This window comes from the organism of the source record quoted next, unplaced genomic scaffold, assembly GCF_019419815.1.
Source record: "Pyrus x bretschneideri cultivar Hongxiangsu unplaced genomic scaffold, Pyrus_bretschneideri_v1 Contig14, whole genome shotgun sequence".
Taxonomy (NCBI): domain Eukaryota; kingdom Viridiplantae; phylum Streptophyta; class Magnoliopsida; order Rosales; family Rosaceae; genus Pyrus; species Pyrus x bretschneideri.
The window spans coordinates 3601726-3885060 of record NW_025999435.1 but is presented as its reverse complement, the minus strand read 5'-3'; the positions used below and the strand labels follow the sequence as shown (position 1 = coordinate 3885060).

The following is a 283335-nucleotide window of genomic DNA, read 5'->3' as shown; positions in this document are numbered from 1 at the left end:
GTGAATTTGATATAAAAAATATATAAATATAAGCTTATCAAGAACTCTCAAAAGGGTGACTTTTCTATCATTTCATATTTTTGGTACGATGATTTATAACATTGGTATGAAATTGCGTTAAACTGTGAGGTGATAAAAAATTTATAACATTGGTACAAAATTGTGTTAAACTGTGAGGTGATAAAAAGTTCACGAAGAGTCTCACTTTGAGAGACTCTTAATAGTGGAACTTTTCATGGACTCTCTGCCACCTTATATTTTTTACACAATATTTTGTAATAGGTGTTTGGCCAAATTTTCAGAAAGTTTTAAATGACATGTGTCTTTTTCATGTTCAATTACGTGCATAGGTGGGTACTCAGTAAGTATTGTCCTTATTTTTAGAGCAGTTTTATTTATTTATTATTTATTATTTTTTTTAACAAACAATATTATTTATGCTAACGTGAATAAATGGATTTAGCCTCATAATAGGCCAGCAATAATATGGTTCAAATTCGTCTTTGACGAGAATCGAACTTAAAACCTCTCACTTACAAATGAAGATAATATTTTGAAGTGAGGAAGAGAATATCTTGGCCTCCTATTTTATATTTATGAAGGTAAGTTACTTTTAACCTACTTTCATAAATGTTAAATAGGAGGCATTTATTTGCCATCATTATGGTGGATAATTAAAATTGTTATCATAATTAAGATGTTATGGCATATTTACAAATATTTGGTAATAGTCGGTTACTTATTTGTGTACTTGGCAATCTGAAATTCGAGTTTTATTTAGATTTTTAAAAGGTGATGGGATTTTGTCTTAAAAATTAGGGAAATACTCAGAAATAGGATAGTTTCTTAATCTTGGGACAGAAATATGACATTTCGAATATACACACGCCATGCACAACAACCGGACAGAAATAGGATTTTTTCTACAGCGTGAAATAACCAAATTGTCTTCCTATATGAATGAGTTATCCAGAAATTCAAGCTCTCATTTCTCATTTTGTAGAGAGAAACAGAGAGGAGAGAGAGAATCTCTCTCCCCCAATTCTAGTTTGAAGAACCTTAACCCATCAATCTTCTTCATCCAAGAGCTCTTTCTAATGTTGTGGTAGAAACTAACACACAAATTAAACTTTATATATTATGCAATCGTAGTACAAGTAAGTAGAGATAGTTCTATTCTGGGGATTAGAAGGGATGTTAATCAACTCAAATTAAAATTATAAAACTGAAAACTAAGTTAAACTAACATTAAAACAATGACTGGGGGGATTTTGGACGAATTTAATTAAAACAAAAGTAAAGGGCAAAAGTAAATTAAGTTGTGAATGAAATATGGATGAAATGATAGCTAAATGATTCTTCTTCACACATGAAACATATGCATACAAATCGATTTTCAATTGTTCTTTCTATAAACCATGAATGATAATGCCCCAAATTAATTGTGAACACACTAATTAACTCTCAGATTCTCCTAAGTTCATTGAATTGGACGCAGTGATGCATTCAAATTATTCTTCTCAAGTTCCCTAACTATAAAAAGCATGATAGAGATACATATCGATGATCATTAAGTTCTGTGAAAATCATAAGCGTTGACAAGAATTTACTTAACTCAATCATGACTAGTGACTTTTACTACTTACAAATATAAGTTCATAACGATTAAGTAAAATTCTCTTGTATTCTAGCATCAAATCCCTGTATGCAAACTAAGTATGCATCCTTAATAAACATACAAGAATAAGTTCTCTATAAAACTGATAAATAAATCGCATTCATGTTTTATGAAATAATAACTGAATGTAATCAATTTATATAAAACATATGATCATGGCTTCGAATTCACCTCTAGCTAAAAAGAAACTTAGTTACTCATGTTCATTGTAACTGAAAAGCAATCTAAATCAAACATTGAAACTTAAAACAAAGAGAGAAAGAACTCTGAAACTTTCAGCAACTTCGATAGATGAATGGTAGGCGCTGCACACCTAAATCAATGCAGGAATTTCATATATATAGGGAGAGAATAGCTGAATCCAAGGATGAAAGGTTTTTGATGTTTTAGAACTCGTAAAATTAGGTGGAGAGTGTTGGAATGTGATTAGGATTCCTCTTTGCAGCTGGAGATAAAATAAGATAATGTAGGATAAGATATGATAATATAAGATAAGATAGGATATGATAATGTTCCTCTCCAACTAGAATTCCTCTTTCTTGTGTAATTCCTTGCCTTCCAAGCCTCAACTTTAATTTCTCCATATTTTAGCACATGTCTAACCATTTAAACACCAAAAATGTTTAGCCCATATACTATCCACGCATGCTATCCAATCCAAGTCCAAAATTGCTTCAAATTGCTCCATTTGACTATTTATTGTCATCTTTACCAACTAGACCTACAATAATACGAAAATAACATAGATTACCAAAATAAATTGAAATTAACTAAGTAAATGCAAAGAAATAAGATAACAAAGTCGCATAAATATGCTCTTATCATCTAACCCACCCATCTTCTTCATCCAAGCTCTCTCTCCTCTCTCCACATTTCAAATATGCACAAGAACTCTCTCTATCCCACTCATCTTCTTTGATTTTTACCTTTTCATTAGTAGGTTTTGTGAACTGGATTTGCTTAATTTTGCTTTTTGATTGATGGATTTTTGGAGTTGAAGTGATTGGTTTTGGTGTTTCTTGGAGGAACCCAAATCCTTAAATTTTGATTTTTGATTTTTTATCATTTCTCTGATTTATATGTGGGTTTTCATTTCTTATGTCTTCTCCCTTCCTCTGCTCCCTCTCTCGATCTATATTTACAAACACTAAATTAGGGTTTGGCTTTTCCTGCAATTAAATGAAAAAACATATTAAAGGTCAGTTGCCTTTTGGAGAAGAGATAAATTTGAGGGAAAGGAGAGAAATCAAAGTGGAAAGAAGGAAGAGAGAAGGATATGGACGAAATTGTTTCGCGTACTCGTTCACTCTCTTCGTATTAAGCTCACTCATATACTGTATGCACATGACATGCACATGTTATGCTCACAAATCTGAGTTCAACCCAAAAATCCATAACTCACAATTCTCTCTTTGAAATCAGCAAAAATGACGCAATAAGATAAATGACCCTAAACTTTATATGAAGAATCTAAGATTCATTAATTTGAATTTGGTATCAAATTTGATTGGGTTCAAATATTTTAAGAATTTGAAAAGAAAAAAAAATTGCAGTTTGAATGGGTACAAATGAATCCAACTGAATCAAAGGAAATGTTTCACGAACTCGTTCGCTTTTTTGGTATTTGTAGGGTCTACCTTTGAATCAAAGGAAAAAGTAATAAACTACGTTAATGCGAAGAATATCAAAGAGTAAATACACACCATCTACACATATAATACACTATATGCACACCACATGCACATAATATGTACAGTCACATGCATATGATATGCATGATAAACTTTACCGGCAACATATTGGTATAGTGGATACAACTAAAACATAATTGTTATGTATACAAGGTTACAATGATAGTTTCAAAAGTCTTGTTACGTATATCAACCACCGCTTAACTATGCATGTGGAAAACATGATATTCGTTGTCGTTATTTCACGAACACGCATGACCTTTAATGTCCCCTAAGTTTTTTCTTAATTTTGTTTTTCGCTGAGGCTAACTAGGTTATGGTCATACTTGCTAAATTCTGGGGCACAACATATGTGCATCTGAACTAGTGAACATTCCCGCTTCTCATATTAAGATGTAGCCATGCATACCATATGCACACCACTTGCACATTATGGAAAAATTTTCACAAATTTATGCAATTGAACACTTGAACCAGAAATTGTTCCATCCCAATCTTGTAGCATGTCAAAACTTGAAATTTATTCCACAACCTAGACGCCCTAACGTGAAACACAAACCCTAATTTAACTTCGAAGTATTAATTCATCTTACAAACAGCCCATTTATTCCATAAATCATTGATGAAGGAACTTGAAACTAAACACCCTACCTTACTATGCTTGCCAAAGCTTCAGTCACTGGAAAAAATAGAACTTTCCGACCAAAATAGAAAATATGGTGTGAAACCTAGCTCACTCTTCTCACCTCTATCTCGGATCCCCTTGTTCAAAATCAGAGGTATGTGGTGAACCCAAAACCCAGCTCACTCGTCTCACATCTCTTTGAACTTCCATCTCTTCGAAATCGGAGCTCGGAGATCTGAGAAAGGAAGAAAGAGTAGAGAGAAATAAAAAATGAGAGGAATAACTCATTATGTGTGGGTATTTTACTAATAGAGTAGAGAGAGAAATAAAAAATGAGAGGAATAACTCATTATATGTGGGTATTTTAGTAATTTTGATTTTGTGCATGGTGTGCATAGCTGATTTGTCCTTTTTTTTATCACAAGATTAAAAAATTATCCCATTTTAAAATATTTTCCTAAAAAATATGTGTTGCAAGAATTTAATCTGTCTACCATATATGGTCCTAACTCGTAAGTTCCTAACCCTCCAAATGCATACCAGTCACATCTTGGATATACGTAGCGCATGAGCTTCTTGCCGCGAAGCCATCGGTATCATTCTCTGTTCCAACATGTTATGACGCAAAGAACCTTGACAATTTTGGGCTGCTTTTCTTTCTTCTTTTTATTTTGTATGTTTTTGACTTTCCATTTTTTTGATATAAATACTTAGAAAAGATCCATATACAAAGTATGGACGAAAGGGAAGAGAACGAGAAAATTCCTTATGTCACTATTACATATATATAGGGAAGCAAATATAGTAGCTGACGGATTTGCTATTCTTGGTCATTATTGTTCGGTTTTTTTTAGTTAAAATGGTTCTTGAGATTTGCATAATTCTTCACTTTTCATGAGATTTAAAATCGATAGAAGTGGTCCTTAAGTTTGTCCACCATCAAACATTTTGATCATTCCATAAAAAAATTTCATTAAATAAAGATAAAATGACAAAAATACTCTAAATTTTTGTCAAATTATTTTGGCTTATTGTTTATTAAGTTGAAGATATTTTTGTCGTTTTGGTTGTTGTTTAACAAAATTTTCACGGAATGAGCAAAATGATTGATAGTAGACAAACTCATAACTACTTTTATTGATTTCAAATGTTAGAGATCAAAATGAGAAGTTATGTCAATCTCAAAGACTATTTTAACTTTAAAAAAATCTTATTATTCTTAATTTTGTATCCAGTTTAATAACTTTTCTAATTTAGTTATTCATAAGTTAAATTTTGACATGTATGATTTTAAAATTTGTCGAGCATCTTCATTGTAATTTATTTATGTCGTTAAAAAAAAGTAAGAGAGAGAGAGAGGTCTCTGGTTTTGGTTACTTTAGGCTTTAAGCCACCTTTATTTTGCTTAAGGGGGTTTGCTTTTGAATACGTGAAGTTGCGTTCTAGAGATTTGACCGTATTTAGATTTCCTTTCTACGCACCCTCCTTACTGGAAAAAATAATGGAAAATGAATCAAAGCATATGTGATCAACAGTTAGCTGACGTAATTGCCCTCGATCGATCGACTCCATTACCTGAAAGTCGTTTAACTTGACCAGACTAATATTTGTTGTTTTTTGACTCAAGGAAAGAGAGAGAGAGAAAGAGGTTCTGGTAGGAAAGCATAAGTATTTAATTTCCAACTCCATCAAATGTGGGAGATAGTGATACCTATCATATATATATATATATATATATATATATATATATGTATGTATGTATATGTCTGTACATACACTTTATGTATGAACCTAGTTATGAAGTAGTTGAACGTCAGAAATGGGTTAAGGTGGAAAAACCAAATCAAATCTCTCTCTCTCTCTCTCTCTCTCTCTCTAGCAATATGATGACATCTGCAGACGAAACAAGTATATAGTGTTTGACACGGTTTCGTTAGCCTTCATGTATTCTCCATCTCTCTCTTATTTAATTACCAATTTAATCAGGAGGCTCTGGAGCAGCAGCCTTTTCTTCTGCGAGTTTGAAAATTAAGAAAAAGATTATTCAGTTGAGGGTCGTGACTTTGGTTTTGTCCTTTAACGCTCTGACGGAGAGAAGGACGCCAAGACATGCAAGCATTTGAAGAGTCTCAGTTTCTAGATAACTACACGTTCATAAATTCATCAAATAATATCTGATGTTGTTGAAAGAAAGACAGATGGCTGATCGATCACTTCGAAGAGAGAGAGAGAGAGAGATTTGAAGTTATTTAGTCATTTGGTTGAGTTATTTAAGGCAATTAGTGAGCAATTTGCCAAGACGAAGCCTTTGCAAAGAAGAAGCCATTGAAGAAGAATTGGAAGCAACTGATCTGTATTCATTCAACGTTGAGAAACCTGCACTTTTTCATCTCTAAATTTCAGGTAACTTCGTGGAATTAAATTAAAACGAGTTTTCCTTTATTTCTAACGCACGTTAATGGTTTTGTTTTCGTAAATTAATCCACACCGACCTCTTTTCCGGGAAATATTGTTAACTTTTTTTTCTTCCCTAAATTTCCTGCCGTTCATTGAACTTCAACATATCTTTCTTTTTTTTACAAACAATTCATTGAACATCGTTTTATTTTTTATTTTTTTACGAACGATAGCATTAATCAGTTAAATAGTTAGTTATTAAATGAGAGAGATTGATGGCAATTGAACCCGCACCAGAGTATATATAGAGACATTATTGTTTTCTACTTCTGCGGTAAAACACCATCTCTTTCCTTCGTTACAAAGTAATTTGTTAACTAATACGCACTTTACCTATTTCCTATATTCTTGATCAAATTTTTTTTTGTTTGCTACCCATTCCTAGTGGGCCGTGCGCCCCTACGAGGCATTCTTGATCAAAATTTTGCTGTCTAAATTAATTAAGGGAAGTGTTATTGGTACTTTAAAAATTTCATTATAGACTTCTCACAAGTGTATTTTTCTTTCTAAATATAGAGAATTTGTGGTGTAGAATGAGAAATTTGAAGTGCTAATAACAATTCCATTAATTAATATTGTTCTTTATTTTGTGAAGAAGAAATTGCATATACATTCTAAGTACGTAAACGTGTATATACATGCATCAGCATATTGTAGTGGTTAAACAAATCCAACACAAAATTAATAAAAAATCTGATAAAAACTAATTTGAATGGATACATAATTAGTCTATTTTGTAGAAGACGGAAATGTAATTAGTATTAAATTCATGCAAATCCCAAAATACATGCTTCTTTTGAGAATATAGTTTCCTTTTGCAACTCTTTTTGCTCAAATATAAAGTGTGATGCTATCCACGCATTCTATTTTTTCATCTTTTACACATCTTTTTTAATTTCTAATCGTCAGATCTATTGAATTGAATAAGATCAACAAAAATAATCTGAGGGTGGTGAAAGGTAAAACGGGTATGTGGATGACGCCACCTAATATAAATTAACCACAACTAATCCAATACTAAAGCATGAAATTCATTCAAATTGTCGTTCTTTTCTCTCTCCCTCTCCCTCTCTCTGCAAAAGAATTGTGATCATCTTGCTAATCAGAGCATCGATCTATTACTTACTTGGGCAGGTTAAGGTTACAGATGGCTTCCACATATAGCACATCGTTAGTTGTTTCCATGACTGGTGATTTTATCCTTGAGGATGATCACAGAAATACAAGGACAGTCTACTGGGTCGACCAACTTTGCACCCCCACCACAAGTACCAGGTGAGTTGCATGGCATATGCCCGTAGTGAACTTTCCTGCATCTTGGTGCTGTACAATTTATGCGTCATTATTTCTTCCCCATTTGTCATGTAAGATAAAAGCACTTGAGTGTTGTATACACTGTTGCTGGTAACACGGCCTGCCATGGAAACACACTTCTTTTTTATTTATTTTTATCTTTTAGCTGGTTAATTAAGAGCTTTTGTCATTACACCCGAAATTCTATGTTCGAAAAAAAAATTCCAAAAGGTATTCCTATTATGATTCCAATCTTGGAAACACTTCTAAATGCTCTCCAATTCAAAGTTTCAAAAAAATTTAAATAAAGAAAAAGCAAATCAAACACAGTAAAAAATTTAAGTCATGAAAAAAAAAAAAGGAAAAAATCATAGATTCTTTTTATTTTTCTAAAACAATTATGTTAGTGAGTTAAATTATTAATATTAAGAGAGAGGAAGACCGGTGTGGATCGAACCTACACTAGAGTGTATAAGCATGATTATTTTCCATCACTGCAATATTGAGGATGAAAAATGTCGAGAAAATCACAGATTCTTAATATGGATAGAAGCATAGATAGATTAGTATTGCTTAAGTAGTGCATTAATTCCCAAACATGATTACTGAGGGAGTGGAACGGGATTCAATTCTAACTACCTAAATTCTCGATTCCAGGGAGCAATTTGCTTCAGGCAAACAATGATTCAGAGCCCTTGACACGGTCAGATGATACTGTAAGGGTGGATCCTTTAGATGATTTGAAAAAATATAGAGGAGGATACAACATTACCAACAAGCATTACTGGAGTGTAAGCCCTTCCTCTTCCTCCCTCTCTCTCACTCTCTTCGCCTGTGCTCACATACACATCCATTGCTTCGAATTCAAATTTGATCCAGAAGTAACTAACTTTGATGGTGTTTATGCAGTCAACGATATTTACTGGAATTCATGGATATGCACTTGGGATGCTGTGGCTTTTGTGTGGCATTTTATATGGGTGCTTCCTATTAGCAACCAAACTTTGTTGTAAAAATAGGAAGAGTGGAAAGCTAAAGAAAAGATTACTTTGTCATAAGCAGTGTTACCTCTGGCAATGGCACATTTTCCTCGCCATATTCTTCACCGTCTTTGCAATGTAAGTAGTCAGTCCAACTCTAGCACCGAATTTAAAACACATAAATCTAATTTTGCACACAAATTCTGTATTTTTCTAAATGGAAACAAGTTTCTCCAATGACTTCCAAATATATAATTTCATGATACTAGTTCCTTTATCATCCATGCGTGCAGAGTTGCATTCGGATTAGTTTTAGGGGGCAACGCGAGATTTCATTCACAAGCGAAATCAGTGGTGGACATTATCATAACTACTGCAAATGAAGCATCAGGTACCGTGTACAACACAACAGGAGCCATGAAAGAAATGAGCAACAACTTTGATTCAACTGGAAACACTGAGGTTTCGAGCTTCCTCACCTCCACATCCCAAAAGCTTGATACTGCAGCTGCAGATATAGAAAGGCAGGCTAAGAAGAACCGGCGTTTGATTGACAAGGGTCTCAAGATAGTGTAAGTCTTTCTACTTTCAGTTCCCTCCCAAGTCTCAAGTAACAATTGACTCCCTTCATTGGATGTTAATAATAATGTGATATATTTGCGCCTGCAGGTATATTGTAACAACAGTGCCTATTTCCTTGGGCCTGGTTGCAGTGATTGCTCTGTCAGGTGGGTATTTGAGTTGTTTGCAAGATTCATTTTATCATCTGCTTTACTAGTTCTTCGTAAATTTTTTGTTGTCAGACTGTGAATCAGGACCACACATTAGGTCGATTCCATGAAGGTCTGATCAAGGCAACATAAGCAATATAAGCCTTTAAGAATCGGATATGTCTAGTAGTCGCTATTAAAACTGCCGGAATTCCTGTATATCATTTCAACTGTAATTATTGCTGAAGCTGTAATTCTCCCTGTTGCAGTGTCTGGAGTTTTGAAGTTACGACGGCTAGTCCAACTGTAAGTGTAAAAAATTTACTAAATTGATTTGTACAGGTACTAAATTAGTTATGCAACAACTTAGAACGATATGAATCCTAACACAGTGTTTTTTCTCTGTCTACTGCAGGCTCATTGTACTATGCTGGTTGTTAACTACTCTTTTCTGGGTATTTTTTGGGCTGTATTTCTTCTTGGCAGAGTATGTGTAGCTCTTTTCCTTTCCTTAAGTGTTCTATACATGTATATTCTTAAAGAACATTTGATAGGACTCCGTAAATGAAAACACAAGAAACAATATACAACAAAAGGTTTAGGAATGTTAATTGAAAACCGTTTGTTCGATTTCAGGTTCTCAAACGATACATGCACAGCTCTCGAAAGTTTCCAACAAAATCCGAACAACAACAGCTTGAGCTCAATCCTCCCCTGCGATGAATTGGTCTCAGCAAAATCGCTTCTACATGATGTTGGTGCCGGTATCTATAGCCTTGTTAACGAGGTAAGAGTGATTAATGTTTTTCGGTTTAGCAGAGTGGTTACTGTCTTTTGGTTTAGCAATCTAAATTAATTTGTCGACTGCATTCAACATGAAAATGCTTGCAAATCTGAAATTTTAAACCTTTGGTAAATCTCCAGGTAAATGCAAACATATCATCTCTACAGGAAACATCATCTCAGAATATAGAATATGTCTGCAATCCCTTCTCAGAACCACCAGAATACAATTACCAACCACAAAAATGTCCAAATAATTCCGTTCCAATAGGAGACATCCCAGAGGTATGCTCAATACAAGTTTTATGAATTTGACCAAGGCTCTTATGCTTTGACATGTTGGGTACTTAACACTGTCTAACCCTCGATCATCTGTATTTAATTTCCGAAGGTCTTGAGAGTAGATACTTGTTCAGACACCAACAGTGGAACCTGCGAGAATGGAACAGTTATATCGGACAGCGCTTACAAACTGGTGGAACTCTACACAAGTTCAATACAAGGTATACTAAATTCATACCCAGGAATGGAAAGCCTAGTAGAATGTCAGACAGTGAAGGATGCATTTTCTGAAATCCTTGTCAAACACTGCAAACCGTTGAAGCGATACGCTAAGATGGTTTGGGCAGCAATGGCCTTTCTTGCAACACTAATGGTGTTGTTGGTTCTGTTATGGATAATACAAGCCAATCATGAACGAAACCATCATTCTGCAGATGGTTCTGTGTCTGCAACAGAAAATGTGGTGGAGTTGGGCACAGCTGCTGCCGTTAAGGACAACCCAAATCCTAGCTTAGCATAGAATATAGCAACCAATTCTCAGATATATGGAATGATAAGCGCAAGCGAGTTCCATCGGAGTTCTTATACATAGACTATAGAGATACAAAATTGTACATGTACATACGCTGATATAAATGGAAAAAAACAAGAGAGAATATTTGAATGAGGGAATACTGTTGAAAGTAAATCTTACGTTGATGGGAGGAGAGACTTGCATGAGATTATAAGTAAACTGGGTTACTCTGCATATTGCCAATTGGTCGTATGGTGGAACCTCAACTTTCTTCATGGTATCAAAGCAGGTTGTCTCACATGTGAAGTCCAACGACCACGTGCTCCACGTTACCCCATTTGTGTTGTCTATGTGTTAGGTCTGAAAATTGCCACACGTGAAGGGGCATGTTGAGAATGAATCTACATTGATGGGAAGAGGGACCTTGCATGAGCTTATAAGTAAATTGGGTAACTTTCTATATTGTCATTGATTTTATAGTGGAATCTCAACTTTATTCGAATGTAATTTGGTACACAAAACAGTGGTTCACAATTATTTCATTCATTAACCATCTAACACTCATTCGTCCAACAGCTATATGCATAAAACCACAGATGGACCCCAAACTTGTAGTTGAGCTTGTAATCTACGGCACTGGACTAGCGTGTAGTTGTTAACTTGCCTCCAAAGTTCGGAAACTTGTAATGCAAGAGACATTTACTTCATTCTAATCAACTTTATACGTTATTATTTTCTTTGTGTGTGAAAGTATTGCTTGTGGGGACTTGAAGTTATACTAGTTGAGAGTGCACTTAAAAGCTAAATCGGATTTTTAGATCGAGGTTCAAAATCATAGACTACTTTTGAAGTGAGTCCAATCATGTTTGTGGTAAAAAATAGAAAATATTTGAATTCCTTGGAACATCTCCAATCATTAGGTTGAAACCTAAAATTTTTAGCTCAGAAAATATAGGTTTTGATACAAAAACAGCTTTTTTGCTTCAACCTTTCTGACCTAAAATTTTAACCCCAGATTATTAAAGAATGAATTTAAGGTATTTTTTTAATTAACTTAAAAGAAATTATGTAGACTATCCTAAATTAATTTTATGAACATTTTAACCTAAAAATATTTAAATTCCGATAAATATTGAAAAATCACTAAATTGACACATGAAACTCATAAAACACTATAGAAGAATATGAAACATAGGATAGAGATGTATAGATTTTTGGGTGAATTTTGAGTTAAATAATTTTTTTAATTATTTTAGCCGTTGGATTTAAATTTGGACAGTTAGATTATTATTATTTTTTTTTACAGTTAGATTTGATTATATTCGATCTCAGTCGTTAGATTCAATACATATATAAATATATAACTAAAAAAAAAAAGTTTGAACGTGGACCGTTGAATCAACCAACGGCCCATTTAAAATTGACCGCCCGATCAGAAATAGACGTTAGGCTCATTATTGCATGAGACTAGTGGGCGACAAGCCCACGTGGGTGATGCCGGCAGACCTGCTAGGCTTGGGGCAGGTGCGTGTCCTTGCCTGGCGGGGTGTTTCAATTGTTATTTTTCACTTTCATATGTGCCTCTATCACTGAGTTTGCCCTAAATCTTGACCGGAATTTGGTTTTTTTTTTTTTCTTTTAGTTCCAACCCTTAACCCCATTCTAGCACAAGCATCGGTATGAAATGGGGGAATGTAAGGGAAAATTTGAGACTTACTCCAAGAGTTGAAGTTGGTCTTATAACTAATGCATCAGTTACATAATTTTGAATTTCAAATATTTAAGGGTAAAATATATTTTCACCTTTAGGTTTGTGTTCAATTGCAACCTCATACAATATTTTAAAAATATTTCAATATTATATATTACTTATTCTTTCATTTCAATATCATACATCCGTCACAACGACTGCTTCTGTTGGTTAGAAAGACTTTGTTTAGTTTATTTATTCATTCACGTTGATGACCTAATTAATGTCAAATTTTTAAAATGCATGTTCAGATCAATTTAAAATCACTCTTAGAACTGAGGTAGTTTTCCTAATGAACTCATAAATAAAAAGAAATAATTTTTACAATTATTTTAACTTCTCACACATAATATTATTATTATTTTTTTGACCGTCGAATATAATAAATCAAACGAAAACACGTAACGATAACCATAGTGTGCAAGAGGCTAAAAAGCCAAAATAGTAGTTTGGCGCCAACCACGTGTCTTTGATTTATTTGGCTGGTAAAAGGGGGAAGAAAAGGCGCTAGGAAGAAAACTGGGAGAAGAATCCGAAAGCTGAGCAAGAAAATGGCAGAACGGGTTAACCTGGCAGACACTCTCGAAGAGCTCCTCAACTTCACTCTCCAATCTTTCGTAAATGGAACCCTAGAATTCGATCTAGGGTTGCCCAAGGACTTCTGCTCTCAACTACTCCAACCCGAACCCGAACCCGAACCAAACGACGACCTCTTCCCCCCTTCCCTCTCCGATACTACAGGTATATCAATTCATCCTTTTCTATTTTATTTTGTTTCCGTTGCTTTCCAACAATTTCTAGCCAAAATTTTATGTGTTTATTTTCTCGAAGTTTTGAATTTTCAAATTTTTTCCTATCTACCTAACAGAGAACTTGCCCAATGTGTGTGTATTCATGCATATGTATGTGTATGACTAACAACTGTGTGTATATATGTATACACACACACATGTATGCTGATATCGAAGCCATGAAATCCGTCATAATCCTTAAAATTAGCTTTACTCACAGCAAGAATCGAAGAGAAGAAAATTCTAGGTTTTCTTAATGAAGCATAACACAAAGAAGAAATGAAGAACTGATTTCATTCAATTGATCTGAAGAACTGATTTCATTCAATTGATCTGAACTGAATTACAACTACGATAAACTTCGGCTATTTATACATTGACGGATGACTAATCATATTTAAGTTTTAACTAACTAATCTTGACAGATGTCCAAACTAATCAAAACTGTTGTAACTAGTCATAATGATGATTTGGCAACATGGTACTAGCAAATGTAAGCATTGAACAATAAACGTATATTTGCAATGCATGATGTCTAGGTTGACTTTTGATCTGAATTATATTCATGGGTCTATTTGATTGTATTGTGTTCAAATATGGCAATTGTTTGCAGATTGTTTTCAAGGGATTCCACCGTATCCTTTATACAAGTGTCTGGCATTGGCTTTGCACGAATCCATAATTTCTGGCACCTTTCTTGGCACACGTCACAATGTGGCCTCGGATGTTCAGGAAAGTTCCTTGAAAGAAGAAGAAAATGGATGGCAGAAGCTGATATCGGAGAAGGGATCTGAATTATTTAATGTAGAGTACAATTGGCCTTTTCGGTTTTGCTTGTTTTTCTTGATGTTTTCAGTTTTAAGAGCAGCTTGATTAATTAGTGAAGAAAAACTTGTTGCCTGTCACCAGATGTTAAAGGCTGTTGACTTTGAGCTTCATGTTCAGGAGCCTTTCTTTTCACAGCTTAAAGGTAATTATTTCTATAAAATTCACTGTTTGCAGGCACATGACAAGCTTTATAATTTTTATTTTAAATAGGATGATAAAACATCCTCTATGAATTGAAGCTTATTCTATCGACTTAATTGACATTGCCTGTAGATGGCCTCAAAACAATTGAAGGAAGGTGTGCTGTTGGTGATTACTGTAGGTACGACCATTCAAGTTTTATGCACTATACCGGTTTCTGTGCAGGCTTATTGGTATATTTTTATCTGTATTTTCAGTTTAAAGTACCATACAAGTTCTTGTTTCCAATTGAAGTTCATTCTCTAAAATCAATTGACTGGCATGGGTTTTGGTGTCTAATATGATAACCAAGAGTCTTATTTAATTAGTTACTTATACGCATTGCTATGTTCTTTTTCCATGAATTTTGTACATACATTTCACATTATTTGTTAATGGTGTGTGTAATTTGCATTAAGTAAAAGTGACGAAGAGTCATTAAAACTGGAGGCTCAATCTAAAATGAACTTTCGCACCCATCAACTTATTTGATGAAAGCCCCTAGACAAGATTTTGAATTGTGTAAAAACCATGTAACACCACAAAGACAATGCATATACAGGATAAACATAGGTATAAATTCGTGTCCTCCATCTCTTACAGGGATGTGTTTCAAATCAGACCACAGTGATGCGTTTCAAAGCAGCTCTTGCCACTATTTTGCTCCAGGAACTGAAACAAGAAAACATAGACAGGAGAATAATTGGTAGAGTGTAAGGCTCAAGATTTCAAGGATTGGGTGTTCCTTCCCTCTTAAGGTAGGTCTGGAGTGACAACAGTAGCTTGGGATACAAAAGTTGTCTCAGTTTCAAAATTAGCAATCAGGGAATTTTCATGAGATTTGGTTCGCGTGGGTACGGTGGTGTCATAGTGGTTTCATCTTTGGGATTGCAAATGCAACAGTCATGCACTCAATAACCAAAAATTGGACTCCTTGAAGATTCATGCTTACTGACCTATTAGCCTTGCTTCTAGTTTATAAAAAGTTCTAGCCGAAGTACTGCCGTTCAGATTTAGGGAGGTTCTTGATAACTCAATCTTGCCTTCCCAAAGTGCCCTTGGTGAGAGCTAGCCAAATAATACAGAGAGTGGTGGTAGCATATGAGATGGCAGAAGAGTATATCACTGAGAAAAGGGCTTTTAGAAGGCATATCATTATGTAGACTGGTTTTCTCAGATCTAGCTTTGGAAGCCAAAGGATTTGGCCCTTGAACATATACAGAAATTTGAGTGAGCTCAAGACTGCAGTATTCCTTCTTGATCTCATTGGTTGAGAATATTTGGGCTTTCACCTTATAGAATTTATGGAACATCTTGAGTCTTCAAGCCTTAGGTTTTAACTTTTGCAGCTCCTTATTTGAGGATTACAACTTCCCACTTTCAGTCCATCCCTTGTAGATTTGGAAGGCTAAGTTTCAGTTTTTGCTTCAATTGTTACTCGTGGAAGAGTAAATACTTAGTGAGGTTCATCAACTGAAGAGGCCACATCTCACCTGTATGGGGATGCTGAGAGCATTGACCACCTCTTTGTTCATTGTTCAGTGACCTTTTGATTGCGTTATAATTGTTTTCAGGTTTCTAGGTGACACTCAACCGTTGAGTAGGGTGCGGCCTTTTCATGTAGATACTTGTTTCTAGAATTTTGTGCTTTTGAATGTGGATAATGTGCTAGCCATTTTCTGGGTAAGATGGAGGAAAGGAAAAGTTAGTTTTTGAGAGAAAAGTTGGGTCTCTGTAGGCTTTGGCCTCTTTGTCTTTCATGATTGTCTACTCTCTCTCTAGCTGTCCTGGCTGTTGTTTGGGTGTCTTCTGTTTCTATTTTAGGCATGGGTGGATGCTGTAGTGTCATATTCTTTGTTTTGGCTCTCTTGTTTATTGTATGACCAAGGTTGTGGATCTCGCACTGCTGTTCCGTCTGCATTGTACTTCATTAATACTATAATCATGTTTCCTCCCGAACGAAAAAGTTTCATGGGGGGTGTAATGGAGCGGTTTGGTGACTGATTTTGTTTTGGGGATTGTATATTTTATTTAATTTATTGTCCACTATAAGCTTTATGTTTTTTCTATTCACTTTGTGCATTTTTTTATATTAATTTGGTGTACAAAATATCTCATTCTTGCAGCATATTATGCTTTCATAGCTACTTGTGAACTGGCTTTGACGTTGCACGAGCTTATGTAGTTTATGGACCATGCTATTGTTGCTTTGTGTGATTAAGTGAAAAGAATTTATCTAGATTTCTCTTCATTTTGGGTTTTACTTCCATCTCATCAATGTTACAATGTGTATAGTTGTTATTCATCCACTAGGGTTTTGTATATCGAATGAATTTATCTTTCATGTTTTTAATTTTTATTTTCTATGGATGCAGAATTGTCTCAGGATCTTTGATTCTCTTCAATAAATGTCTACTAATTGAAGTTCAGGTGCCTATGCTTTTTGTTATTAGTTTCTCGTTTCGTATATTCACCTTGGCTCTGCTAGGATTTAATGGATTTGCAGGATGTTCGCAGTTATTCTTTGTTCTCTGATATGATGGAGGCTGAGGGTCTATCTAAAGTCCTTCCTGGAGTTGAAACCATTGAACAAGGTAGCTGCTTATATTTTGTTCCCTACTGTGCCAGTTTGTAGTTATTATTTATTAGCTTAGATGCTACCATGATAAAAAGGTTCAATGTACGTCCAAAACAGATAGCGCTTGTTGTGAGAGTATCTCAATTCTTGGTATTCACAAGAATTGGAACTTATTCAGAAAGCTATTTGTAAAATACTATGAAAATATAATCTTTTGAATGTAAAAGGGAGATTCTGTGCAAAATTTTTTGTGTGTCCTTGATTATGAGAAAACTGTCTAAAACAATCTGCCTAAGTGAAAAATAGCACTTCAATCACATGCTGTAATGATTTATCATGTACTATTAAGTTATTAAGTGTCAAATGACCATATTAAAAGTGGAGCTAGTTCGTGTGTTCTGTGTTCTAATGTTGCATAAGAAAGAACTGAATTTTTTGAGCAGAAGATGGGAGAAGGCAGCAATACAGGTTTGGTGCAAAGTTTAGCATATCCCTTGCACTTGCATTTACAATATGAGTTGCGAAACCAATTTATGTGTTGGAAGAAGAGTCAGAAGTTTATTGTTTCTGGATTTTGCTAACTGATACATAATATCTTAGAGACACTGATCAAAGGAAGGAGGGAGGGCTTACTGTGGATTTCGCAATAATTTGAAATCCTAGATTTAGCTGTTCGAATTCTGGAAGCCTTAATTCAATTACTAAAACCAGCCCCAAACAACAGGTTTTGGATTTGGACCTCCGAATCCAAATCCATTACCAGAACTCATTCAATACAAATAGGCCCTAAATGTCTTAATAATTTATTTATTTTTATCATCAACAAGTGATTTATGGCCTTGATTACAATTGTTCAAGACTAAAGGGCATGCTACTTACAGGTGTGCAAGTTTACAGAAAGTTTTACACTGAGGAGGATGAAATGTCAAATGGTGTCCTAGCAATTAGTGTTTCAAAATTGCCTCTCCAGCCTTGCAATTTATTAGCTGGCATGCTCTTTGTAAGTGTATTTCTTTCTGCATTCTTAGACATTCACCTCATCGTGTGGATAGGGTGCATTAGTTTAGTCTGATCACTTGTAAACCTTGTGCTCGATACCATCATATTGAGGAATTCTGTAATCAAGCTGCCTTGAGTTGATAAAAGTTCACTACGTCTTATGAAAGTTTTGATAGGTATATTGTTCTATTCAGGGATTGAATAAGGGAGGTCTTCAAGGCCTTCTTGGTCTGGCACATACCACAGGGACTATTCCAGAGGCTCTTCCCCCTCCAAGGTCTACTCTTCTGTCATCGTTTATGCTGCCATATAAATTGAACGTAAGACACTGATAATCCTTTCTTGGAAAAATGTGTTGTGCATTCCCTTTTACTTTGTATGGTAGGCATTTCGGAACCTACTTATGTAAACTTTTTTAACATCTAAAATGATCAAATCAGAAAAAGGAAAGCTTGATTATTGATTTTCATATAGGCATATGTATTTGCATCAATCTTCTGGTGTTTTTTGTTACATATATTTCAACAGACATTGGACTCTGTCAATTAACTGTTAATCAGGTTGTCATAACAAAGTCTGATTATGGATTGATTAAGGAATTAAATATACTAAAAATTTGAGGTTCTCTTTTCGGCATGTCTTTTATTCCTAGAGGCTTTGGAGATTGATTTTATGTATCTTTGTATGCTTAATGAACTTTGTTCTTTCTGGCTAAAGGTTGAACATAGCACATTGACTCATGGAGCTAGGGCCCTGGCAAAACATGCAGAGCGGAGTAGCAGTAAATATTGGGGTACTATAGATGGAAACGGTGAGCAACTTTTAGTGCCTTGATTTAAATCTAGACTCTGGAGATGTCATTACCATCTTGTTTTTTATGGATTGAGTTACACATATAATTATGATATTTACTTCTGAGTCTGACTGTTTATACATCTTTTAAGTGGCAGAGGGTGCACTATAATAGGTACTACATTTTACAAAATTCAAATCGCCAACTTTTATTGTATATGTACCGTTTTTTCTAAATTTGTATCTCGTCGAAACCCTAATCAATATTTATCAAACAAGACCCACAATGAATATAAATTATGGAGAAAAAAATTGAACTTTTTTATTTGTGGGCAAGGACGGATCCCTTTGAGGGCAGGCCTTGGGCTGCAGCCTAAGTGAGAACATTAGAAGGGAAAAAATTAGTAGTAGTTGTAATGATTTAGTCAAACTCAGCCCACCCGAGTAAGTGTAGAGAAGCTTTAATACTTCACGCGTTTCACTTAATTTAGGTTATGTGATTGAGGATTGTACTCGGTTGTTTTTGTTTGTCGAGCTTGTTTTGTGCAATTGTTTGAGTCTTCGAAGTATTCTCATTATATTGATTTTATAAGTAGTTTATGTTGTACATATTTGCATTGCATGTTTGTTTCTTGCTTTTGTTGTATGTTTGAGTCTTTGAGGTTTTCTCATTATATTAAGATTTTAACAGGTTATGTAACCTAGAGTTACTGCCCACCCAAGAAAAAAATCCTAGCTCTGTCCCTGCTCATGGGACAGATAAATTATCCTAATGCAATACAAGTCACTCTTTCACATGAAGATAGTGTTATTTGTTTCACGGGTAGAGTACTCTTATGCAATATGATTCTTTTTGATATTGTGTCAGCCTTACAAGTGTATTATTTCCATTCGTTTATATTTATCATAGATTGTGTTTGGTAGATAGTAGTCAACACATCTGTTATTATCTGTGTAATAGATAATAGTGAATATAACAACACATCTGTTATTATCTGTGTAATAGATAGTAGTAAATATAACGGCTAATACATCTGTTACAAACACTTTAAAAGTTGTAAGTAGTGATACGGCTTTGTGGATTAGTACAGAAGAATCATTCATATTTCTTAGATATTTACATAAAATTGTAGGCCTGAGGATAAGGGCAATATTGAATAACGCTATCATCTGTCATACCAGATCTGATGTCGACCTCCTTAAAAGCATTGAATGATCCGATAAGCTCCTAATATTTTGTCACTGTTTTTGGGTTGTGGTAATAAATTGCAAATGTTAATTCCACGGTTGAATATGACAAGCTTTGTGCCCCACTTGTCTTTTTTTCGTTTTCGTTGTGTCTGAAACCAAGTTTTATTCAAACATGTAAACTATTGTATTTTTTGTATTAAGATCAGGCTTTGTTACCTTTTTTTCTCCTTTTAGATTCCAATAAAAACAGCTTGCATTGGATGTGATCAGTCGTTTAATGACACATTGTTGCTGGTTAAATGTGCATATTGTTCAACCACATGGCGCCGTCTTTGAAATCAGGGTTGCTGAAGGATATGGTGCACGGTGGTCGAGTGATGGTAGTAAGGTATCTGCATCCATTTCTAACTGTGTTTTTATCTGTACTCTCAATCTAAGGTTTCACCATGGCCCTAGATTTTATGAGCTTAACAACAGTTGTATCGTTTACTTAAAACGCATTACATTAGCTTAAGCTTCTAGTTTTGAATTTTTGAGAAGCAATAAAATGATTGTGTTCCTCGTGGCATTTCAGTTTATTGGATTTCTAGAGCCATACATGGAGCACTCAAAGAGATGGATGCACTAAATAGGTTCCTCAGATGTTGCCTTTAGCATCCTTGATTCAGACAAGGCTTCGCGTTCTCAAGTACTATTCTCCGATCCCTGTCTTGATGAAAGTTTGAAACTTGTTCCTCTTTCTTTTCCACACTAAATTCGCGATGCACTTGGAAGTACATTCTAGCAATTGTTCATATGGATAGGACTATCGAGATCTCTCCAGCAACTGCGCCAGCCATAGGAATCATCCACATAATATCTCAGAATCACCATCACCTTTTCCGATTTCTTGCAACGATCAGATGCTGTTGTCGTCTTACAGCTCATTTGGATGTGCTTTTAAAATGATTGAAAGCGTTTTTGATGAAAATGTTTTTGGAACCAATCATTAGTAAGGAAAATCACTTAAAGTGTTTCATGAAAGAAGCACAGAACTCATGCTTCTTGCAGAAAGAACTTTAAGTGCTTTTGGAATCAAAAAACATTTTCTCTAAAAGCACTTTCAGTCATTTTAAAAGCACATCCAAACAAGTCCTTATTTTCCATGTATTTTTCTCTGGTGAATCCACTTTTATTACTTGCCTAGTTACCCTCTTCACTTGTTTCTGTAGTTTTCTACGTAAGCATGCTTCCACATTTTCATAGAATTATTAATTCGTCTATAGTATGCAACGCCGAAAAGAATGTTACGTGTGAAGAATATTTGTAATATTATTTATTTTATTTTTTTTGAGCAAGTGAAATCAATGAATCCTTTTGTCTAATACAATAATTTTGTACCTAACTAAGATTCATGTTCAAAATCCCTCCAACACTTACAGTGAGACGCATACAAAAAATGTGCCTATGACTTGTGAGATGGTGTTGGATAAAGAGAGACATCAAGCTTTTGTTCACTACTTCTCGTGAACTTCCTTTTTCAAGTTCTCATCGTTATCGTTTTCCGTGTAGCCATCCCATAGGTATAGAGATATCCTTTCAGATGTTGATAAGACTTAACTAACACAGGGAAAGTGGAACCAACTAGTAACGTGGTATGAGTGATATTTTTCTTTACTTGTGAGTGGGTGATTTCAAGTTCGACTCATATAGATGGTTAGAACGTTAGTGTTTGACTTGATTCAATTAACCTTCCCTTAGAGTAGGTGATCCTCCTCACTTGAGTAAAATGTCATTGTGCCAAAAAAACACGGTGAAAGTGGAGATCACGGAGTTCTTCAACCACTACTAAATACCAATCGGTTTTTAATAATTGTTTTAATTTTAATATGGTATCAGAACAAGGTATTCATGATAATTGATTTTGGCAACATATTTTAAAAATAAAATGACGTGGATATATAACTCAGATGCCCTTATTTTTGGGAACTTTAACGAAAAACTCCTGGTAAATCACATTTTTACATTAAAAAAATCAATCATGGTACTATTTACTTTACCCTTTATTTTGTCTTTTTTGTAAAAACTGAAAATTTTCAATTTTTTTTCATTAGTTTTCCTCTTATTTTTTTAATACTATTTTTATTTTTCTTTGATATTTGGTCCATTATACTTCAAAATTTGCAGGCCAGAAGTATATCTATATTATTATTAAAAAAACCCTCATTGTCAACTTTTTTTCCTAATTTGCCCTCACTTTTGATACATTATTGACAAAATGAGGGCAAAATAGTAATTTTGGACCTTTTAACAAAATGACAATCATATCCATATTTTTCTTATTTTACCCTTTTTTTATACTTATTTTTCCTATTTTACCCTCACTTTTAATACACAACATTTACATAATGAGGACAAAACAGTAATTACCTTTTTTCCTAATTTTCCCTCACTTTTGATACATAATATTGACAAAAAGGAGGGCAAAATAGTAATTTTGTACCTTTTGACAAAATGACAATCATATCCTTATTTTTCCAACTTGACCCTCACTTGTGATACATAATATTTACATAATAAAGACAAAACAGTAATTATGTAATATTAAAAAAAATATGTACTTATTAAGAAAAATTATTTGCATACACAAAGTATGTCATCTCCGCCAATAATAGTTAATAAAAGTTTAACACCGAAGATCGTGGGCCGTACATGACAACGACTCATGATTTCATCACCCAATTAAGATCTCTCTCTCTCTGTATATATGAAGTTGGGAGACACATGCAGACAAGGAAAGCTATGGAAAGCTGCAAAGGCATGGACCCCTTTAACGGAATCTCCATTAAAATCAGAAGACCATGACTAGACGAACAACTATTTTAATTATTTTTAGTTTATTTAATACTCTTGATTATGCTACTCAGTACTACGATTTGATAGTATTTCTCTTTACTTGAAAGTAAGAGGTCTTAGATTCGAATTTTGTAGATGACAAATTTGATACCAAATTAAGCTGCCTATTATGTGGCTTAGCCGAACTATCCTTCCTCTTAATGGAATTGAATAATTAGGGTTAGGGATATAGGAGATTGGGGACTACATTTCTGTAAGCATTCTATATAGTTAAACAATGCAAAAAGTTTAGGTTGGGGATAATATTGAACCACTTAGTACTACGGTTTAATAATATTTTTCTTACGAAATCACTTATAAGTAAAAAGTCGTAAATTCAAATTCTCGTTAAAAGTGTATTCGAATCAAATTATTATGATAAATCTATTGTAAGGCTTAATTCACTCTTTTTATTAGTGTAGATAGTATTGGACTGTATTAAAAAAAATAGAGCTTCTCAGTCTTGTCTTCTAGTCTAATCATTGGAGAAGAATAAGCTGCATAAGATACCTCTTAAATCTTGGTTTGTTTGGTTTCTTTACAAACTTGAAATGAAATACTGATTTTTGTGAAATTGAAAACTAGTTTGTTAACTACTTCTGTACTCTAGCTCGTAATTATTTTCAGTTTTTAGACCAAAAAGTGAAAGCTTCTTTGGTTTTAGTTTTCGAATTTTTTTTTTTAAATTGAAAATTAAAAGGGATTACTAAACGAGTTTTCTATATTTTAACAAACATACTAAAACTAAAATTTGAAAAAAAAAAAAAAAAAAAAAAGTTATCAAATGGGGTGTTTCGGAGCCTTGTCAGGGCAACTCCACCATGGGGGGAAGTGCTTTAAGAAAAAGAAGAGAAAAGCAACCAAAAATAGAAAAGTTACCTGGTGAGTATGAGTTAAGAGACTAGTAATCGTTGATTTTTAGGTTAGTATCACAGAAATTAAGAATTTGAACTTTTTTGAATGAAAATGATAATATATATTGATTGAAGAAAGGAACAAAACCTAGTGGGAGAAACTTTGACTTGTGTCATAAAGGATTATGCGAGTCGGACTACAATGACCAAAGCAACATACCATTTCCCTGCTCAGAGCAATTGAAAGGAGTCAGACCCCTAACTAAATGCCCCTCTTTCTTATGTTCACAAGCTAATAAAACTCAAATAAAGCATCCAAAAGAAAATGTAGAAGATCCTCGAACCACAGTCTCTTCACGTTAAGTGACATCCCGAACTACGGTTTGAACTTAAAACTTGTGCTGGGGACCTTTTGATCAAGTTGGGTTTGGGCCTAGGTGAAAACTCCTAGCTCCCCTTATTCGTTTCCATTGAAATAATTTGAAAGAATTAGCACGTCTTAGGAAGTATTCTAGTTGAATCAATGACTAATTAAAACGTGGTGTGGAAGCTAAATGCTTATTAGTTTAGGGTGAGAGAAAACCTGTGCATGCTTACATACTTTTGGTGCTCCCAAATAGCTCAGTGTCTTCCATAACGTAGCTTCACTTAGTCCTAATAAACTTCCATAACCATCCAAACCATGATATACTTGGCAAGCCCTAATAAGTGGCTTGTGCCCACTTTAGCATGCAACCTGGTTCGCGTGATTTATTTACAACGTTAATGTTGTAGCATGACTTGACATGGTAAATACATGCATGAACTGTGTAGGCTTGAGGTGGTTATACAAACATTCATTTTATAAATTATTATTTTATTGGCATGACATGCATCGTAAACTCACAAACCCCTCAATTTTATACTTTTGCATGAACATAAGCTTGGCTTGTGACGCTTTCATGATAGTCAGGCTACGAGATATTGTTGTGCTTGTAGGTGAAATTTTTGTGCCCTAACAACCTCTTTTTACATTTAAAGCAAGATATTAATAAATCAATAGCTAGTGATAGTCAGTATTAAAAATTTATAATATCATACTTTCCTCCAAAAATCAAACCCTAGCTGCAACCTCAGTCGTCATCAGCCTTTGCTCTGGCTTGGACTGGCAACAACCTCTTCTCTTCCTCCAAACTTTTTCCCCATCCTTTTAGCCCTTCCACATCCCCTTTCCGGCAATTCCCTTTACTCTCTCTTCCAACGTGCTACCCAGCACCTCCTTCGCCCTAAAGCCGAGATCTTCCTTCGTTCAAGGCATGTTCTTTGATTGGAGCTTGATTTAGGATTTTGGGTGGTTTTTTGTTGTTGGTAGGGTCTGATCTACCTCCATCTGCAGTGGCATTAACCTCACCTACTTGTTTTGTGGTTGTGCCACGTGATGCCCTCAAATCATATGGCTAAACCACTCACCACTTGTGTGCATTGATATGTCGGCTGACGGCCTTAGTGATCGAATTTGAAGGCTGCACTGCTCTCTGCATTGGGATCTGGCGCTTACACCGCCTTTAACAACCAGCTATGTTCGGTTTCGCCACTTTAGGTGTGGTATATGTGGCGGCTCTGTCGCGTCAAACTTCAAATTTGGTTGAGCGATGAGGTTGCAGGTAGTTGTGGCTTGATAAACTAACTGGTGGGTCCTTTCTCAGCATAGGGCTGTTTTGTTATTTTGTGGCCATGCTACAACGATGGCTAGATGTGTTCTTCGCCTGTGCGATGAGTTACGTCGTCTCATATACCAACGATGACTTTATATGGTCTTGATCTTCTGCGATGATTTTATGTGCCCTCTTTATTTGGCAATGTTTAATATGGTCTTGATCTTCTGCAATGATTTTATGTGCCCTCTTTATTTGGCAATGACATGTTGTATTTGCTAATATATATCTGGTGCGTCTATCATTTTATGGCAAATTAGTATTGGTGCCGTTTCTAGTCTTCGTACATATGGTAGTCGTTTAAAAGGTTAATGTAGTTGTTTGAGCAAGTTCACTTCAAATTATTTCTTGATCACTGAGGCATTGTAACCAATTGACATTTTTATATTTATGTTGACTGATCAATGAAATTTCAAACTATCATATTCTTGTAAAAAAATTATAATATCATACTATTATCTATACTAAGAAAACAGCCAATGTATTAAGAGAACTCCCTTTCCCACCATCTTTCATTTATATTTTTACATTTAAAATTGTGAACCACTTTTTGAAAACTTTTAATTGTTCTCTTAGTAACCTTTTTCCAAAAGAAAGAAAACTATTAAAACAATAATAATTAGCAATTATTATAAAATAAAGGAAAAATCTATCGACATTGATCACTCTGTTTTTATTCACTTTGCAATGAGTGTGTACTAATGTGTTTTTTGCTTACAGGCTCAACATGGTCTATCATCCATATCTCGATAGTATTTTCAATATTTTTAGAAGAAAGAGTTAGAGAGTGAAATATTATTGTTAAGAGAGGAGATCGTTAGGATCAAACTCGCACCATAATGCATAAACGTAATTGTTAAATGTAATAATTGTTAAGTGTAAGATTCTATCAGAATAGCAGCCTCGATAATACTATTTTTGAAGCTTTCCCCATATAACTATTATTTTACTAGGTCATAGATAGTGAAACTTTTCCAGCAACTTTTGTCTACTTTGTGTACACCAGCAAACTTTGTATCTATTTTTCGATACTTGTCAGATTTATTTAATTTTCTTGCTGGAATGTGGATGGAAGGGCTCACTTTAAAAGTTTCTCAAGCACCAAAATCCTTGGGTCCTACTACACAATTTTTCCAATGAGAATGCATATTATCTCCCTCCCAAATTCTGTCTTATATCATTGTCCATACTCACTAGAGGCTAAAATGTTAGAACTCTCTTCATTAAAAATACAAGACATATCACCAACAAGCACTTAATCAAGTAGTATTTCTCTTCCAATACAAATTGATAAAACATTTAAAATTTTAAAATTTAAATTGCAATACAAATTGATAGTGAATGGACCAACATGTCAAAAAAAAACGCAAGTAAAAACATGGAAAGAGGTCTAAGGAGGTTCTATAAATTATGTTACCGGTGTTGTTACAGTAATAAGAATAATTTGTTTGTGCTGTGCTTATTCAAATAATTTGTTTGTGTGAAACTCATGGCTTCATTTGCTTTGTTGAGCACGTACATCTCTAAAATGCAATTCAAAACATATATCACATATTCTGGAAGTATAGATTCCTCTAAAACAAAAATGAAGTAATGAGTTTCTCTTTAACAATACAGTCCTCAAACGATATATCACATATTCTGGAAGTATTTTTTTTATTCTAGAGATGTAATAAAAAACATAATACATTTTTTATTCTGAAAACTATATTACATAATCTGGAATAAAAAAAATTCACATATTCTAGAGTAATGATGTGTGATATACTGGAACTCAAACTCATTACTGTATCTTTGTTCAAATAAAAGAAAAAAACAAATTCATTACTGTATCACATATTCTGCAATTCAAACTCATTACCATAGCACCTATATCACTTATATCACATATTCTGGAATAAAAATCTAGGTTTCTACAAACTGAAAACTCATTATTACTTCATCTTTGTTTTTGTTTTAGAATAAAAAATATTATTCCATTGCATAATCATTTTCAGTTTGTAGAAACCTAGATTTTGTTTCGTTGAAGACATTTTAGAAGGGAAGTGGAGAGTTGAAATGTTTATATGGCAAACCAATGATTTCAGAAAGTTTATATGAAAAATCGCTTCAAATTTTAGTTCATATAACAAATTGATAACAGTGCATAAGTTCATATGATAATTTAAATTTTTTACTTATGTACTTATCAAATATCACATGTTGATCATGGTAAATATATAATAATGTGATAATTGAGTATACATATCGTGGAGATATAAATTAAGGGGTGTGCTATCCAGATACCCTTTTGTACTTCTCACACAGCCTTCTAATTTTCAGTCGTTAGATCATATGAATTGAAGAAGATCAAATGACAGAAATTAACAAGAGGTGTGTGAGAAGTAAAAAAGGGTGTGTAGATAACACAACCCTAAATTAATGACATTTGATATGAATACTAGCAACGATGATGATTTTATCCTTGACATCATGGGCGGATCATCTTAGGTCCAGCAGAACTGCCCATCGCCACCATGTTTTTTCGGCTTGTTGCAGATATCATGATGCTTTTCTGGCCATGAAGTCTCTTTCACACCTCTCTACTGTAATACCCTGAAATTTTAAATATATGAATTTTATATTCATAATTGTGAATATGTGAAGAATATCGAAATTTAATCGATGTACGGTTCCAAAGATAAAATTGGGAAAATCGTAAAGTTTGGTTCTGGGAATTATTATAATATACGTATTCGTGGTATTGAGAGTTTATATTATTTTTCAGGAATTTATATTAATTTATTTGAGTTCAGTTTTAAATTAAACTGCTTACGAGGTTTAAAGTTTGGAAATTAACTATTTAAAATCCGTAGACCTTTTGAGGTCACAATTTATATTTTTGAATAGAGCCCAATCTCACGAACGCGTAAGCACAAACCGTTCGTGAAACGGGGTTATGATGGATGGTTGTGATTAAAAGAAAAGAATAGAAAGGAGGGTGACCAAAGGGGGAGAGAGAACGGGGAGGAGAAATGAGAGAAAAGAGACACGGGGATCAGGACTCGGGCCTTGGTGACCTGACTCGGTCGACGCCCATGCATGTTTCCAACAGGTTTTCACCTCTTTTTCAAGTGAATTGCTTCAGGCAACCACCTGGAAACCCCTCCACGACCTTCCCTCTCCCTATTACACCCCAAAAATCATGAAATTTGGCCTTACATTTGGGAAGAACACACCCATGGGTGCCGCGACCCTCCTTGCTCGAAAGCCACCAAATTTGAAATGATTTGGTTCAATTACCACCACCATGAGACTACATTTGAGGTCTGGAACAAAGCCCAAACAATTGTATGAGTGGCGGATCACAGGAGATGACGAATCAAGGACACCTATTTATAGGGTTTCCAACGGGTTTGAGGCAAATTGGAGCCTTTCCAGGCCAAATTAGACTTGGCCGCAGGTATAAAGTTTGCTCAACTCCTTGAGATCTTCATTTTGTAATTTTTGAGAATTTTTAGAAATAATTGAGTTTTCCGGCGAGCTGAGGCAGCCGACTGTCACCCACAGCGACGGGTGCGGCGGCGCACGGCCAGGGAGCCAACATTGTGTTTTGATGTGAATTTCGTTATTATAATTATGCTTCTGAGACCTAACTGATGTGGTTTAAATATCAATACGATTGTGGTATATGTTGGACTAAATGAATATATTCGGGTTCAGTTTACATTTTTGAAAATGTGAACTACGAATGGTTTGATCCCTATTTAGGGTATGTAGGCTGTCTAACGAGACGTTAGATGCAGCCATAAAATAAGTGAGATTAAATACTTCGAGAATAAATAATTGGAATGAGATTTGATCTATAAAGGAAGGTGGTGACAAAGTGTGAAAAGAAATAGTGCATTTGATATAGAAATTGTGATTGTGGACCATGGATGGAAACAAGGCCTATAAATAAAGAAACACGTTAAGTGGTAGCTAATTAATCGAGGTAAATCTTTTATTGAACGATTGTGATAAGAGAAGGGAGTTTGCATTAATAACTTGAGTTTTATCCTTATGCTTTGATAATTAAATGTTGGTTATAAATTTATTGTGAGGGTTCATGAAATTAAAGTGTTTAATTGGGATTAATGGTATGTTAACTAAACAAGAGTTTAGTTCGGGCCTATCACCAATATACTTATTTTCTGAAATAAAACATATTTCGGGGCCAGGGGTGTTACATCTACCAATTGGACTTAGGTTGGGAACGACTCTCCAGATTCCTCTTGGGTGTTTTCCCTAGGGCAGGCCACCTGCAAAAGGACAAACCTCCCACTAGAGGTTTGCTCTATTAGTTAGACTAGCTCAATACATCCCTCCTATAAATAGCCAAGTCAACCAAAGAAATTGGTTATGGCCATTCCCTGAATTCATTTTATCTCAAGCCCTTCTAAGTTAGGCATCAAAGGCCTTTTGAAAAACACCCTCCCCCTCCGCGAGTGTTTGACAATTAGCCTAACATTGTTATTTGTTTTGCAAGTTTTATCAGTCACTTAATCCTTACAAAAAATTTGCATCCACACATGCATATACCATGGACGTTAAATTGAAACTCTAATATATTTAAACATTACTTGGCTACTCAAAGACGAGTAGAAACCAAAGCTTTGTGCTTATAATCAAAACCGTTCATATTATCAATCACACTGTAAAGACCATCTCTGCAAACGATGAATTAAAACTAAGGTCGTTTAGTTAATCTATTCTAGCAAATATATAGACGGTTTGTAATGCTTTTACCAATTATGTTCATTTGTTTTTATACAGTTACTAAACAACCTTAGTTTTAATTGATTTTTTGCATAGTGGATCTTTATAAGGTGATTTATATTATGAACGATTCTGATTATAAACATGAAGTTCTATAAATTGGTAACGAACGATTTTGAGTAGAGTTCCTACTCATCCTTTGAGTAGCCAAGTATTGTTCATATATTTTAATTGTCATAGAAACTACCAAAATCCACTTCACATAAAAAGTGATGTTTACATTTTGGGAAATTTTTATGGAGAAATGATAGTGGTTTTTGTTGAAAAATTAAGAAGAATTGCAATTTTTAAGGAGGATTATCTTGAATTAAGTCCTGAGGCTCTTCGGATCAAAAAGACTCATGATCATATAATACAAGCCAACTTGGTCAATTTATGAGCTGCTTCATTGGGATTGTTATGACAAAAAGTTAGGGTGAAATATGGTGAAACTCGGCCGCATTAATTAGTAATATTGTCGATTTCATCATGTACCATAGCATTTATCATCATCTCTTTGTTTGTTTTAGTAGGAAAAAATGTGATGTTTGTTGTCTTTCCTTTAGCTTGATCCAGTTTCTTTTGAGTAAGGATCCTAAACATATTTAATTGTGGGAATAAATGTTTTATTCCTTGCCAAAACTTAGGCGCCATTGATTGTTGTTGTATATTTATGATGACATCAACCTAATGAATATTTTAGTTTTAATTTCTACAAAAAGATGGGTATTGATAGAGAAGCATATGTCTAACCTGGCTTAATTTATAAATGATAATCCTAACAGCGCAATGATTTTCTAGCCTTATCATGAAAGCTAACAAGGACAGAAGGACTTGTATAGGATGATTAGCATTTAATTTCGATTTTTTTAATCATATCGCTAAGCACTACGATCTAATGATAATTTTCTCTGCTTGTAAGTGGCAACCTGACATGTCTTAAGTTCGAATTTTGTAGATGACGATTTCGATACTAAATTATTATAGTTGGTTTATATTTTATAGCCCAAATTCTCTGCACCTTAGTATGAATATATCATTGTATTTAAAATCTTTTGTACCAAACATTATTTATGATTAATTTCTTTTTCCTTCTATTGTTCTCTATTTGCTTGTCTGTTCTTCATCAGATGCGTATATATATATATATATATAGTTCAGGTTCTTTAAGCGAAGGGATCCTCATTTTTCAAAAAAAATATGGACACCTTCTTGACCGTTAGATTTGGCTTTAATGAAATTCTGTGGTTGAGATTAAATCACAGACCACAAAATTTCAACCACATAATTTTATTTAAGCTAAATCTAACAGTTGAGAGAATGTTCCTATTTTTTTTTTGAAAAATGGGAATCCCTTAAAGACTTCCCATATAGTTTGTCAAAATAGGAAACTAAACTAACCATGTAGTTGCCATTATTACTACGGCTTCCACAAATGCGGCCCAACATAAATTATAGGAAAATACTAGCAAGAAAGAGACTTCTCTTTTTTGTAATAGAAGCCACAATAATAATTAAATAAACTAATTAGCATGAAAAGGACTTCAAATATAATAGTATTTGCTTTCCATATCCTGGCAATTTCCGAGCTCAAATGAGATAGCGAGGGAGCTCTGCAAATAATTAGGTGGTTCATACTCTCTTAAAGAGCCAAAGTAGCTTAATTAGCAGGTAGCTGTGCGCTCCATAATTAATTAAAGTGGTCGATATGGACATATCTCTTTTCTCTCCTAATAAGGAAGCAAATTTTCTGCAGCAGTACTCCAACCAGATCAAGATCAATGGTCTGGCAGCACCTATAGACATGCAAAGCACCAATCAGCAGCCCCAGAATAGTCACACATCAACAAGCCGTTCATGGGGGTCCAGCGAGCCTTGTCCGGAGGGTGCTAAATGGGCTTCAAGGCTTCTCATGGAGTGTGCAAGGGCAGTCTCAGAAAAAGACTCCAGTAAAATTAATCACCTTCTCTGGATGTTGAACGAGTTGGCTTCTCCTTATGGGGACTGTGAGCAGAAATTGGCTTTTTATTTTTTGCAGGCTCTCTTTTGCAAGGCTACGGAATCAGGTGTCCGGTGCTACAAAACCCTAACCTCAGTAGCTGAAAAGAGTCACTCCTTTGATTCAGCCAGGAAGTTAATACTAAAGTTCCAAGAGGTAAGCCCTTGGACAACTTTTGGTCATGTGGCTTCAAACGGTGCTATATTGGAAGCCTTGGAGGGAGAAACCAAACTTCACATAATTGATATAAGCAATACCATTTGCACCCAGTGGCCTACTTTGTTAGAAGCTTTGGCCACAAGAAACGATGAGACGCCGCATTTGAAGCTCACCGTCGTGGTAACAGCCAGCATAGTCAAGTCAGTGATGAAGGAAATTGGCCAAAGAATGGAGAAATTTGCTAGGTTAATGGGTGTTCCCTTTGAGATTAATGTGATCAGCGGGTTAAACAATTTGGGAGAGCTCACAAAAGAGGATCTAGGTGTTCAGGAGGATGAGGCTGTTGCTGTGAATTGCATTGGGGCCTTGAGAAGAGTGGAAGTGGAAGAGAGAGGGGCGGTTATTCGGATGTTTCAATCGCTTCGGCCTCGTGTTGTGACTGTTGTTGAGGAAGAAGCTGATCTTTTCAGCTCATCAGTAAATCATGACTTTGTCAAGTGCTTTGAAGAGTGCCTTAGGTTTTACACTTTGTACTTTGACATGCTAGAGGAAAGCTTTGTCCCAACTAGCAATGAAAGACTGATGCTAGAGAGGGAGTGCTCGAGAAGCATAGTTAGGGTTTTGGGTTGTGATCATCACGATCACGATGATGACAAAAATGGTGGGGAGTGTGAGAGAAGGGAGAGAGGAAGCCAATGGTCTAACAGGCTCAAGGTGGCATTTTCGCCGGTTAGATTCAGCGACGATGTTGTGGATGATGTCAAGGCGTTGCTGAAGAGGTATCGAGCCGGCTGGGCACTAGTACTACCACCACCACTAGGAGGAGGAGAAGGAGGAGGGGATGATATTGATCAAACAGGAATATACTTAACATGGAAAGAGGAACCTGTAGTATGGGCTTCCATATGGAAACCCTCTGCTGGTTAATGTGTTGCTGCCCAATTACCAAAATTATTGCAAGCCTACTACGTTCAGAAAGATTCAAGGGAATTGAAGATCACTTCATATATGGAGATCCTCCTCCCTTTCTTCAAAATCTTTTTTTTTTCCCTTCTTATGTCCTACTTTTTTCCTTTTGCTTAGTGCTTGGGAGTTTGTGTATGGTTTTTGGTTTTATTTTATTGTTCTTGTCCTCATTTTTAAGTTTCCCCAAATAGATAGCAGTGTTAATTTTCATTTAGATTGCTTGCTTACAATCTTGCGTCCATCCCTGAGTGGTATTCTGTAATCTGTAATCTGTATTTTCACTAGATATTGAACAACATTATTAGTTCTCATTTCCACTGTTTTTGGTTCTTATACTAAAGGTATATACTTTGAGATTTTTAACCGTTTGATTTTTTGTTACATATATATAATGATTAAGATTTAATGATTAACTATCCTGGATTGTATAAAAATTCTCGAAGAACTATAGAGTTTTCAGTGTATACAATTAAACATTGAAACAAAGTTTTAATAAATGTGATGCGGTAGCAGATGTTGACAATATTATATTGGTTTATGATTGATCTTCCTTTGTTTATATTAAAATTAGGTATCTGCCGACCGATTTGACATATCTTATAAATTTACTTAGGGGTTGAAAACTTAAGATACATTATAATAGTAATTATATGATGGAAGGTCAATTTATATATATATATAACCGTTATTTACAAAATTTAATTTTTTTTTATTTACTAATAAAGCAAAACATTTTTAAATTATAATATTAAGTGGCCAGAATAAAGAACTAAATGTCAAGTAGAATTATACAAATTGACATAAAGAAAAAAGGGTCCCCAGAGAGAGCTTTGTGGCAAGCAAAAATGTACCAACTCAATCCCATGTTTTGCCTTTTGGTTCCAGTGATTTGAAGAGCATATTATTGCCTGACTTTTAATTACTATATAGTTTCTCCTGTACAGGCTTGCAGCCAACATTTTATAGTGGAATGCTACTTTTCTAGTCTGAGATAAGACGGTGTACCCTAGCTGATCACCTTGCTTTGTATCTTACTTGTTTATCATATCCTCTTGGTTGTAAATGGAGCTTTAATTCCCTCTCTCTCTCTCTCTCTCTCTCTCTCTCTCAAACTCACAGCATGCATGTGCGTGCATGCTTTCGCTGAATGGATATCGATCGACCAACCGGAAACCAGGGAAAAGAGTGTCTAAATGAAGGAGTGTTTATGAAGGGTTAAAACAGTACTATTTCCAAATGCGTGGGCTGGTCAAAATGTGCAACCTTTTTCTAGTTAGTGGGATATCTTTTGATGAAATGTGTAACTTTTTTCTGGTGACCATGTCGCTACTTTTATTTTGTCCTGGATTCAGAGTTTTAACATTAAGGTCTTATTTGGTATCGTATTTTTGGTAAAAAAATTCTTCATTTTAAAAATTAAGCAATAAAAAAGTGTGTGATAGAAATAAAATATCTTGCTTATTTTAAAAGTAATAGCCTATCGACAACAGCTTTTAAAAGCTATATGTACGTTGCATTTAAAATTTGCTTTAATAAAAAGCGGAGTTTAGTCTTTACCAAATATTTTCAATTCTTATAATACTCTCATTAGTTTTTAAAGACTGACATTGTTTAATCTTTTACACTCAACTTTATCCTTTGGAGAACAAAGTGAATGCCACTACTTACCATTATGAAGACTGACCCTACACCACCACTGCTATTATCACCACCATTATTGCTACCATCACCACCACAATAACCGCCACCACCACCATCACAACCACCATTGCCGCCATCGTTGCCGCCATCACCACCATAACCACTCGCCACCACTACCTCCACAACCGCCACTACCATCTCTCCTACCAAAATTGTTATTTGTACACCAACCACCACACCCCACGCCCACGTTTGTCGCTACCATCGCCACTGCTACCACCATCACGAACACCACCACCACCACCATTGCCACTGATGACCTTGCTACTCGTGTTATTGCCACCACCTCACTGTCATGTCCATTTTTGTCATTACGTAAAAGGTAATATCACTTTTACATTAAAATTTACCAAGCGTTTTTATATTTTTTTATAATCACATCACTTTGAAAACTAAGTTTATCAAACAATCAATTACTTTATTTTAAAGTTGATTATTCTTAAATCATATCAGAATCAATTTTTTTAAAAGCACAGTAATACCAAACTAGTCCTCAGTGGCTTCAATATAAACTTCAAAATGTTTTTTTTGACAAAAGTAAATTGAAAATTAAAACGATAAATATGTTTTTTCATAATTATAGTTTGAACAACATTACAAGTTACAAAGACTAAATTTCTCCACAACGAAGTTACATACTCTAAAAACGTTTCAAAATTTTCATCTAATACACATCAATCTATTTATCCAACATCATATAATATCAATTGGTAATTTGGAACTAGGATTATTGGAAATTGAGATCAGGTGGTTGTGGCCCTTGTGGGGAGAGGTGGACAAAGTGGTGGTGCGTGCGTTTTTTTATTTTTGATCAAAGTGGTGGGTGCGTTGGGGTTAGGGATAATTTTGAACAAACTTGAGATTTTATCATAAAGTTAATTGGCAATATGGGAAATAGTCAGAGAGGGCGTTAGGGAGGGGGAGGGAGCGGAATGTGTAGTCGCATAGGGTCCTAAATTTGAAGAGGCCCCCAAAATTTTGCCATCTAATATTATGTAATAATGTTCTATATTTAGAAAATGGATCTTGTTAGCATTTTAAAATCTCATTGCATTCCTTATAAGAGTAATTTTTTTTTCTTTTTTAAATATAAAAGGGTAATGCTATGAAGACTAAACTAAATGATGTTTTACCAACAAAAAATGAGCACGTATATCAACACTTAAATAATAATCCAATCATCAATTTATATGTCTAATTTACAAAATTTAGTCTCTCTAGCATTACTCAATATAAAAATTTGGAGTACAATGAGATATTCTATGTTACATCCCGGCCCGGGGCGAATCATTTCGCAGGCCCACTCCACCACCGTAGCACGATATTGTCCGTTTTGGGATTACCATTCCCTCACGGTTTTGTTTTTGGGAACTCATGAGCAACTTCTTAGTGGGTCACCCATCATGAGATTGTTCTATCCCCTTCTCGCTTAACTTCGAAGTTCCTACGGAACCCGAAGCCAGTGAGCTCCCAAAAGGCCTCATGCTAGGTAGGGATGAAAATATACATTTAAGGATCACTCCCCTAAGCGATGTGGGATGTCACATTCTAATTGTCAATAATAACATCCCAAAAAACAATGGTTTTTCAATTTTATTATGGAATAATGTCATATATTCAAGTGAAATTATAAAGTTAGAGTTTTGAAGTTTTTATCCATGTTTGGTTGTTTAAGATTGAACTGCTTTTGATTATTTAGCGAATGTTATGTTTGCAGCTTTTTATTTATGATTAATGACATTTGTAAACTTGCAATCAGTGAGTGCTAAAGTTTGTTTTGATTTAAGTGATTGTTTTCAAACATCAATACATTGTTCTACTTTTTTTAAAACTATCTTAAAGAGGGGCTTTTTTATAAATTTTGTACAGGGCCTCCAAAATCTCAGAGACGACCCTAGAAATAGTCCAACTTACTTATAAATCCTTGCAATGTTTCTCATTTCACCGATATGGGGCTCTTTAAACTTCACATCCTCACACATTCCTTATGTGTGATGAATTTTCAAGTCAAACACATGGACGTAGAGCTCGAAAGACCATTGTGCTTCACATGCAGGCAACCTACTTTAATACCATAAAAAAATTTTGAGATTCCTTCATAAAATTAATTGGCAATATAAAAAAGAACCTAAGTTATAAACTTTTGCGAGATTTCTCCTCACATTGATATGAGATTCTTTAAATTCCACATCCTTACAAAATCCCGTTATATTTAACTTTCGAACGAAGGTTCTCATCACTCATATCGATCATTTCTTAATAAATCAAACATTAAATTACTCTTTACTTTGAAACAAACCCAACAAAAAGAACCTCATCACGAAACAAACAATCAGCAAACTACTAATATGAAAGCTCTGAGCTCGTAAAAGGTGGAGTATGATTCTTTTCTCTCTCTTTTTTCCCCTCCCATTCATTCCCCTCCTATTTGAACGGTCACAAACTCACAGTTAAGCCACATCAACATCTTATATTAATTTTTTATAGAGAAAGACAAAATAGAGAATGTGAGAAAAGGGGATGGAAAGCGAAGGAGAAAGAATCCTAGTCCGTAAAAAGTAATTGTAATAATACAAAATCCAATATAATAATAAATTATCTCTCTCATTCCACACTGAATCTCCATTCAACTTTTTTCTTAAAACTCCGTAAAAAAAAAATTTCAAAACCACGTTGTTTTGGCCACATCTAGAAAAAAAAATTAAAACATTTCTTCTTCGCTAAAACCTCTAATCCACTGAATAGCCATGGAGGTTTCCTCTCCTCCACCACCTACTCAAACCGTTGGTTGGTCCTTAGAGACAGAGGGAACGTTGGGGTGTGCAAAAGGTGCAGTGGCACAGGACCCCGAATTTCTTAGAGGCCCCAAAATTTTGATCCTCCTATATGTCACATATGTATAAATTTTATAATAAAAAATTTTTGATTAAAAATCAAAACCATCGTCATCAATATTTATATTACAATTGATTAAGTGGAACTTCTTCTTAAATATTTCTAGCAATAAAAAAAACTTGTGTATTACTTTCTTTCACTTTCTTTAGCAATAAAAAACAAACTTGTGCATTACTTTCTTCCACAAATATAAGCGTATTTCCATATTTTTGTTTCAGTCATGCTCCATTTTTTCATAAATGAACCATAAATCATAATTTCATGGCAATTGGAAATCATTTAATTAGTAAGAATGAGATGTCAATTTCAATTAAGTGAATATTTATTATTGAATTCTGCATGAATATATTGTCCAAATTTTTTTTTTTTTTCTCAAATGAGGAGGGCCTCTTTATTAAGTTTGCACAGAACTCCCAAAATGTCAAAGACGGCTCTACTAAGAGGTCCTCCGATGTACTTTTCCAAACTTTTGGATGGTCCCGAGACCATCACGGCCCATCAATAGGTCCGACCTTGATTTTCTCTATTTTGATTTGTCATTTTAGCTAGAACAGTCTACAAAGACGTAATTTGGAATAAAAACAGTCAACAAAGAGGGTGAGAGAGAAATGGTCGACACATATGAAATTATGATATGGACCTCCTCCATATGCTTTAGTAAGAGGGCTTTTAACTTTAGGGTACTTTTATCAAAGAGGACTCGTAGAGCTTTTAATTTGGTATCATCGATATTTTATTTCGGTGGTTTTGTAAATGGGCTACTAAAATCAATTTCCAAAGAAAAATTCTGTTTACACCCAAATTTGATCTTTGAACACCCATTATTTCTAAATTATTTTGATGACAATTGTATTCCATTGAGAATGACATTAGAACCCAATTGAAAAAAAAACAACAATTAACGTTAAAAAATTAAAACCTGCTGATTTTTTTATATTAAAAAAAAACAGAAAACCCAAGAAAAAAAAATATGAAAGATTAAATGGTTGTTGTACTTGTAACTCAAGGTTCCAAAAGACGCTACGCGCTAGTCGAGCGACGGGCAGGACATAATGCCTAGGCGTTTAGGCCCTTTTTTTAATTTTCAAACTCAAGGATTAATCAGAGTTGTGACCTCTAGAAGAATTTGGCAGATGAAGATTAGATAGAGAAGAGAGATGGAGACAAACAATTATCATGCGGGTAGACAAGGGATGAGAATTGCGCAGTAGGCTATTCGGCAACTGGAAGGGGAATCGGGGAAGGGTAATGGCCGCGTAGTACTGTACGTTTTTCTTTAATTTTTAAAGGGTGTAATTCATAGATTATTGGGTGTCGAAATAAAAGTGTTTCGGCGGCCCAAAATAACTCCAGTCCAGTGATCAATAATTTAAGTTGGGCCTAGATGCCCATTAAAAGCCCATTATAATATTACAAAACTTTATCGTAATAACACCTGTTATTCAGGGCTATAACGGGTAAATTGCCTCGTACTCTCTTTTTGTAGGGTTCAAGCAGCGTCTTACGCCGTCAGATATATATACAGAAGCTCAAAACACCGAGCTCGCGGCTGGGACTGGGAGCTTGTCCATCTACTTTACCAGGAAGGAAAGGAATCAAAGCCGTGCTCTCCGCCATCAAAATGGTATCTTCAATTTCTCCTTCTCCCTCTTTCGCTTTTGTTCGACATGTTTATGTATATATAGGCGTATCAACGCGTATACATATTATATATATATATATGTAATACATGTAAATTTATATATGAACGGATCATGTAGTCAAATGGGTTCTCTTCAATTTTTCTCTTTTGGCTGTTTTTGAACTTTTGAGTTGTATTTTGTTCAGGTTCTGAAAATATTGTGGGTTATTTGAAAATTCTGAAAATATTAAGTGAGTGCATAGTTGAGGTTTGAGAATATAGATACACGGATTTTTGGAAGGCTGAAGGCTGATGAGGTGCGTTTTAGTTATGAGTTAATTGGCATATAGTGAAAAATTCAGGGATTATGTAGAGAAAATGTAGAAATTATACAGAAAATGGTGGAAGAGGTTAAGAGGGAGGAATTTCCTCGAAATAATGTTGTATTTATATTTAGGTAGCTGAACTGGTTTGAAATAATGTTGCATAGCGTTTCGGAGTTGTTTGGTTTTCTGATCTTAGATTCCGGTGCTGTTTTTGTGGTGTCAATGTAACTGCGTCTTACTGTTTGACATAATTCTTTGCATTGTAGATGACTAGTTACAACAGTCTTTTAATAAGCAACTGCCGATCTTCGCCCGTGTCAAGAATGTTTTGAAGCCCCAAAACAATTTAATATAAAGTTTTCGTTTTGTTTTCGATCACATCTTGAAGAAACTGTATCGACGATAATACATCTGTTTTAGTTTATTCGTATTCTGGTCTGGGTCTAGTGTTTAGAGTTAGTGTTTTCTATCACATATATATGTTGAAGTTGGTGCTTAGAGTTTTTGTTTGCTGTTTCTTTGACAGCCTAAGCAAATCCATGAAATTAAGGATTTCCTTCTCACTGCAAGAAGGAAAGACGCACGCTCTGTGAAAATCAAGAAGACCAAAGATGCGGTGAAGTTTAAGGTTCGATGCTCCAAGTACCTTTACACACTTTGTGTTTTTGACACAGAGAAGGCTGACAAGCTTAAGCAGTCTCTCCCTCCAGGTAATATGTTGTCAAAACACTATCATCTGTTTCTGTAACGCGTACAAAACAAAAAACTGTTATTTAACAACATACTATGAAGCTAGAGTAACACTTGTATCAGATAAGCATGAAGAGGCTACACATTTTAGCGGATGCCAGTTATGTTCCCCTGGCTCTTACAACAACAACAATGCCTTATCCCACTAAGTAGGGTTGGGTGTATGAATCATAGAATGCTCTCTCATATTAGTCATAGACAATAGATAAATAAGTTGTACACACTGCGCTCACTTGTACGCGAAGTCTTCTGTTGGCTCTAAGTACTCCATGTCTTTTCTTAAAGACTCATTCCAAGTTTCTAAGGTCTTGTTTTGCCCTTTTTGCCCTGAGCCTCTGTCTCGTAATTGCATCTTCTTACTATATTATCTCTAGGATGCACTTCCTGAAGCTATGAAGTTTATTTTCTTGCAGATTCAATGATGTTTTATTTTTTTACGTGCAGGTTTGAATGTGCAAGACCCTTGAATTAGAATCAGCTGAGGCTGTGAGATGGTTACCAGGACTTGAGAGTTGGAAACTTATCTTTTGTTGTTTTTTTTACCGTAATCGAAGTACATTGCGTGGAATTTTTGCTTCCATTCTGCACTAGTATGGTGATAATGTTTAAATTCTAAAATTATGTCGATTTAGACCTGTTTCTTTGTAGGAATGCAGGCATCGGTTTCAAGACTTTTTTTTTATATTTCCTTTTTTTTTATTCAATCGACTTTTTATTTCTTTTCTTAATATGAGAATTTTTTTAATGTTATATTGTTCCGAAAATAAATAATTAAAACGGGCCGAAAAGTGTTTGTAATCTGGACAACATTTGAGCCGAATACTAGTGAAAGATGTTATTGTCGTTGCTGGTGATAGCTGTAAAAATGTCTGGATATTGGTTTTTTTTGAACTTAAGATTTTTGACTTACCAGTGAAAAAAAATATCAGTAGACCGAAATGCGGCTGCCCCAATATTTTTCTTGAATTGATTTGTTTGGATGCTATGCTTATGGATCGATTCCATCTGATTTGTGTTACTGTTTGCATTTCGGGTTTGAGCTTTACAGTTTTGAAAGGAAATGAAGTGAAATCGGAAACAAAAACAGCAATTTTCCTCAATAATCTGGACATGCGCTCACTCTAGCATTAATTGTTAAATTGACAAAGTTCAAAGAAGAGAGTAAGATCGACAGATCACCAAAAACATAGCGGAGATGGTTGCGATTACCCTTTGGTTTGGGGTCACACAAACATATTACCACTAAATATACTTTGCAAAATGCACGACTTAATTAAGCACAATTAGCTGTAAAACGCGTCATTATCAAATCGAAACAATGAGCCTCCAAAATAAATACTTGGAACAAACGTTCTCAACTTAGAACAGAAGGTTGGAACGAACGTTCTCAACTTGGAACAGAAGGTTTCTGATATCACCAGGTCGTCAGCACAAACGCATACGCGACTTTATATTTAACTACGTTATGAGAAAACAATAAACACACCTGAACTGAGTTGAAACCTTTATGCGCATTCAAAAAATGAAACAAAGAAAAGAAACGGTCACGAGGAGGCACACGCAGTTTGCTCCTGTCCAAACTATAACGAATGCTAAAAACCAAGTGTGGGCATCTGCTGAACCACAACACGCGACAATCCTAAGTCCACCTTCAGCCATCACTCATCACAGTAGCCTGCTGAGGGACTTGATCAGTAACTTCAAATTTTTTCTTGTAGCCTCGTCACCCGTGAATCCCAGAATATCAGAGCTTATATTCTGCAAAGGTGGATGAGTTGTAGAAAAATTAAACAAGAAAACAGATACGTGTGATAAATACATTTAACTCTAAAGATAAGAAGAAAAACAAGCCACAGAATATGGAGAAAAAAGAAAGAAAAATATGTAGGTGCTTGGCAACTAGGATCACCTCAATATTCTTCAAGGTGAAAATCAAACTGTATACGGATTTCTGAATCAGTTCTGTATTCTCAGGAGTCATAACAGCTGAATGCACCCTTCTGCAGAAAATGATATTGGAAAATCAAACGATTTGGGATATTTTAAAAGGTCATCATAAAACTAACTCAATAAACCATATGACCAGAATCTCTGCAGTCTGAACACTAAAATCTAAAATTTTCAAAGAACAGCCCAAACAACCACAGTCAGCATCTAAGGCTGCTGGGAATGATTCTAATTTCTAGCGGAGGTGCTTTTACAAGAAGTGCTTTTTTCCGAAACACATAAATTATTATTACAAATGTATAATAGCTTCCTATGAATGCACTTGTACTTCCCAAAAACAATTTTAATTATTTCTACTAATAGCTCGATAATACACTTTCATCTTGGATTCCAAACTCCAGATTACAGGGAGAGTGTTGATGATAATGAACTTGTAGGGAAGCACTGTGAGTGTTATGAGTAGATGTCATTGCTCAATGATGGTAACAAAGACTGAATAATGCAGTGTGTGAAGGGATAATGAAATCAGCTGTGGCAGGCAAGTAGGCAAGTGGTGATGGTGGACAAGATTGAAAGTGAATGAAGACTCTACAACATAGTGGTATAAATTAAAAGAAGGAAACTTTAATGAAAAGCTCTCAATACTGTTCACTTTAACAAAAAGCCACATTTTTACACTAAAAAATCAATCATGGTACTATTCACTTTACCCTTTATTTCATCCTTATCGTTAAAACTCAAAGTTTTCAAGCCCTTTTCATTAGTTTTCCTTCAAAAGAATGCATGTCTATTGGGTACAGAGAAATCACAATGCAGCAGAACACTATTAGAAAAACTGTCAGGGCAGCCTCTTTAACTTCTTACTGTGTACCATGACACTGATAATATACTGTTCATGTTCTAGTATCCGTAAACATGATGAGAGTGTACGAAATTAGAGAATTACCCAGCGTTGTCCAGAACCAATTATCCTAGAACACCCAAACAAACATCACCACAAAGATGAACACACATAATTACTAAATATATATAGTGAGCTAACTACCATGGAAATAAATATGAAAAATAAGAACCCAGTCACGTCTTAATGGCATGTATTTCAACTCCTGCAACAGACACCAAAGAATGTTCTAAACTATCTATATGAAAAGCCCTCAAACAGAGGTTGTCCATATTGTTGAGATTGTGAATCCCACAAATCGGGGAACTATTCCTAATAGTTTAAACCATCTTGAACCTCTCCACCAAGTTCCAATAGGTTTTGCGTTGGATCTCACATTCTAACATGTAGGAGACTATAAAAGATAGATGATGAAGATTAATGAGTTTCTTATCAATACAGATTAAAATTCACCTCAAATCTTCCGAGGCTTGCGTAACGCTTCTGGTCAAACTATCAACCTCCTTCAGCAACCCACTATCACGAAACTCAGCCAGCAAAGGTTGAACATCTTCAGCCATGGCTTGGATCTGAGAGATCACTACATCAAAGCCAAATACTTGTGCATGAGAACATATTGAATGTATAGTAAAAATATGAATTAACTTGAAATTGTAAGAAGCAAGTGAACATCCAGTGTACACCAATGCATATGGGTGGACAGACAGGCACGCATACTGATTGATATACAAATGCAACATAGGTGATTTATAGCTTCTGCAGAATGGCTGTTCTAACCATTGTTGTGTTTACCAAATTGACACCAATTCCAGCGCATAAAATCAGAAAATACTGCCATGATGTAACCAATCGTGTCTAGACAAATGGGCACCAGCAACAAGAGAATATATAAGAAGATCCATATAGGAGTTCCAAATTGGCTCGAACTGGAACACAAAACAAGTTAAAGTGTTCTACAATCTAAAATTTGAAGCTATGTACGAATACTTTTCTACATAACACACATAAAGGATTGTTGTATGCCAATAGATGGTTTTCATATTGTTCCCTGTATCTGTATTGTTCTCTTTTTTTTTAATCAAATTATGTTTCTTATGAGAAGAGATATTCTAGTAACCTAAAAGGGGCAAATTATGTTTACTTTTAATGCCAACAGAAGTCTACCTGTGTAAAAAACAAATTCATGCCTTGAAAACTTAAATTCAATTAATCAATGAGAATCTATAACTCCAAACAATTCTTCCAAAAACCCTCATAGTTTCACAAATGACTCAGAATCCTGATTTGAAATCGTTTGAAAATTAGTATAAAGTGTTAGATAAATGAAATGAGATGACAAATTACAAAAAATTCGATTTTTTTAATCTTAAAGGCAAAAACAGCATGAATACACGCCACAAAGGTAACCAATTCAAACATATATATTTGCATGTATCTTCCTATCTGTGAACCACCCGTTGCAAACAAACTTTGGTATCTGTGCAGTAATTTTACAGGTAACTTCAACTTTTATTCAACAGATCAGACCAAAAGAAAAAAAAGAAACTTTATTTAATAGATATGCAGCCTCAGGATATGTAAACCCTATTGCAGTTGCCATTGTTATATATAAATGATGTCTTCCAGGACCTTCCACAAATGCACAGTTGTGCCAGAGGAAAACCTAATCATTGTCTTGTGCCAAACGGCTGATGGAAGTCCCTACACTTTTTGCCCTTCCAATTTTGAAGCAAATAGATTCTGGAACAAATAGGTCCTCGTCCAAGATTGATAAAAATATGTAAATGAATGGCCCTAATTATCCTAATCAGCATAGATAATTCTCAACTAAAGAAGAAAACATAAAGAAAACATAAAGGGGCACATCACACCTTTATAAGCAGTGGCTTTGCCTCTTCTATCATGGAAGCAACTCGTTCAGCAAGCGAATAAGTGTTAGCTATACCAATCTCCTCCACTTCACGTCCAAGACGAGTAAATATACCTACCAATGCATCTAAACTCACACCTTGATGTCCTCTCATCTTTTGCCTATCGCATACAATCAGACCTTCTTTGCCACATTCAGGATGAAGAGGCCCAACTGAAATATTTGGAAGTGGGTCTCTAGGTGTAATGTCAATTCTAGTTTCCATGAGAAGACCCGACTGGTTTACCTCAATCAGTGCATTTCGAGGTATGACAGTTTTATCATCTTCAACCTAAAAAAACAGTAATCTCATTAAGGTCAAAAAACTAATACTGTATTTTCATTCAGCATTGGATTATTATGACACTGAAGCATACCTCAACAACAGCTTCAATACTTTCCAAGGAAGAGTTAACACGGATAACATTGCCTACAGTGACCCCTCTAATCCTCACTGGCGTTCCAGTGGATATTCCGCAAGCTTCGGTGAACTCAAACACAGCAAAGTACTTCCTGAATTTAGACCTCAATTGATACCCCCGTAACCAAGCCAAACTGAGTGCAACGAGAACTGCACCTGAAACTAGAAACAATCCTACCCCACCTTCCCATATACTTTTACGACCAAACCCAAAGTCACTCAACGGTCGTAATGTTTGCCTCCAAATAGTCCGAGGGACATCCAAAACAACTGCAAGTGGATTCTTTTTCTCAGAAGAAGAGGAGGGTTGTTGGCTATGTCCTGTCTCTGCCGATGTAGCTCTTATCCGGGTTGCTTTTGTTGGTGATCTGGAAGGAAGATAAGGCAAACTATTTGAAGAACTGCGTGACAAAGACAACACCGTGGGGCATGTGGAGACTTGGATCAACGAATTCCCTATCATCTTTTGATATATAACCTAGAAAAGACACACTCCAGCAGTAACTACAAGTAGCACTTAACGCCCGATATCGGATTGGGTACAACCTAGAACAATGTAGAAATGGGGTTTACGTACACATGAAGCTAAGTGCTGAAAATTGGAAGCAAATTATAAACCCTAGAAGAAAAAAAAAAAAAAACAAGGGTCAGCATCAAAATCCTCAATCCCACAAATTGGAAATCCTAGATTTCTAGTAAGATAACAGAAAATTAAACTAATCAAATCGAAATTCTAAACATCAAGATGCCAAAACATAAACCCTAAAAAAAAAAAAACAAAAGTCACCTGCATAATTTTCTTCTTTTTTTAAAAAAAATTCCCATACTTTCTCAGTAACCAAACAGCAAATAGGGTATAAAAACAGAATAAAGTATGTATATAAGAATCAAAGCATGAGGGGGTGAAGAGAAGCGAATACCTTGAGGTAAGGACTTGGGGAATCGGAGAATCGACGGTGTGTGGCGTCCCGGGAGATTTCTGACATGGAAGAAGCACAGCACACAGGGTAAGGGAGACGGGAGGGACGACTACGACTACCTTGTCTCTTTGGAGAAGTAGAGGTACGGCTCCACCGGGACTTTTCGGTACCCGAAGATACAGAACATTTAATCTGAACCGTTTAAAATCATCTAAAGTCTAGGGTAGTGTCACGTATTTAATGACTATACTTTCTGCAATCTTTCCCTCTCTCCTCTTCGATGTGCAATTGCGCACCAAGCCGCCACCCCGCCCCACCTCACCGCCCAGACCTGTAAACGGGCTAATTTTATTGAGTTTGGGTCGGTTTTAATCTGACTCATGAAGTTGACTAGCTACTTTAATTTAACTTGTTAAACTAACTGATTATCTAAGTTTAATTTGTTAAGTTAATGGATCACTTCCTGAATATCCATTAACAATTTTTTTTTTTTAATATTTCACTTAAACACAATCTGTTAAGTTAATAAATCAACCAAATCTAACCCGTTAAGCTAATAGATCACCTGTTAACAATTTTTCTGCTTTATCTGACTCATGAAGTTAACGAGTTACTTTAATTTAACCTGTTAAGTTAATAGATTATCTAAATTTAACTTGTTAAGTTAATGGGTCACCTCGTGAATATCTATTAACAATTTTTTTTTGTTTTTTTTTAATATTTCATTCAAACACAATCTGTTAAGCTAATAAATTAACCAATCTAACCCATTAAGCTAATAGATCACCTGTTAAAACCCGTTAACAATTTTTCTGCTTTATTTTAAATATTTCACTAAAAATTTAGAAGTATGAATTTAGTAGTATAGAAAACACTTCAACCTCTCGACGTCGTCGTTTTGAAGCCTGATCACCCACGTGCATCGGTCCGTCAAAGATACCAATTTCTCCTTTCATTACACCCCTATCACATGTCTGAAGAAATGACCGACTCAACAACTTGTTTCTACTGTAGTAAATTGCATGTACACCCTCAATTAATGGGTGTTAATAGGTTTCAAGTAGACTCAAAATGACCCGCTATTTAATGGGATAGGTTTATCTGTTAACGATCTGATTCATTAAGCATTCGCTAAAATGCTAATTTTAACCAAGTGGGTTAAGTCAAGTTAGCGGGTTGATCTAACATACCAGGTCTACGTATAGGTGATATAATGATATTTTTGCATATGAAGTGCGTCTGTTTTGTTAACCCTAAATATTTGCAAAAGAGAGAAAAATTTAGCTAAAGAATGTAGTGAAATGAGAGTGATTAATCTCTCTGTTTATATCTTATATGATATCAATTTCCAGGAAAACGTACCAGAAATTTGGACTAAAAAGTTTGTATAGGGAAAAATGAAAAAGCATGGAGATAAAAGTTCAAGAGTCTTTGAAGCTACATGCATAGCCAACTACGGAAGAAGAGTCTTCTATAACAACGCTTCCAAATTCTAATGATAATATAGAATTGAAGGAATTAAAAATCATGCAAATTGGACTTCGCTGGATCATTTTATCATACACTTTGTGGGCGTGGTGTTTTGAGTTTGCTACGTGCAATTAAGAAGCAAGGGATCCCATCAGCTGTTGTGAAGTCAGAAACTATGAAAGGGCGAAATGTCACGCTCTGGTCTCGAGATATATATGAAAGCGGACATACTGGCTTTGTAACATCAATACCATTGAACAACATGCAATAATATGAACAATAAAACACTACAATTAATTTGGGGGGAATCAAATAAAACACTATAATTAAGGGAGTTTTAACGAAACACTTCCGGTACTGTTCACTTTTAACGAAAATGGTATTTTTACTTTAAAAAGTCACTCCTGATACCATTCACTTACAACACCTTTTATCATTTTGATTAAAACTCAAAGTTTTCAAACTTTTTTCATTAATTTTCTTTATAATTAATACTTCAACTGAATAACATAACATGCGGTGGGATCTCTCCCATAGTTCAGCAAAATACACATAAACCTAAGCTAAAGGTACAATGCTTGTAGGCTCTCAAAATACATGTATTCCAAAATATAGACAAAGTAAAGGTACAATGTCTAAGAATCGTTGTATCAATAACTTATCAATTAATCGTTTGATTCTCAAGTAACTTATTATTTAAGTGTTGACTACAAAAATTACAAAACCTACGTGGCGCGCAGGCCGAGTAACTAATGAGCTAACTACGTCCTTCGGTTGAATGCGGGGCGTGCCAACTCGTCGGCCGAGCTCGGCCGAGGAGTAAAATGTGATGTTGTCGCGTTGGGTGCGCTATTGACTTCTGTATCTTGCGATTGCGACCGAGGAAGGAACGCTCTCGGCCTCTGGGTTCTATAGCCTGAAGACAAGGCTACTAATTCTACGGAGTTCACAAGTCGTCGAACCCTGATTCGGTCACTGTGATTATATTCGTAAGAGTATAAGCACGCCGAATCGAGACCAAACTATATGGGCATAGGTACTCGAATGTGATGTATGTCTTGATGGTAAACGTAGTTCGGTCGTCGGAATGCCGAACCCTGAAACTTACTTGCGAGTATCCAATCATAAACTCACTCGGCGTCCAATACGCCGAGCAATGCAATTCGTAACACCCAACTATGCCGAAAAGGCTTAGTCAGATGACCTCTACCAACAAAGGTTCGAAAACCCTTCTCGGCCGAGACTTAGATAGATAATCGGTCGACCTCGACGCAGTGCTGTTTATCCAAACTGAAGGTGTTTCTCGGTCCGCTGATTCTGCGGCAGCAGTGCTGTTTATCCAAACTGAAGGTGCTCACCGGTTGCTTCCACAGTGCTGTTTATCCAAACTGAAGGTGTGTCGGCAGGAAAAGAAAAGGAAAAATCTCAAGGTGTTTGAGAGGTTTTGCGCAGGGCAATGTGTGCTGATGTGAAGGGTTTTTTATATTGCGTATTTCTTGTATTTATAGCACCTCGCTCCTTGAATCCCATTCTGATTTGGATTGGGAGTCCTTGTCCCATTCACCTTTAACTCGAACAATCCTAGTCCTACTGGATTCTGAATTCTCCTTTTGAGGCTTTATATCCTTTGCCGGTCGAGAATCCTGGTCGCACCAGGATTCCTCGACCTTTCCTCATTCATCTGGTACTACTTAAGATAGGATCTGGCCGACCCTGCCAGCTGGTCCGGGTTTCATTATGTGGCCCATAGCAGTGGTCATTACCTGGGCCGAGCACATCTTGCTGCTCGGCCCAATCATAATATTTTGGGCCCAAACATTAAGTGACTTGATATTCGAGTGATATCAGTCCAATATGATTAGGATAATAGAGCCTTGATTATGATTAACCAATTACATAATTGCTATTCAGTAAAACAACAATTTGATTTAATAGTGATTTGGTACATCTCTTTATTAACTATAATAAACGGTTTTAGAAGAATCCTAATCACTATATATAGTATTTTCCTGCTCTCACAACAAGCGTTCTACTTTAGTGCAAAACCCTAAAGTAATTCGGCTACTCAAAATCTCATCGTACCTTTTAACTCCTATCAACTTGCAATGTCCCCCCGCTTCCCCACCTTAGATGATTCATCGACGTTGTCGATAAACATTTCACACACACAAAAAGGAGGGAATAAAACATGTCGACAATAATTTTGAGATTTTTTCCCTTGCGTTCAAGTCGAAGAAAGTCCTAATGCGGACTAAATCATCACAAAATCTGCAAAATCGGCAGGCTATAAATTATTTGATTAGAAAGATGCACACCGGGTTGAAGTAGTCTAAAATAAAAGTGTCCACTACTTCGACGGCATCAAATTACAGTGAATTTAGACCATCTCAAATTAGAGGACTTGCGCCATTACAAATATCAAATTAGTAGATGCGAATCACTTTCAATTAATGAGCTAAATTCCCGGTCATTCTCAAATTGACAAAATGGCACAAAGTTGCTCCAAAAGTCAAGTGGCACAAAGCCGGCCCAAAATCAAATTGGAACTACATGTGGTTTGTGAAGGAAAAATTTGGCTAAACTAAGATTATTTGAGCAACTTACATTGAGCATTTAACAATTAAAGAACGGAAGCTAGTACATATACACTCAAAAACAAATCTTAATCATGAAATCCATAGCCTAGTAGTGTGGTGAAACAAGACTCAATCCAAATTGAAGAGGAAAAGGAAGAGCTCTCATTATAACTTTGTAGATTCCTCTTTGCATAAGCAAAGGCTACTCACCCATGAGATGACCTTCATTCCTTGCTTATTAGCCTCTAGGCTCTTTGGATTTGGGTAAGGAATAGTGTCTCCAAAGTTCCCAATAGAGGGAACCTCTAAGGTGAGGTGTGAAAGGAGATGAGTGACTTGGCGAGGATTTGATGCCAGTAAAATTCTCCCTAAGCGCTGGCCTCCAAGAGAGAAAAGAGATAGTTGTGTTTTCTCCATTTCCCTCACAAACCCTAAATGAGCTTAAGGCTATAACTCCCCTTTTGTAGTCCCTTGCATTCAACAAAAAGGAAAAACCCTAAGCTCTCTCTATATGGACAGCCATATATAGTTATTGGGCCTTTGGGCCCTTTACGTTTTCATACAACTTAATGGACTTGACGGTTCAAAGTCATTGGGTCTTGAATCCCAAAACTAATTCAAGATCTTATACATACTTATTCGTTTGATTAATTAATCCTAGCCATAAATTAAACCATTTAATTGTACTTACTCAACTATGTTGTATTCTTCAATCTCTACCTTACACGGTGTACAATCTATTAGGTTTTAATTTGAAAGAATTTGGTTTGACTCTCATAGTCCCGTTGTGGCGAAAAAGACTCATTCAATGAGCGAGACAAAGGGCTACTAGATCTCTTACTAATCAATTATGAATTAAAACTTACTTTTCAATTCTCCTTTAATGAAGATTAATGATTGCTAATCTTCAGGGTTTCCACAAGCCATGAGTGACACTTAGCAGTATGTCATGGCTACCTAAGCTAAGCAGAAAATGTGGAGAACCTATTTAGTTGGAATTGCAATGCAATACAGTCCTTATCTATCTCAATCATTGTTTGTTGATAGTTTATTCATGTCTACTATACAATGTGATCCTCTTGCCTATATGATTACTGTGAATGTGATTTGGAGTGTACTCTTCCTAAATCATATTCATGTGCTCTAGACAAAGACTCTTAAATAATATCATAGGGTATTCTCCTTCAGCAGTTTGAAGGTTAGAATAAATCAGTGATCCCAATAATGCACAGAGCAAACCATGAGGTTATGACGCATCCTCAAATGGTCAAAGACATAACCACAAGACAATTGTGGTGTCTCAAGTCAAATGTTTACTGTGCATTACCCCAACTAGTGAGTTCTCATATATGACATGAGTACGGAACTCTTATTTGATAGTGTTTAGTGAACTTACTCTCTATTTGAGCAGCTACATACTTGTCTTTATATCTATCACACCAATGACTCGAGACTAGTCATTCCTATGAAGATAATGTCATACTATGTACTGATCTTATTGAATTGTCATGCCCAATTGACAATCCTATGAGCAGGAATGTTTATGATATGTGTGAGAAAGAACGGCTTTATTACATATTCTTTGGACTAATTATTTGAGTGTATAACATTTAATGAGACGACTTTAAACAATATCTCTGCCATTAGATTAAACTGAATTAGCTTAATATGTGAACATCTGTAAAGTATCATCTCATAATTGACCTTTAAGACACATTTCCGACAGTTTGATCTCTCCCAAAATTAGACTGCAAATCCATCCATTAAATAAATAAATCCAAATTCACAAAATTCAACCGAAACAGAATTCCTAGCTCACCCTCACCAGATTCGCCTCCAAACACTACAAAAACCATATCCAAATGACCATCCAAAATGCCACCCAGATCCCATTACAGGTTGGCAGTGATTCCCCTCAAAGGAATACGTAGGCAACTTGAGATTTGTTCCAATTACTTGTGCAGCTACGAACCAAACAAACCACCATTCCCCTAAATAAACGTTTCTTCATAATTTTAACCAAAGGGTTTTTTTTTTTTTTTTTTTTTTTTTTTTGTAATTTAATATAAGAGTTGTACTTAAGAAATTATTTTTAACCTTAAATGGGTCCGCACTTAAATAATATAACTCTATTCTCTTCGGATAGCGGTGAAATTGTGTTGGAAGAAGTTTTTGTCAACACTTCGCATATTTGCCAAGAAAGAAGGAGAGAATCTTACCGATTAAGGTGTCATAAACTATTTTTTCACAACATCCCTCATAGATCCAATCTAAACAATTAAGCCTTATTATTTGAGACATTTTATTTGAATATTTATAAGGGTCTGTTCGTCAACGTTTCGCAAAACCGTTTTAATTAAGAAATGCATATGAGAATATTAGGAAAAACAAAAAAAACAAAACAAAACTTGATCACCTAAACAATATTGGCTATGGATTTCATTTGCTGGTACAGAGAAATAAAGGAAATGAAAAACTCAAAAGATGGAAAGTTTTTTTATTGATTTCATATTAGTTAAGACATTATCAAGACTTGTATAGAACTTTAATCCCTTGAATGTCGTCGTCATGCAAAGTCAGCTTGGTGGCTCCAGAAGATATGTAAGGGTACATGATGGCTCCCTCAACTGAGCTATGCCCTAGTCCAAGAAGGTGTCCGATCTCATGCAAAGCCACCGTCTCCAAGTCGTAATAACCTTCCAAAGCACCCACAGACCATGGCTCGTCGGCGTCGTAGTGGAATCTTCCATTCGTTGGAGCATAAGCATGGGCCAAAACCCCACCTTCCCCATCAAATGGGCTCCCATCTCCATGATCGCTGTATTCGAAACTAATCTTGATGTCCGCCCTTTTGTAGTTTCTGGAACGACTAAATCTGAAGTGCGTGTTTGACGCCCATGTTCGAAACGCATGTGAAACCGGTCCCATGGCTTCCGTCGGGGTGTTTGGAAGAAATCCATATGTGAGATGATGCTTAGAAGTTGGCCATCTTAGCCTTCCCTTGAAGAAAGAATAGTGAGAGACTGCATGCACACTGGAACCGTGGTTGTGGTGGTCATGGTCGGGGTCATGGTGATGGTGCTTTTTCTTCCCTGATCGCATTGAGCTGGTGCCATTGATGATATCCGCCACACCACAACGAGGCATCATCATCTTTGACACCGTTTCGCCATCCAATGTTCCGGTGGTGTTGAGGTGGTAATTGAGCTGGTATGTCTTGACGGCTAACTCGAGTAGGTTGTCAAAATCATCGTCATTGGCATGAGGGTTGTTCTTGGCATGGGCATAGCTTAAGTAGCCGAATTTTTCGAGGTATAGCTTGAGGTCATGGATGCCTTCAATGTGGTCACCCTTGTGACCCCCCTTCAGATGCTCTAAGAACTCAAACGGAGATGTTGATGAAGTTGCAGAAGAGAGAAGAGAGAAAAGGATGAGAGAGAGGGCTTTTGAGGCCATTTTCACTATTTTTTGAATGTTGCAAACGCCACATATTTGGAGGGCTATTTATAGAGGAGCCTATAAAGCTATAAACTAGTTATCGTAGGGTAGAATATTGTAGCAAGATTAATCTTGCAGTTGCCCTAATCCGATTATATACGTATATTTTACAAATACTAAGATAATGCACAGTAAATTAATTTAAACTACGGAAAATAGAATTCGAACTTAAGTGCAGAGAATTGAGCACATTGCTTGAGTGAATTTGGCTAAATTAAACACAATAATGCATGCATATTATTAATACTAATCAACATGTAATGAATGGTAAAAAATGGACATCATACCGAACAAAAACTAGGGTTCATCTTGTCAAACGATCAAGTGGCAAATAATGGTCAGAGATTGTTCACATGCATGTATGTCCTGGATAATAATATTATTCCCCAATTTGTATTATTTTTTGTGTTAAATTCTAATATTTGTATTTCAGAACTTTATATTTTTTTTTTGTCGCCTGTACATAATGTGTTTCATAATCGCCAACTTGTGTTATTTTACTCTGATAGAATGTTTATTTTTGTTTTTTTTACTCCAAAAACTTGGTTCAGAAATATTTTAGTCTAATAGAATGTTTAAATGTGTTATTTTACTTGAACTAATTGTGTTGATATATATTATTCCCATGTGCTGGATAATATTCCTGAACCAAGTTAATTATGTGTTTATTGTTTGATATAAGGAATCGTGTTTTTGTCGCCTGATTTCATACTTGTCCTCATATGTATGTCTTTAGTGTTTCGGAATATTTATGTGTACTTAAACGTGCTAATACGTAATGGGTTGTTTTATACACACTACATATTTTGTTAACCACACTCCACTGTGCTTAATAAACCTCACATCCATTTTTTAAATTAAAATTTATATTAACACACCCCACTTACTTTCCAATACTACATTCACATCCCATACTCTCTATCAATTATGGATTGAGGGTTTCGTTTTCTATAGATTTTGGATGAGTTCATTTGTCTTTTGATCCGTTGGTTTGAGAGTCTAATGGGATGATTGCAGAAGTGTCACTAGGTGCAGAACATTAGGGGCGTGTTTACCAATCGGGGTTGGAATGTGGAGAAACGGAATTGCACTCCTCGCAAAGTATTATGGCGTTTACCAGCAAGTAAGGAATCAGAAATTATGTAGGCCCACCCAATATCGGGAGTTCAATTCCTTAATATCTCGGAATTAGATTACCTCTATAGGGGTAGTAATTGGACTCCAGGTAGAAGGTTACATCAGGAATCAAAATTTTCCACCCAAAATACCCATTTGCACTCCCTCCCCTTTGTGTGTGTTTCTCTCATAGTAATAATACACCCCATCGTCGAGATCTGGAACGATGCCTCAACGATGACCGTGATTTGGAATAACGAACGCCTAAATCGTCATTTCACAAATTCAATTGAGAGAAAAATTGTGATTTGCAGCGGACCAAAACTTCTACCGAAACCGAATGGAAGGAACGATCTCCTTATCACTTTTGCTCTGTGAAAACTGGTTTTTTTTTTTTTTTTTTTTTTTTTGTTGATGTGATGGGTTGTGATGTCCTCCTGAGATTGGATGGGGGTTCCAGATAAATCCCAGCTGTGGGGTAGGGGGTTCTGAATACTGTGGACTGAGGACCCTGTAATTAGAGACAGAAAATGGAGGAAGAGGAGGAGAAAGAAGAAAGAGAAAATTCAGGCGTGAAGATGTGGGGAAGATGATGATGGGTTTAATGATTTTATTTCCTCTCCTATTTATTTTTTATGTTTTTGTTATTTATCCTATTATATAAATTTAATTAAGAATTTAATTTAATTAATTAGTATGAAAATAATTTATTTATGTAAAGGCAATATAGTAATCAACTTAGTTTTCATTCCGATTAAAGTGAATTAGTAAACAACTTATATGGACTCAATATCATTCCTACTCCGATTCCAGACAGTTTTAGTAAACAACTTCAACAGAAATTTGATTCTGATTCCACTTCATTTCAATTCCTCATCAATCCAATTCCTGCTCAATTCAATTCCTTTCAATTTGATTACGGATTAGTAAACGCACCCTAGGTTTCTCATCAACCATATTGGTTTCCTTTAGTTTCATCTACAAGATACGTAAAACAATTCAATAATTATTACTATCTAAGATTGATGTTGTTCAATTGCCTCGTGATAATATAATTTTTCTTAGGGAGTTTAACAAAACACTCATGGTACTATTCACTTCTAATGAAAAACCATATTTTTACCTTTCCTTGATACTATTCACTACATCTTTATTTGTCTTTTTTCATTAATTCTAATTTTTTTTTTTTTTTTTCACTAGTTTTCTTTTTTCTTAATGATTACAGATTATCTCTTTTAAAATCTTATTAAGTCTAAATAGTTATTTTATAAAAAGGTATGCAAGTTATTTAATAAACAAATTTTTGTAGAGCGTATTCAACAATACATGGAGCATTAATAAAAAAAATCCAAACGTAATTAAGCACATGTAAGTTGAAATTAATCACTAATTATTGTGACTTGTATTAGAACTTATAGCTTAGTCTTAGATAATTAAAATTCATGCCACAGATAACTAGGACAGCTTCTCATTCCTCTTGCTTTCCTCCCTCGCCATGGCTCGGGGTGGAGTGGTTCTATTTGCCGACGGTCACATTCAAAAAAAATTCCATTAAAAAAAAGGGTTATAAAAGCACATTCAGCCCAAATATTTTGGTCTTTACAATGTCAAGTGTTACTTGTTACTGTAAGCAAAAAGAAGTAATTACACTATTTTGATCTATATATATATATACACGTGTCTACCCTTGTAATTACGCTTTTAATCACAAAATAAAATGATAAAAGTGGTGAATTGCTCTAGTTAGTCGCCTTAATTATGCTTAGGTTGTTTGAATCAATGGATACAGATCATCAGTGTCCGATAAACTCTACTATCAAGCATTTCAACAACAAAAAGTCATCACTAGTTTTGTCACCTTATCTTCGCCGCGGATAATTTAACGCAACCAATATGATTTTTTGGTCGTCTTATCCTTAACAGCTACCGATCTTTTTTTGTCGCCTCTTTTGAAAAATTTGGTCGTTGTTTCTTTAAATTATTTTTACAAGGTAATAAATTTGTATTATTTTTAAAAGGTATAAATTATGTTTAAAAAGTATTATTATATTAAAAATAAGATGAATTTGCACAATTACCCCTTGATTTTTTGCAAGTGTGTGTATTTACCACCTGAACCTTTAAATTTTTTTATTTACTACCTAAACTTTACATTATGTTGCAATGTATTATTTGTTTTTAAAATTTCTGTTAACTGATGATGTAGACAACATGGACCCTACATCTTGGCTGATATGGACCCTACATGTGAACCACTTGAACATAAATTAGTTTATCTTATATACAAAGGCAACACAAAGGTGAATAGTGCTTTTGGTTTCACCAAGCTTCAACAAAATCATTTGGACAAAAATGCCCCAAACACAAAAAACTTCAAAGACATCCCAAAATAATGCATGAAATAAGGTAGGGGATTTTTTTTTTTCATTTTAATAGTGTTTTTTTAATAATTAATTTTGTGGTACAGTTTTTTTTTTCTTTCTTAATTAGTGCCTCACAATAGGCTAGCAATAATGTAATTTAATTTCTCTATTTTTAAACATGTTCAAAACATCTTAAGAGGCATGTAATACCGGTTATAAAAAAGTCTTTAGCACGCGGAAAATAATGTGATTAAATTAATTGTCAAATGATTTTTATTTTTATTTTTAACAAACGATATTATCTACGTTAAGAGGAGGGAGTGGGTTTAGCATCACAATGAGCTAGCAATAATGTGATTCAATTAGTTGTTTATTAAATATTATTTTCTCTATTCTTAATGTAAATTTTATAAAGACCAATTTTATTATGTGGATTCAACTGCTTTAATTGGTTTATGAGAGGTTTCTTCTAGCATGATCTAAGATTATTCATTTACTTTGTCAATCTACACATATAAATACATTTAAAACATATTAGTCGCGCGTAGCACGCCGTAATTCAAAAAATATTACGCGTGTGCATGAAGGCTAGTTTTCCTAATTTTAAGAACAAATAAGAACCCTAATTATGGTAGTAGCTCCTGGGCCTACCTTCCCCTCTCTAATCTGCCCCACCAACTTTCCACCCCACACCCTCCAACTCAACCACATCCTCTCCCCCCTTCACACATTCTTTGTCATTGGGTCTAGATTTGTAGAGCATAGCTTGGAGATTCAAATATCGTGAATCAAATGCGATTCGGCCAAGTCTGTAGGTGGTTCCACCAAGAATTGTTGGTTTCATATAGAGATAGCAGGAGAATGGGGTCGTAGGGCGGGAAAGGTTGGCTGGTTGATGAAAGAAAGATATCATGGGTATTTATTTTCATCTTAACATTAATTTATAATATTTTTGCTTAAAAGTGAGAGGTCTTATGTTCGAATCTCGTGGATGACAGTTCGAATCTCGTAGGAACTCCGAAGTTAAGCGAGAAGGGGGCTAGAGCAATCCCATGATGGGTGACCCACTGGGAAGTTGCTCGTGAGTTCCCAGAAACAAAACCGTGAGGGCGTGGTCGGGGCCCAAAGCGGACAATATCGTGCTATGGTGGTGGAGCGGGCCCGGGAAGTGGTCCCCCCCGGGCCGGGATGTGACAATTGTGGTGGAGCGGGCCCGGGAAGTGGTCCCCCCGGCCGGGATGTGACAATTAGTGGAGCGGGCCCGGGAAGTGGTCCCCCCCGGGCCGGGATGTGACAATTGTGGTGGAGCGGGCCCGGGAAGTGGTCGGAGCATTATGGTGTTTACTTGGGATTTTAGTTCAATTGGTCGGAGCATTGCCTTGTCAAGGTGGAAGCTGCGAGTTTGAGCCCTGTCAGTCCCGACGAATCCAAATCCAATAAAAAACTATATCAATTCATCTTTCTATTGTTTGTGAAGAGAGGTCCAAATAACATAATTTCATTCCCAACAGCGATCCCTCTTCTTTTGTTTCTTTTTTTCGTTTCACATTTATCATCAACCAAATGGGGGAATTTTCCTTTCTTCAACTGGTACCTACCAATTCGATTGATGGGAGAGAGACAAATGTGGATTAGTACAATATTATATTATTAGCATCAAATTTAGGATTCCACGGGATAGAGTATTGTTCCGATCGGTCTGACTCGGGAGGAAGAACTGGTAATAGACATAAAACCATCCATTCTTGTTCTATATTTGTTCGAATAAAATTGGACATGGGCCAGACCCACGCGACGGACCTCGTAGCAGGCACGACCGCCACCACCACAAGCCACAGTCTCTGCCACTGTAGCAGCCCAGAACATGCAGGCCCTGGCGCAGATAGCTTGAATTGAAGCCCATCAGACGGAGGCCCATCCTACGCAACCCATTGCCCTGCAGCAGCCCAAGCAAGAAGGCAATAGTGCCAGCCTTCAGCGCGTAGCTTATAGCAGCCCAGACGTAAGGGAGCAGGGCCAACCTCAGCCCATTGTTGAAAATTATATATAAAAATACAAAAAATAGTATAGATATTTTCCTACAGACCTGGTTCAACCTCTACTATCTAGATCCTAAAATCCGTATGTTTCTAGAGATCTAAAAGAAGCGTTAGGAAATAAATACCCACCAGTCTTCATCCCGTACCAAAAGTTTAACACGTCTGTTAATTATAATTAACTTAATTGTACTTTCAAAAAAATATTTGTGAACAGTAATTGTTTTTGTCTTTGCTCGCCGAGTAAAATTATATAAGAATAGGTACTATTTAGAATAAATATTATTTTACCTTTAGGCTGTCATTGCTTTTGTTTCTGCCCAACTAATTAACTAGCTTTTAGTGTAGGTTTATATTGGTGTATTAAATAAAAAAAATTAGTGGGATAAGGTAGGGCTCGAGTTTATGCGTCAAAGTTTGAGATAGCGTGCCAACCAACACTAATAAATAAAATAAAACAAAAAAAAAGGTTTGCAAACTTTTAGCCTTTGCCGTCACTCAGTAAGGCTTAGTGGTATTTTTCTTCACTTAAAAGTAAAAGGTTTTATATATGAATCTTATAAATAGTGAATTCGATATCAAATTATATTACTTATTGTGTAGTTTAGCCGACTTCTTCTTCTTTTTTCTTCTTAATGTAAAAATTTTGATGTATTTAAAAAAAAAAAAAACAAAAAAAAAAAAAACACTTGCAGCCTCTGCAATTAAGTTGGGGTTGGGGGATGTCACTTTTTCAGGTAGCCGACCGACACCCCTTACCTTGATTACAGCACTCCATTACCTTCCACATGCGCCCATTTGCACTATCAGTACAAAATTGTCCACAAATTATATTATAAAATTCCAAATAAAATATAAACCATTTAAAATATTTATATAAGAAGAAAAAAAAAAAAATATCGTTTTCTGCCAAGATTCTCCACCCTGACTGACCCAGTTCCTGCAACAAACACCCTTTCATCCATCCCTGGAATCCTTCGTTCCGGAAACTCAATCAATCGAAAAGCAAAGGCAGCCTTCAGCCAAAAAGAAAAGACAAAGGTTAAGGCAGCCTTTCAAGTTGAAAGCAGTTTATATGAATCTGATTCACTATCGTACGACGCTTTTATTTTTTATTTAATAATACAATATCATGTTAAAAATTTACAAGTGTCCTATGTCAATGTGCTAGTTTCATAGAACGTTACATATCAAATATATTTCTTTACTTATATTATAACACGTAGTGTATTATTATGTGCCTCTAGCATACATAAAATTTTTCCAAGTGGAAGTTGGTCATTTTAGGATTTCTCCAAGGTTTTAAATGTGTTGTTGTTGTGTCAGACACTGACAGCTCCTTGCAACTCAATCAAGTGTTAAGCCTGGCAATCAATTATTCCCCTATGCCCTTTTCTTTCTTCTGTTTCGTGCAGAGAAATTTCCAACACCATCCCATTACCAATTTTCCATTCCCCATTCCCATTCCCACCTGTACTTTCATCATTCCTTCTTGGTCTTGTTTTAAAATGTTGCTTTCCAAATCTGTATACCCTGATCTGGAATTTTCTCCATGAACTCAGCCCAATATTTTTTTGTTTTTTCCTTCCCCAAAAAGCAAAAATAATAAAATCCAAAAGCAACTCCCCAAAACTAGTACCTTTTCCCCCTTTTGGGTTTCATGGAAATTTCAAGAAACTGATATGCAAGCAAAGGTCAGTATTTGGGATACATTGCACTCATTTATTTAATTTAATCAAATATTTTGTTTGCTCTTCTGGGTTTGTTCTCTGTCATTGACGCCATTTGTTGAAACCTCCTTATTAAATTCTTTTTGGTGACGATTTTATCTAATTTGAATATAAAACTTGATCTGTGGGTGGCCTCTAATTTTCTTGTTTTCTCCTTTCCTGAAAAAGATGTTCACCATTATTACTGCAAAAAGCTTTCACCAACCGTTATCTCAATAATCTTGTGTTGTGCAATACATTGCGTTTTCTGTGATTAACCCTTTCTTTGGTAACAAATTTCATTTCCTTGTAAAGCTTCCTCACGTTTTCCTATCCCTGTAACCCATCAAAATCCACAGATCAAATTCTTGGCATTTAGAAAAAAATTGGAAAAAAGCCCTTTTTCTCCATCTGGGTATTGAGAAAACCCCTCATTTTTTTCGTCCCCTTTTGGTTATTGTCTTCTGGGTTTGGAAATCTTTGAGTTTTCCATCTGGGTTCTGGGGAAAAACCATTTCTTGTGCAGGGTTCGTGTGTTTAAGCGTGAAAGCTTGAAGCTTTTTCATCTGGGTCTGTAATTTTTACCTCTGATGCCAATTGGGGGTGTCAAGAATGGCAAATCTTGTTCCTGGCGTGCTCCTTAAGCTGCTACAGCATATGAACACGGATGTCAAAGTCGCCGGCGAGCACAGGTCGTCTCTGTTGCAAGTGGTGAGCATTGTTCCGGCGCTTGCAGGCGGTGAGCTTTTCCCAAACCAAGGTTTCTACCTTAAGGTATCAGATTCCTCACATGCCACCTATGTATCTCTCCCTGATGAACATGATGATTTAATTCTTAGTGATAAGATTCAACTGGGTCAATTTATTCATGTGGATCGGCTTCAAGCCGCCACCCCGGTCCCCATTCTCCACGGGGTTAGGCCGGTGCCAGGGAGACACCCTTGTGTGGGGAGCCCTGAAGACATTGTTGCCACTCATTCTCTTGGTTTTCTTAACAATAATTCGTCTTCTGGTTCGAAAACTGTAGAGAAAGTAAAGTCTGAGTCTAAGGTATTAGGAAATAGTCATGCCGGAGAAAGGGATAAACATGGGCTAGTGAGGCCGAATGGAAGTGCTAAGGCGGATCAGTTGGAAAAGAAAGTAGGGTCTTTTGGCCGATCAAAGTCTCAGCCATCAAAACCTGCATTAACTATAGATATGAAGAGGGAACCTTTGCCGAGAATGAAGTCATCAATTCACGGTCTATCCCGTCATCTCCCTCAAGTTGTTATTCGTTGCCGACTTCTTTTGAGAAATTTGCAAATGGGGTCAAGCAGCATGCAAAAGTTAAGGGAACACCTATGGTGGGAGTGGTGGAAAAGGCAAGTTCTGTTCGTGGGGCGAGTCCTGGGAAGAAATCAGTTGTGGGAAACCCGATAAAGAATTTTGTACAGGGTTTTGAGATGGGGGCCAAGTCCCTGAGGAAGAGCTGGGAAGGAAATATGGAGGTGAACACTAAAGAGAGTTCAAACGTGAGAGCTACTTCACATGATGCCAAGCTAGACGTTCGGATGGCTGTAAGTTCAATAATTCATGAATCTTAATTTGAAATTTATGTCAAGTTAGGTTTTACTGAATGTTTACTTGTGTAAGTGTACTATTGGTTGATTTTCTTTGATTTCTTTGGAGGCCACGTTTCTTGTCCTTGGATTCAATTCTTTGTTTTTGTAACTAATGAATACCAAGTACTTTAGTTACATTGATCATTTTTAAAGCTTTAAATCATTTTCAAATTGATACAAAAAAAAAAAAAAAAAAAAAAAAAACCCTTTTTCTCAATTGGGTGGATCTTCTGAGAGCAAATTTTGATTCTGGAGATAAACACCTCAAAGTTAAATGTGCCAGCAATTATGAATTGTATTTGAAATCTCTTTTTTTTTTTTTTCTTTTTCTCACTGGTTTTGATTTGATCTTGTAGTAGTTCCAAAGGATGTGGAAAATAGTTCAATGTTGGGTGTTATTTGTCCTCTTGTATTTAATATTCGAGTAATCATTTTGCCAGGCTCCTAGAAAAAGTATCTCAACTGAGAGGTTGCCACCTAGAGAGGACAATAAGATGCAGATGTCTGCAAAGTCATTGAAAGAAGAGAGTAAGGTTCAAACGTCTACAAAGAAAGTTACTACAAATGGAACTTTGAGTGATCAAGACAGGTCAAATAAACTTCGAGTATCTGTTGGAAAGAAATCATCAGATGTAGCTAATAATGGCTTTCCTGGAAACTTGGTCAAGGTTTCCCTAAATAACAGAAAATTGATTGATGGAGTTCCATGGGCTTCACTCCCATCGTCAGTTGCAAAGCTTGGAAAGGTATATCTTCTGTAACATCTTAGAGCTTGGTAATTGTCTCTGGATAAATCTTTATTTTCCTGCCTATTCAATGTACTATGGTGTTTTTCTTCTGAAATTCCATTATGTAGAGACTGCTGAAGTGAACGAGAGAATATTATAAAAGAATGAAGTGCCCAGATATCTGAGGTCCCAAATTTTTCGTGCATATTGGGTTATGAGTTTGTGTTAATTTCTTAGTTTTTGTTTTGCTTTGTCCGTGTTGTCTTCCTGACCCAATTTTCTTAATTTAGGAGCCAAGTTAGTGAATGGGAATTTCCTTTTAATTCTGAGAAGGATATAACTTTAACCTTAGGAATGAGTTTTAGTGACATCTATATCTGAAGATAGACTTTGTTGTTGTTGTACAGCTCGGCACTTCGTTTTTCTTATTATATACTTTTGAATCTGTTATCACAGGAAGTTATGAGGCACAGGGATGCTGCACAAATAGCAGCAATAGAGGCAATGCAGGAGGCTTCTGCTGCAGAGAATTTACTACGATGTTTGAGGTATAAGTTATAACTACATCTTATTGTGTTTGTCCATTCTTTTCCATAATATATCTGAGTATCACAAATGAGTTAAGGAAGTGAAGTTGTATATGATATTGTGATTGGACAATAGAAATGGTTGGACATTCAAACCCAAAAGATATGAAACAGTCATTAGAACTTTCTGAGTAGTGTAGTGTTTTCTTTTTTATTTTTTTAGTTTTTTATTTATTGACAGTATAATGCAAAGTATTATCCTTAGGGTATCCATGAGTCAGCTAGATTGCTTCAATTGCGTTTTTGTTGGTATACTGTTTACTTTCGTAGTATACTCTCATGAGGTGCTTGCTTGCTCGTTAGAGGCCATCCATGGAGTTCTTTAACTCGTATGGGACACTTGCTCACTTATATTTTCTGCATTTTCTGTTCTTGTTTGATTTGTAATTTGGAATGGCACTGATGCTTAGGAATCAAAAGCTTTTTAACAGGGAATTTTGGAACATCAAACTATGGGAAATGCAATCCTACATTATATTTTTAGACTTTTTGTACTCAATTATGTGACTTTTTTCCATGGCTTTCTCATCTTTCATTTGTACTTCTAATTGTGACAAAGATTAATCTGCTTATCTGTGATCTTTTCTTTTTGGGTTCTTTTTGCGGAGGCACAATGTTTCCAGAATTTATATGATGTGACGTTTTCCATGGCTTTTAGCCTAAGTTCTGTACATCATCTTCTGACATTTTTGGGTCCTTTTTTTGGGGTCATGCAGCATATATTCAGAGCTAACTACCTCTGCCAAGGAAGAGAACCCTCAGCCTGCAGTAGAGCAGTTTCTAGCTCTCCATGCTAGCTTGAATAATGCTCGTGTAGTTACTGATTCTCTATCTAAAATCATGCCAGATGGTTCATCCCCAGACGGTGAAGAAACCCCATCAGAAGAAGCACTGAAGGTAGCTTCAGACAGACGGAAACAGGCAGCATCTTGGGTACAAGCTGCATTAGCCACCAATCTGTCATCTTTCACTGTATTCAGTAAAGAATCTAGTTTAACCTCTGTTAAAGCTTCAGCTTCCTCTGCTTCCGCTTCCTCTCAAAACCAAAAGTTAGTCTCTGCAAATCAACCCGTGCTAGTTCTAGAAAATTCTACGAAGAATGCGTCAACAAAATCCCAAGGCAAAGTTCGCCAGGCAGTGGGTTCCAAGCTAGGGACACCAGGGACACCTCGCCGAGTAGGGGATGGATCAGCCATCAATCAAAAGCCGCCGGCACCACCTCTGCCTGAATGGAATAAAGGAAATGGCCTTGACGAGGTTGTTGACTTGGCCGAAATGTTGCGACTGCAGTCACAAGCTTGGTTTCTGGGATTTGTGGAGAGGTTCCTAGATGCTGACGTGGACATTTCAGCTCTTTCAGACAATGGTCAAATAGCAGGAATGCTAACTCAGCTCAAGAGTGTGAATGATTGGTTGGATAACATCGGTTCTAGTCAAGAAGGGGTTGAAACAACCGATGTTTCAGCGGAGACCATTGACAGGCTGAGGAAGAAGATCTATGAGTATCTTCTCACACATGTTGAATCTGCTGCTGCTGCGCTTGGCGGGGGATCACAGTCATCACCTCGAATCCGAACACCAGATACAAAAGTTAGAAGGTGAGTTATTTAAAGTTTAGTGTGGCCGTGCGGGATTTGGTGTCTCGTTGCATAAATGCAGCGCAGAAGGCCCCTGGGAGCCGTGCCCTTTAACCACCAAGTGGTCCTAGGAGCTGTGTGTGTGAATCTGTGTACATAAATTCACATGGGTTTGAGGTATAGATGGAAGGGTTGTTACTTACAGGAGGGAATTTGATTCGAAGCGCGACGTCATTTTTTTTCTTCCGTTGTTTGATGCAGTTGTTACCTTAAATTATACGAGACTGAAAAAGATTAGGAGGGGGGAAATTTTTTGTTTCTTACAGCAACAATGCATGTTTCCAGATTTCATGAGGATTGAAATTGTTTCTACACAGTAGGGATTCTGTTTGGACTCCCAAAACCAATCGATTGGCGTTTCTAATTTTGTTCACTTCTTTTTGAGGGGGAAGTGGTGGATTACACTAGTTGTAGCCTTTCTTTTTAGAGTAGACTGCTGTTTGACCTTGTGAACTAGTATTACTACAGTTAAAATTGAGCTCTGAACTATTTTTTAAGTAAATTAATCAGAACTATTTGAAATTAGCCGATTAATACTCTCCTTTTGAAATTAGCCAATTAATCCTTTATTGTTAGATTCAAAGAAATTTATTCCACTTTGCCGTCAAATACTGACACGTGATTTATTTTATAGGGTAAGGTTATGCTAGTATTTGGTCCGAAGTTCTAAAAAACGTTAGGCGATAGACAGGACGCGGGCTGACGCCTAGCGCGTAGGCGGATTTTGATAAATTTCTTGTAAATAGGTGCATATTGACACTAACAAAAAATTATACTTGTATGAAATCCATGAATAAGATAATAAAAGAATAAAAAAAAAATATAAAAAGAGTATTCAACAAGTCCAAAATTTGGAAACACATTAAGCATATAAGCAAATATAACTATAGTGAGGAATATTGTAGGATGCTACATATACAACAAGTTCATAATTTAAAACCACATAAAATGCAAAATATGAGGAAAATAAAGAAATATAGTAATGTAAGATATTTGCAAAGTTACAAAGCAATGCATCAAACTCTTCTTCACCATATCCCTCTGAGACTTGGATATGAATTATTTTTTTTTTTTGTTAGTTTCATTATAAAAAAAATAAAAAAAATAAAAAAAACCCCGCCTACCCTTCTAAGACCCAGCCGATTTGCAAAAAAAAACCTCGAATCACCACTGCCCAATGCCTAAGCACCACCTAGACCTCTTTTTAGAACACTTGTTTGATCCCATTCCCATATTTCAAAGGTTGCCTCACATTTTTCTTATTTCTTGCGTGAGTAATCGTGTCAGAACAATTCTCTTTCTCTCTAACATCGATTCCAAGTAAGTAAACATGCTCTAAAAAGGCACAAGCTTTAAGTCAACAAGTCTATATTTGAGCCATAAGCATGCAGAACACAGCGGATACAATAGTTTTCAATCCACCACTAAATACTGCTAATGGTTCTTTTGAACCCAAAATTGGCAGTTAATAAGGGTTTAATTTTGATGTTTAAACAATTGTACAACACACAAGGCATGTCCAACGGACGAGATAAAACATGCTTCTCTAACAATTAGAAATGTTTCCCACAGCCGAAATACACATCGCGAACATCTGTTGGTGGTGCCTGCCTCCTCATAGTTCATCCTGCAAGGTCAACGAAAACAGATATTGGGGACGAAAAAATAAGAGCAAAACCTTCTAAACTTTATGTAATACTAAAATTTGGGTCACAGGTCTACATTTTTAGGATATCAAGACCGGAATCTTCGATTTGTTCAATTGAATCGGTGGTGAGGTGCCTAAACGCCCATTGTTTACGAGTTGGAGTAGGACCTATACTGTTTAAATGCGACCAAGGTGCACCAGTATAGCTCCTACTCCAACTCATGTAAACAAAAAACGAGCAAGGTTCTCATGCTGAGATGTTTCTATTTTACAGACAATTTTGGTAAATAATATAGCCAAACTGGTAAGCACTTATATGGAAAGGGAAATAATACGAAAGCAATAAGTCGAAGGAGATACGAGGATGTAGCAAACGAAGGGAGGAACAAAAGAGAAAAAGTTAGTTCTTACATGGTAATCATCCAGATAATCATGGGGATCATGCTGCAAAACAAAAAAAGGTTCCCAAATTAGACTTTCAGTGGAAAATCATTTATGATATGGGAAGTCGGGAAAATCATGCACTGTTACACACTAGGGATAGATTATAGCCTGAGGTAATATTGTCCTCGGACCTCGGAGGTGTCTAATATCTTAGGGATATCTGATGTCATAAATGATGTCATCAATTGCTTAGCCGAACTTGAATACAATTATTACCTTTAAATCGTCTTCCTTTCCTCCCCATAGTTAATAAATCAAAACAAAAATCTAAATAAAATAGTTTTATCCGTTTTATGATTGTTTACACTAACTAATCCATGCGACCTTAGTCTGGGGATTCTTCTTAAAGCTTCCCCCAGACCGCTTTTCTCTACCCCGACATTTAAGCCATATACTTCCTTTTCAAATATGTTGTACTACATTCTTTTTCTCTACCCTTAAAGAATTGATTGCCTTGGGGATTCACAATTTAAACGATTTCTCGAATAGATGTGCTTATGAAAAGATTCTTTTTACCTATCAAACCAGTACCTCACTAGTGGAAAATGGATTAACAGCATTAGGTCCATCAGAAATATGGTGATATTGAGACAACATAGATTTAATAATGTTATTGATGAGACAAAATAAGGAAATACAATACCCTTCTACGGCGCCTCCTATCCCTGCCATACTCACGATCCCTCTCCCTCTTCCTTTTTTCACCTTCCTCTCTCGCTCTTTTAGCCTCCTACATGAACAAACATAGTAGATAGATGTCATTGGTAGGGTTATTGTTTGATCACTACAGTACGACCTCAGAAAAACTAAAAAAGCAACATGGCCTCTTGTAAATCACCTCTTCTTCTCGAGCTTTCCTCTGCTTCTCTGCTTCCTCAAAAGCTTCTTTCTCAGCCTAAAATTGTGGTCATTGTTATGCAACTCAAAGACTTTAACTGAGATAAATGACAAACATAGATATTTAAGAGCAATAACTCACGTCTCTATTGGAAAAAACCTCTTCTACAACTTCTTTTGCATACTGTGGATCATCACAAATTAAAATGTTGTCGAAAACTGAACCTGCCTTCACCTGCAATGATTGTTATAAGGGTCCACATTCCAGAAAAGCCAAGTATTCCAAAGCTCAGAAGTTCAGAAAAGGCAGTTCATTTTTGGATGGGTAAGAGAAAACCATCAAATGAAGGAAAGTGTAAACGAATCCATCACAACTAAAAGTTAACTGCTCGAGAAATGTTGCAGTTTATTTTTCTATTAGCAGTTATTCTAATATTGTCCACTTAAAATAAGCAACAGTCAGTTTCTTTGCCTTTAAGAATGTAAATGATTCACAAGTAACCGCAAACTAATTTGTCAACTCCAGGCAGAATAAGTCATGACTCATAACTCATAAGTTCATAACACAGTTTACACATACCTGCCAAACTTCAATACCCACATATTTAATTGGCTTCAGCACATAAAGGTCAGGATCGTCCTCAAACTCTGCAGAAACACAGGAAAAGAGGAAGTACTCTTTAAACCCAAACTCAAAAGTTCAAAATGGATAACCTGTCTAGACACATCGAACCATTTATATACTTATCAATAACTCCTAAACAAATATGTAACATCGCAGACCAACACATGGACAAACCTTACCAGTGTAAAGAAAATGCAAACTATGTGAAACGGCTTTCATAATCATTTGTATGAAGTTATAAACAGATAGACACTAAATGAGGATTGCATCTAATATATGTTATAGCCTTATAGGCCTATACATTCTGTTGTAGGCTGAGCCAGACATTGTAAATCACGGTCCACCATAAGTTGAATAATAAAATGGGTGGATCATTCTCATCACATGAATCAAGTCCTGGTATGAACGTATTCAACAAAAAATCTCCAAAAGAATATGTTTTTTCTGCCATTCTCACTTCTTTGTAAGATTCTAACCAGATAATTCAAATTCCTTGCGTATTTTAGTCTCAATTATAATAAACTATAAACCATCTCTGCCACTAAATATTCTAAAACACATTAACATACCCGGGTTATCAATCCATGGAGTCTTCCACTTTCCCTTATAGTTGGGGTTCTTGATTTTCTGCAGGATAAAAAATTAGAAACTTAAATCAACAAATGAGTTATTCAATCTTTTGCTATCTACATCTAGCTCAAAAGCACCTTGCGCTTCCATGGTCCTTTGTACGCTGGATTTGGGATCTTTGGTCGCCTCCAAATTCCATTCTCTTCCTCATCCCAGTCTTCGGGCTGAGAAACCATCAGTGTTTTCCAGAAGACTTATTACATATTTAGTAATTCATGATGAACAAACAAATTTATTCAATGAAGATAGAAGCAAATAAATTAATAGGTGTTGGTTAGTTGTCAATACCGCATTCAGGTAGATTTCCTTCTCAAATCCTATCAATCAAGAAAATTAAATAGTTCCACATAATACATATAACAGAAAGAAGACTTCTTTCCAGAACATCATTTATATGTTAAACACCACTAACTAAACAGCACATAGTCTCTATAAACATTTATAACACATGACATATACAAACCTCTTTGGCTTCTGGATCAGGAATTTCAGATGGAATTGAATCATAGCCCTACAACATTGAAACAGACTATTTCAGTAAAAATCACGTAAATGGATTGTAACCTATTCAATCATGACTAGAGAGTCTCAGGATAGGATACCTCCGGTTTGACTTCATTAGGGTCATTAATATACTCTTTGTCATCCCAGTCAGCTGGCTGTGAGGACAATATGAGTCAGTAGATAATTTGTGGTAAGGCAGGGAACCTTTTTTGGTTGAAGTATGATATGGAGATTGGTGCGCAAAGAAATAATGACATATATGAGAGACCCACAAGATAACATAGTACTTGTCTACAGATCTAGAAATATAGCTTTTGATGAAAGCAACTTCTCAAACTTAAAAACACTAAATTGATTGGTTGTGCATAACATCAACTAGTGTCCAGTGTCCATAACTTTATAACATCGTACCTTTTTTGCATTCACATCCTTTATTTTTTTTGGAGGAAGGATATCCCAATCTGTATACATGCTTCCAGAATCTCTCTCTCGATTATCAACAAGGATGCTGTAAGTTGCATCAGGCCTAAGAATAAATGTATAGAAATGAGTTAACTTGTCTGTTTCACATTGGAGATCCTTTTTAAGGGGATAATTCTGCCCCTGGTAGGAAAGTATAACATGGAGTTTTTTTGTCTGTGTGCCACATAAATCTGGTCCAAACATGAAACTGCAGAAAAAATAACGTGAAGTCAGAACCATGCTCTTTATGTATTCTGTTAAGTATTAATAGCAATTAACCAAATTAAACAGAATGTTGTTTAAACAAATAGTATGAAGCATGTGAGCTTGATATAGAGAAAGACAACAAGATTCCAAGATGAACTCAAAACTACCAAATAACAGAGTATACACGTGCATGTATATGCTTTGATGATTAGTTTTTAGGTCCTTCCTAACCAAGTCAATCCCCAAGTGCATCTTGTTATTGCCGATAATATGGACTGCACTGTATTGTTGATAAGCTTGTCATAAGCATCCCCATTGGTCAAATGGGCATGGTTATGGATCGTTTCTTGCAGTATATCACACACAAAAAAAAAAAATAAACAAATAAAAAATCACTTATACCCCTTGCGTACAAATCCCATTATTGGGAGGATTTTGACTTGCAGTCTAATTAGCCACTTCCTAAGAAATATAAAGAAGAATCAGTCCTCCCTAATGTTTAATGCAACCAAGGAGGATACTTCTCTCTCTTTGTGCATAATTGATTAGAGCATACAGAAACATACAAGTCTAAGTCCGACATGAGTTGGCTCATTTACGATAAGGACAAGAAAACCTTCCAAACACCAGTATGCTTAAACCCTTAAGCACACTTAACTAAACCAAGGTACACCTGTGTGACATGTGCTTTGAGTGCATTTCTGCAGAGGAACATGTGTTCTGATGTGTTTGGAATCTATACTCAATGGCAACAACTAAAAGAACATATAAGTAACCATGTCAACCAGCCATAAAAGCGACATGCTTTATCTTAATAATTCAACGATTGCATAAAAAAAACAGGGATTTAAAAGTAGCAAAAATAGTCATACATACAAAATGATTTTATTATTACCACCCAAACATCAATGAGTAAATGATTGGAAAAGTATTTTATAAGAATATGTCAAATACAACAATCACATAGAAAAAAACTTCTACAATTATCTTTGTAAATAGAGGCTTGACCACTATAAGCAAGTTTGGAAGACTTCAATATCACAAAGCATGAGCTAATGTTGATTTACACAAGGTAAATTATTCACGCACCTGTACGGGGTATCACCACCAAACTTCTTCTGATTGACATAGCTAGAGAGAAGCTTGATGTAACCACCACCACATTCTATGTCTTGCTCAAATTTAATCGAATACTGGACAACTAGAGTTCTATTTTTGTTGCTGAACTCAGGTACTTTAGCAGATATGGCAAAATGCTTGGCATCATTATATGTTTGAATGCCTGCACAAATTTCAAAAATACATAATGGATGAATTAATTGAGACTCCAATGTAGCGTCTAATGGAAAATTGAAAACCAACAATTTGATTATGAAAGCAAGGTGTTTTCACCGATTCCTACAAACCATATGGCAATAACGATTACCTCTTTCATGTTAGGTTTTTCATCATTCATAATCACAAATTTATTCTTTTTCAACACAAACCGGTTTGTCTATTCACCTTCAGCATACCCATTCTAGGATCGTCCAATTTTAGTTAGAGCTTGCAGAGCTGTCCACCAGAAAACATGATACGAGTAGATTTACATATATGATGGTTCTATAGTTATGACAAGATCACCCTGAAAAAACCTAAGGAAATATAATCAAACACATTACAATTCATCATTTCTTTCTTGTCACCTACATCACCTCTTTTCTCGTCTTAATATGACTACATCTGACGCTTCTTTCTAAGAGGTCCTTATTCCCTTGCTCATGTATTTCTTCTACAATAGTATGGGACAAATGGTATGAATAGATTATAAGTTATGACAACAAATTTTGAATACAGACTAATCCGAGGGCCTACTCAAACTTTATCCTTATGTATATCCGTGAGCTTCAAAGAAGCAGACAGTCACACTAGGAGCTGTCAGCTCCCAGTTGGGACAACTGTTCTCATGTATAAGAAATGCACCTAACATCAAACTAAATAAAACACAGGAATTAACAACTGAGTACTGAGATCATTTATGACTCACATTCTCCATAAACTACTATAACTGTCATATTAATAAATTAGGGTTGTCCTATCCACACACACCCTTTTACCTTCCACACACCTCTCTCAATTTCCGCCGTCAAATCGAATGAATTGAACAGGATCAAAGGACAGAGTCGCAAAAATTAACTTGGTGTGTGTGGATAGCACCACCCATAAATTATAGGGTGCCGATTATAGTACCAGTTCAGATTTTCTTTAGAACTAATAACCGAAAATTTTAAAGCATCATATCAAATTTGCAACAGATGATCAATCAAGCAACCTCGCACTTCATCAATTCCAGCTCAACGCAAAATCAATGAAATGTATTCTGAAACAGAGCTAATAAGCTAAAAGGTTGCAGGGATACCTTTATCATCAGGATCCCCAGGCCATTTCCCTGCAGTGTACTTGAACGTTCCTGCTTTTCCTTCTGCCCTTTTCCAGTCTGATAAGACCCAGCGGCTTTTCCACCCATCTTTTTTCCGCAACAACGATTACAATACATCAGAAAGTTTAAAAATCTAAACAAACGATAAACCCTAGTGCTCAACTAATCAAATAGTTTTCCAATAACACTCATACAGACACAATATCTCATACTCCACTGATTTTTTTTCCGGTTAAAGGAAACATTTCATCAAATCCAAAAGCAGATAGAAAAAAAAAACGCTGAAGCAATTCAGAGCCAACACAAAAAAAGCAAGAAATAATAACCCGAAAAATCGAGCATGTTTCAGGTATGTTTTACCATACTTAACTGATTGAGGTACACAAAATTGACAGTTTCTTAACAAGCCCAATAAACAAATAATTTATGATCTTTAATCTCCTTCCAGTTTCTCACATGCCAAACAAGGTGCAACAACTCAAGCATTTCAGAAGACAACTAGAAGCTCTCCAGATCACTGCTTTGGCTACTAATCTAAGCAATCAAACTTGAAAGACTTGGATCCTGTTTGGATTCTAAGAAAAAGATCTTACCTTCGAATCGCTCTTCGAAGAAGATTTCAGAGGTGGCGGAACGGAAGTGGAGGATTAGAAGTGGAAGCAGAAGCTGCAGAGCTCGAAGAAGAAGCTTCATCTTTGGCTCTCTCATTTTTCTGCTGGAAACCATTGCCGGCCGAAGTTAGACTTGCAGTTGCTGTCAACTATTTTGGGTAAAGTTCCACTAACATAACCCACATTTGGATGCTTCTGGAAGGAAGTAATTTATTGGGCCAGGCCAACTCCAATAAGCCCAAATTGGAAGGAAAATAAATGGGCCCATAACTCAGAAACTTTATGACAAAAAGAAAAAGGAAGAAAATGACAAAAAAGGAAGAAATGTCAAGAACTTTTCTGACAGAAAGAGAAAGAAAGATGGTAAAAAAAAGGTAAGATGAAGAAAAGCCAAAACTTTTATGTTTATTTTTATTATTTTACACAATCATAACTGTCTACATAAAAATATACCAAATATTAGAACTTTGTTTTTTTATTTTTAAAGTACTTTTACAGCTATAATTTACAAATACTTTACTTCATGCTTGTTTAAAAGTATTTTTAAAATAGTTGAAAGTATTTTTGGTGAAAGTATTTTGAAACCAATACTTACAAATAAATCCTTAAAAAACACTTTAATTGCTTCCTGTAAAAAGCACATAATTGGTGCTTCTTGTAGGAAGTAGTTCGAATGCTTTTGAAATCCAAAAATATTTTTCCTAAAAAGACTTTCATTTATTTTAAAAACACTTCCAAATAAAAATAATTTATTTTACAAAGCACAACACTAAATTAGCCCCACGGACGGTGGTATTTTTTATTTTTTATTTTTTTTAGAAAAATGGGTGGTAGCCTTTGGTGGCGGTAGTGGGGATGAACGATGGCAAAAGAAGCCAAAGCCTACCTTCAATTTCAAAAAAAGAAAAAAAAGAAAAAAAAAACTAATTTATAGCAAAAATAACGGAAAAAGGAAAAAAAATAAGAGAGAGAATTGACAATTGAGTGCTCAACTACCAAGTGCCAACCCACAACCACAACCCCAGGGCAATTACGCATTTCTCTCTCCTCCCCTCTCTCTCCTGAACAAGAAGAGTAAGGGAGATAGAGTTTGAGAGAGATGCAGATGGTATCCAAGGCCTCTTGCGCCATGGCCTCCCTCCCTTGCACTAGGGTTCGTCCCTCTCTGTCTTTCTCTCTCTCTCTCTGCTTTTTACTACTTTCATTTCCCTTTCCCAAATTTTCTGATTCGATTTCTCATTTCTCTGCTAAATTCCGCTCCTTCTTGTCCAAATTTTCGATAGTTATACTCATGTTTTCTTGTGTATCTCTGTATTTATGCAATTTAATTGCATAGGTTGCGATTGTTGCAAATTTATAGGCAAATGCGTTTTGGTTTGATGCTTTTTTGCTATATCTATTTGTGGTTATTTGCAAATTGGGTTTTAAGGGTTAGAGGCTGCCGCTTTTAGTAAACTGATCCGAATGTTTGGTTTTAGAGTAAGGATGAGAAACTTAAGGACTTTGGCTGATGTCAATGCCAAATTTGGTACCTTTTTACAATTTTATGCTTCATCTAGGCAAATGGGTTTTGCTGTTTTTTCATTTCTTTTGAGATTTCGGTTCGATCGATATATATATGGGATGCAAAGCTTCAAAATTGCTTTTGTTGTTCTTGTGAGAAGGACAGGAAGTGGCTTATTGTTGCTGTATCTGTGCATGTAATATTTCTTTTTATTTGAACTTGAAAACCCTTCTTTTGTATGTTAGGGGAGGAGTGGGTTCTGCATATGGCCGGGCATGAGACAGCTTTGCCTTGGAAAGGGCCTTCTGTATGGATTCATGCACCTATTGTCGACACCGTTAAAAACTCTGCGTGGGGGAGCTAGTCGATCGCTTAAAGTCGCTAAATTTTGCAGTGTTGTTAATATGTCCCCCTCGTTACATATTGAATTGGTGAGTAGATCTCTCTATTATTTTGCATTTAAACCATCTATGACTCGGGGATTCCCTACTTTCATATCTGTATTTCTGGGGCGACAGCCAGTTTTAAGGATACATCTCCGATAACTGATAGAAATATTGGTGGTTTATTATGGAACTTTGGTGAAACTATAATATCTATGGGAACATCTGCATTTGTTACAAAGATAGCAGAAAGAGTTGTGGCTTTGGAAAATGGAAATTACGGTTTGTCCGCAGATATTCTAAAAACTTGTTTTTTTTTAATTTTGATGTAACCTGATATTTGATTTTGGGACTTGTAATGGATTCGTGTGTGTGTGTGTGTGTTGATAATGTTTTCCTTAATCACCTGAACATTTTAAGGATCATTAAGCAATATAGAGTGATTTGAAAAACATTATCGATACATTTGTTGTTAAAGTTGCACATCTTGTAATTCTCAGGTGCCATGTCTTAGAGATAACTATGCTTATCTTTTACATGATGAGGATACTGGAACAGTTGGTGTTGTTGATCCTTCTGAAGCTGTACCTGTTATAGATGCTTTGAGTCGGAAAAACAGAAATCTGACATACATACTGAACACACACCATCATCATGATCACACTGGTGGTAATGCCGAGTTAAAGGCAAGGTACGGTGCAAAGGTATGGTAACATTAACTTAGATCTTTTGGTCCGGCAACAATTTAAAACTGCCGTTTTGTTTTTTATTTATGTTTGATTGTTGTTGCATTTAGCTTTATGGAATAGTTTTTTCTTCAACAAAGTGGTTTAGGCTCGGAATTTTTTCTTTTCTGCATGTTTATTCATCCCATTGTTGCTTGTAGGTGATTGGTTCAGGAATAGACAGGGATAGAATTCCTGGCATTGATATTGCTTTGAATGATGGAGACAAGTGGATGTTTGCAGGGCACGAGGTGCAGGTTATGGAGACTCCTGGTCATACTAGAGGTCATAATTCATTACTTACATTCAAAAAATCACTTGAGGTTTCCTAATCAACATCCCTTTTTCATCCAAAAATTCTACTCAAGTATGACTATATGTGCTGCATTTGGACACTCATCGCTGAATAATTTAGTTTCTTGATATGTTATTTTGTGTTTAATTAATTTTCTGATTATTTTTGGTGTTTAATTAATTCTCTGAACGACTGACTCTTCGGTTAAGTGCATGTTACACCCTTCCTACTTTATGATATTCTTCCTCAAAGAACCCTTCAAGTTTCTTTCATTTGTAATGCAGTTCACCTGCCAGTTTATCTTCCTCAAGCACAATGACTGCATACCATGAAATATGCTTTTTTTGCTTTAGATTTTATTGTTTCATTACACTTTAGATTTGTATGTTTCTTCTGTATATGAGCAGCATCCTGTTGGTGCTTTATATAAAGTTTCATGCTAATAGTTATAAAATAATTTCTAAGCATAATCTCAAATCTAGAGTCTAGGATCGTGGTTAGTACCCCCACTGGCCCCTTTCTAGGCCTATTTCAACCTTTAGTATCTAAGTAAAATTTGTGACCAAAAATTGTAGTCCATCCATTTCAAAGTAGCTTCTTAGTTGTAGTTCCAAATGTCATTACATTACAGATGATCCACCCTCCCTTTTTTATTTATTTCTAATATTTTCTTTTGTTCTTCATTGGAAGCAGGTCACATTAGCTTCTACTTTCCTCGATCAGGGGCAATTTTTACAGGTGATACTCTCTTCAGCTTATCATGTGGAAAGTTGTTTGAAGGAACACCTGAGCAGGTGAGTTTGGCATGCATTTTTTTATGTCCTTGTTCCGTGGTTACGGTACTCAAACAGTTGATTTTTCTTTGTGACAGATGCATTCTTCCCTTACAAAGATCACGTCTTTGCCAGATGACACAGATGTATACTGTGGTCATGAATATACCTTGGTTAGTCATACTATCCTTTCAGTTTCTTTTTGTGGCCTACAGAATTTTTTAAAGCCACGCCCTGACAGGAAGAGAACCTTTGTTGACAGAGTAACTCAAAGTTCGCCTTGTCCATAGAACCTGAGAATGAGGCACTTCAGTCTTATGCAGCTAATGTCACCCATCTTCGCAACAAGGGCATGCCTACGGTAAACTCAAGGACTTCCTTTTTCCCTTTTTTTGGTTTCCGGTTGCTTAAGGCCCGAAACTTAAAGGCTTCTTTTCTTTGAACTAGTAGTCTTTTGAGAGAAATTTGTGAATTGTGACTTTGAATCGGGTTAGAAAAGCCTTAGCTATTCAGGAACAAAACAACAATGTAACTCACCTGTACGCATGTCAGTTTTTAATCAGGCAGCGAGCATGTGCATGCCATTCAGTTCATCGTCTAAGGCTATTGCACCACATGCAGTAAATATGTCTAGAATTCGTGGCGAGCATGAAAATTTTCTTTGTTTATCCTACGTTCACTGGCAATTTTCATTAAATTACTGTCCAAGTGACCTCAAACTCTTTTGTGGTGTACATAACAGGTTCCAACCAGATTAAAACTGGAAAAGGAATGCAATCCTTTTCTTCGCACATCAAGTCGAGAGATTCGACAGTCGTTGAATATTCCAGACACGGCGAATGATGCGGAAGCCTTGGGTGTCATACGCCAAGCAAAGGATGCGTTTTGATGCTTGTCAGTATTGTTTTTTTGGGAACAAGTTTTGTTTGTATATTAAGATTGACATAACCCAAGCATTTTGTGAAATTAAGTACAGCTACGATATGTGCATTTGCCCATACATCAAGAGTTCTCGGTCCTTTTGGAAACTGCATGGGATGTGCAGTCGGGGGAATTGGTTCACCAAAACCAAACCTCCCTTCCCACTACGTCTCACCAAATATATATATATATATATATATATATATATATATATATATATAAAATTAGGAAAATGCTTGGGAGACCAAGTTTTTGTATCATCTTTTGTAAACCATGTGGGGTTGATGGTTAAGCTCATTTTTTAATGATTTAAAGGACTTTGACCATCAATCGTTGCATTACGTGATATATAAAATATGATTTCAAAATTTGATCTCTTATAGCATCACCCAGGACACATTTTATTGCATGTTTTTGTGGAGCTCACTTTGTAATGTATTTCAACAATCTGTCTATCAAAACGCATGTTTTTTTCTCAAAAATCATCTCTACCAAAGATCAATCAATTTCAAATTCATATGGACCGTCCATTAAATTTAGTGTTTCCTCGGTATAATTGTATTTGCCTTTTTTTTTTTTTACACTACAAATTAATGTTTTAATGATTTGAGATTTGTCTAATTTTTTACAAAGATAATCTATGAATGATGAATTGAAATATAAGACGGTTCGGATTTTTTTTTTTTTAAGTTATGAAATAGAAGTCACAAAACGTGTGTCAAAATGTGTCACCGGATCTTAACTCATATATGTTGGATAAAAGTTTCACACTACGTGTGTGTTTAAATATATGACAATAAAAAAAAATTCGAATTAAAATGGAGTTTTAATTGAATGGAAATTAAAATAAAAAAAAGGGAAAAGTAGGAAGTGGGAGAGAGAAAGTGAAGCAAGACTGAAAATTCAGTTCTTATTTGATCGCATTCGGCGATCTCAATTTCTGTTGAGCTCTTATGTATCTGTATTAGTGTCAACGCACAACAACTTGTGACATGTTATAATAAAAGTGATATATACTGCTCTTGCCGGATAATCAATACCTAGTTGATAGTCCTATAATTTGTAAGTCATTTGAAATTCATTTCAACAACTTAAATTTGTTAGATTTACCATTCAAGGTACAGAAAAAGGAGGCAGATTGTCTGCCCTCCTATTTGGATGTCTTTCCCATCTTTCCTATTTTGTGTGGTCACGGTTAAGCACGTCAACATTTAATATTAATTTTTTTATAGAGATAATAAGACAAAAAGGAATATGAACATAAAATGTTGATGTGGCTTAACCATGACCGTACAAATAGAAGAGGATGAGAAGGACACCCAAATAGGAGGGCAGACAATTTGTCTCCACTAAAAAACAATACGAAAAAGTAGTATTGACTTGAAAAGGAAATTCTTATCCAAAATTAAATGGATCCTATAATAATCAAAGAGTCACAAATAAAAAAAAAAGAGAAAGAGAATCAAAAGGGTTTAAGGTTTAGAGAACTTTATGAAATCAAATGAAAATGGATGAGCTTGAGAGCATCTTCATCAGCAATGGCAATTGAAGAGTAAGAGCAATGACTATTCACTCTAAACAGTAATTGTCTTTGTGCAAATCCACTCGTTTGAAAGAAGGAAGGGCAAGGGCAACTACTATTCATAAACATATTTTTTTTTATGTTTTTTTTTTCATCTTGTCCCCACATATCCTTATTGCTATAGATTTTTGTTTAATTTAAATGTTTAATTTGTAAGTGTGTTTGAACTTTGTAACATAAAAGGCAATTGCAAGCTCGCTGGAGATGCTATTTTGATCGACTAGTTTTTAACATAAAAAATAGCACAACACAAAAACGACCTATTAACATGAATTACCACCATATGTGGTTGTTTTCACGACAAGTATGTAGACACGGCAGGACTAGCCAATTAAGTTTTGCATTCACATCAACATCCAAACTCACTACAACAAGTGTAGCCCACTTGTCCTAGCATTTTTTTTAGTTGGGGTGTGCTAGTCGGAGCAGTTGTGCAGGACTTGGGCGAAACACGAAGATCCCAGTAGCAAGCTATTGTAGTGGAGCCTCTCCCGAATCACTTGTCTGAGCATTCATACGAGTCAAATCTGAAATGTTCTCTAACTAAAATATTTACTTATCTGAAATAAGAAAAATCATAAATCAAGAAAAAAAAAAAAGAATGATGTATGTGTTCAACTAACTTCCACAATTGATATGATTACTGATTTTTCAGATATTTGATGCTAAATTTTATATGTTACATACTTTTTATAGTTAACGTTCGCATAAACACATAGAAAAAAAGAATTATAATAATTTCATTACTCAGGAGAAAAAGAACAAAAATAATTTCAATTATCTTTGTGGAATTAGAATTGTCCTTCCATGTTCTGTATCTATAAATGATATGGATAATTGACGGTCTAATTTCGATCTAACGATATTAATAATCATATCATTTAACGATACGGAGTATAAAAGTCGAACCCATTAAACAATGGTTAAGTAACTTAATTAAAAAAAAAAGACCTCAACAAAATACTAATTAAAAAACGAGCCAGCCAACCACCGTGACTGTCTATCGCACTCGAATCTTTTTTTGGTCGAAAATCGCAATCGAGTTTCAGTACAACCGAAAGCACTAAGCCGCACTATTTGGGTCCCCACTCCACCTCAAAAGCGTAAGGAGCAAACAACTCTCTCTCTCTCCCCTCTCTCTCACTCTCTCTCTGACCAGTGACTCACCCACTGACTATTTTCTCGCATAAGCACACTAATTTACGCGCCAAACACAGCACCCCCTCGCCCTCTATCGGAGAAAATGGCGATGGACGATCGGCTGGCGGAGCTCAACCCAAAGCCCAGAACCTGCGTCGTCTTAGGCGGCCGAGGATTCATCGGGCGATCGCTCGTCCTCCGGCTCTTGAATATCGGAAAGTGGATCGTTCGCGTTGCCGATTCGACTCCGTCCCTCCAGCTCGATCCGTCCGAGCGCGACTCCCTCCTCTCGCAAGCTCTCTCCTCCGGCCGCGCTTCCTTACACGGGGTCGATGTCCGCGACACGTCTCAAATCATCACTGGTAAAATAAAACTTTTTTTTTTTTTTTTGAAATTTGTTTTATTCGTTTATTTTCCGTTTTGTGTGTTCTTGCTTGGTTGTTGTATGAGAATGAGAGAGAGAAAATAATGATGAAATCAAATGGTAGGCTGGCTTACGACTGAAGTGATGCATTTTGTTGATTGAGTGGACTGGTTCTAAGCATGAAATGCTAGGTTTTGGTTCATTACTTCGTTTTCAGTAATTCGTTTAAAGGATTGCAGAGAATTTGCAAAATTAATACATGAAAAGTTGATCAGAGGTGGAAAATATTAGTATTTATCCATGATTATAAGTATCTGCTGGTGCAAAATTCTTGAAATCATCGAAAAAAATTATGAAAAAAAAAAAAAAAACTCTAGAGGATTCGGAAACCAGACTGAAGGAATGGAGGAAGAGGGCTAAACTTAAATATGAATGTCTTATTGATCAAAAACTTATGATTCGATTTTGACTCCAATGTTACTCAGGTAGTGTTTGGTTGCTAGAGATTAAAAGTGTTTTACATTTTATGTTTTGTTGCTCCAATCTGTGAAATTAGGGTAAAGTAATAAGAGCAGGTTTAGTTTATAACATCTGTCTTAGCTTAATGATTCTCCTTAGATATCTGTTGCACTGCTTCCTGGTTGCCATTTCAGGCATTTGTGGTATTTTCCTATTATATCAAAGCTCTGAGTTCAGAAATTAATTGCCATATTATGACCTCATCTCTTGCAGCCATTGAAGGTTCGTCTGTAGTGTTCTATTTGGATGGAGATGATTTACCCACACATGATTTCTACCAGTGCTATATGATTGTTGTTCAAGGTAAATCCCTATTAATGAAGAAACAATCAGATTTTTTGCAATGTATATTTTGGAGGAAGAGATGGTTACTGTCAACTTAAATTCTTGCGCAGGTGCAAAAAATGTCATCAGTGCTTGTCGAGAGTGCAAAGTTAGGCGGTTAATATACAATAGTTCTGCTGATGTAGTTTTTGATGGATCGAAAGATATATTAAATGGAGACGAATCTTTGGCATACCCTTGGAAGTATGTCACTGGCGAGGGACTTTCTTCGTGTTTATAGTGGAGCACTGCCTACTTTTCAATCTGCTAACATTTCTTTCTAACTTAGTTTTATTATGCTTGATACAGTTTGATGATATATTGAGCGACCTCAAGGCTCAAGCAGAATCACTTATCCTGCTTTCTAATGACATTGATGGTCTTTTAACGTGTGTGCTTCGTCCTAGCAATGTATTTGGACCTGGAGACACACATCTTGTGCCATTTTTAGTGAATTTGGCAAAATCTGGCTGGGGAAAGGTTTTTTTAACTATCCGTTCATTTCATCCTATGTACTGTTTCACGTACACTTTGTTAATTTGGAGCCTTATTTAATAATCACACATAATTGATGTTTGCATACCACCAATTATGATATCTCCTCCCTTGCCCTATCTCTGGTATCTTGGTCATTATGTGGTTTAATATCTTATAATTCTTCATACACAAGTTATTTTCAGTATTTTTTGAAGTAACAGAGATTCTCATTTCAGTTTATTATAGGGAGTGGTGAAAACATGTCGGATTTCACATACGTTGAGAATGTTACTCATGCTCATATCTGTGCAGAAGAAGCTTTAGAATTTCGGATGGTCTCTGCTGCTGGAAAGGTACTTACAATTTTAAGTCTCTTTAGTGCACAGCACTTTATTTTTCTGTTTCTTCTTGGTCCATGGTTAAGAAGGTACTTGTGATCAATGTGTAGGCCTTTTTCATCACAAATCTCGAGCCTGCAAATTTTTGGGTATTTGTATTACTAATCTTGGAATGCCTGGGATGTCAAAGGTAAAGCACACATTCTTTGTTTGTTATGTTGTTGCATAAGCAGCGGATAGATACATATATTTGCATGCATTATTAATATAGGACAATAGTAAGAGAAAGATATAGATGAGAGATCCATACTCACTCTGGCCTTTAGCTTTGCCCCAAAGGTTTATTGGAATCACTCCAATAGGGAAATTAGAAAACGTTAGGTTTTATTCTAGGAATCCAAGAGATAAACTGAACTTACTATAAATGAGCAAATTGCATATCTTACAAGATCGGTGAAAGGCACAAAGGCTTTTGATCCTGTCGTGTTTGGTACATGGGTATACTTGTATTATAGTTTGAACTTTGACTCCGGTATCAGTATATTTGCTGCTTCCCTGACATTCTTATGTATAAGATATGCAAAGATTACCACCTTTACAGAAATTTATCCATGGTTCAAGTCATACTAAGTTGTCATCATGGCCAATTTTGTATGTGTATTTGTTGCTAAATTTCGGCAATAGGCTGTAGGAACAGAGAAGTGTGTCCTCACCTTGGGAGTGGGAGAGAAAAGAGTGTAATTTCTTAGTACAGTTAAGAAAATGAATTGTTTTCCACATTATTGCTATTGAAGGAAAAATGAATTTTAACCACCCTATCTTTCACAGATATGGTAATTGCTGATTTGTTAATTAATTCATTTAATTGTGAAGTGTAATTTTTATTTTTCATGCATTATTGTGCTTGATTTGAGGTTATAATTGAGGTATAAAAGAAGAAAATGCTTTATATCATCTGTGTACATGGGCACACCCATTTCGGAAATTTCAGTAAACGCTTCATCTTACTTATCATATGGAACATTTATATAAATGAAAATATTGAAGAAGGTTGATGCTATCTACGCACCTCTTTTTACCTCCCACACAGCTCCTGTTAATTTCTGTCCTTTAATCTTCTTCAATTCATTCGATCTGACAGCTGAAATTTAAGAGGTGTAATGGAAGGTAGAAAGGGGTGTATGTATATCATCACCCTCACCCTTGAAAAATAAGCTTATTTTCAAACCCTAAATTGACCAGTATATTTTTCATTTTATCTTCACCTTTTTTTTATTCTGATATGTGATCTTCTGTATTGGCATCTTTTACGTGCTTTTACTCACGTACTTTGTAGTCCAAAGTGTTAAAAACAACTCTGGGTTTTTATTATTTTTATGTTTCTTTAGAATCTGTTGAGGTTTCTTTGGAATCTTTTCATGTTATGCTCAGAAGGCATTTTTTACCATTTTTTTTCTCATTGCAGGCCATTACTGAAAGTTCCTGCTAAGATGGCTTGGTATATTCTTTTGTTCATCAAACGGATAGCCGAAAAGTATGGAAGGATAAAATACAACAATTCTATGTCAGCGCATTACATTCAATTAGCTTCACGTAGTAGAACGTTCAACTGCACTGCGGCTCAAAACCAGATTGGGTATTCACCAGTTGTCTCACTGGAAGTAAGTTTTTCATTCATTTATTTGCAAATTTACCCTTGCCTTGCCCTATAAAAGAGAATATTGTGATGTGTTTTTCTCCATGTTCAAATATATTTTGCAAGTTGCAGCATTGGAATATCCTTGGCGGTTTTTCATCCTTCTATAGATATCCAATTGAAGCTTTTGACCTATACAAACTGTCTGGCTAGTTAGGCCCTGACTTGTTCATTGCCGCGCCACATCTTATATGCTGAATCCTGAGCAGTATTTGATTACTGTAGTACATAGCACACAGCAGAAAACTAATGAAGACTACTCCCTGATCCTTTCGTTTTGGAAAATAATTTCCCACAGTTTTTGTTGCATATAAAGTGGTGTATATTGTCATATTCTCCTATGGCTTACTATAGAGCATAACAATTCCAGATTTAACATTCTTCTTTGTCTGTGTACAGGAAGGTGTCAAATTAACCATTGAGTCATTCTCTAATATAGCCAGAAACTCATCCATCCCAACTTTCAGAAACTTTAATGAGGAATCAAAAGTGGAGAAGCTGCTAGGCAGTGGAGAAGGTTGTTTTCCGTAGTACCATTTTATTTTCTGCTTTATTTTGATATCACTTACACGTTGTAAGCCTGAAGTCGTTTTTTCATTTTTAATTATATTGTTTTTTCTCTGAGCTCCTTTTTCGTTTATCTAGGATGAAGTTTTGCTTTCACTTATCCTCAAACCTGCAAATCAGATGTCCCAGATTTTATCCGAGTGCGTTTGACTCCTAGTAACAAAATTTATAACTGGGTAGGGCTGGGATTGAATCAGAACTTTGTGCCTGATTTTGGGGTTCAAGTGCTACATATGTTAATTTGTTCTTGCATGGTCCCATGGTAATACGCAATTTGGTCCACAGCTCTACTTCAACTGATGAACAGAGTTTAAAATAAATGGAACACACCAACTTAGACAGGATTTGCATTTCAGAAAACATCTTCAGATTAAACGTGATTGTCTTTCATATGCATTCACACAGGCCAGACGATACTTTGTCCTCTGTTTTTGTACTTTTTCTTTTCATTGAAAGTTTCTTGCTTTAATAAATGAAAAATATGCTTACTAGAACTTTCATGAAAGCTTTTTATTTTTTTATTTGGATTGTGGAATAACATTGAACTGTCACTGCAGTTGCAGACATTCTGCTATGGCGTGATGAGAAGAAGTCTTTTACATATTTCCTTGCTTTGAGTATGTTGTACTATTGGTTTTTCCTTTCCGGAAGAACTTTTGCCTCGTCTATGTCCAAGCTTCTGCTGTTAGTTTCATTTGGCCTCTATGGATACGGGATTCTACCACCCAAGATGTAAGTATTTGTGTTTACAAAGCTTTTGCTTGATTAAACTCGTAAGTGCTGGAAGAATTCTTTTGTGCTTTAGTTAATTTACATATACTGACCATAATGTCTTTCGAACAGGTTGGGTTTTACCTTTAAGACACTATCTTTATCTTGTTTTGAGATCCCTGAAATGGTAGTGAAAGAGAAGATTGCAACGATAGCATATCTGTGGAACAGAGGGGTTTGCTATTTGAGACTACTGGCCCAGGGAGATGGGTGGGATATTTTCTTCAAGGTATGCACTAATAATTTATTCCCTTAATTGAAGTGCATGACTCCTGGAAAATGTCCAATTTCACATTTTATGTAACTTTTACCCGTGAAACCTTTTCATGAGCATAGGTATTGCCAGTTTTAGCTGTCAAAATTTGAGCAGTGTTAGGAAAATTTGGACCTAAATTCATTTATTCATCTTGGCCAGATTCTCAAGAATTAATATGACTATTTGAATGATTTACATTGGAATTGACTGGCGGTATTTGAACGCTACTTACCAATACTATTGTATCCCCTGCTTATTATACTTGTTGGAAACGTTTGCGTCAATTTGATCCATGCAGAGTATGAACTTCAGCATCTTTTCTTTCTTTTCTAAAATAACCGTTAATTATTCTATTTACAAATATCTCTTTCTGAGACACAAATTCTAATTTTTCGAAATGCAACTTTTATATGAATGGGTGAGTTTTCATTGACAGCAATTATTCTCTTGTGGCCATCTCTACAGTTTGCAGCTTCCCTCGTTTTCCTGAAGTTGATTTTGTCTCATGCCTCGACTGTGTCGTTAGGTGTAGGTAAGAGAATGCCAGTTTCACCATGCCGGAGTCAATTAATCGCTTATTTGTTTAAACTTTGTATTGATCTTGTTGGAAATATTTTGCAGCTCTGGTGTTGGCTTTCACGCTATTTTTCGTTTGTGAGCAATATGAATCGGAAATAGAAGGATTGGCAAAGCTACTGCTCAACAGGTTCATATCAGTTTCTGGGTCGTTGAAAACAAATGTACCCGCTTCTGTGCAACAATATCTTAAAAAACGTGGAATATTGGATCACGATAAAGGAGCCGCAACAGTAAAGCATCAGAAATAGCTGCCACTGTGACCTCGATAGCCTTTTCGCTGAAGTTTTTCTAACTGTATAAATCCAATCCAATGGCCTGCTAACTAGGTTAGATTTGTGTGAACATATAGATTTTGGGGCAAACCCAACAAAAGAGAGAGCAAAAAGGTTAGGCTGTAGAAATCGATGCCTTTTCGGCATGTCTGTGTTGTGAGTTTGATGTTTTTGTTTTTACAAATCCGGTGAGGTGGTTCGAATCAAGCTTTGTTTTCATCCTTTTCTTTCATTTTGGGTGAAGGAATCAAGCTTTGCTTTGAGTGGGAAAGATTGGTAACATAGATTAGTACTTGAGGCCCCTCAAGTAAATCTTCATCGCTGCATTTGGATTAGGGAAATAAATTTGAGGTTCGACGTAAGTGAGAATTTTTAACTCAACAGACATTAATTCACTTGGGTTGAGGTGGTGGTCGTAGTGGTGGGGGTGCAGGTGGTGCCATAGCAAGGTTGTGGTGGCTGTAGTGGTGATAGTGGCGGTTACGGTGAGTGGTGATTGTGTAGGTGATGTGGTGGCAATGTGGTGGTAGCAGTGAGGTGGTGGCAACGACGATGGTGGTGGTGATGATGGAACTGAAGTTCGTGGTGGCAATGTGGGGGTGATAATGATGGCCATGGAAATGTGGTGATAATAGAGGTGTTGGTGGACGGTGATGGCAGTGAGGTGGTCGCAACGATGATGGGTGGTGGCAGCGGGGTTGGCGGCAGTGATGTTGCTGTGGTAGTAATTGTCCATGGTAAGGGTGGTGTTAGTAAAGGTAATGCTGCTGGTGGTTGTGTTGTGGGCTTGGAGTGAGTGGTGGGAAGGGAGTGGTGGTAGCGATGGCTATGGTAAGGTAGAAGTGGCGGCGACGATATTCATGGTGAAATTTTAGAATGGAGATTTTGGCTTAAGTAAATCAGTCATCCATAATAAAAAGACGACTAACCTTTTAAGAAGCATTTCCAATCGTAAACGTTTTATAAAAGTTTATTGAAAATCAAAATGCTTCTAGGCATGTAACAAAAAAAGGTTTGTACGTTTTGTTGCTAAATACAATCACAAGTGATTTTGCTTGTTAAACTGCTTTTCGAATCATTTAATAAGTATTTCCAAACAAATACTATTAAAATCATATCCAAGTGAACGAACCCTGTGCTATCTCCAATGGAATGCAAGAGGGCTCAATATGATCCACTTGTCGCAAATACCCATTTCTGGTTGGCTAAATGAAAATCTTGAAAGAAGATTCTTGTTCACGGAGCCCACCCGTGTGAAAAGGAAAGAAGACTGCTAAGTTGGACTTATTTTATGTAATGCGATTCTAGAAATTCGTGAATCGTATTTATTTATCGTATATTGTACGGTAAAAAATTATTTAAAATTAAATACAAACAGTAATTGATAAAAACTGATCGCACAATATATAATAAACGTATATAATTTACGAATTTCTAATATCCTCTTCAAAAAGATCCGGAAAGGATCTGTCGGGTGCACCAGATATCATGCACCCGTAGCAAGAAAGCCGCGGGTTTCAAAGCTTTTTGCTGGAAATCGGACGGTCCATCACAAAAGCTTAGGGGTATATTTGTCATTTCATATTGTATAACGGGTGAGGGAGGAAAGCCTATCTCTGCCTTGTGTATATAACTGGCTTTCCCGGCATGCCTGACGTCTCTCCTTTCTAATTATTCGATCCCTAATTTCAAAAGAAGTATATATGGCTTCTTCACTTTCAAATCTCCCAAACCCTAACCCTAAACGTATCCAGAAATTCAGTTAGTTTCGCCCGATCTTCAGTCTGTACACTGCTAGGGTTTCAATTCAGCCCCAATTCAATTCGATTCAATTCAATCGCAATGGCGCCTGCGGCCAAACCAAATAAGCAAGGCACAGACGATTCCGAGACGCCGTCGAACAATCTCTGGGTTGGAAATTTGGCGAGCGACGTCACCGACGCCGATCTCATGGACCTGTTCGCCCAATTCGGTGCTTTGGATAGCGTCACCTCCTACTCGTCACGGAGCTACGCCTTCGTGTTCTTCAAGCGCGTGGAGGACGCCGCGGCGGCCAAGGAGGCATTGCAAGGTGCCCTTCTGCGCGGAAACCCTGTTAAGATTGAGTTTGCCCGACCGGTTCGTATTGATCTTTGTGCTTCGTTAGGTTTATTTGGTTGTTTTTGTATGATTTTTATTGATTGCTTTGATTTTCGAACAAGAAATTCGTGTTTATTCGATTTCAATCAAATTGTGCTTATCATCATCATCATCATCATCTATTCTCCCGATTTTAAAGACGAAGAGTATGAGTGATGCGCTTATTTGATTAGAAGCTTAGGAAATTTGCGCGTTTTTCATTGCCCCTCTCTTCGGAATTGGGAAGGTTTCGCTTACGAATCTAAAAGCCTCAAATTGTTGAATTGGGCTTAAACAATAACATTTAAGGCATGAAAAAACATAATCTTTAATGGGGAAACTGAGACGTATATGGATGCTGATGATGTTCAGCTTCCTTAATTTCTCAGAATATATTCACAGTTATGATTTAAGTTGCCCTTGTTTTGCGACACTGTATGTTCTTAGGCATCCCATTCTAGAGTGCTTAGCATCGATAATTTCCATTCCAGCGTGGATGATTTTGAGGATAAGAAGGATATTTTTAATTAATCATACATCCATTGCTAAGATTTTTCCCTTTATTTCCTGGAATCTGATTCGGTGTAAAAGTTTAACAATTACCAAGATATGTGTTAGTGTGACCAATTGGTTACATAACCAATTTAAGCCTCAAAACTGCGAATCAGATTTTACGTCTGCGGTTAGGTCTCTGCATAAGAACTTAGTAGTAGCTTCGCTTTTTTACTTTAAATGTTCTTCTTCTTTTTTCCCCCACGGGTAGGAGTGATTTCAAATATTATTGTGACCTGCATATCAGATGTACAAAACATTTATACAGATGCTCGACTCAAAATTTTGAATCGATGTCAGTTAGTGCACAAAGGGGGGTTTTAACCAATACTGAAGCACCAAACTCAATATTCGTGCACACACCAATCTCAGAGGATCAGTTATGAAGATTTTGAGGTTCAAAAACCATTGAAAGGAATCCCATAAACATGTCCAAGCTCCAAAACCGCGAAACAATGCACAACCTGAGCGTTTGTTGGTCTCTGCGAATGATCAAATACGACTCCAGTAACATGATAGGTGATTAATTGAAATCCCCTTGTCCAGATAGGTGATTCATTTCAACCTAAAGCGCAATACAACATTATGAACCGACGTCATTGAGTGCAAAAGTTGTGTTTCAGTTTCATATTAAGTTTTAGTACCAAAATAGGCTTGTTTCAATTTCAACTTGAGCACCAAAATTAATATATGTGCACCCACATCAATCTTAGTTGTGCTTTAGTTTCAATGTTTGAGGTGCAAACACAACTGAAAGAATTCTATAATCATTGCCAAGCTCCCAAACTGCGAAACAAACACCATCTCCTCTGAATCAAACTGTCAAACAAACACTACAGCCTGCGGAACCCTCATTGACTGTACCCAAAACTTATTACCTCGACAAACAACTCAAACGTTTACCAATGCCAGTAAGCGCACAAAGGTGTGTTTCTGTTTCAAGTTGACACCAAAGTGTTAGGTGTTTGTGTACACAAAAATCTCAAAAGATAGCTAATCAACCTTTGAGGATGGAGCAGACCGGATCTAACAATTCTAGTTTGATGGCAATTTACTAGGAACTAAGCTTCACTGTCTTCTTTTACCACCCATATATCGTACATTTGCAATCCATTGATTTTTATCAGTTGAGCTTATATGTGTTTTAATAAACGAGTTAATAGGAGAACAAAGTCTTGTGAGAACAAGTGTTGTGGAAAGAAAGTTACAAAATGATTGTATAATTTGTATTAATTGGATCAGATGAAGCACTGTGCATCTCTCTCAAGTTTTTTGTCTAGCAACAAAATGGTAGTCCCATAACAAAATTGACAAAGAGAAATTTAAACAATCGTAGGGATAGCAACATTGTGAAACAGATGTAGATATCTCTCCTATGTACTTGTATTGTGCTTTAGTCTTGGTCACACTTTAGTTCTTACCCCTCACCTATCAGTAACCTTTAAATCTCCATCCTGTCACTTACGGGGATGGAGGAAGGTCGGTAGATATTTGCAAATATGAAGTTATAGAAGGACAATCATATGGTATCATGTTCAGGTTAAGGCAAGGGGCATACGTTGTAGTGTTAAACACGCCATTTTATTTTTTGCAAAGTAGAAAAAGAAGCAAATGACCTAGTTGCTTCTATTGCCTTATCAAAAGGAGGAATAGAGATGGAATATGTTTATCATGTTGATTTGTTTTTTCCCCATTTATTTTGTGTTAGTATGTCTTTAGCTTTTCCTAGTATGAAATCAAGCCTATGGTCTTAACTATGCATGCATTAGCCCCCTGAATGTGTTGATGCATGGATTCTACTGAATATGTTCTTAACTATGCATGCATTAGCCAGTCTGTCCGGATATGGCTTACTTCAAGTTTTGATGCATTCATCTTGCCATTGTTATGTCTAGCATAGTAATATTTGTGATTTTCTTCCTCTGCTTAGCAACTGTTGTACAAAGTGTTTTTAATCCTGAGATCACTTTGTTTCACACTTTATTTGTTTATCCTTGCTTGAAATAAATTTGTGCACCTTTTACATTCTTGGGGACCTGAAGTTTGTGGTTCTTATGTGCTTGTATTTACAGGCAAAACCTTGCAAGAATCTATGGGTAGGTGGAATTAGCCCATCTGTCTCAAAGGAAGAATTAGAAGAAGAGTTTTGTAAGTTTGGAAAAATGGAGGACTTCAAGTTCCTTAGAGACCGCAATACTGCATTCGTTGAATATTTTAAATTGGAGGATGCTTCCCAAGCAATGAGAAACATGAACGGGAAGAGATTGGGTGGTGACCAGATACGCGTTGATTATCTTCGATCACAATACTCGAGAAGGGTAAGTTTATTATTCATAACTTCAATGGTATTTCCATGGGTGTATTATTGCGGTTCCAGGACTTTGTAGGTTAGCAGAAATTTTGCGAGTGAAAATTAATTAGAGAGCAGTTATAGGCTCTCTGCGTGGCAAGTTCAGTGTTTTCTGGTGTTGACACTTTGTTTTGAAGGATTCTTTCTAGTTCTATGTGGGTGTCTTAAGGACATGACACTCCCACCTGAGTAACAATGCCAAATATATATTACACTTATTAAATGGATAGAAGGAATTCGCCATAATTACTTAAATTTCATAAACTTATAATCATTGTTTAAATGGAAAAAAAAAAAAGAAAAAGAAAAAAAGAATAACTAAGAAACAATTGACCTAGGCATGGAAACTCCAGTCATATTATCAACAAGAATTTGAATCAAACAATCAGGAGAAGCATCTATTAACAATCATTTATTGATCAGTGTTTTTTGATTAATGCATTTGCATGTTCACTGTAAAATGTCCGGCTTCAGTTACTTATTAAAACGCTTAGTGAAAATGAACAATAGTTAAATTTCATTATATTTTCATATGTAAAGAGTTTCTGGTTTCCTTTGGTCTTTTGAACAGGAACAGCCTGACTACAGAGATGGACAGTTTCTGGCCAGAAACATGGGGCCTGCTGATTCTCATAAAAGACAACAGGTGAGGAATAAGTTGCATATAGTGTTTCAACTAGAAATGGTAAATTCTTACAATGTTGATTGTGTGTACATTTGTTGCTTCATAAGAACTATTTGTGAGCTGGTTATGTCACACAAGGTGCATCTTACCTCCAATAAATAACTCAGAGTTGTAGACTTACCTTTGGTACCTAGGGTCTGATTTATGCTTTTTGTGGGCTAGATAGAAAATGGAAATCCGTATGTGAATTCCAAATGGGAGTAAACTTCTCTGTTGTGATTATTTTCTCTTAACTTTTGTGTCATGTTGCAGTATTCTCAATCTTCCGGGGGACGAAAAGGTGACAGTCAACCCAGTAATGTTCTGTGGGTGGGCTATCCTCCTTCTGTGCAGATTGATGAACAAATGCTCCACAATGCCATGATTTTGTTTGGTGAGATTGAGAGAATTAAAAGTTTTCCTTCAAGACACTACTCCTTTGTTGAATTCAGGAGTGTGGATGAAGCTCGGCGGGCCAAGGAGGGCTTGCAAGGCAGGCTTTTCAATGATCCTCGGATTACAATTATGTTCTCAAGCAGTGGGCTGGCACCTGGGAAAGAATACCCTGGCCCTTATCCTGGAGGCCAAGGACCTAGATCAGATATGTTATTCAATGAACATCCTTTTCAGTCTTTACCAATGGACATGTTTGGTCATAACCGTCCAATGATGTCTAATAATTATCCTGGAGCACTACCACAAAATGGCATTCTAGGACCAAATGCTCCAATGAGGCCTTTAGGTCCTCAAGGTAGGTTTGACCCTCTGCTTTCAGGTCCAGAACTTAATGATTTGGCATCGCTTCATAATTATCAAGACGGAAATTCCAAGAACCTGATGGGTCCCAACTGGAGGCAGCTGTCTCCTCCCACACCTGGGGCCGTGTCTTCTCCTGTGCCTGGTAGTAGGCCACCCACGAGACCTGCATCTAGTGCATGGGATGTGTTAGATGCTAACCAATTTCAAAAGGATGCTAAACGATCAAGAATAGATAGTCCTTTGTCCATGGACGACCCTCCATATCAGTTTAGAAACATTGATGACCATGGATTAGGGTTCGACTCGTCTTACGGACTTGGTCCGGTAATTGATGGAGGTGCTTCCAGACCATCTATGAATGTCCAAGGGAAGAATCGCCTTAGTCCAGCTGGTGTAAGGGTCTCAGTTGGAGGGCCTCCTGAAAATGATTTTATATGGCGTGGAACTATTGCCAAGGGTGGAACACCTGTTTGCCATGCTCGCTGTGTCCCTATAGGAAAAGGAATACGAAATGAGCTGTGAGTACAATTTTCCTTTCATCTTCTGTTTTTTATCATTTTCTTTGGGGACTCGTATGGCATAATTTCTTTGTTCTACTTAGAACATGTACATGGATTCCACTGCACTATGGTATTTGGATAAAAGTATATTATCAAGTTACCAAGACTATGAAACCATAGTATTTCACGAATGTTCATATTTATCCATGCAATATCAGCTTTCTCATGATTATATTGGCAACCGTTTCCTATTCATCCAGTTTTACATTCTCAGTATTTTGGAAACTAAATTATTGTTTCAACTGATGTGCCAAATGATGTGTCTTGAAAGAGGGTCTAGGTGAACTTGATCAGACGACTTACTTCACACTTAGTAAAATATTGTTTAGTGTCTAGGCTTTTTTTCTTTCTAATGCATGTTCTATGACACCCTTTTTTTATTTATTCAATGTATTTTAAGTATGGATGGATGAAGCCATTACTATTAGCAGTTTGTCTACTTTATTCCAGAAGCCCCTGAAGCCCTTCCCTTTTGAACTTAATAAGACTATTAGCATAGAAAATACAACAGTCATCTTATTATTAATGTGAAACATTGACATTATTATTTATTTAGTTATTATGATCTTGCCTTCCGGAGCTATCTATCCCAATGATTTAAACTTTTCTTCTTTATGGTTTTGCAAGTTTACAGTTTCAAACTAATACTTCTTACCCTATCCCTTACCCTATAGAAATGATATTTGAGTTAACTCATAATCATAAGTTCCATATGTATTTCAGTATGCAGGTAGATAATGTATAAACCAAACAACGTTTAGCATAGAAAATACTACGGTCATCTTATTATTAATGTGAAACGTTGACATGATTATTATTATTATTTTTTATTATGATCTTGCCTTCCGGAACTATCTATCCCAATGCTTTAAACTTTTCTTCTTTATGGTTTTGCAAGTTTACAGTTTCAAACTAATACTTCTTACCCTATCCTTCACCCTATAGAAATGATATTTGAGTTAACTCATAATCATGCGTTCCATATGTATTTCAGTATGCAGGTAGATAATGTATAAACCAAACAACGTTTTTTGTTTTGTTTTTTGATTGGAACCAAACAACTTGGTTAATGACGTTGTTAAATCCTTAATATGATTACTAAAAGCACTAAAGTGGGTTCAGATTTGCTAATATCTCTCTTTATTTTCAAATTGTTTACAGACTCAATGATTTTGGACTTCAAAAAATATTTATTATGATTCTTTCGTTCTTTTTCTGGATAATCTTCAAAAATAAACTTAGTTGCCCCTCTTATCTTATTATATCAGCATGGGTTGTTTTTGGTGCGTGTAGAGAGAATTCTCTTGTTTGTATTTAATGTAATTGTTTTCTGTTTTGCAGTCCTGAAGTTGTTAATTGTTCGGCTAGAACTGGACTGGATATGCTCACAAAACACTATGCTGAGGCCATTGGATTTGATATCGTTTTCTTCTTGCCAGATAGTGAAGATGATTTTGCTTCCTACACTGAATTCCTACGTTATCTAGGTGCAAAAAACCGTGCTGGTGTTGCAAAGTTTGATGATGGGATGACCTTATTCTTGGTGCCTCCTTCAGATTTCTTGAAGAATGTTTTAAAAGTTGCAGGCCCTGAACGTCTGTATGGTGTGGTTCTCAAGTTTCCACCAGTTCCTAGTACTGCTTCTATGCACGAACAGATGCAGCCCATGCCACCTTCACAGTTTATAGATAGACAGCAGATTCCTTCTTCACAAGTTGAGTATAGTGTAATCCCACCGAAGGAGGATCATATTTTGCCTATGGATTATAACAGGGTTTTGTATGAGGACTCAAAGCTTTCTGCAAAACCACTGTTTCCACCTAATGGCGAGTCCTCTAGAGTGCAACCGCAAGACTATGCTTCTAGTAATAGTACTGCAGTATCACAAGCTGGAGTTGCTTTAACTCCTGAACTTATTGCCACTCTGGCGACTTTACTGCCTGGAAATGCACAGCCGTCTGGTCCAGAAGGTGCTAGGGTACCAGTATCCTCAGCTGCTAGGCATTCATTTCCTGCTTTTGCACCTAGTGAAGTATCTTCTCCTGGATGGAAACAAGATCAACAAATTTCTGATCATACCGGTCATGCATTACAACAATTAGGTAATCAGTTTAATCCACACGAACAGAATCATTCGCAGTACCAACCTTATCCATCTGTTCCAAACTCATCCAACCACTCTGCCCCACTAGCCCCTGGTATCAACCAAATCCCAGACTCTTCTACCAGTCAGCCCTCGCAGTCTGCAAATTCATCTAGGCCTTTGAATAACTTTACAATCCCTTCTCAAGGCGGACAAACTATTGGACCCTCTCATCTCAACCAGCACTATCTGGCTGAAGCTCCTCTTGGTACTCAGAAAGGCTTTTCAGCACATGGAACAGATACTTCTGTGTTGTACAATCCACCTGTTTCTCAGCAACACAATAATTCTATGGCCTTTTCTGGTCAGACTTATGGTGCTAATTCGCAGTCTCAGACCTTTCTGCCATTAGCGGCTGAAAAGGTGAACCCAGAATACCCAAATCAAATGCAGCAGCTTCAGCCTTCACTTGGGGCTGGGGCTGGGGCTGGTCAGAGCGCCCCAGATGGTGAGGCAGACAAAAATCATCGGTATCAGTCGACGCTCCAATTTGCGGCTAACCTCCTCCTTCAATTACAGCAGCAACAACAACAGCAGCAAATGGGCAGTCAAGCAGGGCGAGGGTCTGGAAGTCAACAATGATAATTATATCCCCGTATAGGTATTTTTCTGTCTCTGGCTTATGGTTAGTTTTTTTCTTTGCATATGATTAAATTTTATGTGCTAGTATGTGTTTTATATTAATTAATGCCATATGTTTAGCACATATTTCCTAGGGCGATTGAACAATATGTGATGTGTCTATATTTTACTGGATAGGCTTTGCTGTATGTCCAGTGACTTGTTTGCGTATGACTTTTCCTTGAATCAGTGTGCTCCTAGAGAAAACCACATCTTTTGGAAGTATTAGTCGGTCAATTCATGTGTTTGTTTCTTTTCTTTGCATATGGTGAAACTTATGTGCTAGTATTTGTTTTCTCTTACTTCACGGGATAGATTTAGCGAATCATTCTTCTGGATATCGAACTATAGTGTCGTTCCTGGCTCTATAGGCATCCACGTTCAGTTATTTGTTTGTGTCAGTCAGTGGCGGAGCATGCAAGAGACCAACATTGGCCATGGCCCCTACAATTTTTGTAAATGTTTCAATAGAAGGTATAATTATATGAAGCCTTTCAACTAAATCCTGCAACGTGGCCCCTCCAAATTAAGGTATAACTGTCTAGGTTCTCTTCCCAAATGTTTTACACCAAATAGGTTTTTTTTTATTTATTTTTATTTTTAATAACACCAAATAGTATTATAATATAACCTTTGTTTTTATCACCCCTCTGCTGAAAATAATTTTTTTTAATAATATATACACATGTTAATGTGTAATTTGTTATCAATATGCTTATCTGACATAAGATATCAACATGCAAACTTCAACTACAATATATTTCATCCAGAAAAAAACCACATCAATTTTTTGTGTTACATTCGTCAATCACGTAGTTTTGATTTTTCTTGTCTTATATATTTCATTAGGTATATGATTTTAATGTTGAATTGTCTTACTTGTGTGATATGGTTTTGAGAATAATGATTTTCTCTTGTCTAGATAGTATTTTTTATGCCCCTTATATGGCTCCTGCTACCAACGTTGTCTAGCTCCGCCACTGGTGTTAGTGACTTGTGCTTTTGAATGAATGTGTTTTTCTAGAGAAACATGCATTTTGAAAATTCTGTTAGTTGGAAAATCTATTTGCTTGCTTTCTTTTCTTTTCATATGGTGTAACTGATGTGGTGGTATTTTTGTGTAATTAAATCCTTAGGTTTTATTTTATCACAGCTTTCCTAGGAAGTAGAGTTGCAGAACTTTATATGGTGTGACATTTCTGGTTGGATAGGCTTGCTGCAGGCATATTTGTATTCAGTGATTTGTTTGTTGATCGTGGTTCTGGTTTCATCGGCAACGTTTTCAATATTGTAGTTGGCTCGAGAGTGTTCATGTATGTCTAGATATTTTTCTTTATTCATATAGATATTGTGGCGATTTTGGTGGGGAAGATGTTTTTCAGTGGTGTCTATTGCTAGGATTGTTTTCATAGAATATACAGATATTTGAGGATGTGAGGGCTGAAAAGCTGGAGAGAGGCTCATTTTTTGGGCTTCTCTGTGTATTGGTGTCAGCAAAGTTTAGGAAGAGTTATGTAGCGTTGGCACCTTGAAATTGACTTTGGAGCTTTTCCATTGGACTAATATAATTAATGGAATTATAATATTTAGGTATCTGTTGCAATCATGAGCAAAGAATGGTTTCTTGTAAACTGGATTGTTTGATCGCAAGCATGCAAAGCAGATAATAACCTATGTTTCATAGCACAGGAGTTCTGTTTGTGGTGGGTTGTAAGATTGAATTGTTGTATACAGGGATATAGACTTTTTATATCAAGATTTTTAGTGTCTAATATATTCATGTTTTCTCTTTACCCAAAATATATTTATACATATAGGGTCAGGATTGGGGGACACTTTTTTCAGTGATTCGAATTGTCTATTTTTTAAATCATCATTCATAGATCACCCTTGCAAAAAATTAGGCAAATCCAAAACCATTAAAACATTCATTTGTAGTGAAAATAATGAACGAATACGGTTCAGCAAAGAAACACTAAAATGACTACCATTTAATCCAACGGTCATATGGTTTCGGATTTTGGTAGACATGATCTTTGAGGTAAGACCGAAAAGATAAGACGGTTTGGATCGTTGAAAAAAGTTATGGAGTGGGCCCTGGAAAGTGTGTCGACATGTGTGTCCCCTGATCCTGACTATATATATATTCATGGTTTCTATGTAAGTTTGGACAGTTTTGCTGGTCTAGTACTCAAGTGTGTTTCCTAAGGGAAAGTATTTTCTTCCTCCTATTTTGGTGCCGCTGCCATTGTCATTACTAGATCTTTTTTAGTACATGTTTTCCTTAGTTTTCTCTTTAAGAATACGTGTTTGCATATTTGGTCCAGTCAGTTGTGTTAGCAGTGTATGTTACACTTGTTGATATTATTGACAATTTTCTTGTACTTATTATATTATTCCCGTGTATTTTTAATACTTTATGTGCATCTGTTTATTTTTGTTTTTCTGTTTGAAACTGCTGTTCTTTTGCGGTAATCATCTCAGTAGTTTGTTGTCTTCCCGTTTGAGTGCATTGTTCTTCATATCAGATGGCATGTTTTTCAGTTATAGCGGTTTGTAGTTTTATGAAAAAGAACACTGTATTGGAGTATTTTATCTTCTTTTTTCCCCTTCAGTATGCTTCTACCATACAGCACGCGTTAATTTTTTATCTGTAGGTTAAACTCATTCGATATAGCTTACTTTCTTCTGTCATATCGAGGCAATGGTTTTGTCCGACTATTATCCGACCTTAGGGTGTCCTTTTCAACCCTGTCAAATTGTAACTATCAGATGTAATTATGTTCTGTAAGAGTTGTTTGGATATTTTAGTAACAAATGCAATTCTTGGTTGATGAATATCTCCTTAGAGTTGCATCTTCTCCTGCTAACATAACATGGTAAACTTTTAAATGGCATTCAGCTCATTCCCCTTATCAATTTCCGCTCGATATAGGCATCAGTATGGTCAGCTATCTGCTATTTTAGATGATAGTGTCCTCTCAAACAAATGACTTGGTATAATTTACATCATAAAACGGCAGGACATAAAGGCTAGTATGTAATTTTGGATAGAGATTTGTTTGGCTTCCAAAATTGTTTAGTCTCTCTTGTTTTTCCGGATTTGTGTTTGTGAGAGGTTTCAAACGTGTAACAAGTGTCCAAACTCTGTAAACAAGTAAACTTAACAAACTGAATTATAAGGATACAAAATTGGCCAAATAGGTTCATGTTAAAAGCTATTTCATGGTGAAAAAGTTGACAATACGTTAGTGCAGTAAAGAAAAACGCATAATAGTCACCCGTGGAAAGTTAGAGGTTCATCTTAAGACTTGCCTCCTGTGACAGGTTAAAGTTCAGCTGGTTCTATGAACTCTGAATCCTTTTGGTTTCCTCTGTGATAATTTGATGGCCTCGTAAATTCAGGGAAAAAGATAATTGCCGTGTTCTTGAAACGGTACTAGGCCGAGCTTTCAGCTCCCGTCCATCTGATTCGATTCTATGCAGTGTCTTGTTAAATTTGTTGGTGCTAATTTTGGCATGTATAGGAACCTATGAAAAAACTTACTCTCTGGTTCTCTAGAAAATTTTTTTTGTGGTAATAAGAAACAAAACAGATAAATGTTTTAACACTACCAGAAAACGTGTGTTAGCAAATATGCGAATCATTTGTGTTTCGTTTTTCCCAGGATCTCGGAGATCATACACACATTTTCGTTTTTCCTTGTTTGTTTTGATTTTGGTTTGAGTGGAAATAATAGATGATAGCATACCGACAGTGTTGAACATCAAATATTCTCCGTTGGTGCAAACATTTGTAGACTCTGCTTTTTGTGTCGTGTAATTCATGTAGGCTGTAAAGTCACCAATTCTTTGTACTATGGTGGCTTGGATTACTCTCTCTCTCACGAACCTCACAAGCTCTCAATGCGATCAACATTTGCAATTTTCCTGCAGCAGTTTCCAACCGGAACATTTACACCCGAATCCGAATTTCCTGCAACATTTGCAATTCGAATCCGAAATTTTGAATGAAACGACTTTGCCCTGTCTATCTTGTGAACAAAACTTGAGTAGAAGTAGATATGATTTACCTGAACGGTCAAGCAAATTCAAATGTTTTGCTTACATACTGATGAGCATCATTATCTACCGTTGGGTTCGCTAATCTGTTAAATAATGTCTCATTACTTGATATACAAGTTGATTCGACCACTAATCACAGCAACTAATACGAAATTAGGATACCAAATAGTAGATGTGTTTTTCATTTACATACTCAAGGATCTTTTATCTTTACGCGTTGATTTCAAGGTTTTAACCAGCGTTTCGCTGTCTATTCGGACTTGTAGGTTCGTGTTTACAAGGTGTTCGGAGTAGACCGGATTTTTGCGTTATGGACGTTCGTTTTGCAATCGTGAAAAGAGAAGAGGGTCCTTCCGAGGAACTCAAAATCCGGGAGATATTTTGTACATGCTTAAAAGCACGTTTGGCTTTTGTTTCGAAAGGTCGACATGCCTATTTTGTTAATTTTTTGTTTCAGTTTTTGAAGCACATACAAATACAGTGATGTTGCCCTAGTTTTTTGGTTTTTCTCTTCCTAGAGTGTAGCTTCTCAGATTGTTAGTATCAACCTTCGTATATCTTTTAATTGAGCACTTGTTGTATATCTCCCTCTCTCGTTTTGGCTTTTAAGGGGACATTGACTATAGCAGATGTGCCACCTCTTATGCATCCAAATTCGAACCCTTTTTTTAGCAGTTTAGTTATCGCTGTGTGTAAAATAAAGATTAAAAGAAAGTACTCTAACAACTTACGACTGGTTAAATGGTGCATATGTCACGTCCGGTATTCGGCCCAAGCTAAATTCGAGCAGGCGACACTTAACGTTACTTCTAAAGCAAAAGGTAACTGCTTCCAAGTCTCCAAAACTGATTTGAAAGGGAAGGGAAAAAGAGTGAGCTACAAAGTTCAGTAAGCAGTCTAAATAATTGAAAACCGAAATGATAGCTCAATAATAAAGTAGCTGGAAATCTAACAATTGAGTTCCTTGGCTTAAACAAATCACTCTCAAACTCTAACCTCTCAGTTTTGGTTCTGAAATAAGCAAAAATGGGCTGAGAGAAGCAAAAGCTGTTACTTCAGCTGCAGTTTGCTTGTCAAGAGCAAAAGCTGGTAATACTTAAAAAAATAATTGGAACGAAATCCTGTTTTCACAAAAGAAGAAACTAGATCACGTTTCAATGATAAACTTTTGAACAAGTCATCCATTCCTAGTTTCAAAGTAGGCATTAAACTTATGTATCGAACTCTCTATTTATAGGAGTTGGAACATAAGACTATCAATTTATAAATAAGATGAATACTACTAAGTCCTAGTACGAATGTGTTTGGGCCCAAAATATTATTTTGGGCCAAGCTTATAGTCATTCTCGGCCTAGTGGCATTCATCTAGGATCTTGTTATGGGCCGTCCAGTTAAGGTCGGCCGAATCCTATTACGAAGAGGTTTGGTTTGTATAAGGGTGAGTTGGTCGAATCCTATTGCAACAAGGATTCTTAAGGCTAAGGACGTTGAGAATTAGGGGATGAATCTAGTTTGTTAAGAAGCTTAGTTCAAAGTCCTGTAGGAATTAGGATTGGCCGAAACCTGGTCGGATTGGGTTGAGGAGTTCTAATCCTAGTCCATTTCTAGTTCGGCCATGAGGGGATTCGCTACTATAAATAAAGAAGGGAGTGCATCATTCAAGGCCTCTCCAATTCAACACTCAAATTGCCATGTGCAAAATTTCTCTACAACCCTGAGATTTTCTCCTCTCCCTTTTTCTTCCCAGCAACACATATTCAGTTTGGATAAACAGCATTGTGAAGGCAACCGGCAACATTTTCAGTTTGGATAAACAATACTAGAGCCTTAGAATCAACCTCAAAGAGCACCTTCAATTTGGATAAACAGCACTACTTTGAGGCCGACTAATTATTTATCCAAGACTCGGTCGACAAGGATTTTCGGATCCTTGTTGGTATAGGTCATCTCATTAGCCTTCTCGGCGAAATGAGGTGTTATAGGTTACTAGCTCAGTACATTGAAAGCTGAGTTTTGTTTTATGATTGGATATTCACAAGTATCTTTTAGAGTTCGGCATTCCGATGGCCGAACCACATTTACAATCAAGACGTATATCTCTTTTGGGTACTTGTGTCCATATAGTTTGGTACCAATTCGGCGTGCTTATACTCTCACGAATATAATCATTGTGACCGAACCCAGGGCCAACAATTTGTGAACTTCGTAGAACTAGTAGCGTTGTCTTCAGGCTTTAGAACCCAAAGGCCGATATGTGTTCCTTCCTCGGCCGCAATTGCAAGATCGAGAAGTCAGCAGCGTGCCCAACGCGACATCAACACATTCTACTCCCCGACCGAGTTCGGTTGACGAGTTGGCACACCCTGCACATAATTGAAGGACGTAATTAGCTTATTAATTACCCAGTTTGCGCATCACATGAGCTTGGTAGTTTTTAGGATCAACAGAATGACATAATAAGATCATATTGTTGATTGAAATTGAGACTTTCTTTTATTTGTTGAAATATTGGGACCTATTGTCTTAACTTGGCTCTAGGTTTTGGAGCCACAAAATTCTAGCTTCACCTTAATTGAAGAGCTTCAAAAAATTGGCATGCAGAATAAGGTTAAATCAAATTCATCCAAGAAGTAATGTAACAGTAGTGATTGTCATGACCAATTGGTGGTATTTACCGCCATATAATTACAGGGTGAAGAAATAAATTGGTATTGAACTTATTATCTATGTAAGTTAAACACGAGATTTTTTGTTTATAAAAAAAAAATATCATTAGACTATAGTATTAATTGATATAATACCAAGGGGTTCAAATTGGAAATTTGAAGAAGAGCGTACCAAAATGTATTTTAGTGAGCCACACATTTAGAATTTACTACCTAGCATTAGAGATGGTTGTAGTTTCTTTCCATACAATGGTATTTACAAAAAAAAAAAAAAAAAAAAAAAAAAAAGAAAGAAATGAAAGAGTAAATTAGTATCAAATCATTCACGAAATTAAAATAAAAATTTTCTGATTTATAAATGAATGAAAATATTACTAAACTATATGTATAACTATGTGACTTGCTACCATTAATACTCAGAACACGATACTTTTTTAATTTTATGGTGCTTTACTTAGAAGTTATGACATGAAACTTCTTTATGGCGGTTTGAGCATCAAATGATCTAAATAGTTTATTCATTAAAAATACATAGAAATCAAGATTGAACGATTAAAAAGTCGAACATTAAAAGGTTAAAATCGCATAATAGCATATACTCTAGCACATTAAAGTTTTTGGAAGGATATTATATGTTGGGATAATTAGAGCGATATTTCTTAAATTTTAACTTGATTAGAATTTACAAGAAGAGATGGAGTTCGACTAAATCACATAATGAACAGCCTAAATTGACATTAAATTTACCATCAACGAGATTTGAACTAAAATTTTTCATTCTAAGTAGAGAGTAATATCAATAGCCATACTAACTCGATATTAATACTATTGCCCCCATTTTCTCTATATCGCTGTAGAACATTCGACAGTGAGTTTAGGCAGCATATATAAATGCGTCCCCGCCACCACAGCAGAAGGCACCTGAAAGTCTGAAAGAGAAAGCGAGAGTAAGAGCTGAATCGGACAGATGGATTTGGAGGCAGTGGGTGATCTTGCGCTGCACATAATCCTCAGCAAGTTAGGAGCGGAAGACTCAGCGAGAGCAGCATGCGTCAGCACCAAACTCAGAGCTTCCGCCTCCGATGAATCCCTTTGGTCCCTTTTCTGTGCTCGAGACCTTCACCTCTCGCAACCCCTCGACCCCCTTGGCAACCTTGCCCCTTCTTTCAAGGTCAATTTCTCAAAAAAATTTGGCCTTTGAATTCAAAATTTTATGTATGAATCGTATATATATTCACACAGTTTTCCAACTTTTCTTCCAATTTCTTATGTATGTCGGTGTATGTGAAAATGGGCAAATGAAAAAATGTTGAATTTTCAGTCTGGTTTGTGGGTTGGTGTTTACTTCTGTGTTTCGGGTTCTGGGTTGGTTTTATGGGGACCTCTCATTTCTCTCCAGAGTTGTTAAAAGATTGAAATTCTTCCATTTTGATTTGGGTCGATTGTATTTGTGGAAATTTCATAGGAAATCCATCACAGGCTTTTGCACAGACTGCGTATTAACATGACGGATTGATCGGTTGGGAACTTGGGTTGAAGACTCAAATTTTAAGGGGTCAAGGCTCCGGCGTGGTGTTCCATATGAAATCCATGCCTTGTCATGTTATGGGTCTAGTTCCAATAATAGTGTGGGTAGTGGGTAGGGGTTTGTTAGGTTCAAATTTGCTTCTTGATTCTAAATTGGAAACATACTTTAGCGAGTATTGTTTCTTCAGCTCTATGGGATGACCGAGAGCTGATATGTGCAGTCTCATGTTCTTTAGATGTGTACTTAGACTTTTTGTGCAGTTCTTGCAGTAAGCTTCTCTGTTTTTTCGCTTAAATTGCATTATACATATCATATTTGGTCCAAAACTTGTAGCACCGCTGTGAGACGTGGCTTGATTTCCAAGGAATATAGTCCTTTTTTGCTTGATCCATGTTTGGGGCCATCACCTAATGGCTTAATTCTTTGAGGTCTAGTTATCGTCTAACTTGGTATCAGAGCTTTGACTTGTAGAAGGTCCTGGATTCTAAACCTCTAATCACTGTTCCCCATCTTTTGTTGGGTTTCAAGGTGCAGGGTGGGGAGGTACTTATATGTCTTTCTCTGTTTACATTTCTTTGTCTCTCCACATGCAGAATGGGGCTGCATGTGATGGCTTGTTAACATGATATACATATTTTGCTTATTTCCTAGCAGCTTCACTATTTTGGTGTGTATGATTGTCTAACACTTCATGGAGCTCTGTAGCCGTGAAGATTTCATGGATCATATTTCGAGTAGCAGGGTTGACACCTTTTTGAGTTTGTTATATATTTAATATCTTGTCAAATAATATTATTTTTACTAACACACCTCCTCTCTTCAGGAAAGTTACCAACTATGGCGTGTATCTTTTAAAATGTATCCTTGGTCGCTTGTAAAGCGAGTCAAAAGATGCTGGGACAAACTTAGAAACTGGTTGACTATTAATTTTCCAGAGGCTGTTTCTACACTGAAAAAGGGTGCATCAGAAGCTGATATACAAGAGCTGGAGAAAATCTTGAAAGTGAAACTTCCTCTTCCAACAAGGATCCTCTATCGTTTTCATAATGGTCAAGCTTTTGAGGAAAAACATTTTCAAAATAGCCTGGTTGGCTGTCCATTGGGCCTCATAGGTGGTTATGCATATTATAACCACTTGGTAACCGTGTATTTGATGCCCTTACGTCAGGTAGTCTTAGAAACAATGAAGATAAGACGTAAACTGGGTTTTACTGGTAGATCAGAATATGTTGTTGTGGCAGATTCTTGTACATATAGCAGGAAGTTATTTTTCCTGAACTGTACAAGTGGTCAACTCTATGTTGGTACCAGAAATCTTCCAACTGATGGGCAAATGCTTCCTTGCGTACCAGATGTGTTGATAAGTTCAATTCATGATTGCAATGTTGATCAACAGCAGGATGGCATGCTGCTTTGGTTAGAAGAGCATGGCCGTCGTTTAGAAAATGGCATTATTAAACTTCGTCAAGAAGAAAATTTCAGAACCATCAGTCAGTTTCCAGAAGAATCCCCTCTCTGTTCCACTGCTATAACGAATGGCGTAAAGGTAGTCAATTGTGTGTATTTTTTCGTGCGCATGTCTTTGAAAGTGTGCAATCCTTTGCATAATGATTTCCTTTTATTTCCTGTCTCTTGGGGCTAGTAAAAAACAAATAAATATGGAAAGTATATGTCGTGGTTGATGTGTATTGGAATGAACGGATTTAACTTTGTTTCATGGGCATTTGCATTGAGAATTGCCTGATTGTAGATTGTTACTGTGCCTCAATTGAAGTCAGCAAACCCACATTTAGTTCCTCATTACCTCTTTTCTTGATAAATAAGCAGGTAATATCTACGCTGTTAGAAGGTGCCAATAGTTTCCAGATAGAAAATATCTTAGGGACCTCACATGTCAGACATGAGCTGGAAAGCTGGATCCAAAATTTGTTTTGCTTGCAACCTCCCTCATTTTATGGGAACTTTTAAGTTCTTAAACATTACTATGCATGATTATGGTTATATTACTTGTTCTAAAACGCTATTGGTCTGTTCATTATTCTTACAAAATACTGTTCGTCACAGTGATTTTTTTGACAGTAATTCTGCATGCAATTACATGAATGACTACTTTAACTTTTCAATTGCAATATAAATATTTATACTGTGATTTTTGTTTTAGGTTCGTGCTTCTGCTGTGTTTGTCCCGGAGTCTGCTGATCTTGAAAATACTTCTGAAAAGTATACATTTTCTTATTCGATCCGCATGTCCCTTCTTCCTGAAGGATGTGTGATTAATGGAATGCCATTCAGCTCTTGTCAGTTGATTTGGAGGCACTGGATCATTCGTTCTAATGATGTTGTGGTAGATGATGTTGGAGGAGAAGCTGTTATTGGACAGGTACGATTTCACTTGGTCGGTTGCTTCCATTATCAATTTTTTTTTTCCAGAATCTAATTGAATCACTATTCTTCCCTTTAGTAGATGGATAGTTATCTACCTTTCAATGGAGGGGTGTTTAAGGACATGACCCTATAAATGTATTTCAAATAATTTGTTTTAAACAATCTGCTGATGGCATGTCATAGTTACTAGTCCTAATATTTGCTTAATCCGTATAGCTCACTTGGCTGAGGTGCGTTACTCTTACCAGAAGACTTATTTTCCTTCTAAACCATGCAGATTTTTTTATTTATAAAAGAGCAATGCTAGCCAGATTCACTCAAAAGCGAGTCCGGCAAGACTCTCCATACATGCGTCCTGAATTAAATTAGACATGGGTCGCACTGTTAAAATAATTCAAAGATAAAAGTTGCAATTGAAAATCATAATTTCTCTGTCCTTCATCACTCTCCCTCTCCTTCCTGATGGACGGAAAAAAAACCATTAATTCCCTGCAAAAATTCCATTAAACTCAAACCATGAATTGGTAACCATGGCTGCCAAAATTCCAGTTCTCTATTCCACCTTCTCATGGTTCATCATCTAGCAGATCTGCGGTTTGGATATGCCGCCATCTCAAATCTCACTGTTAATGTTTTAATATTAATTTTATATTTCGCAATTTCACAAGATCGAAAGAATTAATATATGATGCTCAAACCCACTTTAGCTTTCATTAACTACCTAAAACAATTTTGGTGAAGAGAAAGACAAAGGAAAAATTAGTTCTTCTATATTGATCTGAGTTTTCAGATTGGGAAATTTGCGGGTTTTACATTCATGGAGGAGGACTTCATGTTGGGGTGATGGAGGTGATGGCAGATCTGCCATGACACAGACAGGGGAGAAGCGAGGAGGAAGGTGAAGTGAGTTTTAATCCAGTGAAGATGAAGAGAAGATGCTGTTAAGTTTTTCAGTGAGGTGATAAGAAAAGATGCTGGAGAGGAGAGAAAAATAAAATTTCAATTTTAATCGTAACAATGGTGGGGCCCATATACAGGATTGATGCATTAGAGAGGGAGTATTCGTGGCGGGAGAATTCGGGGCGACCAAGTCCCTGCAGCATTTGTCTTTATAAATATAGCACGTTGGATACTCTGAGAACTTAGATTTCTCCAATATATCCTCCTGAAATTAATAAGCACACTAACTTATAGAGTAAATTAACAAGGATAATGATATTTAAGGAAATTACAATTTTTTTTTTAATCAAGAGCTGATAGACTAGAAAGACTGATGTGAACTTCTTGTGGTATGGTAGAGAGGAGGAAAGAATGATCACTTGGTGGATAGAAGCAAGGATAAGGGAGCATCGGTGTGGTTAATTTAATGAGAAAAATAAAGCATTTCTTGGGAAGTCGTTGTGGAGATACTCTTTGTAAGCTGACTCTTTGTGGCATAAGGTTGATAGGAGTAACTATGGAATTGCTACTAATGGTTGGATTGCTAAATCCATGCTGAGAGATCAAGGCAAACCCCTTGAGAATATATTTCTCAAGGTGTATGTTATCGTTTTAGTCATTTTTATGGAGTCAAATAGAAAGCTTTTTCAGGAACACTCAGGTGGGTGATGGTGAGCATTGAAATTGAGTTAGTTTTTGTCTACATTGCTTTAGAATTTAGGAAGCCTTCCTTTCTGCTGTGAATTGATGTGTTGTGGTTTGGAAGTCTAATTCTTAATTGTCTTGTATGTTGTTTAGGCAGTTAGAGTGAGTGATTTAATTTGAGAGTGGACTCCTTCACAATTGCACTTTTGACCTTTTTAATAAATTTTGGGTTCCACTTGATAAGAAGAAAAGTAGACAAGTGTTAAAATTATTTTGGAGGTCACACTTCTGATTGTAATGTAAACTACGCATGAAAAGAGAATAAATTTTCTGTTAGAAATCTTATACCTTTGCATGTTTGCAGTATCCACTCTTGCGTCCAGGTGAAAAGGAATTCGTTTATGAGAGTTGCTCTTCTCTACCATCTTCTTCAGGTTCTATTGAAGGTTCTTTTACATTTGTCCCTGGCAGGTACTTGACCTAAATTCCTGTACAACAACTTTTATGTTTTCTTCCTAAGTAGATTATGTGGCACCCAAATTTTGATTGAAAGCATATTTTGTTTTGTTTGGACCAAGATTGAAAAGCATCGTATTGTGGTTGTATACTAACCTTGAAGCACTGGCGGTTCCTTTGCTTGAACTGATTCGGCTATTTCTTTATTCCCGTGATAAAAAGAATAAGGTTTTTTTGCCTGTTTAGATTTTGTCCTTGCCAATGAAGAGACGGAAAATAATATGTGATTTTTTCTTTCCATTGTAATTTTTCCTTCTTCAGTTAGCACCTGGGGTTTGAGTTCAGATTTTAAGATTGGTGCATGATGCTTATGACTCTGATTTTGGGCCTGTTTGAGACTGCTGAAAGGGCCAAAACTGTTTTCTGATAACCAAAAGTGCTTATGATCACGTTTGGCAGAAAACAGTTAAAGCTTTTGCTAAGTTATTACGAGCAACAGTGTTTCCTGTCGAGGCATTCCCAAATAAGCCCCTAGTTGACCCATACTCTCAGCCTGTTGAGTTGTTGGTTTAAGATTGGGATGATTGAGTACTTTACTTGGAATGTAGAATCTCTAAGGAATTGCTTTAACCCATAATGTAGTGTAGAAATAGCATCGAATTGAATTCATGGAAAAGCCAAACCAACATATTTTAGCTGGATGTTTTTTTAAGTTTAGTTTTGGACAAGAAATGGGGTAGTTAGACAAGTAATAAGAGCAAGAGAGAAGAGGCTAACCAAACTCCATAAAGCCAGGACTTTATGTTTTGTCATTCGGAGCTACATAGGAGCAACTTCCACCATATCAAAAAGTAGTTATGTTGAAGGATGTTCCTACTTGGCCGATCTTTCACCAACTTGATATTTCTGTATCACGAACTTCGAATTTTTCTGGCTTAGAATTTCGGTTGTTAGCTAAAATCTGTATGAACATATCAATTATGACTCTTGTGTGCATAAAATCTATTTTTTAACAATCATAGATATACGTATTAAGTTTGCCACTCCACTCTGTTGAAAGGCTTTATTGAAGCAATATCATAAGTGTATCATTTGATAGTTGTAACTTATTTTCTGTCTCTGTTTTAGTTTGAGGGTGCCAAAGGGCGGCCCGTTTGAAGTTGCAGTGGCACGGTTTCCCCTCCAGCTGCCCAACTACATCTTCTGATGATCGGAATGCAGGATTGGCATATTACAAATGGCAGCTCTAGTTCAAGGATCATCTGTTGTGTGCCCGCGTGTATGTATTTATAAATTCAATATTTTGTGTGTTTGAAAGTTTTACATTCTCCCTGGTAAACAGTACTGTAGTATACTGACAACCTATTTATGTTACCCGTCAAGAGGAGCAAACTCGAGCATTTCTTAAAACTGAATCCTTGTACAGAATCTGCGGATGATAAAATAAAGTTCAAGTGCATGTTTTGAATTGTTTGGACCTGGTAATTTTTTTACTTCTCAGACACCCCTATTTAATCTTGACCATTGTTTCTGTTTGATTTATTCAATTTGATGGCGAGGGCGCATGAGGGTTTGAGTCAAACTTTGAAGTACTCTAAGGGCTGGTTTGGTATTGTTTTGCTTTGAAAAAAAAGCTGCTTCTGCTGTGCTGTGAGAATAAGCAGATGTGAAATAAAGTAGCAAAGTGTTTGGTAAATTTTTTTGTAAAAGTGCTTTTGAAAGAAAAAAAAAAAGCAATATTATAGTGTTTGGTAAACTTTTATGTAAAACAGAAGTGAAAAAAAGTCGGTTTTTCAAAGCTGGGCTTCGCAACTTCTTGTTTTTGGTTTTTTTCATCCAAAACTGTGAAAAAAAGTTGAAGCTGAATGTTTACCAAACACAAAAACAGCTCTCAACTTTTTTCAAAATCACTTCAGTATCAAACTAGGCCTAAATCAAGTTTGTCGGGCTTGATTGGAGTCTTATTTTTGCTGTTGCTTGTTGGTATGATTGGAAGTTGAGATGTTCTAAGGTTTTTGACCCAGACTTTTGCTTCCCTAATGGTCCTGCTGTGATTGTATTCTGCAATATGCCCAAAATTGGTTCAAGGCTAACATACCCTTGAATAATAGTCCTCTAAGAACTGAAGTGAAGCTCTCTTACCTTGGGTGAGGGGGTCTCAGTAGGGATTGGAAATCTGATTGAATTTTGGATTCACTGCTCACCTAGGTGCAGGAGCAATTTTACAAGGTGAATTATGGTCACAGCTATGGTCAATTTCGAGCTTGAAATTGGTTATCGGTAAATAATCACAGTTACCTACTTGTCATAATCGTTGCACATCCCTAACTAGAAGTCTAGGACACAACTTCAAGCTTGCGTTGAATCCAATTCTAAACCCCAAACGAGGGTTGCATAGTATATAGCTTGAGAGCAGGAAAACATGATGTGACAGATGAAAAAAGGTGACGCTAGATGAACATGAGAACAGAAGGGGAAGCGTACCATTTTTTTTTCTTTTTCTTTTCATTCCTTTTGAAAATTGGAGTAAATTACAACGAGATCTTACGAAGCCTTATAGCATCTTCAAAAGAGATGCCAAAATATACACATCAGCTATAACAGTAAAAAGAAATTACACTAATATTCTCCAACCGAAATGTCAAATCTTATGTTGCGATGACATGGATTGACAGCAAAAGAGGTTGTTGTCAAATTTGACAGCAACTTCAAATGTTTTTTTACTAATTATTAAATATATTTTATTAATTTTTAATTAGTTTAATCATTTATTATAATCAATGTTGAGTTGACCGACGTAATTATCCTACTTTTTTCTTCTTTTCAATCAAGAAAGGTGAACAAATTAATGATTAAACTTTAAATGTCCTTTATTAAATTTTAATTAGTTTAATAATTTATTTTATAAAATAATAATTTAATTTGACATATCAGTTGGAGAACAAAACTTTAAAAGATATCAAAGTATCACATAAGTTGTCAAAATTTAAATTTTATGTTCAAAATTTGACATGATTTTATTCCATACAAATCAAATGTTAACCTACATAATATTATATTATGGAAATTGTTAAACCAAAGACTTCAACGAGATCATAAAACGGCCACACGTTGCTATTAAACACAAATTTACTGTTGTTTTTTTTATCATCTTAGTTGCATTACAAAAACACTACAATCAAACACAAACCAGTTGGAAATGTTTTCATTTTCAAAAACTGCTCTCAGATTAAACTACCAGACGCACGCATTTTCAAATCATAAAAATGCAAAATTCTGTCCTTTTTGTTTTACAAAATAGTTCTTCGAAGTCGTTTTATAAAACATTACTGTACGAACCCTAACTTATTTCTTTGATCACAAATTTTATAACAGGTTGTAAATAGCTTTTCAAGGAACAAGGGAGAAATCGTATAAAATATCCAATGAATCAAACAAATATGATTTGCTGGAGGTTTAATGTCACATCCCGGCCCGGGGCGCACCACTTCCCGGGCCCGCTCCACCACAGTAGCACGATATTGTCCGCTTTGGGCCCCGACCACACCCTCACGGTTTTGTTTCTGGGAACTCACACGAGAACTTCCCGATGGGTCACCCATCCTGGGAATGCTCTCGCGCGCTACTCGCTTAACTTCGGAGTTCCCATGGAACCCGAAGCCAGTGAGCTCCCAAAAGGCCTCGTGCTAGGTAGAGATGGGAATACACATTTAAACTGCCCTGGGCGATGTGGGATGTCACATTTAATGTCAAAGCTCTCAAGAGCTAGCTACACTTAGCACTTGTTTAGAAATGTTTTTAAAATGAGTGAAATTGTTTTTTTTATGAGAGTGTTTTTAGAACCAATCCTTAGTAAAAGTGCAAGTAAATCTTGAAATGCGCTTCTTGCAGGAAGCACTCAAGTGCTTTTGAAACCCAAAAACACTTTCACCAAAAACACGTTTAATCATCTTAAATACACTTCCAAACAAGCCCTTAGTCTATTGACAATGTTCAAAAATCAATATATGTATATTACAAAAATGGACACAAATTAAGAATGTTGAGCCATTCAATCTTTAGTATTGAAATGTTTTTTCCCTTCTTGTTTTGATACAACCAGATATTACAATAAATGAGAGGACTTATATACCATGGGTATAACACTACGATGACATCTTGTGCTAATTAAAAAATAACATACATAAATTTTTGTCTAAATAGACTTGTTTTATTTGATGAAAGAAAAACAATTCCAAACAGAACCTTAGCCACCCCCGACTATTCGCACCATCTCCATACCCCTATTATTGCTGCCATCACCATCGATGCCCCTATTGTTGTCACTGCCACCGTCACCACCACAACTACTACCACAATTGCCACCACTTTTGCTAACCACCGTTGCTACCTCCTCACTCTAACCATCACACTCTACTATTGACACCACCACTATAACTCCACCATTGTCCCTACCATCACCCCATCATTATATATAGTTATATCACACATGTTAAAAATTACAAAGCGTTTTAATATTGCTTTTCATAATCAGAACCCTTTTTAAAATATAGGTTATATATATATATATATATATTTTTTTTTTTTTAACAATCGATATTATCTACACTAAAGGGGAGGGGGTGGGCTTAGCCTCACAATTGTTAGCAATAATATGGTTCAAATTCGCATTTGGCGATAATCGAACATAAAACCTCTCACTTTCAAGTGAAGAGAAATACTACTAAATCGTAGTATATATATTTTTTGGGTAAATTGCATTTTACCCCCTCAGGTTTTGGGTCGAATTCAATTCCTTACAACATCTTCAAAACATTTCACTTTCATACCTCACCTACTATTTTATTTCAATATAGTACTTCCGTTACATTTTCCATCAATTGATCTGTTAAGAGCTGACGTGGCTGCCAAAATTGTGCCACGTGGCAATTTTTTTTTAATTCATTTAAAATATTATAATAATTTACCTTATTTATAAATAAAAAATAAAAAAAACCCAACCCAGAACCCAACTTCCCTTGACCCACCTCCCTCTCCTCTACCATCTTCACCACCCCCACAACCCCCTCCCCACCTCCACCTTCTCCTTCTCCTCCCTCTTCACCTCCCCAACCTTCATCCCCTCCTTTCACCACCAAAACCTCAACTTCTCCTTCTCCGTCACTTTCCCCAACCGCAAGCCCCTCCTTGAAGTAAAACCAATGACACAGACGAAGATTGAGAACTCAATTCGAAATCGTGTGAGGTGTGCGCATTGATCTGTCGTCGTGTTGTAGGAAGGCGATGGTTGTCGTGGTGGCGGGTCGAGTCAGGAGGGAAGCCAAGGGTTTGGAAGAGTTGGTGGCAAAAGGTGGTAGGGTCACCAGAAAGTGGTGTCGCACATCCAGACGCGCTTGTGGATCATGGTGTCGCAGGGCAGGCAGAGAATGAATCGGGAGGGGGAGATCTTGCAGGAGTCACAGAGCTTGAAGGGATGAGAGGGAGGGGATGAAGGTCGGGGAAGATGGGTTGCCAAAAAGTTCGTGATAGCATGAAGGGGTTGCAGGGGCGTCGACCGTGGAGAAAGAAGGGAGGGAGGGTTGTTTAGGGGTTGCGGGGGAGGTGGGGGTGGGGGGATAGGGTGTTCGGGTTTAGGGAAAAGGAAGGGCTTGGGAAAAAGATAGGTTTTTTTTATAATTTTTTTATTTTATTTTAATAAATAGGGTAAATTATTATAATATTTTAAATGAATAAAAAAATTATTTTTTTGCCACATGGGACAAATTTGGTTGCCACATCAGGACAAATGTGGTAGCCATGTCAGCTCTTAATGGATCAATGGATGAAAAATGTAATGAAGGTACTATATTGAAATAAAATAGTAGGTGAGGTATAAAAGTGAAATGTTTTAAAGATATTGTAAAGAATTGAAATCTACCCCAATCTAAAAGGGTAAAATGTAATTTACCCATATTTTTTTAAGGAATGAGTTTTTAGCTACAATTAGTCGTCACGTCTAGTGTTATCACCGCACGTGAGACGCAAGGTTGATGTGGAGCGATCTGAGGGTTGGATTGTTTTTATATGCAATCCTGACCGTTGAAACAAAGCTACGGCCAGGGTTTGACGCCTATGAGCCACCATACGCATAAACCCCTCACCCTAATTCTGACCTAAAACCCTCCCCTCTCCTCTCGTCAATTTTGTTTGAGCTGCCTCCCTCCCTCGTTCAGTCAATCCTCCTCTCCCCCGCCATTGAAGCTCTGCTGCCAAAGCTCCCCTTCACCCACTGCAAAACGGTAGGTCCTCTTCAAACTCTCTCTCTCTCTCTCTCTCTCTCTCTCTTCAATGACTGAAGTGAGCCACTGTTTGCTAATTATGTGGTTAACTGTGGTTTGATTTCTTATGGATTACTTTATCACTTTTCCTCCAGTTAATATCAAGCTAAGAACCCTAATTTTGGAATTTTTGTCATTCCATCACAGCTTTAATGGCCATCTCTGCCCAAAATAAGAGAAAGGGTCCGAAAGCAAACAAGGCTTCACCCAAAAAGAGGCAAAAGAAAGGGTCTTTCGCCCCTAAAACCCCGAAGGAACCTGAGCTTTCGGACCATTACGAAAGCTCGGATGAACACGAGGTAGAGGAACGACATGTAGAATTTGATGGAGATGAGGCAGGGTCTGGTTCAGATTCCGACAGTCTTTTCGGTGATGATCCCCTTGCTGATGATGATGCTTCTCTCCAAGGAAGTGATGATGAAGGTATTCGGCTTTTTATTGTTTTCATGCTTCGCTTATTGTCTGTTGTGCTTTTAGTTCTTTGATAGTTGAATATCATATATCATTGTGTTGTTATGTTGTTGCAGCGAACGGTTCAGGTTCAGGTTTGGGTTCTGATTCAGGTTCTGATTCAGATGAATCTGATATTGAGAAAAAATCAAGACGTATTGATGAGAATAGGACAAAGGAAGAAAAAGAAGGTGAAGAGGAAATGCAGCTGAACATTAAGGAAGAATCCGATGAGTTCAGATTACCAACCCAAGAGGTTTATTGTTGGACCGGATTATGTTTTTGCAAACAATGGGAATATTAATTAACTAGTTAATTTAACAGCTGATATATTCTATTTCATGCCTAACTTAACTTGTTTACTTAATGATAATAGGAACTGGAAGAAGAGGCACATCGGCCTCCTGATCTTCCAAATCTCCAGAGGAGGATAAAAGAGAGTAAGCATGTCTTAGGCTTCTGTATTTTTAAAAATAAAAAATTCTTGATTATTAATATTTTATAAAATCTAAGCTTAACATTTATATCTAGTTGTTCGAGTACTCTCAAACTTCAAGGCTTTGAGGCAAGATGGGGCACCAAGGAAGGATTATGTTGAGCAGCTTAAGAGGGATTTAATTTCATACTATGGCTACAATAGCTTTTTAATTGGGGCTTTAGTAGAGGTGATTGATATATCTTCTCATTGTCTTGTTTTTTGTATCAATTCTGCAATGATCTTTTCTTACTTTGTTTGGTTTCGGAAACTTATGAGCATGTTATTCCGTTATCTAGATGTTTCCGGCTGTTGAGCTCGTGGAACTCGTAGAAGCTTTTGAAAAACCTCGACCAATGTGTCTCCGAACTAATACGCTAAAGGTGACAGAATATTATAACATATGGACTTTGTGAAATGTGACTTGTTTTTATGTTTACCCTCACTATTTTGCATTTTTTAAATTGATGTTTTTCATTGTGCTTAGACACGAAGGAGGGATTTGGCAGATGTTTTAATCAACAGAGGAGTAAACCTAGCTCCCTTAAGTGAGTGGTCGAAAGTAAGGACCATCTCATCTATGTATTTTTCTGAGCTGTCTTTTTCAACTTCTATATCTTATCAAGATTAATGAGACTGTTCATCTTGTGATTGCAGGTTGGATTGGTTGTGTATGATTTTCAAGTTCCAATTGGTGCCACTCCTGAATATATGGCTGGTTATTACATGGTAGATTCTTTACGATTTAGCATTATATTGTGGTGCTCGTTTCAATTGTCATCCTTCAAGTGATTTGCTTACTGTTAATTTGTTTGCTCAGCTGCAAAGTGCAAGCTCCTTTTTGCCTGTCATGGCCCTTGCTCCTCAAGAGAAGGAACGAATTGTTGATATGGCGTAAGTAATTTTCTTTTTTACTTTATTTTGCTTATCTACTTTCCTACTTGTGATATATCATTATTTTATCAATCTTAAATTTAACTTTCACAATACCTTAAGAAGATATCTTTGGTTACTATGTGTATGCCGCACCTAATATACCTGTCTGCTTAACAGATGTTATGCTCCATTTTAGAAGTTCTTCCTGCTGTAATTGGGGGTCTGATTAGTGAAAACTGAATTCAACCATGTGCTTAAAATTTAGGGTTAAGATGAAATTAAACTTTTTACTAGAACATCGAGTATAAATAGAAGAAACCTGGTCTGTTTTATGGGTTATCTTCTCTGAATGTAAGTCATGTAACCTTGCTCTTGCAGGGTGTGCTTGAGAGAGAGAGAATAAATTCTGCTCCTGTTTTGTGTTAAATTTCCTTAGGATTCTGGATTACTAAGCAATTATGTGCTTGGCATCATCTTCATGCTTGCATGCCCTGTCAGTGTCATGTAATAAGAACAGATTGGTTTAATTATGTCTTGAACACTATACTCCAACTACTACCACTGTTGTATTCTCTGTTGTGATAACACCTTTTGTCCTTTTGCAGCGCTGCACCTGGTGGTAAAACAACTTATATTGCCGCTCTAATGAAAAATAGTGGTATGTGGAGTGATGCAATTGATGAATGACATGTTATGCTACTAGTAAACAGAATGGTGTTAAGCTATTCTCTGCATCCATTCTATTCAACATGTTGTAATTATTTTTCATATCCTGGATTTGATTTTGACTTTCAGCCCGCACAACACTGTGACAATCGTCTTTCATTATTTTCAGTTTCATTCTTTTACTTATCTATTTATCCTGCCCTTTTTTTGGAAGGCAGTGTTTTCTTTTACTTTGATGTACTTGTATGTTAATGTGAAAGCATGGTTAGTTAAGTTAGTTTGGACCTTGATCCCAAATATCTGTGCTCATGCTCGCATTTGAACTTGTGAGGTGTTGTGTATGTGTCTGCATGTGGTGAAAAGCCTTTTGCATGTTAACAGTAGACATGCTTTTTAGCATCTTTTGAACCATTTCATGCCAAGATATCGCCCTTTGGTTCATTTCATCACATTATCTATGATAATTAATTCTTATGTGAGAATATTCTCTGTTAAAATTTTTATTTTGTGCATGCGTCTGTAATCCTCCACAAATCCTTTCAAGTGTACAAATGCATGATCTAGCATCTTACATTTACTTCAAATGTATAATGATATCTTAAAAAGAACAAAAAGATGTGAGAACATTACGATCAAGATGTTGGTGCCTCATATGCGTTTTTCAGTCCTTTTTTTTTTTTTTTTTGAGAACCTGTAGAAGCTCCACCTATCTGTTCCATTTGTTTTTTCATTGTTACAATGTAATTCGTTTCAGGAATAATTTTTGCCAATGAAATGAAGGAGCCAAGGCTCAAGTCACTCACTGCTAATTTGCACCGCATGGGGGTGACAAACACAGTAGTTTGTAACTATGATGGCAAAGAGGTTAGATTACAAGTGCATGGTTTTGTTTTGATTGGTTTCAATTTTTTTTATCATGTATTGTTGTTTAAGACTATTTCTGAGGATTATTGTGTTTTATTATGTTCTGTCCAATTTTATATCTTTTCTTTTTCGTCTGTTAATTAAATCCTCTATTTCAGCTCCCTAAGGTTCTGGGAGTCAACGCAGTCGATAGAGTTCTATTAGATGCTCCTTGCAGTGGGACAGGGGTAAGCAACTGGGGTGAATGTGCTACCATTTACTTGGCTTTGTGGATGTATGAAATGTAACAAGTCTTTTGTTGCAGGTTATATCTAAAGATGAGTCTGTTAAAACTTCTAAAAGCTCTGATGAAATTCATAAATGTGCTCACCTGCAGAAGGTATATTGTTCTCCGACTAGTGATTCTAGACGAAGAAGTTGCTAGAATGTCAACAGTTATTATACGTGTCTATTACTTTACAAAAGCAATTAACAATCTAATCTCTCCTTTTCTATTAAAATGAAAAATCAACTTTTACTCCCCTTTCCCAAAATATTTATGAGAAAATGTGGACCTTTTTTCATGTCAGATCAATGGCAGACCTATATATTTCTTTTTTCCTTTTTCAATTAATGATGTTTTCTTCTAAATTACTATATTCATTCATCATTTAGATCGCCTTTAAATTTTGTATTGTTTTTTCTGTAGCAATTGATACTTGCCGCAATTGACATGGTGGATGCAAATTCAAAATCCGGGGGATACATTGTTTACTCCACATGCTCCATTTTGGTTGCTGAGGTTTGTTTATTGCACCCTAAGTTGTCTTTCTAGTTTTACTTGTTCCTTAATATTTATTTAACATGTCTTGCAGAATGAAGCAGTAATTGACTATGCACTCAAAAAGAGAAATGTTAAACTTGTCCCATGTGGACTTAGCTTTGGGGTTAAAGGGTAAAGATAATTCTCCTTTTGTGTGGCTCGGTTGATGATGCAAAGAGTTTTACATTTCTATACTAATGATTCTTTCTTTTTTATCAGGTTTGTCCGGTTCAGGGAACAGCGGTTTCACCCATCATTAGAGAACACGAGGCGATTTTACCCTCATGTTCACAATATGGATGGCTTTTTTGTGGCGAAGGTAAAATTGTGTGTGCGTGTGTTTTTTTTTTTGTCTTCCCTTTCTTTGGGTGAAAGTAAAGGATTAAATACTAGACGTCATGGGTCAGGGATCTCTTTGAATTGCGACCATAACTAGTTCTTTGATTACTCAATGCTTGCAGCTGCAAAAGATGAGCAATTTGAAGCCATCGGCGGAAAAGTCTGAACTCGGTGAAACAGTGGAGAAAGCCCAAAACATGACTGAAGAAGAGAATGCTGAGGAAGATGACAAACAGATGTTGACAGAGGATGATACTAAAATTGAAAACAAGGTTTTGGAAGAAGAGGTTAGTGAAAATGGGAAACTAAAATCTCCAGGCACTACCAACCAAAAGAAGGAATCCCCTGTCACTGTGAAAAGGAGGAAGGGCGCTGGGTTAAGGTCGAAGGATATGAATTTCCCTGCCTTTTTCTCTCATCTGAATGGGAAAACCCCCTTGGAACAAAAACAAGAACAGAAAAAGAAATACCCGAAACTGAAGCACCCTCCTAGAGAGGAAATATCAAAAGCCAGGTAAAATGCGCTAATCACCATGTATGACCATTAGCTTGTCATCCTTACAAGTGATTGTATTTTGTCATCTAATTCAAAACACACTAAGCTTGTGAATTAAGACTAATGAAGGCTCAGATACATATGGTTAACATCCAACACGTGGAACATAGTTTCTATGGATAACTAGAGTTCTTTCCCATCATTTTTTATTCGGAACTAACTCAACCTTTTTCAAAATTCTGCAGGGAAGAGAAGAGGAGAGCTGTCAGGGAAGGAAAATCTTCCAGCAACAAAGAATGACCGGCGGACTGAGTTCAACCGGCAATTACACTGACGTGCTGTGTGGATGCTTTACTAGCAAGCAACCTGAGTGGGGGATTTGTCGTAGTATGCTCTCTTTGTAATCACCGGTTTGGTACAAGTTGCCCTCTGTACTCTCTACAATTCCCTAAAGTTTTGTTTTATTCCGTTTGTTCGTTGAACAGAAATGATTCCATGCGTATTGTACTAATGCAATGCTACAATGACTTCCATGTTTTAGTAATTAAACCAATGCTGAAGGAACACTGTGGTCTAGAATTGGCTTTTCAATCTGCTGACTTTTTCCATGTGTACAAACATAGCAGCTTCGTTTTGTTTGCCCTAAACAATCGTTAGATGATAACGATCGGAGTTCAAGTTCGGTGTCAATGGTACGCTGCCCTGCCAACTGAAGAGGCCCGTGTTTGCCTGTGTTCGTAGTTTGTCTCGTAAACTTGTGGTTGAATGAGGTTCCACTATTGGCTCGTTTGGATGTGCTTTTAAAATGACTGAAAATGCTTTTAGATAATGTTTTTTTGTTCCAACAGCACTTAAACTGCTTTCTGCAAGAAGCACCAGTTATGTGCTTCTTCCAGGAAGCACTTTAAGTGCTTTTCCAGGATTTACTTGCATTTTTACCAAGGATTGGTTTCAAAAATATTTTCACCAAAAACATTTTTAGTCATTTTAAAAACACATCCAAACGAGTTTTATAGTAGTTACTCCAGTTTCCACAAGAACCATCCTCTTGGGATTTGGGTTTTCTTTGATGGTCATTCCTCGTGCCAATCTAGTTTTTGAAGATATTAAGTCATTTCCAATCGAAAGGACTATACATAGCCTTGTCTATGATTATAGCCCTGCAAACAACTATTTTTAAATGTACGTATCAGACCATATTCATATATCATCTCCAACCGAAGGGGTTAAACATAGCTCTTAAATAATTTATTAGTTTTAAGTTTATACCTTAAATTAATTGGTTAACTTAGTTAAACTACCATTAAATGTTTTCAAATCTAGTTTTTGAATTTGAATGAATGATTACAACTGAGAAGCTTGACCCCTACAATCTTCTAAGTCTTGATTGCCTCCATCAGCCTTGAATTGGAATTAATACATGTTTTGACTTTTGCTACGATCTTCTTCACATTTCATGCTCAAGATTCGAACTTTGAAAACTCTATTCCGCTTCATCACAAGAACTTTGAAAACTTCAGTTATGTGTTTTTTTCAGGAAGCACTTTAAGTGCTTTTCCAGGATTTACTTGCATTTTTACCAAAGATTGGTTCCAAAAATATTTTCATCAAAAGCATTTTCAATCATTTTAAAAACACATCCAAACGAGTTCTATAGTTTTTACTCCAGTTTCCACAATAACCATCCTCTTGGCCAATTGGATTTGGGTTTTCTTTGATGGTCATTTCTCGTGCCAATCTAGTTTTTGAAGATATTAAGTCATCTCCAATCGAAAGGACTATACATAACCTTGTCTATAATTATAGCCCTGCAAACAACTATTTTTAAATGTACGTGTCAGACCATATTCATATATCATCTCTAACAGAAGGGGTTAAACATAGCTCTTAAATAATTTATTAGTTTTAAGTTTATACCTTAAATTTATTGGTTAATTTAGTTAAACTACCATTAAATGTTTTCAAATCTAGTTGAATTTGAATGAATGATTACAACTGAGAAGCTTGACCCCTACAATCTTCTTAGTCTTGATTGCCTCCATCAGCCTTGATTTGGAATTAATACATGTTTGACTTTTGCTACGATCTTCTTCACATTTCATGCTCAAGATTAGAACTTTGAAAACTCTATTCCGCTTCATCACAAGCACTATGTAAAACTTCTTTGAACCAAAAAAGGACTAAGAGTGGGGCTACATCTGGCCAGCCTAACGCCTCTTTGGCCAAATAATAGTTTGGTGGGCCTTATAGAATTATAGCCTAACCATCAGTTGGATATGAGTTTTTGAACAAATCAGACATTTTTTTAGCTTTTGGACCTTTAGCTGTTTTGACCACACTGGTTTACGGAGTATCTTATTAGAAGAGGTCAATTGCATTTTGCACCTCTATGGTTTGTACTGGGTGACAGTTTGGTTTCTGTCAAGTTAATCGATATTAAAACAATGCACGCAAAACAATTTGAAAGTTACAAATGGCTATGCCAGATAAAGTTCGATTCTTACTAAATCTAAAAGGCAAAAGTTTTCTGTAAAGAAATTGTATTCCCTGTCCATATAACCCACTAATCAATTTTGGCAAGTATAGAGGTCAACCGAACCGAGTGCCTCATCACGCACCAGGCACCTAAACTAGACGTATTTTTTCCATTATCAGATGGTACCAGTGTCCAGTTACTCGTAAACGCGTTGAGACCATAGCATGTCACACGAAAGTGGCGCTTTCTCTAGGGCTCGGGAAGACATTGCAACTTAAACCAAAAGGAGGGGGAGAGAGGGCGGACCAAGTGGCAATCTCTGTGTGTGTGTGAGTGAGAGAGAGAGAGAGAGAGAGATAGAGAGAGAGGAAAGAGGCAGATTCATACATACAATTTTCAAACCATTTGTCAGCGAGAGAGGGAGAGACACGAGAGGAGGGGAGGAAAGAGGAAGAATCAAACATAAAATTTACACTTTGTCAATGTCACAGAGAGGGAGAGGGCGAGAGAGGAGGGGTGAGAAGGAAGAATCATCATACATAAAATTTACACTTTGTCAATGTCACAGAGAGGGAGAGGGGAGGAAGAATGGTACATAAAATTTACAGTTTGTCAATGTTACAGAGAGAGAGAGAGAGAGAGAGAGAGAGAGAGAGAGAGAAAGAGAGAGGAGGAAGAAGGTGAACATACAAGAGTAGCACATCAAGGAATTGTGTGGAACATAAATGGCTATGGATTGAGAACTCAATCCAACAGAGATGACCTAATTAACCCGAATTACAAGAGATATACACATAAGAAATCCCTCTTCTAAAAAGTTAAAAATTGAAAAAAGGTAAAACTTTCCCTTTTCCTATGCTTCAAAAATTTTGGCATCTCTAAGAAACGAAAGCTAACTCCAAGACGTAAAGAACCTAATAAATGATTTGATACAAACACCGGAGATAACCAAGACCATAAATGATCAAGAAGCAGATACTCCAACACAATCGCAATTCGAAAACACCATTACAAACAAAAGCAACAGCAAATAACAGCTTCAGCTCCACAAATATTTCCCATTTATGAAGCCTCAACCCTGTTATGCTTTATAATCCTCATCCCTGTTATTTCTGAAACAATTAAGTTATCATATTGCCTGTAGCTGTGAGAAGGAGATTCGAATTATTGACCCACCGATGGAAGTAGCATGCTTGCACACAAGTGCTTCAGTGGCCTGCTCCTCAGTTTCAAACATAACCAAGGCCTGCTTCTTTCCATTCATCTCAAAGAGCTTCGTGCTGACAATGGTCCCAATTTCCTCTAGGTGGCTCACAATCTCCTCTTCAGTGACTTCCTGGGGAAGAGAAGACAAGTGGATCATCTTTGTTGGGGAGCAGCAATAGCGGTAGTTCTTTGCTGCATTACGGTTGAAGCGGTTGAGATTTGAGTTCACATATTCATGTGTGTCAGCACCTTGCGTTATATTTGGATGCTTTGAGAAGTTGACCTCCAATCGCTTCCCAAACAGTAATGCACCCTGCATCACAGGTATGAATTTGCATTGGTACCAGAAGGACAACTTTTCTCACTATAAGAAATGTGTGAAGAGGAAAAGTGTATCGGAGAATATATGTTAGAATGTGAAGAAGAAATGAGAAAAGAATATATAAAACTTTAACTGACGGGGAAAACGTCCATTTAACATTGTTTTTGGCTTTTGTTGTTTGTTTTTGTCGTGTGAATCATTGCAGGTAACTATTCTTCTCCCTACTATCATCCCTAGTGTCAAATGTCAGTATTCCCTCCTTTTCTTCTCTACCTTTAGTTACCAAAAAATAAAAACCAATAACGAAAACTCTGCCAGACTACTCAAAACCAAAGTTGAGTGGCACCAAAGACTGCATTATTCAACTTCTACGCCAAGCTTTCAGAGACTTCGTAAATCATCAAGAACAGTTATGATATCATCGAGAATATATGGGTCGTGTACAACTATCCAAACATAATTATAATAATTGTAGTAATAATCAATAATGTTAAACCTACTTTCAAACCTGAAAACCAACAAACAGATGCCACACATCCCTTGTCAAAGCTCTTTACAAGCCACATGACCAAAACAAAAGACCCCCAGACAGTTAAACTTGCATCACTCATCGAAAAATACTATAATTCCATAATGAGGTTGACCCCTAGGTATAAACACACTGTATCCTACAATAAATAAGAGAAGTTTAAACAACCACACCTTTAGAAAGTGTACTGCCAGTTCAGCCTGGAAGCCATCACCCATCTGGACAAGGGCATGGTCTGTCTTGTTCCGAAGAAGTTTAATTCTCACAATGTTTCCATAGATGGAAAACAGGTTAAAAAGCTTGTCCTCATCTATTTTCTGAAATAAAAAGTGCCGACATGTCAAGAATAAAGAACATAAGAGAAAGAAGGAAGAGTACTAGTAGCATGACTTACATCAGGATTCAGATTGGAGACAAGGACTGTACACCTGTCGTTGGTTCCACTTATACCAGGAGGCAAACCTCCACCGAAGGCTGCTGCAATTGCAGCTGCATTAGGCATCTAGATTTAAGGGGAAAAGTGGTTAATTACTTATATTTTGCATTATAGTATGAATATAAACAGAGATACAATTGGGAAATGAAATCGACACACCCCTTTCCTATTTCTGCATGCCCCTGTAAAATTCCGACCTTTTATTTTCCTTTGATTTATTCAATCCAAAGGCTAGAAAAAGAGAGAACCGTGTAGGGGGAGAAAATGGGGTGTGAAAATCATTTCCCATACAATTAAGGAGCCACATACTGAATTGGAGAGAATATCACAAAGTAGAAGCTATAATCTTTCTTAAAAAAAAACATACATTTCCAACTTAAAAGGTGGGAACCATTTTAATTGGAATTAATGAGCCTCAAGATATTGGGAGGCTCCTTGCTTTAAACAGTCCTAGTGTTCCTCACTACTAGTTCAGAAACCATAAATATACAGAAACCTTGGTTACAATCCTCTTTATAAGGACCAAAGTAGGCCAAGGCGATCCAAAGATTTTTTTCGTTTTTCAGAGGCTGGCCATGCAAAGATATCAGCAGACATCTTATCTTATACCCCCAAACAGTGTAATATCCCAAATGACACAACTTCCCCCCACTCGCTACCAAAACAAACTGTAGGAGATCCCCAACAGCAGTAGGCACATTTCAAATGAAACAAGCATGAGCTGACACACAAGTACGGTAGAGTTCCAGAAAGCATGCGGTCAATTTCACAAAGAATCAAAAAACAAAGAAAAAGTCATCCACTAGACATCCTAAATATTTTCCACAAAATTGCAGGTAATATCCTCAGCTCCGGGTTATCTCATACACATCCAAGACAGTCTGAACAATACCCACCTGCGGAAATCCAACTGAAACACGAAAATGAACATAGATATTAATAAATTATTCACAAGATTGCTGCAATAAAAAAAAAACCCGGAGAAATAAAGCACCTGCCCTGGCTCCAGTACCTTGAAGGCCATACATGCCTCCTGCATCACCATATCCAGACTGTAGCACAAAGTGAACAGAAATATAAGACAAAGGGTTAGGTAACTAGAGAGGATATAACATATGAATTTGAAATAAACAACAAAATGCAGTGGAACACACTTGTGGAGATCTTCCTTTCTGTTCTGAAGGCAAATTGGGATTTGTGAAATCCCTAGGCGAGGGATGAAAGAAAAAAAAAAAAAAAAAAGATTCAGCACTAACAGCAGGAAAACGTCAAAAAGATAAAGAAGATAAAACTAAGTCCATCAGATTCCAACAAACCTTGAACGCTCATTATTGTAGTTCACTTGTAATTCATCAAGGCTGGATTATGATGAGAATAATGAACAAATTAACATTATCAGTAGATAATGAGAAAGAAATATGACCAATCCAAGCATATGAATGGAATCCACAAATGATAAAAGGTTTGAAACCTACTTTGAGAACTGAATGTCTAGTTGACAACAACCATCATAAATATTACGTCCCTGTAAAGAGGAGATGTGTTAACCAACGCTCAACAATTAAAAGAACTAGGATGCAGACTTCAAACAAAGTCTCCATCCAAGCTGCAAAGCAATATGGATGTTTGAAGAATACCTGCAGGGCTGTTCTAGCTGCAACAGCACTCTGGCGGGATTGATACTGAATTAGGGCCTGAAAACCTACATGGTTGCACAAACAGGATGGAAAATACATTACAACAAATAAAGCATCCATGCACTGTTTGTCAGTAAGTCCTTTTTTTCAATTAAAAGGCATAAGGTTTGCAAACAGAATCATTCTACAAAATGAAAATATAAAAATAAGTTGTTTTATAGCTACTGAAACACTGATAATTAATTAAAGCGAATATGATCATTCTTATAGAAACAAGCACATATGCATCCAGCTTCGGATCAAGAGTCAACTTGAGAGTTGTAATCTAAAATAAAAGAGGCATAGACTGAGATAGAAAGAGGGAGAAAACTTGTAGAAGCTGACCAGCTGACTTCTGAAAAGTGACGATCTTCTCAACAAAACCATGAGGAACAAACACTTGATGCAGGACTTCCACTGTAATAGGATATAGCATGTGATGAACTGTAACTAACAGAATTCGGTTTGGCTGTGCATCCAGATAGTGTCCGACAGCAGAACAGCATAGAGACAGAGGAGAGAGGAGAATAAATAGAGAAGTACAGATAGAGAAAGAGACATGTAAAGTGATAATAAAATTAATATCCAACTATAAAAGGATGGAAAGCATGTAAAATATGAAAGGATCTAAGATACGAATATAGGTGCCCGTGAAGAAATTTGAAACAGGCTTGAGTTGTGTAATCTATACTATTTGTGTTCATTGTTGAATCCTGAACCCTGTCAACAAGTATTGGGAGATCTTCTAAAAATTTGAATAGTATTCATCCAATCAAACTGGACTATCAGAGATTGATTATAATCTCAAACTATGGTAACAGAAAAATATATTTAAAAGGTTGACAATACTCTATTAGAAGGCCTTGTGAAGACATATTAAAGAGGGAGGAACGAAAAAGAAACTTCTTTTATTCAGGCTACCACGCAATCAATCCAATAACCTATCTGCATTTGATCTGGCTCTTCTAAGACAAGTATGCAGATGAGGCATTGGGCATTACATCACAAAAGACAAAAGATGTTAACCTTCAGGAATATGCTAATCCTATCACTTATTATGTAATTTATACTGAATGTCCCTTGACCACATTTAAAAATCAATTTGACATGAAATGCTTTATACTTTGTTTATAACACAGAAGTGACCTCCAGAAAAAGAACAACATGCAACTGATGGGCCTTCTTTTGGTACTTCGTTTGTAAAAATAAAAGAAACACAGAAGGGGTGCTGCTACTCATTGCAAAGGGACTTCTTTTGGTACTAATTGCAAAGACTTTATGACATCTGCATTCTGCCATAGGATCCTAAAGAGCAAATTTTGGTAGCACACGACCTGCACATGTTTTGTTTTTCTTCAAAAAGTCACTTGTAACTTACCCATCAATTTATGATAAACCATTAGAGGCCAAGCAGAACTATGCTTCCCCAACTCACTCATAATACACTAATAAATGCTCTCTTTAAAAAAGGTTAAAAACATAAGGTTTACATACATGAGAATATATAACATGTCGGGTGAAGAAAACAATGTGTGAGGCGGGAAATATGACCTTATAACATACGTAATTACATAAGTTCTCTGAATAATAGATTTTTAAACATGATACATTTTACTGTTGCCTAGGTAAATATAACACTAATCATTCGCACCTGTATGAACTAAAATTATAGTGAAAGTACAATATTATAAAGAAATTGTGGAAATTATATGGAAATTTATATGGTTTATGGCTTTAATACATAAGAAAGTTAAAACTAGTGCGGTTTATGGCCTTAATACGTCATAAAAAACTATATGGACCTTTTTCTTTTGAACCAATATAAAGGGGTTTATTTATTTATTTATAAAGCATAGACGTCCACTTCCCCATGTGACATTTCAACCTCCATTGGAAAAATATCAGACCAATACGTCTACATCTTCAGCACATGCCACTTCAGCTCTACTAACGACACAGTAAAAAGTACTAACATACCAGAAGGTGACTCATTCTAATGTTTATTACTGGATAACACATTTTATATAAGTATCAGGCCTACAAGGTACCAACCTCATCTCCTCGTCCTTGTGCATTCTGGTACATTGTTGTCAGTTCTTGATGTGAGGAGAATTGGACATATACATTCCTTCCCCTAGTATCATAGAAAATATAAACTGAGATTAAAATGTAACAAATTGTTACTTAAATTACTATGCAAATCACAATACATAGAGCGTGCTCAATAGAGGTTTCAAAATTTTTTTTTTGGGGGGGTGGGGGGGGCACCATCTTTTTACCTTATGGCAGGCTGAACATTTGCATAGAACTGCAGTGCACTGACTGCAGCAGCAGTATCTTGCATTTGGATAAGAGCCTGCACATGTAGCAGATTGCACATGACACATGAAATATACAACATAAACCCTCTATCTCTAGATTCTCTACCATATTGTAATGAGAATTTAAAAAACCTGATTTTTTGCACGAAGCATCACAAGCTTAGTTATGACTCCAAATGGCTGAAATAGCTGAAGCAAATCATTCTAGTAGAACAACATAATCCATCAGAAATAGTTAAAAGAAATAAAAGCATAATAAGCTCAAGATGATTCTACCACGTTATACTTATATGTAACAAATTAAAGAATTAAACTCCTTTAAAGAGAAAGGCACTTCCCTCTAAAATCAGCACTAATTCTCATTATTCATCGTATCAAACCATTCTATTCACATTTAGATTTGCAGTTTCCTCAATTCCATTTAAAAATCTCCTCCTTACTTATAAAACATTCACACTTAATGCATTGCTTCAGTTCCGATACCATGGTACACCCTTTCTTCTCAAACTTATGCAAGGTAAACATACTATGAACTTACAGCCAATTGACTCACACAACGCTGAAAAATGTATAAACAAAAGATTATCCTCAATTCCTGAAATTTTCTTACCTTTTCCATAAAGTGTATTAATCTCATTTCCTTTAGATATAGCGAAAGTCAATTAAGCATAATTTTCTTCTTGATTGTCCAAGAAGCACTAAACTCATCAGTATAAGACTCTATGCTTCTAGTTTTAGGAGACCATGAATTCAACCCAATTAAAGTACATTGTCAATCATACAAATTTTTGGAAAGCCATAAAAACATATCTAAAATTTTAAATCCGCTGAATCTCGGCATTTGCAGAGACACAGTGAAGGGCAGAAGCATACTTCAGAAATTTCATGCCCCACGTTTCGAACATGAATGACTTTAGAAGGTTCTGTCATCGTGGAAAACCCTGCAACAACCCAACCAACCATAGCCAACCACACATTAGCATTTTCAGGCACAACCCAATTTCAAACAACACCAAATACACCATAGCTGTGTAATAGCAATGCAAATTCTTAAGTTCAGTGACAACCCCAAATTAACCAGATAAAAATGGCTTCAAACAACAATAATTCCCTTCAAAATACAAAAAATTAATGAGCTTTTCTTCAAAAAAATTAATTAGAATACCAAATTAAGCTTCTTTTTTTTTTTTTTTTTTTTCAGAGGGCAAAACAGTAAACGAAAAGGGTAAACTGAGCTGACAAAATTGATAAGAACTCAAAGCCTAAAGACCTGTTTGGTTGCCGAGAAAGAAACGGAAGGAAAATAATAGCCGAAGAATCAAACACGTCCAGTGACGTATTAGATCCCAGTTACCGGATTAAGATTTTCCCTGGCTGTTTCTCTACAACCAAACTCACCTTCATATGCTTAAAACGACATCGACAATGAAAGGTAAGACGGAGGAAAGGGACTTGCCTGAGAGAGAGAGAGAGAGAGAGAGAGAGAGAGAGAGAGAGAGATCGAAGGACGTCGGAAGTGAAGAGGGAAACTCAGTTAGGGCCGCAAAGAGAGAGAGGGAGAGATCGAGTGCTTGATATGTAATTGCAAGATATGATTTAGATTGGAATGCGCACATTCAAAGTACAACAAACCCCCACACCCATTTGCCCTAACCTAAACTTGGATTTCTAACACGTGCGAGGCCAAGGTCAGTCCTTGGACCCCACTAAAACCATAAAAAAATGCAAGGTCTAATAGCCCACAAGTGAGCCTCGCGTATTAGCCTCTCACTTGAGGCTCAAGTGTAGGTAATTAGAGGAATGACATAAACTTTAATTTTGGACATAAATTCTAACAAATTTCACTACAAGAGTTTAAGTTTAAATTTTTTTACCACAAGAACTATCTTCCGAATTCCATGTAACCACAAGGATCATTTATTCAATTAATAAGCCTAATTTGCATTATAGTTAATTAATAAAAAAACGTTTGGTAAAATTAAATATTTCACTTATTATAGAAACAATGGCCTTTGGACAATAACTTGTTAAAAGATGTTTGTAGGTTACTTTTTAAAACTGCTTCCATAAAAAGTAGAGTTGAGCGTATGATGAATATTTTAAATTCTTGTAATACCATTATTGGTTTAACAATGACATTATTTATTCTTTTATACACATTTTATCTCTATGGTAAAAAAGTGATTGTCACCACATTCTACTACAACCACTAATCTTACACCACTACCTCCATTTTCACCACCATTGCCACTAACACAACAATCACAAACACCACCACTGCCACTACAACCACAACACCACTGCATTGTCGTCACAACAACCACAATCACTACCATTGCCACCATCGTCGTTGCTTCCCTACCACCATTGTTGTTATCTCTGCACCACAACCATCACACCCAATTATTTGCACCACCATCACAGCCTTACCATTGTCGTTGCCATCACCAATGTTGCGCTCACCGCTATAGCTGCTACCACCTATAACTGCAATCACCAACCTTACAAAACCGTGGAGATCACCACTTTCGCTTACACCCCCAAACACCACACCCTACTAGTGTCACTACGACCCTGCCCCCATCATTGTCTTTGCCACCGCTTATCGTCGCCACCACCATCACTACATGTCCATTTTTTTTTTATCATATACAAACTTATATAAATTTACCAAACGTTTTTACATTGTTTTTCATACTCATATCACTTATAAAAAATATAGTTATCAAATGCTCATTTGCTTATTTTGCAGTTGATTATTCTTAAAGCAAAATCGAGTTTTTTTTTTTTTTTAAAGGCACATTAATCCAAACTGCCCTACACTGGTTTAGTAGTATACCTCTTCGTTAATAAATAGTTAGGTTCGTATCTTGTAAATGGTGATTTTGAAATCAATTTATTCCGCCACCCCCCTGTGTAAATATATATTTTCTAAATAAATTTAAAAAATGTAAATTAGTTGAATCAAGCTCAAGTTCAGCTTCAATGCCATATTTGCGTTGGCTCAAGCTAAGTTAATGAATAAGAACAACTAATCGTCGGTAGACCTTTCCCTTGTCCTGTAGGGGGCAATTCCTCTTAAGTCTCTTACTCGTCATGTTTCTCTTATCTTCCAAGTCTCTTCCCCCCAGTGTTTCTCTAAACTTCTAACCATCTTCGCCTTCGGGTTGTTATCGCGCTCTCGCTCTATCGAAGTGAACCTTTGGTAAAGACCGTGGCTACTGCTGTTTGAGCCACAAATACATTCCAAACGGTTAGCACCAAGTGGCACAAAACCCCGAACGGATGGGACCAAGCGGCCCATAATTTTGACAATATGGTCCAACATTTCTTTATGAAAATGGTAAGATCACATAATTTGTCCAAGAAATCACGCCAAGCACAAGTCTTCGAACTAAAAAGTATATCAGGACCTTATATGCACTCACCAGTCACCATTTTTTTTCTTTTCAAAAGGAAACAACCAAAGGCAAGAAACGATTATCCACACCTTTTGGATCCGGAGAGGGTATGAAGAATTTCACCCTACTCGACCACGATCAAACATACTCATTAACTCGGAACATCAAATCTGGAACCTACCACAATTTTTTTGTTTATTGAGAAACCACAGTGCCCTTACCAATGAACCACTTGCTGTGGTTCACCGGTCACCATTTATTTTTGAAATTCAAAAAGAAACACCTGATGGCAAGAAACAATTATCCAAGCCTTCCAAACTCCGGAAAGACTGAGAAATTTCACCCTACTCGACCACAGTCAAACAGACTCGTAGCATCAAACCTGAAACCCCCCACATTTTTTTGTTTATCAAGAAACCAGAGTCAGCGCTCTTACCAGTGGACCACTTGTGGTTCACTAGTCACCGCTTATCAATCAAATAACTTTTTCCTAACCTCTAGTTTTCTCCCCTTATCCCCCATGATTTTAGCCGTCAAATGAGCAGTCATTAAAAACAGGTTCAAAAGTTGTAATTCTAAAGTAACCATCAAATATTCAAGTACCTCGAAGAAAACAAAACTTAATCCGCACCGTTCAACATCCTCGGCAATTCAAACCAAAACAAACCATGAGAAACAGAATTGTTGCAACTTACTGTCTTTCGCATAGAAACTAAAAACTCGACTACTACTTCGATAGCTATTAACTCTTGGGGAGTTCTCATCCTTATGCCTTGAGACGTCCGTAGTACTTCTGTTTCTCCTGTGTTGTCTGGAAGCGACCATGGCCAAACTTTGAGGAGGTATCGATGAACTTGAGCTTGATATCCTCGAGAGCAAGACGAGAGGTCTGCTTGAGAAGGGACTGGCGAAGAGTGACGACCCTCTTCTTAGGTCCAACACAGCATCCCTTGATCAGAATGTAGTCATCCTTCACCACACCATAGTGAGGAAAGCCACCAATGGGAGTGATGTCTTTCTCGGTCCTGAAACATCATCGATATCAGCATATTTTCTAAACAAACACAAAACTAAAATCTAAACCAAGAATCCAACAAAAACTAAAGAGGAACCAACGGGACATATGCAGAGTACTAAAATCATGCAAGTTTATTAAGTTTACTAACCTGTCGAACTCAGTGACAGCAGTGTGTGACTCCTGCCCAGCCTTTCCGAGCTTATAAATCTTCTTGTTCATCTCAGTACGGTGGTGGTATCCATTCTGACCAGCCCTGGCAACTGTAAATGAGACTCTAGCAGGATGCCAGGCCCCAATACAAGCCACCTTCCTCAGACCCCTATGAGTCTTGCGAGGAAGCCGGGTAACACCCCAACGAGTAACAACACCTTCATAACCTTTACCCTTTGTGACACCGATGATGTCAATCATTTCATCCTTCTGGAAAACAGCATCAATAGGGATCTGCTTCTCAAAGAAGCTTTTGGCAAATTCAACTTTCTGGGCAATGGTCCCTCCATTCACCTGGATCTCCATAAGATGTGCTTTCTTTTGTTTCAATCCCTTCATCTTCCTAATCTGCAGATGTAAAATACAAGCACAAATACATCACTTTTTTTTGGACAGAGGCACAAACACATCACTGAAGGACCATAAAAAGTACATAACAGTAAGATATAGCAATTACTACGAGAAACAACTTAAATAAATAAATAAATAAATAAATAAAATTTACTTAACAAGCACATGCAACATCAATCACGAGTTCCATAGAACATAACATTACTTGTTTCAATGCAATGTTGCAGCTATTATAAAAACTGTATTTGGAATAATATCTAAAAACGAAGCAAAAAAAAAACATGACAAACATTAGCCTCCAAACAATTTATTCGATCTAGCTGAACAAATAAAACCATCATAAATCAGAACTACGTTTTTGAAAGACAAATTTGTAGGGTAAACTGGCTGAAGGTTCTACGAAGCAAATATCAAATACCATGACAAAAAATACCCAGGCTAAACAAGAACAGCATCAATTCGACAAACAAAGTCCAATCAATACCTGAGTGTGAGCCAACACCCGGATGACAGTAGCATACTTGATAAGTTTCTCAAACTGGGATTCAATACTCTTCTTTCCCTCCTCACTTTCATAGTTCTTCGAGTATTTTGAGAAAGCCTTCTTCTTGGACTTGCACCAGTTCTTGTAGAACCTCCTCTTCACCTCCTCACTCAGATGCTGAGCCCACACTGTGTTCAGAGAACGAAGGCCTCGTGGTGTCTTCACGTAACCAACAACTCCAACAACCATCATGGGAGGAGCCTCAATGATAGTAACAGCCTCGCACGTCTCCTTCTTGTGAAGCTCTAAAGAGATTAAAAGTTTGTTAGAAAAAAAAAAAAAAAAAAAAACTGACATTGATACTTCAAACACTCACATTTTCTGAATGCTAAGTGAACCACTTGAACACACACGTCAGAAGAAAAAAAAAAGGCACGAATTCGTGTTGAACTTATTTAAGCATTGTATTTTGTGGCAGTAAATATGAAACAGACACATGTTTCCAACCTAAGTATCCACCATCTCTTATTAACCTTCTCGATCAAGCACAAAAGAAATCATAGAGTTAAGGAACTATATTATATATCATTAACCCATCAACAAAATATATGACCTAAAGAGATGTTAGTTAGAGCATCGCATACTTGATCCAGGCTTCTCGACATCTCTGACAATGTGAGTCATCCCGGCCTTGTAACCGAGGAAAGCAGTCAGCTTGCAGGGTTTGGATGGATCATCCTTGGGGAATGCCTTCACTGCATGTCCACAAAATTGACAGAAGAGTGAGTGATACATAAATACAAATAAACACGAACAAATTACACTGATACAGACATTCAAACTAAACACTAATTATCAAAACACAAACTTTTAAAATCTTTATAAACTCTATCAAAACACAGAAGTTTAAAATCTTTACAAATTGTTTTACAAAAAGGAACAGCGTAAACATTCGGCTTAAATATAGAAATATCATATTCAATACAATACTTGTTAACAAACAAACCATTGGCAAGCAGATGATAAAATATTGTACAAATCTCATCGATGTAAACTGGAAACCAAATAAAGGAGCTATATATACCTTTGCCTCTGTGACGAGCGGCACGCTTCCTTGGAAGAAATCCAAGGGATCCATGTCTGGGGTGCTCAAACTTCCTGTGAGACATCTTCCTCCTCTTCCTTTAATCCAAAAAAGGCAACAGAAATCAATACAAATAAAACCCACATGTCCATACATGTTAATGAAAAATTTTACAGGATCTAACACCAAATTTAAATAGCGACACAACGATCTATACATATAAAATATAATTGAACAATAATAGCATTCAGAAACCAAACAATCTCAGTACATTCCAATCATTTCAGAAACCAATATATATTATACAAAAATGAATCAAACTCAACTACAAAACGAGATTAAAACCCTAAAACATGATCGAATCCAAATAACTTTCATGGAAAATACGCAAACACAAGAAAATCACATTTGACCAGAAGACAAGCAATGGAGAGTGAGAGAGACACTCATACAGAATGAAGAGAGATACAGACAGAGAGAGGAGCAAAGAGAGACGGACAGAGAGAAAGGTAGAGGGAGAAGGAACCTGAGCTTCTAGCTAGCTGCGGCGAAATGCACCCACTCGGTATGAAGAATAAACCCTAGTAGCTCTGTGGGGTTTAAATAATAACCCGATTTACAGAAAATGCCCTACATTTTACTTAAATTACGCAAAAGCCCAGTTTTTCTTTTTTCAGGTACATTTGTGGGCCCAAAGCCCAAACCGAGCTACAACATAACGGGCCTTTTTTTGGATGAACACTTTGCCATTTCCCCAATCTCTGGGTTTTTTTTTTTTAAAAAAAAACTAATGATAATGGTTTGAAAACTTTGAGTTTTAACGATAAAGAAAAAATGGTAAATATCAGTTTACTATCCTCATATTTCATGGTTTTCAATATTTAGTACATCAAGTTTTTTTCGTCTCAGAGTCATACCTAAAGTGTAAATTTTGGGACAGTCTCATACATTCGTTAATCAAACTGTTAACTCTCCCATTAAGTGATGACGTGGCGCCCATGTGGACAATGACTGGGCACCACATGTCATTAAAGGGTCCATGTGGAATTTTTTTTTTGTTTTTTTTTCTTTTTTTCTTTCTTTTCTTCAGAGGGGTTCATGTGGAATTCTTCTTCTTCTTCTTCTTCTTCTTCTTCTTCTTCTTCCTCATTTCTTCTCTTCAGAGGAGGGGTTCACCTTCACCCCTCCCGACCCCCTCCCTTCTTCTCTCTCCCTTCTCTTCCCTGCACCTATCCTCCCCGCACACCCACCCATTCCCCTCCTTTGCACTCACCCTCCCGCACACTTCTTCCAAGGAGATGATGTCAGTGGTAGATTCAACAACTGGGATGAGCTCAAAACTGATGAGAAAGAATAACAGAAGCAGATAAAGGGAGAAATTGGAAATAGGGTTTGAGAGAAAACCCATTTGCTTTTTTCAATTTTTGGATCAAATCATGTCAGTTTTTGGAGTTCCTGAGATGGGTTTTTGAAAACTTTGAGAAACACCCAGCTGGGTAGAGTAAAGATTGAAGCTTTTTTGCTTGAAACTGATTTTTCTGCAAAAAAAAAAAAAAAAAATATTGGTTTTATTTTTGTGGGAAGTATTTGGGTTTCTGGGTTTTGCTTCTCCGACACAGATGACTCATATCCCCAAACCTTATCCCGAATGCTCATGCCAAATTCTGACCCAACATCCGTCCTTCTCCCTCCCGCAGTAGCCAAATCATTCCTTTCATTCACCAACTCCAAGAGATTTCCCACCGATTTAGGAACATTTCCGGAAAAATAATTGTAACCCAGATCAAGAACCTTCAGCTTCTTCAGCTTTGAGAAACTCAGGGGGATTTCGTAGAAGAAGTTGCATACGACGTCGTGAGGGCCAGAGAGGCATAGGTCGTCGAGGAAGAGGGAGCGCCAAGGGATGTCGGGGTTGACGGAGCCCAGACCTGTGTAAACGGTGTCTTGCTTGGCGGGAGTGAGGAGGGGTTGGGGTTGTGAAATGATGGCTATGGACATGAAGGTTGTGAGGAGGAGGAGGAGGGTTATGAGTGCAGAGGAGAGAAGCGAGGGAGAAGGAATGAGGGGGTTGGAAGGGGTGAAGGTGAACGCCCAGATATTTTTTTTTTTAATTTTAAATTTAAATTTTTTAAAATTTTTTAATATTCACGTGAACCCTTTAATGATATGTGGTGCCCAATCATTGTCCACATCAACGTCACGTCATCACTTAACGAGAGACTTAATAGTTTGACTAACGGATGTATGAGAGTGTCCCAAAATTTACACTTTAGGTATGACACTGGGACGAAAAAAACTTGATGTACTAAATGTTGAAAACCACCAAACATGAGGATAGTAAATTGATATTTACCCAAGAAAAAATAAAGGTTAAAGTGAATAGTACCAGTATTGACTTTTTAGTGTAAAAATGTGGTTTTTCGTTAAAGTTTCCTTTTTTTTTTTCTACCCTGGACTGTCATGGACAAAACTATATAATATCTCGAGTAAATCTCAGTTTACTACCCTCAAGTTTCGTGGTTTTCAACATTTAGTACATGAAGTTTTTTTTGTCCTAGAGTCATACCTAAAGTGTTAATTTTGGGACAATCTCATACATATGTTAGTCTGCCTGTTAAGTCTCCCATTAACTGATGATGTGACACTCATGTGAACAATGACTAGACGTCACGTGTCATTAAGGGGTCCACGTGGAAATTAAAAATTCAAAAAAAAAAAAAAAAAAAAACAATTCCCACCCAAATTTTTAACCCATAACTATGTACTACCTTCCTTTTTTCCCGCCAAATCATTTTCAAAAAAAAAAAATCAAATTAAATAGGAAAAAACCACAACTTTCTATTCCAAATCTGCAAATTCAATTTCAAACAAACTTTCAATTCTAAATCTGCAAATTCATCCTTTAAACTACCAACTACCAACAAAGTTTCAAGGGTTCACAACAAAGTTCAATTGTCAACAATTTTCAATTCACAACAAAGTTCAATATTCTAAGTTGTACACCTTCCAATTCACAGGAAAGTATCAAAAGACCACAACTTTAACAACTAATGGGTCAAAGTGTTCTTCCAAAATATAAGTACACAACTAAACCAAAATAAGAGTACCAAAAACACCAAAGATCTGTCCAAAACACAAACGATCTATCCGAAAGTTGTTTCCAAAAAAACTAAGGGCATATTCAACTATAATGAAATGAACCCTTAAACAACCTAAAGCATAAAAGCAGCATCATAAAACATTCATCCTCATTTTCTGACCTCTTGCAATAGACTTTGAAGTGGTTTGAGAGACTTGAGTTTGCTGAGATGAAGATTGTGGAGCTTCCTGAGTGCATGGCTATGATGACCGAGAGGATTGTAATGCCTTAGATGTCGAGGCCTAATTAATGAACCCATAAAACATTAGCACTTAAAGACGCTACACTTCACAAATAACAAATTCACTTAAGAAATGAAAAATCAACAAAAAATATCAAAATTATACCTCATTTTTCTTGTTTTTTCTTCATTTTCTATCAGCTGGATGATGATGAGTGGTTGGGCATCTGGCCTTGTTGTGTCCCGAGCCCTTGCAAACACTACACTTCACACTTTTTTGCCCTCTTTTGCTTTACTTGAATTCATTTTCATCACCCTCCCTATTTCTCTTCTTTTTTTGGTCTCCTAGGCTACCTTTTTAAAGTTGAATGAATAATGCATTTGTTTTTAGATGGCTCCCAATATTTCATGCCTTGGACAGGTTGAATTAGGTTTTCATAAGCTTAAAAGTACTTCTCATTCTTGCACCAAGAGGAAATAAATTCCTCAGGCTGTCTCCTTGCATAATAGATGGTTAAGCAACCATGCATGCAAGGAAAGCCTGCCAAATCTCATCTTCTGCATGAGCAAGTGCACCTATTCAAATCCACCACAAATATATTGCATCTGCCTTCATCTACTTTAATTTTTTTCTCCTCCAGACCATGTAGATATAGTGCATGAGCTTTTCAACTTGTACTTCTCAAACTTCTTCTGGATTTTTGGGCAAATAATTTCTTTATCCTTCCTCATTGCATCTATTCTCAACCATATCCTCTTTATCAATAAAACTCTTATAGTTTCCAGCATGGTAATAATAGGCTTGTTCCTAGCCCTCAGGATAAAAGAATTGAAGCTCTCACATAGGTTGTTTAAGAGAATGTCACACTAAGTGTGTCTTAAAGTGTGACCTACTCCAATGCAAGGCTAGTCTCTTCACCAACCATTTATAAGCTTCATTATTTAGCCTATTCACCTCAGCCATACTCTCTCTAAAATCAGCGATGGTTGTTGACTTCGCAGCATTCCATAAGGCATCTTTTAATCATTTCCCTTTAAACCCATCTGCCTTGTAATTGGTGTATAAGTGCCTAACACATAATCGACGATTACAATTAGGTAGATTCTTCTCAAAAGCTGGTATTAAACCCTTTTTTTTGTCAGAAATGAAAGTCCAACCACACTGGTTCACAATTCCCCAGTCAGCAGCTAGCAGTTCCAGAAACTAAACCCAACTGTCCTTGTTCTCTAGCTTTACTATGGCATATCCAATAATCCAAGTTTGGTTATTTGTATCTACTCCAACTGTAGACAGTAACTGGCCCTTAAACACTCATTTCAAGTGACAACTATGCAACCCTACAAGCTGCCTACATCCATTCTTAAATCCATTTTTGGAAGCCCCCAAACTAATATGAATATTCTAAAATATCACATGAGCATCATCATAGGGCATCACCTTCATCTTAACTGTACTACCATGGTTTATCCTCCTAAACTCATCACAGTACTCCCATAACTTTATGTACTGATCTATGTTACTCCTATAAAGGATTTTCAAACATTGTGCTCTCACTCTGTAGGCTGTCTTAAGGTGGATCTCAACCATTCTTTCCTTCTTCACTGCCTTCATAAATGTAATGATGGGGGTTCAGTTTGAACTTGTCCACATACCCCTTCACAAGCCATGCCACTTTGCAGTTAGGATTTTCCCTCCAAATCATCGGACATTCATGTTTCCCAACATAAGTTTTCACTTGCATTGAATCTTCATTGTACATCCTGGAAGCATACAATCTTCATGGACAGTTTTTCTCACACTTTGCGCTAATCTTCCATCTCTCATTCCTTTTTAGCATAATAGAAGATGCACCATGATTAATGGAGTGAGACCACACTGCCTCTGTGCAGCATCTCTGAACTTCAATCTCTTTTCAAACTTTGGATCATCCATGTCGACTTCTTCATTGAACTCAAGGTAGATGACATTTTCGTCACATTCTGAACCTGAATCGTCAACACTATGCAGGCCATATGAGTCTTCTCTCTCATCATCAAGAGGAACATCTTCTACATCCCTTGCATCAATAACTTCTTCTGGATGTTGGTTCCCAACCCATTCACCCCTTTCAGCATCTTCAATCACAATGTTTACAACTGTATCATCTACTGGACGACTATCATCATCTTCCAAAATGTAGTCACTGTCCACAAACTCACTATTAGTAGTGTCATCCTCTGTATTTACTGCCACAAACAATGCATATTTGTTAAAAACCTAAACTTTGCAAAAATAATTGAATATTGAAATTAAAATTGCAAAAATAAATGTTTCAAAATTTTTACTCATTAGCTTCTAGTTCAGCCTCTTCATTAACTTCTTCAACTTCGTGACCTTTTTTACCTTTATCACCTTCATCACTTTCATCATCTTCATCACTTTCATTATCAGCATTGAAAGGACCATCTTCAGCCTCATCTCCATTTCCTTGTCCTCCCTCAATTGCTTCAACCTCATGGTCATCATCACCATTGTAGGTTATGTCATTCAAAACATATAATCATTTTTCTAAGTGATTAGCACCCTCTTTTGCTCCACCTTTCTTCAATTTTGATCCACTTCCATTTGTAATCGAAATTGCCACCCTCGACTCCTCAATATGATCAATAGTGACACCTTTTTTTAATATGCCACTCTCATCGATTCATCTATTTTCTTAGTCTGTGAAACATAATTGCACATTTTTCCCACATCTTGGTCCCAATCAATAAACTTTAATCCCTCCCTATAAGACATCCCAGGAATCCTATAGTGATGCAAAATAAACCCGTCATATCCTAACTCTTTAACCATTTCATCAATCTCAAAAAAAGACATGAAGTCTTTGTCTACGTAATCAAACAAAGCCTCAAACCCTCCTATATATGCATTTTCAGTCCACTTCCCACCGTGGTTAATTTTAAGTGTAAATAATTCAGGCATGCCTGCAAAGTCAAGGAAAAAGGTTTTAAAACCAAAAAAGTTAACCTAAAACACTAACTTGTAGGACCATGAGGACAAAAAGGTGAAAACAAAACCACAAGGTTTTTTAAAGGTTGCAATTGAGACCACGAATGAAGACAAAACCACATGCACATTGAAAATAATTAACAATGCATGAAACCAACTACAAAACACAATTCCAGAAACCATAGAAAAAAAAAAAAGGGATTGGAACTCACAAATCCCTAAAATTCAAAATTGAAAAATCGGAAAGCATAAACCCATATTATCTACACTTCGAAAAAGGTAGGTTACTTACAATAAACTAGTGTTTCAGCTACTTCAATCCTCATTTTTTGCCACCCCATCACTAGCGATGGCTTCACGACAACCTTGCCCAAAAATGGTGCCCCTTCTTTGATGTGCAAAGATGTGTGCAATGTACGACGGCGTGCGACCGACATCGAGTTGGACCGACGGCGAGGTGGAGTGATGGCGAATTGGTAGGGTTTAGGACGGAGATAGGGAATCGAGATTTTTGGGGGTGTTCGAGTGAAAAGTGGTTTTCACTTTTAACTATTCCCATTCTAAATTTTGAATTTTGAAATTTTGGACTTTTTTTTTTTAATTTTGAATTTTCACGTGGACCCTTAATGACACGTGGCGCCCAGTCATTGTCCACATGAGCACCACGTCATCAGTTAACGGGATACTTAATAGCCAGACTAACGGATGAATGATACTGTCCCAAAATTAACACTTTAGGTATGACTCTGGGACGGAAAAATATTTATATACTAAATGTTGAAAACCCCGAAACTTGAGCTAGTAAACTAAGATTTACCCTAATATCTCAACTATAAGAGTACTTTAAAAATAAAATAAAATAAAATAAAATAAAACTATAAGGGAAAGCAAGAAGAGTATTTTGGTGTCACAAGGCTTTACCAAAAAGATTAGACATAAATAGTGTTTAAAATCTTAATATGGGTAAAACTATCGATTTGCAAATTTGTGAAAATATCGACGGATATATCGAATATTAATATCGGTTGCTTTCAATAGAAATGATTAGAATTTAATATGAAACTTTAGGGATGGTCAAACATTGGTTTGGATGAATATGACAGTTTCTCCGATATTTAACATATGTCAAAAATATCTACGATATATGTCGATTTTAGTCTAAACTTAAGTGTTTTTCCTATATGAGTTGAAGTTTAAGCTTCACCCCTATTTCCATATCTTTCTCTGATTTTTTAGAAATTTCTATGGAAATATCGACCATATCAAAGAAATTTTAAGCACTGGACATAAAAACCCTAAAAACAGAAAAATCCAAACCTAGCAACAAATAATAGAAACAAATTCGCATGGATAATTTTGTCAAAAACACAAAAATTTTAAATTCTTTTTATATGTTGAGAAAAAACTTAAAAAAACAAATTAAAAAAAGGGGTAGAATGACAGATAAACTGCCAAAGCTAGAGATACAGAAACATATTTCTCCGATTTCATGTTTTTATTTTGTGTGATTTTGTTTCCTCTACTATGATTATAATTATGTATGCGATAAAAAAGAATGAAAAACAAGTGCAATAACATATGCTAAATGCATGCATTCTAAGCCCCGCAGAATTCTTCAAAAGTTGGCTTGGGTTTATCTGAATGAGGGATGGTTGGAATTGAATATTGATGGTTCTCGCCGAGGGCAAAATCATGCTATCGCTTCGGGAGGAGTACTTAGAGATCATCAGGGCTCTTGGATTGGGGGGGTTTTCAACTAATATGAGAGTAGAAGTCCTTGAAGTTGAACCGTGGGGTCTCTTTTTAAGTTTGAAAATGGCTTTGGATAAGGTTGCTAGAAGAATTCTTGTGGAATTTGACTCTGCTATTTTAGTGTCACTCGTCAAATGTACTGGCCATGAGTTGCATTCCTTAGCTTCTTTGTTATATGGTGGCTAATGGTTTGGTAAAGTTGAGTTTTTCTTTGGACTTGGCTATGTTATGTTGGAAGACCATTCTCCTTCACTCGATGGCATAATTCTAGACGATATTTATGGGGTTTTTGTTAGGACTTGGGCTATTTGTGTAAGCCTTTTGGGCTGATGCTCTTCCTTGTTTTGCAGTTTTGCTTGGGCTTTGAGCCCATTTGCAACAAAAAGAAAAAAAAAAGAAAAAAAAAGCTAAATGCCAAAGCAATGTAAAAGGAGATATCAAATTAATTCCACAATTGTGTTTGTATCTCTTGGAATTAGCAAGAGTTGTCTTATGAGGTAAAGGTAATTGTTGTGTGGAATCTTTCTGCAATAGAATTTATATTTATGATCTTTAATCTAACAATTTATCTATCTCATGAAAGTATGAAAATTAGTTTATTCCTCTCTTGATATGGGAAATTATGGACATATAAAACTAAAGCATGTAGAACACATACAAAATGTTTCTAAAGTAAAAACGTCTTTATGCATGCATAAATGCACAAATGCACAAATGTAAAAACAAAAAACTCTATTTTCCAAGAATAGAGTGTCATGATGTAAAAATGTCACTCGCATGTGCAAAGCGCATCCGAAAAAGCTAGTTTTCATTAAATCGCCAACCATGCATCCTTGTTGTTAGGTAAAACTCAAAGACATCTAAGTACTTTAATTAATCCTAAATATTTCATTTTATTTTTCACCAAGTGGCTAAGTTTTTAATATTTTAATGCTTGTCCAAGTTTAGCTAACCACCATTCACAATGTTACTAGGCTCTAGTTAAGTTGTTGGCTACTGGTTCCGAGTAACAATTTGTTGAATTTTGGGTGAAAATGGCTAAGCAAAAGAAAATGGTTAGTCTCTTTGGACCTTTAAGAAAAAAAAATTACATAAAACTGAATACCGTTTTTATTATTATTATTAATTTTTTTTTTTTTGAATTTGTAAGGAACTGATATCACTACATCTTTATTTATTTATGACATTTGGATTGAACAAATTAATCAAAAGAACATTGAGGTACATAAACAAATAAAGTGTGCAAAAAGAGATATGTCTCCATATATTTTTTTCATGAGAAGAAATTCTACAGAGACTCGCTCAAGGAGAAAACGAGTCTCCCAAACTCTCTAACCTTGCGAGACTCGCTTTTTGAGCGAGTAACCGTAGCATTCCTCTTTCCATAGGAGTTCGATATTCATTCATGACATAACCAAACAATTACGGATAAAATGTGCATAGAAAAAAACTAAAACATATATGGACCAAAACAAAAACAAAACAAAAAAAAATCCATGTTATAATAAGAAAACAAACACCAAAGTTGGTGTACCTTAGTCATCGAGAAAAGCACCTGAATTAGATCTAACAGTAGCACAAGGTTTTTTATTTATTAAGATCTAGAAGCCCCTTAAAACAAATACTTAAACATGATTTAGTAACATAATTCCAGAGGTGACCAAATTAATGCAAAACGTAGTGATGCCCCCCGTGAGTTTATGAATACTCTAACCATCACTTGCATGTAACCTGTGCCCTACATACCAGCAAAGCAGATTTGCCTCATTTACCGTACTCTTCATATACTTGAGCAGGAAGGCGCGGAGTGAGAAGGACTTTAAGTTGGGAGGTTCTATGGTTGGTCAATTCCATCGACTCACGCATGTCAACTGGCTCACCCGCCGGAGTTGCGATTTCAAATCCATGAAGCAAAGAAGCGAGTGTCAATGGCATAATCCTGAGGGCAAGTGCTATCCCGGCGCACATTCTTCTTCCACTGCCAAACGGTATCAACTCAAAATCCTGACCTTTAACATCAATGTAGCTGTGTGTTGTGAAGAATCGTTCAGGTTTAAATTCATTTGGATCGGGCCAGACCTTCGGGTCTCGATGAATCTTCCATACGTTGACGAGGACGCGAGTGTTTGCTGGGATATGGTAGCCGGCTAGAACGCAATCTTCATTGGATGCATGAGGCAATAAGGTTGGTCCGGGAGGGTATAAACGGAGCGTTTCTTTGATAACGGCTTGGAGATAGACCAAGTTGTCGACGTCTGATTCTTTTACTGCCCTCTCTCTGCCAATATTTTGGTCTATCTCTTCCCGGACCTTTTTTAGAGTTTTAGGGCTGTTGAGAAGTAGAGACAGTGCCCATGTTAATGTCCCTGTCGTCACATCTACACTTGCTAGAAGAAGACTCTGCAAGAGAAGTAACAATAGTATTTGTACAAACAAAATTTTCACACTTGCTACACACTTTCTAATAAATGAAAACCTATGCTTATAGATGAAGGGCGATAGAATTATTAGATGCATTCAATAAGGAAAATGCTGAGGAGACTACTTTTTTGTAATACATTTGTATACAATTTGATGTTGTAAATGATGCATACATGTTATGTCAATTAATAAGTTTAATTTATTAGATATTGGTTGCATGCATTAGTTGACACATAAGGATATTAAGATGATATAAACACTAATGTGTTATAAATATGTCTCCATATAACGTTACTCATTTATTCAATCTGATGGTCATAAATAAAGATGAATGTAAAAATTTAAATAATTAAATGCTAAACCGCACAAACGTACCAGTGAGGTAGCTTTGTTGATAATGTCAGCTTCAAAAGAATTGGTAACTTTAGCATCATCAAGAACTGAAAGCATCAAATCCATGAAATCACGCTCCTCCTCATCACCTTTCACTCCACCAGAAACAGTCCTCTTTTTCTTCTGCTTATGCTCTTCTAACCATCCTTGAAGCACTTGATCTACCTCCTTTGCTACCTTCCTCATGGTCTTCTCATGGCCACCCAAATCCAACCACCTCAAGAACGGAAGCGCATCCGACAGTACAAAAGTAGCATTCAGTCGAAGCCAATCCTTGAATACCTTTCTCCCTATCAAGTCTCCATGGGTGTAATTTGTAGCTTCTGAAATTCGTTTCCCGATAATCAATCTAAAGACCACGTTCTGGTTTATGTCCGCAAACCAGTCTTTCATCAGTACCACCACCTTATCGGAACCACTACTCTTGTTGTTCTTCGTCCACCGATCGTATATTTCTTTCATCGATGCACTCACTTCAGATTCTCTAAAGTGTTTGAGCATCTCGACGCGGTGGGGGGATAAGACCTCCGCCATGACCATCTTCTGTACATGACTAAAGTAGTAGCCGTAAGAGCTGAAAGGAAAGAAGGCATAGTTGTAGCCCAAGATTTCTGAGGCTAAAGAGCTTACACGGCTAGCAAACACTTTGTCGTAGGTCTTTAGGCATTCTTTCGCCATTTCCGAGCTGCTCAAAACTAGGGTTCTCTTCACTCCGAACATGAAAGTGAAGATCGGTCCGTATGTGTCCGCCAATTGAGCTATCACCACATGTAGTGGCTCAGACGAACGTACTAACAAGGGTAGGTGACCGATTATCGGCCACGCACCTCCGGCTTGCGGTGGTAGTTTTCTGACTGCTTTTCTTGACTTAAAAAATATAGAGTAGAGGAACAATGAAAAGGCTAATGATGCTACCACAAAAGGTACAAGAGATGGTAGGTGGAAGTCCATAGCTATTTGTTTCATGGGGTGTCTTTGCTGGCTAGTTTGTTTAATCAGCGATACATGGAAGGGGGTTTGTTTTGTTTTATAGAGTGAATTTAGAGAAGGCTTTTTAACCAGAATCGTCACTGAAATTTGTATAAAACATCATTTTAATCTCTAAAATTGAAAATCAATAGAAATGGTCCCTGAGATTGTCCACCATCCATCATTTTGGTCATTCCGTTAAAAACTCCGTTAAGTGTCCCGAAGCTCTTGGCTGGAAGTTTGGGCAATTTTCAAAGCCTCGTAACTCAATTGTTTCTTAACCAAATTCGACCCATAATGTATCAAAATGAAGATAGGAAAGTGTAGAACAAAATTATACATATTTGGAAGCCAATGGTTACCGGAGATGGCCGGAAGTATGATTTTCGTTTTTTAATCACTTGATTTCGTTGAGTATTGAAGAAGTTATGAATGTTTAAAGTTTACCCAGTTTCTGGCGAGTTTTTCAATTTTCCTGCAGACCAGTCACATTCCAAATAGGTATAATCTTATTCTACACTTTACTATCTTCATTTGGATATATTATGGGTCGAATTTGGTTAATAAATGATTAAGTTACAAAACTTTGAAAATTGCCTAAACTTTCGGTCAAGAGTTCTAAGACACTTAACGGTGTTTTTAACGAAATGACCAAAATAATGGATGATGGATAATCTCAGCAACTATTTCTTTTGATTTTCAATATCAGAGACCAAAGTGATGTGCTATGCAAATCTCATAAAACATTTTGACTAAAAAAACCTTTAAAGAAAAATTTGATATGAAATGTTTCACGTCTTATTCTGAAATTTAATGTTTATTTTTAGTAGTAATGAAATTATCAAAATGCTTTGAGTAGTCATGTGAATCTTTTACGTGAATCTCAAATTTCTTTTCACTTTTCGATCGTATCTGATTATTTTTTAGAAGTACTCAATTTTAAGAATACGTGATCACATATTGAACTTTATTCGGAATTATAACGAACGCTTTACGAAAATACCTGCCACACATTCAAATTTGAAATCTGACCTCGTGCAGTGTACACCACTGCCTTGGTCTGTGGTGAGAGTCGCTTTGTTTGTTGTGCTGCCTTGGGAACTTGAATCAGCCTTAAAGAGGCTTCATGCAGAACAATCGTTGTACATCTTGGACATGTGAAAGGCGCAGGCTTCGACGCCCACACGTCGTGGAAGAAGAAACGGTCGGAACGGTGTGAGGCTATGAGCCGTGGGTTCTAGAGAATGCCAATTTAGATGAGGACAATGGGTTCTGGGTTAGTAGATAAGCATGAGAATTCCCTAAAAAATTCAAAAATAAAATAATAAATGTTTAACTAAAAAATAAAAAATAATAATTGTTCTCTCTTCTATAAAAAAAAAATTAAAAAAAAAAAAGAACAAAGGATAAAAGATTTACAAAAAATAATTAGCATATAAAATAGATTAATTAAACTAGGGGTATTTTAGTAATCACAATAGTTTTCATTCCAATTCATGTGAATTAGTAAATAGTTTATATAGATCAATGTTATTTCTACTCGGATTCCAGACAGTTTTAGTAAACAACTTCGAAAGGAATTTGTTTTGGATTCCACCTTATTTGTATTCCTCTTCAATTCAATTCCTTTCAATTTGATTACGGATTAGTAAACGCGCCCTTAATCTCTCTCTCTCTCTCTTTATTTATTTAACTAGTTACGATTAAGTCACGTTAAACTTTTATTTTGAATTTTTTTTATAGAAGTAAAGATAAAAAGAAAAATATGAGAGAAGAGAAGGTAAAAAAGTGATGATAGGAAGAGAGAGACTCCCATTTAAAACGGTTTAGTGTGCAGGTGGACATTAAATTTAATATTTCTGATGGGTTTTAATAATCCACTCAGAAATCATCATTTCTACAACACCCTTTAGAAGTCATAACACCCCACTAAGATCATCTCCAACCGAATGAGGGCCAGATGGCTCGTTTTAGCACTCTAACCCTTCAAGAAATTAATATTTTAATGAACAGTGCATGACCGTATTTCTTACCATCTCCAACCAAGGGTCATAGGGCTCATTTTAGCCCTGTCACAAAAAAACCTTCTCTAACCGAGGACCAAAGGGCTATAGTATGGAATGTGAAAAATTAAAATAAAATGAGGCAAGATAATATGAAATGATGAAAAATATGTGAGAAATGGTGTAGGAAAAAATTAGAAATTAAAAAAAAAAAAAAAAAAAACAACAACGAAGTGGGCTAGCAGCGGTCCAGCAGGCTGGCTAAAGATGGCTGGTCGGTTGGCTCTTTGGCCCTTTTTTGTCTAGTGGGGCCCACGAGCCCTTTGGCCTGGTCTCAGTTGGAGACAATTTTCGAATTATTTTTGGCTCTCTAGCCCTCTGGACCCTTCAGTTGGAGATGGTCTAAGAAGAGTTCCACCGTGGGTTCTAGGCTCCGAGGGAGCCCAATTTCTCTCCTAGGGAGAAATCGACAGGCCCAGGGCCTTGTTAAGTTGTTAATGTAATGCAATGCTGACATCATAGTGACGTTAGCAAAAATTAATAAAAAATACAATAACTACTTTAAAATACAGTAAAATTTTGAAAAAAAAAATATTATTTTCCTATAAATCTTCCACATTACACCACATTTTAATATTTTCAAATACTTTCAACCAATCTTTTATTATTATCCGAAATTAAAATTAAATTATTTTTTATCATTTTATAAAATATATATATATATATATATTTTTTAATATGAATTGTTTGAATTATTCAGTTTAGGGGAGGAGATGCACTTGTACAATTACTGTTCATTACATGCAACTACTATTCACTAAGGGGATTGAGTTGCTTATAGCCTGGGGGGAGGCTTACTACACTGGAAGTGCTCTAAGGTCATCTCCAAAGGAAATGTCAAATTAAAGTGTCAAATTACAATTGATGGTTAATGTGGCAATCTAAAGTCTTATGTCAAATTTTGTACTTCTCCAACTGAATTATCAAATGTTATTTTATTATTTAAATAGAGCTTTATATGGTTTTTTCAACTATTAAAAAAATATTGAAACAAAATTTTTCTTGGTTGAAATGTTACTAGAATAAGGAACCCACTAGTAAATTGAATTAAAATAAATTTAACATGGATGTCAAGTTTGATGCCAAATCACAAAGTCTTCAAACCCAGTAAGCAAATAACACTTCGGTTGGAGAGACTTTTAATGTCAACTTTTCATAGTGGCATTCCATGTAGGATTTTAACATCCCCTTTCCAGATGCTCTAACACATCTCTCTCTCACGCCTCACTCCCTCTCTCCCTCATTCCACTAAATCGTTCACTTTCTTACATGACTTGTTAACTCGATCTAAATGACATGAATATAACAAGGTTTGAATCAACACGTCAACTAATCGAGTCACAATCGGATTACACGTTAATAACAGAGTTCTTAACAAGTTTACTTGCGAGTAACCTGTTTCAACCCATTAAGAAACAATTAGTTTAATAATTTTAAACTAAAAAATCATACTACAATAGTCACATTATTTTCAAAGCACGTAAGAAATACCAAAGCACATTAAAAATTCATAATAATTGATTTACAAGAGTGAAAAATGTGAAGAAAAAAAATATACAAATGCTCGCGATTACATCTACACTCGATGATGGGTACGTCATTGTTTGAATTTTTAAAACCCTACAAACCCTCATGAATAGTATTTTAGGGGAGTTCAAATAAATAAAAATTCATAATAATTAATGTTCAAGTGTGAAAAATGTGAAAGAATGTGCAAATGCTTTTGATTGCATCCTCTACGCTTAGCCGATAGTTACATCGTCATTTAGATTTTAAAAACGATCCAAACCTCATGAATAGTAATTTTTGTTTGAGTGCAAATAAATAAAAATTCATAATAATTAATGTAGAAGTGTAAAAAAATGTAAAAAGAAAAATACAATTACTCGTAGTGACAAACTTTACAAATTTCGTGAAGACGTCAACTCCATAATTCAACACCATAATCCATAAATCTAGGTTTATATTTAACGGTCAATTGTTGTTTATGTCCATTCTTCTTGCCGGATTTCGTTTTTCAGATTTCTTTTTTGAAAACATGATATTTTAGCTGATACGGAAAATAAACGGTTTGGATCGTTGATATCACATTTTGATTTTACAGTTAACTGAAATATGAGTCGATGATATGTAGTTTCTAGAGACTTTATGAACTCTGAGCAATATTGGATTCCTTTGTGAGAAAATTGGTTGTGAACGGCTCTGTATTAATTGTTTGAAATCTTCCAGCGAAAAATCCAGTTTTTGGCAAAACTACGGCTGACAGACAGTGAGAAGACCGAAGAAGAAAAGAGAACATTCTGTCAACTCTGACGACATATTCTCATACCGTTAGAATATAACTAATAACATGAGGTATATTCTGTCAATTTTAACGGCGACTACAACTCAGTCAAACTCAAATTCGACGCATGGCGGCTGTGGCAAGTGCGTGAGCTACTTCAAACCAATTTTCAATCATTTTAAATCTCGCTCTTGGGCAAACTAAGAGGAAATTAGGCTTATTACTTTAATTATTATTAGTTTTAATGATTAATGTAGTAATTTCTCAAATAAGAGAATAATACCTAAAGGAGTACCGCGTGCAGAATAAGCAGGTAGTTACGCCTTGTGACATATCAGTGAGTGGGTGTTTTTGCTTTACAAATATTATATATATGGTTTTCCTCGATAACTATTTTTGCATAACTGTTGTGACATGCCATGTTTTGCTTACAACTAGACTTTTCATACACTTTATGTTTATTATGTTAATTGTGAGCATAATCATGTGGCATGACATCTTTATATCATATCTACTCATTATACTGTGATTGCACCGATGTCTATTACTGTAATGGTCTGGGCGCAGGACGAGCACAAGTGTAGTTCACGATCGCCTTAGATCGAGAGGATGCATGGTTTTTTTTAAATAGCAGCACAAGGTCTTTTTATTTATAAAAACAAAATTTTCTAATAGCAGCATAAGGTTTATTTATTTATTAAGATCTAGAAGCCCCTTCAAACAAAAACTTAAACATGATTTAGTAACATAATACTAAATCTTAAGAGAGGTAACCAAATTAGTGCAAAACCTAGTGATGCCTCCCACGAGTTTACGAAAACTCAAATCATCACTTGCATGTAATTAACCTGTGCCCTAAATAATGAGAAATTTTTTCTTGTGACTAGAACACAGGTAGTATGTCACGTGTTTTTATATAAGTGGTGGGAATTTGTATTTTTTAAGTTATAAAATTTTTAACATACATATCCAACCATTTGTATAGTGACATGGGCTATACCACTCCCGGTCACATTGAAAAATCTATCCTAAATAATAGCAAAGTTGCCTTATTTACCATACTCTTCATAGCACTGAGCAGGAAGGCGCGGAGTGAGAAGGACTTCAAGTTGGGACGTTCTATGGTTGGTAAGTTCCATCGACTCACGCATGTCAACTGGCTAACCCATCTGAGTTGCAATTTCAAATCCATGAAGCAAAGAAGCGAGGATCAATGCCATAATCCTGAGGGCAAGCGCTATTCCGGCACACATTCTTCTTCCACTGCCAAATGGTATCAGTTCAAAATTCTGACCTTTAACATCCATGTCGCTGTGTGTTGTGAAAAATCATTCCGGTCGAAACTCATTGGGATCGGGCCAGACATTTGGGTCTCGATGAATCTTCCAAACGTTGACGAGAACGCGAGTCTTTGCTGGGATATGGTAGCCGGCTATGAAGCAATCTTCTGTCGATGCATAGGGCAATAAGGTTGGTCCGGAAGGGTATAAACGGAGAGTTTCTTTGATAACGGCTTAGAGATAGACCAGGTTGACGACGACTAATTCTTTTACTGCCCTCTCTGTGCTAATATTTTGGTCTATCTCTTCCTGGACCTTTTTAGGGTTTTAGGGCTTGGAGTTTCTATGATAATGCCACTGTCATCACATCTACACCTTGCTAAGGCACTTTCTAACAAATGAATCCTGTGTACTTATCAATAAAAGGAAATAGAATTTGTTGGATTAATGACGTGTACTGTGTACATGTCACGTTAATTAATGAATTTATACAGTATATAACTTTATTAATTGACGTGGCCATCTTTAAAGGGTATTCTCTCATAAAGCTATATACTGTATAAAGTATTATAGTTAAAAGTTAATTTCTTATTGTCTAAACTAATTGTTTCATATGAAACTAACTTGTATAAATAAACTAAATCAAACAAACTTTGACTAAAATCCGACCCCATTAACAAACAAGAAATAATAACCGCACACCATTCTTCTCTTCATAACACCATTCAATTCAAAACTATTCTTTAGTCATATCTATTTGATTTATTCAATCTGATGGTCAGAAATATAGATTCGGTGTGTAGTGGGAGAAAACAAAAATGAAAATTTAAACAATTAATGCTAAATTGCGCATACGTACCAGTGAGGTAGCTTTGTTGATAATGTCAGCTTCATAAGAATTGGTAACTTTAGCATCATCAAGAACTGAAAGCATCAAATCGATGAAGTCACGCTCCCCCTCATTACCTTTCACTCCACCAGAAATATTCCTCTTTTTCTTCTGCTTATGCTCTTCTAACCATCATTGAACCACTTGATCTACCTCCTTTGCTACCTTCCTCATGGTCTTCTCATGGCCACCGAAATCCAACCATCTCAAGAACGGAAGCGCGTCCGATACCACAAAAGTCTCATTCGTTCGAAGCCAATCTTTGAATACCTTTCTCCCTATCAAGTCTCCGTGGGTGTAATTTGCAGCTTCTGAAATTCGTTTCCCGAAAATCGTTCTAAATATCACGTTCTCGTTTATGTCCGCAAGCCAGTCTTTCATCTCTACCACCACGTTACCAGAACCACCACTCTTCTTGTTCTTCGTCCACCGGTTGTATATTTCTTTCATCGATGCACTCACTTCAGATTCTCTGAAGTGTTTGAGCATCTCGACGCAGTGGGGCGATAAGAGCTCAGCCATGACCATCTTTTGTACATGACTAAAGTAGTAGCCTAAGAGCTGAAAGGAAAGTAGGCATAGTTATAGCCCAAAATTTCTGAGGCTAAAGAGCTTACACGGCTAGCAAACACTTTGTCGTAGCTCTTTAAGCACTCCTTCGCCATTTCTGAGCTGCTCAAAACTAGGGTTCTCTTCACTCCGAGCATAAAAGTGAAGATCGGTCCATTCGTGTCCACCAATTGAGCTAACACCAAATGTAGTGATTCAGATGAACGTAATAATAAGGCTATGTGACCGATTATCCGCCATGCACCTCCGGCTTGTGGTGGTAGTTTTCTGACTGCTCTTCTTGACTTAAAAAATATAGAGTAGAGGAACAATGAAAAGGCCAATGATGCTACCACAAAAGGAACAAGAGATGGTCGGTGGAAGTCCATAGCTATTTGTTTAATGAAGAGTCCTTTCTAGCTCGTTTGTCTAGTCATTGATATATGGATGGGGGTTTTGTTTTGTTTTATATAGTGAATTTAGAGAAGTTACAGACTTTCTAATTATTCTGGTTCAGTGTATCCAAACAAATATGGTAAATGGAGGGTGTAAATTCCTTGTGTGGGTTTTATTCCATATTAGTACAAACACATTAAAGGAAGAGATAGGGATGAAATGGGAAAAAAGGAATTATATTTGTTTATTTGAGAATTGTTATTAGCACTCCAAAAAACTCATTCCACACTCTAAACTTTTTATATTTGAAAAGAAAAATACACTTGCGAAGAGTGTAGAATGAGATTTTTGGAGTGCCAATAACACTTCCGGTTTATTTTTGCATTTGCCATAATTGTCATTTTCTTGCAATTTGACTAGATATCCAGTATGAAATTCTTTTTAAAGAAAAAAAAAATCTGATCTGGAAGGAACTTGTTAAAGAAATGAATGATAAGGAAATTCACCAAAAATAAAAATAATAAAAAAAAATCTCCAACGCATTTACTATATTAAGGAAATTTACCAATTATGGCAATGTAGGGATAAAATGGGCATAGAAAAAAACCAAAACATATATGGACCAAAAAAATAAAAACAAAAAATCCATGTTATAATAAGAAAACAAAAACCAAAGTTTGTGCACCTTAGTCATCAAGAAAAGCACTTGAATTAGATCTAACAGTAGCACAAGGTTTTTTTATTTATTAAGATCTAGAAGCCCCTTAAAACAAATACTTAAACATGATTTAGTAACATAATTCCAGAGGTGACCAAATTAATGCAAAATGTAGTGATGCCCTCCCCGTGAGTTTATGAATACTCTAACCATCACTGCATGTAACCTGGTCCCTAAATACCAGCAAAGCAGATTTACCTTATTTACCGTACTCTTCATATACTTGAGCAGGAAGGCGCGGAGTAAGAAGGACTTCAAGTTGGGAGGTTCTATGGTTGGTAAATTCCATCGACTCATGCATGTCAACTGGCTCACCCGTCGGAGTTGCGATTTCAAATCCATGAAGCAAAGAAGCGAGTGTCAATGGCATAATCCTGAGGGCAAGTGCTATTCCGGCGCACATTCTTCTTCCACTGCCAAACGGTATCAACTCAAAATCCTGACCTTTAACATCAATGTCGCTGTGTGTTGTGAAGAATCGTTCAGGTTGAAACTCATTTGGATCGGGCCAGACCTTCGGGTCTCGATGAATCTTCCATACGTTGACGAGGACGCGAGTGTTTGCTGGGATATGGTAGCCGGCTAGAACGCAATCTTCATTGGATGCATGGGGCAATAAGGTTGGTCCGGGAGGGTATAAACGGAGCGTTTCTTTGATAACGGCTTGGAGATAGACCAAGTTGTCGACGTCTGATTCTTTTACTGCCCTCTCTCTGCCAATATTTTGGTCTATCTCTTCCCGGACCTTTTTTAGAGTTTTAGGGCTGTTGAGAAGTAGAGACAGTGCCCATGTTAATGTCCCTGTCGTCACATCTACACCTGCTAGAAGAAGACTCTGCAAGAGAAGTAACAATAGTATTTGTACAAACAAAATTTACACACTTGCTGACACACTTTCTAATAAATGAAACCCTATGCTTATAGATGAAGGGCGATAGAATTATTAGATGCATTCAATAAGGAAAATGCTGAGGAGACTACTTTTTTGTAATACATTTGTATACATTTTGATGTTGTAAATGATGCATACATGTTACGTCAATTAATAAGTTTATCTCATTAGATATTGGTTGCATGCATTAGTTGACACATAAGGATATTAAGATGATATAAACACTAATGTGTTATAAATATATCTCCATAACATTACTCATTTATTCAATCTGATGGTCATAAATAAAGATGAATGTGAAAATTTAAACAATTAAATGCTAAACCGCACAAACGTACCAGTGAGGTAGCTTTGTTGATAATGTCAGCTTCAAAAGAGTTAGTAACTTTCAAATCATCAAGAACTGAAAGCATCAAATCCATGAAGTCACGCTCCTCCTCATCACCTTTCACTCCACCAGAAACAGTCCTCTTTTTCTTCTGCTTATGCTCTTCTAACCATCCTTGAAGCACTTGATCTACCGCCTTTGCTACCTTCCTCATGGTCTTCTCATGGCCACCCAAATCCAACCACCTCAAGAACGGAAGCGCATCCGACAGTACAAAAGTAGCATTCAGTCGAAGCCAATCCTTGAATACTTTTCTCCCTATCAAGTCTCCATGGGTGTAATTTGTAGCTTCTGAAATTCGTTTCCCGATAATCATTCTAAAGACCACGTTCTGGTTTATGTCCGCAAACCAGTCTTTCATCAGTACCACCACCTTATCGGAACCACTACTCTTGTTGTTCTTCGTCCACCGATCGTATATTTCTTTCATCGATGCACTCACTTCAGATTCTCTAAAGTGTTTGAGCATCTCGACGCGGTGGGGGGATAAGACCTCCGCCATGACCATCTTCTGTACATGACTAAAGTAGTAGCCGTAAGAGCTGAAAGGAAAGAAGGCATAGTTGTAGCCCAAGATTTCTGAGGCTAAAGAGCTTACACGGCTAGCAAACACTTTGTCGTAGGTCTTTAGGCATTCTTTCGCCATTTCCGAGCTGCTCAAAACTAGGGTTCTCTTCACTCCGAACATGAAAGTGAAGATCGGTCCGTATGTGTCCGCCAATTGAGCTATCACCACATGTAGTGGCTCAGACGAACGTACTAACAAGGGTAGGTGACCGATTATCGGCCACGCACCTCCGGCTTGCGGTGGTAGTTTTCTGACTGCTTTTCTTGACTTAAAAAATATAGAGTAGAGGAACAATGAAAAGGCTAATGATGCTACCACAAAAGGTACAAGAGATGGTAGGTGGAAGTCCATAGCTATTTGTTTCATGGGGAGTCCTTTCTCGCTTGTTTGTCTAGTCAGTGATATATGGATGGGGCTTTTGTTTTGTTTTATATAGTGAATTTAGAGAAGTTACAAACTTTCTAATTATTCTGGTTCAGTGTATCCAAACAAATATATGATAAATGGAGGGTGTAAATTCTTGTGTGGGTTTTATTCCATATTAGTACAAACACATTAAAGGAAGAGATAGGGATGAAATGGGAAAAAAAGGAATTATATTTGTTTATTTGGGAATTGTTATTGACACTCCAAAAAACTCATTCTACACTCCAAACTTTCTATATTTAGAAAGAAAAATACACTTACGAATAGTGTAGAATGAGATTTTTGAAGTGCCAATACACTTCCCATTTATTTTTGCATTTACCATAATTGTCATTTTCTTGCAATTTGACTAAATATTCAGTATGAAATTCTTTTTAAAGACAAAAAAAATCTGATCTGGAAGGGACTTGTTAAAGAAATGAATGATAAGGAAATTCACCCAAAAAAAAAAAAAAAAAAAAAATCTCCCACGCATTTACTATATTAAGGAAATTTACCAATTATGGCAATGTAGGGATAAAATGGGCATAGAAAAAACCTAAAACATATATGGACCAAAACAAAAAAAATCCATGTTATAATAAGAAAACAAACACCAAAGTTGGTGTACCTTAGTCATCGAGAAAAGCACCTGAATGTAGTCGTTCATACGTGTCATGGTGAATTTAGAGAAGTTACAGGCTTTCTAATTATTCTGGTTCAGTGTATCCAAACAAATATGGTAAATGGAGGGAGTAAATTCCTTGTGTGGGGGTTTTATTCCATATTAGTACAAACGCATTAAAGGAAGAGATAGGGATGAAATGGTTTTTGCATTTACCATAATTGTCGTTTTCTTGTAATTTGACTAGATATTCAGTATGAAATTCTTTTAAAGAAAAAAAAAATTGATATGGAAGGAACTTGTTAAGGATGATAAGGAAATTCACCAAAAAAATAAAATAAAATAAAATCTCCAATGCATTTACCATATTAAGGAAATTCACCAATTTTGGCAATGCAACTTTGTTTTGGGTGTCACAACAAACAAAAAAAGGAAAAAAACAGGTGAGTTGTTTTTGTTTCCTTTTCAAGTAGAGTGATAGTGTTAGTGAATTAGATAGTTGTTATGACGGAGGAGAATTATTTGGGTGAGAATGAACACACATTAAAGTACATAGACATAAGTGATTTTCACTGCTACACTAAAGCATCATATGCAAAAAACAAAAAACTACAACTTACAGCCAAAACTACACTGCCACAATTGGTGAACGTAATATTTTCTAAATAAAGGGGCTTAGGGTTTTTGTTATTTTGATTCAATTTTTTTATAAAATAATTTATTATGTGACATATATATAAATGTCGCCACTTAGTACTATGGTCTAATGATTCCTCTTCACTTGTTAGTGAGAGGTCTTAGGTTCAATTCTTGCCAAAGGTAAAAATTAGAATCACATTATTGCTAGCCCATTATGTGGCTTAGCCCACTCCCACACCCCTTTAGTGTAAATAATATCGTTTGTTAAAAAAAACATATAAATAAACATCTATTTATATTTAAAAATAGTTATATAATTGTATTAGAAAACATAAATTATAAAGACTACAATATATTAAGGGCTCGTTTGGAAAAAAGGAGAGTTGCCTTTTTTTTTTTTTCTTTTTTCATTTTTTTTAATACAAGCGATATTACTGATTTAATTTCACTAGGAAAAGAGGAGGGTTTGAATATAGAACACGGTGATCAAAGAAAAGATCTTAACCACCGAAGCAATTCACTAGTGGTGGTTGGAGTTCTACGTCTGAGTACTCTTTCCAACCAGAGCGTTATAATTGATTGGACTATAGGCTTCTTGTTGGAAAATAAAAAGGAAAGTATTGTAGGATTTGATTTAATTAGTGAATTTATATGATTTAATTATAGTTTTGATATGATTTGATTTGGAATAGGTTTCCTTGTCTTGTAGACAAAGGAATGTTTTGATTTATTTCCTAGTATTGCTCCTTTGTAATCTTATAAATATCTCCTTATGGAGAAGAATAAATTATTAATGTAGTATTTTGAGAATTGTGAGATTGTAGAGATTCATATATTTGTCATAAATCCTTTATTTCAACTCTTCTTGCCCAAAGTATCGCTTGGATGGTGATAAACGGCCTTACTTAAAACTCTTACTTTAGAACTTACCCTAATTGGAGAGACTATACAATAATGCTCCAATTCCCTACGGGTCTCCATTGCATATATTTGAGGAAAGCTCCCACATGCTAACCAGCCATGCCTTTTCTTACATAAATAGAGGGGGCATCCTGCAGGCACAGACGAAGAATTATAAATCCATCGGAGAATTTCACTGATCAGACAAAGAATTCAGCACATAGGCCGGAGATGACCGACATCGAGACATCGGAGATGGGTTCCGGTATCAGAAGCTTGCTTGGGGAGCTTGTTAAGAACTTGTCTTGTTTCTTTCTCAACAACGTCGTCAAAGAGAAGGGAAGGGTTAACACACTAGAAACGCTCAAGAGAAGTAGTACATTGAAGAGAACGCATCGATATCACGACTTAACAGAATTGGAGAAGGAAGTTATGACTCTCGGAGAGTAGTACGGTACAAGAACAACGGATAATTTTAGCATCTCTAATGGAGTAAGCAAATGAGTAGCTAAATTTTTTTGGGAAAATTTGATGTGAGTCCAATTTTGTGAGCCTTTATGTGGTATAGTCCAATTTTGCTTGATTATTGACTTAGGTCCAATGTCTCATTGTACACATCAACTTATTTTTATTCTCTTGCCAAATTTATCCTTAAATTGACTAATTAAGTAATTAATATATTATTATTTTTTTTGTTTTTCCTTAAATAATGGCTAGACTTAGGAATTCGAAGATTCAAATTTTGAAATTCAAATTTGAGTAAATAATGCATAAATTAGGAAATTTAAATATATATTTATTTTTACTATAAAGGGCAAAACGGGAATAAGATGAGATCAATTAAACCTAAACTGGTAAGAACATCTAATTGGATTCAATCCAAAAGTAGCTGATTTTTTTGGATCTCGATCTAAATGCCCCAATTTTTTTTTATTAGCCACGTCGGCTGCAATGGAGTAGTCAATTGAGTAGGTAAACGCTTCCTACTCCCCCAAAATAGGCAACATCGCCTATTTCTACGTGTGTTAGCAAAATTAGACCCCACATATCTATTATATAAAGCATTTGATGTCAAGAGAAGAAGACAAAAATAAAAGATAAAAATAAATAACTGTGAAAGACGATAATGAATTACAATTTTGCCTACTTGATTTGCCTATTTCATTAGAGTGACACATTTTTTCATGAGCCAATTGAATATGCAACTTATTACGTCAGCTATTATATTACAATTTTGCTACGTTTGCCTACACAACTGGCCCAATTCAGTTGTAACAGAAGTCAAGGTAAAGCCACTGTTTGCAGAGGAGGACATGAAAGACATGAACATAAGAATGACTAATAAGAGGGTGATAAGAGATGAGGAAAAATAGGTAAAAACGCATAATTGGAATAGACTACTAAATCAAAAGCTCTTTTATTTTTATTACAAACGATATCACTATTATAATCCACACTAAAAGTAGAGAGAGTTTAAACTTAAAACGCAGTAAGTTCAAAAGGATGTAGCACTTTGGACACCAAGCACTCTTACCTACTGGAAATGAGGGGCCTTTGCATAAAGATTGCGAAACGTACGGTTCATATCTTGGATAAAGGATTTTGTTTCTTTTAGGCATTGTGGTTACAAATTTGTTAATTTTGATCTTCTTGTTTACTTCGATTATCAATTTTGGTCAAATGTTTGTTAATTCATCGAACTTTTAATCTCATTTAATAAGGAAAATATTCAGTGAAAAGAAAAATATTAGAAAATGATAACACAATACTGAATTATAAAACTTACACTCCTGTCTTTGCAACAATAAAACAACCAACCCTTATCCCACTAAGTGAAGTCGGCTGTATGAATTTTAAAACGTCACTGCGCTCAGTTTTGCAACAAACAGTTATTATCAAATTACCAACCTACTTCCATAGATAGTATGGAGTCAAATAAAAAGGAAGATCACAGCACAATTGATCATTGTTGACAATAATAATATGGAGGAAGTCAATGAACCACTTGACTCACAAATATGCGATCTGGAGCCTCTGCCTCTTCTCTGATAAATTCAAGCCCATAGATCCCTTCCACTGGAGGAAATTACACAGAATTATCGCCATTCATTGGTTGGTCAAGGTCACCTAGCTCCAAAAAATGATTCGCAGAATCATCATGCCCGCCAGAGAAATTGTATCCGTCTAGGTTGTTGCCCAAGTCTTCTAAATTTTCATACATATTGCTTGTATTCAGCTGAGGTATAGCTTGAGCGTTGTTGCCAAAATCAATGAAATTATCCAGTTCCTTCAAGCAAGAAGCAAACCCATGAAAAAAAGTTAAGACAACACTTGCAAGATAATGTGCGCGTATAAATCTACTTATACAAATCTTATGCTTGTAGCAACAGATATCCACACATGTATGCAAGAAAATTTAAAAGGCTAAAAGTATATAACAGTAAGCCAACAATGGTATATATTGGCAGTTTCAATGTACAAATGTCTTTTGAAGCATGAGTTTCAAACCAATATATACCATTGTTGGCTAAGTTAAACAGTAGCATACCATTACTCGTTGGAAAGCAAAGAAAGAAGGATCAAGAAAACATGACAAGAACGAAGCTCCTAATCAGTCAGCAGAGGATAACAAAGAAGGAAAAACAGTAGCAAAAAGAGGATCACCAAACATATATAAAATAAGCATCAGATAAAAAAAAAGGAAACAAACTATTTGACTGCATTTGCAAATATGTATTGGTAATGATTCCACAATTCAAACAAAAAATAACAGAAAAAGGAAACAAAAGGCTTCCAAGTCGAACAACACTTCATAAGATTACCATAAGAACACCCAACATTTCTCACAGATAAACAAAAAACAATAGTAGCAAGATCCACACAACCAAATAAAAAAACTAACATATGCCCAGTGACAAAATGAAAATGGCAAACACATCTAAATAAGTGATAACAGACTATGGTACTGGGATAAAAGAAAACCCATAACAGAAGAACCAAACACCTAGCCACTAAATAAGGAATGATATTTGCTTATACTACATGTGGAAAAATTACACACCTCATTATTGTGATTCTCATTCATATGAAAAGCGCTCTCTTCTACAAAGCAATCCAACATTGGCAGGATGTCATCACCATTAGAAGCAGGAGTCTTCTCCATTGTAACATAATTACAGGAGACCGGCGGGAGAACCTCCCAAGAAGGTGGTAAAACATCAAGTCCGCATGATTGAAATGAAGGACCAACACCTATAACCTCAGAAGGCTGGGTACTAGTAGAGATGAAAGTATTATAGTTGCTCGCAAGCATTTGGCCTGGCTCAGGAATGTTTGCATTCAGGACTGTTTCTAAACAACCTCCAGTCTCAATTTTATCATTTCCATACATGTAGAGAGTGCTTTCTTCAGTAAAGTAATCAAACATTGAAAGGATATCACCATCAGACATATGAGCCTTCTCTGTTGTAACATAATTACCAGTTTCCAGTTGAAGAACATTGTAATGTGGTGGCTCAATATCAGACATGAGTGATTCAGATGGACCAATGCCTATTCTCTCAGAAAAGAATGCACTAGTACAAGCGAAACCATTATAGTTGCTCGGCAGCACATGATTTGGCTTGGGCATGCTTTCATTTGGAACTGCTTCAGAATGGATTTCAACCATACTTTTCCCATTCTCACTCATAAAGAAAGTGTTTTCTTCTCTGGAGTAATCAAAAGTTGGCGGGATGTCATCACCATGGGAAGCATGAGACTTCTCCATTGTAACATAATTACTGGAAACCGGTTGAAGAACTTTGCAAGACTGCGGTAAAATATCAGATATGCATGATCCAGACGGAGGACCTATGCCAACATCCTCAAGAGAATGCGTATTAGTAGCAATTGGACTATTTTCGCTGCACGGCAGCCCCAGATATGGGCCAGGTGTGTTTGCATCTTGGGATCCTTCAGCAACCTCGTCATCACTCCAGTCTTCCTCATTAAAAGGTTTACCATATTGTGCACCATTTCTTGGCCCTAGCCCTTCTTTTTGAAAAATCATACAGAGAACGTATGAGTCCTGCAACATCAAAAGAACCAAAAAAGTCGATCAATATAACCTGCCAGTATAACAAAGAATGGAGGAATGCAAATATCAACATGGTCAATCCAATTTTTGATACATGAAATAGATTCCACTTGGTTGCTACAATAACAGAACACAGACAAATAATCTTTGGTTCCATTTTACAAGGAACAAAAATTCTGTTGTAAAGAAAAAGAGAGGAGGCAGTAAAACTAAAAATAATGGAAAGAGGAAGTGAATGACTTACCAGAGGTACACCCCTATCAGCCAGGCCCTGATCTTCAAGCCTGTACTCGTGCATAACCCAATCTGTTCGATCTCCATGTGGGGCTCGACCGGTATGAAAAATTAAAGTTTTTATCCACCCAACAACCGCACCGCTGCAAAGAACAGATCTATCCTTTCCAGTGGTCTTCCAGTAACCACCTACAGTAGCACGTTGAATTCTATTCCCACGTGCATATTTCTTTTCTCTCGGACAAAAGAAATACCACTTCAGATCTCCACTATCCCAGCCAGATTTGTCTGAAGTGTAAAAGCAAAACATAGTAAGAAACCACTTGATTCAAAGAATGAAGGACTATGGAAATCTTTACAAGCAAAACAACTTCAACAACAACGTAGATGATAGGTAAATAATTCAAAGAAGAGAAAGCAACGTGAACAATACCTGGAAGATCCCAAGGATCATGCTTGTAAACATCAACCTCTGAGATGACTTTAACATGGAGCCTTTTCCCTATCAACTTCCGCTTCAAAAAGTATTTTAGAAGTTCTACATCGGTTGGTTTAAACCGAAACCCAGGAGCCTTAAACATTTTCCCCATCACAAATTTAAAAACTAGAGTTCAACTACCTGATTACAACCCCTCTTCCTACCAATACTCTCTGACAGAAAGAACCAAGTAGCTGAACTCTTGATTACAGAACAAAGACTATTATCAAACAACACTCCCCCCTGTCCCCCCGGGAAAAGGAGGGCTAGGTACAGTCTCGGAACAATATCCTCCGTGACCTCCACAGCCGGCCTCGGCTCATAAAACAAAATGCTCTAATAACTGATGAAAGTTTCAGGTTGAGATCAAAAGACATCAGGTGCAAAAAAAATACCTGTTTCCAACATATTAGAACACAAACCCCAATCAGTAGATGAAAACCAAAGAAAAAATAACTGCAAACTAAGCAACAAACACAGGAAGCATCAAAACAAAGTAAATTCTTATTCTTTCATTAAAAACAAAAAAACACAACTCTTCAAACCCACAAAGAATTGATATTTGATTCCTCAAAACCCTAACTGATAATCAACAATTAGATATCTAACTGAACAAAGCTCCTACACACATAGCAATTAAAAGAAGAACCTCTACACACGTATTATACTTTATCCCCATCTAAAATCATTAAACCCAGATCGTAAAATAATCAGAATTCGCTAGAAAAACCATAACCATAATCATATATGCGAAAAAGCAATAAAATTGAAATCCCAAATTAAAAAATCGAAAGGCCCTAGCTCGCAAAACCAAAGAAGGACAAAAACAGAATCAACTTATGATAATAATCCCATCAAACAATCATCGATGCTCAAATCCGTTACCTACCCAGTACCGTGGGTAAGAGGGAAGGAAATCTGAATTGAGAGAACAAAAAATAAAACCACTCTGAAGAAAAAAAACTAGGGCACGAAGAGCAAAACAGACAAAGAGAGATCTATCGATAGAGAAGGAGAAACGAATCAAACCCTAATAACAAGAGAGAGAGAGAGAGATGGACAGAGAGAGATACCGGAAAGAGGAGAGAGAGGGGGATCGAGAGGCAGGAACGGAGACGAAAGCGCAAACGGAGAGAGCAACACTGCTGCAGACTGAATGCCGGGAGTCAGTGCATACTTTTCCTTCTGCCTTTTGGGTCTATCTTATAACGCGCCTATAGTTTTATTATTTACTCTCTTGCCTGAATCTTTATATTATTTAGGTTTTCGACCCCATAAAAGTTTGTTTATATATGTCGACCCAAGCATTTGTTTTCTTAGATTTAGATTTAAGGAAAACTAATAAAAAAAAACTTGAAAACTTTGAATTTTAACGATAAGGACAATATAAAGAGTAAAATGAATAGTACCATGATTGACTTTTTAATATAAAAATGTGGTTTTTCGATAAAGTGAACAGTACTGCGGGTTTTTCATTAAAACTCTCTTATATTTATATGGGCCTACTTTAATGCAGACCGGGCGAATATGTGCATGTTTAGGTCTATATAGTGAATAGTTAGACATAGTCCACTCTGTTAAAAGATCTGTTTTTCTAACTGTTAAATTATGAGATGGCAAATGTAGGTCTTATATTTGTGTTGACGTCGTGGTTAAATTTGGACCACGTGGACCAAAAACTAATATAAAAGTTTATTTTTAATATTTTGCAACAAATTATAAATTCCTTGGCATAAAAAAAATATATAAATTCGTTAAAGAATTAAAAACATAATTAAATAGAGGTAATTTGGCCAAGAGTCAATAAAAGTTTTACTATTAAGTCATATATCAATGATATATTTTTGTTTTGGACTTAATCAATTATATGTTTTTATTGATTAGATATAGGTCAATAATGAATGCCACATAAGCTTTAAGCCATTGTAAAGAGTTAGAAGTTGACATTTCTATCATTCTCCCTCTTTCTTTATCTATGAATGTCATACAGGTTTTTAACTATTACAAATAGGGTTTAAATCTTCTCTAGATTAATTTTGCGGGGATCTTCCAAACTGATGGATTTCATCTTTTATACAAATCCAATGGCCAAAATCTCTGCTTTTCTCTCTCTTCCTTTCAACTCTCCTCTTTCTCGCTCATTCGAAGCTCTCAACCTTGAACCAACAGCCCGCTAAATTCCAAATCAAATTCAACCCTACTTCAAAATCAGCCCCAACACCACCACAACCCACAATCACCATGCAAGTCCCTCACTTTACCCTTCCTAAAAACAGCCTTAGCATCGCTGCATCCCTCAATTGCAGGTCCCTCGATCCTAAAATCTCAACCAATATTAACAAAACAACAAAGAGAGGGACCCTGCAAATCGATGTCTTTTGGTTGCAGATATATATTTCATAACTATGGAAGAATTATAAAGAGAGAAACAAAGTTCTAGTTGAGAGAGAAATCTCAAAGATGAAGAAGAAAAAGAAAGAGGGGACAAATAAAAAAGCTAACACAGTAGGAGAGAGTAAAAAAAAAAAATCAGACTTAGAGCACAGATCACCTGCAATTGAAGTTTGGGTTTGTTAACAACAGTGAGGTGTGGCAGTGCGAGGGAGAAAGAGGAGTTGAGGGGGAAGAAAGGAAGGCGGAGAGGTTTGTTGGATCCCCAAGGAATTGATTTTGAGATATGAACCCTATAAATAGTTAGGACATATATATTTTATCACTCTTTCTTGCCCTCTGTTACCTGGAGGAATCATCTCAATTAAAAAAAAAAAAAAAAATGGACACTGCATTGCAGTGAAATAAGGAAACAGACACTGCATTGATTTGTATTGCCTTATTCTAAAATATAAAAACTATGAGAAACAGAGTGACAGTTGCAATGATAGATTTTGTAATTTTTGTTTGTATAAATGCATTTAAGTATCATAATATATGATTGAGTTTTTTATAATTAACATAATATTATTGATATGTTGTTAATATTGAAACTTTTTATTAATTTTAAACAAAATCACACATTAATAATAATAAAAAAAAGTTAAAGCAACTCGACACCTTATAGTTTTTAATAATTTTAAAATTTAAAACTTTAGGAAAAAAATAACGAACACGAAAAACCTGGTTCAGGGTTGACTTTCAATTTATTTTTGATTTTTTTTTACAAAAAATATTTAAATAAAAAACTTAAATTTCATAATTTTTAGTTAAAAATTCATAAATAAACTTTAATTTAACATATAAAAATCAATTGGTAGAAACGTAAGCACATGTCAAAAAGGTATATCCTATTTATGTGATTAATGAACATCTTGTAAACAATTTATGTAAATTAATAAGGAAATTTTAACGAAAAGTTTTTGATACTGTTTACTTTAACGAAAAATCATACTTTTTACATTAAAAAATCAACCATGATACTATTTATTTTACTTTTTATTTTATCTTTATCGTTAAAGTAAAAATTTCAAACCTATTCATTCGTTTTCCAACGTAATAATCACATTAATATTATTCTTACCCGGATTCATAAATTTTTTAATAAACATTCCAACGGTAGTCTTATTCTATTTCTTCCATTTCCAAACTTATTCTCAACAATTATTAAACAAGCCATAAGATCTCTATCTCTCTGTGCCATGTGACTGCTCTCATTCGAATTTCGCTTTCTTCAAAAGCTGCGTGATTGGTTCTCTCGCTTTCCAGCTCCCAATCCGAAGATCTGCCTCTGTAAGAACAATTCCGAGTCCCATGTACTATTTTTCCGGGAAAATTCCCACCAAATTTCCCATATTTTCCCGGAAATTTACCATGTTCAGCTGCTGTGCTTTGCTCTGCGATGGTTTCTAGGGTTTTTTTCGTGCTGATGGTCTTGTACGTGTTTGCTTAATTTCCTTTTGAAGCTCAAGCTCTTGTATTTATTTTGCACTTGTCGCTGTCAGATCTCTATTTCCTGGGGTTTGTAATTTATGCAACTTTTACTTTTTTGATTGGAGGGAGTATGTTCGTGTTGTTTCATATCTCAATTGGCTCTTTTTCTTATTTGAGGATCTGAATTTGGATACTTTGGCTTAGATTTTGATCAGCTCGTAAAGGAGTTGGCATTTCTTGGGATTTTTGGTATCTTAGTTATTTTAAGGGTAAATTTAGTTTGTGATTCTTATAGAGATGGATAAGGACAAGTCCCCTGCCCATGGTGGTGGTTTCCCACCCCCATCAGGCAGGTACTCGGGTTTCTTGCCGGCCGGAGCTGCTTTCAATGTGAAACCTGAGCCATCCTCTTCATCACCATTCCCTCCACTGGCCTCGGGTGCTAGTGCGGACTCGGGTCATTTTGGTCATGGGATGTCTGCTGAATCTAGTCTCTTTAGCCATGATATTAGCCGAATGCCAGATAACCCACCAAGGAAATTGGGCCATAGACGTGCTCATTCGGAAATCTTGACCCTTCCAGATGATATTAGCTTTGATAGTGACCTTGGTGTTGTGGGTGGTGCGGATGGTCCTTCATTTTCGGATGACACGGAGGAAGACTTGTTCTCTATGTACCTTGATATGGAAAAGTTCAATTCGTCATCTGCTACATCATCCTTTCAATTCGGGGAGCCATCATCTTCTGCAGCAACACCTGCTCCAGCAATAGCACCATCATCAAGAGCACCCACTTCGTCTGCAGAGAATATTGCCATCGGTTCTAATGAGAGGCCTAGAGTTAGGCACCAACATAGCCAGTCAATGGATGGGTCGTCAACCATCAAACCAGAGATGCTGGTTTCCAGTTCAGAAGATATCAATGCAGCTGATTCCAAGAAAGCCCTGTCAGCTACTAAGCTTGCAGAGCTCGCCCTGGTTGATCCAAAACGTGCAAAGAGGTATTAATACTTGAGTAATCATATATCATGTTACTCTTAACTAGGAATTCAGCTGTTAGTATTTTTTGGTAGCAAAGTTGAGTTGTTAGTACTTTGTATTGCTATTGCTTTCACGTGTTATTTGAACATGTATTCAAGCCTAGGTTTGGTAGTCATTTTTTAGAATCCTACTATTTTAAAATACGTAAGTGTCAGTCTCTTAAAAAACTTTGTTTTTTGTTAAAGTTTGCTGGTGAGGCTACTTTTCCTTTATTGATGGCAGTAGTGTTTCATATGCAAGGACATGTGTTTATTCTCCATGTGCCCATACACATGTTTGTGTGGCTTGAGGATTATGGTGTTATAAAAGTATTAGCATTTGTAATTCTAATTCCAGACAATAGTCTGCCCTTTGTTTTGAGTTCATTCAATGTTTTATCAATGTTTAAGAGTCAAAGTTCTTAGCTTTTTAAGAATCCATTCAACGTTGTTATTGTGGTATATCACTGACTCACTGGTGAATAACTTTGTTCTTATTGCATATGAGTTTTCATATATAATTTGATGTATGAGGTGTTTGACATTGGTTTAAAGCCAGAAGTAGTGGATAATGCATTTCCAAGTTCTCTTACTAAATGACTTATACCTTGTTTTTATTTTTTTTAAATGTTAAGTTGCTTTCAAGTTACAATGTGCCAGGATTCTGTGTTGCTCATTTGTTACATAACGGTCATTTGCTCCCCCAATTGGACTACAATAAATTAATTGGGGCCTAGAGATGCATTGTTGTTCGAACTGGTCATACTTCAATGGAGTTCAATAGAAATATGTTTGTTTAAACCATTTTCACAAGTGGTTGTGGGACATAGTTCGTGTAGCAGTATCATTCAATATCTATTACACTTTCTTTGAAAACTGTCTGGATGAAAATTTTATGGTCATTTTTTATACTCATGTTACCCAAGAGTAAGATTATTGATGACTGCAGCTCATCATATTGTCTGGTTTACATCTAAAAGCATGCCCTTATGATTCTGTCTCTTCATACAGGCTGATTTTTTGGGCAATTTGAGTTGTTCTTTCTAGAAATCATGTGTAGAGGGGTGGTATGGATGGGCTTGGCTTGATTTCTTTTCCTTTTTTTTTTTTTTTTTTTTTTTTTTTTTTCTATTAATACCCATGTGACATCATGTTATCCTTGAAGTGGATCTGATTTGCTTTGGTGCTTTCTAGTTTTTGCCCTTCTTCATTTTCCCTTCTTAAATGAAAATAAAAGCGTTTGTTGTCTCCTTGTTTTGCACATTGCTTCAACTATTATGCTTAATATTTTACCTTTGGTTGACATGCATTAGGATCTGGGCAAATAGGCAGTCAGCTGCAAGGTCAAAAGAAAGGAAAATGCGATATATTGCTGAGCTTGAACAGAAAGTCCAGACGTTGCAAACAGAGGCAACATCCTTGTCTGCTCAATTGACTCTCTTGCAGGTAAATTTCATCGGCTTAACCCATTCCTTTATTAGACCAGGTTCTCTTTATTGGACTGATTAGATGAATGTCTTAGCTTATGATTCCCTTCGTTTCCACTTCACTACTCACATGACTGTTTGATATAGCTTACATAATGAGGATATAAGTGATTATTCTTATGGATTTCTTTATGAGCAGAGAGATACAAATGGTCTGACTGCTGAGAACAGTGAACTGAAACTGCGTTTGCAAACAATGGAGCAACAGGTTCACTTGCAAGATGGTGAGCCCCCTTTTCCTTTCATGATTAGAATTAATTTTCATGTAATATTGATGTATAGAAACAAGAAAAGCTACATACCTTAATTTTATTAAATTGTCTGTGGTCATTGGCTGAAAGGAAGAATTAAGCATGATACAAGCACGCTAACACACAATAATGTTGTACATATTGGACGATCCAATAAGTAGATGCTAGCATACATATAATTGATTTTTTGTTAGATTAGAATCCAAGATGCCATAAGTTAGGTTGGCAGACATTGTTTCCTGTTGCTAACTCAGAATTAAAATTGGTTGCTAATTCTGATTTTGGTTGATGATGACTTATTGCTACATGTACTTTTACCAAATACCTAATTTATTGTAGTCTACGTTTTAAGATTCGGCAAAAGAACTTTGGTTCCTTGGCAATGAGTTCATGATTTGATTGTTTATTCAAATTATCCAGATGGTACTAAATTATGTGCTAAATTAGTTTATGATTTGATTTGATTGTTTCTTCAACTTATCCGGAAGGTACTAAATTAAATTAGTGTTTTTAAATTTATATTGCATGAGTTGGCATCTTTATGATGAATGTTTAGTCGGAGAGGTTTATGTGTTTGTGGCTTTTATTACTGAGCTGTAAATGTAGACTTGCCTTGACCATTCTACTGCTTGTCTATCAAATGAGTAGATTTTTGTTCTTAGTCTCTTTATTTGCTACTAATTCATAGCCTGTGTACAGTCATTGGATCTAGTTTCCTGTGACTAATCAAAGCGGTGCTGGGTATGCCTCCCCCATTGATATGGACAAGAAAGTTTTCCATGAATTTATGCCCATTTTCAATGTTGTAGTAGCCATAAACGACATGCTGGCTAACCTGAAGTGGACTGGCCATCGTATTGGATGTTTCATTCTTAGAGCCAATTAGCATTCCGATGTAGAAGTTTTGCTCTAATTAGACTGGAGCATCTTGTTTGTGTAGTATCAGAACAATACTATAATTTAGGTTTTCTTGCTGATCGGATTCCGTGTAACTTCTGGTTCTTGATCCTTATGTGAATGAAATTGACTTGCCGAAACATTATTGTTTTTATTTGTCTTGTAGCATTAAACGATGCACTGAAAGAAGAAATTCAGCATCTGAAAGTTATGACTGGCCAAGCTATGCCAAATGGTGGACCTATGATGAACTACACTTCTTTTGGCGGGGCGGGTCAGCAGCAGTTCTATCCAAACAATCAAGCAATGCACACCCTTCTAACCGCACAGCAGTTTCAACAGCTCCAGATTCATTCTCAGAAGCAGCAGCACCAGTTTCAGCAGCATCAGCTCCATCAACTTCAGCAGCAACAGATGCAGCAGCAGCATCAGCAACAGCAACAGCACAGCAACAGCAGCAGCAACAACAAAGTGGGGAGTTGAAAATAGGAGGATCTGTGCCTTCGCCAAGCCAGAAAGATAGTACATCAGAGGTCAACCAATCTGTAACGAAGGATTGAAATGTTATCGGGTCTACCAAAAATTAAAGACGGATGAGGCATTGTTCAAAAATTGTAGTTGCAAAGCCGCCTCCAGTTAGGACTTACCCTCGCTTCCCTTCCTTCCCCTCCTCCTCCCCCTCCCCCTTCTGTTTTTGAGTCTGGTTAGATACACCTAGATGACACCTTTGTTTGTAGCCTGTTGTATACATATCGTTTTAGTTGTAGATCGAATGATGGGGTTAATTTTCGGTCGTGTACCGTATGGTTGTTGCACCTTGTGATTTGTGTTTTGTTCCTGGTAATTATGGTGGATTTAGATTATGAAGATTTGTTATCTGAAAATTAAATGTGTTTTTGGGATTAGTCTCAGTTTGTCAACTTTTATTCTTGATGATTTAGCACCACTCGCTAAATTTCTTGCTTTTCACGTCAACTCCTTGCAGCATATATTCCTTCTAATCTCATAACGTTATTGCCCTCCACTCAATTACGAGGCAATTGAGAGTGATCAAAACCACCACACAATATAGCATCATGATTTCACCTGGCGTCAAATGGACTTTGTCAAAGAAACGCATAATCGTTTTTGGTACGCAAGATTAGATTGTATTGGATAATTTTTAAATTTTAATTGCAGAAATATAGGATAATTTTAAATTTCGTAAAAATTAAGGGTAAAAGATGAATTTGTCATGAAAAAGAATATTTATAAGACTGCAAATCTTCGGTTGTAGGCACCAAACTTGAAGAAGGATGGTGATGGTAGACTTAGAAGAAAGATATAAGACAAGGTGAAGAAATTGAAAACTGAAACAAAAAGGTAAAAGACTATTTTAAGTTCTTTTCAAAATCTTGAATTTGTTTTTATTCATTCCATTTTTTTTATCTCGTCCCACCGCTGCTCTCACCACCCTTTTTCATCAACATACATTTTATATGTTAAGCACGAAAAGTAAAAGTTTATAACTAAAACCTAAAACGAGATAATTACAAAATGAGCCTTGCTTTAAAATAATTATCAAACGAGTTGTATTCTATTCCCAGTGCAACTTACCAACTTCCGAACAAGCGTAAAATAGTTAGCGTAAATATTGGCTTTAGTTTGCATAAAAAAAAAAAGAGAGTTGAAAATGGCAAAAAGCTTGGTGGAGACCGGAGAGAGCTGGGTAGGGGCAAGATCAGGAACTAAAATACACGAGTAAAAGCTGAAATGCACATGCAACAGCCGATATTCTCTCTCCTTGCAAGATTTTAAAGTTGACGTTCATTTCTTGTTTCAATAATGTGCAGTAAATCTAATGAGTTATCGATTTTTCTTATTCTTAAGAGCTCAATACACACACACACACACACACTAAAATTACAAATACATACCAGGTCTGCTAGGGGACAGACATAACAAAGCTCTGGATTCTGGAAGTACATATATAGAACTTTAATGAAAGAGCTTAATTATTATACATAATAATAATATTGATGTTATTAGTTGACAGCAGACCTCGATATATAAGACGTCCTATGTATGAATCACTTCACCAGCTGCCTCCTGGCTGCCTTCTACTGCATATACAATGTTTTACGACTGTTGAACGTTCGTCGTAGGGCATTTTTTTTTTATTTTGAAAAGTGTTGTAGGGCCTTTCTGGTTTCCCATCCTGCTTATCATCCTTATCTACTAAATTTGATGAATTAGTTTTCACCAGCCAGTTTATGGGTGGTTCTTCACGTCCACATGGAATCTCAGTAGCAAATGGTAGCTGACATGCACCACGACGAGGAGGAGGAGGAGACGCCTGAGTGTTCCCCAATTCCATGTCTCTGAATTGCTTGGTAAGGACAATCATATGCAAATATTAATGTTACTAAAAAAAGAATGATGGGTGGGGAGCCTTACTGGCTCTATTTATTTTTTCTTCTTCTTTTCTCTTGGAGAAGATGGGTGGGGACTGAGCAGTAAGGCTCCAAATTTTATAGCAGCAACTCCCACAAGCTTCCATCCTTTACGGGTCCACAAAAGGAGGAGGACTTGCATATATGCTAATTCTATTCACACCATGTGGACCATGTATAATAGGTACTAGAATTCAAATTTGAAATCTCGTTCAACATCAGGCAAAAAAGGAATAACTTAAATAGCTAAATATCTTTAAAAAAAAAAATGAATAACTTAAATGCTTAAGTTAGACCTAGGAAGGAAGCCTGCAGAACAAAGTTAAGATGAAGAATGAATACAATCCAATGCTTAAGTGATCCAAATTTGAGAAGGTCAATGGGGAGGGGCAGTTATATGTGCCATGCTCTTTGTTTCTCCTATCCTTGCATTGTCGACCAAAACAACATCAAACCAAGTGCAATACAATCCAATTTAGTGCTCACAAAATTTGTGCACGAATGCTTTTAAACTAAAAACTGAAGGTCTTTCAAATGGGTAGATTTTTGTTCTCAGTCTCTTTATTTGTTGCTAGGGTGGAAGCCATACTTGTGGTCAAGAGAGGCTGAAATGCCTCTGCGAGTCTTCCTGGCTCCTGGAAGGGGTGGATAACAGTGACTTGTCACCAGTTGTCCCCCTTATTGCAAATCAAGAAACAATTAAACGAGGCACTGAAAGAAGAAATTGACTTGCCGAAACAATATTGTTTTTGTTTGTCTCGTAGCATTGAACGATGCACTGAAAGAAGAAAGAAGAAATTCAGCATCTGAAAGTTATGACTGGCCAAGCTATGCCAAATGGTGGACCTATGATGAACTACGCTTCTTTTGGCGGGGCGGGTCAGCAGCAGTTGTATCCAAACAATCAAGCAATGCACACTCTTCTAACTGCACAGCAGTTTCAACAGCTTTCAATATGTATTCAAGTCATTTTCATATGTTTTGCTATTTTGGGAAGTTCCATTCGCATCTGGATTTGGTTAACTTGATCAACATGCTTTATTAAGGGGCTTTGGACTCCCTTGATCTGAACATACAAGACTATGAATTAAAAGTCCTTGTTTACAAGGCAAGAAAAAGAACTTAATGTGGACTTAACCCATTCACGACAATCCTTTGATAACAAGAAGTTGGAGTAACTTGGGGCGCAAATAATTAACTTAAAACACAATTGTTCTACATCTGCTATATTGAGATAGCAGTGACACTCATAGCACTTAGTTAGTTTTGATTGCGAGCCTTAAGGCCTACAGCTAAGGCCCCACAAAGGCACCTTTCAGAACTAACTTTGATTTCTTATTGTAGCACATCAACAAAAACCCGACTACACATCCAAAGTGCTAATCCCTTGAAGAGCTGTGATGAGGACCGAGGTGTCTTCTCCAAAAGAATCTTTGCCTGAACAAGCATAGCCGCCTCAAGTTAGGACTTACCCTCCCTTCCCTTCCTCCCCCTCCTCCCCGTTCTGTTTTTGAGTCTGGTTGTAGCCTGTTCTATACATATCGTTTTAGTTGTATATCGAATGATGGGGTTAATTTTCGGTCGAGTACCGTATGGTTGTAGCACCTTGTGATTTGTGTTTTGTTCCCGGTAATTATGGTGGATTTAGATTATGAAGATTTGTTATCTGAAAATTAAATGTGTTTTTGGGATTAGTCTCAGTGTGTCAACTTTTATTCTTGATGATTTAGCACCACTCACCAAATTGCTTGCTTGTCACGTCAATTCCTTGCTGCATATATTCCTTATAATCCCATAACGATATTGCCCTCCACTCAATTACGAGGCAATCAAGAGTGATCAAAATCCCCACACAATATCATGATTTCACCTGAAGTCAAATGGACTTTGTCAAAGAAACGCATAATCGTTTTTTGTACTCAAGATTGGATTGTATTGGATAATTTTTAAATTTTAATTGCAGAAATATAGGATAATTTTAAATTTTGTAAAAGTTAAGGATAAAAGATGAATTAGTCGTGAAAAAGAATATTTATAATACTACAAATCTTCGGTTGTAGGCACCAAACTTGAGGAAGGATGGTGATGGTAGACATAGAAGAAAGATAGAAGAAAAGGTGAAGAAATTGAAAACTGAAGCAAAAAATAAAAGACTATTTAAGTTCTTTTCAAAATCTTGAATTTGTTTTTATTCATTCCTTTTATTTTATCTCTTCCCACCGTTGCTCTCACCACCCTTTTTCATCAATATACATTTTATGTCTTAAGCACGAAAAGTAAAAGTTTATAACTAAAACCTAAAACGAGATAATTACTAAGCCTTGCTTTAAAATAATTATCAAACGAGTTGTATTCTATTCCCAGTGCAACTTACTAACTTCCGAACAAGCGTAAAATAGTTAGTGTAAATATTGGCTTTAGTTTGCATGAAAAAAAAAAAAAAATTGAAAATGGCAAAAAGCTTGGTGGCGACGGGAGAAAGTTGGGTAGGGCCAAGATCGGAAACCAAAATGCACGAGAAAACGCTGAAACGCACACGCGACAGCCAATCCTCTCTCTGTCCATGCAAGATTTTAAAGTTAACGTTCATTTCTTGTTTCAATAATGTGCAGTAAAACTAGTGAGTTATCGATTTTTCTTATTCTTAAGAGCTCAATACACACACACACACGCTAAAATTACAAACACATACCAGGTCTGCTAGGGGACAGACATAACAAAGCTTTGGATTCTGGAAGTACATGTATAGGACTTCAGTGGAAGAGCTTAATTATTACTAGGGTATAAGCACACACATGTGTGAACAATTTCATTTTCTTTTTTGTTTTTGATTAATAAGTGTGATTAGTTTTTAAAATTTTTAAAAGAGTATGAGACAGTGATGATGGGATCTCTTAATAAGGGCATATTTTTCTTAATATTACATAATTACCATTTTGCCCTTTTTATGTAAATATTATATATCAAAAGTGATGACAAAATAGGAAAAAAGAGAGGATATGATTGTCATTTTGTCAAAAGGTACAAAATTACTATTTTGCCTTCCTCATGTTAACATTGTGTATTCAAAAGTGAGGGGCAAAATTGAAAGAAAAGGGTGCAAAGAGTTGACAAGCCCTCTTCTCTTAATAATATAGATATAGACTAGCTTATGGGTACACACAAAGTGTGTGAGAAATTTTTTTATTTTTATTTTTGAAATAGAAGTAGAGAGGAAGAGAGTGATAAAGAATGCAGGAGTGGGAATTTTTTTTTTTTTTAATTTTAATTAAAGATATGTTAGAATTAATGTTACTAAAAACAACCAAATGCAAATATTAATGTTACTAAAAAAAAATGATGGGTGGGGAGCCTTACTGGCTCTATTTTTGTTTCTTCTTCTTCTTTTCTCTTGGGAAAGATGGGTGGGGACTAAGCAGTCGGACTCCCCATTTTATAGCAGCAACTTGCACAAGCTTCCATCCTTTATGGGTCCACCACAAAAAGGAGGAGGACTTGCATATATGCTCATTCTCTTCACACCATGTGGGGCCATGTGTAATAGGCACCAGAATTCAAATTTGAAATCTCGTTCAACATCAGGCAAAAAAAGAATAACCTAAATAGCTAAATATCTTTAAAAAAAAAAAAAAAAAAAAGAATAACTTAAATGCTTAAGTTAGCCATAGGAAGGAAGCCCGCAGAACAAAGTTAACATGAAGAATGAATACAATCCAAAGCGGAGAGGGGCAGTTGTATGTGCCATCCTCTTTGTTTCCTATCTTTGCATTGTCGACCAAAATAACATCAAACCAAGTGCAATACAATCCAATGTAGTGCTTACAAAATTTGAGCTCAAATTCCTTCAAACTAAAAACTGGAGGTTTTGGATTCAAAACTCGCTGCTTGTATGGAAGCCAGACTTGTGATCAGGAGAGACTGAAATGCCTTTATGATTCTTATTGGCTTCCAAAAGGATGTATAACCGTGGTTTGCCACCAGTTATCATCGTAAAAAAAAAAAAAAAAAAAGCAAATCACCTAATCGATCATAATAACACCATTTGCAAACAAAAAAAAAACATAAACAATCAAGTCAGCAACATGATATATCATCCCTTTCATATGAAAGTAGGTTGCAATTCATATATGCCACGATTATTTACGAACAATTGCAAATTGAGAAACAATTAAATCATCATAGTGTAACATGAACACCATCAATTGGAAAAGACAGAGCTACAGAGAAATAAACATACAGAGAGGAACTGCTTCAGATCTTGCCCAAATCTCTGCAGGATAACAAAATCGCGGTTGATCTCTGATGTAATTGCAGACGCAGTCAGATCCGGCTTCTCTGAAAATTGCAATAATTCCAAAGACAAACAAAACAATTAAATGAAGAATCAAATCCAAAAAAACACATGTGGCAAATTGGAAATTGCAAGAAATTAATGAAGTAACCAAGAAATTGAAGTGTTCATGCAAATTGCAATCTCCAAACATACCAGAGAAAGAAACCCATATGACAACAATTGAGGTTAAATAATAAGCAGTGTGGCCGATTAAGTATTAATCACCAAGCGATTTGGAACCCCCAGCAATCCTATCCAATGTGACGTATGTACATTAAATTTCGTCATTAAATTATGTAGAATTTTATAATATTTTAGGTGTATTTAATTGCAAATTTGTTTGAAGAATTTTAAAAAGTTGAAAAATTTGAAGGAATTTGAGGGATTTCGTTGTGTATTTTAAACGTTCACAAATCTTACATCTTTTCCTGAGATTTTGAGAAAATTAAATAAAATATTTTCATAGAATTTCTACAAATTAATTAAATTTTAGAAAAATTCACAGATTTATAAATTCATTCAAATATCTCAAAATCTGAATTGAATACATCTTCTTAAATAAGGGTTAGGGTTCGGAATTATCTTGCGGTCACTTCCATGGGAGGGAGGTGGAGATGAAGGAAGAGAGGGCAGGAGTTGCAGGAGGAAGGAAGGGGATCTGGACGTGGGTTTGGTTATTTATTTTGTATTTTTAATATTTAGTTGATTTTTTAATCTAGTTGGAATTGAGAGTGGATCCCGTCTCAAACCAAGTCACTATTTAACGAAAGAATTGATAGAGAAACTGACGGAATGTATGAAATTGTAACAAATTCATAAGATGAGGTATGCCATTAACATTTTTTAAAGATGGTGTATGAAATCATGTGGGCCCAATAGTTAAAGTAGTTTTATGTAATTTACCCAAATTTTATGAAGCTTGAGACCCAAAGTGTATTTCTGTCCATTCCTATTAGCAAAGACTAGCAAAGAATGCCCGCCCGATACTACGGGATTGAAAAAAAATCATACGAAGATTTTGTATATGGTACTATTTACATACAAAGGAGAATATTACATAACGATTTGATACATAGTCATAAACTCGTACGAAATCTACAAACAAGCACATTGAGATACATAAGCTTAATATGTGCTTACCCCTATTTGACTTCAAACTCTCCTGCATATTTTACAAAAATTACAGATTAAATTAAATAAATAAAAAATTCAACAAAATTCAATCGCAAATTTCATCTAGATAATTATCAAAATCGAAAAAAAAAAAAAAAAGAAAAAAAAAAGAAGATTGAAAAGGTCGAAGGAAAGAATTGGGATAAGAGTCAAATAATAATAAATAAATAAATAATTTCTCTAAACCAAACCGAACAGGGGCAAAATAGTCAGTACAGGTATAGATTAAATTTTTAGTTTTTGGAGTGTTTGGCGCACTGCGTCTCCATCATCCTCGTCGCCACCAATCTAGGGTTTTCACTTTTCAGACCCCTTTCTGGGATTTTCCGGGGGATTTCCGAGCTCGTCAAAATGGCCTCCCGATTCATCGACGTCGCAGCCTCTTCTCCTTCCTCTTCGTTTTCTTCTAGGGTTCCGAATCGCAACCAACTCTCCTGCTTCTTCAGTTCTATGCCATCCAAATCCCCAAGTTACCTTCATCGTCATCCTTCCAACGCTTCTTCTTTCTCACTACCTCGGAGCCGTATAGACTGCTCTCTAAGATCCGCGATCGAAGATACCAATGGTACATGCCACGGCAAGGGCGAAATCGAGCATTCGATTTTGACGGCTTTGTCGCCGTTGGACGGCCGTTATTGGGGTAAAGTCAAGGAATTGGCTCCTTTTATGAGCGAATATGGCCTTATCTACTACAGAGTTTTCGTTGAGGTACTTGGTTTAATTTGCTACCGAGTTTTCGTAAATTTTGTTGCGTTTTCTTTATTTGAATTTGAATTTGAATTTGATGAAGGTGTTATTGTTTTTCTTAATTTCAGATCAAATGGCTGTTGAAACTTTCACAAATCCCTGAGGTCACAGAGGTGCCCAGTTTCAGTGGAGATGCTCGATCTTACTTGCAAGGAATCATCGATGGATTTAGCGTCGATGATGCAGCGGAAATAAAGAAAATTGAGAAAATTACTAATCATGATGTGAAAGCAGTTGAGTATTTTTTGAAACAGAAGTGCAGTTTGCATCCAGAGATAGCTAAGGTGAATCCCTTTATCGAGTAATTTAAATACCGAAACAAGCTTGAAGCTGCTCCTCTATATTTGATACCGTCCTGTTGATAGCTTCGTTTCATATGTTTGAGAATCGTGTAATGTTTTGTTATTGTAGGTGCTCGAGTTTTTCCATTTTGCTTGCACATCTGAGGACATCAACAATCTTGCTCATGCGTTGATGTTAAAAGATGCTATCAACAATGTTATGTTTCCTGTCATGGATGAGCTGGTTGAGGCAATATGTGACATGTCAAAGGATAATGCTTCCGTTCCCATGCTTTCTCGCACTCACGGTCAGACTGCGTCACCCACCACTTTGGGGAAGGAAATGGCAATTTTCGCTGTCAGGTTAAGCATACAAAGGCGCAGAATTTCTCAGGTTGAAATCATGGGGAAGTTTGCTGGTGCAGTAGGAAATTACAATGCTCATCTTGTTGCATATCCTGATGTTGATTGGCCTCAGATTGCTGAAGAGTTTGTAACATCTCTTGGAGTGAGTTTTAATCCTTACGTTACTCAGATTGAGACTCATGACTATATGTCAAAAATTTTCAATGCCCTCAACCGTTTCAATAATATATTGATTGACTTTGATAGTGATATATGGCGCTACATATCTTTGGGTTACTTCAAGCAGACAACCAAGGCTGGTGAAATTGGGTCGTCAACAATGCCTCACAAAGTGAACCCAATTGATTTTGAAAATAGTGAAGGTAATCTTGGTTTTGCTGGTGGAAGTCTTTCCTACCTGAGTGAGAAGTTGCCTAAGTCACGTTTGCAGCGTGACTTGACCGATTCTACTGTTCTAAGGAACATGGGTGTCGGACTAGGTCACTCTTTGCTTGCTTACAGAAACACACTGCAGGGAATAGCAAAGCTACAGGTTAATGAAGCTCGCATGAGTGAAGAGTTGAACCAGTCTTGGGAGGTGCTTGCGGAAGCAGTACAAACTGTTATGCGAAGATATAGTGTTCCTGAGCCTTATGAGAAGCTGAAGGAACTAACAAGAGGAAGAACAGTTACCAAAGAAAGTATAAGAGAGTTCATTAAAGGCTTGGAATTACCTGAAGAACCAAAGTCGATTTTATCAAAGCTGACACCGCATAGCTATGTTGGAGCAGCTGTTAAACTGGCCAGGACAGTGGATATGGCTGTTAGATACACCAGAAATAACACCAATGATAACATTCTGGGTGTGAAGATGGTGTCTGGTAAATCTTCTGGTGAATCTGAGCTTGTCAGTTTGATGGCGTTGTCACCATTGGATGGTCGGTATTGGGGTAAAGTCAAGGACTTGGCTCCATACATGAGTGAGTATGGTTTGATCTATTTCCGTGTTCTAGTTGAGATCAAATGGTTGCTATGGCTTTCACAAATCCCTCAAGTCACAGAGGTACCTACCTTTAGCGAAAATGCTCAGTTGTATTTGCTAGAAATAATTGATGGATTTAGTCATAACGATGCATTAGAAATAAAGAAGATTGAGAGAGTGACAAACCATGACGTGAAGGCGGTGGAATACTATTTGAAACAGAGATGCCAACCACATCCAGAAATAGCCAAGGTACTTGAATTTGTTCATTTTGCTTGCACATCTGAGGACATCAACAACCTCGCACATGCATTGATGCTGAAAGGAGCCATGAATGATGTGATATATCCGGTCATGGATGATTTGATTGAGGCAATATGCAACATGGCTAAAGACAATGCTCATATTTCTATGCTATCTCATACTCACGGACAGCCTGCTTCACCCACAACTTTGGGCAAGGAAATGGCAAATTTTGCTGTCAGATTAAGAAGAGAAAGGCAAGAGATTTCTAGGGTGGACATAATGGGGAAATTTGCTGGGGCTGTTGGAAATTACAATGCTCATCTTGTTGCCTATCCTGATGTTGATTGGCCTCAGATTGCTGAAGAGTTTGTAACATCTCTTGGATTGAGCTTTAATCCATATGTCACGCAGATTGAACCCCACGACTACATGGCAGAACTCTTTCATGCAATTTGCCAGTTCAATACCATATTGATCGACTTTGATAGAGATATATGGGACTACATATCTTTGGGTTATTTCAAGCAAATAACTAAGGCCGGTGAGATTGGGTCATCAACGATGCCTCACAAGGTAAACCCTATTGATTTTGAAAACAGTGAAGGTAATCTCGGCGTGGCTAATGGGAATCTTTGTCATCTGAGCATGAAGTTACCTATTTCACGTTGGCAGCGTGACTTGACTGATTCAACTGTTTTGAGGAACATGGGTTTGGGATTGGGACATTCTCTTCTTGCCTACAAAAGCACTCTTCAGGGAATATCAAAGCTTCAGGTCAACGAAGGTTGCATATCTGAGGACTTGAACCTTACTTGGGAAGTTCTTGCTGAACCAATACAGACAGTTATGCGAAGATACGGAGTTCCTGAGCCCTACGAGAAGTTGAAGGAACTAACCAGAGGAAGAGCTGTTACCAAGGAGAGGATAGTAGATTTTATACAAGGCCTGGAATTACCTAATGAAGCCAAGACCAATCTACTAAAGTTAACGCCGCATAGTTATGTTGGAGCAGCTGTTGAATTGGCGAGGACTGTTGATGTAGTTACGTAGCCATGGATTCAATGGAAGGCGCGGGCAAAGGTGTTATGAGCCAACAATTGATATAGTTGCGGAATGTTGTTTTCTTTTCTTCTTTTCCGACTTCTTTGTACTCCTGGATCCTACATTTTTATGTAATTCAGGCGTTTTCATTAGCGAGGGCCGCGACACACCCTCCACATTTTGTAACTCACATTGTGAGACCGCAGACAACCATGCGTTCGATTTTGATTCAACATTTTATTCACGTTGGCGAAAACGCACTAGAATTATTGTATACAGAAACTGTTAACATTTAGCAATGACAATAGCAAAACAACTTGTTTACTCTCTACATTATGGAGTAGCCTGGACCGCCACCTCCTTCCGGTGGAGTCCAGTTAATGTTTTGCTTCGGGTCTTTGATATCGCATGCCTGTAAAACACATCAAACCAAAATCAGCACATCTTCAACGTAAGCGAATGAGTGCAAGAAGACGTTGTAAAGCAACGAAAAGAAATGACTGCTTTTGTTTATTCGCTTTTGTTCAAGCAAAGCAAATATTTGGCTGAAGAATCGATACAAAATGCCAGGTTTTTTCTTCAGCATACAAGCCGGCAGTTGCAACCCTGAGATTACAAAGATGACTAACAAAGTTTGTAGGTTACCAGTGCATCCTCAAAACTTCGAAAAAAGATAAAAGAAGGTCGGTTGATGTAAGAGCGTGTTGGAAGCAACCATTGCATGTGAAAGCATCCTACTATGTATGGTTCCCAACTTACGACTTCCAGAATGACACGAGTGTGGGATAAAGAGAGGCGTAAATTTGATTTGCAGACCAAAACCTCTCCCGAAAGATTAATTGTACGAAGAAGATTAATTGTACGAAGTGCAAGACAAACTAGTAAAGGTGTATGAGATATGCCTTACATTTGCATAATGGGATGCTTATATGTTGAAAATTTGGCATACGTAAAAGGTAACTCTTACTACCCGTTCAAATTACCTTGCAATGTAGGCAATTTTGAGCATTGATCTGCAACTTCGGCTGACCCTCTTCATCAGGGACATACCTACAGTTTAAAACTTGAGATGAATAAGAGAATCCTTTCACAGATGACCAATCAAACACAAGCAATAATAGAATGGACGTTACTCGTATACACAGTGCAGGACAGTATCGTGTCTCAGGGCCAGCATACTCTGGCAAATTTACAAGTTCAGGAATCTTGGGGTCTCTCAACCGAAGGTGAGGTGGTTGGTCATGTTCATGATTTGTGTTGCTCCTATACAAGTAAACAAAGATAAATTCATAACTTACTACACAATAGGACAAGAGCAAGCAGGAAAGTACCAATATCAGTCTGAGTTGCTAGTTCTTTGACAGCTAAAGAAAAATTTAAGAAGTACAAAAGCATCGAGGCATATCCAAACACACAAACCACATATACAAAGAGATAAAAATCCTTAATAAACTAGATTCTGGAAAAGAATAAAAGGAAATAGGAGCTTTTGTTGCACACTGAAACATCCAGTAGAAAACCTCCATGGTCACTAGACTGACACTCACACTATAACGAAGCCGTATTCATTTTTCTGGTGAAATGCAATACATTAAAACGCTCAACCATAATTGTGAGAATAGTTTGTTAATCTATATTAGTGGTCTTCAAATACACAATGCCTGACAGTTAGAAGCTACATACAAGTGGCAATATTCCGCCTCTACTTGATTTAGTCCACTAAAGTGATTTTTTTACATTATGACAACGGAATGACAGTGATTATCCCTCAACTCCTACCTATTAGTAGTCAGCTACACGTATCCTTTCTCTTTTTGGGTATTAGTGAAGCACAAAAGGAAAAAATCTTAATTTTTCTTAATTCACTGCTGAAACTCAAGGACAGAACAAAGAATTCCCTTTAACCTAGGCTCTCGGCCTAGCACGTCTCCGCTTCTCAAGTCTTTAACTGCCAACTTGAACCACATTGAGGTTAAACCTAAATTTCATCACATACTAAGAGTGGGAAATTGGGGCACCTTTGTACCAGAGGTTGGCCATACCAAACTATTTCTGTTAAAGTAGGATAACTCCCTCAACCTACTGCGGAGCGGAACCATGTTGGGAAAGAACAAAATATAACTGTCCAAAAGGATCTATGCTAGAAGCATGCAACTCCAATAGAAGCTTAGCTTACGACATGAAAAAGGGGATGTGAGAGGGCTCTCTTTTGGAGCAAATATCCTCTGGACTCTTTTAACAGTTCTGTGCAAGTCCCCATTGTTCTTTACTTCATTCACAAAGAACTGAGATTTCATTTTAAACATTGATGTGCCCTGAGTTCTAAAACTCTGAAAAACCTCCATTCCATGCCATTATAAGTATCTTTAATTTCGGAGCCTGGTGAAGTAGGTTATGAAAACCTGATTGTATAACATATGTTGGCAAGGTGGTACCTTTGAAACCTGTAACACTCCAATCTTTAACCAAAAGAAACATGAAAACAAGAAAGTTGGTGATTAAAAACCTGTGTAAGGAGGTTAGAATATCGAAAGATAAAACCCCATCTGGCTTTGGATATTGAATTGGAGAGTGGAACTGTGCAACCTGCAAATATTTGAATCACTTAGTACCAAACTGTAGTGTGCTGACTATTTGAGTCAGTATTTTGAGTTCATAGTTTTCAGAATAATGTCTCACATTTGTTGCTTCATGGTCTGATTTTCCATGCTTCAGCGTCCAGGGAGATCTTCCTTTCATTATGTAACTGATAGGCAGAAAATACTGGCGACTAAGGTTTGGACATTGAATAGTATGAGAAAACACTAATCAGTCAAAGTAATAAGAAGCAATATGATCTCACTGTTCTAGAGCACTTAAGGCCAGGCCAGGAATAAGTCCATATTCGAATGCCTACAATAATACACAAAGGTCAGTGACCAAAAACTATAATAAATTTCCAAGTACAAAGCTTAAAGTAAGAAGCATCAGACAAATCCAGCCACATAAAACAAATTTTGCCTTTTTTCAACTTACTCCAAGAAATGAAAACCAAGGAAAAAATAAGTCAAAACTTTGCATGGATCAGGGTAATTATATAATCAATCTGAACGAGATGGAGGGCAGTAGAGTAACAGTAATCTGAGCTGACCCATAAGTATAGGGCTCAAAAAGGAGGTAGTTGATCCCCCAATGATTACAATAAAAAGCTATCAACTGTAGAACTGTAGGGCAAAAATAGGGAGTAGATAAACTCTGAAACCATAAACAAAGGAGAAAGAAAAGGAATTTTATACTAACTGGTCGGAAGTTCCGAGCTCTGTACAGTTCTTCCCATATCCAAGAATTCCTTAAAGCATCCCAATATTTTTCCATGCTTAAGCCTTCATGAAGTAGACTGAATGTAGCTTCTGCAGCTAGCATGCCTGTAGTAATATAACTAATAAGTTAGATATCTTCATGAACTTAAAAGCAATTTAGAAGTACAGGCACTGATGTAACGCATAAAAAAATTCTGAATTTTCCAATTCATAATACTAATACGTGCTTCACCATGAAAAATATGTACTATGAGCTAGATCATTTGGCCACTTGACTTTCCAACAGAAACAATCAACCGTAAATAGGTATAACGTGACTTAACAAATATAATCTACCAGCATTTGTTGTAACACTTAAAATTTTGAGCATGCTGAATTATTTTCACATAATTAGACATACTGAATAGAAGTAAGATAAAACATAAATTAGATGAACTATTTGGTAAATGATACCTGATTTCATTGCAGTATGAGTTCCTTTTATTTTGGGTACATTTAAAAAGCCAGCTGAACATCCAATAAGTGCTCCTCCAGGGAAAACTGGATACGGGATAGACTGAAATTTAACTATCATCATATTTGTATTTGTATAACATGTATAACAGAAAGAAAAAAAAATGATATATACATAGTTACGAACACATCTATATAATTATAAATAAGCAGAGAGGAAGCGGAGAGAGTACTGTTCTGTTATAATATAGCAGACATGTCGCAAGACTATAAATCTGGCACCATACGTTAAGCAAACACCCATCTTATCAATGGTTCAGAATGATAGTCTGACCACATATGCCAAACTGTAAATCTAAACCATTGATCAGGTAAACTTTTGCCTGAATGTGTGGTCCCTATACACTGTCTGGCAACATAAGCACCTATGTCGCTAGAATGTCTGGCAATAGCGCACTGTGCTATATATTCAAAAGTTGAGAAACCAAGGAGAAGAAGGATTACAAATTGTCTACTTCTGCTTGTAGTGTTCTTTAACTACATCTTACATGAAATTACTATGATTGACAAAATGAGATCCAACTATGCGAAACTCTGTTCTTAAAGCCTCCTACCTTAACTCTTCAGTAAACATTTCATTCAGTGGTGACAGCATACTTATAGGGATAATTTTGAATATTTACAATTGTTGTCCTTGGATATCCAATTTAAAAAGATACATGATGCAGCCATGTGGAGAAAATTCAGAGTGATAGCATTCCATTGAGCTTCTTTCTTGATGTATTGTACACATATTATGTAAAACAGAAATTACCAATTTACCTGAAAACCACCCTCATTCAAGGTGCGAGCCCCATATTGAAGAACAGTCCCACCTTCCAGCAGTGTTTTGATTGCAGGATGATGTTTGAATTTCTATCAGGAATGATTAAAAAAATCAATAAATGTGAGCCTAGGACTAGGACCAAATATTTTTTTCAGGTCAGATAAGTGACAAAGAACTTGGAAGTATTGTATTCACTAAACAGTCAACAAAAAAATAATGGAAGTTTAAACTCCGTGCATCACTTCTCCAATCGCATGTTCGCAACAAACATTTAGAAACATTAAAATTTTGAGGACCCAAAAATGGTGCAAAACCCTTGATCAATTAAGAGAGATGCACTTTATCCAAAGGCAACGGATGCATTTAGATCATTCAGAAGAACCAGTGATTTAATTACCTGGAATTCTTCATAAGGGTTCAAGAAGGGTTATGATAATTCAAAGCAACCACAAAGCCAATAGAAATCTGAAAAGTTAAGCAAGAAACCCATTAATATTGAACTCCCTATATCAGAAGTATCACCTTGTTTTACTAAGTATGAAAGAGAATATATTAACAACGTTATAAAATAGACAATTATTCATCAAAAATTTGGCTACCTGTCTATCTTTCATGTGGTACAAAAATGAACCCCCGTATGTCTTTGGATCCAGGGGCCAACCCAGAGTGTGCAACACAGCACCGGGCTCATGCTTTCCTTCATCAATTTCCCAAACCTGAGAACATAAAGGTAGTGGGAAAACAGCTACAAATCAGAATAGTATGTATATCAAGAAATTTCTCTTCTTTTAGTTAAAACTTACGAAAATAATAAAAACAAAATAACATTAAAAAATCCGCAAAATCAATTAATCCCAATAACAAATAATGGATGAAACGTCTCTCTGAAACAGCCATAATAATACAATATCTAAAGTATGACTAATTTATTTGCTTTAAACAGTAAGCTACCTCTTTAATTCCCAAGGCATAGGTCTGATGCTGCAAATTCCCCTTCTCTTTCAAGTTGTACTTTTTCATTATTTGCTGTTATAGAAACAGATAGATATTCAAATTACATGTGAATGACAAAGACTGAAAGTTTAGAATCAGTGGGAACCTATTGGAGGTAAAGGAAATATTTTTGGAAACCTCTGACAATGATCCTCGACACCCTTCAGCTAGAAGTGTTACTCGCCCTGCATATTGGATATAATTAGTCCATGTAAGCAATACCAGTTCATAGAAAATTCTAAAGCAAGTGGATAACTCTTTGTTCTCTTCTTGGAATTATAAAGTGACAGTTCTAACAGGACGTGACACCACATAGAGGCAAAACCTAAAGATAGTAACCCAGAAAGATCAATGAACATGACTCGTTCAGATAAAGATCTCCAACAATAGAGCATAAAGCATCGATATAATGATTGATTGAACAGCACAAACCAACCATGAATCAAGCACAAGTAAGCTGGAGAAGTTGAAACAGAAAGAAGAAACTCTTTTGTAATTTCTGTTTGAATGAACCATTACAATAACCATCCCCTTAAGGTTAAGTATAGTATTTATAGCTCATTATAAACTAACTCATCTAACTAACCTCACTGATTAGACAGATAAATGCACTTGATTTAGCTAACTTAAATAAAATACCTACTCTGCATCACCTTAGGTAAAGCTGATGTTCATCTACTAAACATTGCACCTAGTTACTTTACAATCTTGAAAACTGGCAATACCAAATTCTAGTAAGAGCACATGTGCTACATATGCCCAGAGTGGGGCTTTTTCAACTTCAAATATTTGTTGACCACACTCACATGTGCATGCACACATGAGGACAAGTGAGAGAGAGAGAGAGAGAGAGAGAGAGAGAGAGAGAGAGAGGTGCCTTTCAATTCTATGCCACGCTGGAAATTTTCCTTCTTTGAACCATCTTTGGCAATCCCATATCATTAGTTCCAATGCCAACAACCGTGTCGTTTGTATCATATAATATCTGACAAATTTGATAACTTGTAATACCAGTATTTAATATACCGTACATTGAGCAACAGCAGGAAAAAAGTTAACAGGAATACCTCACTAGCAGCAAAGCCAGGATATATTTCTACTCCCAACTCTTCTGCCTTCACTCCCATCCATCGTACCAACTCACTTAAACTGCATCACAAGGTCCACAATAAAGAGCTCGTTTAACTGTAATTATACATGAATTAAATGACAGTGAAGAGAAATATTGACAAATACAAAAGGGAGCTTCGTGAAAAGGTCGCAAATCTTGAAGTTGAACGAAGATTTCATTTCTACCACAAAAACCACACAGGAACAACAGGGACAAGAAAGCTCACTATAAGATACGAATTAAAATGTTACCTAAAATTTAATCTTACTTTTGGTGTCTTTTTATTTCTCCGTTTTAATTGAGGTCTCATGATACTAGAGCTTCTTAAGTTCCACTAGCTCCAGATGAGCTGTTGAACAGAACCAGATTGACAAGGGAAAAATAAAGGCTCATCAACATTGTATGAGAGCTGATAGGGTTATAAGAGAAATACCTAAAAGAATTTCTAGACAAATTTCACGCCAAAGTCACAAATTAACTGCTAGTTTCTTGATAACTTCCAGCACAACTAAAGAGAAGAACAATAAACATAACGGTGCAAAATGCATGGCAGCCCATAGCACAATTTTCAAGTACCTTATAACATAGTTTCCCCTATTATCAAAAGGAGATGGCAGTGAAAGTGCACGATCCTTTGTAAGAAGCCAAAACTTGTCAGAAGTAACAGGTACAGTGATTGGTGACTGCAAACAAAGTTGGCAAAAAATATACCTTAAAATAAAAGGGAAGAAAATGTAAGTAAGTTACAAATTATTTCTCAAACAAGTAATACATTCCACATTAGCAGATAAAGCCCTGATATCCCTCGTACTTATATCAAGGAAAAAGAATGAGTGCATGTAGGCAACAAATGCCACATCCATTTGTTCAAAATATGACTGTAAAAAACGCAAACTCTATCAAAATTAAATTTTACAATCATAAAACATTTTCTCCATAGAAACTTCTTGGAAGCCCAATTATTCAGCTAACCACAAACAAGTATTAGACTGTTCAAAAGGATTAGACTGTTCAAAACTAGATGGGGTAAGCATTAGGCAACATGAGCAACAACGTTGATATACAATGCAACAATCTTATCACCTTCCAATTGTATGAGTTATACCCAAAGCAATCGGCATCCATTGAAAGTAAAGATTTCAATAGCTTAGCAAAAAACAAAAGAAACAAGGGTATAGGGTTCAAGTAAATTTGTAGCCTTCAGGGGAAGCAGAAACCGAAGGGAAGGTGAGAGGAGGCAGATAAGTACCTCTTCATCTTTCCATTGTGGGAGAAGTTCATTCAGTGCCCGGGGCTCAAAAACATTACCAGAAATAATGTGAGCACCTATACGAAATCACAAAAATGACAAAATGATCAAACATAATAAGAAACTGCAAAAGTCCAATTCAATAGTACAAAAGCCAAGCAAAGATCAATCTTGGCATTTCAGATTACAAGGATATATATGTATACACACACACACACACACACACACACACATATATTTATGTATAATTTTCCACTTATCCCACAAAGTAACTTAATCTGGTGACTAGAAAGATTGAAGCTTCTTTTGATAAGTAGTATCAAGTGATTATACACATACCAACTTCAGCTCCTTTCTCCACAACACACACTGACAAATCAACATCCTTCTCGCGGCACAACTGCTTCATCTTATCGCTGCCGATAGACCGGCAGGTCCAGCCCCAACAATGACAACATCATATTGAATAGACTCTCTGTCCGGTTCACTGCACAAACTCCTGGTCTGAGACCCCAAAGTCCCATTTGCCCGACCATTTACCCAATTTTGGCAATACCCAGATGAGACTTCCGGCCGGGAACCAATCTGGGATCGTAAAGAAGCAAAATTTCGACCCAGAAGCTGAACGTAGAGATAGCCGCCATTTGGTATATGGGTTGTTTTTGGCGAAGAGGAAAATGGGTTAGATGGACTGGGAGAGATTGAAGATAGAAATGAGGATGAGCAGCTTGGTTTCCTGAAAGACTTGGATTTTGTTATGAGCCTGATCATGATGAGAGATGAAACAGGAAAGTCTGAGCACTGCAGCAAATGGAGGGGTGTTAATGGTTTCGTTTTGATAACTGCCTAATTTAACAAAAATTTAAAGAAAGTCTCTGGGAGATGTAAGAAGACGTTACGGATTCAACTATTATTTTGCAAAGATATATACGAGCAAGACTGCTAAAAAAAAAAAAAAAAAAAAAAAAGAAGAAGGAGGTAAATTGTAGAAATAGGTCTTCAATTTTAATCAATTGGAATAATAATTCTTCAACTAAAAGTCAATTGCTATTGGTCTCTCAACTTATCAAAATGTGTAGTTATGATTCTTTTTGTCAACATTGTCAAAATAAGTTATGTTTGAAGGATTATTGCTACAATTGGGATCCCTCAATTCATCAAAACGTGTAACTATGATTCTTTTTGTCAACTTTATCAGAATTTTGTCAAAATAAGTTCTGTTGGAATAACTATTGCTATAATTAAGTTAAAGTTGAAAGGCCAATGGTAATAATTTTTTAGTTGAGAGACCATAGTTGCACGTTTTGATGAGTTGAAAGATCAATGATAATGAATTTTTAATTTATAAATCATTGTTCCAATTGACTTAAAATTAAAGAACCATTACTACAATTTACTCAAAAAAAAAAAAAAAATTAAACGGTTTCAACCGTCCAATAAAGTTAGAATTTTACCGCAACTAGAGCCTAACAAAGAAATTTTAAGTATATCACTACCCTTTATATATTTTTCAAGACACGTTCTCATTTTTGATAGATTACCTGCATGCCCGATAAGAATATAATATTTATTTCAGAGTCAGTTTGCTTGGATTTTTAAGGCTAGTAGTTTATGACTACGTAGAAGGAAAACACGATGAAAAATTACTTCAAGTGAGATGCAAAGTTAACGCTTATGAAGTAAAGCAATATATTTTGAGTTTCGTAAGATAAATGAAAATATGATTAAGCTTCAGGGATGTTAATGTAAATAAGCCTATTTGTTTTTTCTTTACATATTTTTTTGTCAAAAACTAGATTGGATTTGGATCCCATCTGGATTCAAATTGTGAGAATCTTAGGGATTCTTACATCTTAGCCATTTATCGTGCGGTCAGAAATCATTTGACTTTTTTTATTTAAAATTAAATATAATAATACTAGTGGGATTTGAACTCACGCCGTTATGCAAAGGTTTAATACCTTTCCACACCACCATAGTAAATAAACACTTTGCAAAATACTCCCATAATTCAGCTGTTAAAATATTAGTGAAATTACTTTTTCAATCCAAGTTCACAATATTGCTCAAGTCTGGGGGAAAAACAAAATGGCACTGTTTTTTATACTTTTACAATTTGATACAACGATATTGGTGGTGGCATTTGGCTAAGCATCAGAATTGACCAACAATAATTTAGTATCGACCTACCATTTTTTGGAGCCGAACTAAGATGTCTCACTCAACTAATAATTTCATGTCGACTACAAAACAGTATAAACCTGTAACAAAAATAGTATCCCTAAAGAGAATTACAGAAGCTCAAAATTGCAACCCTTGGACAATTATACAACCTCAAGTGACGAGGGTTATAGTTCTGAGATTAAAGAGGACAACGATACTCCTTTACTCAAGTGCTATTCAACTTCAACCGACACACTACTTCTCTTGTCGGACGACATCCTTTCAGCCGGTCTACTAGTAATTTGGCCGCTCTTGCTAGTGCTACTTGCAGCTTTCCTTTCGACGGACCTCTGCATGATCCTGATCGGTATTCCACCCAAATCAAAGTCTTCCTTCAAAGACCTTTTTAAGAACCTGATGTCTGTTTCCGAGAGCTCTTTCTTCCCACTCAAAAAGGCAACAAAAGTAGGCGGTCTGGCCTTCACCTGCGTGAAGTACTTAACCTTGGGTTGAGCAGCCTGATCTTTCCAAGAGTGCCTGCTCATAACCTGATGAAACGCGGGAAAAGACAGACGGTTATGTTCCAAATGACCTTTATGATGTTGGATGGATGATGCATAAAAGGTACCATCAACTGACCTTACGCAACCAACGGTTGAGACGAGCTGTTGACAATCTTGAACACCATTTTTCATATGTATCAATAACTTGGTGCATGACATCTGCATGGCCCCTTCCCTCCAAGGCTGATATGAATACGATTGGTATCCCAGTCACCTGTTTGCCACAGCCATGCTAACGTAAATTACCATTTAAACCAATGCTCAAAACACATTATCGAAGAGAGAACTTGAAATCCCCCCCCACCCCCGGCGCCCTCCCACCAATGCTTCTGTCATTTTCAGATATCTTCTCATAGCCCACCCAGAACATCCACCAAATAATTTGCGGCATCAAACTAGGTAACCCAACCTTTATATCATAATATTTCATATCATTAAAACAGAACAAAAACCCCATATTAACTCAGGCAGCCAAGGAGAAGCATGTGAAAAATATTGTAAATATCCAGTTTTGTTTTCTATGAGAAGCATGTGAAATGAGCACGGAGCATTATAGACATTTAACTTAAGAAAATAGTACGCAGGTGTACCTGGGGCATAATAGTCTGGATTTCTTGGGGCACAATTTCCATGACCTTGTCAAATAATTGCTTCCCTCTTAATAGATCCATCTTGTTCACAACCACAACCAAGCCCCGGCCTTCTTCAACTGCCTGTCTAGCTATAACTACTTCATCATGCTTCAAACTTCTCCTAGAATTTGCAATCTGATAATTACATATGATGTTGTAAGAAAGGAATCAGTTAAATATCAAGGAAAAAACAAAAATCACTTACGTCATATAACATTTATAGTGCAAACTATCAAATTTTATATAGCAGAAATCTAAACATATCACGAACTCTAGAATTCTCGTAAAAATAAACATATCGTTTGGCACACCTCTTCTGCATCAAGGACCAGAGCAACTACATGAGCTCTCATTAGATTCTTCCTTGTCTGCACAATGCTCAAGGATGATGGTCCTTTCTCTTGTTTACCTCGTTGCAACCAACCTGCAGTGTCGACCTGAATACGAAGACACAATAAATAAAATAAAATAAGCCATGTAAATGAAACTTGATAGTCAAAACAAAGAATACTTATACAAAAAGATAAAATGAAATTTAGAAAGTTCAACAACATTCAAACTTTATCAAGCACCTTACAGTTGCTTATCCTGGGACACCGCAAATTAGCATACATATATGCATTCACTGTCTCACATTTGGTACAATAATACATTTTCTTAAACCAAGAAGAAAAAATACAAAACTTGTACTCAAGATAGAAATCCAAAGTGAGGGCTAGTGGTTGCTATAACGAGCTGCATTTTAGCCCAGGCCTCGCTTGTAATTGAAGCATGTGTTTTCAAAACTCAAAAATGCTTGAAAGAAACATCTTTGAAGTTTTCTCATTCCAAAACTTCTAACTGATTTCTCTACCCAAGAAATAGAAAGGTATGAAGTATACTAATATCACTCAAGTTCTTTATGAGCGAAGAAGTGATCCTACAAATCTATCAGTTCAAGCACACTATAATGAAATGGAATTAATAGTATATGATATTGATATATACTGTAAAGTTGGGGTTGAGACAGAATATAATCTCTGACAGATATAAGACCAGGTAATAAAGAGCATGCCAAGGAATATGAAGGACTACAAAATATACAACAACAACAACAAAGCCTTATCCCACCAAGGACTACAAAATATAAATAAAGGAAATCAACTCATAACCTGAGTTTGAAAGTTAAGAAGCACCAAACAAATAAATATAATATGTACCAGGTATACAGTTCTCCCTTCAAACTCAAACTGAGCTCTAATTGAATCTCGTGTCAAACCAGCTTCTGGGCCCACCAGCACACGTTCTTCTTGTAACAATGTATTCAGCAAGGTTGACTTCCCAACATTGGGTCTTCCTACAATTGCCAACTGTAATTCCAGCTTACTTTCCTCAACATCACAAGAGCCGCCATCCTCAGCAGTACCTTCTTCATCTAGGATCAAGAAAGAAACAAAAATGACGTTATCAATTAGGATAGCACAAAAATTGACCCCTTCATCAAGAAAGCAATAAAAGAATATGAATGATGTGGTTAAAGAGCAGCTTGTTTACAGGTTGTATTACAATAAAACATATGAAACCATCCGTAGCAGCCTGTTTGCAGTTTAAAACGATAATAAATATTTAACAAGATTAAGTATATCCAAAATCTGAAATACTAGCTTGTTGATATTGGACTAAGTAGTCGTCATTCAGTGCAAAATCCACCAATCAGGTTCAGAGACAGATAATAAGAGTATCCAAAGGTTCAGGGCCAATAGAAAATGTTCAGACTATATTATAATACAAACTAAACATTTAAGAAAGTAGATTTGCTTTGGAAAAAATCATAGAACTAGACTTTTGACTCCTCTTGGGGCATCAATGTCAAAGCATTTTAAGAACATTCCTTTCCGTAATCGTGCTTGATGGTGGAGAATGTTAGATTTGAGATAAATGTATTCTGCTTGTGTCTGATATGTTGGTAGATTTGTTGCAAGCATGCCATGAGAGACCAGATGGATTAGAAGACCATATAATATTTTGAAGAAGTTCATCTATATGCATGGAAATACACATAACAGGAGAGAACAAGTTTCTACACATGAAACCAATATTTTATTGAAAGAAGAAAAGGGTAAATTTCCTTACTGTTTAATACTTGGAGCATATAGTCCTCAAGCTTAGGTTTCAGGCTCTCATAAAGATCTTGCATTCCTAGTCCAGTTTCAGCTGATATGGCAATAGGGTCACCAAATCCTAACCTATAAGCTTCAGTAGCAGCCATCATAAGAGAACCACTACCATCAAAAAGTGCTTCAGATTTATTCATGGCAACAACAAGATTGATTCCAGGTGCATTTTTGCGCAACCACCTTCCAACCTCCAGATCAAGGGGGTGCAGTCCAGCTCTAATCACAAGATATCACAAAGGACTAAATAAATTTGCATGTAAAAGGAAAAGAGGAAGTGGTGGCCAGGGTTGTAGTGTAAGGTGGTAGCACTCTAGGTGTTCTTTCAAATTAAAACAGTGGAAAAGTGAGCAACAAATTTCAAGAGAAAGGCCCTAAAATATAACTCCCTGGTCAACCAGATGTGGCTTATCTACTAGTACTAGATCATATAATATATGGTTTCTCATTCACAATCAATAATCCCACGTACACACGTATTTGGATGTATTTGCATGCATGCATAAGCGTGCATGTATACCCAGAATAGCCCAAAAATGTACTCATCGTGTAACAAACCAAATTGAACCACATTTTCTTTTTACATAAACAAAGATATGCCAGCCTCCATATAACTAACCTTACATCCAACAGGAAAACCGCAAACTGAGACCTTGCGAGAACACTTGCAGTCATTCCTGATGTTCTATCAAGAATAGAGCCTGAAGATGCAGCCGTTTCTAAACCAGCTGAGTCCAGTACTCTAAATCGTAGATCACCCAATTTGGCAATGCCTTCTCTTATGTCACGAGTAACATGATCATCTGGTGTATTGTAGACAAGAGCCTCCCGCCTCCGGATTAAACTAAAAGAAACCCACAAAATAAAAAATTTAGAAGGCAAGGCCAAGAGCGCTACAAGTTACAATATCTGCATTCGTTTCCTCTTTTTGACAAGTAAAATGAAAATTATGCCAAATACACATACATAGTAAACAAAGTTTAAGGGAAAAAAGGCAAATGAATTACTGACCGATTAAACAAAGCTGACTTGCCCACATTTGGGCGCCCAACAAGAACTACAGTAGGAAGTTGATTCTTGTTCACTTTGGTGAAATCCACTGGTTTTTTGTACAATCCCCTAGTTTTCTCAGCAGTAACATTGCAATCAGAATCGACATGGGGTTCCTCTAAATGACCAGCTGTACCCTTGCCAGTATCAGAAGCAGGCAGTTGATAAGTGGGTAGCGTGCAAAGCTCCCCTGTGGCCTGAAGGATAAAAGGATGCAAGATTGATATTGACCTGCACTGAACCCTAAACCTTAAAGTTGGATTTCCAAAGGGACTTAAAAAGGCCGCGGTGAACAATGATCCTGAAAGAAAACAATCATCAAGCACATATAGTTGCATCTAATCTTGGAAATTAAAAGATAGAAGTTGATAGCAGAAAAATCAAATTCTTACCAACATTATTTGAGTGCTTTTGTCTCTCTATGTGCAAGTTGGGGATTGTGTTGGTAGAACTCTGAAGCGGATTATGAAGGAGACCAAAACCAAACTTCTTCTTCCACGCTGGAAGAGAACGAATGCACGAATGAGACATACCCAACAAACTTCCTCTTCCTTCTCAGAAGATGAAGATGTGAGAAGATTTTCCTAATTTCATTCTTCAGTCACAAAACAGAGTGAAGCTCAGCTTAACAATTCAAAATCAAAAGGGACTCCTTCCATTGAAAATTCAACCCAAGCAACCCAAGAAGCTTGTGCTTTGGTAAGATTTTTTTTATACTACTGGCATGCAATCTATATATTATAAAATGTCGATAACAAAGATATACAGTGCTATAGGTGTGGCAGGGGTGGAGCAGAAGATGGAACGAGGGGCGGCTGACAGAAAAGGGCTGCGGGAGGGACGGAAACAGGGAACGCAGGTGGGCTGAACTTGAAGCCATTCTTCCTCACAAAATTTCGGCAGAGTTTCCTTTGTTTATATGACATTTCCATATTATACAGAACCTGTTAAACACTTCATTTCTACATTTCCACTGCATTCTCAAGCACAGTATAATTCTTTGATAAATGATTTACCCACACACGGCGGTTGTAAAGAAAACCGAGAGAGAATCCACGGTTCTTTAAGCCTAATTACTCTGATTAGTTGGGATTGAAGTTTACCCTACTACTAGTAGGATTGAACCCCTAAATCAGACCTTTCCAAACTAAATTAAAAGGAAAATAAGGGTAGAAAAAAAACAGAAAAATTAGAGGAGGAAGAAGGAAGAAGAAGCCTGACCTGTAAATAGAGGAGATAATGGCCACCCAAAGTCTGAAAGTGGAGGAGGAGGAGGAGGGGAGAGGGAGGAGGAGGAGGAGAGTACTCGCACGCCTGCCGCTGGATGGGTAAATTATTATTATTTTAATTATTATTTGGGAGGTCTTATAGGTATATGGCTGGGTTTTGTTAGAGTTTCAGAAAGGGTTTTAGGGAGCTATACATCGTCAATGAGATCGCCATTTCTAAACATCATTTACGACATTTGTGGGATCATAAATTTTCATTAGGTGTCATAAGGCGATCAGAATATAATAATATATACTTTCATAGTCCAATCACGAATTTTATCTGGAAAATATTGTTGTTTCCATCAATTACGTGAGCTATTTTCTCAACTATGCACTCCTTCAAGAATTTTTATTAAATCCGTCACGGAATACACAATCATGTTGTTTCAATAAAATTTTACAGCTTAATTTCGGTGTATTCCATAATTCTCAATATAAGTACATACAATTCTTGTTACATAAGGAAAACAATAAGGGACACAAATATAACCTTCCTAAAACATGACTCTAATAATTACACAATATTTACGTTCCCTTTCTACGTACTAACTCACGCAATACTCCCCCTCAAGTTGGTGTATAGATATCACACATGCTCAACTTGATAAGTGAGTCGTCAAAACTTCTACTACACACAGCATGAGTAAGCACATCTGCAAGTTGCTTTTTTGAATTCACAAACGAAATTGATACAATTTTCGTTTCGAGCTTCTCTTTAATGAAATGTCGATCAACCTCCACATGTTTCGTCCTATCATGCTACACTGGATTCTCAGCTATCTCTCTTGTTGACTTGTTATCACAATACAAATTCATCGCCTCCGCCTGTTTAAAACCAAGACCCCAAAGATACTTTCGTAGCCAAGGGATCTCACTGTGCATAAACTGACTAACCACACTCATTGCATAAATAATATTCGGACGAGTGTGAGATAAATAAATTAGTCTCCCTACCAATCTCTAATATCTACCTTTGTCAACCGATTTCTGATCGGGGATATATTCCCAAATAATGCTTATCTATAATATGAGTATCCATAGATTTACATCCAAGCAAGCATGTCTCCTTTAATAAATTCAGAACATATTTCCTTTGAGACAAGAAGATACCTCTAGACGAACAAGCTACATTTACTCCAAGGAAATATTTTAAATCTCCAAAATTCTTCATCTCAAATTCAACGGCAAGGCTCTATTCTAGTTTCACTATCTCATTTGAATCATCACCTGTTATTATCATGTCATCCACATAAATAATTAAGGATGTCACCTTACCACTCCTCCATTTAACAAACAATGTATGGCCAAAATGACTTTGGTAATATCTAATCCTCCTCATAACTTGAGTAAATCTACCAAACCATGCACGCGGTGATTGCTTCAACCCATAAAATGACTTTCGCAACCTACATACTCCGATTTTTCCTCTGGCATTATACCACGGAGGAAAATCTATATACACTTCTTCTTCCAAACGCCCATGAAGAAAAACATTTTTTTCATCAAACTGTTTCAATGGCCAATTCAAATTTGCAGCTAAAGAAATAATAACACATACCGTATTCATCTTGGCTACAGGTGAAAACGTTACTGGTAATCAACACCATACGTTTGAGTATAACCTTTTGCTACTAACCTTGCTTTATACCTATCTATTGATCCATCGGCCTTGTACTTAATTGTAAAAGCCCATCTACACCCAACCGGTTTTTTTTCCTTTGGCAGTTCCATTACCTTCCATGTATCATTTTTATGTAGTCCATCATTTCTTCATCCATTGTAGCAACCCATTTGGGATCCTTCAAGGCCTCATCAACTCGGGTTGGTACTTGAATTGCTTCCACATTATTCACCCATGCTGGACGTTCTGGTGCAAGATTCTTGAATGACACATAATTTGCTATTGGATACCTCACTTTTTCTTCGGGAGAAAACCTATCAGGAGGAACACCACGATTTTGCTTTGGCGGCAACTTATATGTACCTTCAACATTATTGAGATTAGTTACATAAGTATCAATGGTACTTACCTCAGGGATATTTAGAGAAGACACATTAGGTGGCACTATCGAGCTCAAGAGAGAAGGGGTTGTAGGTTTGGCAGCAGCTAGTGGCTGGATTGTTCCAGATTCCTCAGCAGATCCTTATCGATCTGTTGTGCCTGTCTCGACAGGTAGCAGCTGAAACTCTGTCACATACTCCACATTTTCTTGTCGAGACCCATTAATCTCATTTTCAGCAGTTTCTTGTCAAGACCCAGTTATCTCATTCTCGGCAATATCTTGTTGAGACCCATTGTCTAATATTTCCAACCATCCAAGATCACCCTGATCCCCACTAGTGCTCTCCCCCTGGGGATTTGAAGGTGATGGGAACGAAGAATAAAAATATCCAGATTCGGAAAAAGGTAACATCCATAGTCACATACATATGGCAAGTGTCAGGGTGATAACACTTATACCTTTTCTGTTGGGATGCAAATCCAACAAAGACACACCAAATAGCACACGGATCCAACTTGCTACGATGAATTTTGTGAATATGAACATACGCCACACACCCAAACACACAAGGAGTAAGGGTGTTGGTGGATACTACAAGAACATGTTCTGTTAATACTTGAAGAGGTGTACAAAAGTCCACAACCTGAGATGGCATACGATTAATCATATACACGACATAGGTAACAGCTTTCGACCAAAACTGTTTAGGCACAGACGCACCAATAAGCAAGGCAAGAGTAGTTTCCAAGATATGATGATTTTTTTTCTCAGCCACCCCATTTTGTTGTGGAGTATGATGACAAGTAGTTTCATGGAAGATTCCTTGATCCTGAAGAAAACCAGACAATTCGGAACCAATATATTCACCTCCATTATCAGAGTGAAGAACTTTAATAACAGAGGAATATTGTGTTGTAACCATCTGAGAGAAAAACCAAAACACCATACTAACATCACTTTTATTCTTCATCACATATATACAAGTCATATGAGTGCAATCATCAACGAAAGTAGCAAACAATTTAATTCCAGAAAGAGTAATAACAAGAGAAGGACCCTAAACATCATAGTGCACAAGATCAAACGGAAACAGTCTTTTATTCATACTAAGAGGAAACGAAACGCGATGACTCTTCTTGAGAATACATGCTTCACAATGTAAATCTGATTCTTTTATTTCATGAAATAAACTAGGCAACATACGCCTTAAATAACCAAACGAAGCATGTCCTGACCGATGAAGCAATAACCAAACTTCTTGTAAATTTTTGGTACATGATGCTCGAACTGCATTAGCTCTGCCAGGAACGACGTTATCCACATAATATAGCTCCTATCTCTTAGTGCTACGCCCAATTATCTCCTTGATCTGAATATCCTGAAGTAAACAAAATAGTGGATACATGAGTACAACACGATCTAACTGCTCAATAACTTTAGGAATAGATAACAAATTATGTGACAATGACAGAACAAGCAAGCAATATGGAGGGAGAGGGCCGGTGTGAGGCCCACAATGTTGGCCCCAAGCACCGGTGCAGTGGTGCCATTTGTCGTTGCTATACACTTTTGAGGAGTCGTTGTAATACAAGTAAACAAATTTTTATCAAGGGTCATATGATCTGTTGCACCAAAGTCTAGACCAAATAGAATTTTACGATGTATTCCATAATTCTCAATATAAGTACATACAATCCCTGTTACATAAGGAAAACAATAAGGAACACAAATATAACCTTCCTAAAACATGACTCTAATAATTACACAATATTTACATTCCCTTTCTACATACTAACTCACACAATAGTTTCATATGTGAAAACATGAAACGAACAATCAAACATTCAAGATTGAGATTAGTCTAGGAAACCAAACCTACTTTAAGAGATAAGATGAACACAATATTGTAGGAAACCATACAAATGAAATGCGCAATAGCAGTCATCTTTTTAAAATATTAGAAACATGGTTAGCCAGTAACCACCGTCCAGAGATCAAATCTTCTACACTCAAAATAAATAAGACCTCTATGTGATTTCGATTATTGTTTGACACATTATATTTATGACAATAAAGTTTAAAAAAGTTAAATCTATAAATCTGAATCAGTTAATAATTGAATCCACAAATAGGCAGGAGGATCCTCTTTGTGAGGATCTTGGGAATCCTCTAATCACATACATTCATCATATATTATGCGATCATAAATCATTGTAAATTTTTTTATTTAAAATTGAATATAAACAGTACCTGACAAAAGCTGACCGCACAATGTATGATGAACGAATGTGATTGGAGGATTCTCGAGATCCTCACAAAGAGGATTCGTCAAGTGATCCTCTCTCCACAAATAGACCACATTCATGTATGTATAAAGCGAGCAATGCGATGAACAGTGGCTTTGGGGTCACGCATGTGACAAAAGTTTTGGTGTCACCCCCTTCGAAAAAATAATTGGACCAAACTACCCCTCATAAAAAAAAATCAAAATCTGCCTAAAATAATATATCAAATCATGCAAGGGTAAGTTGGTAATTTGGTCATTATAAAATATAATATAAATATAAATGGGGAGAGAGAAAAGAATAAAAACTGAAAGGGAAGAGAGAAAAGAATAAACAAATGACAAAGTTGATTGTGCCCAAGTGATGGGGAAGAAAAATATAATAAAAAATAAGAAAAATCATGAATGTTGTGTTCAAAACATCTTAAGAGGCGCGTAACGCCAGTGATAAAAAAAGAAAATAACGAAATAAAAAAATATTAAATCAATTCACATATATAAACACATTTAAAATGTCTAAGTTGCGTGTAGCATGCTATGATTCAAAAACACCTTTTGCATGCGGTTGTTTATTAAATATTATTTCTCAATTTTTAAACACTTAAGAGGTGCGTAGTGCTAGTTATAAAAAAAAAGTCTCTCGCACGAGCATAATAATATGATTCAATTAGTTTTCAACTGATCATTTTTATAACAAATGATGTTGTTTATTAAATATTATTTTTTTCTAATCTTAATGTAAATTCAATAAAATGTAGATAGAAATTGAAAGATCGTTTTTATTAATATGAGTTCAACTGCTTTAATTAGTTAAAAAAACTGTTTTTATTCAATATATTTATTATTCATTTTCATCTACATTAATAAATACATTTAAAACATATAAATCACTGAGTAAGTGTTTGGGTGAAGAAGATTTGGTCTTGAGAAAGAGATGTGGACTAACTATCTTGCAGGTGTCAATGGCTCTACAGCCACAAGACAGAAGCTGGCGGCCCCCACAAGTGCTGTGATATCTCCCAATTGTCTTGATTATGATACACAAAAGAAGATACCAAATCCTTATCTCTGCCACCAACACAACCACCACAAAAACCTCTCCTCATCACACACCTTTCTCCAGAAATCTCCTCCGCCAATTACTTTACTTGCCTCACAAATCCTCTATCTTCTTACAAACAACACAATCCTCTCTCTCTCCTCTCTCTCTCTCCTCTCTCCTCTCTTCAGGAGGATTTTCCATAGATAATCTGTTTGGACTTTCTGGGAAAGCTTTGATCTGTGGAATTTGGATCACACTCCCTGGAATTGTCTGGCAGTTTTACAACGTTCTCACTTGCTTCTGGGATTATTATTATTATTATTTTTTTCTGGAAACAGAGTTGTGTGTAGGAGGAAGAAATCTAAGAAATCTAGAGGATTGAATCGTTGAAGATGAAGATTCAGTGTGATGTGTGCGAGAAGGCGCCGGCGACGGTGATTTGTTGCGCCGACGAGGCGGCTCTGTGCGCCAAATGCGACGTTGAAGTACACGCAGCGAATAAGCTTGCAAGCAAACACCAGAGGCTGCTCCTTCAGAGCCTCTCCAACAAGCTTCCTAAATGCGACATTTGCCAAGTAATTAATTTCACTTCCCATTTTCTTTCTATGTCTTGATTAATTTCCCAATTTCCAATTTTTCTGTTTTTGTTTGCGGTTTTAGTTCCTGATATTAATTAATTATGTATTTAGATTTGATGGAGGTAACGGGTGAGCCGGATTGAGAGCTAATTTGGTACTAAAGTGCTTTTATAAAAAGTGAGTATAAAAAAAACTGATGCTTTTATAAAAAGTGAATATAAAAAAAATTGAGCACAGCTAAATACTTAAAAATAGCTTATTTTCACAATTTTGGATGAAAAAAAAAAAACTGAAAACGTGAAACTGCAAAAATGAGCTTATTTTCACAGCATAGCCGAAAACAGTTTTTTTTCAAAGCACAGCAATAACAAACCAGCCTAAGAGTGTTAGAGTTGGAGCATCCAGTGCGAAACTAAACCCGAAACCAAGTGACAATGAATAGAGGTTTCCAAGATCTCAAAAACTTGTATAGTTTTTTTCGAGTAAATTAGAAGTACGATATATTGGCTCGGTTTGAGACTATGTTCTCAACATACTCCGCTTACATGTGACCGGCTTTTGGGCCAAGCGGGTTGTTTAGTTATATTGAGTGATGCAGACGCCATACAGATGAGTGCAACCCAACTGATGATTAATTTTTGTGCATATGAAAGTAGGAATAGTGTATGTTGCTAGTGAATCAAGTGTTTGTTCACTACTTGCAATGTAAGTCAGCGAATGGTTGAGTCATGGGGATTTTGAGTGTTTGTTCGCTACTTGCAATGCAAGTCAGCTAATGGTTGAGTAGATGTCCAGCCCTGTGGATTCTGAGAATGTCGATTTGTCAAATTTAATAACGATTGATCCATAATCAGGAATTTTTTGATTGAATTGGAACGTAAAAGGTGCCTTTTAATTCTTAAGCACGAGGGGTACAATTTAGTCCTTGTTGTGGACCATGGTTTGAGTCATGGAGAAGATGAGAAAAAAATTCATTGATGCGTTGGAGAGTAGGGAAAGGTAAGGAGACTATGCTAGATGACCAGCTTGAATTTCTCAAGCCACATTTGAGCTTTCCTCTTGGTTTATTTCTGCTTTCTTGAAATCAACCGTCTTCATCTCAATTACTAATGAACAACAAGAAACTCACGTAAGAGTTCTTGAAAGATAAATAAGATTTCGTTTTAAATCGGTCTTAGCATCACTGGATTCTGATGAGTTTGTTAAATTCTCTTGAAGTAATTGCTCAAATTTCAATCTCTCCCTCTCACACATATATATTCTGATTTGCAGGATAAGACAGCTTTTATATTCTGCGTAGAAGACAGAGCCCTCTTTTGTCAGGATTGTGATGAACCAATTCATTCAGCCAATAGCCTCTCTGCAAACCACCAGAGGTTCCTTGCCACTGGAATCCGAGTGGCTTTGGCCTCCAGTAGTACCAAGGAAGCTGAAACGAGTGGCTTTGAGCCACCCAATCAAGGTGCACAGAAGATTTCAACAAAAGTCTCAGCACCACAGGCTTCTGGCATCTCATCACCATGGGGTGTTGATGACTTGCTGCAATTATCAGATTTTGAATCTTCTGACAAGGTTAGAAAGATCCCTAAACATTTGGATGTTATGCTTTATTCATAATGATTAGAATTACACAATTGTGTTCTCACAGAATAGCCTGGTTTTAATTGAATACGTAGAAACGGCATTGAAAGATGCACCAGAACTTACCCTTTTTCTGTTGAAGGAGTGGAGAAATGGGCGTCATCATAATATCCGTGAAAGTCAGGGGTTGAAGATAAATACCCAATTTATGGGAACTCGGTACATGAGACGCACAAGTCTTGGACAATGTTGTTGGGGATTATTGGGTGGCATATACCGCTATTTAATGATGATGCCTACCGTGTGAGAAAATAATTATTTATCTACTGTATATAAACCAGTGAGAGTACAGAAACTTTATAAGTTTTTCGGACTTTCGAGATAGAAGTAGAGAATAATTTTAATTGAGTTCACTTTTCTTTTCTCATCGCTATTTTAGTTTGATCATTCATAGAGCACATATGCACGATTATACGAGATTATATGACTTCAGTAAGTTGATAGCTCTAATAGGTCATTGCTCAGGTGGGATGGAGTTCGGGCAGTTGTTCGGGTGAAGTCAGTATAGAAAAACATTTATATAAAATTGATGCCAACATTGTTAATAAGTTGTTTGCCTTTTCTTTCATCTATCCCTAACCTTGAGAAACTCTGGACTGTGCTTTCTTCAGAAGGATTCGCTTGAGTTTGGAGAGCTCGAATGGATAGCAGACATGGGTATATTCGGTGATCAGTTTCCTCAGGAGGCACCGGCAGCAGCTGAAGTTCCGCAGCTCCCAGTACCACAGTCGAGCAATCTTACCTCCTACAGACCCCCTAAATCAAGCAGTCCGCACAAGAAGCCTAGGATTGAAATCCCAGATGACGATGATGAGTATTTCACTGTTCCTGACCTCGGCAGATTTTAGACATGTATCAACTTGATGGATTAGTTGATAGGTTGAATTATATACGTTCATACTAAGTATACGCGCGTATGTATTTATGTATTTGTTATATATGTTCATACTAAGTACGTATCAGCATGTGTTTACGTATGTATTTAAGAATTTATAATGCATTTTGTGGGATTCCTGTCCTTTTTATTTGATCCGTCGATATGTAATTTTGCCTATACAGCAATATGATCTTACGGCACGGACTACGTGCCTGCTGTTATAATACCAAGTGACAGTGGTAATTGGTGATTATGAGAAAAAAGAGTGTCTTGAAGCATGTATTGTTAAGCGATTACGCGTTAAAAAAAACCAAGCTCATCTCCTGTCAACGCTAGCACTTTTTAATAAATGATGCCATTCCCGGAAGTGATGTTCAATTTCTGTTCGTTAGTTCAGTGCTAAGATTAGAGCTGGTTTGATATGGGACACCGAACTGAAAAAGGCATATCAAGTCCCAAACCGACTATTTTTGGAAGGGAAATCTGAGGACTGATACCAGACCAAAATTTCGGTATTCTTGAAAGATTTTCGGTATTTTGGGATTTCTCGAAATTGAACCTGAAATCATCCGTACCTGCATTAAAATTTAAATTTAAACCCATTTAAATTTAAAACCCCATTTTAAAATCTGAAACAGTGGTGAATCGAAGAAAATTGAAGGTTGAGAGAGAGACAGAGTGCAAAGATAGTCAGACCTTCATCTTTCTCCTGACCCGAGCCCCCAATTCGAAACCCTAAGCCCCAATTTGAATTTGAGAGGAGAGACAGAAAGAATCTGAGATTTTGGCGAAGGTAGAGATGGAGACTTTGGCAAAGGCAGAGATGGGAGAGACACTTTGTCTAAAGAGTCTGAGTCTTTAAACATCTTTCTGCAAACTTTCCTTATTTTAATATTATGCAATAGGCTATGTTCGCAGTTTGCTTGATAGTAATTTAGACAGCACAAAATAGTCATGTGCTTTTCTGCACACTTTGATTATTTTAATAATATATAATTGATATTGCAGTTTGCTTTTCTGCACACTTTGTTCTTTGGTAGCGTGGGAAGTACAAACCAAAAGCAAATGAAGATTTCGGGATTTCAGGATTACCGAAAAATGAAATCTAAAAACCAATCCCATACCAAATATTTTGGTATTTTTCGGTACGGAATTACCAAAGTTTGGGATAATTTCGGTTTGGGTTTGGGATTTTTGGGAATTTTTTCCAGCCCTAGCTAAGATGTAGAACTGGATCTCATATGGGACCAAGAGATATTCAATATGGAATTATCATACACACACATACCAATAATTTCGACAACGCATGGAATTATTCAGTCAACCAGCACGTTCTCACCAATGATTCTGACAAAGTTTGGAGTCATTCAATCATCCATATTCTACAATGAAAACAACAATTATTCTAACAAATTTCACTGTTCATCAATAGTGAAGGCAAGTCATCATTCATCAATAGTAAAAGCAAGTCACCCAAAACCTTTTTCCAACTCTATAAGAAGTGGACTCTGGAGGAGAAAGGTTTCAAGTTCGGAATTTCCTAGTAAAAAATTTCTTTGAGTTCACACTGTCAACTTTGGAGATTGGAATATCCCCAAGGTTTCTAGTAAAAATATTTACAAAAAAAATGGTCAGTAGCCTCTTTTAGAAGTGAACATCACGTCAAAACAATTGAAAAAACTTATGCTCTTAGTAAAAAACATGAAACTTGTCAGTTATTCACACTAGAACAAATTAAAACTCATAGAAAAGATGGTTACAATTACATTCACATAGGCCTAATCCAAATAGCAGTCAAGCCCTTAACAAGAAGACTATTTTGTTATGTCTCCGAGATGCAAGATTCATTGACTTCAATGATAGAATTCTTGGAATGATTGAGTCAAGCCTTTACAACGGACTAATTCATTTTGATTGTTTTCCATATCGCACGATAAGTCTTTCAAATCCTCACATACTGAAGGCACTCACATTAAACATCAAAACATCAGGGTACCAAGTCCTTGAAGAGTCCAACCATAAGCCTTAATTTTTAGAGTTTACTACAAAGTCATAGGAACAAACTGTTGTAAATTTTGAGTAGAAATTTCATTGTCTCACGTTGGCCATTTTCAAAAGGTTTCCTCACTTTATAAGGCTTTGTCCCTTATAGAAAGTGATTGGAGTGATAGGCCTTTGAGACTAAAATTGAGCTCACCCTTGAGGTTGGCTTTGGGGTGATTATCAAAAGATGGGCCTTGGGCTCGGGCTCGAGCTTAGGTTTGGGCTCTAATAATTAAATTAATTAATTATTTTTGGATTTAATTAATTATTTTTTACCAACAGACTCATCTTTTCAGATAAAGTCTGAAGTGTGAAAAACAGCAGAAAGAAAACACCCATCTGAGAAGATGTCTCCCAACAGATGCATCTCTTCCTCATACATGTTGCGAACAAGCATAATTATATTATATTATATATATATATATATATATATATATATCCATCTGCATGACATTTATAACACAGAAAATACAATTCTTCTTCTATAATCCAAAACATCCTTAATGAGAGAAATACATAGAAATTCACCAGAAGTCAAGTTTTCTGGTGCTGGAATTTTGACTTGATAGTTGAATCCTGGTGAAGCAGACGTCCGTAGAACTACAAGCACTGAGTAGGGACGAAATTTTTGTTACAAGGACATTGTGGTATGCAAGACTTGATCTTCAATATTTCTGTTCAATATTATTTCATTGTTCATACTCTGTTAATTTCCTATTCGCATTTATTATTTATTAGCATATATAATTTTATCACAGATTGCTGACATATATCCAACACAAACATGAATTTCCAAGCCTTACTTAAAAGTCCTTGAGACCACACACTTTTGATACAAACCAATCAAGAAAATGCCAACATTAAAATACCCAAAACTATCAAATGTTAGATATCAGTCTATCTTCAGATTGATGCTTAATCAATGAAAGAAAACCAGTAAGCATACAAAATAGCTTAGTCAACCTAGACAACATAAAATAATATTTTGACGGAACAGTTAAAATCAATTTCAAGCCTCCAGCTAGGAAATCTAGTGTCCTTTTACACGAGTTAGCCCAGTCACACAAATCTTTAGAATCTAGTAGGAATTCTTTTTTCTAGATCCACATCAGCGGATATGGTGGGTCGAGATCAAGATTTAATTAATTCCTTAGTCAATATAAAATTAAAATCAATAGATACTAGCTCAATAGTTACCCAACAAGAATTAATTAATGATTTGATCAACATGAAATCAAAATCAGTAGAAACAATCTCTCAGGTTACTCATCCACGATACCAACCTAACACCCAAAATCAAGGAGAACAAACCTCTTTAACTGAATCTGATTTCGAAGCAAATCAAGTCAACCATCAACTACTAGTCCTAAAACCACCAACTACTAGTCCTAAACAACCATTGAAAGTTCAATGGAAAAAACTCAATGTTGACATCGAAGCAATAGAAAACATTCCTAGAAGAAACATCTTTAGGGAAAAATATACAAAAGAACAAAAATTGGACATTTACAATAAATGGACCAATTTCATGAAAAAACACATATTTGAAGTATTTTCTTTGAAAAATATTACGAGTCTGAAAATAAGTTAGAAGTCATCACAATAAAAAATTGGGTCAAAGAAGACAAAACCATAGTCTCCTCTAGTCACCCTCCACAAGAAACAATTTTAATCACAACTGCAAACACACAGGTACTAGCCACTCATTTCGAACTTCCCAAAGAAGATGCAGGAGTCAAGCCAATCATTGAACAAAACAATTTCACAAACAAGAGTCTACATACCATAGGAAAACAGTTAGATAAAATAGAAAGCAAAATACATAAACTTTCACATTCCAAACCAACAATTAAGGAAAAACCCTTAGTCAACTTCCCAGAAGCCTTATCTAGCACAACAACTTTGATAACAATCTCCACAAGTAAAAAAATAGATCAAATGTTAAAAGAGTTAAAACAAGAAAAAACAATAAATATTTTACAATACCCAGATGAATCTTAACCAGAAACAACTTCTACTATGGGATTCAAATGGCGAGAGTGAAACAAATTCCATCAGAAAAGTAGAAGAAACTTTTCAAAATCTTGAACTAAAACGAATCACAAACAAAAGAGTCAATCCGACAACTCTTACCAAAAATTGGTATCCAAGGCCAACACCTCCGGATATTCAATTTGAGGAAAGAAACATTCAAAACCAATTCTTAATCTCAGCTAATAAACTCTATGAATGGAATATAGATGGATTATTAGAACAAAAACTTTTGAACAAATTACAACACATCTTCATGATTGCTAATAGTTATATTACTAATCATAACCTTAGTCAAACCCAAGTTGTGGACCTTTTGGTCACCAGATTTACAAGAATGCTCCATTCATGGTGGGAAAAACATCTTACTGAACAATCCAGAAATGAAATAAAAAATGCAGTCAAAATCGATGAATAATGAACATCTGTTTTCAATGAACGTATCAGAAGAGGAGTCCCAGATGCGGTCAACACATTACTTTTCACTATCATAGAACATTTCATAGAGACACCTAGTAATGTCACATCCAGGATTCATGACCAACTCAGCAACTTAAGATGTCAAACCTTAAGCGATTTTAGGTGGTACAAATATGTTTTCATGTCCAGAGTCATACTTAGATAAGATAGTAATCAACCATTTTGGAAAGAAAAATTCATTAATGGATTATCAAATCTATTTGCGTATAAAGTAAAAAAAACGTTTTAGTTAATGAATAAGGTATCATATCATATCATACCCTTACTTATAGAAATATTATTAATATTATCCAGAAAAAAGGATTGAAAATGTGTATTGATATGAAAATTACAAAACAAGTCAACAAAGACAAGTCAATAACCAAATACGAATTAGAAACATTTTGTGAAAAATATGGATTACCTCCTATTGCACTATCCAACAAAAAGAAAATATCAGAAGCCTACAATAGGTACCCAAATATATATACTCAAGTAGGAGACACCCCAAATATAACAAATTCAAAAATAAGGGTTTTGAAACAAATAAATTTTATGAGAAACCCAAGTCTAGCAAGTGGAAGAGAAAACCCTCAGGAAAATTCCACTCCAAAAACCAAGAACAAAAAGGAAATTGCTACAAGTGTGGCAAATTTGGTCATCATGCAAACAAATGTAGAGTTAAGAAAATAATCAATCAATTGAAAATCTCTAAGGAAGAGAAAACCTAGTTAATCCAGGTCTTAGAATTAAGAGACACAGACCATAATCAATCCGAAGACGATTTAGAATCTAATTCATCTTCTCCCAGTCACTCTTCAAGTAGCCTTTCATCCCCTGACACAAAGATAGGATACACAGATACTTATTGTAAGAGAATTTCAGTCCTCAATAAACAAGAAGAACAAGAAAATCTTCTTATCGAGTTAATTAGTAAAGTAGATGACCCTGAGTTAAAATCATTTTACTTAAACAAGCCTAAGAAGTTAGTTTCCCAAGAAGAATATGACATCCCACATCGCCCAGGGGACTGATCCTTATATGTATATTCCATCTCTACCTAGCACGAGGCCTTTTGGGAGCTCATTGGCTTTGGGTTCCGTAGGAACTCCGAAGTTAAGCGAGAAGGAGGCTAGAGCACTCCCAGGATGGGTGACCCTCTGGGAAGTTGCTCGTGAGTTCCCAAAAACAAAACCGTGAGGGAATGGTAAGCCCAAAGCGGACAATATCGTGCTACGGTAATGGAAGCGGGCCCGGGAAGTGATCCGCCCCGGGTCGGGATGTGACATTGGTATCAGAGCCTATCCCTGGCCGGAAATGTGCCGACGAGGACGTCGGGCCCCTAAGGGGGGTGAATTATGACATCCCACATCGTCCAGGGGACTGATCCTTATATGTATATTCCATCTCTACCTAGCACGAGGCCTTTTGGGAGCTCACTGGCTTCGGGTTCCGTAGGAACTCCGAAGTTAAGCGAGAAGGAGGCTAGAGCACTCCCAGGATGGGTGACCCTCTGGGAAGTTGCTCGTGAGTTCCCAAAAACAAAACCGTGAGGGAATGGTAAGCCCAAAGCGGACAATATCGTGCTACGGTAGTGGAAGCGGGCCCGAGAAGTGATCCGCCCCGGGTCGGGATGTGACAAGAAACTAGTACTAGTCAACCACAAGCAACCCCAAAAATCTGTCTTAGCACAACCCTGGAAAGGTTTAATAAGGCTAAGAAAGAAATTACGGTCAAAGATCTATAAAGAGAAATCAACAAAATTAAGGAAGAAATTAAGTCCTTAAAATCAGAAAACATAGAAATTCGCTCACATTTCAGTATTATCCAAACACAAGCACTCATTAGCATTAATGATGAAGAACATAATAGTTCTTCCTCAAACCAAGAATCAGAATCCAAGTCCATAGAAAACCCAACAAAAAACCTAGTTTTAAGATTACTACAAAAAAATTAGGATCCAAAAATGGTATTTTAAAATAAAAATAATAATTGGAGACTTCCAGTTAGAAACAATTGCCTTAATTGTCTCAGGTGCGGATTTGAATTGTGTTCACGAAAGTTTAATTCCCACTAAGTATTTTCATAAATCAACAGAAATTCTTAGTGCAGCAAACCAGTCACCAATGCAGTTAAAATATGAAATCCCAAAAGCTTATGTTTGTCAAAACAATATTTGTTTTAAAACCCCATTTGTTTTGATTAAAAACATTTCAGACTCAGTCATTTTAGGTCTCCCTTTCATTACTCTCCTATATCCTTTTAAGGTGCACCATGACCGTATAACCACCAGAATGTTAGAACAAAAAAAATCACATTTGAATTCTGCATGGAAACAGATCTCAAAAAATTAAGACAATTACAAAAAGATAGTATCTCAAAAACCATCAATCTAGTCAGCAAAAAATCACAACAAATAATTTCTTAAAGCATTGACAACTTTCAAAAGAAACTTGTTACAAAGCATTGAAGAACAATTAACAAACAAATCTTTGTTACAAAGCATTGACAACTTTCAAAAGAAACTTGTTAATGAAATTTGTTTGGATATTCCCAACACTTTTTGGCATAGAAAACAACATATTGTTAAACTTCCTTACAATAAGGAATTTAATGAAAAGAAAATACCAACAAAAGCCAGACCAATCTAAATGAGTCAAGAAGTTATGGAATTCTACAAAACATAAATCCAAGAACTTCTCAATAAAGGAATCATTAGGAACAGTAAATCATCCTGGTCTTGTTCTGCTTTCTATCTTTCTATGTCCAGAAAAACGCTGAATTAGAAAGAGGAACTCCTAGGTTAGTCATTAATTACAAACCTCTTAATGAAGTCTTGGAATGGATACGGTATCCAATTCCTAACAAAAAATATTTAATTAAAAGACTTAGTCAAGTTGTAATCTTTTTGAAATTAGACATGAAGTCTGGATTTTGGCATAATCAAATTCATGAGGATGACAAATATAAAATTGCATTTGTCACTCCTTTCAGCCATTATGAATCGTCATTCGGTCTCAAGAATGCACCCAGTGAGTTTCAGAATATCATGAATGAAATATTTAATCAATATAGTCATTTCTTAATTGTTTATATTGACGATGTTTTCATTTATTCAAAATCGATAGATGAGCATTGGAAGCACTTAAATATGTTTACTAGGATAATTAAGTCTAATGGATTAGTTGTCTCAACAACCAAAATTAAGTTATTTCAGACCAAAATTAGGTTTTTAAGATACAATATCCATCAGTCAACCATTCAGCCAATAGATAGAGTAATTCAGTTTGCATATAAGTTCCCAAATGAAATCACCGATAAAACCCAGTTACAAAGATTTTTAAGATCCTTAAATTATGTTGCAGAATTTTATCCACATCTTAGACAATAATGCAAACCCTTGTTTGATCGTCTAAAAGAAAATCCTTCACCTTGGTCCAATACTCATACTTCCATTGTTAAACAAATTAAATCACATGTTAAGACTTTGTCCTGTCTTGGCATTCCAACTCGCAATTCATTCAAAATTATCGTAACTAATGCCTCGAAAATTGGTTATAGAGGTATTCTCAAACAGTCAATCTCTTCCGGATCTCCTGAACAAATTGTTCGTTTTCATTCAGCAGTATGTAATCCAACACAAAGTAATTATAGTACTATTAAAAAAGAAATATTATCTATAGTATTATGCATTAGCAAACTTTAAGATGATTTATTAAATCAAAAGTTTATAGTCATAGTTGATTGCAAATATGCAAAACACGTTTTACAAAAAGAAGTTCAAAACAATGCATCAAAACATATTTTTGCACAATGACAAGCTATATTAAGTATTGTTTATTTTGAAATCGAATACGTCAAAGGTAGTCAAAATTGCATTCTTAATTTCCTAACCAGAGAATTTATGCAGGGGAAGAATGACAACAAGAAGAACTGATCAGAGGCCACCACCACCAGTAAAACAAGAATCAAGCTCAGATTCTTCATCTGCCTTAGCCATTACCAAGCGTTTCACTCCCTTAAGTTCCATAATAGGAAACCTTAAGCCAAATTACCAAACACCATGTCCCAATTACCAAACGGCATTAGTTAGTCAATATGATCCTTATTCAACCCCAACATACCAATCATCATCATCCCAACCAGTCAATTATACCAAAACATCACCATACATCAAGAAAAACCTCAGTGAATATCTTCTCATTATCCCTTTCAATCTCAATTAAGAACAAGCACCAAAAAAATTAGCCAAAATAGTATTTCCACCTAATTTCCATTATCATCCTACAACACCACATAAAACACTAAAATACTATTAAGCCATCCTCAGTGAAACTGAGTCCATTTCAATCCAACCTTTCTACAGAAAAACCCATGAAAACAATATCCTATATCATTCTCTTTACATTGGAAGGTTTTTAATCGAATCAGATTGAGGAATCCCCCTTTACAAAACCAAATCTCTTTATACTCAATATGTTCATATTCCCAATAACCAATACAATTACTTTGATTACATTGATGCATGGACTAACATCTTCCTCATCAAACATAAGATTTTAGTCATTCATGGTTCATTAATTTTGACAAGAGTTTCAGATTGAATTTTCCTGCATGGTTCCCAAAATGGTGGTCAATTCACACCCTAACAGCCAATCTCCTACCAGAATAGCTTATGCAAGTCCTCTCAGCCAATTTCTAGCAAAAATTTGACAGAAGCAGATTCAACTACAAAATTACACTTCTCCCAATATTCATGGCCAAGTACAGAGTCTCATGGATTATGAAATCAAAACATGTGAACTCTACAGAATTAGATCAATCAAGTGGTCGAATAAATTCAATCATCAATCAGGTCCTCACTGAATTTCCCATTACTCCACCTCTAGTTATTTCGGCAAAACCAGCACAGCCATCATTGTCAATCATCCCAGAATAGTCATTGTCGGACATTAGTCCATCCTCATCCTTCAAAGGAATAGTCAAGTCTTCCAAATCATCAGGCTCAAAGAAGAATAAAGTCGCTTAGCTCAAAGATTTAGCATGACAATTACTTACAGAAGTAGTAATGCTTCACAACGAAGAAGAAGAAGTTTCAGACTCCGAATCTTCAGATACGTCTTCACAGCAACCAACCAAGTCAACAAGTCAAAAAACACAGTCAGTGACTATCAGGAATCCCATGACCCATTTGCATAAAGTCATGTGAAAACTTCGGTCATTATGTCAAGTCACCATGTGAACACTAGGAATTACCATATGAAAATTCAGTCGTCTTTCCAAAGTCACTATGTGAAGCGTTCAGACAATATTCACACTAATAATTCCGACAAAACATGGAATTATTCAGTCAGCCAGCACGTTCCTACCAATGATTTTGACAAAGTTTTGAATTATTCCAACAAATTTCACTGTTTATCAATAGTGAAAGTAAGTCATCATTCATCAATAGTAAAAGCAATGTCACCCAAGACCTTTTTTCAAGTCTATAAGAAGTGGACTTTGGAGGAGGAAGGTTTCAAGTTTGAAATTTCCACAATTTCTTAGTTAAAACTTTCATTAAGTTTACACTGTACCCAAGAAATCAAAATTGTAAACACTTTTAATTTTCAAATGTCAAGGATGCCTGCAGTGCACCAATATCATTTTCATCAGTCATTTTCTTATTTGCTGACTTAATCGTCAGTAAATCAATTATAAGTTCTAGTGTAAGTTTTGCAATAAAATTTGTTTTCAAATTATATTTGCATCATTATTTTGAATTCATTATTTTCATTATGAATAATATTTTCATAACAATTGATTTTGAATGGCATAAAATTCTTACTCTTAGTCAATTCATCGAATATCTCAAATTCAAGGTAAACACAGACCAATCATTTGTTCAATTCTTTCTATTTGTCTATAACAGTTGGTTTTATGGCATATTTAATCTTGGTTATCCTTCACATCAAATTTCCAATAATTCAATTAACAGTTCATTCAATTATGATCATCATTGTCCTTGGTATAATTGTCCTCATTGTTATTTTCAGTAAGTAGCTATATATATTGCAACCCTTCTTAGTGATAAATTATTCGACAGACTATGTAGAGGAATGCACGCACTATGAGACTCCATAAAATAAATTTTTTGAGACTTTTAGGAAATGTACAAGTTCTGGCTTGAACCGGTTATGTTATAGGGTTTTCGGTTTAGAAGTTGAACCGAACCAAACAAGGACAGATACGTGACAAACATTTTTTCTTATAAATTTAATATCAAAATCGTCTCTCTCTCTCTCTCTCTCTCTCTCACACACACACATCTCCTCAAGATCTCAACCTTCCTCATGCTCTTCGAGCACGTTTGATGGGCTGACATGGATATAACTTGTAGAATTGGACTGGATGGGATGGGACTTGACTGGATTTATGTCTGTTGTTTATTACTCACTAAGGGAACGTAGGATAGGGCCATGGGCCGTGTTATGAACTCAAACCCCGTCCTATTACGGACTCAAATTCAAATTTCCAAATCCAGTACGTGATACAATTTAGCTCATCAAGCACGGGTTGGGTTACAAGTCCATTTTAAATGAAAATAACTTGTCCTAAACAGCCCACCAAACGAGCACTTTTAGTCTTTCATCCACACAACCAACATTGTCATGCATTCTCTTTTTGCTGTTTCCATTTAAGCATGCAACATATCGTTTTTGTCAACTATTTGGCAAAAACAATGAGTATACAAAAACATGGTTTGGATAAAGAAAGATTAGGTTGGATGAGCAAAAGAGAGCAAAATCCCCAAATGCAGCCAACCTTTAAAAGAAATGGATATAATTTGCCCCCAAGTTCTTGGCATGAGATTTAACAACAAAATCTTTCCCTATTCAAAGGGTCTTTTTGCATACCTCACTTTATAGCACACAACACACCCACACAAAGCAAGCAAACCAACAACCCAAATAAGCTTTGTGCTCCCCCTTACCAATGGGCAAGCTTATGCCTCTCCTCTGCTACTTCTATCTACTTTATCTTATTTTCATCACCACATTTTCAGTTTTGATGCTCGTTAATTAGCTCACTCTCGATTCCGACACTGAAGTTCTTCGTCTTATAAAGCGTGCCATTGATCCCAACTCTGTTCCCGCCTCTTCTTATCTGAGTACTTGGGAGTTTGCATTCGTGCACGCGCCCCCCGGGGGGGTGTGGTTGTTGGTGGGGGTGGGAAGGGGAGTTTTAGGGAATCTTGTGCAGTTTCATGCTTGACAACTCCTCTAGCAGAATAACGTCGATTGAGCTTGACAGGTAGTGGCTATGAGGGGTTCATCACACCGTCAATTGGGAATCTAACAGAGCTCACTATCATCAATCTAAGCAAGAACCACTTTCGAGGACCAATCCCGGATACCATTTCTGAACTAAAGAAGCTCACCAGACTTTCATTGTCCGGCAATTTCCTCACAGGCAACCTTCCCAAAAGATTGACTGCGCTCAAAATGCTTCAATCTCTAGACGTTTCATATAACCAGCTTTCCGGCTCCATTCCTCCAAGCATTAGTGGATTAAGCAGCTTGACATACTTGAGCATGTCCAACAATGGATTCACTGGCATAATCCTGAAATCTCAGGGTTATGGTTGCTAAGGACATTAGATCTCAGCAGAAACAATCTCTATGGGCGTATGCCACATGTTCCATTAGGCTTGAGAAAATTGATGCTCAGCCATAGCCTGCTTTCCGGGCACCTTCCGGCATTAAACAAACTCAAACGTATGCAGTTGCTAGATGTGAGTGACTACAAGCTTTCAGGTACGAATACAAGAGATATTTTTACCTTGCCCAATTTGACTGAACTCAATGTTTCAATCAACACCTTCACCACCTTAGAAGTTGTAAGATTTCTTGGACCAGAAACACAGCTTCAAGTGCTTGATGCCGAAGGAAATAAGTTGCGTGGACATTTGCCTCTCAATTTGGTCACTCTTCCAAATTTAACGTCAATCAACCTATCATACAACCAGTTCTTTGGTGTTATACGGGGGGAATTCGGAGCAAAAGTAGGAGCATGGAGAATCCTCTACTTAGATCACAACTTTCTGCAAGGAAAGCTTCCACAGGAGTTCATTCTTGGCCCAAAGACAATAAGGGGTAGTCTTTCAAATAACTGCCTGAAGTGTCCAGAAAACCTTCCAATATGCTTTGGCGTGCAAAAGAAAATTTCAGAATGCAGTGGACAGAATGATATGGTGGGTAAGATTTTTCCGATCAAAATGATTTACTTGTTTTCTAAGGAAATGAATAAAAAAAGAGTTGTATACAACATTTCAAAAACTTCTATATTAAATTGGAATTGGTCCTATATCATACAAATAGAAACTATGTTATGTAATCCAATTCATATTAGGATTGTCAAGCCATGTAAAAAGTGGTTACTGAGACAAAGCAATAAAGAGCAAGGGATAATGTATACTTGCATGAATCATAACCCCTCAACTCTCTAAAGTGGACTCTCTTGATAGAGTTCTCCCTTCATAGTCTTCTCCAAGAAGACTTCCACGCTTAAATAAACAGGTCCAAGGCATGCAACTCAACAGAACCCATCCAAAAACAGGCAAGCACAACCCTGCATATGCCACAACGTCCAGCAATGGTATCCAGAGCTAGCTATGTCACTTTCAGCATTGCAGATTGCAAAACAGCCAAGCAATCCCCTGATTAACAACCAGTTTAGTGCTTCTGGGCTAAACCTGGCAATGACTAAAGGAAAAAAGGGTTTAAGAGATCATTGAGTACTAAGGGAGATAAGATCTTCAACCATTGAAAGATTGAAATACCAAAATCATAAATAAACACAAAATACAAAGACCCTAAAAGAAAATCCCAATTGCAACCATGATGCAGTTCGAGAAACTGAGGACCAGCCGATCTACAGTCAAAACATTCATGTGCCGTTGAGAAAATAGCCAATAGCTGATTGTCTGAGATTGATGCCCAAGTGAAAGTTTCTCTTTAAGAGTCAACATACCTAGCATACTCCTTCCAAATAATAAGAAAAGGAAAAGGAAAAGGAACTAGTGCATCAACAAGAACAGCTACATTTTCCCTCACATTAACCAGTAAAACAAGCTAAAAGAATTTAGTTTTTGGCCAAATGCCACATGGGTCTTTGGTCCCATTTGCAACATACATCACTTTGTTGCTTGCTTGCTACCTTAAAAATCTTACATACCTCGAATATCCAATTGACATGTATGGTGACGGATGGAGCTTGGTGGACAGCCAAGACGACGATTGCAGCAACGGTTGCGTAGCACGGATCTGTCAGGAGAGTGGTAGCCGGAGGTTCTTAGTTCCGACTCCGTCTGGTGCTGTAATCGTTGTCTTTACTCCCCCACAAAGCTCCGTCGCCAGAAATTGGAAAATTGGACTGTACTGTAGTGAGAGAAAGACATGGTCAAATTTGTCCTGAGCGGAATTTGATCTGGTTTGAAACTTGAAACCTCACAAGTTTATTGTTTTTATCACATAGCCTCCTCAAATTTTTAACCTTACAATAAGACCCTTCAAGGTTTTACAAGTTTTTAAACCTTACAATGTTCTATACTATTATAACTTGACATTTCTTTGGAGATGATCTAAGTTAGACAAGAGAAATATTTGAAATATTGATTTTCGAGCCACTCAAACTCCCATAGTTTACTAAACAAGATGTTTCGTAAAGAAACTTTTTTTTTTTTTTTGTGCTTCAGAGGTATTACAGGTATTTAAATCGTTAAATCTTTATTTAAAATTATAAAATTAAGGTCTAAAACCAAGTGGATTGTAGAATTTGCATAGAATGAAGGGACGGATCTGTGACTCTACTTATTTTACACAACTTTTAACACATATTTTTGTGCGGCCCACTTTACGATGTATTTAAACGATCCAAACCGTATATTTTTAAAACACCATTCATAGATGATATTTACAGAAATTAGACAAACTCAAAACCATTAAGATATTCATTTGTAGTGAATAAAATGGACAAAATACAGTTTTACACAGCAATCATGAACTCTTAATCTAAAGATCATATGATTTTTGATATAACGTAACGTAAGTAAAGGAATTGACCAAAAATGATATATTCTAAATCTCAATTAATGAAATGATCAATTTTTTAATCTCTCATCAATATTTATTCATTATGTCGTGAAATTTTCATTGTTATATTGTGGATATTTATCGATACATCATCCATATTTAATTTTGATTAGTCTAAGCATTTGAAATTTCATTTCGAAGAAAATATACCGAAAAAAAGAAGAAGAAAGAAATAATATGCCAAACGGCCACTCAACTCTAGTAAACAAACAGTGGCATTTTCTGGATGTCTGTCTTCTCTCTGTGTTAATGGAGGATCCTCGGGAAAAAGAAGACAAGGAATTCTTAACTGAAGCCGCAGAGTTAGATGAAGCATTGCGAGTCTTGGACTCTTCTCTCTCTCAAATCAAATGGCGTCTCAAATACTCTCGACGTCGACTTGACACAGGTCTCTCTCTCTCTCTCTCTCTCTCTCTCTCTCTCTCAATTGTAACAGTTTTATGTTGTTCTGCTTTCCCAAATGAACACTCCATTTTGGCTTCTGGGTTTTCAATATTTTGTTGTGTTTCAATTCACAAGCTCAATTTTGCATCTGGGTTTTGGTAAATTTGGTCTCCTTCAAATGTTGAGAGTAGATAATTCTTCATTGGTGCCTGTATAAGCTCTCAGCTGAATATGTTTGTCGATGTATCTTTAAAAGTTGAGATGGCTTCTCTTGTGGCTCCTTTGGTTTTCAATTTTGCAACCCCACCTTTTTGTGTTGTAATTTAGAGGGTTAGCAAATGATCTTTCTTGTATACTTCTCAGTGGGATTGGGTTGGTTTTCCTGAAAAATCTTTCCTTTTTTGTTTTCGTTTTTTTTCATCCGTATCAAAAATGGAGAAATCATGTGATTATGAACATACATTTGATTGATTGTAACCCAAAAAAATACATTTGATTGATGAGGATCTTTATTATTTGAATGGAAAGCAAAGAAGGAAAAGAAACTTTCTTTGGTGATCACGAAATGAAAAGAGGCTGTAGAGGAAAGAGTACATATAATCTTGATTTAATATTCTTTTTCCCCGTAAAATGTACATGGAAATGGAAGTAAAACGATTGTGTTCATCCTGCGCTTTTGTAGTATTTTGATTTATAACGATAACTATATGTCCGCTTCTATGTGGTGATACTTTTGGTGATTTCCCTTTAAAAATTTAAACAAGATCCTGAATTTACCGTGTACTGTAAATGAGAAGCGCATCCAAGCCTTCAAGAATCTTTCCCCTTGCCACTGCGAATTCCTCTGGCTTACTAGGAATATATTTGTAAACATTTCAACCAAAGTTAGTATATTTTACTGTTATGGGTAACAAGTTGTGGTTTTGTGGAGTTTTCTGGCAGATATTCTAGCTTTGTGCACAGGAATGAGGCCAGTGATACTGGTAGACTATGGTGGAAAGATGCCTGAACTGCAAGAGAGACTCTGCGCTATTTTGAAACTCTGTCAAAAGGTTTGTCCTTAAAACTTTACTAAACTAGTTGACCGGTTTTAAATTAGTTTTGCCGCTGATTCTGTCACAGTTCATACTGACATCTTATCCAAGTTTTCTAAATCATTCTAATAATACCATTTACCAATAGGTTTAACTTATAGCTAAAGTCAAATATCTATATTAAGTTATTAACAATTAGTCAAGACAATTAGCTGAATCCAGTGAAACCATTTCATAGAAGTTCAATTAGGAATCATGGTGGTGCGCACACGCACACACATAAAAGTGACACGCACATCGATGGTATAACCCGCGAGACGTGGTGCTCTTTCTCTCTCTCTCTCCCCCACACTGAATAAGTTTTTGTTTAGGGTTTAAGGATTTGAAATCTAATGCTTAAAATTCATAAGTCAAATGTTTGTTCTTTGGTAAGAAAGATTGCAATTCATTTTATATAATATTACCTGCATTAGCTTATTCGTACTTCTGTAAACACATGTACCAATATGTGTTGGTATGTCTTTAGTTGGTTATTTGGCAAAGATGATCCAGGTTTTATGATTTAATCATTTCTTATCTCTCTCAGCTCTCTTTCCCATTACATTTCCGCTAGGATGCTGGGCCAAGAATTGGCTGATAATCTGCATTACATGATCTGTTGACGTTGCATATCATGTCATATTATTATTCTGTCCTTTTTCCTTTTACTTTGTAAAGAGTTATTGGTTTTCTGAAAATCAAATAACCTTTAAGACTTTTGTGCAGGAGTCACCCATTTTTGAGCATTTGAGAGTAATGGTTATAGAAGAAATGATATATTTGATACATGTTAGAGGGCTTGCTGATCATGTTAGGTCAAGCTTGAACTCAGAACAAGAGTTGCTCTTTGTGGATGTTGAACGAGATCCTCCAAAGGTTACTCTCTGCTGTATTCTTTTCTGCCGCCTGTAATCTTTACCTTGAACTTGAACATTTTTCTTTCTCCCATTTGGTGATTGCCTTTCTTTCATTTGTGTTGCAGATGATAACAGAAGCAGAAAAAAGCCCATTGGGGATGCAGCTTATATCTATTCAGAAGTTGTTCTCTCTGGTATTTCCTGTTGGTGGAAGGAAAGATGAGGCTTTGCCATCTCAAACTGTAACAGCTGACTGCTGAACCGCCCATAAATGAACACATCCCTTCTCAGTCATCTGAATTTATCGATCTGAGTAGCTGCATGCAAAATACTGAGGTCTTACTGCCAACGCTAAATGGGTAACTGTCTAAGCTCACGTTTGAATACACCTTTACTACCCCTGGGATGTAGCATTTCCCTGCTTCACGTTTCTGTGATGCTGAATACGTTTGTGAACAATTTCAGCACCACTTGGATATGTAAAGTAGCCTGAATGACTTGGATGGACTTTTAACTGGTATGGTCAGATAATTGCTTAGGAGTTAGGTGGTCCCTTTTACAGGAACATTACAAAGTTGGCTTGGATAACCGAATGACTAAAAGTTACAATGAAAATTTTTATGGTCAGATGGTCCCCTACGCTTGCATAATATATTTAGAATTTGAAATCTGATTCCGTTTTCCCATTAATGGGAAAAAAAATCTAATTTTATTTGGTCTTGAACTTCCAGTCTACAACCTGGCTACAAAGCATTTGGAGTACATGAAGTGGAAACTCACAAGACAGATCGATAACTTGTAGTTTGACTGACTGCCAGTAATTAGGCTGGAAATAAAACATAAAGTGGGATTGGAAGGGGGAAATAAATGAAGAATTGTTTTGCCATTGCCTGGTTTGTCTGTCAACTCCTAAACATTCGAGTTGTAAGTCTAATAGTTTGCTAGAAAGTCACTCAAATTGGAAGCGGAATTGATTATGAAGTAATTCTTATACTATTTCAGAGACTTTTAAGGAATGAACTTGTTAGAAGTTGCATGTAAATCCCATTCGAATATTAATAGTTTTAAATTTCTTCCTGTATTAGATGTTGGGATTAGAATCTTGGTGTCATACACTAAAGATTTGTGTTCAAATACTTCAGATGGCTTCTTGGGTATCCGGTTGTGTACTTGTTCAGAGAGGAGCATGGTGTTGCAGCTGTTTGTAATCTTTCTTCCAAGTATCTTCATATTTATAAAATATCAATATGCAGGTTAGTTTTTCTGATCTTGTTTAATGACGCGTTCAGTAGTTATATCAGAATTTGAATTATTAGATTTATATTTTACCACGATATTCGATGTCCTACTTGGGTCACACATACATATTTTCATTCTTTAAAGTACTAACATGGCATCGTACACTTATAATGTCTTGGATTTACAAGAAGTCCTCTAACCAATAAAAGTAAAAGTGTGTTTGTATGTTTTACATTTGGTTTTTGTGGCTTGTTTTAGATAAATTCTTAAAAAGTGTTGAGTATACTATTCTCTTGTCATGCTCGAATTTAAATAACAAAAACTACAGAGTACTCTCATATTTGAGCAATTTAATTGCATACTTAACAGTACTAGCCAAAAGGTCAATCTTCAAAATACATTGCTCATGGACGCAATGTAGCTTGTTGAGATAAAAGTTTGTAATTCTTGCAGGAATGGATCCCCCGATGAAGTATATCAACAAGACGAACTCTTGAGGTAACTCTCCGTGAAATTTTTATTTTATTTTTATTAGTGTTATAATTGATGGATGTCTTCTGTAAGTTGAAAAGAATACTTGATGAGGCAACACAAAGAAAGTATTTTTTTTTTTTTAGTGCAAGTTCTTTTGACTGTTATGGGAAGAGCACATCAGTATTGGAGATGATATTGATGTTATGCGTAACGAGGATGAATTTTGTGATATTTTGAACCCCACCCTATATTTGTAGCCTTATTTCAGAACTGTTGGAAGTCCTAAAGTTAATTGAGTAAGGCTTTTGAGAAGTTATTTAGTAAGGGCATAGTTGACGGGAAAACCAGTTCAGATTCTAATGTGGTGGTGGTTAAAGGTTCATTTATAAGTCCTTGGAGATGCACTTAACAGAGAATAGATACTCTCTAATCTATCAGCATTTTTTTCTTGTTGCGCAGAATGGAAAGTGTTATATTTGTGGAGAGTATATTATCGGTAGATGGATAGGGGGTCGGGTTCACCATTGTGTTTATCATTCCCGTGCCTTTATAAATTGTCATTGACACATAATATATTATCTACCCAGAATATAACTCTCAGCAGTCTTTACCTGCACGGGACACAGAGACGCGTTAGTATCTGTCATTTAAACGGGCAGAACTTTAATATTGCAGTGGTGTTACATAACCAACATAACTGAGATTTGATTTTTGTTGATTGGTTGAATAGTTTCTCAGTGCCCTACGATCTTAGCATGAGAGGGAGCAAGGAAAAATGGGCAGAGGCATTTTTGGCTCATATGCAGGGGAGATGGGAAAGGTGCAAGCGTGCTTGGAGGCCTTTGCAGATGGAGGTTAGCGAACTAAAACCGCAAACTATTGCGTTCTAAAATAACCTGTTTTACTACTTTCGCTCACCATGCTCAAACATCCTCCAAGAATCCTTGTTATGAGCAATACTATAGATACTTGTAAAGGAGTTTAATTAAGAATATATTTTGTCACAATGAATTTACATATATTTCGTCTTGCATTTACAGTTTATTGCTCTTTTATATGTAGCAAAAATGTTCTCTTGGTCATCCCGTGACGGAGGAATGTTTGTGACTCGCCCTTGAATTTGATATCAAGGATAGAGAATAGTGAATGTTCTTTTAATGTTTTAATCTCAACCCTTGATATTAAATTAAAGGGTGAGTGAGCATGAAGCTTTGATCACTTGGCGACCAAGAGAACAAGATTCTATGCAGGCTTTTATATTTGGCCACATGATGCGGTTGTTGATGGTTGGTCTTCTTTTTTAAATTCTTTAAATTAAGGAGTCTTATTTTATTGTCACGTTATTTGATTTACAAAATGTGGTTTAAATCATGGAGTCTTATTTTATTGCTTTTATCTTTAGAAAAACTAATGAAAATGGCTTGAAAACTTTGAGTTTTAACGAAAATGACAAAATAAAGGGTAAAATGAATAGTATCAGGATTAATTTTTTAGTGTAAAAATATGGTTTTTCGTTAAAGTGCAAAGGGTTTTGCTTCATCTCAAGTCAGGTTTGTTCATGAATTGCATTTCGCGTTTAAAATTTCTTATGCATTATGACTAGTGAAATTGTCCATTTCTGCGTATGAATTGTCACACAATTTAAGAAAGTCTATATAAGTTGACCTGACACTTTCTTTTTCCAAAAACGTGTTTTTCACCATTGATATTTTCAGATTGCTTTTGCATTTGAGAAGGGTCTTGGGGTGTACTTGTTGGATAAAGGAAGGGATCTTTGATTTATTTAGAGTTGGACAGAGCACTTGGCTCTTTGGTTAGAAACATTATATTTTGTCTTAATTTTTTTTATGTTGGAATAAAAAGAATGACCATAGATGATCAAACTCACCAAGCTTGACTTGATGTACATTCATTAATTTATACTATTGGCATAAAAATTTGAAGATAACCTAAAAAAGGTTTTTTTTATTTTATGGTTCTTCATGAGCGTATCTCTCTGATTAAGGAAATCATCAAAAGAAAATTCATGCTTAATCACTAATTAGCAGTGACTAAAATATTCACAAAATTGTTGATATTTTCGCTGAAATATCCAAAAAGTCAATGATTGATATGGAAAATGGGGGTTGAAATGCAAACTTCTTCATATATCGACGAGATATAGAAAAATCAATGAATGTCAACAATATTTACCGATTCACTACAAAAAAAAAAAAAATTGTTAGAACCTATTGTAGATCTTGAACTTTTAAATTTTTTTATGAAATATTAGGCATATTAACTTAATTGTATAATGACACGTGGTATACTATCTCATATTTCTGGTACACTATAAATCTCTCCACAAGTAGTTAGCTAGTTTGCCTATACGACACGACTTGTGTTATATATGGACAAAACCCACTTAATCAAATGGCATGATTTCCAACGGTCCACATTTTACATGTTGGGGCCAATATTGTTGTTTTACTGTTTTGCACTACCACCTATCGTATTTTTCACTCTTATTTAATATAATATATATATCATAAATAAATATAAAGTGGTTGAAAAAAACGTAACATGTGAGTGCCCATAGTGGAAAAGGATCCTTGTTGGATCCTTTTTTCAGAAATTCGGCATATCATAGATCATGATCGTTCATTGTATATTATGTGGTCAGTTTTCGTTAGGTACTATTTATATTTAATTTTAAATTTTAAATTTTAAATAATTTTTGATCGCACGATGTGCGACGAACGATCATGGTTACGGGATCTTCCGGATCCCAAGAAAAGAATCCAGCAAAGATCATTTTCCCCCAATAGTATCCAAATTAAAATTGCTTAACTTTTAAAAAAAAAGATTTGTACATGCCTTGTTTCCATACACATCACGTTTCTTAATTATCTTTTGTTTTTATTCTCTCAAAATGCCCCAAATAAATGTGCTTGAGGAGGGGAAAGGATGTCCAAAACAAATACAACTTTTTGACTAAAGCAACACTTTTTTAGTTGGATGCTAAATCGACGCTAAACAAACAACAATATATGCCTTAAGTTCCTTTTGTATCTAAATCGACACACCTTTTCTGTTAAGCAGTCATCTCCTAAACTCAGTAATATATAATTATTACTTCAATCAAATCACTGAAAATCATTTTCCTTCAATAGGAAGCATGCTGAGAGAACCAGTAATTAATTCGCTAGAAACTAAGTTTTTTTGGTGCTGAAATCCTAGTTTAGATTGTTCATTTCTAAAGAAGCAAGCGCCTACAAAATTACAAACACAGAGTAGGGACGAATTTCTATTTCAAAAACATTGCAGTACGCAAGTCTCAATCTTCACTGCGTTTGTTTAAATATCAGTCTTGTTTATTCAATATAGTGTTGTTATTTATTTAATTAGTAGCATAATTCAAATTTATTCTATATATATTTATCTTTCATCGTTGATTATTATCCAACAATCGAATTTCGGTTCTCATTTGATGTGAAGAATATCAGAAATCATACACTTATTCGGCAATGCTTAAGCCTCCAACTTCCCATCATTACACGCAGCCAAACTAATGCTGGAAAATCCCTCTCCAATAAAACACAAAATTCGAAATAAAAGCTCCTACAAACTTGACAAATAAAGAAAAAAAAAAAAAAAAAAAAAAAAAAAAAGAGAATTAAGAAGAAAAATAAAAAGAGGCAGATATTCCCTTCTTCTTGTTGCTGTTGAGATCCATCACCTTCTTCTTCTATTTTTCTTTGAAGAGGGTGAGGGCTTCAGACTCGTTGGGAAGTGCGGGGATAGCTCCCTTCTTGGTTGTTGTAATCGCTCCGCATGCATTTGCAAATTTCAGTACCTCCCTCAACCTCTTCTCGTCCTGCAAATCCAACCAAATTCGTTCATCAGCTTTCCAAATTAATATAATTCAAATATATATAGCAAATTGGATGCATAAAATCATCGTCAACTGTGTAGCTTACTTCAAGAATGGAGTGATCATCGACAATCTTCGCAAGGAGAGCACCCACAAACGAATCACCAGCGCCGGTGGTGTCTACGGCTTTGACCTCGAAGGATTCCACCACTCCACGGAAATTCTGTATTTGTTGTTTTACAAGTAATGTACACAAGTTAAGTTTTTAACCCAATTACCAAACCAAATGCCTAAAGTTTCCAAGAAAAGAAGTAAACAAAACTCAATATCCTGGTGGATAGGGAGTTGGTTATCTACCCATGCTTCAAAACCCAATCCCCTCTAAACTAAAAACTAAATATTCTAGTGGATAGAGTGTTGAATTTTATCCATACGTCGTCACCGGTTGAAACTCTCCAATTTACTAAACTATTGTAATAGCTTTGAACACATACTAACTCCTTCGAAAATGTCTGCTTTGCCACATAATAACACTTTAAATATTTCTACTTTGTTACATAAATAGTGCACGGCCACGACATTTGTAGAGTGTCAATAGCAACTCGTTTTTTTAATATGCAAAACAAAAACATCAAATGAATAAGATAAATATTCCACTAATATCAAGAAATATAATCAAACTTACTTTGTCCACAACCAAAATCATGGACTTAAACCCCACCCCCACCTAACCCAGTGGCCCAACGTGACTAAAAGTCAAAAACTCAGAACTAATTAAGCAATGCAATTGCAGGTGCAACAAAATAGTAAAGAATTGGGTTGGATCGCATAAGGAACTGACCTTGGTGTAGTATCTACAACCCTTCTCACCAAGAGTGACAAGGAGGAGCTTCAAGCTATCTCTCCACAGAGTCATGGCATTGGCATCATCAATGTTGGGGTTCCCTGTAAGGAACTCCAGCTCCACATCACTCACCTTGATCAAATCGGCCTTATCCCATATGCTCATTATCTGCTTCTTTGCCTCTTCCCGCGACGGCCACAGCGGCTCCCGGAGGTTCGGGTCGTAGGAGAGCAATGCACCTGCTTCTTTAGCCACCTCCATTGCCTTCAGATGTGCCGATCTGCACGGCTCCACGATCAAGCTAATGGATCCATAGTGGAACACTTTGGCCTATAAATACAAAATCAAAACCGGACTCGGTGAGCAAAACTACATCAATCATTTCATTATCTATACGGTGTAATACAAAAAAAGGGTAAAATTTAAAAATTATGGGCATATTGTCATTTAGTACTACAGTCAAGCGGTATTACTTTTCTTGGTAGCGAGAGAGGTCTTTGGTTCGATTTTCACCATAGACGAATTTGAACCACATTATTGCTAACTCATTGTAAAACTCAACTCCCTTCATTCTCTTAATATAAAAAAGAACGTTTGTTAAAAAAATAAAAATTATAAATATGTTGTTTTTGTGAAAATATTTTTAAAACTAATATTTAGTAAAATTCAAGTGGGTCTATGCTTCTTCTTGAAAATTAAAAAAAAAATTTAATCCAAAATTAATTAACCAACTTTTGGCCATTTTAAGGGAGCTTTCAGCCTAAAATTACTTTATGATAAATGCCTCCCCATCAACTTTAAGATGACAAAAAGTGAAAAATAATTGGACGTAGAAAAAAGAAGAGAAAATAATTTAATTAAAACGAAATAGGCCAACTTAAAATAAAATAGAGCCACAAATTTCAACACGTATTTTCAATTGATTGGATTAACATGCAATATTACCGAACCGACCACAAAATGTACAATAACCACTCGCTTACGAGTGCGCGTGAGTCAAAAAAATACAAACACCCAAAACCAAATCGCGCTGCCAAACTTTACCTATTTAATTCTAAATTAATTATCCAAGTGGCCTCCGCTACAGTGATAAAAAAAATGTATTGTTTTTATAGCACGACATGAAATGAATTAGAACTCTGTCGACTTTCTATCTAATCTAATCTAATAAATCTATACAAAAAAAAAAAAAAAAAAATCTAAATTAATTAATTATTTTTGTGGGGAATATATTGGGGCTGGTGTGACTGTCTGATATGAGAGATCCGTGATAAGCGGGACCCACATCAGAAAATTAAGGGCCAAGAATTAAAGTGAGATCCAAGTGTATCCCAGATCCAAGTGAGATGAACCAACCTTCCGTCAACGGCAGGTACGTTTATCACACCCAAACCCTCCCTCCAAATTTTCCGAGAAAAGAGACACAAAACGTAAGGAGAGAAAACGTACGGATTTGATGAGCTCGATGTTGAGCTCGTCGGGCTTCAGCAGCATATCGGCGCTAGGGTTCCGGTAGAACATGAACTCACGTTCACCGTCGGCGCGTAGGGTCACGAAGGCCAACGCGGTGCGGGCGCCCTGATCGAACGAGATGCCATCTCCATTGACGCCGTATTGCTTCAGGATGCCGGCGAGCATGTGGCCGAACTCGTCGTCGCCGAGTTTGCCGACGAACGCGGCATTTCCGCCGAGGCGAGCCACGGCGATCGCCACGTTGGCGGGAGCCCCGCCGGGGGCTTTGAGGAAGCCAGGAGCTTCTGCAAGAGAAACGCCCGATTCGGTGGGGACGAAGTCGATCAGCATCTCGCCGAAACTCACGATCATACCCTTTCCGGTCTGCGGTACGCCATTGTTAGCCATAACTGAAAGAGAGAGAGAGAGAGAGAGAGAGAGAGAGAGAGGAACAGAGTTTTGGTGGGATGGTGAGGGGAATAATGAGAGAGGAGGAAGTGATCGGAGGTGGGGGAGTATTTATAGGGAGAGGGAGAAACCGAGGAAGGGGAGGATTATGAGGAATCCGAAATTATACTTTATGTGGGGAAAACCTTGCAAAGAAAGGATTAAGGAGGAATCAGCGGAGAAAATGGATTATGATATTATTAATAATTCTAGTTAATTAAAATAAATGCACTAATGGATTATTTATGTCTTTTTTTATTTATTTCTTGAGTCAAATTAATCCAACTGCCTTTTTTTGTATGATTCTCCAAATTTGGAGAATAATGAATTATTTATTCTCTCATTCAAGGGTCCACTTGATATGGAGGAGAAATTTTATCATGCTAGGAACAAGTGTACATTATGTGTTATAATATAAATTAATAAATTTTTTATTTTTTGAGTTGTCAATTTTTAAACACAAGAATTTCGTCATTTTTACAATAATACATGATGTATCACCTTGTATTTTAAAAATGTTAAAAATATCTTGACATGATGAACCTAATGGGAAAAAAATAATAACAAATAGTTAAAAATGATTACTTTATTAAATAGTGAAACAATAATTACATGCACATGTGCAACTTTTTGTTACGTAAAGATCATTTTAGTAAAAATTGGATGACACATCATGATGATCTAAGTTGATCTTAATTGATGACTGTTTATATATTAATTAATCTTTTACAATAAATATATTTAAATCATAATTTAAAAAATGAAAGATTTTGGATACTTCATTGTTACACAAACTTTCATTTCCATTGATTAAATAAAACGAGAAACATCATTGATTGTAAATACAATTTTATGATTACAAACGCAATAAAGAAGCAATACAAAAATATACTCCACATAATCACATCAAACCAAGCGGAAATGTACGTGCACGAGGAAAAAAACCTTTAAATGACTTTCTGATGAACTTGCAAAAGACGACGCTCTTTCGACAAAGAAGTGCTTCATTTTTTAGGCAAACAGACAACAAAAGCATAACTACAATTCCTTAGCCACACAAGATCCATATCTAATAAACATGAAAGATAAACTCATAAGATCCAAATCGTATGAGCTAGACCCAACACCGTCAAGACACCCAAGGTGATCACAGTATCATCACCTATAGACTTACAATGATAGTAGAACATGCTTGTCAATCCCCTCAAACCACTGCATTTTCCCACAATGGAAAGAAAGCACCACCCTTTGATGATCATGCAATTGTCGGCAAAAAAAAAAAAAAACCCCTAGTATGGGTCACTTCCAACAAAGTCGAGCTTCCTCCACATAATCCTTACCAAGTGCACAAATCATAAAATCACCCCTTAGCGCTGAACAACAATTGTCATTCTAAGATTCGAGGTTGAGAAGTACGTCATAAGGTGGTGCTATCCACACACTCATATTTACCTTTTACACATCATTTTTAATTTTCGGTTGTCGGATCAAATAATAAAATTGAACACGAAGTTGTATGAAAAGTAAAAAAAAAGTGTGAATAATACTACCCAAAGTAGTATTATTGCAATTGTAGGGGGCCGGGGAGTGTGGTGTCATGGTCGCATTTGGATGGTGAAATATAGGTACTTTCCACCCTTATTTGGTCTCTTGTAATAATCCTAAATGGATTGATCAGAGCTGGGACATATTTGGTTAACCTTCTTTTTGCTGATGTTGAGTTCACGTCTGATTATAATTTGAAATTCCAACAACAAAATTAAATTAATATTATATTTGAAAAGTTCAGAATTGATAGAAAACCTTAATTTATGCATTTAATTTTGAATCATTTTCCACGATGCATCCGCAACAAAATTAAATAGAATTATCAACTTTCAAATTGTAGGATATGTTGCAATCCTATTAGATTAGGAAGTGATTGTGTAAATTTTAGTGTATTTAGGAATATCACTTGTATTCTTATTAGTAGTTAATATCCTGTTAGAGTTGTAATTCTAAAAGGGTAACAAATTAATCTTCCCTACTACTATAAATAAAAGCACAATGGGGTGAAATAGAACATACTCACAATTACACATCTGTCTCTTTTCTCTACTATTGCCGCACCTTTTCCTCTCTCTATGGCCTTTATACAGTTCAGTAAATTATGCATACAATATGTTATTAGCACGTTTTTGAAGCTGCGCTAACAAGAGACTTTGATCTTCAATGGGGAGTATTACGTTTTAATCATTCTTTTTTTATGATTAATTTACTATTTTATTGAATTGATCTACAAGCTATTGATTCAATTTAATTTTTTTCTACCTATTTTGGTCAAATGGCAAATGTTTGAGGATAATCAAGTGATTTTATCTCTAATGTGGACAACTTTTTATTTTTTTTCGTCGTCTTCTTTTCCTCTTGACTATGTACACTTTGTATTTGAATTAGACATGAAGGTCCAATTTGCAGCTGCAAAGTATACCAAAACAAAATTACTTTTTTGGCCTCCTACAGTTATTATGTGTTGTCTTCGCGACCAAAATATATAAGAAATTAGATGAAAATTTCAAAATCTAACTTCAATGGAGAAATTGACTATTTAGCATCTATTATAGAGAAGATAAAAAAAAATACAAAATACAGAAAGATTGCTGGAATCAATGGGGTGCCATTCAAAATTGGCATCATGAGATTATGCATAGTTCATATATTCATAGATGATGATAATTTGGTTTACTTTAACACGCATTGAATTCGGTATTTTTCATATTTTTTTGTTTATTGAAGAGTCGTAGTTCGCGCCCTTACTAATGGGTCACATGCTGTAATTATAAGTCTGTGCTAACGTAAAAGGATAAAAAAAGTATAGAAAATCCAGAAGAAGTGTCATGTAATAGTAACCCTTTTTTGTTCCATTATTGAAATGGATGTTTTTTCAAATATATGAATAAAGAATGAAGACCGACCAAAATGAAAGGAAGAATGGATTATACAAATGAGATAAATTTTAGAATGTCGAGAACACGATTCAGAACATTAAATATAATAAAAGAAATTTAATAGTCCAAATTATGTTCCCGATATACTTAAAAAAAATGTCTGTATGTAAACTGGGGCACATAGATAATTTGAGCAGAAAGTGGAAACACTCATCAGCCAATGGTTTCTGCTTTCGTAATAAGTGAGTGAGTTTATGGTTTCACTTTACACCTCACACGAAAGAGGACAGAGCAGTCTGAACAAAAATAGTTTTATCCAATGAGGTTTTGAGAGTTTGATGGTTTTGTTGTTTTATTGTGGCTGGCTGGATTTGATGAGGAAAGTTCGTACTAGTGTCACATGCCACTACTATCTTTTTTTTTTCTTTCTTTTTTTAAATGAAAAATTTGTAGCAAGTCACAGTTATCTATCTTTTTCGAAAATCAGAAAAATTTACAGAGGTATTTCAGTCTCTTTTTAAAGTCAAGGAGACTTACTAGCTTGGAGCCTCAAACCCGGATCCTCTCTCTTTTTTTTTTCCTTTTTTTTATTATTATTATTTTTTATTTTTATATTTTAGGAGTTAAAATCCACGTCCTTACTACTGAGCCATTTTTTATTCACATGCCACTGCTATCTGCTACAATTATTTTATGAACAAAATCACATCGCGTGACCCTCATTATATAATAAACAATAAAAAGAGAATAATTTTTTTCTTTAATTAACCAACAAATTAAAGCAGATTAGTTCATATAATATTTTTACAAAAGTCCAGGGTCTAATTTGATATGTAATCACAAAACAAAATTAAGAGATTAATATAAAGTGAAAATGGTTGGACTTTAGCAACTTGTCAATATTAGGTAATGTGATTTCAAAGTAGGTGAGACCAACTATGGCTAGACCTAAATAGCTAATAAATCACACATTTTTTTTAACATGAAAAAAAAAATCACATATTGAACTACAAAAAAAATCCTATGTATTCAATTTTCTTACACACAGAAAAATCTGGCTTTTTAGTGTCCAAATATAGTCCTAAATTTAATGAAAAAATAGACAATGTTAGTAAAAATGACCAATAGTACAATACATTGTTAAGTATGAGAAAGAAAAAAACTAATATGAGAATTCAAAAACTAAATCAATCTAAGAGTAAAATTCAACGATCATTGCTACAATAAGCCAAAAGACTCACTCAACTCTCTAGAATTTAGGAGACTCACAAAACACTGAATTAATTGGATGAATGACAAAATGAAATGTACCCTGTAACATCCCACATCGCCAAAATGAGTGGATCCCGTAAGCCTTATATGTATATTCTCATCTCTACCTAGCACGAAGCATTTTGGGAGCTCACTGGCTTTGGGTTCTGTAGGAACTCCAAAGTTAAGTGAGTTCGCGCAAGAGCAATTCCAGGATGGGTGACCCACTGGGGAGTTCTCGTGTGAGTTCCCAGAAACAAAACCGTGAGGATGTGGTCGAGGCCTAAAGCGGACAATATCGTGCTACGGTGAAGTCGAGCCCGGAATGTGGTGGGGACCCAGCCCGGGATGTGGCATACCCTTTGTATAAATGTAGAAGTGATTATTTATAAAAGTTGTGTATTACTTGAAGAGTGGACATATGTATCTCTTTATACTAAAGACAAAAGTGTCACTAATACTATTGTATTACAGTTTTTTTTCACTTTTAAGTAAAATGTTTTAAGTTCTATTTTCATTAATGACAAGTTTAATAAGACATTATTACCAATTCATTGTAGAGTTCAAATCTTATGCACCAATGGCCTCTCTGTGGCTAATCTCATTTGTTGACATCTAATTATTCATTAAAAAATAAATTTATTAAGTCAAAACGACACGTGTCACTCAAGTAGACAAGTCATAGAGAGGCAACAAAAAATATTTGAGTCCATGAGATGTGAACTCCTCTTTGTGTGACTTTAAAGGCCTATTTGGTGAGCTGTAATGCTGTATGAAATTGAACCTTAGGAATAAAATTGGATTATCAAGGATTGGTTGGGCTTTGTAAGACGTGACTTGTAACTCATATATAAGGATACATTATATAAGTCACTCTATTAAGAATTCCTAACTCATCCAGTCCAACTTATATTTTGACATAATAAATAATAAATTGAACTCAAGTTCATTTTAATTAATCACAACATATCTCAACCAGTCTACTAAACTGGCCCTAATCATGTGTATCATAAAGACGAAAGTTATATCATTTCACTTGAAGTTAAACATACACAATCTTTTATTCTCATTAAAAAATCTGAACCATCAAACTCTATTTCCCGTTAAATAAAAGGTAGTGCTATCTACACACTTACTTTTACTTTTCATATACCATTCTAAATTTTTAGTTGTTGGATCAAACAAATTAAAAAGATCAATATCTAAAAATTAACAAAAATATGTTGAAGGTAAAAATAAGTGTGAATAACATTATCCTAAATAAATATATATTCGTAAATGAATTAAATTTTCAATATATTAGTGGCATGGTTAGGCATGGTAGCCACCACGTCCGCATGTGCTGGACATGGATTAGTCAATGCAGCTTGAAAGTGAAGCAATTAAAAAACTCTCTTTTTAAAGTAATTTGGTTGGTTGGAGTTTGATCTCGGTTTTCTTCACAATTTATAAATTCCTGCACGCCCTTATTTTTATGGGGCATTTAGATCCGAGTCCAAAAAATTGAGCTACTTTTCAATTGAGTCCAATTCCATGTGCCTTATCAGTTTAGGTTCAACTGATCTTTTTTATGTCTATTTTGCCCTTTTATAATCTAAATGAAAATATATTTAAATTTCTTGATTTATCCAAATTTTGAATCATTAAAGCCTTTAATCTATTCAATATCCAAGGAAAAAAAATTAAAATTAAAATTCATGGCATGTTTATCAACAACAAAATCTACTGTGATAAATATTTTTGATAAAAGTAGATTACGAAAAGAAAAAAACCTATGATATAGGTACATAAATACAAAATATGTCATGAAGATATATTTAAATAATATCTAATCAAACTAGTGTAGGTAGATAATGCAACTAATCTGTGTTGCAGGTAGGCAATGCAATCAATCTGCGATGCAGGTAGTTAATTTACAAACAAAAAAACATATGATACATATGCAATTAATCTCTAATATGGGTAGAGTATTAAAAAAAATCCTATGGTATAGGTAGATAAACACAATTAATCTTAAATTATCAACAGAATATAATATATATATATATAGGTAGATAAATACAATTATTCATGATACATGTACATTATAATATAAAAAAAATAAAAAAAAGGACAAGTGATATAGGTAGATAAAACAAAAAAAAATGCTAATTTGATAGAACTTCAAAAAAAAAAAATAATATATATATATATATATATAAAAAAAAGAAGCAAAAAAAAAAAATATGACGAAGAATCCGAAACACTAATGCAATTTTTTTTTTTTTTTTAACCAATCAAATGTATATTCATCATTCTTATGGAAGAGGAGGAGAAGAGGAATATTATGGAAGAAGATTACTCAGCAAAATAACATAGGAAGAGAAAGATATTGTGAGGGAGAAACAAGAAAAGAGAAATTAACGGTTGGGGAAATGAGAAGAAAAAAAGAGATTTCAATAACTAATCCTCTAATTAAGGATAACATTAATCACAAATTAAAAAAACAATAATTACTTAATTAGTCAATTTGAGGGTAAATTTGGCAAGAAAATACAAATAAGCTTAAGTGGATAATAAATCACTGGACCTAACCCAAAATTTAAAACAAAATTGGACTATAACTAATAATGGCTCATACAATTGGACTCGTATTAAGTAAATACAACCATGTTTCAATACTATATAGTCGACTTTATTTAGTGGGATAATACTTTATTGTTATTGTTAAATGTATCAATACTAATGGAGCGGAAGAATAAATTGATTGCGAACTCATCATTATCGAGATTTGAACCTAAAACATTTTTCTTGCAAATTTAGAAGTATATCACTAAATTGTAGTACTAAAAGAGGACATGACCTTTGAGGGGAGAGCGGGGGCAAAGTTGATGAAGGGCTAGGGGGCACATGCCCCTTCTCAACTTTTTGTTAAAAAAATATACACTTATTATTAGGGTCGAGTGTATTCCTCTTCATTTGTAAGTGGAAGGTCTTAGGTTTGATTCTTACAAACGAGAATTCGAACTTAATTATTATGGCTAACCCATGGTAAGACTTAGCTCACTCTTCCCTTAATGCAAATAATATTGTATGTTTGTTAAAATATACTTTTAGTTTTAAGTAATTTGTCAAAACTATCTTCAAAATCTCTCTTTTGTCAATTCTTTTCTCGTGAAACAGGCAAGTTCAACAAAAGCTAGACAACATCGACATCTCTGCAATGCAACTCTATCACTCAATCCACATCCAAGACCATCAAGAAAAAATGTGTCTGTTTTTAGCGAAACCACACTGTTTTTAGTAAAGTTTAAAGCTAGTCATGTTTTCTTAAAATAATAAAAGCCCATTAACCCTCCCTCCTCCCTCCTCCCTCCTCCCAATCATCTTATAACTTTGGAAAATTTTAATTTTTTTTTTTTTTTACATTTCCGCCACTACATAATTAGTTGTGCTCCAGGTGAACGAACTTTCTAGCTTCGCTCCCAGTACAGCCCACATGAGCCCCAAAATAGAATGTTGTATATAATCGTCTCATTGTGTGACTTAGCGCAACCTCTTCCAAGTAAAATATTGCTTAATATAAAAAGAAAAAAATCACTAAAATTCATGATGCTATAATTAAGAACAAACATCTCAAAGGTTATTCAAGACCAACTCAGCTACACCGAAATGTTGCACTCCTCGACCCGGCCCCAAAATAAGCTGGGAAAGAAGTGGTCCTGAATTCTTTATCGTTTCAGAGGGAGGTGTTACTGTCGCTCTAAAATAAAATAATAATAAAACAGAGTGCCACCACCAAGAATACTAACTGCTTATCTCCGATGCTTAAAAATCATGCTACTAGCAATAATTCCATTCTTTTATCTTTCAAAAATACTTTGATTACAACAAATTAAAAAAACAACCCTTCAAATATGCCACCTTATCTTTCAAATATATATATATACATACATATATATATATTATATAAACATACACCAAAGAGGGAATCCATTATATACAAAAGTGAAATACATACTCCACACCTCGCTAACCAAAATGCAAAATGAGTCAAAGAGTACCAGGTACCTTGCCTTCCTAAGTGCCTAAAAAATGAGGAGAAAAGAAAACATTTTGAAATGGAATTAAGGTTCCGTTCTGTCGTACCTAACATCCAATGGTGATGTTATCGATAAGTTGTCATCTTCAGAATCTGATTCGTTTATCGATAAGTTGTCATCTTCAGAATCTGATTCATTTATTGAGAATTTGTCATCTTCAGAATCCTCACTTTCTGATAGCTCTGAGATTGAGGAACCTGCGTTTATCTCTGAAAGACTCGCGGAAAAGAAATCATTGGTGGAATCTACATTTTGCTTTTCAAGTATTTTCAGTTCCCCTGATTCCTTGATCTCTTGTGTTGGACTATCCAAGATTGAAATGGGATTTCTGTCATTTGGGTCACCATAAAGTGCAATATGTCTGTAATACAGCTCCAGTTCCTTCTCAGCAACGGCAATGAAGTGCCGCACGGTCTCAAGGGATTGCTCGTACTTAAACTTTTCCAGTGCCTGTAAACAGGGAAAACAGACTCAATATTGAGAGATCACTACTCAACTTTCAAGCTCCATTACAAGATGAGATGTTCGTAAAGCAACAAGCATATAAAAATCCAACTACCCTCTGCTTGTCAAAACAGCTGAACAAAATTATCATCATTTTCCATACCCGAGGATAACTTTTTGTTAAAGTACCTTAAATCAAGTTTTCCAGTGAAATGTTTTATGGTTGAACTATAAAGTTTCCGTGAACTTAGTTCATGCTAGATCAGAGAGTTGATCTGGACAAGGTAATCAACAGGCCCGACCATGGGTCCAATCAACAGGCCAGGCAAGGCCACAACCATACCTGCAGGCCGTGAGCCGACAGGCCTCTAGCTGGAGTTAAGTTATGGTTCATTTCCATAAATTATTAAGAACAAAGATTAATGAAGGATATACTGAAATGACCCGAATTAAGTTAATTGATACTTGACAAGTTTTACTTGCTACAAAATGGATATATTCCAATGAGCGGATAAAAAAGAAAGAAAGAGAGAAATTGATGTGGAAATGACTGCCATAGGTACTTGTCTGTCGACTAGATACTCTTTCCAAAGATACTTGATTGACAACAAAACAATTACGGAAGTGGAAGATGTGAAAGTGCAATACCTAGCAACAATGGACCACACCTCACATCTCAAACTAATACGGAAAATGCAACAAAATTGCGTTTAAAATTATAAACAGTTACACAAGAGAGAGAAGAAACTGAGTAGACGAAGCTTGAAAAATCACCTTTTTCTTGGACAAAGTATTTGTGGGTGACATAACTTTTGGCATGACATAGTTCTTTCCTCGATAGAATACTATGGTGTCATCTCCAACTATTTGAATTGGGATCCCGCCACTCAGTCTAGCAATTTCCTGGGCATAATCGTGTACTTGGCCAGGTTTACATGGCTTGCAAATCACCTTGACGGTTTCATGTTTTTTCCAATGCATATGCATGTTAAGAATAACACCTCCGAAAATTCCTCGTTTTCCAATTGGTGCATAATTAGACTTCTTTTGAGCCATTTTCTTCATATAAAACCGCTCCTCACCTGTCAGGTCATCCGGTTGTACCTCAGGACCCTGGACTTTTGGAATTTCATACCTCTTAAGTCTTTCAATCAGCAAAGCTTCCTTTATTCTAGCCTGAATAGAAAGAAAAAAAGTCACAAAAATTAAAGATTAGGATGATAAAAAAAAAATTCTTATCTTCAAAAGACTAGCGCTATCAAAAGATTTTTTAAAACAAATGAAAAGACAAACTGGTCATGAGGGGCAGTAGTGTTTGAAAGTATTTCAATTTTGTTTTAAAAGTACTGAAATGACCTAAGCCTCACCAAATATTAGAAACCAATTACAAATTCTCGGCTAGTGCACAGAAAAAGGTGGAAACTATACGAGGCCTCCTCATATTGGGAGGGAAAAAAGGGCAAGCAAATTGAACATTAAAATAAATAAAAAACGATCATAGGTCATCATAATTGTGCAAGTTCCTAAATATTTCAGTCTTAAGGACTGAAAAGAGGCACAGAACTGCAGAAATGAGAGAATTACTGTAAAATAACACCTTCCCTGACACATTAGTTGAAACTTAAAAATTAAACCTTTGTTTAAATACAAAAATAGATTCAGGGGACAGTAAAAAGTCAGACTTTTCCCATGGGTGTGGCCTAATTTGGAGTTAAAAACACAGTAAAACACCTTTAGATGTTAAAAAATTTAATGGCATCCCAACCCCTAAGAAATATATTTTCAACAAATGTGTTTCCTTCTAAAAAAATTATACTTGACAAACAGCTTAGTTCGAACAAAACACTCCTATTTTCCTTTTTCTTTTTCCAGTTCATGCAATTTCAAATATGCAAAAGCATAAATTTCAATTTAAGAAACTAAGGCATGCAACAGTCAATTGAAACTCTTTGTCTTTTCAAGTTTTTTTTTTCAAATTTTTTAGGAACCTTAATAGCTTTGACTTTAATCAGAGTTTGTTGCAAGACCTTGTCCTGAGACAATATTTCTTAAGCAAAGTACTTGGTCTGCAAGGAAGACCATTGCTTAAGGTTGATACAAAGTTTCCTTAACTCTAAGAATCAAGAAAAGCAGCAGTATGCATTTACACTTTCATTGAAAAGAAAAAATTATATAGTTTAGACTAGAGTAAACTGCCAATTTGCCCCCTGAACTATCACTGAACTTTTGATTTCCCCTTGAACCTTTTAATTGGAAAATTAAGAACTTAAACTAATTTTTTTGGCCGATTTCCCCCCTACCGTTAGTTTTTCATAGATTTCATCCACATTAACGTTAACTTTTATCATGTGCAAACCACGTAACTCTCCTTTGTGGACAAAAGTGTCATTTCACTGGACCTTCAGACACAAAAGCTATAGAATCACACATATTTGCATACGTTTATATTTTAGAAATCTAAGGTTTTCAATTATTTTAAAGAATGAAGTGACTGAACTACCCACACATGTTGTGCACATGCTTCCATTTGACAGAAATTTGGATGAAATGAATGAAAAATTAACAGCAGGGGGCAAATCGGCCAAAAAAATTAGTTTAAGTCCTTAATTTTCCAATTAAAAAGTTCAGGGGGGGAATCGAAAGTTAGGTGATAGTTCAGGGGGCAAATCGGCAGTTTACTCTTTAGACTAATACTAGTTCAGATATAAATTAATATAAAGCGCCACAAGCTTATCTTGCTTTAAAAGGAAATAAGACATACTATAAGCGCATAAAGAACTAGGAATACCAGAAAACAATAATCCAACTCATTTCCCAGTCAAATCTCTACTTGGTGAAAATCCACCTTGGAGAACAAACTAGAACCAACCACTCTATCTGATGTTCTCAAGCCTATGAATGGCCGAATTGGAAGCCTATAGTTGACTGTTATCTATTTAATTAACACAGATTTTCTGCAAAGTCCTCCAAAAGTTTCAGAGCAGAAATTGCAGAAGGACTACAACTATGACCAATAGGAAAAAGACCTTCTACTTGCCCATTCAACTTGCAATGATCTTCAGGGTTCACTTATAATGTGAAAGATTAGGAAATTATGATAAGAGCTAGGGACTAAACTAATGGCATGATGAATATGTCCCATGGATGGTAACTCATCTTTTGGGTGTCAAGTCATCAACCTCATCTAGTAAATAAGTATTCGCAGGGCCACAGGTGGTTGGTAGGAACCCGAATAGACTCTAAATAAAACAAGTACCATCACTCTAATTCATAACCTCTTTTAAAGACTTCCATTGGAACAAATATGATTTATACTTGCTAGGATGGAGAGGAAGTGGAACTGCACTTAGGATTACGACTTTCTACACGTTTTGCAAGCCTTAACATAATAATCGCAGCTTAAGCATAAAGCAGTAGTTATTATCCGTACAATGTCTCTCTGAATCATGATCATAAAGCCAAGGAAGTGGTAAAATCCATAGGAAAGACATCACAACCAGAATAGTCCAATTCAGCTAACCTTTTCAAGCTTGTACTTGATTCTCTCCTCAGCATTAGCAAACTTCTGCCCTTTCTTCTTCCTCTTGATGCCGAGCCGACGTGGATCCTTCCTATTGGCGGCTCTTCTCTCCTGCTTCTCTCTCATTCTCTGTTGCTTCAACCTCTTCTTGGTCAGCCACTTCTCCTTTTTTGGTGGATCGATTTCGTGCATCTCGAACTTGGGTTTCCCTTGTGATATCACCAAATTCACCGACCCATGGCTCAAGTTTCTGAAAACCCATGATGCGTTTAGAGGATTTGGCAGAGGCAAGTGTTTGGTTGCAATGAAAATTGGTTCTTGGGTTGGAAAACCTGACCTGAATGACAGAAAATGTGGCAGGAAAATGGTGAACCCACATCAATCTTCCACAATCCAGAATCATCATTATATTGAAGAACAAATTTAACAGTACAGTGGGATTATACTATTGGCAGGAAAGAATTGAAAATTTTGAAAACCCATTAACATTTTCTCATAATTCAATTAAACGGTTTGATGGGTTGTGTTTGGATGCAGAGAAATTTGATGTTAAGGATAGCAGCAACAACCAACAACCATATAAAATGTGTTGCAGAGAGAGAGAGAGAGAGAGAGAGAGAGAGAGAGAGAGAACCTTAGAGAGTGAGGTTTGGAAGGCGACGATTTGAGAACCGAAGAAGCTCTGCGAACAGCAGCAGAAAACACAGCTCTTGCCATTTTACTGACAAATTTCCAGGGAGAGAGGGAGTGCAGAAGATTAAGGTTGCACGGTCTGGAACCGAACCGAGTCGAACCGCTTTGGACCGGACGGCTTACGATACGAGCTGCGATTCTGCAGGCCAAAGGTCCACCCAGATAACCACGTGTTAAAACCACAGCAGTTTAAAGTTGAATGTTGACTTTTTATGTCGTTCTCTATCCAATCCGATTTTGACACGTCATATTGAATTGAGCCCCATATTTACAACCTGAACCCTCTCGCCTTCCTCCCTCCCACTCTCTCTCTCTCTCTCTCTGTGTGGCGTCGAGACTCAGAAACCAGGCGTTTCCATGTCCTTCACGATCAACTAACGGAAGGGTTTCGCGAATTTACAGTAAGTCTCTTATTTTTGTAATTTAATTTGATCTAAAAATTGTAAAAGTTTCTTGCTTTTTGTTTAGTTTATTTTAGGGTTTTTAATTTTTGATTAGTTTTCCGTTTGGTTGCTGAGAAAATGCGGGAATATTGTAGTGAGAAAAGATTTAAGATTCCGGATTGTTTTGCCTTGTTTTAATTAGCTATGGAATTAATTAGTGTTTGAATATTTGTATGTGAAAATAAATATGGGTTTTGGGGAAAGTTAGAGCACTGACTTTGTGGGAAGAGAGGAGAAGAAGTTTAATATTCAAATGTCATTAATCAATGGTTTGGACCATATTGATTAACTTAATCTTGTTCAAAGAACTTTGTTCGGTTGCTAATTGGTTCGGTTAATTTTGTGTTTTTTGCTTTTAGGTGGCCTAATTGGCATAGAAAAGAAGACTGGGGATAATACTTTATTTTTCTGTTTTTTGGTTTTAGAAATCAACCAAAGAATTGGGGTTTATCTCGGATGAGTTTTCGGTATAGGGGAAGTTTGACAAGAGTTCAAAAACACAAGTGGAGAAAATTTAGCTTAATTGTATTGGTAATGAGGAACTCGTAACTTTAGGAGTTATTTTCATGTCCTCATACTCACTCTTGGGAAATAATCAACAGTCATGTGTTAGCTCAAACCGGATCTCTACTTTTAGTTTGTACTTGCAGAATCCCTCATGGTAAGAATGAACCTTCCTCAGATTTGAAATTGTACTCTGATTGTTCCACAAATTTAAACCGCCCAAGTCTCAAACGGTTATTATCGGGTTGTTTTCTGAAGTTATTGTTGTTATCTGAACAGAAGATTCTGAAATGTCTTCAAATTTTTTTTTTGTTATATTTTGGAATCAATAAGTCTTTGCAAATATGTGTCTGCTGACAATCATATTTTGTGCTGACCATCTATTGTGTGGCGAAACTTATCGGAAAAATTCTTCTTATTGCAGTGGAATTTGCACTTGATGGTGATGTTGATGGCGAGGTGGTGGGGAGTTCTGCTGAGATGGAACTTAGTAGAGCAGCTGATGAAAATGAAACCGGCGGTAGTTCTGTTGAAGGGGCATTCCAGTTGGGCCTGGATGATAAAATAAATGTAGATTCTCCTGGAGGGGATATAATTCCAGAAGCAGTTCCTGTAGTATCGGTGGTTTCCGCAGATGAGCCATATGTTGGTCAAGAGTTTGAAACTGAAGCAGCTGCTCATGCATTTTATAATGCATATGCCACACATGTGGGATTCATAATTCGTGTAAGCAAGCTCTCTCGATCAAGGCGTGATGGATCTGCCATTGGTCGTGCACTTGTTTGTAACAAAGAGGGTTATAGAATGCCTGACAAACGTGAAAAAATTGTAAGGCAAAGAGCCGAGACCAGGGTTGGTTGCAGAGCAATGATTTTGGTGAGGAAAGTAACTTCTGGGAAATGGGTTGTCACAAAATTTGTAAAGGAGCACACTCATACTTTGACACCTGGGAAAGGTCGAAGGGATTGCATTTATGATCAATATCCGGTTAGTTGTTTTTCTCCTTTTTTGACCATTAGTGTTTGGCTTTTTACATTGTTAAATTTTCTTCTCCCTTGCGAAGTTCTAAAGTTTGTTAAGAGTGATAGGTCTTTTACAAATAATGGGGGTGGTATGTTACAATCTGTAGTCATGAATATCTTCTTTTCTATTACCATGGGAGTAGAGTAAATGACTATCATTATGTTTGGGATTTGAAGTAGAGTAAATAGTGTAATCATATTCAGTATCCGGTTAGGCACATTTTAGCAACCTAAGATAAACGAAAAGTCAAAACTCAAGCGGTACTAGACAACCTCACACATGTTATGCATGTGAGAAATTCAATTTTTGAGGAGGAGAGAGAGAAAGGGAGTGGTGATAGTTATTGCACGGGAAGAGAGAGTGCTGAGAAACTTATGGAGAATTGTATTTTGTTAAAATAAATTCTAAGTACTCCTTTTAAAAATTATCCTGATTACTTTTGTTTTCTCTTCATCTAGTAAGGGTTAAAGTTGGCAAATCAGGGACATAGGAGGTATTATATGTAAATGTTGACAGCGGCTCTTCTCATAATAAAAGTCTATAAATATAAGTCAAAACAAACAATTTTTGCATCTAATGTTGGCGATATTAGCAACCCAAATTTACTTGGCAGATATGCAGCCATCTGTACTGTATGATATCGGATGCTAGGTAATGAAGTTAGTAATGATTAAATTTTACAAATATGGAGGCTACAGTGGCTAGAAGTTGGCCAAAAGTAATGTGAGTGGAAGATGTCAAAAGCAAAGGCAGGATTTATTAAAAAAAGGAAAAAAAGTGGTTTCGGAATAGATCAGACTCAAATATCTTGTAAACTCTGGCTTTTTGGTTCGATGTTCATCTGAAACAGTTTTTAGTCTCCCTTCCATTTTTGATGAAATGTTATTCACATGGTATTTAATGTTAGGCAAGCGACTGTTGAATTCTTTTTCTGTTTGGGCTTTTTTTGACATGCGGCAGCTAGTGTCTATACACACTACAGTCACCCAAAATTAGACGTGGTTGTAGAATTTTTGGAATGTAGCTCTTTTATTCTTCCTTGAGGGCGAGCCTTGGCGCAATGGAAAGGTTGCTCCTTTGTGACTGAAAGGTCACAGGTTCGAGTTGTGGAAACAACCTCTTTTCAAAAGCAATGATAAGGCTGCGTACGATAGAGATCCATTTCCGCAATGGTGGTGATTTTGTTTCTCCAACATGCCATTAGATCCTTGAATGTGTAAATGTCTTCGAGATGATTTGCAATTGCCTTCTAGAATGTAATTATGCGATATCATTGTTGTTTCTGTCTGCCGTGCTTTTATGTGTAGGTTATGGCTTTCGGTTTTCATTGTTGTCTCCTGTGTTGTATTTGAGTCCTAAGCTCATAGTTGTCCATTTCCACAATGAGTACTCGAGATGATTTGCGCTTGCTTTCTAGGATGTTTAATATGTTATATCATTGTTGTTTCTGTCCACCATGCTTGTATGTGTAGGTTATGGCTTTCGGTTTTCACTGTTGCCTCCTGTGTTGTATGGTGAAGAGTGAAAACCATGCAGTTTTTCTTAGTTACCATGGTTAGCAGCTAGATCATTAAAACAAGGTTCTAGCCTATTAAAGTATTGTAGTTGAAACATAAACATTTCCTAGTTTGACGGTTTTGTGCACGCAAAGAATGGACTATATATGCTTTTCACAAACGAATACATTACATGTGGGAGTTATGTTCTTTCTCTACAGACTTACTTGTGACTAATCCAGACATTGAAATGGATTGATGCTGAAAATCATGACGAGAAAATGGAGATGCTATTTTTGGGAAAATTTTAATTGGGTTTGAATTTTTGAATCATAATAATACAGCTTGACGTGTATTTTAATTGCCTTTTGTTTTCTCGTTCAGAATGAGCATGACAAAATTCGGGAATTATCTCAGCAGTTGGCAATAGAGAAAAAGCGTGCTGCGACCTATAAAAGACATCTGGAACTAATTTTTGAGCACATTGAAGAACACAACGAGAGCCTATCAAAGAAGATCCAACACATAGTAGACAGTGTGAAGGAGATTGAAGGCAAAGAACTGCAAGGACACAGATAAGGATTGCTGCAACTTAAGCACCTCTCGTTTGGTAAAACATAGAATCAAGCAATGTCGTGGACAATGCTGCAGGATGAATTGTTCGGTCATTGTTTTGATTTTAGTGTTAGGGGTTCGCCCGGAATCTAGTTAGTTTCTAACTTTCTATAGCTTTGTGATGTTTTAGTCACTGGCATTCATTGGACTGCCTTGCGTAAATTTCTCGTCTGCATCAAATGGTCAGTAGGGAAAATGTTATTGAGCCCATGTACAGTTTTACCTGAGCCATCCATGTGAATTGTGCTTATAAAGCAGATTATAGGACGTCCGAAGGAAGTTGGAATCGAACCATCGCTTACACGTGAAATTTGATATGAGGTCTGTTTTGTATAGCTTCAGAACAGTGTATTCAATCCTCCTTTTAAATACAACTCTTGAGAATTTCCCTTTGCTGATGGTTGTGGTTTTTGTAAACTTGTGTTAAGACACTTGACGTATCAGGCTGTGTTTTCGGCACAGTGAAATTTTTTGCTGGAGACTGGAGGGGGGATTTTCCAAAACTCTGTACAATGAAACCACTTATAAGTTTTAGTTATTTATCAGGAGTTGTTGGTTACAATTGAAGTGAATCGATGTGACAGCCCGTCCCGAAATTTACCTTTGATGGCGTGGAGTGACGATTTTGCCCTTGGACATTAGTTGGTGTTTTGGGTGATTTGTTTTCTTTTGTTTTGGGTTGGCTGCCATCAGGACACACACACACACACCTAAACCAACCCATGGACCCTCCCTCTCTCTTCTCCCTCTTGGATTTTTCTGTAAATTTGTACAAGTTGTATGGACAACCTTTGATTTAGCCATTTTCTACACGGATCGAGACCTTGAAGGTGGATTTCATGTTCCTTGCAAGCTCCTGAGTACATCCATACCATTTTTAGAACTTGAAACCCTTAAAAACCTGAGATCCCAGTTCGAGGTACTGTTCATGCATACGTAAATACAAAGGTTTCAGAGGATTCTAAGGTTATAGTGAGCTTTAAGACACTTTCACGAAGCTCGGAGAAGCATTTTGGAAGAAATTGGACGTCAGGAAACTCGAGAATAGTGAGTTGTAGAGGTGATCGAAATATCGCGATATTCCATCGTTTTTGGGGCTTCAAACAGTTTTTCCCAGTTTCCGGTGACGGCGACGAAGTCCGGCAACTAGCCAGAGAAGAAAGGGGAATATTCAGTTAATCTTAACAGAATATTCATAACGGCAGCTAACGGCGTCAGTTGTTTCGCATACAGGTGAGATCTATCCTGAGAACGAGCGCAGTCACTCGAGGCTAGGGGGCTACGACCCTTCCATATACCAGTGAGTGGGTTTTTTCCTTTTATCGTATATATATATGACTGATAATTCCACAAACGTTTACAAATTGAATTTCATATAATTTATATTAATGCTTTGGAGGACTAGTGTGAACTACGAATGGCTTGATCCTTGTTTAGGGTACGTAGGCAGTCTAACGAGACGTTAGATGCAACCATTCAATAAACGAGACTAAATAATTAAGATGTGAAGAATCAAGAAATTAAGATGTGAGATTTAACCTTAGGTTTTGGTATAACTAATGTTGGTCATAAATTAAGATGTGAAGAATCAAGAAATTGAGTTAAGGAAAGGTAAGTAGTGATAGTTAATTTAAGTAGTGTCTATTTGAACTTATCACTGATGATTATTCTTGAAAGTAAATAGTTCGGGAGTGGGGTGTTACAGTTATGCATTTCATGCCATTTGTGTATATGTTTATATAGTTGGTAATATTATATATATTTGGAAGCACTACGAAATGTTTGGGTTTAGATAGTATCATGGCATATTCATACATATATTACTTGAATCTAATTATTGTGAATGCTTTGAAGTACCAAATGACGATGCGGACGCTCAAGTAAGATTCAGGTATGTACACTTTGATGGTAATGATGGTAGTAAGTACGATTGTATTGAGATATCTTAGAGCTCATAAACCTGCATCTCGGTGTTAGTGCTCCTGCTCGTGGCCAGGGCCTAACCTTCACGTGATCGTTCACCTTGGATCCAAGGTAGGTGCCAGCCTATCGTGCAGACCACTTTAGATGGTTCCGACTCGTAGGTGACTTGCGATACTTCGCACAGCCTTCACGTGATCGTATCACTTGAGCGTATTTATTTACACCCAGCTTGTCGTACATACCACTTTAGGTGGTTCCGACTTGTGTGCAGGATTTGGTTGATGAGCTATTGGCTAGCATATTATTAAGCTATTGGCTAGCATATTGTTGAGCTATTGGTTAGCATGTTGATGAGTTATTGGCTAGCATGTTATTGAGCTATTGACTAGCATTGATTGATGAGATACGGATAAGTCGTACATGTCACGATAGGTGACTCCGACTTATGTGTTAGTATTGATTGATGTGATATATGTACAGTTGTGCAGGTCACCATAGGTGATTCTGATTTGCATGTTATTATGGTTCATTAAGCACGTGATTATTTGTATTGCTACTGAGATGTTGGATAGTGGTATATTTCCGGGTTTACTATTAGTATACTTTTGATTCATACTCTTACGTAGTATGATTTGTTGGAAACTATATAGGTCTTACGGCGACGGGTTACTACCTTTGATAATGGAAAATGATTTTGAAAATCCTTGTTTCGATCACTCACTCACATTTTCTATTTATGCACCCCTCCAGGTACTAGCAATAGAGTTTCCTTATTGACAAAAATTTATGGCACTTCCCAGTACATGTGGCTTCTTTTGATGGTATAATCATTATCTTACCTTACTGTACTATACCTATGCTTTGTATCACGCGTGAAATGGGTCCAGAACCGCTCACCGCGCACTCTTGTACTTAGACACTTTAAGATTTTAATGTATTCACATTTTATACATTATCATACTTTATGACTTCGTCACCTTCCTGGTGTCGGCCAGCACGCCTCGATTTGGGGTCCTAATGTATATTCCAGGTGACACAATTGAACTCTTGATCCAATCTTGTCACTAGGAGTACGGTCTAATGGTAATTTTTAGATGGTAGCTTCCATTTTCGAGTCACTTGGATGACGAGTTGTATACATAATTTTTTGGTCAGAGAGTTGTATGAGGACCATGCATTGTGCATGTGCTTTGAACGGGGTGGAAGCCATGATTGAATTCTTATTACTCTCGCGAAATATGGTGTGAATGCCACACATATGTCGTGAAATATGATGTGAAAGCTACACATATGAATGCATAAAGAAGCAAATCAACATGCATCTAAAGTGAATTTTAGCGATACCAATTAAAGTTTTGGGTAGAGTAAGTCTTAGAAAGATGAAATGGTGAAATGGATGAGGACTTTCATTCATGCCATTTATTTTCTACGGGTGTAAGGCTCCTCTATATAAATGGAAATTTGTAATGTAAAGATCATCTATCCATCTCAAGTAAACAATTTGTGCCAACTTACTCTTTCCCTTGCACGACAAAAGAAGAAAAGCATAAAGATAATACTGATTTCTTTCACATTTCATCTTCTACGTCTATTGCACTTGTTTGACACTAACAAAAAAAAAAAGAAAGCAATATGATACATTGCTCATGTTCCGCTTCAAAAGTTCTATCTTTTGTCTATTTGTAACAATTACAATATTTTTTATCTTTTCTGCACCTTAAAGTAAGAATCCAAGTGACTTGGTGATTACTATACCCCAAAAAATATGATTACAAGAATAACTTACATTGATATAGAATGTTACACATGAAATAAAAATAAATAGATAAAAATTTATACATTTTTATTTTATTATCACATAATGTTATCGACATGGAAGTCATTTCTCTAAAATTACACCAACAAACTATGCCAATTGTCATAACCATTAAGTAATTAATGCGGATGAGATTATCATAACTCTTTATTTTGGTCATTGACATTTAAAATTGATATAAGTAGTCGTAAGATTGTTCACCGTCAATCGTTTTGACTTTCTGTGAAAAATCCCCGTTAAATTGAAGAAACCACGACTTTAAGGGAGATTTTGCTCATTTTGTGAAAAATCTTTGTTAAATTAGAAAAACTACTAGCTCAAGAGGAGGAGTTGATTTGACAAATATTCTCAATTTAACAGAGATTTCACATATAAGATCAAAATAATTGACAGTAGACAGTCTCATATACCACCCACTTTTAATAATTTTAAATCTCACAAATCAAAGTCAGAATTTGGATAAAAAAGCTTAAATTAAATAATTTATTATTAAAAAGAAAAGGGCTAGAGATTTTCCTCTCCGGATCATTTTGGTGAGGATTCTGGGAATCTGTAAATTGTGTTTGTTTATCGTACATCGTGCGATCAGTTTTTATCAAGTACTATTTGTGTTTAATTTTAAATAATTTTTGATTACATGATGTATGATGAACAAAATGTGATTTACGACTCCACGGAATCCTAGGATCCGGATTCGGAGATTTCAGCCGGTAAAGCGCCACGTGCATTTTATTTTAAAGTGTCTGCCTTCGAGTTTTTATCTGACGTGGTCTGTCTTCCCCAAAAGAAAAGAAACGATTTGAAGCATTTACGACTCCACGGAATTCTCACTCCCGACCGGAAAACGAAGATCTACTTCGCTTGCTTCTACTTAGCTTGCTCGAATCAAGTAAGTGCTCCGTTCCTGTCGACATTCCAACGAATACCCATTTCTTCTGCCTAGCCCTTCGTCGAAACCCTCCATTTATTTTGGCCTTTTATCCCCACTTTGTTCCCATTTCAGTCATGCAAGTTCATACCCCAGGACTCTGAATCCGGAGCAAACTTTGCTTAAATTTAATCGGTTTAAATTTTTTGGGTTTCTGTGTCTCTGTACTTCATAATTCGGATACTATTTTTTGCGTTTTTTTTGCACTGGGACTGAAGAATGTTAGCTTAGCTGCCTGCTGTTGTTCACTGTTAAATGGGTAAAATCTGTAGTTCTCTGTTCTCTTTTTTCTATGGGGTGTGGTAGGATCTATTTAGTTTACAGTGACTTTGTCAATTTGATTCGTTGTGAAATTATGCAGTAAATTGTATTTTGGGTTTTTTTTTATGTTGCTCACCACCTGTTTGATAAAATAAGAAACGGTATATTTTACTTGCCTATGATTATTGAATACAAGAAAATGAAGAAGCTTTTTTTGCGCGTAGTTCGGTAATATTTTGGGTTTTTTTTCGCAGAATCATGTTAACCTTAGGTGGGAAAGTTAAATTTTTTCCCATTTCATTATATTGCCTGTTCTACCAGCCCAAAAGATAATATTGTTATGATTTTGTTAGAGCTTAGAAGATATTTAACAGGCAATGTATTGCAGTGGATTCGGACGGGGATATAGCATTGGAGAGTTCTGATGCGCAGGAACTGATTGCATATGACGACGATTCCATTGTAGAACCATATGAGGGTATGGAATTCGAATCTGAAGATGCTGCCAAGATATTTTATGATGAGTATGCACGGCATGTTGGATTTGTCATGCGTGTGATGTCATGCCGTCGGTCTGAAAGAGATGGTAGGATTCTTGCTCGTCGACTTGGGTGTAATAAGGAGGGACACTGTGTTAGTATTCGAGGTAAATTTGGGCCGGTTCGAAAACCACGAGCAAGTACAAGGGAAGGTTGTAAGGCAATGATTCACGTAAAGTATGATAAATCCAGTAAATGGGTGATTACAAAATTCATAAAGGATCATAATCATCCACTAGTGGTGTCCCCACGTGAAGCTCGTCAAACCTTGGTGAGTATCTTTCTCATTTTGTTGACATTCTCGTGTAAATAGTTGAACTTTCAGTGTCTTCAAATCATTGATTTGCCAGGTGATGTATATTTTAAGATGTAAGATTTAGACTTTATACTCCTTTAAAAAACAGTTCTTGTATATTATATCCTTAGTGTACTTTCCGAAAAAAGGAAAACCATATATGTACTCCTGTTTGGGGTTAGTGCTGGTTTGTTGGTTCTTAAAGTCAACTTTTATTGCTTTTTAAGAAGACTAGTAGCAGTACCAAAAAATTGTTTTTGGGTATCATGAATTTCTAGTAAATTTTTTGTTAATGCCTTGCTCAAAGCATATATGTACTTAGAAATGAACAGTTCTCTTTAAAACATGAAGATAAGTAAACGCTGGTCAAATTATCCTTACTGACATTGAGAAAGCGAATCTAGGATTCTGCATAATCAGCAGAATTGGTTTATTTCATTTTATTTTATGTTTTATAAGACCATCTTGATGGAGGTGAAAATTTATTCAGGCAGCTCTACCGGCTGTGTACGGAAAGGCAAGTCGTAGATACAGTTCAGGACTAGGTCCTTTGTGTATTACCTTCGGAAACAAGTTATGGATGTGGCATTTTGATGTTGAATACTCCCAAATTAGATTGACAATTTCTGTACTATATGTGATATCGTTTAGAATCTCTAGATCCTTGGCATGAACTTCACCTTGTAAAGTTAGACAACCTGGTAGAAACTCAATATGTGAATTTTGAGCCTCATTTTTGTGGTAGTCTAGTGAGAGTAACTTCTGTTTTAACGTCTTACGACGCTCTTCTTCATGCTATGTCACGAACATAATTTAGTCTGGCCTTTTCCTTTTCATTCATTTACTTTTTCTATGAAGAATTTGTCCCACTTTCTATTTCTTGTCTCTTTTATACATAAATTAAGTAATTGAAATAATTTCACCAATCAAACTTTGTAGGAATAACAGATTTAAATCCAGATATCCCTGTTTTGTAATTAGTATGGCATATGGTTATACTGCTAGAAATCATGCTAATGACAGTGTGTACTGATTCTATGTGTTACAGAACCGTTCACACTACACAGGGTAGGATGTCATCTTATTAGGGCTTAAAGAAACTGAAATTTTTGTGCCGTCTTTTGTTTTGGAATATAAGACAGGGTCAAAAGCATGAACTGGTGGGTGATCTGATTTTGGAGTTATTGCAGTTGGATAAGATATAAATTTAAAAACTCAATTTCCTTCAAGCTCTGTGCGCCATTGTCCCATTTGCTTTAAAAATTCTCTTCTTCCATTATTGAACTGAACACTGGAAATGTTTAATGCAAATACACACAAAAAGACAATGTGTGCACTGCATGCACAGATGTCTATGTTTGGAGATGTATGCATCTTTCTGGTCATATAAACATATCTGTGCTTGTAATCATGTATGCTCTATGTTAAGTGATGATATGAAGTTGTAGGATATATGTCTTCCTAATTGACAGTTTGATATACTGTATGATCCTATTTTATTAACATTTCGTTTTTCGTGCATCAAGTATGATCTAAATCATGTCTCTTGTGTGACCGTGTCTTGTGTTTTGTTTGTAGGATGAGAAGGATAAGAAAATTCAAGAATTAACTGCAGAGCTTCGGAACAAGAAACGGCTGTGCACAACATATCAGGAACAGCTAACGGCATTTACTGAGATTGTTGAAGAGTATAATGAACAGCTATCCAAGAAAGTTCAAAATGTAAGGGGCAATATTGAAGAATTTGAGGCCATAGATCAGGAGCTTTCACAGCATAGATAGCCTTCAATTGAGAGTGAGTATATCAAAATTATGTAGGGTGTAGTTTGTTTCTATTTGTTCCTGATTTTATCAATTAGGTTGCTAGAACTGTTGGACACCATTTCTGCAGCGAAATTAAGGTTTTAGTAACGTCTGTTTTCCAATGCTAATAATTCAACAGTGTTGCAACTTGAATATTTCATTGCTTCCATAAGGTGTAGTGTTTGCTATCTTTTCCCTAATGATGATCTAAAACTGCGCCGAATAAAATTCCTCACTGTTTAATACATTTAGGGATCATTAGGGAAAAGATTAAATACATGAAATTTAAATTCAAGTATCATAGCTTGCAGTGTTCAAAACTTGGATCTCTCTCTTCGGTGAATATATGATTGATGAAGTTCCATTAGTGTTGATTGGTTCCGATTAATCTTGAATTGGTTCTGAGTTGAAAAATTAAAAGTACAATTTCCCCCTGATATGAATGCTGATGTAATACATGTCTCTTTTTAGTTCCCAAATTTCTTCAACGAGGACAATCAATGGCTGGCCCGTGAGGCTGCCCTTGTTGTTCCCTATGTTGCACGGGTACGAATACAAGATATGCAATACATATACGACAAGTCTCCAAAAACTAGGATATGGTGGCAAGGATACGATAATAAAATATATGTATATGTATGAATTGTTTCTTTATTCTTTATTTATGTTTTGTTGTGTTTCTTAGTGCCCTTAAATGTTATAATACACTCAGGTTCCTTTTTGGTTCTTTGTTTTGGAAAAGAAAAGAGTTCCAGTATATTTAGAATTTACCCTCACATACCTGGTTTTCGTTTTCTAAAAAGTTGCAGATTAGCCAAGTATTACTTTCAATACACTTGCATATTCAGGCCATATCTGTCAGGAGTCAGGACCCGTTATCCCACATTGGTAGAACTTACAAGCCAGTTTTGTAGTGCCAAGTTCTACACACGGGTTCTTAACGGTATTCAAAAGTCAAAGTACCCCAAAACATTAGTTGGATACAGATTAGGAACATTCATTCAGTTCCGAGGGCATATTTTTATCAGCCACTCCTTTCTTGAAATTGTAGCATCCGTGCTTCATAGGTTCCCTTGTTCAGCAAATAGGTTAAGTTTAACATAAAAACTTTGAACGGTAATTACGTTGATGTAATACTAATTATTTTGTGTTTGTTGTCGTATTGATATTAGACTGGCATGCTTAAATAATATTTTGACTTGTTGATTAGGTTCTTAATTTCCAACTTTTACAGCTTTGGCTGTAACGTGGAGTTATCAGCTTCTTTATTGGCATCTCTCTCTGCACAGATCTTTCATTTTGTTTCTAACTAATAACATTATTCCTATCGTGTTAATTTCTCTTATTGTTTCTCTTCAATTCCCTTCCTCTTATTTATTAGACGTTCAAGTTGTTTTATTCATTAGATGCAGGTGAGCTTACTAATTTATTGAGTGTGGTCGTGTTTTAATGTGATTAGAAATCAGACACTGACCGAGATCTATACAACTTGTGGTCTCGTGCTAATCATAGACAGCTTTTTCGGTGCAGGCTGCAGCCATGTGGGAAATCCAACTTATCCGGGACTATGCAGACATGCAATTACTGTTGGAGCTGCTTTATGTGGTGATGATGGTGACCAGTTCATGAGCTGCAATTGCGCTTAAATTTACTCGTTTTTGCGCAGCAACTTGAAAGCATTGCCACGGTCCGAGTGCATATTTTGAATGGTGCAGGATAATATCCGAGAGAGATACCAGATGCCTAACTTCGGTTACATGGAGCATCGGCATCCCAAAGTCTAGACAGAGCAATTGGTTTTGTGTCCATTTTGCAGGAATTTGGTAGCATTGTAGAGTTGTACAAACCGAATCCGCTTGTACATAATTTCGATACTAGAAGATAGATTTTTACTTCTCGTATGCTATTGCCATTACGTGGGAAAAGACTTTGTTGTTGTTGTGTATGCTATTGCCATTACGCTTTTGTGCACTCTGTCGAACATCTTTTGCTGCCAGCAGTTGAAGCTTCCTCGCTTGAACTTTTCTGGTTTTCGAGCGTGGGAGTTCTTTGAACACGCTTGGTAGGAAATACATTAATCATCTCTAACAAGTTGTGCTTCTTTTGTTCCCTACTAACTAGATCTCAATCGTTCGGGACTTGGACATTCTTCACCCGTCGAAATGATATTCCGAACCGATCACGTGCCATTTATAAGAACGAAGATATATTTATCGCACATTTTATGAATTGTTATTAAGATGCAGGCCGGAAAAAATAAGTGTGCTATCAATATATTAAACTCATACAGGATTCGCACTTTTATAGTTGGCCATAAAATTTGAGTTGATATCAATATATTGAACTCATGTTAGTGTAACACTAGTGTTATAGGTATCAAACTCAAACTGTATGATTCTTATATATAATACCATATAATACCATACTTACTTAAACTACTGTGAAAAACCCTCCAAAATATTAATTTACACTCAACATTTATTCCAGAAAAAATTGTACTGAGAGAATGAGATGATATTTTTGAACAGCGAATTACAACACTATTTTTCTTCTTCCAAGATAAAATATAATTTGGTTGTATGTTTGTTTTATTGGCCTTTTCGTCAAAATAGTCTTTGAACTTGACATAACTCATCATTTTGATCATGTCCATGAAAAATCGATAGAAGTGGATCATGAGCATGCCCATCATAAACTATTTTGGTATTTTTATGAAAAATTTGTCAATATCCCTACTAATTAATAAAACACTTATTATCAACCAAAATCCTATGAAATTACCAGTTTAACCCTCTAATTAAAACAGAACATGAATAAGAAATATGGGGCAGAAATGTAATTTCACAAGACTAAATTTTGCTGTGTTTTTTTTAAAACCTCACTTACATGTAATCCTAACATATCTCTAATTATTAAAAAAATAAAAAATGAAAAATAAAAAATAAAAAATAAAAAACTTCCCACTCCCACATTATCTATCACTCCCTTCCTCTCTCCTTCTATTTCAAAAATAAAAATAAAAAAATTTCTCACACACTTTGTGTATACCCATATGCTAATCTTTGTTAAGTAGAAGAGTTGGTTTGACAAAAATATCTTTAAAAAGATGGTCACGTAATCATTCATGTGATAGTTTAACGAAGATGTTAACAAATATTTCACTAAAGTACTAAAATAATTTACGATGAAAAGAATTAAGAACTACATGCACCGATTTTTATTGTCAAGTGACTAAAATGAAAAGTTACGCATTTCAACTAAAAATCCTTTTTAAATGTATATTCCGATGATTAACCACGTTTGCGGTTCTTCTTACATTTACACTTCACGCTCAAACAGTCTGAAAAGGTACAAAATTCGGAGGTGCCTTTTTTTTCTCCTCTTTCAAAATCTAAGCTCTCCTTCTCTTCTCTCCGACCACCACCTCCACCGGACTCCAAATCCAAATCGGAATCCTGTCGGGGTTCAAGTAAGTCCAACCCATCTCTCCGTTTCTCTGTTTTATATTTTACAGTAAATGGTATGACCTTTCTTTCTTCTTGTTGTGGTTTTTATCTGCTGTTATTCAGTATCCGCCATTGATGATATTGATACCCTCTGATTTATTGACTTTGTTTTGTGCGCAATTCTACTTGTTGAGCTCATTCAAGTTCCTATTTGTTTGTCGGCACACTGCGTTACCTGTATTTGTAATTGGTAATCGAAATTTGTGGGAGAAGAGAATAATGAGAAGAGAAATTAAGGCTGTCAATGTTTGGCCACATTTTCATGCCTCTCTCGAAGATCATAGAAACGCGAAATAACGTGGAATTGGGTGTTTTTGGTTATTTATTCTTAATTTTCTTCAAAAGATTTCTTAGATACAAATACGATTTATTTGCATATTCATCTATCCGCAAACTAAAGGGAACCGGTGAAGTCTTGAGTGCGCTGGCGTTCTTATTTCTGAGATTTTGAATAAGCTTGAGAGTCGATGGAGATATAGCTTAGCTTTTGTGTATTAGTGTTATTATAATCTTTTGTTTTGTGTTTGCTCGGTAAAGCATGTACATCCTATTAATTGCATCTCGCACATCTGTTCCACCATGTCTGTTTGAGATTTCATACCATTGCTCTCCGTATATAGCATAGCGTTGTCAAATAGAGGATAGTGAGGTTTGATAGTCTTTTGTCAGCGTGCGATGTTGCATTTGTTAATTGGTTGTCACATATTGATGTTGCTTAGAACACGCCGAGCATTGAAGGATGTCATTTGCTATATGTTAGCGCATATAGGGTTTAGATAGGGGCCACAGGGCTGAGTGGCAGATGCTTAAACGGACTTGTGTGGCCGAACTGTAGTTGTTTTGCATCAAGGATTTTGTGAGTAGACCACCTCTCAAAACACACCTCTCGTTGATAATACACATTAAAATCTATACCAATGCTGGATTGTTTTTTAAGATTTTATGTCTTAATCTTTCATTACCACATTCCTAAATCTTAAGCTTTCTTTGAGTGGAATTTATATGATTTGGTCATTTAATCATTTTCCTTTCAAATCTCAAGTTTTTGTATCCATTTGCAGAACTAAGCGGTCTGCTTAATAGCATGTTTGGCTTAGTGTATTTTATAACTTGATACGTTGTGCTACAGTGGAGGTGCAAATGGATGATTTGAATGGGACAGTCGAAACTTCTGCAGGAGGGGAATCAAACAATATTGAAGTTGGCCCATGTCAAGAACCATATGAGGGTATGCTTTTTGAATCAGAAGAAGCTGCCAAAGTATTCTATGATGATTATGCCAAGCGTGTTGGATTTGTGACCCGTGTTTTGTCATCCCGGAAGTCTGAGCGTGATGGGTCAATAATCTCTCGTGGACTTGGATGCAGAGGGATCTCTGAGAATCGTAGAAAAGTAATGCAGAAGGAGTGTGGAGAACAAGAAGTTTGTCCAGCCATGGTCTTGTTGAAACAAGAGATGCCTGGAAGATGGGTTATCAAGAAATTTTTGGGGGACCATAATCATCTGTTAGTGATTCAATCACCAAAGATCCGCAAAACACTTGTAAGCTTCTCTTACTTTGCATATTTTCTCATACGCAGGGCAATTTCTGTTAATGAGTTTTGTTTTTGTAGATACTAGGTAACCCTAAACTAACTGTTTAATGAATCGTGTCAAATAACTCGACAGTAACCAAACGTGTGAGCTAAAAACTAAAAAGATATATTTTCTTTGTTTCCAAACCAAATCTGATATATGCAATAGTTAAAAAACAAAAATCAACTTATCATGATACCCATGAAAGTATAATTATATTAATCCTAACAAATACAAAAGCACTAGTGGAAACATTATGTTCTTTTAAGTATAACAATATAACACAGAGGGAATATCCACATACCTTCTTGAAAAATTAAGTACAACAATATAACATGGAGGGAACATTCCCTAAACTCTGGAGATGTCGAAGCCACATACCTTGTCTATTGTCTACTAAACCCACAAGAACAACAGAATTTAGAAACTACAACAACCCAAATTCTTAATTCAGTATCTTAGGAGTATCTTGACCGTATCCTTGGAGTATTGAAGAAGTATCGGAAGGTATCGTGGGGGTGTAGGTATCCGATACTCACCCTTGTCCAAATTTGGAGTATCGGTGCAACATAGCTTGTAACTTATTTAAATGAAAAAGGAAGAATGACGTGAAAGTCAAAGTTGAAGGCTACCGTATTTCTTTGTTCCTCTTTCTTGCTATCAAACTACCTTCCTTCCTTTATTTGATAATGTTAGCTTATCTAGAACTATTCGATGTATCAGTTTAATGAGCTTTTTTGCTTTTAAGGATTAAATTGACTCCTTACATTTCCACTTTAATATGGAGAGCATACTTCTAAATGTTGAAAAGGAAAATTACAGATAATCTTAATATGTTCTGAAGCCTTACTGAGTCCCTGACCGCATTGGATTCAAGACGTATTTTTCTTCGTATGTAAAGTGTAATCCTGTACGTAACATTGAAAATTTCTAGGATGAGCTTAGCTTGGAATATTAACACCTTAATTTGTTATTCCTGAATGTGTTTTAATTATACCACGTTGATGCTCTCACAAAATATTCAACTCGTAAGCCTTTGATTATCAATGTATTTCTTTCCTTTCAGATGGTTCAAAAATTGCTTCTTGTGAAAGTTCGTACATTTGAACTGTCCAACTTATTAGTGTTCCATTGGCATTGGGGATTTTATAAATCTGTTGGGTTTTGGGAGATATCTTTTGTTTCCACATGCGGTTTCCTTTTCTTTCTTGGCTGTTTTCCTGCTCGAGATTAATATAGCATACACCGTATCTACTATTTTTCTCCACACTGTTCATTGATCATCGTTTTGCATATGTTACCAGGATGAGAAGGATAAAAAAATCCAGGAGTTATCTGCAGAGCTACGAGTTAAGAAGCGGTTAAGTGCAGCATATAGAGATCAGCTACTCGCCTTTATCAAGGATATTGAAGACCACAATGCGCACCTTTCAACAAAAGTTCAATCGGTTTCTAACAAGATAAAAGAGCTTGAAGCTAAAACAGGTGCTGTAACGCGATAGGTGATTTACAGTTGTTGTGTGAGTATGATTTCGTTTCTAGGAGGGCCTTAATTGTATTTCTCGAATGTCGAATCAGAAACTCCGGACTGAGGAAACTTGGAAATAGGATGCTTCTGAATCTTCTATCTTTCGAGTGTAAATATACCTCCATCATTTCCTTTGTGAATTTCTCTACATGCTGATCTCCTTCGGACCTCTTTAGAAAGTTCGTGAACCTTCTTATTTGGTGAGTCATGGTCCCGTGGACCTTGATTGCCTTTGGATTGGATATAAATTATTCCTCAGACCTTGATCCTTGCCAATTTAGATTTTTATTTTTATTTTTGAAGGAGAACAACTGGTGCCAATTTAGATTTTTGGCATGAGGATCTTCTTTAGGCCATCGCCCGAAGTTGTGACATTTGTATCCGAACAAGTTATTTGTGCACTTGCATAGATTGGTGCGGCCAAATGCCATCGATGAATTCACGTGACACATATAGAGTTTTATTATATGTACAAAATCAAAATGAGCCCAATGAGTGTTATTTTTGCTATTACTTTTAAACAAGGTTCTAAAAGACGTTAGGCGTTAGTCCGGCGGCAAGCTGGGGCCAGGCGGCTAGGCAGGGTCTAGGTGGATTTAACTAAATCTATTATATTTCGTGTAAATAAGTGTATGTGTATACTTAAAATATATATAATTTCATCATAAACTGCAAAATAGAATAACACATATATTATGAAGTATTGGAACATAATGAAAAACATGAGAAACAAGCGTATAATGTGTGCTCATTTAAGCATTCAACAAGTCTCTTACAATTTATTGAAAAAAAAATAAGATGCAAAATGAAAGTTATCTATTTTCTGCTCAAGTGAGTCGTAACCTAGGCGAGTCTGAGTAGGTAGGCAGATGCCTAGGTGGTCTAGGCATGCACCTTAGCAGGTCTAGGCATGCACCTTAGCAGGTCTAGGCGCTCATTTTTAATTTTCAAACGCATAGGCATTAATTGGGATCGTGGCCAGTCACCTAGGCGGCGCTAGACGGGGAATTTTAGAACAATGTTTTTCAGGGTGCGTTTGTTATACCGGATTTAACTCGTGCAAAGTATGATTTAATCAAAAATATAGTAAAGGCGTGTAAACGCAGTAATTTTGCTTATGTTGGTCGCAGCGCGTAAACAGAGTGTAGGCTACTTGTTTTGTTGTGAAAACTTTCCTCGGTTCCCAGTCGAAAAGCATCTTCCCTTACATCCCCAGCAACTGAGACTAGCTCCGCCTCCGCCTCCCTCAGCCTCCGAGTCCGGAGTCGTCGAGCTGGTCTTTCTGTTACCGTGTTCCGCCCTTCCAACGCTCTCCATCTCCTGCGGGACCCACCACTACCAGCGAGCCCCGCAAAATTGACCACTTGGGCTCGTGGAGCTGCCATGCGCAGATCGTTTTAGGACTTCCGCTTTCTTCAAACCTTTCGTCATTGGCGACTGTGAGTTTAAACGAAACCCTGTTTATTCTTTGTTCTTTGCTTTCCCTTGCTAAGTTTCTTATGATTAAGTAACTGTTGTAATTGATGCTTTTCGTATTTATAACTCCAGGGCTCAGGTTTATTTATTTTTAATGTTTAGATGCTGATTTGAAGAAAATTTGATGATTGTTTAAGCACAAACTGGCCGCATTCTTCGTAAAATTTCGCAACTTTTGGTGAAAACCCCATGATTTCTGTGTGTGTATTTATCAACTTTGATTGTTTTTAGGTGAAATCATGATGTTGAGCTTACATAAATAGTTAAATTAAGAGACCAATGTTGGACTGTTAGTTCAAAATGTGTTTTGTTTTAATCTTGACCATATGAAGAGATATAACGGCTCATGTTATTTGGTTCGACAATTGGATTGTTATTTAGAGTATCCTATGTTTTTCTAATTTTTGTTTTTGGACATTCAGCGTTCGAATTTAATGTAAGAAAAATGATTTGCAAAATGCCCTTTGGGTCTGTATATCAGTTGGTTCTTGTCTGTCTTTATAAGTCTGACTACTTTCATACTGTCTGCGGAATTGTGTAATTGAACTCTAAGTCTAACTACATTTTTTGTGGGGGATAGACTGCCATTATACTATAAATTTTGTAAAGTAATAGGTAACCAAACATTAGAAAGACTCGAAAACTGGTGCAATAGGAAGAAAAAGTGCCTCTTTCAAGAGATGCAATTTGTTAATTTGAAAATTTGGTTGGTCAAAGTTGCACACCAATGGCCTTATTCCTAAGATTCTTGCTTTCTCTGCAAGGAAGCGATTCTCTTTTAAATGCCCTATTGAGAAACTTCCCTCTTGAAGGTACGTTGTCCTCCATGTTGTGCTTGAAAAAGTATTGTGCTTTAAGTTAGTCTATAATCTTTGTCTCATGCAACAATAAACCTGGTCGTGGTTTATTTTTTGTGAGAAACCTTCTCCTAGTTATCAATCTACTTTTATCTGCTTCACCCATCATCGGAGAGAATCTGGAATCTGAAGAGAAATTAATGTCACATTTGAGTTCTCTTAGTTATGAATCCTCCATTACTTGTAGGGAATATAGCTATCTTAATACAATGGACAAAGGTTGAGTCACGCCTCTTGGGCACTCCAATACCTGGAAACCGTTCTCGATGCTTAGAACATTATATTGACTAAAGTCTTATGTACCTCATGTTTTCAAGATGGTTCTTCAGCGTTATTTTAGGTCCTATTCTGTATTATCATGAAGCTTAATATTCCTTATGCTATACGTAACCATACATGTGAAAACTTTTGTTGTTTATGATGAATATTAAACTGCTTGCCACAACCAAACTTACATCAGCAGTATATTATTTATTTGGTCGATGATCTCTCATTGCCTTGAAAATTTAATGAAGCATTAATCTGTTCCAGCCTTCCAGGATAGATTTAATGGCGCCTAATGAAAGACAACTAGGTAACTTTAATGGCGCCGTGTGTTCCAGTTATTTATTAGTGCTTGTTTATTTGCCTTTGTTTATTTATGTTCTGCAATGTGGAAAGTATAACATAAGTCATTTAAGCATTGCTTTTGTGAACCCTCGGTTCTTATGCTTTTCTTCTCCCTCAGACTCTGTTCTTTCTAAGAAAAGGTAATGGGGCATATGCAAGTGCAGTGTTGACAATACAGAGGTTTTTGGAACTCAAAAATCTGCTGACAAGTAAATCACTTGGAGTAGAAGTTGACCTTCTATTTTGTCGTTGTTTATGTGTCCAATTTTGGGGTGAAAATGATTAGTCAATTCTGTTGTTTCTTCTTGTAGGAACTTAATGGATCACCAATCTATTCATGGATTTGATTCAGATGAGAGTGACCTAGATATGCATGCCGAAACCTATGAACATAATGAAGGGATAGAAGATGTGCTTCCTGAGAATTTGGACTTGTGTGTAGATGAAAAAGAGGAGACAGAAGAACAATCGGCTGATCTACCTATGAACGTAGAAGCTTTAGAACCGTATATAGGCATGGAGTTCAACTCAAGAGATGAAGCTAGAGAATTTTATGTTGCATATGGCAGACGCTCTGGTTTCACCGTACGGATACACCACAATCGTCGTTCACGAGTAAATAATCAGATTATTGGTCAAGATTTTGTTTGCTCAAAAGAAGGCTTTCGAGCAAAAAAGTATGTGCACAGAAAAGACAGAGTTCTTCCTCCACCCCCAGTAACCCGTGAGGGCTGTCAAGCTATGATAAGGCTAGCTCAAAGAGATGGACCGAAGTGGGTAGTCACAAAATTTGTTAAAGAGCATAATCACAAGCTAATGAGTCCCAGCAAGGTTCCATGGCGGGGATCAGGAAAGCACTTAGCAAGTGAGGTACGTTGGGGAGTATTTTTTGACATAATTCTGAATGAAATGTTTGCATAAGAAGATTTGTCGCCAACTCACTGTTGCTAAATACTGTGTTCAATGATAATGTTGAAGAAGACTAAACAGATTACCTAATAATATTTCTTTTTAAAATCACGGATTTGCTTTTAGATTAATGAAATGGTTGTTAATCGTTGTCCTAATAGTTTAAGCTTTGGGAAGAAGTTGTCATCGAACAAAACTAGTGAGGAGAGACCCACGCACAAAGTGAAGTGCTGGATTTTAAAAGAATTGTTAATTGACAACATGCTAATAGATTAAACTTTGGGGTTTTTGTTAAACCAATAAAACTCTCAATTAGAGCGGTTAAAATGCTAATCCATGCTTTCAACTGTGGAAGAGCTGTGCGGATTGTTACCAGGCACTTGTGCAAGCCTGTTATCGTCTAACATTAGCCGTTAAGTTGAAGCTAAACATTCCTTGGTCTTTATATGAAAGCCGTTGTTTAGTAAACATGCAAAATGATTCATTAATCTTTACATATTGATGTCTCCAACTTATGTCCTCCTATGTTAATTCCAACTAGGTTAACAGAAGCTCATCTATACCTGTGTCGATCAACCAACTGCCTAGGTACGGTTTATTTGTCGATCAACCAACGTGGAAGGATATTCAGGAGACTTCACAGACACATATTATTGACATAGCAAAAACTAAAGCACCCATAAGTGTTGCTAGTATAACACAGATTAAAAAAATTACTCTTAATAATGGCGCCGATTAATTTCTACGATCCCTGGTTTAGCATCTTAAGTTTTACAATGATGTAGTGATATGTCGTATGAAAATCAATGATGTAGTTACCTAATATTCTTCTAATTTTCAGGATGAGAAGGATAAAAGAATCCGAGAGCTGTCCCTTGAGCTGTACAACGAGAGGCAAAAATGTAAGCGACGTTGTGCTGCATATGAAGAACAGATAAATATGATCTTGAAGGATTTGGAAAAACACACAGAGCACATGTCAAAAAAAGTTTCGGATACAGTTCAGAGCATAAAAGAAATTGAGGAGGAACAATCAGAGGACTCGGATAGCGGATGGAGTTAATGCAACTTGTACCTTTTCTTGCCCCTTGCTTTGCCTTTGATGATGAGCAACCTATTTTATCAGTTTTTGGAGTTATGTAACTGCTAATTCACCTATGGTGTCGGTCGAGGTTGCCACAGAGGACAAATTAAGTCCACAAAATGACTGTCTTTCAGAAAATATGGTGGCAGCTGAAGTTTGGTGTCTGGATCAAGGTGCTCATCCTCGGTGAAGGTTTTATGAGCAAATCGGGAAAATACTCGATAAAATGTTAGAACTCATATGTTCAAAGTGTTCCGGGTCATTCTCTTGTTGAATCGTAATGTAGTTTTGTTTTCCTCTCTTATCAAATTTGAAATGTTACTGTAATTTTTGTTTTGTTGGTGGACTAAATATGCACCCCTAGGAATTGGTAAGCATTTCTGTCCAGGCCTCCGGCGTTGTCAAGCCTTCTTCCGTACTAACCTTCCCGCAGAGAGAGTGGAGCCTTAGTTACCCGCAGGTCATAAGCCGGTGACCAGTGGAAGAGCAAGAACTTTCAGGTGAAAGACCCTCACTCGAACTCAGTAGGAAGCCAAGCACGCACGAAAGAAGCTTCCTGAGCCGCTGGCTTTACCTTCTTTGTGGCGAGGCGCTATATTCATCCTTGTAATAAGTACCTATAGTTGGAATTCAAAAATTTTCTAAGCAGCCAAACAGATAATATTAAGGGAATGAGGATCTTCTCCGGGTCCTTTTTGTGAGGATCCTGGGGATCCTTTATCTTGTTTGTTAATCGTATATCGTGCGACTGGTTTTTATCAGGTATTGTTTGTGTTCAATTTTAAATGAAAAAATTTAAAATGATTTCTGATAACACGATGTACGATAAATGAACACGAATAAAGGATCCCGGGATCCTCTTTGGCTTCTCATTCACATTAGGGAATCCTTCATGGTCCAAATTACACAAATACATATTGTAAAACAGACAACCTGAGTTTCATTTCTTGATGATCTAAAAACGTAACTCGAAAGGAAGAAAATTGACTCTTATAGAAATGATGCCCTCCAAAAGCACACAAATATATATTGCATATTTCCGTGTCCATGTCCATGCATTGTAGATACAGACTCACTCGTAAAAAATTCCGATAAATTGAAATATAATTCTAGCTTTATAAAAAATTCATAACACAATTAATGACATCTTTTTTGAACAAACAATATTATCTACTTTAAAAAAATGGATGGGCTTAGTCTTACAATGAACTAACAATAATGTGGTTCAAATTCGTTTTTTGACGAGAATCGAATCTAAGACTTCTCACTTAAAAATAATACCGGCAATTAATAACATTATTATCTCTTCACAAAACTAGAAAAATAAAAATCTCAAGCCATATGACTAATCAACATTCTCTCTCCACAAATACTCTCTCTCTCTCTCTCTCTCTCTCTCTCAAAACTGCAATCACCAAATCTGCAGCCTATAATGCAGCATTTGACTAGGTATTTAACTAACACTTACCCAATCACAAATCGGATTTCACAACATTTGCCTATAAATTAAACCACTCCGACTATTTGAAGCTTTAAACCAGAAACCGAACATTTGATTAACGGTGAAACCAGAGTGCGTATCTGTGTTGCTCATCCGAACTCCCTCTCAGGTACCTCTCTCTCTACCGTCCATGTGCGTGGAATTCATTTTATTATCGAGGTATCGACAATGTAGCCAGTAAATGCGATCTCAGTAAATGCATGTTAGCGTAGCCAAGTCCGTAATTTTCTACGTTCATTCTAAATTTGCATGGTTGAAATGACAAATAATAATTAATATGGTGTTTGTTCTTGTGATGGTAAAGGAAGGATATATCGATATAGAGACAGAGTGTAATGGCGGCGGGTAGGGTGCCGCATCCGCCACTGAAAGGGCCGAACGTGGTGAAGGAGATAGCAATGGGGATTGCGGTGGCGATAGTGGTGGCGATGCCGTGGAAAATGTACCAATGGGATTTGCAGAAGAGGACCAGGACTATGTATGAGTTGCTCGACAAAGGTGAAGCAACTGTTGTTGCTCAAGAATAAAATGTATATTCTCCGTCTTTCAAAAAAAATAAATGAATAACAAGAAGCAAGGTTTTTGACATATTCCCCCCTGAATTTTTTTGGTTTTTCCCACTATGAGCACTAAATTGTTTTTGTGGCAAATTGGTCCTGTAAATTTTGCATGTCTCTTTCCGTTGAAAGTCGACTTACATCCTACAAAACTGGAACGAGTGTAACCGACTTATGTTAATTCACAAGTCGGGCACACTCGCTCGTATTGTTAATGTCATTTTGCTCAAAGCATATGAGTTACATCCTCAACTAACCCATTTTCTCATGTCAATTGCCTTTTAAGGTTACATCCCGCATAGAGACATGATTTCGGAAATTTGAAAATTGTAAAATGCAGAATGTGATGGCAATTTAAATGAGGATAATGTGAGTTATGCTTCAGAAAAAAATAGTTGAAGGAGAGGCCAAAGTCGATAATTTCGTTAGTTCAAGAGGCAAATTTGTGTAACTTGAATGTAGAACGTGGATTACTCATGAAGGAAACTTATCTCTTCCGATCTCCACAAATGATAGATTTGAAACAGATAAGCTCGTTCATGTTTAATCCCTTCTAATCCCCTCAAAGGAAAATTCATTCACCGCCACGGACATACATAACTCGAATTATGAGTTAATCCAATCCTAGTGCCAAAACGAGCCTCAATAGTAGAACGATAGAAAACTACAGCTTCCAAGTCAAGTAAGTCCCAGCTCCCAGGCATCGTTTGACAAGAACTTAAAAAAAAAAAAAAGCCATAAACATAGAGCATATCTCAAACGGATGCTCCTATTACACTCCGTAATCTTTGAAGGCTGGGAACCAACTATGTAGCATCTACATCGAGAATTCAAGTATTGTATACGCTATTAGTCCGATCCCTTGTAAGAACTACCGGTAATAACAAGCTTGCAAAATGAATCTCTTTATCAAACTTGCTAATGTAACTATAACAACTTCAAAAATTTAAAACATTAGGTGAACCGTGGACGGAACAAAAAGGGGCGGTTCTAACCCTACGCACAATAAACTCTTAAAAAAAATTATCTTCATTTATCACTTGAAACTAAAAGAATATTTGACGCAAAACCGAGCAGAATAGTGTTCAAGGATTCATATAGCCAATCTCACTTTTTTATCACTTAACTCAACGGTCACTAATCTAAGTGGATGAAAAAAAGAACGGGAAAAAAAGATGAAGAAATCAGTTCATTCCAGTATCACAGTAGCACCCAACTCCTTAAGCTTGTCAACAATGGGCCCTGCCTCCTCTTTCGTCATGCCCTTCTTCACCACAACAGGGACCTTCTCCACCAACTCCTTAGCCTCCTTCAGCCCCAAGTCTGTGAAAGTCCTAACCTCCTTTATGATCTTGATCTTTGCCGCTGCATCAAACTTCTCAATCTTTATATCAAATGCGGTCTTCTCAGCGACCTTGGCAGCCGTGGAGGCCGGCCCAGACTCAGAAGATGCGGGGCCAATCCCTGAGACTGCCGGGCCATACCGGTTGAGGCCCATTTTCAGCCTAAAGAGAATGGAGTAGTCGTGCCTCTCAAGCTTTGTGAGGTCGAGAAGCTCGTTGGCAATGCGCTCAAGTTTATGTGTTTGAGTCTCATTTGCGGCAGTTGCTGTGGTGAGGTTGCGAGAAACAGTAGCAGCCAATGTCAGGTACCTGCAGGGGTATTTTTGTGGTTAGGTTGGACAACCTGTGAACATCCGATTTCAAAAAGAGTTCGAATAGGGACCTGGATGCAGATAATTTTGCACATCCCAACTTACCCTGATCCTTGTTGAGTTGCAGTTCTGGCAGCTGAGCATTTTACAGCCTGCCATGTATGCAAATAAAAGTATTAAAAGGAAAGCTCAAAGAGTAACAGATAATTCCAAGTCCAATCACTTTTAAGATAGTTGAAAACAGCAAAATTTATGGATTCATGGAAAATGAACAAGTTCAACAAGTTCAGCCCTTAAGAAACTTTCACACTATCATGGCAAATTACACTAATACTCCAACTGGATTGGCAAACAAAAAAAATGTTGCCCTAACATATGAAAGGTTCAAAACAAATGGATGATGTGCCGCATTGAAAAATAGGTCCCAAATATAAGTTAATCAAAACTAAACTTTAGAAAATGATGAGGGTTGTACCCTAGCATGGATGGAGAAGCGTTGTAGTGAGCTCGCCATTGGCAGTTAACGAATCAACTGAAGGACCAAACATGCACCCTGTGGAAGCAAAATTGTCAGTAGATGTAGAACCGCAATCTAATGTGTGACAGTTTTGTCCAAAACAAATTGTAGTTAAATAAATCCTAGCCTTTAGTTTAGTTTTGGGTTATACCAAAATAGCCATAACTTCATTTTTTAGCAATAACTTGGATTTTATTAATTCAAGAGCCAAATAAATAGGCGACACAATTTCTAGGAGCTCAATTGTTGATAATTCATACGGGCAGATGTGGTAGCAGTAATTTGGTTCATCTTATTTCAAATACAAAATAGGCCAAAGAATCTTAAAAGAAGTATGATATACAAAGTTTCATTTTAAATTTGATCAAACCATGTTGATGCTTTACAAATGGTTGCTGATATACAGAAAAACAGCAGTAGTCAAAGAGAACCGCTGATCAAATGGGTCAGCAAACATGCGCAGGAACAACAGCCAGACAGCATGAAGATCCTTCGGAAATAGTTTCCATGTCTTCAAAAGTACAAACTGTTTTGCTTCTTCACAAGATCACTATTAAAGTAAATGTGCATTGCTAACTGTAGTTATACAGTCCACTGCCGAAGCAAATGAACAACTACGCTCTTGTTAACTTTTGATTAAGTCCAAATAACTTATTACATTTACGCTTGAAGGCTTATTGCACTTACACATGTCTTTAGGATCAACATACAGAAAAGTAACAATAAGTAAATAACTATTTAAAGATGAGAAAACCCGGAATAATTCCAAAAATTAACTGACCATGGCACGAGTCATGACAGAAAACATGAAGTACATAATCTCACTTCAGAGAATGCCTAAAAGTAAGAAGATAAATATGTATGCATACGCAGGCATACAGAGAAACAAAAAGTGCAGATGCACCAAAAACTATAAACAGAAGGGCTTACACCAAAAAGAATAACCAAAATCTAGACATTGAAAAGTAAGCTCAGATGGGTTGGTTAAAAAATTGTCTTTTAAGCCAAAATGGTCTCTGAGGTTGACATAACTCCTCACTTATGTCCCTAACAATTAAAATTGATAGACCGAATTTGTCCACCGTAAACCATTTTGGTCATTCCATAGAAATTTGTCAATATCCTCGTTAAGTGAAGGAGTTGGTTTGACAAAAATTCACTTCAAAAGGTGGTTATGTGGTCGTTCACGTGACAATTTAACGAAGATATTGACAGATTTTTCACGGAAATACCAAAATGATTTACGGGGGACAAACTCAAGGACCACTTCTATGAATTTTCATTGTCAGGAACCAACTTGAGGAGCTACGCCAATCTTAGGGACCACTTCTACCAATTTTTATTGTTAGGACCAAATTGAGGAGTTATGCCAATCTCAGGGACCATTTTGGCTAAAATGCTTAAAGCCCTTGAGGGAATGCCCAAGTTCATTTCTACACTCTTCTGCAAACATCAGACTCTAACGAGATGAGCCTACTGACCGACTCTAATCAGGTCACTAATAACAAGATCTACATTGCTGGATTACAGACAGAAGAAAACTATACTATTGCAGAGGTTGAAAACTGTGGTATAAAATCAAACCCAGCAACCAATCATCACCAGTGAAAAAACAAACAAAACCCAAGAACACATAATTGAGAAAAAAACATAAGGAGGTACTTGAATTGGTGAAAAAAGGAGTATGTATGAAATTGCCTACATAATAAAGCAAAAAACTGTCGAGAAATATTTGGTAGAATCCTTTTCTTCTCTGACCCTTGATTTGCTTTGGAAAAAAAAGTGGAAAGCTAGTAACTTTGGAGCAATGTTAAATCCCTCAATCCTTCTCTTTATTAAAATCCATGCCAAAACAATGACCCTCTCAAGGAATCTAATTTCTGTATAATTCAAGCATAAAACGTATGGAAAATTGTATAATTCAAGATGGGTAAAAAGGCCACTCCCCACCTCCCTCCCTCTACAAATTTCTCTAAACTAAAGCTTGCACTTTCATGGAGCACCCGAAAAAATCCCCAATCTGTATGACAAACGATAAGGCATTACCCAAAATTCCGGTTTAAGTTGACCAAATTGGAACCAGAGACATCGACACAACTTACAATCCTGAGAAGAACACATATTAGCATTGAATGAGATGAGAAAACAACTTACCCTGTTGAAATCTTAAGCAGTGGAATGAGCTTCCAGTGGCCGATTTGGGGCTGTCAGAGAGACCAAAGAAAGTTTATTTCTTCACGTTCAGGGTTTTCGGAAGTTGTGATTTCAGTCCTTTTGTTTTTGAAAATTCTTCCTTAGCACCAATAATTTCAATTGTCGCGGGTGAACCCCTATAATTTACTTTTAATAACTTTTTACAATTATAAAAAATAATGGCTTATTAACTTTTCTGCGTTTTAGGGGCACCATGTCAGCCCACTAACTTAATATTTAACGGAATTTGATGGTAAAATGGTTTTAGGATTTTTTTTTTTTTTTTTGTTGTTGTCAAATTTAGAAATTTAAAAAAAAAAAAATTAGTATTAGAGTGTAGTTTTATTTTTTAAGTGAGATCTTACATTTAAATTGACACACCCCAACCGAGGCCAGGGCATGCTGGCCGTCACGACCTCTGCTCGCCTGAGTACCGCGACCCTGCGTACCACGCCCCTGACTGGGCTGACCGGTCTGTCTCGAAGACCCTGCACTGCTAGTAGCAATCTCTCCTGGCTGAAACTGTCCTCCCTGATACCATTGAGAACCGCCGGCTGGAGCTGGAGGGTACAGCATATAACCACCCGAATATTGAGGGTAACCACCCTGGGAATAGGGGTCCTGAGGATACTGATACTGTCCCGGGGCATAAGGAACAGCATCACCCTGGTAGTGGTAGGCACCACCCCGACCTGCCTGTCCATAACTACTCAGACCCCTATTCCCAGGGTGGTTACCCTTAATATTCGGGTGGTTATATGCCGTACCCTCCAGCTCCAGCCGGCGGTTCTCAATGGTATCAGGGAGGACAGTTTCAGCCAGGAAAGATTGCTACTAGCAGTGCAGGGTCTTCGAGACAGACCGGTCAGCCCAGTCAAGGGCGTGGTACGCAGGGTCGCGGTACTCAGGCGAGCAGAGGTCGTGACGGCCAGCATGCCCTGGCCTCGGTTGGGGTGTGTCAGTTTGGTATCAGAGCCAGGTTAAATTTGCATGAATAGTACCCCAAACGGAGCTTGTGAACTTCGACGTGAAAGAGTAGTTATGGACAGGCAGGTCGGGGTGGTGCCTACCACTACCAGGGTGATGATGTTCCTTATGCCCCGGGACAATATCAGTATCCTCAGGACCCCTATTCCCAGGGTGGTTACCCTCAATATTCGGGTGGTTATATGCCGTACCCTCCAGCTCCAGCTGGCGGTTCTCAATGGTATCAGGGAGGACAGTTTCAGCCAGGAGAGATTGCTACTAGCAGTGCAGGGTCTTCGAGACAGACCGGTCAGCCCAGTCAGGGGCGTGGTACGCAGGGTCGCGGTACTCAGGCGAGCAGAGGTCGTGACGGCCAACATGCCCTGGCCTCGGTTGGGGTGTGTCATAAATCTCACTAAATATTATAGCTCATCTATTGTATGGTTTAACTTATGCCTTTATAATTATAAACAAAATTTATACAAATAAAACGGATTATAATGTAAAACTCAACATAAATATAATACGTCTTTGTTATCTATATAAGTAGGATACATTTGACGTACAAGTGAAAAAAAACAATAAAATACGAGATAATTAGAGTAATGATCTACAAACTTTAACGCAATTAAAATTGTCTTTGAACCAAAATTTGTAAGTAATTGGTCTATAAACTTATTATAATGTAAAACTGGAAGAAATTGTTTTTTTTTTTCCAGCTAACTCCATCAGATCCTTTTTTTTTATATCATTTTAAACCCTTTGTTTTACATAAAAAAAATCTAACGAAATTAGGCAAAATGACCAATATTTCATATTATAACAAATTAAAGATTAATAATCACAAATTTTTAGTTCAGCAACCAAAACTCATAAGTAAATTTGAAGAATTGCTCAAATGGGTAAAAACAAAACAACCGAAAACCCTGGTCTTTTATGAGGGCGCCCTCTGCGTTGGCAGCTGGAGACCAGAGGATGGCCAACATGGGAGAATGAGGTGAAATTAGCCCAAGAAAGTTAATTTTGCATGGCAAATTAAGCCAAAGGGGAAGGATTTCTGTGTCAATTCCAATTTCTTGAGGCTATTTTACTGCAAATTATGCCATTTTCCATCTCCTCGTCTCTCCAGTGGGAAATCGGATTGGGATTTCTGTGTGCAGTGCAGTTCTACTCTCTTCGTTTTGGCGAGTATATTTCTCAGTGTGCTGATTGCTCTATGATCTATATGATAAACTGGAAGTGAAATATTTAATTATTTTTTTTACAATGCTCTTATTATACAACAACAGAAAAGTTTTAGGGGTTGCTTAAAAAGTGATATGGAAATGATAGAAAACGCTTTAGAAAAAATATTTTTAGGTTTTAAAAATGCTGAACCACTAGTTAAGTGCTTTTGCAAGAAGCGTTTTAACTGTTTTTTTATTGACTTCATTTTTACTAAGGATTAGTTCCAAAACTATTTTCACAAAAATGTTTTTGACTATTTTAAAATATTTTTCAAACGAGCCCTTATTCATACCAAGTGGGATCAGTTATGAATTTTGTTTTTTTATTAGTGATTGATTTAATATAAAAAAATTCACCAAAACGCTTTCAACCGTTCTAAAAGCACTGCCAAATGAGCTCTTATTTCCACTAAGTGAATTCAGGTATGAATCATAGAACGCTATTGCGCTTAGTTTTGCATAATGCTCCCATGTTAACGTGACATTAATTTATTCAAACAAAGGCAAATTGCACATTACAAAGTCTACTCTTTGATAAAGTCTCTCTCTTTTCTTTATCGTTTGTATTTGTACAGCAGGTTACTATTGGGGCAAGGAGCAAATCTCCGTAGCTCATCCAAAAATGCTGCTTACAGGTATGAATTCTGATTAGTTTTAAGACATCATACAGTCTATATATAATCCTACGTGCTGTATCTTTATACTTGTTTATATGGACTTATGTCATGGTCTTGTCGATATTCATTCATACATAGAAATAGAATTCCTTGTTAAGACTAGTAACTTCTGATACATATGTGTTTGACTAGAATGATTTTTCTTCTTAACGTAACGTAGATGAATTTAATATTGAAAAGGAGAAATCGAGAGGGTTTGTCCTAAATATTAAATAAAGTTATTAAAGTGCATTGGTTAAGATTCAAAGTTTTAGATATTAGTTTTTCTTAAATTTTATGCTAGAAAATGTCAATGGTCATGAATTGTAAAAAAAGAAAACTCAGAGTAGCCATGTTATACATGATCTGACCCTCCAACAAGCTTTGGTCCCCCAAAACTTGCATGATTTTTCTTGATACCTTTATTTCTGTGTAAATATGGAATCCAAGCAAAAAGCATCATAACATGGAGATCATTGTGGTCTCCAAAACACTCCCCTCCCCCAAAATTTAAGTTCTCTCTTTCTGAGAGTCTTTCTTTTTTCTAAGAGTATTTCTCACCTCTTTGTGTGAGTTTTTCATCGTCGGTGTTTCTCCCTAGCCACTGGCCCGAGCTTAGGCAAGGGTCAGTGGCAGTCCTCTATTTCCTTCCTTTTTCTTCTTCCTTCTTCCTCCCTTATTCCGCTTCTCTCTTCCCCCCTCGGATTTCCTTCCACTTCCATGTCTCTCATCTCTCCCTCTTCCTTTGTTTTCCCAATTCCTTCTAGTCTCACTTCGGGTTGGTGTGTAGAGTTTTTACTCAGCTGTGTTTTCTTTGGAAGGTGTGTAGAGTTTTTACTCAGGTGTACACACCACCACCTTCCATTTGCTTGCCTTTATTGGCATTGTTGTCGGTGGATTTTCCACTGGCTTCTTTCTTTGACTAGTTGCGATTGGCATGTAGGTTGTTGCAAGTTGGAGGAATTTGGCTGCTTGCTACCGGTTCGAGGCGTTGGTTTGTTGATGCTCTATGGTGTTGGAGCACTGGTTTTCTTCACACCTGGGGTTTTGGTTGGTCTGTGTGTTGGATAGCTTGCGTTGGTGGCCTTCGACATTGCCGGCATCGGAGGGGACTGCAAGGTTCTAGGAAGTTCTGTGGCTTTGTCTATGTGTGTCCGGCGGCCCAAAATTTGTTTTGGGCTCTTTTGTGTGTACTGTTCAGGTGCATTGTTTTGTTTTGTACTTAAGTAGTTTGTGGACCTCTTTGTATGTTTGTTTAGCCTTGGGCCCTGAAATATAATGTTTAAGTTTTCCTCTAAAAATAAAAAATAAAAAAAACCCTTCCCCTCCCTCCCCCAGTTGACAAATAAAGCTAGTTATACATTCCTTGTGCGTGATCATGAAGACGTTTCCTATCACTTTGATATTTTTACCCCTTTGCTTTTTTTCTTCTTAATTTGGGCAATAAATTTTTAGTGTTGTAACGCTTACTCGCCAGTTATAATTTTTTACTCATTTTATCTGTATTTTTATTAAATATTTTGACAAATTAATGAGTAAGAAAATATGGCAAATAAATAGATGTAATAACAGTTATGACTCTTGGAAAAATAAAAAAAGTCGGTGTGTATGGTAGCACTCTTTTTTCATGAAGGCATGTCAAAAGAAAGATGACTCTCGTAGCCCCCACAAGCCACAAAAATATGGGTTTGCTTAACAAGTAAAAGAGAGAAGAACAAGAAGGGGATTGTTTTTTCCTTCTTATTATGCTTAATTGGAAGAACTCAGTTACCAGTTGCTGGAGTGTTCTATGATAATTAATTAAAAGCAAAAATTAACTAGCTAGCTTGACTGGACTATAGTGTGATTATTTAGGTAGAAATCCACAATCATGGCTTTTGAAAGCCCGCAAATATCTGTTAAACTTTGACAAATCTCAAATTCCTTAATTAATCAATCTAAATTGAACATATGCTAGAAGCACATTGGCTATGATTCTAAGATTATTAAAACATTATAGTATGTGGTTCAACATCTTAGTAAATCTAGTGTTAAATTTTCACCATACATCCTAGGTTCGAAACTTTTCTCGTCTCCTAAATTATTATAATAATTTCGAACATTCGACTCTCTCCTTAATAATAGCAAGAAAAAAAAGATTGAAACACTCATTGGACTTCCTAGGCAGACTTCCTGGGAAGACACCAATTTGTCTCTGGGCTTGATGCTTGGGCTTTGGGCAAGTCTCCCTTTAGTTGGTATTTCTGGGCTTTCACGCATTTGCAGCCCAATGTTCAAATATTAACCCAAACACATATATCGTCGAGACTGGCTGGATTTAAACAGAAGCTAATACAAAAATGTAACTATTTCAGCCATAGAACATCAAAAGTAGTTTCGGCAAAAAAAGTTGATGATAAATTTCACTGTTCAAAGCGCAAGATAGCTCTTTAGTCGGAATACTTTTACTACTACTAGGTCTACTAATCTCAATTCAAAAAGTAAAGTTAACTATGATCGGTATGATGAACGAAGAGAGAAATGATAGTAAAAAAAAAGGCGAGACAAGGGAGATCACATGACTTTCACAAAAATTATACTCGACCTGGCTCTTCTCTAGATCAACTTTACATGCAATACACATTGGTACATATATTATCTTTAGCAAATTATGTTGGCATATATAAGAGTCTAAAGAGTGAGATTAAGAAAAGAAACTTAGCCCAATCTCGTATACTGCTAGCTTCATCTTCATAATTTCATAAATGAGTCTCTAATTGCCTTCATTTTGTTGACAACAACATTCATATGCATCCGCTCTCCCGGGGATATTGCAGAGCATGCGAGTCCTATGTGCATCACTGAAACCAAACATTCCTCCAATTTTCTTCCTTG

At 36.2% G+C, this 283335-nt stretch overlaps 32 protein-coding genes and 1 pseudogene across 46 annotated transcripts in view; 18 read left to right on the top strand and 15 right to left on the bottom strand.

Annotated features, from left to right (window-relative positions):
• The first annotated feature begins 5871 nt into the window (after window positions 1-5871).
• LOC103933218 lies at window positions 5872-11173 on the top strand. The gene is made up of 11 exons (XM_009342882.3): window positions 5872-6397; window positions 7586-7726; window positions 8402-8535; window positions 8654-8862; window positions 9018-9296; window positions 9394-9452; window positions 9704-9740; window positions 9850-9921; window positions 10071-10221; window positions 10359-10502; window positions 10609-11173. Exons 2-11 carry the CDS (start codon window positions 7660-7662, stop codon window positions 11017-11019), a joined length of 1563 nt encoding a protein of 520 aa, XP_009341157.2. The 5' UTR covers window positions 5872-6397; window positions 7586-7659; the 3' UTR covers window positions 11020-11173.
• A 2069-nt stretch (window positions 11174-13242) lies between these two features.
• On the top strand, window positions 13243-21486 carry LOC103933219. Its single transcript, XM_009342883.3, is given in 12 exon segments — window positions 13243-13504; window positions 14168-14358; window positions 14464-14524; window positions 14656-14704; window positions 16938-16992; window positions 17069-17156; window positions 18022-18140; window positions 18334-18459; window positions 18857-18950; window positions 20357-20371; window positions 20374-20510; window positions 20697-21486. Coding segments are annotated over 12 exon segments (1179 nt in total). The 5' UTR covers window positions 13243-13314; the 3' UTR covers window positions 20751-21486.
• A 10248-nt stretch (window positions 21487-31734) lies between these two features.
• LOC103933220 (protein SHORT-ROOT-like) lies at window positions 31735-33755 on the top strand. Of its 3 annotated transcripts, none has more exons than XM_048579845.1 (2): window positions 31735-31991; window positions 32077-33755. In XM_048579845.1, exon 2 carries the CDS (start codon window positions 32125-32127, stop codon window positions 33403-33405), a length of 1281 nt encoding a protein of 426 aa, XP_048435802.1. In that variant the 5' UTR covers window positions 31735-31991; window positions 32077-32124; the 3' UTR covers window positions 33406-33755. The 3 variants fall into 3 exon arrangements, with proteins under 3 accessions (XP_048435802.1, XP_048435801.1, XP_009341163.2); XM_048579844.1 differs by having other exon boundaries at window positions 31736-31991; window positions 32080-33755; XM_009342888.3 differs by having other exon boundaries at window positions 31736-33755.
• A 5752-nt stretch (window positions 33756-39507) lies between these two features.
• On the top strand, window positions 39508-41368 carry LOC103933221 (60S ribosomal protein L38). Its single transcript, XM_009342889.3, has 3 exons — window positions 39508-39664; window positions 40514-40697; window positions 41182-41368. The coding sequence occupies exons 1-3, from the start codon at window positions 39662-39664 to the stop codon at window positions 41202-41204; spliced, it is 210 nt and encodes a 69-aa protein (XP_009341164.1). The 5' UTR covers window positions 39508-39661; the 3' UTR covers window positions 41205-41368.
• A 618-nt stretch (window positions 41369-41986) lies between these two features.
• LOC103933222 (protein TRIGALACTOSYLDIACYLGLYCEROL 2, chloroplastic) lies at window positions 41987-47084 on the bottom strand. Of its 2 annotated transcripts, none has more exons than XM_009342890.3 (6): window positions 46836-47084; window positions 45872-46534; window positions 45457-45786; window positions 44039-44154; window positions 42647-42737; window positions 41987-42495 (listed from the first exon to the last, which is right to left on the bottom strand). In XM_009342890.3, exons 2-6 carry the CDS (start codon window positions 46376-46378, stop codon window positions 42403-42405), a joined length of 1137 nt encoding a protein of 378 aa, XP_009341165.2. In that variant the 5' UTR covers window positions 46379-46534; window positions 46836-47084; the 3' UTR covers window positions 41987-42402. The 2 variants fall into 2 exon arrangements, with proteins under 2 accessions (XP_009341165.2, XP_048435799.1); XM_048579842.1 differs by having other exon boundaries at window positions 45872-46461.
• Window positions 47085-53407: 6323 nt separating this feature from the next.
• LOC103933237 (metalloendoproteinase 2-MMP-like) lies at window positions 53408-54337 on the bottom strand. The gene has a single exon (XM_018643973.2). The coding sequence runs from the start codon at window positions 54335-54337 to the stop codon at window positions 53408-53410; it is 930 nt and encodes a 309-aa protein (XP_018499489.2).
• A 6934-nt stretch (window positions 54338-61271) lies between these two features.
• LOC103933224 lies at window positions 61272-66121 on the top strand. Its single transcript, XM_018643974.2, is given in 5 exon segments — window positions 61272-62834; window positions 62837-63159; window positions 63645-63950; window positions 64389-64480; window positions 65236-66121. Coding segments are annotated over 5 exon segments (2226 nt in total). The 5' UTR covers window positions 61272-62215.
• Window positions 66122-67507: 1386 nt separating this feature from the next.
• On the bottom strand, window positions 67508-74702 carry LOC103933225 (calreticulin-3). The gene is made up of 14 exons (XM_009342892.3): window positions 74526-74702; window positions 73912-74019; window positions 72603-72795; window positions 71256-71514; window positions 70943-70999; window positions 70804-70851; window positions 70418-70504; window positions 70280-70337; window positions 69666-69733; window positions 69228-69320; window positions 69087-69143; window positions 68892-68978; window positions 68216-68248; window positions 67508-67783 (listed from the first exon to the last, which is right to left on the bottom strand). Exons 1-14 carry the CDS (start codon window positions 74656-74658, stop codon window positions 67772-67774), a joined length of 1293 nt encoding a protein of 430 aa, XP_009341167.2. The 5' UTR covers window positions 74659-74702; the 3' UTR covers window positions 67508-67771.
• An 838-nt stretch (window positions 74703-75540) lies between these two features.
• Window positions 75541-79223, top strand: LOC103933226 (hydroxyacylglutathione hydrolase 2, mitochondrial). Its single transcript, XM_009342893.3, has 8 exons — window positions 75541-75696; window positions 76293-76478; window positions 76931-77134; window positions 77317-77440; window positions 78144-78244; window positions 78322-78396; window positions 78486-78584; window positions 78966-79223. The coding sequence occupies exons 1-8, from the start codon at window positions 75643-75645 to the stop codon at window positions 79110-79112; spliced, it is 990 nt and encodes a 329-aa protein (XP_009341168.1). The 5' UTR covers window positions 75541-75642; the 3' UTR covers window positions 79113-79223.
• A 2603-nt stretch (window positions 79224-81826) lies between these two features.
• Window positions 81827-88261, top strand: LOC103933227 (3beta-hydroxysteroid-dehydrogenase/decarboxylase). Its single transcript, XM_048579841.1, has 12 exons — window positions 81827-82228; window positions 82963-83052; window positions 83145-83281; window positions 83383-83553; window positions 83787-83903; window positions 83999-84078; window positions 85354-85549; window positions 85984-86101; window positions 86709-86883; window positions 86995-87151; window positions 87644-87710; window positions 87800-88261. Exons 1-12 carry the CDS (start codon window positions 81970-81972, stop codon window positions 88003-88005), a joined length of 1773 nt encoding a protein of 590 aa, XP_048435798.1. The 5' UTR covers window positions 81827-81969; the 3' UTR covers window positions 88006-88261.
• Window positions 88262-89727: 1466 nt separating this feature from the next.
• On the top strand, window positions 89728-102444 carry LOC103933228 (flowering time control protein FPA). 2 transcript variants are annotated; one of them, XM_009342896.3, is made up of 6 exons: window positions 89728-90147; window positions 92772-93017; window positions 93621-93695; window positions 93987-94990; window positions 96374-97776; window positions 102128-102444. In XM_009342896.3, exons 1-5 carry the CDS (start codon window positions 89872-89874, stop codon window positions 97755-97757), a joined length of 2985 nt encoding a protein of 994 aa, XP_009341171.2. In that variant the 5' UTR covers window positions 89728-89871; the 3' UTR covers window positions 97758-97776; window positions 102128-102444. The 2 variants fall into 2 exon arrangements, with proteins under 2 accessions (XP_009341171.2, XP_009341170.2); XM_009342895.3 differs by having other exon boundaries at window positions 102089-102444.
• Window positions 102445-105441: 2997 nt separating this feature from the next.
• Window positions 105442-111948, top strand: LOC103933229 (F-box protein SKIP16). Its single transcript, XM_009342897.3, has 5 exons — window positions 105442-105698; window positions 106879-107601; window positions 108217-108435; window positions 110389-110495; window positions 111609-111948. The coding sequence occupies exons 1-5, from the start codon at window positions 105495-105497 to the stop codon at window positions 111685-111687; spliced, it is 1332 nt and encodes a 443-aa protein (XP_009341172.1). The 5' UTR covers window positions 105442-105494; the 3' UTR covers window positions 111688-111948.
• A 4648-nt stretch (window positions 111949-116596) lies between these two features.
• Window positions 116597-122356, top strand: LOC103929288 (26S rRNA (cytosine-C(5))-methyltransferase NOP2B). Its single transcript, XM_009338460.3, has 18 exons — window positions 116597-116758; window positions 116945-117220; window positions 117325-117503; window positions 117624-117687; window positions 117779-117912; window positions 118022-118105; window positions 118210-118284; window positions 118380-118451; window positions 118543-118616; window positions 119204-119256; window positions 120019-120128; window positions 120287-120355; window positions 120433-120507; window positions 120817-120909; window positions 120983-121062; window positions 121150-121249; window positions 121392-121783; window positions 122011-122356. The coding sequence occupies exons 2-18, from the start codon at window positions 116950-116952 to the stop codon at window positions 122063-122065; spliced, it is 1980 nt and encodes a 659-aa protein (XP_009336735.2). The 5' UTR covers window positions 116597-116758; window positions 116945-116949; the 3' UTR covers window positions 122066-122356.
• A 2791-nt stretch (window positions 122357-125147) lies between these two features.
• Window positions 125148-132344, bottom strand: LOC103929286 (polypyrimidine tract-binding protein homolog 3). 4 transcript variants are annotated; one of them, XM_009338457.3, is made up of 15 exons: window positions 132188-132344; window positions 131605-131672; window positions 130864-130935; window positions 130690-130766; window positions 130463-130544; window positions 128756-128879; window positions 128372-128436; window positions 128210-128259; window positions 128051-128092; window positions 127889-127940; window positions 127729-127786; window positions 127631-127644; window positions 126693-126800; window positions 126472-126615; window positions 125148-125760 (listed from the first exon to the last, which is right to left on the bottom strand). In XM_009338457.3, the coding sequence occupies exons 2-15, from the start codon at window positions 131659-131661 to the stop codon at window positions 125371-125373; spliced, it is 1335 nt and encodes a 444-aa protein (XP_009336732.1). In that variant the 5' UTR covers window positions 131662-131672; window positions 132188-132344; the 3' UTR covers window positions 125148-125370. The 4 variants fall into 4 exon arrangements, with proteins under 4 accessions (XP_009336732.1, XP_009336734.1, XP_048435796.1 ...); XM_009338459.3 differs by having other exon boundaries at window positions 127747-127786; XM_048579839.1 differs by having other exon boundaries at window positions 131605-131675; window positions 132193-132325.
• Window positions 132345-134680: 2336 nt separating this feature from the next.
• On the bottom strand, window positions 134681-137906 carry LOC103933233 (60S ribosomal protein L3). Its single transcript, XM_009342904.2, has 6 exons — window positions 137806-137906; window positions 137280-137377; window positions 136840-136950; window positions 136196-136500; window positions 135299-135708; window positions 134681-135157 (listed from the first exon to the last, which is right to left on the bottom strand). Exons 2-6 carry the CDS (start codon window positions 137362-137364, stop codon window positions 134899-134901), a joined length of 1170 nt encoding a protein of 389 aa, XP_009341179.1. The 5' UTR covers window positions 137365-137377; window positions 137806-137906; the 3' UTR covers window positions 134681-134898.
• A 9023-nt stretch (window positions 137907-146929) lies between these two features.
• On the bottom strand, window positions 146930-149124 carry LOC103933239 (cytochrome P450 CYP82D47). Its single transcript, XM_009342910.2, has 2 exons — window positions 148137-149124; window positions 146930-147740 (listed from the first exon to the last, which is right to left on the bottom strand). The coding sequence occupies exons 1-2, from the start codon at window positions 149118-149120 to the stop codon at window positions 147105-147107; spliced, it is 1620 nt and encodes a 539-aa protein (XP_009341185.2). The 5' UTR covers window positions 149121-149124; the 3' UTR covers window positions 146930-147104.
• A 5528-nt stretch (window positions 149125-154652) lies between these two features.
• On the bottom strand, window positions 154653-156577 carry LOC103933240 (annotated as a pseudogene).
• A 635-nt stretch (window positions 156578-157212) lies between these two features.
• Window positions 157213-159516, bottom strand: LOC103933234 (cytochrome P450 CYP82D47-like). The gene is made up of 2 exons (XM_048580049.1): window positions 158533-159516; window positions 157213-158137 (listed from the first exon to the last, which is right to left on the bottom strand). Exons 1-2 carry the CDS (start codon window positions 159514-159516, stop codon window positions 157502-157504), a joined length of 1620 nt encoding a protein of 539 aa, XP_048436006.1. The 3' UTR covers window positions 157213-157501.
• A 3948-nt stretch (window positions 159517-163464) lies between these two features.
• LOC103933235 (NAC domain-containing protein 82) lies at window positions 163465-167717 on the bottom strand. Its single transcript, XM_048579837.1, has 5 exons — window positions 167583-167717; window positions 166465-166904; window positions 166042-166319; window positions 164781-165788; window positions 163465-164006 (listed from the first exon to the last, which is right to left on the bottom strand). Exons 2-5 carry the CDS (start codon window positions 166619-166621, stop codon window positions 163806-163808), a joined length of 1644 nt encoding a protein of 547 aa, XP_048435794.1. The 5' UTR covers window positions 166622-166904; window positions 167583-167717; the 3' UTR covers window positions 163465-163805.
• A 2547-nt stretch (window positions 167718-170264) lies between these two features.
• Window positions 170265-174932, top strand: LOC125475249 (probable transcription factor PosF21). 2 transcript variants are annotated; one of them, XM_048579836.1, is made up of 5 exons: window positions 170265-171374; window positions 172706-172838; window positions 173019-173103; window positions 174194-174484; window positions 174517-174932. In XM_048579836.1, the coding sequence occupies exons 1-5, from the start codon at window positions 170671-170673 to the stop codon at window positions 174585-174587; spliced, it is 1284 nt and encodes a 427-aa protein (XP_048435793.1). In that variant the 5' UTR covers window positions 170265-170670; the 3' UTR covers window positions 174588-174932. The 2 variants fall into 2 exon arrangements, with proteins under 2 accessions (XP_048435793.1, XP_048435791.1); XM_048579834.1 differs by having other exon boundaries at window positions 174194-174932.
• A 7247-nt stretch (window positions 174933-182179) lies between these two features.
• Window positions 182180-185797, top strand: LOC103945372 (adenylosuccinate lyase-like). Of its 2 annotated transcripts, XM_048579831.1 has the most exons (3): window positions 182180-182673; window positions 182781-182996; window positions 183124-185797. In XM_048579831.1, exons 1-3 carry the CDS (start codon window positions 182317-182319, stop codon window positions 185614-185616), a joined length of 3066 nt encoding a protein of 1021 aa, XP_048435788.1. In that variant the 5' UTR covers window positions 182180-182316; the 3' UTR covers window positions 185617-185797. The 2 variants fall into 2 exon arrangements, with proteins under 2 accessions (XP_048435788.1, XP_048435789.1); XM_048579832.1 differs by lacking the exons at window positions 182180-182673; window positions 182781-182996 and having other exon boundaries at window positions 183361-183501; window positions 183606-185797.
• Window positions 185798-185824: 27 nt separating this feature from the next.
• Window positions 185825-194433, bottom strand: LOC125475248 (electron transfer flavoprotein-ubiquinone oxidoreductase, mitochondrial). The gene is given in 21 exon segments (XM_048579833.1): window positions 185825-186019; window positions 186591-186662; window positions 186747-186870; window positions 188114-188193; window positions 188287-188353; window positions 188450-188499; window positions 188887-189011; window positions 189360-189462; window positions 190182-190274; window positions 190583-190614; window positions 190617-190650; window positions 190785-190901; window positions 191137-191211; window positions 191317-191363; window positions 192056-192106; window positions 192109-192163; window positions 192246-192327; window positions 192866-192972; window positions 193539-193615; window positions 193878-193946; window positions 193949-194433. Coding segments are annotated over 21 exon segments (1905 nt in total). The 5' UTR covers window positions 194310-194433; the 3' UTR covers window positions 185825-185935.
• Window positions 194434-195611: 1178 nt separating this feature from the next.
• On the bottom strand, window positions 195612-201620 carry LOC125475247 (GTPase Der). Its single transcript, XM_048579830.1, has 10 exons — window positions 201321-201620; window positions 200492-200694; window positions 200061-200400; window positions 199669-199893; window positions 199009-199268; window positions 198096-198310; window positions 197208-197333; window positions 196855-197031; window positions 196341-196478; window positions 195612-196249 (listed from the first exon to the last, which is right to left on the bottom strand). Exons 2-10 carry the CDS (start codon window positions 200628-200630, stop codon window positions 195935-195937), a joined length of 1935 nt encoding a protein of 644 aa, XP_048435787.1. The 5' UTR covers window positions 200631-200694; window positions 201321-201620; the 3' UTR covers window positions 195612-195934.
• Window positions 201621-206922: 5302 nt separating this feature from the next.
• Window positions 206923-209937, top strand: LOC125475246 (B-box zinc finger protein 24-like). Its single transcript, XM_048579829.1, has 3 exons — window positions 206923-207274; window positions 208550-208849; window positions 209530-209937. Exons 1-3 carry the CDS (start codon window positions 207092-207094, stop codon window positions 209764-209766), a joined length of 720 nt encoding a protein of 239 aa, XP_048435786.1. The 5' UTR covers window positions 206923-207091; the 3' UTR covers window positions 209767-209937.
• Window positions 209938-224611: 14674 nt separating this feature from the next.
• LOC125475245 lies at window positions 224612-229521 on the top strand. Its single transcript, XM_048579828.1, has 8 exons — window positions 224612-224849; window positions 225788-225897; window positions 226645-226794; window positions 226901-226978; window positions 227025-227134; window positions 227918-228028; window positions 228468-228512; window positions 229219-229521. The coding sequence occupies exons 1-8, from the start codon at window positions 224639-224641 to the stop codon at window positions 229376-229378; spliced, it is 975 nt and encodes a 324-aa protein (XP_048435785.1). The 5' UTR covers window positions 224612-224638; the 3' UTR covers window positions 229379-229521.
• A 2401-nt stretch (window positions 229522-231922) lies between these two features.
• LOC125475243 (probable fructokinase-1) lies at window positions 231923-235045 on the bottom strand. The gene is made up of 4 exons (XM_048579827.1): window positions 234635-235045; window positions 233183-233515; window positions 232448-232564; window positions 231923-232344 (listed from the first exon to the last, which is right to left on the bottom strand). The coding sequence occupies exons 1-4, from the start codon at window positions 235043-235045 to the stop codon at window positions 232216-232218; spliced, it is 990 nt and encodes a 329-aa protein (XP_048435784.1). The 3' UTR covers window positions 231923-232215.
• An 8019-nt stretch (window positions 235046-243064) lies between these two features.
• Window positions 243065-248166, bottom strand: LOC103939324 (uncharacterized CRM domain-containing protein At3g25440, chloroplastic). 2 transcript variants are annotated; one of them, XM_048579826.1, is made up of 5 exons: window positions 247943-248166; window positions 247309-247645; window positions 244563-244964; window positions 243509-243794; window positions 243065-243472 (listed from the first exon to the last, which is right to left on the bottom strand). In XM_048579826.1, exons 1-5 carry the CDS (start codon window positions 248023-248025, stop codon window positions 243369-243371), a joined length of 1212 nt encoding a protein of 403 aa, XP_048435783.1. In that variant the 5' UTR covers window positions 248026-248166; the 3' UTR covers window positions 243065-243368. The 2 variants fall into 2 exon arrangements, with proteins under 2 accessions (XP_048435783.1, XP_009347678.2); XM_009349403.3 differs by having other exon boundaries at window positions 243065-243794.
• An 85-nt stretch (window positions 248167-248251) lies between these two features.
• LOC103939325 (protein FAR1-RELATED SEQUENCE 5) lies at window positions 248252-252475 on the top strand. The gene is made up of 3 exons (XM_009349405.2): window positions 248252-248402; window positions 249373-249935; window positions 251852-252475. Coding segments are annotated over exons 1-3 (759 nt in total). The 5' UTR covers window positions 248252-248401; the 3' UTR covers window positions 252047-252475.
• A 4081-nt stretch (window positions 252476-256556) lies between these two features.
• Window positions 256557-261415, top strand: LOC103939322 (protein FAR1-RELATED SEQUENCE 5). 2 transcript variants are annotated; one of them, XM_009349395.3, is made up of 4 exons: window positions 256557-256710; window positions 257399-257820; window positions 259423-259639; window positions 261178-261415. In XM_009349395.3, coding segments are annotated over exons 1-3 (627 nt in total). In that variant the 5' UTR covers window positions 256557-256709; the 3' UTR covers window positions 259627-259639; window positions 261178-261415. The 2 variants fall into 2 exon arrangements, with proteins under 2 accessions (XP_009347670.2, XP_048435782.1); XM_048579825.1 differs by lacking the exon at window positions 256557-256710 and adding an exon at window positions 256720-257008.
• A 1527-nt stretch (window positions 261416-262942) lies between these two features.
• LOC103939323 (protein FAR1-RELATED SEQUENCE 5) lies at window positions 262943-266458 on the top strand. The gene is made up of 3 exons (XM_009349402.3): window positions 262943-263116; window positions 264283-264695; window positions 266033-266458. Coding segments are annotated over exons 1-3 (612 nt in total). The 5' UTR covers window positions 262943-263115; the 3' UTR covers window positions 266231-266458.
• A 943-nt stretch (window positions 266459-267401) lies between these two features.
• LOC103939321 (protein FAR-RED ELONGATED HYPOCOTYL 3) lies at window positions 267402-271518 on the top strand. 3 transcript variants are annotated; one of them, XM_048579823.1, is made up of 4 exons: window positions 267402-267695; window positions 269129-269163; window positions 269510-270068; window positions 270949-271518. In XM_048579823.1, the coding sequence occupies exons 3-4, from the start codon at window positions 269517-269519 to the stop codon at window positions 271168-271170; spliced, it is 774 nt and encodes a 257-aa protein (XP_048435780.1). In that variant the 5' UTR covers window positions 267402-267695; window positions 269129-269163; window positions 269510-269516; the 3' UTR covers window positions 271171-271518. The 3 variants fall into 3 exon arrangements, with proteins under 3 accessions (XP_048435780.1, XP_009347669.1, XP_048435781.1); XM_048579824.1 differs by lacking the exon at window positions 269129-269163 and adding an exon at window positions 269317-269378 and having other exon boundaries at window positions 267499-267695; XM_009349394.3 differs by lacking the exon at window positions 269129-269163 and having other exon boundaries at window positions 267403-267695.
• Window positions 271519-274262: 2744 nt separating this feature from the next.
• On the bottom strand, window positions 274263-277730 carry LOC103939319 (50S ribosomal protein L7/L12). 2 transcript variants are annotated; one of them, XM_018645510.2, is made up of 4 exons: window positions 277575-277730; window positions 275355-275456; window positions 275009-275055; window positions 274263-274901 (listed from the first exon to the last, which is right to left on the bottom strand). In XM_018645510.2, exons 2-4 carry the CDS (start codon window positions 275415-275417, stop codon window positions 274439-274441), a joined length of 573 nt encoding a protein of 190 aa, XP_018501026.2. In that variant the 5' UTR covers window positions 275418-275456; window positions 277575-277730; the 3' UTR covers window positions 274263-274438. The 2 variants fall into 2 exon arrangements, with proteins under 2 accessions (XP_018501026.2, XP_009347668.2); XM_009349393.3 differs by having other exon boundaries at window positions 275379-275456.
• A 5435-nt stretch (window positions 277731-283165) lies between these two features.
• The window catches only part of LOC108866588 (probable LRR receptor-like serine/threonine-protein kinase At3g47570), a 2081-nt gene continuing 1911 nt past the window's right edge, over window positions 283166-283335 (bottom strand). Inside the window, exon 2 of the mRNA XM_048579822.1 lies at window positions 283166-283335. This exon is cut by the window's right edge and continues 278 nt beyond it. Coding sequence (XP_048435779.1) covers window positions 283192-283335 — 144 coding nt within the window. The 3' untranslated portion in view covers window positions 283166-283191.

Excerpts from the sequence above, each read along its gene's own strand:
- LOC103933218 (XM_009342882.3), top strand. The coding sequence starts at position 7,660 with ATGATCACAGAAATACAAGGACAGTCTACTGGGTCGACCAACTTTGCA. Across the intron at positions 7,727-8,401 it reads ACCCCCACCACAAGTACCAG|GGAGCAATTTGCTTCAGGCA; the intron begins GTGAGTTGCATG and ends TCTCGATTCCAG. Across the intron at positions 9,922-10,070 it reads CTGTATTTCTTCTTGGCAGA|GTTCTCAAACGATACATGCA; the intron begins GTATGTGTAGCT and ends GTTCGATTTCAG.
- LOC103933220 (XM_009342888.3), top strand. The coding sequence starts at position 32,029 with ATGGACATATCTCTTTTCTCTCCTAATAAGGAAGCAAATTTTCTGCAG.
- LOC103933221 (XM_009342889.3), top strand. Across the intron at positions 40,698-41,181 it reads TAAGCAGTCTCTCCCTCCAG|GTTTGAATGTGCAAGACCCT; the intron begins GTAATATGTTGT and ends TTTTACGTGCAG.
- LOC103933222 (XM_009342890.3), bottom strand. The coding sequence starts at position 46,378 with ATGATAGGGAATTCGTTGATCCAAGTCTCCACATGCCCCACGGTGTTG. Across the intron at positions 44,155-45,456 it reads CAAAGCCACTGCTTATAAAG|ATCCAAGCCATGGCTGAAGA; the intron begins GTGTGATGTGCC and ends GTGATCTCTCAG. Across the intron at positions 42,496-42,646 it reads TCACCTTGAAGAATATTGAG|AATATAAGCTCTGATATTCT; the intron begins GTGATCCTAGTT and ends CCACCTTTGCAG.
- LOC103933237 (XM_018643973.2), bottom strand. The coding sequence starts at position 54,337 with ATGGCCTCAAAAGCCCTCTCTCTCATCCTTTTCTCTCTTCTCTCTTCT.
- LOC103933225 (XM_009342892.3), bottom strand. The coding sequence starts at position 74,658 with ATGGTTTCCAGCAGAAAAATGAGAGAGCCAAAGATGAAGCTTCTTCTT. Across the intron at positions 70,852-70,942 it reads CTAATGAAGTCAAACCGGAG|GGCTATGATTCAATTCCATC; the intron begins GTATCCTATCCT and ends TCAATGTTGTAG. Across the intron at positions 69,144-69,227 it reads AGGTTTTTTCCAATAGAGAC|GCTGAGAAAGAAGCTTTTGA; the intron begins GTGAGTTATTGC and ends CCACAATTTTAG.
- LOC103933226 (XM_009342893.3), top strand. The coding sequence starts at position 75,643 with ATGCAGATGGTATCCAAGGCCTCTTGCGCCATGGCCTCCCTCCCTTGC. Across the intron at positions 77,441-78,143 it reads GACTCCTGGTCATACTAGAG|GTCACATTAGCTTCTACTTT; the intron begins GTCATAATTCAT and ends CATTGGAAGCAG. Across the intron at positions 78,585-78,965 it reads GCAACAAGGGCATGCCTACG|GTTCCAACCAGATTAAAACT; the intron begins GTAAACTCAAGG and ends TGTACATAACAG.
- LOC103933227 (XM_048579841.1), top strand. The coding sequence starts at position 81,970 with ATGGCGATGGACGATCGGCTGGCGGAGCTCAACCCAAAGCCCAGAACC. Across the intron at positions 85,550-85,983 it reads CACCAGTTGTCTCACTGGAA|GAAGGTGTCAAATTAACCAT; the intron begins GTAAGTTTTTCA and ends GTCTGTGTACAG. Across the intron at positions 87,152-87,643 it reads GGTGGGATATTTTCTTCAAG|TTTGCAGCTTCCCTCGTTTT; the intron begins GTATGCACTAAT and ends CCATCTCTACAG.
- LOC103933228 (XM_009342896.3), top strand. The coding sequence starts at position 89,872 with ATGGCGCCTGCGGCCAAACCAAATAAGCAAGGCACAGACGATTCCGAG. Across the intron at positions 93,018-93,620 it reads GATCACAATACTCGAGAAGG|GAACAGCCTGACTACAGAGA; the intron begins GTAAGTTTATTA and ends TCTTTTGAACAG. Across the intron at positions 94,991-96,373 it reads AAAGGAATACGAAATGAGCT|TCCTGAAGTTGTTAATTGTT; the intron begins GTGAGTACAATT and ends TCTGTTTTGCAG.
- LOC103933229 (XM_009342897.3), top strand. The coding sequence starts at position 105,495 with ATGGATTTGGAGGCAGTGGGTGATCTTGCGCTGCACATAATCCTCAGC. Across the intron at positions 105,699-106,878 it reads ACCTTGCCCCTTCTTTCAAG|GAAAGTTACCAACTATGGCG; the intron begins GTCAATTTCTCA and ends TCCTCTCTTCAG. Across the intron at positions 107,602-108,216 it reads CTATAACGAATGGCGTAAAG|GTTCGTGCTTCTGCTGTGTT; the intron begins GTAGTCAATTGT and ends TTTTTGTTTTAG.
- LOC103929288 (XM_009338460.3), top strand. The coding sequence starts at position 116,950 with ATGGCCATCTCTGCCCAAAATAAGAGAAAGGGTCCGAAAGCAAACAAG. Across the intron at positions 119,257-120,018 it reads CGCTCTAATGAAAAATAGTG|GAATAATTTTTGCCAATGAA; the intron begins GTATGTGGAGTG and ends AATTCGTTTCAG. Across the intron at positions 120,910-120,982 it reads GCTCCATTTTGGTTGCTGAG|AATGAAGCAGTAATTGACTA; the intron begins GTTTGTTTATTG and ends CATGTCTTGCAG.
- LOC103929286 (XM_009338457.3), bottom strand. The coding sequence starts at position 131,661 with ATGACAGAACCTTCTAAAGTCATTCATGTTCGAAACGTGGGGCATGAA. Across the intron at positions 127,941-128,050 it reads TACAATAATGAGCGTTCAAG|GGATTTCACAAATCCCAATT; the intron begins GTTTGTTGGAAT and ends TCCCTCGCCTAG. Across the intron at positions 127,787-127,888 it reads AGAAAGGAAGATCTCCACAA|TCTGGATATGGTGATGCAGG; the intron begins GTGTGTTCCACT and ends TTTGTGCTACAG.
- LOC103933233 (XM_009342904.2), bottom strand. The coding sequence starts at position 137,364 with ATGTCTCACAGGAAGTTTGAGCACCCCAGACATGGATCCCTTGGATTT. Across the intron at positions 136,951-137,279 it reads CGCTCGTCACAGAGGCAAAG|TGAAGGCATTCCCCAAGGAT; the intron begins GTATATATAGCT and ends GTGGACATGCAG. Across the intron at positions 135,709-136,195 it reads GGGTGTTGGCTCACACTCAG|ATTAGGAAGATGAAGGGATT; the intron begins GTATTGATTGGA and ends TTACATCTGCAG.
- LOC103933239 (XM_009342910.2), bottom strand. The coding sequence starts at position 149,120 with ATGAAACAAATAGCTATGGACTTCCACCTACCATCTCTTGTACCTTTT. Across the intron at positions 147,741-148,136 it reads TCAACAAAGCTACCTCACTG|AGTCTTCTTCTAGCAAGTGT; the intron begins GTACGTTTGTGC and ends CTTCTCTTGCAG.
- LOC103933234 (XM_048580049.1), bottom strand. The coding sequence starts at position 159,516 with ATGAAACAAATAGCTATGGACTTCCACCTACCATCTCTTGTACCTTTT. Across the intron at positions 158,138-158,532 it reads TCAACAAAGCTACCTCACTG|AGTCTTCTTCTAGCAGGTGT; the intron begins GTACGTTTGTGC and ends CTTCTCTTGCAG.
- LOC103933235 (XM_048579837.1), bottom strand. The coding sequence starts at position 166,621 with ATGGGGAAAATGTTTAAGGCTCCTGGGTTTCGGTTTAAACCAACCGAT. Across the intron at positions 166,320-166,464 it reads TGATCCTTGGGATCTTCCAG|ACAAATCTGGCTGGGATAGT; the intron begins GTATTGTTCACG and ends TTTACACTTCAG. Across the intron at positions 164,007-164,780 it reads ATGAGAATCACAATAATGAG|GAACTGGATAATTTCATTGA; the intron begins GTGTGTAATTTT and ends TCTTGCTTGAAG.
- LOC125475249 (XM_048579836.1), top strand. The coding sequence starts at position 170,671 with ATGGATAAGGACAAGTCCCCTGCCCATGGTGGTGGTTTCCCACCCCCA. Across the intron at positions 171,375-172,705 it reads GATCCAAAACGTGCAAAGAG|GATCTGGGCAAATAGGCAGT; the intron begins GTATTAATACTT and ends GACATGCATTAG. Across the intron at positions 174,485-174,516 it reads GCAACAGCACAGCAACAGCA|GAGGATCTGTGCCTTCGCCA; the intron begins GCAGCAACAACA and ends AGTTGAAAATAG.
- LOC103945372 (XM_048579831.1), top strand. The coding sequence starts at position 182,317 with ATGGCCTCCCGATTCATCGACGTCGCAGCCTCTTCTCCTTCCTCTTCG. Across the intron at positions 182,674-182,780 it reads ACTACAGAGTTTTCGTTGAG|ATCAAATGGCTGTTGAAACT; the intron begins GTACTTGGTTTA and ends TCTTAATTTCAG. Across the intron at positions 182,997-183,123 it reads TGCATCCAGAGATAGCTAAG|GTGCTCGAGTTTTTCCATTT; the intron begins GTGAATCCCTTT and ends TTGTTATTGTAG.
- LOC125475247 (XM_048579830.1), bottom strand. The coding sequence starts at position 200,630 with ATGTCTCATTCGTGCATTCGTTCTCTTCCAGCGTGGAAGAAGAAGTTT. Across the intron at positions 198,311-199,008 it reads TATGCTCCAAGTATTAAACA|ATGAAGAAGGTACTGCTGAG; the intron begins GTAAGGAAATTT and ends TCTTGATCCTAG. Across the intron at positions 196,250-196,340 it reads TCAACCGTTGGTTGCGTAAG|GTTATGAGCAGGCACTCTTG; the intron begins GTCAGTTGATGG and ends GCGTTTCATCAG.
- LOC125475246 (XM_048579829.1), top strand. The coding sequence starts at position 207,092 with ATGAAGATTCAGTGTGATGTGTGCGAGAAGGCGCCGGCGACGGTGATT. Across the intron at positions 207,275-208,549 it reads CTAAATGCGACATTTGCCAA|GATAAGACAGCTTTTATATT; the intron begins GTAATTAATTTC and ends TCTGATTTGCAG. Across the intron at positions 208,850-209,529 it reads ATTTTGAATCTTCTGACAAG|AAGGATTCGCTTGAGTTTGG; the intron begins GTTAGAAAGATC and ends TGCTTTCTTCAG.
- LOC125475245 (XM_048579828.1), top strand. The coding sequence starts at position 224,639 with ATGCCAAACGGCCACTCAACTCTAGTAAACAAACAGTGGCATTTTCTG. Across the intron at positions 226,979-227,024 it reads TGTTCTCTCTGGTATTTCCT|CTGACTGCTGAACCGCCCAT; the intron begins GTTGGTGGAAGG and ends AAACTGTAACAG. Across the intron at positions 227,135-227,917 it reads TTACTGCCAACGCTAAATGG|ATGGCTTCTTGGGTATCCGG; the intron begins GTAACTGTCTAA and ends CAAATACTTCAG.
- LOC125475243 (XM_048579827.1), bottom strand. The coding sequence starts at position 235,045 with ATGGCTAACAATGGCGTACCGCAGACCGGAAAGGGTATGATCGTGAGT. Across the intron at positions 233,516-234,634 it reads ACATCGAGCTCATCAAATCC|GCCAAAGTGTTCCACTATGG; the intron begins GTACGTTTTCTC and ends TTGTATTTATAG. Across the intron at positions 232,565-233,182 it reads GTTGTAGATACTACACCAAG|AATTTCCGTGGAGTGGTGGA; the intron begins GTCAGTTCCTTA and ends CAACAAATACAG.
- LOC103939324 (XM_009349403.3), bottom strand. The coding sequence starts at position 248,025 with ATGGCAAGAGCTGTGTTTTCTGCTGCTGTTCGCAGAGCTTCTTCGGTT. Across the intron at positions 247,646-247,942 it reads TCCAAACCTCACTCTCTAAG|GTCAGGTTTTCCAACCCAAG; the intron begins GTTCTCTCTCTC and ends TCTGTCATTCAG. Across the intron at positions 243,795-244,562 it reads ATACTTTGTCCAAGAAAAAG|GCACTGGAAAAGTTTAAGTA; the intron begins GTGATTTTTCAA and ends CCCTGTTTACAG.
- LOC103939325 (XM_009349405.2), top strand. Across the intron at positions 249,936-251,851 it reads GCATTTATGATCAATATCCG|AATGAGCATGACAAAATTCG; the intron begins GTTAGTTGTTTT and ends TTTCTCGTTCAG.
- LOC103939322 (XM_048579825.1), top strand. Across the intron at positions 257,821-259,422 it reads GTGAAGCTCGTCAAACCTTG|GATGAGAAGGATAAGAAAAT; the intron begins GTGAGTATCTTT and ends TTTTGTTTGTAG.
- LOC103939323 (XM_009349402.3), top strand. Across the intron at positions 264,696-266,032 it reads CAAAGATCCGCAAAACACTT|GATGAGAAGGATAAAAAAAT; the intron begins GTAAGCTTCTCT and ends ATATGTTACCAG.
- LOC103939321 (XM_048579823.1), top strand. The coding sequence starts at position 269,517 with ATGGATCACCAATCTATTCATGGATTTGATTCAGATGAGAGTGACCTA. Across the intron at positions 270,069-270,948 it reads GAAAGCACTTAGCAAGTGAG|GATGAGAAGGATAAAAGAAT; the intron begins GTACGTTGGGGA and ends TCTAATTTTCAG.
- LOC103939319 (XM_018645510.2), bottom strand. The coding sequence starts at position 275,417 with ATGGCGAGCTCACTACAACGCTTCTCCATCCATGCTAGGGTACAACCC. Across the intron at positions 275,056-275,354 it reads AACCCTCATCATTTTCTAAA|GCTGTAAAATGCTCAGCTGC; the intron begins GTTTAGTTTTGA and ends CATACATGGCAG. Across the intron at positions 274,902-275,008 it reads GCAACTCAACAAGGATCAGG|GTACCTGACATTGGCTGCTA; the intron begins GTAAGTTGGGAT and ends ATACCCCTGCAG.